We start from the raw sequence: 288,358 nt of genomic DNA on the forward strand, positions 1-288,358 counted from the left end.
CATGAGGAACAAAGACAAAAACTGCCCCAGGAGCCTCGATGTAGCTGAAAGTCTCTGAGAGGTAAATGGATGGAATCAAACCTGGACAGATGGACGAGGGCGGGGCCACCAAGGCAGGACCCATGGCACCGGGTGCCACGTGACTGTAAGCATTCCTAAGGTTTGGGAAACCCCTGCTCGAGATTTTACCCCAGGACAGGCCCAGAACAGGAGAAGTCATACCCAATGCATTTAGCCTCACCTGCACAACACACGTTTCCTCAGCTGTGCTGGGGTGTCCTTACCTAACCTGGAAGCAGTCTCCCAGAAAAATATCTCACTAGTGTTTTCAACAAATGCTGCTAGAACCACCGGCCATCCATGTGCAAAAAGACCAGAAAAAAACCCACACTTTACATCTTTCACAAAAACATTAACTCAAAATGGACCACAGACCTAAATGTCAAATGCAAGACTACAAGGCTCACAGAAAGTGACATGGGCGAAAACGTCGTGCGCGGCACCGACTTTGTAGCTACAACACCAACGGTACAAGCCGTGAGAAGAAGGAATTGGTGATCTGGACTTCATTAAGATGAGAAACTTCTGCTCTAAAAAAGACACTGCCAAGAGAATGAGAGGACAAAACCTGGGCTTGGAAAAAAATATTTGCAAAAGGCACACCTGATAAAGGACAATGACCCAAAACAGACAAATAACCCTTCAAACGCAACAGTGAGAAAACCGACAACCTCATTGAAAGAATGGGCAGAAGACCCAAGCAGACGCCTCACCAAAGAAGATGTCCAGGTGACCAATAAGCACAGGAAAATCTGCTCCACATCCTGCGTCATTGGGGAAACGCAATTTAGGACAACCGCGAGAGACCACTACACACCTGTTAGAATGGCCCCGAATCCAGCACACTGACAACAGCAAATCCTGGCGACCAGGGCAGACACGTTGAGACGCTGTGACGCCGCCTTTCCCTGGCTGTGGTGAGGGTGGGGAGGGCACGGGACCTTTCAAGTTCAGCCTCGAGAGCATTCACTGGTTGCCCACTTTGGGAAGCAGTGTGGCATCGTGCAAGAATAAGCTTGAAGATGCGCACGGCTGTCCTGTGACCCTCCCGGATGGTCAGATCTGCCCCTAGGTGAGGATAGATGGTCTGTGGGCCACGAGTTTCTGAGGGCTTCTCAACCACCTGGGGGTGGGGCTTCTTAAAACAGACGGCGAGGCCCCACCGCCAGAGCTTCTGATTCAGCAGGTTAGAGGTGGAGCCCAGGAGTCTGTCTGTCTGACAAGTTCCCAGGTGATGCAGCCGCTGCTTTTGGGAACCATCCTTAGAGGCCCACTGCCCTAGAGAAACGTGCCTCTGCGGTCCCCGAGCAAAGGGGCAGGAATGTTTCCCTAGCCTGTTTGGTAGCAGCCCTGACCTGGAAACAACCTACGGCCCATCAAGAATAAGATCAATCACCGAGCGACGGTGCATTCACACAGCGGAATAGCATGGAGCGAAGAAAACGAGCAGATGGCAGGCAGGCAGAGGAGCCTGGCCTGTCTCTGCACGTGCGGCTCTTTTAGATCCCACGTCTAAGTGAGGCCACGCGGTACCTGTCTTCCTCTGTCTGACTCCTTTCACTCAGCATCATGCCCTCAACATCCCGCTGGTACAGGCGCCCACGTTCCACCCTTGAGGCTTCCTTCCACTGTGGGGGGGGGGGGAGGAGAGTGTGTTCTTCCCTCCGCGGGCTATCAGTGCCACGCGGAGTGGGAGGTGAGGTACAAGACACTTCGTCAGCTGCCCTGGAGCATCGAAACACCGAGAGAGAAGACGTGACTGGCCCATCAGGGAATTTATCATCTGGCGAGACAGTGACAAACGCGGCACTCGGATAACGAATGAGCATCTTCTTGCTGCAGCCAGAAGCCCCGGGCGCAGCGCAGGGAAGAGGCACGTCCTGCCCTCAGGGAGCTGACAACAGAACGAACCAAGGATAAATCACAAATAAGGTCAATGGGTCACTTCTCGGTCAAAGAACATACTGATTTGAGCCAAACAGAAACCTAAGTGTTGGTCTGCCATGAGCAAACCTGCTGTCACACTTCGGAACTACCTGCTCTCACTCAGTGAGCGGCGCAGCGCGGCTGTTCTCACCCCCCGGGCAGGGCTGCGGGACACACACCGCGTGGATGCTCCCCGGGTGACCGTCAACAGGAAGTTCCCACGGGCACAAGCCAGCTCTGCCCCCGCCCTCGGGCCTCAGCCCAGCGGCTTTCTGGGCTGTACACGCTGCAGTCTAGCTGGTGTGCGGAGCTGGCCGGGGAGGGGAAATTGGAGGTGGGGCTTTGCTAGTTCTCAGGATGGACAAAATGAGCACTTGTAATATCAGTCACACAGGGGAAAGAGGGGCACACGCCTGAGTGAATCTTAATCTTTCCTTTTTTTCCGCCCTCTTTCCTTTTCTAACTTTCCCTGGCTGTCACAACTTTCCAGTCTACCCTTCTAAGCACTGAATAGCCTTTGGGGACACCGGCAGGTCAAGGACTTGAGGAAACCTGTGCCAGTACCACTTAGCAGATTTCCTTCCATCCGCCCACCCGTCTGCTGCTCTGCTGGCCCAAGTATTTACAGCCTCTCACTTTTGTCTCATCACCAGATCCTGCTTTCAGGGCCGTGGGAACCCAGCTTTCTCTCCCCCACCTTGAAGAAATGACAGGATAGAGATAACTTCTAATCACTTCCCTCCACTTCAGACGTGAAGACAAAGTTAGTTTTGCCAAGTGTTGACTGAGATCTGATCAAAAATCTACCATGTCTTCAGCCTCTGTTGGACAAAAATCACTTCCCGACTTTTCTCATCCTCTCAGATGGACTTAATCATCTTAATTCAGTAGAAATGTATATTAAGCCATCAGCATTGAGTCCCATTTTTTAAAAGCTGGTTTTTAATCACCACTGGGGACACTATATTATTGACCTAGAAAATCACAGGGCTAAGAACAAGGGAGGGGGATGCTCACAACAACAAGTGCAATCAGGTCTATTCATCTTGGTGGAACCAGGGAGTTCTCTTCTCTATAGAGGAAATCCTCTCCCTCGAATCGGGACTGACGGAGAGGCCGCGGGTCTGCGGTCCTTTGTTGCAAACTTCCTGGAGCATCAGTTTCCCCATTCACAGTGCGAACCAGCTGGTGGACTCAAAACCCTTGATGGGGGGAAGATTCTGGTTTAACCTCTTCCTTTACTGAAACCCTGAAAGTCCAAGCTGGTTCTCACCATCCACACGTTCTGCATCATTCGATCCAAAGAAAACTTGCTAAGTAGCACCTCCTGCACAGCTTATCCTGCCACCTGCCATCCTCCACATTTTAACGCAAACCCAACCAACAGCTCCCTACCTCTTGGGAACATGTTCGCAAACAGCCCAACTCCAGGTGGGATTTATGATAAACTCACAGATCACTCTTCTGGCGTTTGGGCACACCAGGGGCGTGGAGGCAAAAGGTGGTCTCGTCTCCCTGGGTCCCTCTGAGACCTCCAGTACCGTGCCACCTGAGGACCTAGGGTAAATCCTTTGGCTAATCCAGGGAAGAACTTTGCCTTTAGGGACAAGAGCTGGGTTTGGTTCCAGGGCGAGGGTTAGAAGAGAGAATAAATGCATTCGTGGTATTGATCACTGGGGCCCCTAGTGGCCCCCAAACTGTAATAAACACCTTCCAGGTAGCAAGCACGGTGGTCTGAGTGTTTGTGTCCCTGCATCCGATTCATATGTTGAAATCCTAACCCCCAAGGTGATGGCATGAAGAGGGGAGCAGGTCATGAGGGTGGGGTCCCCATGATGGGATTAGTGTCCTTATGAAGGAGACCCCAGAAAGCCCCCCACCCCTACCTCCATGTGAGGACACACCGGGAAGACTGTCTGGGAACCAGGAAGCAGGTCCTCACCGGATGCCTCCCCCAAGGCTGCCTCCACCTTGGCCTTAGACTTGCAGCCTCCAGAATGGTGAGAAGCAAGTGTTTGGCTTTTACAAGCCGCCTGGACAGTGGTGCTTTTGTTACAGCAGCCCAGCGGGGGCTAAGATGCTATGGGGAGAAGGGAGGAAAGCAGAGAATGGAAAGATACGAAGCTTCCTGCAGGGCCTTGAAATTCCACGGGGAGGAGGTCCCGTTTTCGCCTTCGAGTCTCCAGTTTAAAAGCAAACGCCCTGAGAGCGGGGCGTCCCAGCACATTCTCAGTAGTTTACATCTCAGTGTGCATGCCTTTTAGAATCGTGATGAAATAAAGCTGGGCGATCTCCACTTCAGGCTTATCACGGGTAAGGTAGATAACGTGGCAGAGAACAGCTCGCTTCTTCATCTTTCGCCTAGCGGGGGCTCCCCGTCAGACGCGGGCTTGGGTGGTCTGCCGATAGCTCTGCAGCAGAGATGCAGAAGGACAATTACCAGCTCGTCCCTGGTAATTAGTCTCGGCTCATGGGTATGGATGTCAAAGTAAACCTGAAGATTAATCTCTTCCACTGGATTAATCTCTTCCACTGAGCCCCGGCTAGGAAGCAAGGGTACGGCGTTGGCTGCCGAAGGAACAGCCGTTTGGTATACGGGTCACAAGATGCCATCCTGCACTTTTTCAACAGAAAACCCCCACGTTTGAGCTGTGTGTTATGTTTTCTGTGGTATCTGGAAACTTCGCCTGGGAATGCGCCCTCTGAATGTTTCTGTGGTCCTCTCAGGGTTCAGAATAATGATACTTACAAAGGGTTCTCCAGGGTTTCAGTCAAGGGCAGAGGGTCCTGAAAACCTGGTGCTGTGAGCATGGATGGACCCTTGGCCGTCTGCCCAAACATTTGTGCTGTTTCGCTATTTAACGCACAGCCCTAGAATTTCTGACTGTATCACAGCTCGGTGGTTTTTCCCGTATCTGCCCCTCCGCCTGTTGGAAACACTTCTTGCTGGCTGATGAAGCTGTAGAAACTCACGATTTCTAGTCTCCCTGGTTAGTAATAAAGACATTTCCGTTGCATTTAAATCAACTCAAGGAACAAAAACACGTAATCCTAGAAAAGGATGTCTGAAAAGGACGTCTGGGCTCTCTTGCAATCTGATGCAGGGAAATGAGTTCTTGGCCTGGGAAGTAAACTTAAATTTAAATGACTCTGGGCAGATCACATCACTTCTCAAAGCCTCAGCGTGGTCATTGGTAAGATGGCGATGCAGATCTCAGTCCTGCAGGTTTGTTGTGAAGTTTACAGATAACCCATGTCAGAAGTGCAAAGATTAACAGTTTGTAAAGTGTCCCTCCGATGTTGGACACCTTTAGTTGTTTGTGGTGATTTCATTATTATAAATAATATTTAGACTAAACAATCTTGTGGCTGAGAGATTCTTCAGTCCAAAGGCAGCAGGGTCACCTTGGGTCCTGTGTGCCCAGTGCGTTCAGAGCTTCACCTTCTCTGTAACCAGCAGAGTATCTTCCCTTTGGTTACGGGATGCGGGGATGTAGGAGAGGGAACAGTTAACCTACTAGGGAGCCCCTCCACTAAAAAAGGAGGGGGGAGGGGACAGCTCAGTGGTAGAGCACATGCTTAGCATGCACGAGGTCCTGGGTTTGATCCCCAGTACTTCCTTCAAAAAAACCAGATTAGGGACAAACTCAGCTGCAGAAAGGTTTAAATCCAAAGTCCTTTTATGTAACGAGGAACCATCCTGCCATGGTTTTTGTTCAGCGGCTAGAACTGATCACATAAAAAAGGTCTTTGGATGGTGCTCACAGCGTTGGCTTCTTTGTTGAGTTAGAATACACGCACAGTAACAGGCACCCGTTCCCGCGTCCGTCCAGTCTGCATCTGTGCAGTTTCTCCCACAGTCAAGACACAGGTGATGAGGTGTTTCCATCATCCCTAAAAGTCCCCAGGGCTCCATCTCAGACAACCACTACCTGACGCTCCAGGGAACCACCGCCCCGTTCCTGTCACTTTAGATTAGGTTTGTTTCTTCTAGGGTTTCTCAGGAACGAAACACACGTAGGACAGACTCTCACGTCTGGCTTCTTTCTAACACGTTTACTGTTCATCCATGTTGTGTGCATCTGTGGTCCATTTCTTTTATTACTGAACAGCACGTCATGGTATGAATACACCACAACTTACTTGTCTAAGATAAAATTTTTTACAGGTTAACTTGGGACAGTGAATTTTTTTAATTCCTCAAGTCTCTTGATCACAAGCTCTTTCTTCCCATCAGCCCACTCTCTCCTTGGTCAATTATCCAAAAGGGAACAAGGGTCTGACAGTGGAGTGAGATTCTGCTGGGTAACCCAGCTCGGTTGCTTAGCAACAAACAGAATCACCGTATTAGTTTAGTGGATTCTGAGCAAAAAGGTAATCATCTTTTATCCCCAGATAGGGAGAAGACGAGGTGATTCCAAGGAAGGTGGGGGGAAGTAAAAACCAGGCGAAGGAAGAGAAAACACCTCCAGCAAAATAAAGGCACGGTGGCACCTCCTATACTCACACCGCGGAGACCCACCGAGCGTTCTGCTGAAAACTAAGGGACCCTCGTCACATTAAGTATCGTGGTGTGAAAGGCACTGATGTGCAAAATCTTTTAAAAGGCACAAATACATGATGCCAGAAATAATGATAATTTATGACCGAAGTAAAGAGAAGCACATTCACCTGAATTAGCATGAATACTTCAAAGAATCAACATGAGGGGAATGCGCAAGTTTGTCCCACACTAAGTACGCCTCTTCGAAAAGGAAGTTAAAAACCCCGTGAGGCATATTCCACGCCCCGTGGTGAGTGAGTGTTTTCTGTAGCAAAGACGCTGACTTCTGCTTTGTTCACCTGATTCCTTAATCTCAGAAGGACTGGCAGGAGATGTTGCTAACGGAAGTTGTTTTTTTTTTTTTAACTTCCTCTGGAGTTTTGCCAAGTTGATACCACAACTTCCTTCTCATTATCTGCCTCCCCCAGCACCCCCACCGTGATATAATCTGGCAGAAAGAGCTCTGCTGAGAATCATGGATTTAATGAGCAGAATGTCCCCTAGCCTCTTAACGCAAAGTGGTTAATAATCCATCAGAGCTCAGTTTCACTTAGTCTCACAGGGTTGACGGGGAGGCAAAAACCCTTCACTGCCACTTTTCAGCCATCCCTGGAGCTGTTCCCCACCTGCCTCCAGAGGACAGATTTCTTGGTTTAAATCATGCCCCAAGGGAATGGATATGAAACTCAGGTCCTGCAGTTTTCTGTCAGTGCCTGGGCATCCAGCAAAAGACAGCTTTGCAGTTTCGTTTATTTCAGGGGTCAAGTTGACTACCGAAGAACAGGCTCACATCCCCCTCTCTTTTTGGATGGCAAGGGTGAGCTCTCCCGGAACCGTGTTTAACTGCAGCTTTCAAAGGAAAGGAGAGAGGGGAAACCCCATCTTCCAGAGCTGCTATCTTTTTATTTTCTGCCTGATTAAAAAAACCTTCTGGTGATTTTCTTTTTCTTTTTAAAATGCAAACCCATTTTAATCTTTTTTTTTTTTTTTTTGCAAATTTGAGATTTCCCCTGACCAATGCCTGAAGGTGATTAGTCCCTCTAGTTAAGTTGTACAAAAAAGTTTTGTGAAAATACGTTGTCCTTTTTTTCTTTTTTTAATTGAAGTACAGTTGATTTACAAGGTTGTGTTCGTCTCTGGTGTACAGCATAGCAATTCAGCTATACACACACACACACATACATATATTCTCTTCCGTATTCTTGCTTATTATAGGTTACTACCATGTCCTGGTCTTTTCCAGTTTTGAATGGTACGAGACATCCACGTGTGTTTTGAATTGTTCGTTTTGGGAGAGCAGCTGAGGCAGGTAAGCAGGAAGGCGGGCCCCGCCAGACAGCCTGCAAAACACGTCCTGGAGCCGCACACTGTGAACAAAAACCTCACCTGCAGCACAGCTCCCCCCGTGCCCCTGCCGCCGGGGGGCTGGGGCGGGACCCCTTCTGAGTCGCTAAGTGCCCACAGTGTTTTACTCCCTGTTGTGACATTTTGTGCCTGTGGTTTCAGCTCTGGGGAGATTGATCAGTTAAAAGAAGAGACTGGATGGAAAAGTCTGGCTTTGCCCATTAACAGATTCTGGCTCCCAGCTGCCCCATCTGCAGACATTTCCTGGAGTGGATTCTCCTTGGGGTTAAATGACTGAGACTCTGAAAGAACGTGTCCATATCTCTATATTTTAAAATATACAAAGCAAGAACCAGGTTTCAGACTGGCTCATGTTTAACTTAGTGCTCCCGAGGGACAGATGCTGGAGGAAGAAAAACATCCGCGTGGGGTCCTCTAAAACTCAGGTTTGGGGGCAGTGCGAGCGCTCCTCCGACTTCTCTTGAGTTTCAGCTCATCCTTTTTCATCTTCCTGAGCTTTGTTTTCTTTTTTTCTCCCCTGCTGTGAGTTTCTGGCGAGAGGGCACAAAATGAACAGTGCTAAGAAGTAAGACGCACTCTCTCCGCAGCATTAACGAAATGGAAAACGAAAAAGTGCAGCCCAGTGGACCTTCCGAGACAAGCCCATTATAACATAGGGTAATACGATGGAGTTACCTTTGTTTTTAGATTTATTTTTTATTGAGGCAACATTGGCTTATGACATGATGTCAGTTTCATGTGTACAATGTTGTATTTCTACCCCTGCACACCCCATGGCGTGTTCACCACCAAAAGTTAGTTTCCATCCGTCACCACACAGCTGACGAGGTTCAAGTGCAGCTCCCTCCACCTCGGCACCGTTGGCATCTGGGGCAGGACAATTCTTTGCTGTCAGGGACCGTCCTGTGCACTGAAGGATGTTTAGCTGCATCCCTGGCCCCCATCCGCCTGACACCAGTAGCACCTGCCGAAGTTGTGAAAATGAAAAATACCTCCAGACATTGCCAAAAAGTCCCCCAAGGAGATGAAGCCACCCCTGGTGGAAAGCCATAAATATGGTGACAGTGCTGCCCACCTGTGTGACAGCTGTCACCAAAACCCAGTCGATGCCAAGGAGGCAAGGCTGAGCCAGGCAAGGTGGGGAGAAAAAGGCCTGAGCCCAGCACCCTGGTCCCGACTTGGGAGGCTGAGCCTTGTCCTGGGAGCAGGGTGGTGCTGGACGGAGATCACTGGATGGAGGGAGCCCGGAAACCAGCCGTCCAGCCCTGGCACCGATCCTCGCTAGCTATGGGTACCATGGAAGCTTCCCCTCATCAATCTTCGCACCGTGGTCCTTGTGTCCAAAGGATTGGGGTCCTTTCTGACTTTCACACGTGGATTAGTTGTGGTCCCCCGAGAAGCAGAACCAGAAGGGCCCCTGTGCCTGTGTCCACAGCTGCAGCTGTGGCTTTGTCTGTCTCTAGCCATACATTTGATTACTTACACACATCTACTTACTCCTCGCTAGATAGATATAAAGATAGTAGACATATAGACACTGAGAGACACAGGAGGAGATGTGGTTGGGGAGATTTACTGTAATTGGCTCAATCACAGAGGCTGAGATGTCCCGCCTCAGCTGTCTACAAGCTGGAGACCCCTGAAAGCGGGTGGTGTAATTCAGTCTGAGTCCAAAGACCTGAGAACCAGGAGCCCCAAGGTCTGAGGGCAGGAGAAGACGGGCATTGCAGCTCAAGCAAGATGACAAATTCTCCTCCTGCCGCCATTTTGTTTCACTCCGGCGCTAGGGGATTGGATGCCCCCACCTGCATGGGGGAAGGGCATCTTCTGTGCTGAGTCCACGGCTTCAAATGCTCATCCATCCTGGAGATACCCTCCCAGACACACCCAGAAATCAGGTTTTACCAGCTCTCTGGGCATCTGTTTATGTGGTCAAGTTGACAAATACAATCAACCATCACAGCATCCTATTGTTACATGAAAATGGCCTTGGGCTGCAGCTCTCTGCCTCCAGGGGCCAGAAAGAGGAAAGGCAGTCCAGTGCCTTGGATTTCCATGGCCCATAGTCCACAGGTCCCGTGCGGGTTGGAGTCGAGAAGGAAAGGTTAAGAGCGGATGTGGGTGAGTGAGCAGGTGAGTGATGCTCTGTGTGCCTGAGCCTCCTGCCCTTTCTCCCTCCTCCCTGCACTTCTTTTTGCATCCGTGAAGTTGTGAGGCCACCAGCTGAGAGAGTGGAGGGAAGGGGAGGAAGACAGGTCATAGAGGGCCACTGTGGTTTTTCTGTCCCTTGTGGTCAGTGTGATCCAGTGATCCAAAACTGTACCCAACATATTGGGACACACACACACACACACACGTCCAGGAACTGGTCCCCATGAAGTAACCAGTCTTCATTGACGAAGAATTTCTCCTTCCCAGTGTCTGCTGGGGAAGTGACATTTCTTTCATTCAGCTGCATTTCTTGCATCAGATTATGGGAGAGGAAGGTTGAGGCATTTATTTCCTCTTTCCTGGAAAGATTTTATTCCAACAGAAAGAGTTCTGCATCTGATGGTTAAAAAAAAAAAAAACAGAAGCAAATTACTTCACCAGTGAAAATGGTCAAATGTGGAGGCTTAGGGACCCAATTTGAATATGAATCAGTAAAAAGCAAACAAGGAGGTCGCGCTTTGAGTTCTGCATCTGCAAACCCGGGGTCCTCATCTTCTCTTTTGCACCAGAAGGACACTAATGCTGGCTTTGACACCGCCGCAGCCTGAGGGGCAGGAACTAACCATGTTTGCGGAAGGAAGCCGTTAGCTGGGAATGAAAGGAAGCCTCTGCTCGTGCGGTGGGGGGCAGGGAGTGGGCTCATAGCCAGTGAGCCTGGATCTGTTTTGCACACCGACGTGTAATTTATAAATCAACCCTCTTGATCCTGCCAAGTGGAAGTCTCCAAAAAAAAGAGATGTGCTTGGTGCTGGAAATGCTTTTATTTGGGGGAAAAGCAGAATGTACGTTTGCACTAGATCTAAGCTGAGGCTGCAGAGAGGACTTCCCCGCAGCTCCACCGTGTAGGGAGGGGCGCTCCGCCTTCCTCACCATCCACGCGTGCCTCATTGAGAAGGCCCTGCTCTCAGTTTTTGAAGGGGAATATCCTGGCTGGGCTTGGGTCTCCTTCAATAATCAGCGCACAGAATCGCCACATCTTCGTAGGAATTCTTACCCCAAATCAATTAGCAAGCACTTCTGACTCAGAAGCAAAGGGTTAATAGAGGGCCTGGTTACCCACCTAAGGAAAGCGCCTTGTAAGGGCAATGCTAATACATCAAGCAAAGGCACTCTTTCTAAGATGTGTATTTTTATGCTTGAGTGGGAAGAATTCAGCCCTCAGTTTTGAACTTTGTCGGTCTGGACACCACCCATGAGGACTGATATGAGACTCACAAGCGTCAAGGTGTTTCAGTTGAAATCCACTTATATCAGTAAAGTAAAAAGATAAAATATTGAAAGATCAAAACACACTCGTGAACACCTCAGGAAGTGATCTCAGCCGGGTCTCCCGGGAGAAGCCAGGTAGCAAGGCCCCTCGGCCATCCGCCCGTCGGCACCCGTGGGCGCCCTGCCTCACTGCAGGCCGCGCTGTTACCCTGCTTCCTTCGCAGATCGGCTCGCTTGGCCTCCATGGAACTTCTGTTTGCTGGCAGCGTTTTCTTGTGATTTCACCAGTCCCAGCCGACACGCAGGACCATTCAGTACAGAGACCTCCATCAGGGTCTAGCTGACCCGTCTTTCACAGCCTGATTCCAGATTCCTGGGAGAGAGACGCTGACTGGCCCCGTCAGGGGAGTGTGTGTGTGTGTGTGTGTGAGAGTGAGACGTGGTAGGGGGATGCTGGCCGTGGGTGAGTGAAGAGGTGTTGTGACATGGGAGCACATAGGTCACCTTGCCCAGTCCTGAACGGAGGGGAGAGGTCAGCGACTCCACAGATGGACTTGGCATGTTGATGACACAGGAAGACTATCTACTAATGTAAAAAGACAGTCAAACTCTACTAAATGTAAAAAGATTGCATTAACGAGGGTGTGGTCCTGACTTTTAAAAGTGAATAGGCATAGGAAAAAACTCACCGGGCGAATCCTGGGTGGTGGGATAATGGAAATTTTTTTTTTTTTTAGATTTGTTTTCTACATTTTCCATCATAAAGTAGTATAAAGTAAGTCATAAGGTAAAAAATACACATTTTAATAAAGAAAAATAAATACAGCACAGGTATACAAATTTTAAATGAAAAAGAGCTTAGGATCCTAAATTAACCCTTATGGAAAGATAATTACCCATATTCATGGAGACTCTATAACCTGGCCGATAACAGTATTGTGGTGGGTAATATTCTGAGTATTTCAAGGCAAGGAGTCCTTTTGCCCTAAAATTTATTATGTTTCTCCTTGGTGGATGTGGGCAGTGGACATTTAAGAATGTGTTTACTCTAGAGGAAAAATATCAATATTGGTAAGTTTTTTTTAAAGATTTTTTTTTTTTTAAAGCAAAGTTCTAGGTTCACAGCAAAATTGATGGGGGAGAGTACAGCTCAACTGGTAGCGGGCGTGCTTAGCGTGCACGAGGTCCTGGGTTCAATCTCCAGTGCCTCCATTTTAACAAAATTAAATAAACCTAATTACCTCCCCCCTCCCAAAAAAAGTGAAATAGGTTCACAGAAAAGTGGAGAGAAAGGTGCAGAGATTTCCTGTATACTCCCGGCCCCCACGCATGCACAGCCTCTGCCATTATCAACGTTGTCCACCGGATGGGACATTTGTTACAACTGATGACCCTTCACTGACACGTCCTCGGCACCCAGAGCACACAGTCTGCACCAGGGTTCTCTTGGTCTCGTATCACACACATCCTCTGAGCTCCACCTGTTCATCCCTCCCACCATCTCCCCACTTCCACTCCATGCTTCCTAGAGAATAAATATCCATTAAAAAGATTCCTGTCTTTGGGTTAAGGCAGTGCCCAGAAGCCAGCATTTAAGATGCAAATGGCCCTTGGAGGGGAGTGCCTGTAACCACGGACACTTTAGAATGAATACTTCTAGCAGAATGCGCTCTCCAGGCCCCCGCCATGGCCCCAAGGGAAGGACAGAGACTGATGACCTGGAAAAGAAAAGAGTCAGAGACTGTGCGCAGTCGCCATGCGGCCTCTTGGAGGAAACAGCTGGATCGGCAGGAAGGCGCTGGACGCTGGGCAGGAACCGGCCCGGGGCAGAGACTGGGGAGTCAGGGTTCGACGGCAAAACAGCCAAGTGTTGATTTAACTCAGAATTGTTCCTAAGAGGTGCCCCTTCTTTTTACAGTTCATCTCTGGAGTTTCTGACTGTCTTGCTTTAGACAAATCCAGCTCAGTGAGAACCTGGAACTCTGCCCTCACGGTTCGGGGGAGGCTGGGCTGGGTGGAGGGGGATCACCCGTGGCCTCGTTGGCTGCCACTCCGGTGTCCCCCGGTCTAGGGCCAGGAATTCCCGCCAAGAGTCATAAATCAGCAGCTTTAACCTGTTGCTATGAAGGTAGCGCCCACAGTTGCTCCTCCTGTAGTGCCTTTAGCGCCCAGCTGAGCTCGCGGCTAATTAGGCTCGCAGGAGCCTGGGAGCCGCTTGTTAGTGGTTGTGTTGGCTGAAACGCAGCACTGGAACCCACTGCTCTGGGCTGCAACTGAGACTTTGTGTTTTAATATTTTGCTGCCTAGTGTAAGCCCAGAGTCCTTAAAAAATATCCCCTGTCACTTAACCTGTATTTGCAGTGCATACGTTGCATATTAGGGGTAAGGGATGTGCCGAGATGAGTGCCTTCGAGTATCTTCCTGCCCAGTAGGAGTGCTTAAAGGAGTGCAGAAGTAATTCGTTATTGTGAGGTAGTTTATGATGAATACTCGGTAAGAGGGATGCAAATTTCCACTGAGGGAGTGAGGGAGGGGTGGAGCGGGTGGGAAGTATACAAGGTGGAGGAAGGCGAGGACTGTCCAGTGGTCCCCATGCAATCACAAGGGTCCTTGTAAGGGGAAGCAGGAGGCACAGGGTGAAAGGGTAGTGACAAGAACAGAGGTTGAAGTGAGTGATGTATTTTGCAGATGGAGGATGGGCCACAAGCCAAGGGATGCAGGCAACATCCAGAAGCCTCAAAATGTAAGAAAATAAACTCCCCCTACAGCCTCCAGAAGGGACACAGCTCTGTTGACTTTTTACTTTAGCCCAGAAAGACCTGTCTCTGACTTATGGCCGCCAAAATCATCAGACAAGAAATGTGTGTTGTTTTAAGCCACAAAATTTGTGATAACTTGTTACCACAGCCACAGGACGCAAATATGCCCAGGAATGGACAATTTCATTTTTTCTTATTGACATGTAGTTGATTTACAATGTTAGTTTCAGGTGTACAGCAAAGTGATTCAGTTATACACATACATATGTAAATGTATATTATTTCAAGATTCTTTTCCATTATAGGTTTTTACAAGATATTGAACATAGTTCCCTGTGCTCTGCAGTAGGACCTTGTTGTTTATCTATTTTGTATGTAGTAGTTTGTATCTGCTAATCTCAAATTTCTAATTTCTCCCTCTCCCCCTTCCCCCCGGTAACCATATGTTTGTTTTCTGTCTGTGAATCTGTTTCTGTTTGGTAAATGATTTCACTTCTATCATTTTTTAAGATTCTACATATAATATATGATATTTATCTTTGACTTACTTTACTTAGTATGATAATCTTGCGGTCCATCCATGTTGCTGCAAATGACATTATTTTGTCCTTTTTTATGACTCAGTAATATTCCATTATATATACATATATATATAGCTATGCCTCATAATTTTTTTTAACATTTTTTATTGATTTATAATCATTTTACAATGTTGTGTCAAATTCCAGTGTTCAGCACAATTTTTCAGTTATTCATGGACATATACACACTCATTGTCACATTTTTTTCTCTGTGAGTTATCATAACATTTTGTGTATATTTCCCTGTGCTATACAGTGTAGTCTATTCTACAATTTTGAAATCCCAGTCTATCCCTTCCCACCCTCCACCCCCCTGGTAACCACAAGTCTGTATTCTCTGTCTGTGAGTCTATTTCTGTCCTTTATTTACGCTTTGTTTTTGTTTGTTTGTTTGTTTGTTTTGTTTTTGTTTTTTAGATTCCACATATGAGCGATCTCTTATGGTATTTTTCTTTCTCTTTCTGGCTTACTTCACTTAGAATGACATTCTCCAGGAGCATCCATGTTGCTGCAAATGGCATTATGTTGTCGGTTTTTATGGCTGAGTAGTATTCCATTGTATAAATATACCACTTCTTCTTTATCCAGTCACCTGTTGATGGACATTTAGGCTGTTTCCATGTTTTGGCTATTGTAAATAGTGCTGCTATGAACATTGGGGTGCAGGTGTCATCCTGAAGTAGATTTCCTTCTGGATACAAGCCCAGGAGTGGGATTCCTGGGTCATATGGTAAGTCTATTCCTAGTCTTTTGAGGAATCTCCACACTGTTTTCCATAGTGGCTGCACCAAACTGCATTCCCACCAGCAGTGTAGGAGGGTTCCCCTTTCTCCACAGCTTCTCCAGCATTTGTCATTTGTGGATTTTTGAATGACAGCCATTCTGACTGGTGTGAGGTGATACCTCATTGTAGTTTTGCTTTGCATTTCTCTGATAATTAGTGATATGGAGCATTTTTTCATGTGCTTTTTGATCATTTGTATGTCTTCCTTGGAGAATTGCTTGTTTAGGTCTTCTGCCCATTTTTGGATTGGGTTGTTTATTTTTTTCTTATTGAGTCGTATGAGCTGCTTATATATTCTGGAGATCAAGCCTTTGTCGGTTTCACTTGCAAAAATTTTCTCCCATTCCGTAGGTTTTCTTCTTGTTTTACTTCTGGTTTCCTTTGCTGTGCAGAAGCTTGTAAGTTTCATTAGGTCCCATTTGTTTATTCTTGCTTTTATTTCTTCTAGGAGAAAATTTTTGAGATGTATGTCAGATAATGTTTTGCCTATGTTTTCCTCTAGGAGGTTTATTGTATCTTGTCTTATGTTTAAGTCTTTAATCCATTTTGAGTTGATTTTTGTATATGGTGTAAGGGAGTGTTCTAGCTTCATTGTTTTACATGCTGCTGTCCAGTTTTCCCAACACCATTTGCTGAAGAGACTGTCTTTATTCCAATGTATATTCTTGCCTCCTTTGTCAAAGATGAGTTGACCAAAAGTTTGTGGGTTCATTTCTGGGCTCTCTATTCTGTTCCATTGGTCTATATGTCTGTTTTGGTACCAATACCATGCTGTCTTGATGACTGTAGCTCTATAGTATTGTCTGAAGTCTGGGAGAGTTATTCCTCCAGCCTCTTTCTTTCTCTTCAGTAATGCTTTGGCAATTCTAGGTCTTTGATGGTTCCATATGAATTTTATTATGATTTTTTCTAGTTCTGTGAAATATGTCCTGGGTAATTGGATAGGGATTGCATTAAATCTGTAGATTGCCTTGGGCAGTGTGACCATTTTAACAATATTGATTCTTCCAATCCAAGAGCATGGAATATCTTTCCATTTTTTAAAGTCTTCTTTAATTTCCTTCATCAATGGTTTATAGTTTTCTGTGTATAATTCTTTCACCTCCTTGGTTAGATTTATTCCCAGATATTTTATTACTTTGGGTGCTATTTTAAAGGGGATTGTTTCTTTACTTTCTTCTTCTGTTGATTTATCGTTAGTGTAAAGAAATGCAACTGATTTTTGAACGTTAATTTTGTAACCTGCTACCTTGCTGAATTCTTCAATCAGCTCTAGTAGCTTTTGTGTGGACCTTTTAGGGTTTTCTATATATAGTAACATGTCATCAGCATATAATGACACTTTTACCTCTTCTTGTCCAATTTGGATCCCTTTTATTTCTTTCTCTTGCCTGACTGCTGTGGCTAGGACTTCCAGGACTATGTTGAATAGGAGTGGTGATAGTGGGCATCCTTGTCTTGTCCCAGATTTTAGTGGGAAGCTTTTGAGTTTTTCACCGTTGAGTACTATGCTGGCTGTAGGTTTGTCATATATAGCTTTTATTATGTTGAGATATGTTCCCTCTATACCCACTTTGGCGAGAGTTTTTATCATAAATGGGTGTTGCATTTTATCAAATGCTTTTTCTGCATCGATCGAGATGATCATGTGGTTTTTGTCCTTTCTCTTGTTGATGTGATGTATTACACTGATTGATTTGCGTATGTTGAACCAGCCTTGTGTCCCTGGGATGAACCCCACTTGGCCATGATGTATAATCTTTTTTATGTGTTGTTGGATTCTATTTGCTAAAATTTTGGTGAGGATTTTGGCGTCTATGTTCATCAGTGATATTGGCCTATAATTCTCTTTTTTTGTAGTGTCTTTGCCTGGTTTTGGTATCAGGGTGATGGTGGCTTCATAGAATGAGTTTGGGAGTATTCCCTCCTTTTCGATTGTCTGGAAGAGTTTGAGAAGGACTAGTATGAGTTCTTCTTTGTATGTTTGGTAGAATTCCCCGGTGAAGCCGTCCGGTCCTGGACTTTTATTTGTAGGGAGGTTTTTAATTGCTATTTCTATTTCCTTTCTAGTGATCGGATTGTTCAAGTGTTCAGATTCTTCTTGATTCAGTTTTGGTGGACAGTATGTTTCCAGAAACTTGTCCATCTCCTCTAGGCTATCCAGTTTGGTTCCACATAGTTTTTCATAATATTCTCGTATGATATTCTGTATTTCTATTTTGTTTGTTGTAATTTCTCCATTTTCCTTTCTTATTTTGCTAATTTGTGCTCTCTCTGTTTTCTTGTGAGTTTGGCCAGAGGTTTGTCGATTTTATTTACTTTTTCAAAAAAACAGCTTTTGGTTTGGTTGATTTTTTCTATGGTCTCGTTAATCTCTATTGTATTTAATTCCTCTCTGATCTTTATTATTTCCTTCCTTCTGCTGCTTTTTGGGGCTTTTTGTTCTTCTTTTTCTAATTCATTCAGGTGGTGGGTTAAATTGTTTATTTGAGATTGTTCTTCTTTTTTGAGGAAGGCCTGTATCGCTATAAACTTCCCTCTTAGCACTGCCTTTGCTGTGTCCCATAGGTTTTGAGTGGTTGTGCTTTCATTATCATTTGTCTCAAGGTATTTTTTAATTTCAGCTTTGATTTCCTCATTGATCCATTGTTTTTTCAATAACATATTGTTTAATCTCCATGCTTTCCTTTTTTTCTCCTTTGTTTCTCTGTTGTTGATTTCCACTTTCATGGCATTGTGGTCAGTAAAGATGCTTGAGACAATTTCTATCTTCTTAAAATTGTTGAGGTTTCTTTTGTGCCCAAGTACATGATTGATCCTGGAAAATGTTCCATGTGCACTTGAAAAGAATGTATATCCTATTTTTGGGGGGTGTAGTGCTCTGAAAATATCCACCAAATCTAGTTTTTCTATTGTAGTATTTAATTTCTCTGTTGCCTTGTTTATTTTCTGTCTGGAAGATCTGTCTAGTGATGTTAATGCAGTGTTAAAATCTCCAACTATGATTGTATTCCCATCAATATCCCCCTTTATCTCTGTTAGTAATTCTTGTATGTACTTAGGTGCTCCTATATTGGGTGCATATATATTAACGAGTGTAATATCCTCATCTTGTATCACTCCTTTAATCATTATAAAATGTCCTTCTTTATCTTTCTTTATGGCCTTTGTTTTAAAGTCTATTTTGTCTGAAATCAGTACTGCAACACCTGCTTTTTTGGCTTTTCCATTTGCATGGAATATCCTTTTCCATCCTTTCACTCTCAATCTATATGTGTCCTTCTCCCTAAAGTGGGTCTCTTGTATGCAGCATATTGAAGGTTCTTGCTTTATTATCCAGTCTGCCACTCTGTGTCTTTTGACTGGAGCATTTAGTCCATTAACATTTACAGTAATTAATGATAGATGTGTGTTTATTGCCATTTTGAACTTATCTTTGCAGTTGAATTGGTATATCCTCTTTGTTCCTTTCTTCTTCCTTTTGTGGTTTGGTAATTTTCCTTTGTATTATCACGGATTTTATTTAATTTTTGTGACTCCTTTGTAAATTTTTGGCTTGTGGTTACCCTTTTTTGTAAATCTATCAACCCATTACTATAACTGTTTTTATTAAACTGATAGTAACATGATCTCAAACCCATCCTACTGTTAAAAAAATTTAAAAAAGAAAGAAAAAAATATTCTATATTTCCCTGCCTCCCTCTCCCACTCTCAGTGATATGTATGTCTTCTTTTATAATTTCATGTTTACTTTATTTGTAATTCATGAGTTACCACCTTTCCAGTTGTGTGTTTCTCATTTCTGTAGCATCCTGCTGCTTTTCTATTTAGAATATCCCTTTCAATATTTCTTTTAGCATCGGTTTAGTGTTGCTAAACTCCTGCAGCTTTTTTTTGTCTATCAAACTCTTTATTTCTCCTTCTATCCTCAAGGACAGCCTTGCTGGATAAAGGATCCTAGGCTGCATCTTTTTTTCATTCAGGGCTTTGAATATATCTTGCCACTCCCTTCTGGCCTGTAGTGTTTGTGTAGAGAAATCAGCTGAGAGCCTAATGGGGGTTCCCTTGTAACTTACTCTTTGCTTTTCTCTTGCTGCCTTTAGAATCATTTCTTTATCCTTGACTCTGGCCATCTTGATTATGATATGTCTTGGTGTGGGTCTATTTGGGTTCTTCCTGTTTGGGACCCTCTGAGCTTCCTGTACTTGGATATCTGATTCCTTCTTTAAGTTTGGGAAGTTTTCAGTCATGATTTCTTCAAAAACCTTTTCAATCCCCTTTGATCTTTCCTCTCCTTCTGGGACCCCTATTATGTGAAGATTGGGACGCTTTATATTATCCCATAGGTCCCTTATGCTATTTTCATTATTTTTTATTTGCTTCTCTTGTAGTTCTTCTGAATGGGTGCTTTCTATTGCCCTGTCTTCTAGACCACTAATTCGTTCCGCTGCATTATCTAGTCGGCTTTGCACAGCTATTAGATCATTCCTCATCTCTGTCAATGAGTTTACCCATTCTACTTGGCTCTTCTTTATAGCTTCAATTTCATTTTTGACATATTTTATATCTCTAAACACTATCTCTTTTAATTCCTTCAGCAATTCGATCACTCCTTTTTTGAAATCTTGATCTAGTAGGCTATCGATGTCTATTTCGTTGATCTTTCTTTCAGGGGATTTCTCTTGTTCTTTTAATTGGAAAAGGTTTTTCTGCTTCTTCATCTTGCTCATACCTCTTTGGCACTGTGGTTTATGGAGTATCAGTTGTTTATTTTGGTCCTTAAGGATTTTATCTATCCGATGCCTATTTAGGAATAGAACTTAGGAAAAAAAGAAAAAAAAAGAGAGAGAGAATTTTAAAAGAAGGGAGAAAGAGGGTTTGAAAACAGTGTATAATGAATAATAGAAGAGTGAGTTGAAGCAGAGTATTAATCGGGTTGAGACGTCCTTTTGAAACCTTTACAAAAAAAGGGGGGGGAGATGAATAGATGTATTTGAAACCTGTGTCTAATCAATAGCAGGACATCAAAACCCAAGAGAAATAGAAATGAATTAAGAAGTAAAGATTAAGAGAGCAATAGGAAATAGAACAGGTAAAAACAGATTTAAAAAAAAAAAGGGGGGGGGGTTTGTCAGTGTTCTCCTGGAGTCTATGTGCTTTTAATGTGAAGTCTTTCTGTCTTCGTCCTGTTTTGGAAGCTCAGCTTGCTGTTTTCAGAGGCCCTCCGTTGGCGCCCTCTTCTGTGCTGCTCCCAGCACCTGTCGGCAAGCAGATCGCGCCTCCTCCTAACACTGGGTCAGGTGCAGCTCTCTGCTGTGGGCGGGCGGGTCGCTGACCCTCCGGATGCCGCAGTCAGATGTTGCAGACTGGCCGGGTAGGAGGGCGGGTCGTGCCCCCTCCCAGCACCTGGGTCAGGGGCTGTGTTCCTGCCCGAAAGGCGGGGGGGCCGCTCTCGCTCTACCTGTGCCGCCGGTAGCTCCGCTGCTCTGTGCGGCTGGGCGCTCCGCCCTGGTCGGCGCCCCGCGGGTGGGCTCGGGGAAGACCGAGGGACAGCCCTGTCCCTGCTCCGAGCCAGAACCCAGCTCCTTGTTTGTCTTTGTGGAGCAAGTTCTCTGAGGAACCAGGATGGAAGGATCCTATCTGCCCCGGGCTGCAGGCCAGTCACAGTCTGGCCTTTGAGGCTGCTAAGCCCTTCGGTGCGGATGCAGGTTTCGCCCCCACCCCCGCCTGGGTGCTCAGCGCGGAGGATATGGCGGCTGTGCCTGAGCCCCGCCTCTCTTCCCCCGAAAACTTTCCGTGGGTTTTCAGAGATGAGGGTGTGCACCCTTCCCCCGAGAGCACATCAACCTCGCTGTTTCATGGAGGGCCCAGGTTGTTCTGCCCTGTGCACCCACAGCCACGGCGCGCAGCCCCTTGCGTTCCCCCGGGGCTGCCTCCGTGCAGCCGCCCCCGTCCTCCGACCGGCTTGTGCAGCTTGGCCCTGCCCGCCGCTGCCGGCCCGCGTCTCAGGCTGGGTGTCGGGGGGACGCTCTGTGCCCGTTTAACTTAGTTCTGTCAGTCAAGGGCTGCTCTGTACATATCCGAGCCTCGAAGGCTCCCCCTCCGTCCCGCTGGCCTGTCAGTTGGAGAGGGGAGACCCAGCGAGCGAGCGCCAGTCCTCCTTTGCTGCTCCCTCCCCGCGGGACCCGTCCCGCGCTGCTTTGCCTTTTGTTCTTTCTTTTTTCCTTTTCTCCTACCAGATTTTTGGCGTCTTTATCTTTTGAAGAGGGCGATGTTCTGTCGGAGTTCCACAGGTGCTCTGGTTGGCTGAGTGGGTCTGTAGATGTGGGTCTTGGTGTATTTGTGGGAGAGGGTGACCTGCGAGCGTCCTTCTACTCCGCCATCTTCTCTTGGAATCTCATAATTTTTTATTGTATCTAAAATATGTATATTCAAAGACAATGAAGACTGAAGTACAACAATGTTTTGATTTTATTTCTCAGAGAAAGCAGGCCCTTGTCTTCTGCTGACGGGGTGAAGGGCTGATGACTTAGATTCCTTCTAGAGTCAAACTGACCTGGGTCTGAGCTGATGCGTAGATTGACATGACTGACACGTAGACCAACCCTCAACTCCTACACTACAGCTGCCTTTTTGAATTTTTCCATAGTTGAGCTGATGGGGGCTTCCATTTTAATATTTTCCATTTACTGTGGATTTAACTGAGCAGAGCCCCGGAATCCAAGCACTGTGTGCCTACAAGAGGTCTTTGAGATTTGGCTCTGCACTTTAACCCTTTCTTCACTGATTGTTTTTGTCAAAGTTGGAAGGTAAGGGTGGGAACGTGAACGTTGGTGGGCCAATTAGTTTTTGCAGTTGGGGCTCCTCCATATTCCCGTTCACCCCTCTGGCCTCCGTTACCACCTGAATGCCAGCTAATTCCTCCTCCTCCCTGCAAAGCCTCTCTGCCAGAAACCCTTCCCTGGGAGCAGAGGCTGTCCTGACCCTCCCTTTGCCAGAGAAGGGCTCGTTTCTCTGAAATGCAGTTCATTAAGCTTTCCTTTCCCTGATCTTTGTTAGCCCCTTGGGAAAGCGCGATTTTTACACGTCTGGGTTTTTCTTGGTGTTACCAGGCGAACAAAGGTCTTTCATATCCTTCTACATTCTAACCTGAAGTGGAAGACAGAGTCCAAAGTTTGAATTTTTTAAAGTAAAACCATAAAATCACTTAAAGAAAATATGGGATAATTTACTTTATAATTCAGAGTGGAGAAAGTCCTTTCGAAGCAAGACCCAAACTGCAGGACCTCAGAAGTCATAGGAAAATGATCTAATCTCTCTTACGTACATGAGGTACATGTATGTATCTAGATACACAAGTAAGTTTATAAATTGCTTCAACTTCGGTATCTTAAAATGTACCAAAGACTGAGATGGCAAACTCAGAAAGAAATCTTAGCAACACATAAGACAAAGATGAAAAAATATTAAGGGATTGTGAAACAAAGAATTTGAAAAGGAAAATGGAAAAGGCAGGTAGTTAACATAAAAACCATCACAAACAGAGTCTCCACAGAGGATGCCCACGCTCACTGAGAATTAAGAACTATACCTTGGACTGAGACACTCATTGTTTGTCACCTTGACAAAGTCAGGCGCTAGCAAGGGTTTGGGAAGCCAGCACACACACACACACAGTGGATGGGGCGGGAATCAGCACAGCATTGTTACATGTGTTTGTTTCAAGTGATCTTTGAGTGTCATTTGGTGAGATCTAACAGAATGAGAAAATGAATACACCCTTGGATCCAGCAATTCCAGTGATAGGAATTTATTCCACAAACACGCAGAAAATGCACAGAAGGACGTATGCAAAAGTGGAACCTTGCTGTATGGTTTGCCAGGGTGAAAACTGCAAATGGCTGCAACGTTCACAACAGGGGCCTGGTTAACAGTTCATCGTGTGTCATCTCAATGGAATACTCCATAGGTAGGAGGAAATTAATAGAGCTGTGTGTGCTAAGCTAGAAAGATTGTCAGTATATTGCCAACTGTAAAAATCAAGCAACAGAATAACATGATTTATACGTCCCTGTTTCTATATGTAAATAAAAAGACCTATGGGTGTGTGTCTGCAGGACAGAATCCAGAAGTTACACAAGGAATTGTTGAGGAGTTGGACTAAGCCTCTGTGTGGGGTTTACTTTTTATTTTAAACCATATTATTATTTGAATTTTTTAAAAATGGAGAACCATGGTTATTTTCACAAAATAAAGGAAGCTGTTACTATGCTATGAAATAGGGCATTTAGCCATGTTTCTTACCAACTGACTTAAATGGTGTAGCGTCCCAGACCACGGCATAGCCTGTCCAATATTCTCAGAGTCCACGGCAGTCTTTCGCACAATGGGCTTATTAACGAACAAGTGAAATTGAATTTTCTGACAGTATGTGCCAGATATGCAAGTTTGCAGGCTCGACTGCTCACGTTCCAATGTTGATCAATTTAGCAAATCCAGGTAACGACTTATTTTGCTGACCTGAATTCAGAGCTCCTTGTCACAAAGGCTTTGAAAAAAAAAAAAATAAATGACATTTTGCTTTTGGGCGGGGCTGAGCTATCGCTCCAGAAGGAACAAAGATCTCTTGTCTGGCGTGCTCTGTAACAGCATTTTGGAAACCAAGGGACACTGGTCTGGGAAGCAGGAGCCTGGGTTCTGTTGTCTTTGCTTTACCACTAACTACCGTGTAACCTGAAGTCAGCGACTGTTCCCACCTGGGCTTCATTCCTGAAATGTTGGCTGATCGTTAACTTTGTGCACCCCTCTACAGTTATGTGCATTTTTTTCTGCAAAAAAGACAACCCCAAATAAAAAAATGTAAGGAGCAAGTCCTTCATTTATACTTTAAAATTTTTTTTATTTTTGCACAACAATCCAAATGCTAATTTACTTACCCAGAGAGGCCCAATCCAGCTTTTAGACTTTGTGCTTATAAATCTGAGCCTGGGTTTTTTGATCATCCACAGAAACCTTGACTCTCTCAGCTTTGGCTACTTGGATTTCTGGGGTACAGAAGCTCAGAGACATGCATTAAACATGTGTTTCTGGTTCCCGATATTTCCCATGGATACAGAGATGTAAATACTTACTTTGTGCTAAATTTTATGTCACTCATCTAGATGAATGAGTATTTACCTGATGCATTCACTCCAGCCATCATTAGAACTCCCAAAATTTAGCAAGACGCTAGAATAAAGCTTAAGTTCTTTTTCTTACCCTGTCAAACAAGGTTCCCCAGGGATTCTGGGGAAAAGCCACTCCATTATCTGGGTTTCTGATATTCCAGCCAATAACTGCTGAACTCTGCCAATTTGCTGCGAAACAGCATTGATCGCCCAGCGCACTGGTTCCTGTGCTGGGGACATAGTTCAGATGAAGAGTGGTTCATTCCAGGGCTCCGTTTAGCTCTAAAACTGGAAAGCGAAACACTATGTATCACTAGGTGAAACAGGACTGTGCTGGAACAGAGCCAACAGGAGTTCAATTAGGCAGAGACAAATGATGGGAGGCAGGTCTGCATTCAACGGCTGGCAGCATCTCCTTAGAAACGGTGCAGAGCAACCACGGTTAGTGCGCAGGGGAGCCTGCTCTCCCAGCCCCATCCTCGGGGACAAAAACCTGTGTCAACCAAGCCTTTTTTTCTCTGCCGGAGAAAATGAACCTATAGCCACACTGCAGCGATGAACATATTTTAGGATGAAATGCTGCCTCTGGCTTCTCAGGGAGCAGTTCTATTTTCTTGCGTTCTTCGTTTACTTGCATTAAACACAGTTGGGGGGAAAAAGCCACTTTTTCCATCGTAAGTGCTTTTAATCAAGTCTTCCCCCCTCTTCACTAGATCTGTGGTCTCCAGAAATGGGATGATGGATATAGTCTAATGATGTGTGGGAAGAAAACTGAGAACTTCTCATTTAAGTTTATTTTTCTCTCATCCTTTAAATTCTTCTTCCCACTTTCTGGGGTTTTAGACCGTCTAATATATTAGCAGATAGTAATAGATTATTAGAATTATATTAGCAGTGTAATATGTTAGTGCATGGTCAAACACTAAGAATTAGGTGTTTAGTAAAGCATTTAGGCATTTTTTTTAAATTGACTTTTTTACAGGTAGGGCTGTGATGCAATACAAAATTTTGGAGACCACTCCTTTAGAATCTAGATTCTAAATCCTGGCTCTTACGTACTTAAAAAGTGACATCGAGTTGCAAGGAAACGTGAGGCTCTCCATAACCCACTCCAGCATTAGGACGTGTTTACTGAGGAACAGAGCAAGGAAACAACCAAACACAACAAAAATAAGAAGAATGCAGGGGAAGATGAAAAGAGAGGGTCAATGAAAATTATGAGTAAAAACATTTAAAATAAGAATGGGAATGAAAAGTTTTAAAATTCTGGGTTACATAGCTGTATAATCATTTGTAAAATGTTTCAAAAATGTATACTTTTTCTGGGATGGAGAGGTCCAGAATTGTGGGCTGGAATTCTCTGCCTGTTTTTCTGCTACCGTGGAGTAGAGGCAGCTGAAGGCTCCCAGTGGAGCAGGACTAGGACTCTGAGTTGTGCAGCTTGCAAATAGTTTGCCCAACCCGCTGGTACCCCGCCTTCAGTCCGTCTCACTTAGGCATCATGTGATTGCTTGCTGAACTGGGTATTTTAATACTGAATTCTCTCTCGGGCTATGTAGGGAAAATAAATGATGAGCTGTGAAGTCAGGGGTCACACCTAGCGTGTGGATGGCCATGTAGCCGACTCGGCCATCTACATGGCGTGAATTAAGCTTTCTTGGAAAAGTTGGTCCCCAGGTACTTCCGCTTGTGTGTCAAGGCACCAGACTGCTCTCCTGTCTGATACTGTTTTGATGTTGCATTTCCCACGACAAATTGTGACTCTCAGGCTGGGCTCCCCATCGCTAGGTACCCTCAGCTCTCACCTTCTCACTGACTCACCTCCTAAGACCAGGTGCAGCCTGGGTCTGCAAGCCGACTGAGGAGTTCAAGGAAAGCTCCCCTGGGAAGGAAGTTGGATGGGGGAGCAGAGTGCATGCGTGCAAAACCAAAGCTACATGTCTTTTGGAGGATCTGAATGCACGGAGCTACTGTCAGCCCCTGGACGTGGAGACCTGCCAGCAGCCTGGGATGGGTGGCTCAGTCACAAAATCCACGGGAAGCAAGGTACTGACTGATGCAACCAGCAAAGAAGGTGGTGCGCGCGGTCAGGTGGCGCTGACTATGCTTCTGAGGTTGGAATGAGTGTCTCTAGCTCTCCTTTTGACTGGTGGGTAGCCGGGTGGGGACCAGGTCAGGTGTTTGGGTTTTACGCTGCTGCTTCTTAAACTCCCACGACAATCTTTCTGGATACATTCTTTGCAGGCTTACTGTTTGGATACTTTTGTGGACTATTTGACTTTCTGCACGTGCGGTTACGCTTCATGTCCAGTTTATGGCATATTAATATTTCACAGCTTACAGGGATTCCTGGACTGAGTGCCATTTTCAGGATTCAAGAAAGCCACACTCAGCCTGTAGGAAAGAGTTGAGCGACTTCTGGCTCTTTCGGGTTCTAACGCCCAGGTGCTCCGATGCCGGAAACAGTGAGGATTATTTCGTCTTGTTTTAATGTTTGCTTAGAAGTGGGACTCCATTTTTTCTTAACTATTAATTTTAACTAAGTCCCACCTACCTCTTCCATCCCCCAAATAATGCAAACCTTGAACAGCATATCCTACAGTAACCCTACGTCTCCTAGTGGTTGCTAAGTATCCTAGAAGCACCAGAGATCTGACTGCACACGTCATCTTAACGTGGGAGCAACGTGGAACTGGCAAGAGAATCATTTTTCTTCCATGCCATCACCTACATTTTCCTGTGACAAAGACCAGTGGGGACGTGCGGCTTGTCTCCGTGGCCTGAAATCGTTTTAAATTACACTGGTTAAGTCCCTGACGGACTGTTTCAGGGCAAGGGGGCCTGGAGGAGGGACCCTTGGCGTTGCTTTTCCCAGTCTCTGTTCTAATTTCATCTTTGTCCCATCTTACTCATCTCCTCCCAGCCCCCAACTCCATCTTTCTAAACACAGCTTCTTCTGTAACTGCCAGGGAACTTGCTTCAGCGCATACAGCAAAGGAAAAGACCGAGGGCTGTGTGTGTGTGTGTGTGTGTTGTGTGTGTGTGTTGTGTATGTGTGTGTGCGCGCGCGCATGCACACACACTCTTGCTTGGATAGCTGCACAACTCGTTGGCCTAGCGGTGATCTCTATTGTCACAATCATTTCCAGTTAAGTGACTGCCTTGCAGTATTATCTTAACTTGGCAGCACCCACTCTGAGAGACAGGGCAGTTAAAAGAATGAGGATATCCAGAGTCCGCCCCCTCAGCGCTAGATCCCAGGCGCTGTTAATTCTTAGCGGACCCATTCTCTAAACTTTCACTTTCTCAGTCTCCACCTTGCTGGGCTGCTGCTGCCAAGACAGGTTAGAGTGTTAGGAACATAAGTTCTCAAAAAATGAGCATTTCCATGTTTCAGGCCCTTACACTGGGATAGGTAAGAAAATAATAAATCAGATCTTTTTGTGTGGGGGAAATGCAAACCAGAAGAGTGACAAATATTTGGGATGATTTCAGGGTCTAGAGAAGGCTATGGTTTGAGTATCTGAATAACAGAGCTCCGTGTTAGCAGGGTCCCTGGTACCTAATCAGTGCCCCCTTCATGTCCGATGAATGTCATCCCTCCTGATGCTCTTGTGTTCGCCCAATGGAGGAAAAAGGTCTGCCCACTGACAAATGCACAAATAAAGTTCCTTAGATACTGTTAACAATCCTTGCCAATGTTTCAAGTCACAAAAGGAACACACACCCCTTCCCAAGCCTTATAAAAACTCTGCAGTAGTTGCAGAAAGTTTCCGAGCAAGGAATTTCTCTGTAACCTAAATTATTTGTGAGGTTTTTTTCTTTTTTCTTTTTTAATAGAAAATGTTCCTTGCTTGAACGAGTTCCCATGTTAAACGTCTGCCTTCATCACTCATTTTTATTACCAGTCTAAACACAGCCTGTTTCAATGGAGGCCATTTACAGCGCATAATAAAAAGGATTCATTACTCATTTCCCCCTTATTATCTTCCAATTCCTCCAGCTCCAGATAGAGCTTAAAGTGGACGTGAGGCCCCTGTAGCCGGGACGTTACAGGAATGCAATTAATGATAAAACTACACACCCTCCAGCCCCGAGACGAGGGGACCGCTCTCTTTCTGTAAGTCCTTAGTAGCCTGGGCTGTCTTTCATCACATTTATTCCACTTCCATCTCATTAAACTTCACATTTTTTTTTATAGGAAGCTTCCCCTCTTCTATTCGATGGGATGTCTCACTCTTGGTCTGCAACAGTCACAGGTCCCATTCGGTGAGTTTAAACCATTTTTCCTTGAAAAAATACACACAAAACACCTGCCTTGCCATTCTCATAATTAAGCATCATTTTTCAATAACAAGCTGACAACAACCTCTAAAAATTTAGTCGGAGACTGAATTCCAGTGCTGCATGCAGATAGTAACTGTTTCTGAATGATCGTCGACGCTGATGCCATAATCAGAATCGAGATGACAGCCCCAAGCTAGGTCCTGGCTTTTATCCCATGGGTACGTGCCTTCTCTCCAAATCACCTGGACCTTTCTCTGGACTGAGTCTGCTGTATCCATCGATACTTAAATGGAGCTGACGCATGCTGGAATAAATAGGTTCTTGAAAAATAGATGCTGGAAAGACCCATTGCTTTTTATGAGTCATGTAAAATTCAATTTCATATCATCTCTTTGCTTCTATTAATTATTAAATTAAGCATTGTTTACACTTTTATTAATCATAATCATAGGGCTGCTTTCTCTGGAAAGGTCTAAATTATTTACACATCTCATGGTTCCCCGGGGGGTGACTCTTCGATATATTTAATTAAAACACAGTGGGCTTATACGAACCAGAAGTGGCCTCCTCCATCCACTGCTTAGCATCTGTGGGACCCTGAGTAAGTCAGGTAAACGGGCTCCACTTTCTCCTTGTCAGTAAAACAAGCGTAATAATGCTGAATTCTTAGGGTTGTTGAGAAGAACAAAGAGAACAATGCCCATAAAATGCTTATTGCCGAGCCTGGAGTACATTAAATGCTTCATAAATGTTAGCTATTATGTTTGTGCTCACTACTTATTAGATGACTCTGGTGTGATGGGTGCTTTTATGTGCCACCTTAATTAATCCTTATGAAATTCCATACAGCTGTCACTCTTACCTGCCTGCTACCAACGGGAAAACCAGCTCAATGGGATAAGTTGCTAGTATGTTTCAGAACCCACCTGGGAACCCGGCGGTGTCCATCTCCAATGTCTCAGAGGTGTGTGTTGGGTTTGGAAGGAACTGGAGTCCATGCCATAAATATCCGGGTCATTTCCTGCCTTTACCGTCTCCAGCTTCTCTTGGCCACCTAGAGGTGATCCCGATCCTCTTCCCAGTGATGGGGTCGAGCCGTCCCAGGGGTATCCGGTTGCCTGGAGCAACAGGACAGGTTCATCCAAATGAGCCTGTATATTGGTGATTAAATGAAAGAAACTTGGTACCACCTCCCAAGAGAAATCCTCGCCAGTCCTGGGTAATTGGTAGTCCCAGAGAAGGCAGGGGATGGACCAATGGCGAAAGGTCTATAGTATGACACTGGTATCAATGACTGCACGTAACTTAAAAACAAGCAGAAAAATACCTGTTGGGTCAACTTTGATTGTACAAGTTGATTCTGTTTTTTCATGATATAAACTGAGCTTCAGAGAATGTAGTAGGGATTTAAATCATTTAAACACTCATCTCCTTCAAAGGTAGGGTAGGCTTTCTGAATCAGAAAAGTTAACTCAAGTTTGATTTCTATCTCTGAATAAATCATTATGGATCAGATCACTTAAAAAAAATTCAAAATGTGCTCAAGGGAACATAAAGTCATTTTGAATAGAAGGGACTTCTGGCAGCATTTGAGTCGAGAGCATTACTCTTTCAAAATATCACGGACTTAATGATACAGCATCTGAAAGCTCTGCAGGCGGTCAGGTGGATATTCAGCAGTTTTATGAGCAGTTGATCCTCTTTATTTCATAAGAAGTGGAAAGGGAAGGAAAAGGGAGAAAAAATGGGGGGAAGAACTGGGAGTTGACTATAGAGCTCCAGGCCAGAATCCTTCACATTATCTCATTTAATTCTCCCAACTGCCTTGTCTGTTACATCCCTTTAAGCTACTGCACTGGTCCTAGCAATCAGACCTCATTCTGCCCTTGTTTCTCTACTTAGGCTCATCTTTTGGAGTCTGCCTTACTCATGTGTATTTGACACATGCTGTCCTCTTCCCAAAGAGTTTTACAAGCATTCTTTTCTTTTCAAATAGAAGAAGAAGACACAGTCAATTTCTCAACACTTCCTTCTTTCTTTCAAAATCCACCAGAGCAGGAGAAACAAATGTTCCTTAGTCTCAAAATAAAAGCATGGACTCAACAAATTCTAGAGCCATCCCAAATCACGCAGATAGAAGTCAAATGCCAGCGAGGGGCTAGCGCCATGCTTTCCAGTTGTGCCTTTTCTGCCTAATTCAGCAAGGGAGCCTTGGAGACGGGGTCAGTTTCTCTCTCTGACGCTGTGACTCAAGGCGTCCGTGGAAACCTGGTGACTCGATTTTCCTGAGTGTGACCAGAAAGCAGAAACAAAACTGGACTCTGAGAAAGCAAAGACTAAAACGCACTAGGTGCCTCCCTGCTAAAGTCAAGATTCTAAATTGTATCAAGCAAACCATTTTCTTAACTGCACATGTCCTTAGCTGCTGGAGTTGTTTATAAAGCATGAAGTTCCCTTTTTTAATGTGGCAACACTGGAGTGAGTGTGTGTGTGTTTTCATGCCATCGGTTGGTGACCTCAGCAAGGAAGGCATTTCTTGTGCCCTATTCAGACACAAATATCTGTGGCCTCCCTTCCTGTGCTCCCCCGCCCCCCATGGTGTACTGTTCCCTCCCTCCCTTCCCCCCCATCCTCTCCTTCAGTTCTCTCTTTGTTTATCCTAATGGAATAAACGGTCCCTAAGGAGTTCTGGCTAAACATAATATTAAATAGTCAGCAACGTAATCAATTATTTTTAACAGCAGGAATGGCTTGTTTATTTAATCTCTCTTTTAAAAACAGTCACTTCTAGACCGGCATTTCGTACTTGACTTACTTTGACAGCGTCAGGAAGCCCCATTGTTAATCAGAAGCAAGTTAAATCACACAGACCTACATAAAGGCAACAGCCACGATTTGTCAGCTGGACTGACTTTTACAGTGTAAAAGCTGTAAAAACATTTTATGGGGGGAAAACCATCTAGTAGCCCTGTAAGCCCACACTGTGTGACAAAGCTCAGCCCAGATGAATCCACAGACGGAACTGGGCAGTGAACACCCAATTTCATTTTAATACACTATTTTTATAGGACAGGCATACTTGGAAATTAAACGCTAATGATGGGAAAGAGTATTAAGAATTAATGAATGTATAGGAAAGATAAAGAGGCATGGATTCTGAACCACTGAATGTATTGGTTGATTTATTTTGACAGGTGCAGTTTAGTTTTAATGATTTCAAATAACACTTCGTCGTAGGATACTAAAAATCCTGCTGTGTGTGTATGTGCTCGGTAATAAAATCTTGGTAATGTGAGTTTCACTGTAAGTCTTAGTGGCTAAATCTTCATTAAGAATACATTTCTGCAGGTTTGCACATCAGTGAGGTGAAATTATGCAGTTCTCTCCTACTTTAGGATTTGATTTCTTTTTGATCATCATTATTTCTGTCAAGTTCAGGATACCATTTCTTTCTGAAGGCAACAGAATTTATCTCCTGGATGATCAAACTCTGGTGCTGAGTTTTTATATGACGTCAACATGTCACTTGACTTTCTACCTCAGTTTCCCAAGGATGCCAAATAGGTAGAGTGACTTCCTGGTGAGAGAAGTCATCAATCTCTGCAAACAAACAAACAAATAAACAAACAAAATTTAGGGTCTTTTTATGAAAGAACTTGTCAGGAGGGAAAATGTTATGCTGGATGAGATAAAAAAGCAAAGACCCTAGATTTCAAACACTGTGGAAGTTACTGAAGAATAAAAAAATACCAGAGGGATATAATTATCTTCAGAAAGATGTATGTCACCAGACAGACTATAATACAGTGATGAAAGATATATTAAAAGGGAGTTTGATGAAGCCTTCGGGAATTAAGCACCATGTCATCGCAAGACTCCTTAGACTCAGATTTAAAAAAAAAAAAAAAAAGTCTCTAAATCAAATATGACCCAGAAGGCTGAATGAAATGAGATCAGTTAAACTGTAACCTAAATGTAAGGCTTCTAGTAGTCCCCCCAAACCTTTCGAAGATTCATGTTCTCCTCGTGCCTCCAAATGCCTCTTTACCTACCATAACTGGTGCTTCGTTACTGATTCAGAAACCCCTTCCCATCTTTCCATATAGACTGGAGGAGCTGGGTGATTAAAGGATGTAGGTGGAATTCCCACTCTCCCTCTCTGTCTCTCTGTCTTGGGTTTAGGGGGATAAGAGAGGAACATCTCATGTATGGTTGTCGACGTAGATTCAGTTTAAGTAGAACTTCAGTCTCTTCACTTTGTGCTTGACGCTCTCCCTCCAAAAAAAATGCCTCGGCTTTTTTGTAAATAGCCCATTTTTGTGCAGAAAGCGTCCAGCTTTCACAAAGTATTGGGAAATATCATGTTTCATTTTGTCAAGGACAAGTAACTGAAGCCAAAAGATTCTTTCTAAAGAGGACCTTGAGAATTTGACTCTGGGGTGATAATTCCAGCTCTGATGATAATTTCCTGAATGGCATCCATCAGCCTCTGCAGAAAGACAAGCATCATGACTGTGGTCTGATGGGACCACTGGGTTCCTAGAAGTGTCTCTGGTCTTGCAATTTTTTTTTCCCAGTAGTGCTGATCATTTCTCAAGCCATAGGCAATTAGGAACTCTCAAGTAATGCTAATTAATCATTAACCCCTCCCAAAAAGTCAGAATTGGGACCAACTATGTTTAAATAACCTATAATTGCTTTCTCTCCCCCATGGATGGAAATATGAATGCTTCTTTCCTCCAAAAGGAAAACAGGAAAAAATTCTAATAAATACCTAGCTGATTTGATACTGTTTGGAAAATCAATTGAGCAATGGAAATGATGGATAATCACAGTGTACAGCTAAGATGTTGCATTTAACATTTATATTTTTAGAAGAAGATTACATTTTAAATATGGTAGTAATTATCATATCATGGAGAAAAGACAGCCTGAAAAAATGTTTTTTGCAGTTGCACCTGAAGACTGGGGGAAAAATGATGTTAGGAAAACTGTCCTCACAAAAGAAATACATTTTGCCCAAGACATTATATTCCTATTTGTAGGGACAAAGGTGGCTAGGAGTATATTGGTTATGGAGTTCAACTGGTTACAGAAAAGCTGAACTTACTTCCTATTTCAACATCACCTCTAATTCCTGCTTGTAAGCACAAAATACGTTAATACACGTGGTGGTCAGTTTAGAACTCGGTGGGTGAGTCAGTTTTGTGTCCGTCCTTTTCTGTTTTCCTATTTGCATTTTAATCTTGATCTCTGTGGAGCATGAGCCTTGAGAGTTTGCTCGTGCACAGCATTCAGTGTTTTTCATCTGTAAAATAATGGAATTAAACTAGACCAGCGTTTCTCAAACTTTAATGGTGTATTTGAACCATCTAGGGGTCTCAATAAGATGCAGATTTGAATTCAGGAGGTTTCTGGGTGGGACCTTAGGAGTCTACGCTGCCACACAGTTGTGCCACTGGTGCTGGTCCGAGGACCATGTTTTGGGTAACGATGGTAATTCCCACCTTTCCTTTCATCTTTATAAGATATTTCACTAGACGATCTAAGGATTCATGTTTTTGTTACCTCATTGCTTGAATCAAGTTTAGGACAATTCAGTATCTTGATCTCAGCATCCTGAAAAAAAGGTCCAGCTTAGGTTTTACTTTTAATTACTTACAGTGTCTCTTTGCAGTCTCCGTCAGCTGCTGGATGTGGTCAAGTTTTAATAAAAACCACCAGCTTGGAAAAGACTTAACTTCAACTCCTTGAAGTTTAAGTCCACAGACCCTGGCACTGATACGGTGACCTCACCCTCCAGTCGCTTGCTGTTTGATACCTTTTAACGTTTTCTGAATACTCAATTAACACCCCGTTAAATGGCAAACATCCACCATATTTTCTTTCACTTTCTTGGACTGTGCTCCGTCACCTGCAAAGGAGGCACCTCAGCGGTATTCAGGTGACGGAGTGTGGTCGGGACACAGGAGCAAGAGGCAGAGATTCAGGCGTCCCAGCTCCACCGCGATGTGCAGATATTTATCTCTGGCATAACAGAAAACAACAATGCTAAGTGCCTTATTGAAGCAGCAGTTTATTTCTATTTGTCTGCTATAAGATACTTTAAGAGGCTTAGCTGAAAAGTACCGGCTCACTGACCTGGGCAACACCTCTCCAGAGCCCATGTGACCATCTTGAGTGAGTTACTTATTCTTTCTATGCCTTGTTTTTTTAATCTGTAAAATAGGGTAAGTTTTTCATAAGATGGTTAAGAAGATTAAGTGAATTAATACCTGTCAGGTGCTTGGAATCCACACCTGGCACATAGGGAGTACCCTGGAAGCATCTGTCAACACTGCAGCTCAAGATAAACCTGTTCAATCTTGTTTCAGATCATCTGTATATATTTTTCGCTTAAGCAGCTATATATTTCCTGCTTGCTGTATACAAACTATTCTTTAGCAGTCATGAAACCTTATAACATAAAATCCTGATATAATATAAATAGTATAATTGAAATATTGTTTTAATTGGTTTATTTTATTGTACACAGGCACTGTGGACTACACAGAAATTGCAGGACACCAATTCTGTCCTCAAATTCTGTCCTCAATTCTGTCCTCAAATACAGGGAGGAGGAAGAAACATAAATAAATGTAACAACGAAGAAAGCTTATTTCTTAGCCCAGAATTGGGAAATGTGTTCAGTATTTCCCGTCCACTGCCTTACTGTAAAACAAAGAAGAAAATCCAGGTAGTCCTATGCTTGCTTTGGGTTCTTCCTTTCAAGTTTAAAGACTTCATTGTCATCTTCCTGAAATTATTTTTTTCAAACTGGAACCAGCATTATTGTTTTTCGGATTATAAAAGGAAGACATGGAAAAGCATAAACCATCTCAGGAAGATTAGGGAATACAGAGGAAGCGGTCACTGCCTCCCGGAGGGGAATGTGAGAGCGACGGAGGCTTAGTTTTGATTGTTTCACTCTTGAGTCCATTAAACTTCGCACCATGTGCAAGCATTGCCCGTGAGAAGTACTTTTATAAATTCATAGATGCATGTTGTAATAGGCACCACGTGACACAGTCAGGTATAAAGTAGAAAATGGAATTACTCAGAATGTCACCCTGAACTTAACCTTTTGGTACCTGTGCTTAGCTGCACATACAAGTGTTGTTTTTTCACAAAGACAAGCTCATGGTATCTATGATATTTTAAAAATGCTTTCCATGCCGATAAATATAGAACAGACTGTTTCGTGTCTGTTACCATGTTCCATTGTACACATGCGCCTTCACTGACGTCATCAACCCCTGCAGTCCTGTGATGAGCGTCTTTGCACGTGCACATTTGTGTGATTGTCTTGTTTGCTTAGAATATACTTCTAGAAATCCAGTTGTGGAGCAAATGATTTGCCTGTAAAGTTGAGATTTAAAGGAACCATAATATGAATAAAGAAGCGAGCCATTTCCTTTCCATTCTCCCTCAGCCGAAGAGGCAGATTGTGGTTCATAGGCAGGAGAGGAGGGGTGGAGTCACTGCGCTTCCCCAGGGCTGGAAGTTTTCCTCCAGGGTCACCTTTAGTACCAGGGATGGTGGAAGGGATAAGAGTGGGCCCTGACTCTAAGTTATGAGTGACGTTCCTGGTTGAATTTCATTTCTGTTTCTCTGTTTTCCAAAAGGAAATTCTTTGCTTCATCTTTTTTTTTTTTTTTAACTACTAAATTCTTTTTCTCCGTATGCTCTTCCTCCCTTACCTTAGCTACTACTCAGAAGAAAGGGAACATTTTGTGTCTATGGCGGGAAGCAAACCTGACAGGACTGGGCTAGTTTCCAGTAATAAATGGACTGGGCATTCATACCAGAAATAAACTTCAGTTATGGAAAAGTAAATGTGTATTTCATGCACACCTGAGACTTTAGACCTAGGTAATAATGTCACCCCTATGGTTCGAGGGGAGGGAAAAAGCTGAGATTCAGACAGATTCAGACATTTGTGCAAGATGGCACCGATACTCAGTGATAGCGTCAGTGTTTCATCCTTGCTTCATCTTTGAAGGAGCGTTTGCGTTCATTCTGCTAACGGACTCCTGAGTAGTTCATGTGAATGTTGTGTTAATGCTTTCCTTAACGGGGTGCGGGGTAGACTCTGAAGGGGATGGGAAGAACTCTTCAGATAGCTAAGCCTCGCTGACACCAGGCACCTAAGTAGAGGAAAGAAATGGTGGTGGGTGTGTGTGTGTGTGTGGAAAATATTAGATTTAGACGGTCTCATTCCGACTTGTGTTCCCTGCCGCCCCCTTTATCGGGGAAACTTACACTGAAAGATTAATCACTCGTTCAATCTCATAAACCTGGTAAAGGCTGAGCAGGAAGCGGAAGTTAAGCCTAAATTGTGGTTCAGAGTCATTTACGTTAAACCAAGCATGCCTAATCAGGGTGATGCAGGGTTATTAAAGACTATACAGTACCGTGCAAGTCTTACAGCCAGGGGTTGCCTTACTGAGTGGTGCAACACTGGGCAGACCTGAACTAACACCGATAGCAGCCCTCGTTTCTGCCAGCCTGCTGGATACGTGAGTCTTAGTGGGTTATTTTGAAAAGACCTACTCTTTCCACCTGCTGGTGCATTGTGTGGTGTTAGATTCAAACTATTAAGGGAACTGATGAGATAAGGCTTGGATAATGCCTATAGTCTACCTTAAAACCTGAACGAGAAAAGAGTTATGAGCAAAAAATGCTTTAACTACTTTTGGGGGAAGCGTGGGCGCTTCAAGGATAAAAGGAAGATAATTTGCCACTCTGGCTTCAAATCCTTTTTTTCAGACCCCGGCAAGGATCAAACAGATGGAGGTGTTTTTTAAATAACATTAAATAGATAAGCGCCCGAGATCTCTTGGTTTCTCATGTGCTCACGTGCAAGTCTTCCTCAGCTGTGACAACCTTGCTCCTGTCCTCCCTCAGGTGTTCAGAAAATTGCTGTCCCTTGACGGTGTTTCTGCTTGGAACCCATGCCGATTATGTGACATCTAGAATTTATGGAGCCGTGTTCACTTCAGCTTTATTCGGGTGGGCTTTGCGCTTGTGGCATTTCTTTCATCTTTCATTTAACAGATATTTACAAAGGACCTACTATGTGCCGGGCTCTGTTCTAGGTGTGGGGTGGTTGATTTTTTTAAATCCATCTGTTTTTAGTGATTAATAATAAAGTAATGTGGCATGATAAAATAACATGAAGAGATACCAGAACAGAAAACCAGAATCAGAGGGGCCGCACACCATACCCAGGGGTTCATCCCCTAAGTGGCCCCAGTAAGTAGAGTCTAAGTTAGTACTTGGCCAAGGGATAGGCAGTGGTGGCAACTTCACTGGGCCCAGATCATTGAAGCTGAGATGTATCCGTTCAAGGCTGACTGTTGCAGAACTCCCCTTTCCTTGGGGGAGGTCAGCCTTTGTTCCATTAAGACCGTCAACTGATCAGACGAGGCCCATCCATATTATGAGGATAATCTGCTTTATTCAAGTCCACCAATTCAAATGTTAATCAGATCAAAAACAAAACAAAAACAAAAACAAAACCCAGCAACCTCAAAAACACCTTCACAGAAACATCCAGAATAATGTTTAAATATCTGGGCATCATGGCCCAGCCAAGTAGACACATAAAATTAACTGTCACACCCCCTCCCTATCCCGTGCCTCCATATACTCCCACTTTTGCAACAGAGGGAAGAAAGGTGAGGGATTTAAGCAACACAACGCTGGTGCCATTTATTTACCTCCTGATTTTGCTCTCAAGCTGGTAGTCTAAGCATATACCTTTTTTGTAAATTCATTTATAAATGAATGTGTGTCCTTCTCCCGTGATAAACTGTAAGGTTCATTTTTCCTTCTACTTTTGGCCGTGACTGCATATGACCTTTTCACCATTAACATTCCTGGCCTGGAGCCATTACATTGAATTGTAGGTGAGTGTTAAAGAATGTCGCCATAAGAAACACGAACAATGAAAAGTTTACCTCTCATTGTCTTTTCTAGGGAAAACAAAAAAATCACATTTTACACTTTCAGTGGAGAGGAAGACTCACTTCTCTGGGCCATTTGCTCTTGGTAAGACTGCCGGCCCAGATACAAGCTACAACATATGCAACTGATACACAACACGGCCCTGCTGTAGAGCACGGGGAACTGTAGTCAATGTCTTATAATAACCTATAATGAAAAATAATGTATGTGTAACAGAATCACTATGCTTACATCAGAAATGAACACGTGATACATCAACTGTACTTCAATTAAAGCGACACAGAAGATGAAGCTGGCAGGGCACCAGTGAATAGTCTCACAAGAGCCCAGCACTGAGGCTCAAGACGGAATCAGAACAATACTCACAGTGGTTCAAATCTGCATCATTCTTTGCAGCCGGCAAAGTGCTGCTGCGGCCTTGGCAATGAGAAGGCTTTTGAGGTCTTTACACCTCCAAGGTTCTCTAGTTTGAGAATCATATTACCCATCACTTAAAATTTTTTGTTTAGTTTTCTTTTGTGGGGGGAGGTAATTAGGTTTATTTATTTAACAGAGGTACTGGGGATTGAACCCAGGACCTCATGCATGCTAAGCACACGCTCTACCACTGAGCTCTACCCTCCCCCCATCCATCTACCCAGAGATTTTTAAGAGAATGGTCCGCACGGCAGAGTTCAGTATCCCCATGTGGTTTTGTCACTAAAATTCTGTTTATAAAAACAGCTTTCTTATTAAAAGCTTTCAGCGGCCTGTTGCCGGGGCTTCTACTCAGCAGGGTGTCTCCTCCTGTCCCAGGGCAGCAAAATACAAAGTAAATAAACCCGATGGGTGCAAACAATGGGTCGCCTGGAAGCTATGCAAACAATCTTTGATTTCTAAAAACAGAATCTTTATCATTCTTTTTCTTCCAAGAAACCAAAAAAGTAACCAAACTATAACAACCTTTCTTACAGTCTTTCCAAAAGTGTATGCCTGCTAATATCACACTCCTGTTCCAGAAGGGAAAAGGGAGGGGCATCACCCCAGAGTTTACACTCGGGTCAAGGCCAAAGCAGAGACCAAATTCCACAGACGTTCAGTGAGCTTCTTCTGCGGACCGTTGACCCCGGTTTAGTGTCAGCTTCAGGTTCTGATGTTTAGATATGTGCTTTTTCACTACAAAAAATTTGTCAAAAGCTTTCTTTTCATTGATGAGTGGAATAAAGAAAAAAAAAACCTCGTGTTTTTTAAACTGGAGAATATTGGCTCTTTCAATGTGATCTGTGCTCTTTTGAGTCAAGAGAAAAAAGATGAAGATATTTCTGTCTCAAAGAACTCCCGGTTTTACAGTTTTCCTTTCTTTTTTTTCTTCTTAGCAGCTGAAGGCACACCAACAAAAGGCTCTTAAGAAATAAGTCATACATTACATTTTTGTGGGTCTGTTCCTTCTAAGAGTCCAAAGTAGTTTGAAACTAGTACAGATATGAAAGCAAGCAGTGTGTAACACAACGCCTGGAACACAACAGACAGTAACTTACAGCGACTTGGACTGCAGCAGTGCCTCACAACATGCCTGGTTCTAAGATTTCTTTGACTCACGGTTTGGACTAGAAGTAGACACTAGCTTTGTTATTCAACCAAAAAGAAACGTTAAAGGAAATGTCGGGGTTTTTTGTTTTTTGGGTTTTTTTCCTTAGCACCCAAGTCAAAGCTCTACATCGCCAGGTATATTAACATATCCCTAAATTCTCTCAATCCCATGAAGTAAGAAGCTATTACGTCCATTTCACAGTTGGTAAATCTGAGGCTCAGAGAAATTCATTGACTTACAAAGAATCTATTAAGGGACACCACTGGGACATGAACGCAAATCTCTTCCTTCCTTATACCGTTTTTCACTATTTTAGACTGCAGTATTCTTCTACGATCCATTGCATGTGAATTCAAGACAATTTGTCTGGAGCCTGCTATTGGGGTCTGGTCTGCTTTTCAAACTGGGTGCTAACATTAGACTTTGAGCGGTTGACAAAGTTTCACAAAAGAGATATGGCATTGATATATGTGAAGGCTTTGTTTCCAATAAGCCGAAATCTAACTTAAAGATTTTTCATAGCCTGTGAATCGGTTGCTAGCCCCATTCCTGTTTCAGAATATTTTATTTGCGTTTTCAGGAGATGAAAGTACTGAGTCGTGGAGTAAGAGTAAAGATAAATGGAGAAGACGGTCGTCAAGGAAGAGGCTGAAATACAAGACCTTGGTAACGTACAAAACAAATTTGGCGTATGATCTCATGACCTCTAAGAGCTCGTCCACTTAATTTCAGAGGCATTTACAAGTGTAAAAACCAATCTTTAGAGGGATAAGAAAAAAGTCATAGCGCTCTGCTAAAAAGCTGGTTGTGATGACCTGTTTTACTTTCCAAAGAAACACGTAAGTAGTCTGCATGTCATTCAAAGGTTGAAAGATTTCATATGAATATCTTTCAGTTTATTTAAAAACAGAGCTTCCAAATTGTTATCTGTAATCAGATACAATAAGCACCGACTTCTTCCATTACCCCTGATACCTGAATTCCTATTAATCCATTAGAAAACAACAAAAAGCCATTTTAAAAAACTGAAAAAAAAACCCCAAAACTGAAAGCAAGTCACTATTTGTTTCCAGTAGGTGGCGCTGCAAATCAAGTCTTTATGGGACTATTAACTATTATTTCTTTGACCAGGGTCATAATTATTTTCTGTAGTAAGACCAACTAAAGCGACTTACACAGTGGAATTAAATAGGTTGGGGATTTTGAAGCTACAATAAGGCTGGATTGTCCAGGGTTCTGACACTGCTGTTTCTTCTCTGTTTAGCATGGGGATTTGTTAAGGCAGTGGGTTTTATATGACAAAAACAGTCCACTTGCTTTAGCATGAAACTCACTTTTTTTTTGGTGGGGGGAGGTAATTAGGTTTATTTACTTATTTTTAGGGGCAGTACTGGGAAGTGAAGAAACTCACTTTTTGATGTGGAGATTTTGATTGCCCGTTTTAATTTGTTTAGTCTGTTTTATGTTACGAGTCCAGTGGGACCGTTCGTACTTTCGCACAGCGCTCACTTCAGTCTCATTCAGGCTAGTTATCTTGCAGAGGCCAAACTGTGCCGGGCCGTAAACCGCACCCTTGACCTGTGCTGCTGTTTTTGGTGCGTGTGTATGTCTGTGTGTGTGTGTGTGTGTGTGTGTGTGTGTGTGTGTGTATGTGTGTGTGTGTGTGTGTGTGTGTTGGGCAATAATACCCTCAGCCACATAGAACATAAATGACACCAGACAACTCCAGCTCAGCAACAAAAATCGTGACCCACACATACGTTCTAGTGACCAGCTTTGTATGGACAGGAATGTTTAAAACATATTTAAAAGTCATTTAAGAGAGACATTACATGTGATATAGATGCATAAATTTACTATGTTTGCTATATTAACATAGTAAATGCTCTCAGCGATGTAAAGACACCTAGAAGAGTGTCTGGGACAAAATAGATGCTAAATAAATCCTCTGTGTTCCTTCTCTTATCTTTAGTGGCGTGGAGGAGTAAAAGGCCGGGACTTGAGAGCCAGGCCCTGATCTGCAACTCTGTGCAGGACCTCTGTCATTTCAGCTCCCTGAATCTGGCTTCCTCGCCTCTCAAAAGGGCTGGAAGCCAGGCTGCAAGATCTAGCACATTCTGCGTCATGGAAAATAAGGTTCACAAGTGAAGTGTGTGATGCCAAGTACCCAATACAAGTCATTTCAGAGGCTGGGCGTGACTCATCCTAGTGTTCGACTTCCTTGGTGAGAAAGAAGCCATCAGTCAGAACTGGCCCTTCCATAGCGAAACCATCTCCGCTCCTTAAATAAATGTGCTAGGAGAGTTTAGACAGCATGATTTTTTTAAAATACACCCTGAGTGTGCACTGTGATTTTTTCCCCCTGTTTTCAAGGAAGCCTGAAACATCTTCAAACTATGCAAGAAGCAGTGGTGGGTTTCTGGGATTTTTGGAAATAGATGAGAAAGGTGGTATCTTTGGGGAGCCCTGCTGTACTCATTTACCCGAACAGTGAACTCCATCACCCAGTCTTTTCTCAGTAACTCTCAGGGACCTCAGCCTGGATGCTATTATGGGCAAACAAGAATTTATAGGGTAAATACAAAACCACAGCAGTAATCCAAACGATGCAGAAGTGGGACTCGAACAACACCTCTACTGCTGGGCAGGCGAGCACAGAAGGCCCTTCCCCTACGGATCCGTTCCCTTCATCTTTTTTCCCTCTTTGTGACCCGAGAATTCACACCTTGAGTATTGCAAATTAGCAGGGATGGTGTTAGAATGTTATGGAAAGCAATTCGTGGCTTTGGGCAGGGGGTGGTTAGATGGATAAGCGCTCTTTAGAGTTTGAAAGAACTTATAGAACTTTGAGTCCAGTCCCCCTCCTCTACCCACAGGAAAAGAATGGCTCAGAGAGGTCATTTGACTTATACAGGTCACACAGGAAGTTAGTGATGAAGCAGGGATGAGGCCATTTGATTCTTACTGAGGAAGGAGCTAAGTGCTTGAACTGGGGATGGGGGAGGATGGGGGGGTGGGAAGAGGGTGAAAAAGTAAGGGAGGGAGTGTCTCTGGATTTCAGTCTTAGTGACCTTAGGAGGGTGATGGAAAAACATAATCTCACCCGTCCTGAGAACACGTTTAGCTGCCAAGCCTCCAGGAGAAAGAAGATTGCATTAATTCTTGAAATATTTGTTTATTGTGAAGGGCTTTTGGGGGACACTCTCCCACTCTTCTGCCTTTATGTTATGCTCATGAGTCTACTATCTCCAAGATGTTCTATGTTAAGAAAACAAAATGGTTCACCTTCTTTAGGGCATTTCCTTTTCTCAGTGGGAAATGATAACTCGAATGGGGAGTAACTATGAGCACACTGACCAACATTTTTCTTGGTGTGAAGATTATTGTGATGAGACTTAAGTAATCATATTTCCTTAACAGAAAGAAACTAAACAATATGCATATAATTTTCGACTCTTCTGCACTAATTTTTGTGAAGTCACAGAATGAGAGTGAGAAACTTTTCAACTGTTATTTCTTTATTCATAGTTTGTGCTGTATCAGCAAGCAAATGGAAATAGCAACTAAGTATTTTCCAATCAGCAAATATAATTTTAATATTTTATAGAGTTTAGCCTCATTGGTAGGAAAGAATTCCAAAAGAATTCCTTTGGAAGGCATAATTTAGATGTGTAGATGCATTTTAAAAGTGATTTTAGAGATTTACAGATACTAACTACTATATATAAAATAGGTAAACAAGAAGTTTATACTGTATAGCACAGGGAACTATGGTGAATATCTTGTAGTAACCTATAATGAAAAAGAATATGAAAACGAATCTATGTAAGTGTAAGTATGAGTGAACGATTATACTGTACCCCAGAAATTGACACAACATTGTAAACTGACTAGACTTCAATTTAAATTCATGATTCAACCATTGTTTAGGTATGAAATTAACAGTTACAGTCAGCTGGTGTGATCACAGGCTCATTTTTACCAATATTTTTGGAAAATGTTAACAATTTATAGAGAAATCTTGTGGTATTTACATGGTTGAATTTCTCTGATTTGGAACATTCTTGGCCTTCTTTGGAACATTCCCAGCTTTTACCAAGGCTTTATCTTTTGGCTAACTCTGCTGGATTCTCCCCACCCTCTTCATCCTTAATTGATTTAGGGTGGATTCTACATCTGGATAATTATACCCTAAAGTGTCTGTTTCTGAAATAAAAATGAAAGCGGGGCGGTATTGGAGTGGAATGAAGGGCCGCTTTAATTGCCTCAGGGAGTCTTTAAACTAATTTCTTTTGCCTAATGGGTGTCTTTGGGTGGAGAATGGAGTCAGGATGCAAAATAGCCAAGGAACATTCAAGAAGTCACGTGGAAAAAACAATAAGAAAGCAGAAGGTTGCCCAACTTTGAGAAACTTCACCCCAGACAACGTTGAGATTCTTAATGGGAACAATGTGATGACCATTGTGTGCTGTGGTTTCATAATTTCATTCTTAATCGCAATACGTACCAAAAATCTAATTTCACACTGTTTCCCAGGCACGTGGGCAAAGTGATGCCGGGGTCTGAGTACCAAAAAATAGACTCCACTACTCCGGAGGAATCGTGAGACGATGCATAGACAGGTCATCGAGTCAGGATTGGGTGTTCTTTTGCACTGGTTTTCTATTTTGATGAAATAACGGTCCGTGCATAATAATGACTTAGAACTCATAAACAAACCTGGAGCCAGAGCAATGGCTGTTGCAGCTCACGTCGCCGTCGCCGCAGCTCTTGGAGAGGGAACGTGCTTTTTCTCTCTAAGCTGGGTCAGACCGGAAGTCCTGGGGTTGGGGGAAGTCGGGGCGGAAGGCGAAGAGCCATCTGCTGCCCCCTCCCGGGCCTGAGCCAGGCGGCCAGGACTGGGACACGCCAGGGAAGGGCGCTGCCGCCGGTCCCTGCAGGGCCACGGCCACCGAGGTGGGCGCGGCGCGGGTGGGGCGCGGGACGGCCTGGAGGAGGGGATCTGCGCTCAGGCTCTTCTGCAGTGCGGGAGCTGGTGTCCCCGTCAATGGGAAGGGGGCACGGGTTGTGTCTCCTTGCGCTGTAAGTCCACTTGGGATGGGATCGTCCCCCACTCCCCTCCCTCCCTACTAGCAAGACTTCGTGTTGAAGGATCAAGAAGCGGTGATTTAGACGTAGAAACCTGGGGGTAGAGCGAAGGAGACTGTCTGGAGTCCACATTCTGGATTCCTTGGAGCTACGTACGGTGCGTCCATCGGGCACCATTTTTAGCCGTCTCAGGGCCCAGAGGGAGGCAGTTGAGGGGGTGGTGACGAGGCAAACATGCAGGGACTGCGTGCGGTTGGACTGAGGAGGCTCCGCCTTGAGTGACCTTCAGGTGAAAGACGTCGGATGTCCCCAAGAGGACGGGACCGGGAAGCTAGCTGGAGGGTTGCAGATTCGGGCTGGAGTTTCAACTGTGTGAGTCGCTTGCCCTTTCTGGGTCTCAGGTGGCACCTCAAATGGAGGTGTGATGGGACGAAGGCGTTTTGCATCTTGCAGAGCGCTCTCCAAGATGTAAGGAAATGCCATTCGCCCAGACATAAAGTGCGCGGGGGTCTCCCAGCAGGCGAAGCCTCCCGGGATCTCCGAGCTCCGCCCACCGTTTCGGTTGAGGGGCGCCCAGTGACCGCGTGGCTTGGCTAGAGGGGTTTCCGGGCACATCTCTCCCGCGGTTCATCTAGACTAGCTCGGGCCCCGCCGTCGGGGAGAGGACCCGCCTGGGCAGGAACTCCACTCGTCCCGCGCGTGCTCAGACTCTGACGCCCTGTCTCCATCCCTGGGGTCCCCACGCTGCCCCCCCGCCCTTGGGAGCGCCCACCCATCTACCGGGAACTCACAAGCTGGAGGAACTCCACGGTCCGCGAGGACGCTCGAGGGTGGCGGGGTGTGGGAGTGTGGGCGGAGCTGCGAACTCGCTGCAGCCTGGGGACCGCGCGGTCCTCTGGACCCCCTGGACCGGGGGAGAGGCATGGCGAGAGAGGTTGTAGGAAGCAGAAGGACACAGCATAGAGAGATTCTGGGGGGTTTTATTCCCTGTGGCAATAGAGCAAAACCCCTGAGAAAACGTGTCGGTTATCCATTTAGAAATAAATTCTAGCCACTAAGCAGCATCTCCTCGCTCCTCAGTACAGTCTTCGGAAGTTCTCGGTCTTGTCTACTCGGGCGTCACCAGCTTTTCCGCACTGGGGACATTTCGTTGTCTCCGTCTGGCCATTGCCCTGGCCCAGGGAGCCCCACTTTGTCTTCCTTCCACGTCCCGGGCAAAGTGCCCACCGACCCGAAACGCGGGCGGGAAACCCTGCTCCGCACCCGTCTGCGCTGCCTCTCAGTCCCTCCAGCAGCCACGGAGGGCCACGTTTTTCTCGGGCAGGATTCTTTCCCCGCCCTGCAATAGCCGGCCCAGGCCAGGTGCCCTCTTGGGTCGCCGATGACTGGACATTGCTCCATGACACGCCGTGGCGACCCTGGTACCTGCGTCCTGTCGGGGCCGGGCAGATCGCAGCGGCAAGCTCGCCCCAACAGGCCCAACTTTATTTCTGACCCCTATGGGCTCGTCTCCCTGGAAAACCTCTCCCCGGCCACCCCCTCCCGCCCCCCGCCCCCGCCCCCGCCCCCGCCATCCCAAGGGGCCAGGAAATGTTTGAATCTCCATAGACAAGGCTCTATTTACGTGCCGGGGTGGGGCGCAGTGGGCGGGACAAAGGAGAGGACTTAATTTCTCTCGGCTCGGAACCATCCGTCGGCGGATAAATCGCCAAGTTTGTGCGCTTCGTCCACAGAGGGTTTGTAAACTGACGAAGCGGAAAGTGTCCAGTGAGATGCGGAGTTTGCCCAGATTTCCCTGCCGATGGATTTGCGGAAACGCCTGTGATGGGAACTTTATGCAGATTGTGTATGGAGGGAGCCAAAGGGAGGGAGGGAGGGGAGCGGGGCGGGGAGGGGGCAGTGGGAACGTGAAATGTGCCTGTGTGTGTGTGTGTGTGTGGTGTGTGGTGTGTGGTGTGTGGTGTGTGTGTGTGTGTGTGTGTGTAAGTGGGTAGGGGGGATGTGCCCAGGCGCGGGGGCAGAGGAAGGCGTGCAGAACGTCCCGCAGGCTAATTGGCTTAAGACGTTCTGCAAGCGCTTGGAAAAGGTCGTTGAAGGAGTTCGCTGCACACACACAAAATAATAATCTTAAAAAAGAGTGCCGGGCATGCGCACACAGAGGATGCCATATTGGAATGAGGCTGTAGTGGGAGTCGGAGGACCGGAGCGGGCGTGCGAGGGAGGCGGCGGGCTGGGAGCGAGCGAGGCAGAGCGAGCGGGCGAGGCCGGCGTCCCCCGCGGTGGCGCCAGGGGCCTCGGTCCACGCCGCGAGGAGGACGAACTTCACCAGGTAGGACGCCGCGCCGGCCCCTGTCCCCGCGCCCAGCCCGCCCCGCGAGCAGACCTCCGGCCCGCAGGTTGAGTGCGCCGGTCAGCTTTTTTCCAGCTTAGAAGGAAAAAAAAAAAAAAAAAAAAAAAACCAAAAAAAGAAGCTTGAGCCAGCCGAGGGGTGTGGGAGATTGGAAGAGAGGGTGCCGAGGGAGAGGAGCGAAAGAGAGAGGCAGGCTGAGAAAGCGACAGCACTGGAGCAGAGCCCCAAACTCCGCTCTGCGCTCCGGGTTGTCATTTTTGCTCCCTCGTCCCCTTCTTCTTCGTCCCTCGGCTTTGAAAAGCCCGGCCGTGCGAGAGTCCCTGGGTAGTTGCAAAGTATCCTCCCCGGGTACAGGCTGTCGCCTCCCGCCGCCCACCTTCCTCATTTGTGCGCTCGTTTCAGCGACGCAGCCGCCCTTGTTACCCCGCGCTCCCGCGTCTCCTCGCTGGGGTCTCTTTCTTCCTTTTTTTTTTTTTTTTTTTGGTGTGTGTGTTCGGGGTGGCGGGGGTTGGGGTGGAGAAAATGGTGGGGTGAGGACTGGAGACCATTAAGGGGATTAAAAATCGGATACACATTCGGAATCGCCCCCTTGGAAACATTTGCCTGTGTAGCTGAAATGAAATTGCCACTAGTAGTTTCGGAGCGTGCTCCGGCATGGATGGTCTTTTTGTTCTTTTTTTCTTCCTTTTTTTTTTTTTTCGCTTTTGCTTTAAAGTAATATCCTGTCGCTTGGGGCTTTCCTATTGTCTACTCTTATGACCTCCTTTCAAAATTACTAATCTGATCTGGCTTTGGAGTTTATTTTTTAATATGTGTGTATGTGTTGGTAAAATCCGCCCCCAAAACCCCCAACTGTAGGAACTGCTAGGTATATTGATTTTTGAACCGGGGCGGCTGGAGAAGATTAGCCGGGGAAGGGGGAACCTTAGGGTGGGAGGTAGTTGCTTTGCGGTGGCCAGATGCACATCCAGAGCCTCGATCCGTACTCATGTTTTCTTGGAAGCAACTGCGGAGAAGGAGTATTTGGAAGCCGTGCCAGTTTCAATATGGCGGGCTAAGGTGGCTTTTAAAAACTGAAAATAAAGGTTTTGAGGTGGGAAAAAACACAACCGGAGTTGCCATCCTTTAGTTTCAACTCTCTTTGGTTACTCCAGTAGCTGCTTTAGCGAATTAAGTAGGAAAAAATAGAGCGAATGAGCTGTCCTAGTTTTTTCCGTGGTTAGAGTTCGCTTGTCCAGCCCATTGCTAGAGGGGAGAAGGGTGCTGCTGGCCCGGACCAAGGCATCCGAGCACAACTGTTCAGTGTGCCTTTGGATCAGTGTGCATAACTGGGTGTGCAGTTGTAGGGGGGTGTCAAGTTAAAGAGATCCACCCCAAATACGTGTGTGCGTCTTGGACCCAGACCCTCCCATGATTTGACATGACAAACTGCTGACACATGGTGCAAAATACAGGAGGGCAGAGGGAATGATTTATTTCGGCTTTCTACGAAACAAGTTCTCTCTCTGTGTGCTGGATCCAGTGTGGGTAAAGCCCTGTAGGTGGAGCGAGGAGGTGCTTATTGAAAGGACTAACCGTCCAGGGTTTCGGATGCAGTCGGGCTGCAAGACGTCCGTGGGGTTTGGGGTTTGCAGGGGGCGCGCTGCGCTTAGCTGTGGGCACCTGGTACAGTTCGCGCCGCTGCGGGGGTGGGGGAAGGTGGGGGGCCAGCGTCCCAGGCGAGGTGGGGGTGGGGTGGGTGAAAGTGGAGTGGCGGAAGGGCGGGGGTGTGCGGACCTCCGCTGCAAAGCGTGTAGGGTGGAGGGGAGGAGTTGCTTTTAGAGTTGCGCTCTAGGGAAGGTGGGGGATGGGGAGAGCGTTCGCGGAAGAAAGTGTCTCTTGCTCAGATCGCGGCTGGATCCGAGAGGGGCAATCTCCGGCAAGCGAGCGAGGGTGTCACCCTGGGGTTTGAGACAGCAGCGAGGTGCCCGGGAAAGGCTGGCCTTGGGGGCCGGGAAGAGTCTGGGAGTGGAGTTTGAAGGCAAAGTCGGAGCTTGTAAGTGGAGCTCAAGGGAAAGCTAGCACACCGAGGTCCTTTAGCTGGGAACAGGGGTCCCCGACAGGGGTCGCCAGTGGCCAGGATGCAGCTGCCGAGCGGAGGTTGCGCAGCGGTGCCAGTGGGGTGGATCAGGGGGACAAGGGCCACACGGCGTCTGCGAGCCTTCTCCGGGGACAGGTCCAGGGGACCTTCTCTGGACCCGCGAACCTGATGGCGCGTCCGCCTAGTGCACCAAGACGTTTTCAAATCGTAGGGCTTATAAGATAGCGCTGGCCAAGTCTGTAGTTACCGCAGTAACGCGGCCTCTGGGCATTTGCAGGGGCCTAGAGGGAGGATCGCTGGGGTCAGCTCGTCCTCCCACTTAGGTGGACGCCGCGCAGTGGGACGGGCCTGTCCCTCGCGGCTCCCATGGAGGGGGAGGGGTTGAGGGGAAGCGTCACCGGGACTGGAGACCCTGCAGCAGATTTCCCTTCCCACCTGGGTGGGGAGGCTGAACGACCCCGCGACCCTCAGGCTCAGACACATTTGGCTCCCCTAGCTCCCTGGCCGAGCGCGCGGCGCGTCCCCGATGCTGCTGTCGCGCAGATCCTCCGGGGGACAGCTTTCCTGTGGGCTTTGCCGAAGTGGAAACCAGCCTAAGATGGCTCTGTGCTGGTAAATTGCAGTTTCAGCCGGGAACCCCTCCCCTCGTCCTCCTGACGTCGCCGCTGACAAGCGCACAATTCACTCCAGCGCCCCGAAAACCTGCGATTTTGCACCGAGCGGTGCCGTGGAAGCAAATATACAACAGATTACAAAGAACATTCCACAGGATTCTTGCAGGGCCTAAGTTTCCCTTGGGGGGAGGAGCGGGAGGAGGGAGGAACCGAGACGAGGCAAGAGCACGGCAGGTCCCCGCCGGGAACCGGGGCTGGGGACTTTTACGCGTAAAAAAAAAAAAACCAGGGAGGTGTCCCGGGGACGTGGAGGGTGGCTGCGGAGGGATCGCCAGCCATTCTTGGGGGTGCTCGCCCTTGAGCACATTCGTCGTAACCAGAGTCCAGACACGACGCCGGAAAGCCTGGGAGGCCGTTTCCAAACTTCAGGCGACCTGCTTGCAGTTTCGCTTTCGGAATTTTCGGGATCTTTGGGTTCAGAGAGTTGGGTGGGATTCCGGGAAGGGCAGGGCGCCAGCGGCTGGCCGCGCGCATCCTCCGTCCTTTCGGTGCAGTAGTCAGACTTCTCAGCCACCCGGGCGTCCCCTGCGTTGCCTCCCTGGACCCCGCGCGCGGGCGTGTTCCGGGGTCTGGGGCTCCCGGTCCCGCGCGCGGCCCCGGCTCCGGAGAGCCTCGTCCCCGCGCCGCGTTTTGTTGGCTCCAGCGGCGCAGCCGCGGCGGATCCGAACCCACTGGTGGGAAACCGCCTTCGACGCGGGCAGACCTTTCCCGAATCCGCATCCATCGCCGCTGCCCTCCACTCTCCCTCGCCCCTCCAGCCCTGTACTGTAGCCGAGGGACCTGGGGGAGCGACTGGCGCGTCTGCACCGAGCCGGGTTTCACCAGGTCGGAGAAAAAGCGAAAACAGGCTGAAATTCGGCCCTATTTTCTGGGAGGCGGTTGGGGGTGGGGAGGGTGATTGAGCGGGTGAAGAAGGGGTGGGAGGGGGAGAGGCCTTGGTGTTCCGAAGGAATTGCTGGCTGGGCAATCCTCTGAGATAGGAGATCTGCTACTTTCTCCCTGCGAGGCATTACGTTTGCACACACTCTGCTTCCTCCCTTCCATGAACAAGTGCTGTCTCAGATTTTTACCTTAGCTCGCTGCTCGGGCCCAGCCGCCTGCCTGGCGGGGGTGAGGGGTGTTGGCGTGTTACACCCACAGGCACCAGAACCCTCCCGTCCTCTGCCCAAGCTGTGCTCAGCACCCATTCTCGGGCCAGTGTAACCACTGCCCAGGGGCAGGGTGATTCAGCAGCCCTTGTCCTAGGAAAGAGTGCCACCAGCCACTCTGTTTTGACGTGTGTTGTTCTAGACGTGCCAGCTGACACCTGCAATGGTGACAAGGGAGCATTTCCCAGTTGGATACCCCCACTTTGAACCTAAAACAGGCCGTCCCGTGGGGGCATGAATTTTTACTAATGATGGGAGTCATTGATGGGAGGGCACGTCTCCTCTTCGTGTTTTCTTGCTGAAATTACGGACTAATTTTGTTTGAAACCTTGCTACATATAAATAACTAGCTTCATGATTCTTAACTTAAAAAAAAAAAGAAAGAAAAGCCAGAAGCAGAAGGAGGTCCTGAAGAGAGGAGAGAGCCTTGGTCATCTCGTCCTTTTTCTCTCTATAGTGAGACCTCCCTTGGCTGTCGCGGGAGTGCTGGCCGTTTATCAGATCCCATTTCTGCCCCCTCTAGCTGAGGTGGCATCTCTCACCTTTCTCTCGATGCCATCGTCCCCAAAGGATTTAACAAATCTGAGCAGAAATGCCGGTGATGGAAACATTGCTTCCTTTGAATTGCTTTTGGGATCCAAGAAGCACATGCAGTGAACATGCAGACTGCCTGGTCTGTGCTGTAACCTAAGTGGTTTTGTAAGGATTTCAAAGTAAAATGGCTTTTTTTCCCCTTTAACTAATTTGAACAAAAAGCGTCTGCTGTGGATTTTGAATTACTTCCAGTCCTAGTGTTAGGTAACATTTCTCTCTTAGAATTTCCCTCCTTGGAGCTTGCGGAGTTTACCTCACAGTGTGATGGGCGTAAAGAACTTGGAAGAGCTTCTTGTTCCCCAAAGACACATTCAAGACACATTCTGTGGGTTTTTTTTTTTTTTTCTGACTGTTCTTACATCTGCATTGTCCTGGTAACAACTTTACTGTTCCCATCCTACAAGTAAGCAGAATGAATCAGGGAAATCATACGTGTCACGACAAACTGAGCTGTGCATTTGTGGTGGTGGGCCGCGGTCTGACAGCACTGTTCGGTGAGGAAGCTCTCTATGGAAGAAGTGCTTAGGACTGGAGTCTCACCCAAAGATCGCCATGGTACTCTTTGAGGGAAAAATATCTGTGATTCAGCACATCTGTGCAGACATGACCACGTGATTCATCCGTCTTTCGAACTTAGGTCTGGAAAGTGTAGTGGAAACATTATGGGCCTTCGTCACAGGTGGTGTCCGTGCAAGCAGGTCACTGTGCAGAAGTAACGTGTGCTTACTGCGTGATAGAGGTGCCATGTGGGGCCAGGATTTTCTCTGTGCTGTGGAACAGGTGAGGCGGAGGAAGATCGAGGCACACAAACGTAGCCTTCACATACAATCCCTGTAAAGGCAGGGCCTGGCCTAGGTGAGCGGGTCTTTGAATATAGGCCAGAAAGAAAAACCTGATTTGAGTTTGCTCTAATAATTCCTCGGACTAGCAGGGGCCATTCCAGTCGGCCCCTGTATCCCGCGTTCCCGGACAGGGTGAGTGCTTGGACGTCATTCAGTTATGTGCATAGTGTGGGTGGTGACCGCAGCCTCCAGGTGGTGGTGGAGGGATCAGCCCTGACCCTCCATTCTCCACTCCTGCCCTTTTTGTTGGGCCACTGGGCCGGACTCCCTTTCTCTGTGAGCCAGAAAATGTCCTGGGACAGTTCCTACGAAACATGATCTGGTTGGCGAAGCCAAGTGTTGGCTGTTTGGAAGTCAGTGTAAACAAGATGTTTCTAGACAGGACGGTGTATTTTAAGTACAGGACGATATTCAACCTAGAGCTTGCAGTCTAAGGGGGAGTGTTACACGATTCGTATAAAGTGACCAAGTAAACTTCTTAAGGATTGGTTTTGTGTGGTCAGTACAGCAGTGTTCTGATGGAGAGAGACCACCGTTACCCTCCGCATCTGATGGGCCGGTAGAGAATTTTAAAACGGTAATACGTCACCAGACATCGGTAGTGAGGGTCCCTCGTGTTACTGGATGAAATGATATTCACGACTCAAAAAGTTTTACTTCCATGTCACTTTGGTTTCTATTCTTATGATCAGGTAGATGTCTTTGACACTGATTGAAGGAAAGAATCCATTGTGCTTTCGGTTTCGTTCTTTTTGATTTTCTTTAAAACACAAGTGACACCTTTTGGTAGATACCTTGCTTGTGGTAAAAGCATTTGGTGAACCCTGCAGGGCTGGGCAAACACCTTTAGCAGTTGTGACTACAGAAGAGAGACGTGGCGGGACCGGAAGATGGGACAGATTTTTATTCTGTGATGTTCACCCCCCTTTCAGTTTTATTGGCTGAGAAGAAGACACCTTATAAGGTTATTTAAGCGTGCTTTCTCTCCTTCCTCCTAAATTTGGAAAGTTGTTGTTTTTTGCCATTTCAGTCAAAAGTGAAGTATGAGCTGCTTCACTTTAAGGTATAATACGAGCACCTGAAATTCCAAGTGCAAGTTCCTACAGAGTGTCATTTAAAATATAACTCAGTGGGGGAGGGTATAGCCCAGTGGTAGAGCGCATGCTTATTAGCATGTAGGAAGTCCTGGGTTCGATCCCCAGTACCTCTGTTAAAAAAAATTAAATAAAAAGTAAATAAAATATAATTTACACGGATATTCATTTAAAAAGTGCACATGTGGATCTGTAGGTCCAGGGATTAATGATGAAAGGACTGGGGGATTACTCTGATTTGGAATTCTGTTTACTCTGAATAACATTAAAAAGAAAAATAGTCGCTACTTAGGGAAACATCTGTTTGCAGCCTCTCTTCTAATTCTTGGTGTTTCTGTCTCCTGTTTTATGGGCATGTCGTCTCCATTTTGCAAATGGGGAGACTGAAGCTTTACAGAGTCTGAATAACTTGCTAGCAGATTAGAGCCAGAGAGAGCTTGAGGATTTGAATCCTCGCCTTACGTTGTCTTGAAACTGTGTATGTTGATTATCGACTGTGTGTGAGACAGTCAAGTGCGTGAGTTTATTTAATCTCTACAGGTGGCTGCTGTCATCTTTTATTTTCTTGATAATTTATGCAGTCTTTGGGGAGGTTGTACAGGGTCACACAAACAGGTTTTTTAAAAAATTGTTTTTATTTTTTAATTATTTCATTGAAACAGAGTAAGACTAGAGCATTTTCATTCTGCATTTAGTTCAGATGGTTGTGGGAGAACAGCGCTTTGGTCGCTGTTTTTAAATTTCGAAGTGGACATGTTCTGTGTTCCTGGTTCAGGATAGAATGCTGTCAGCTGGCATGTGAGCTGGCCATTAAAGCTTTGGGAAGTGTTGCATTTCTGAAATTTCATCTCGTTTTAAAAATCAACTGGTTTTCATGTAAATCAGGTTGTCACCCTGCTCCGCTCTGCACGTTGCCACCCCACTGATGAGGGTGAGAGTACATTTAAAAAATCCTTGAGTTGTGGAAGTAGTGGGGGGGGGGGTCAGGCAGACGGTGTGGAAAGCTGGGGAAGGAGGCGAGAGGTTTCCCTTCTGAGGAGCGCTGGTTCCTCGTGAGCACGGTCTCCTAGGTTCTGCTGAAGGTGTTGATCTTTCATTGGATTATTTTCTTCTCCAGTAGGAAACTGAAGACAGAGTCCCAAAGCGGTTCTCCCTGTGAGGTGGAGGGGAGCCCTGCCTCTCTTTGTACCCCTGGGTCATCGCTCCTTGTAGGCTCCTTCTGGGATGAGCTGACCTCAGGCGTGACGCTGGCAACTCACAGCCAGTTCCACTTGCCCGTGTGAATGGGTCTGGATTGCACTTCCTGTCGTGCGTGGGAGAAAGAACCAAGTTCTGCCAACTCCAAGCAGCTGCATTTTCATAGAAATTGGTGTTTGGCATTATTTTAGAAAGTGCCCTAAATGCAGCATAAATAAAGTACAGTCTGATGGTGAGAGTGAGCCAGTCTTGGGAATTCAGAAACCCTCGTTCTGGTTCAGAGCTTTCTTTGTGACCTTGGCCACGTCCCTTGCTTTTCATCTTCCCCCTCCTGTGTGGAACTTTGTTCCTCTGATGAGTGGCAGGAGAGAATTCCTGCTAGACCCAAATGTATTTTGCAGACTTGCTTTCAAAGGTATAAGACATGTTCGCTTTTACAGCTTTGGGACAAAGATGCTATCTTTTTGTTAGAGGGGAAAAAAATCTCCCTGACTTTATAAAGGTACATACTTAACAAGAGCCAAGGAAGCATTTTTATCTTCTTTTACCCTCATCTTCACATTGGAAAAGGTGTTTCCTTCCTGGTGGTTTTTTAAAAAAAATGTTATAGACTATATTGTAGTAGTCATTCTGTCTATGTATTAAGCAAAAATGTTCACTGGGCATGCAGTCGGGCGGCCTGTCGTTTGATAGGAGGGTTGCCATTTAATGCCGGGTTGAGTTCTTCAAGTAAAAAAGAGAAGAGATTCAGACTCAGACATAGAAAACAAGCTTAGAGTTACCAAAGGGGAAAGGGCGGGGAGGGATAAATTATGAGTTTGGGATTATATACACTACTGTATATAAAATAGATAAACAACAAGGACCTACAGGTATCTTGTAATAACCTGTAATGAAAAAGAGTGTGAAAAGGAATATATATGTTTCACTGAATTACCGTGCTGTCCAGTGGAAACTAACACCATTGTGAATCAATGAAAAAAAAAAGAGATTAATAAGAGACAGTTATAAACAGCCTTCCGGTTGGTGCTCTGAAAGGGACGCACTGCTTCCAAGCACGGTGGAGAGCTTGGAGAAATGTGCCATTAAGATAGTGACAGAAAAAGGGGGATGGAGAGGAAGTCACACTGGCCAAATTTTGGTTGGATGACTCCAGTGTTTGCATTCATTTCTGTAGGAAAGACACTGGATTTGCCTTTCTAAGGGCAGAGAAGTGGGAAAGGGCAGCCTTGGAAAGGAAGTGCGCAGGGAGGAGGATGCGGGTTTATCTGGAGTTGGTGAGCCTGCGCACGTGTGAACGGGAGGACAGAGGTCTGGAAGACGATGATAAGGAGTCCAGAGGGCACGTGTTTACCGTTGTAGGCATCCCACTTGTTTTGTTAATGAGCGTCACGCTTGGTATTAACTCACGACGTTAAACTTGATCTGCTGCTAACCATGGCTGCTCTTCCTAACGCGGAGTCCTTTGTTTGTAAACACACAGACGCCGGATGTCCAGTCGCTACTCCAACCTCTGGCTCTTCTTGGTTGCGGGCCACCGGTTGGACCGGGTTTTGCCCATTTTGCCCAGATCGCTTTGCTGAGATTGCCACCGACGCGCCACCATGATGCTGGTCCTCGGAGGCTGCAGGCCTCATCCGGCACGTTTTGTCTTGGATCGCCTTATTTTCAGTTCTCAGCCTTAATTTTCCATATGGCCTGATTACATAGAGGCTTTTCAAGCCCTGGAGGGTAAATAGATGTGTGTCGGACAGACTTACCTCCCAGGTTTTAAAATTTTTTTTGGGTGTGTGTGTTTTGTGGGGAGTGATTTTTCAGATATTTCTCCAGTGGCAGGTGACAAGGAGAGGGCTTTCCTAGCTGAGCAGAGGACTGGGAGGAGGCCAGAAGCCAGGCCCAGAGTCTTCCGGGAAGCGGTAACCTCACTGTGTTAACAAAGCGGAAAAGAAGGTGACACAGGACGCAGCTGGAGCGTCACGTTGAGGCTGACAGTTTCCAGGGTCCTTCAGGGTCTCATGCCCCGTGGATCGAACCCCTGCCAGGCGTGCTTCCCTGATCTCAGGTAGGGAGATGTGGTCAGTTGGATGCCATCATTTTAAGAAAAGCTGATGGCTATGGAGCAGCTCATTTTTCCCTGCTCCCCTCTCTCAGTCCCCCAGTGGTTCATAGCCAGCTCTTGAGTGAAACTTCCCAGCCCTGGTTCCCTGTGCTCTCTGCTGCTCTGCTGGAGACAGGAGAATGGCTCCAAGTGGAGCAGGAGAGAGTGGTTGGCACCTTGAGCGTTGGCCCTTGTCATTCATTGTCTTTAAAACTTTACCTTAAACCTCCTTTATTCCTCCCAGCCAGCTGCAAAATGCATGCCACCCACCCTCTCCCCCTTTGCCTCCCTGTGCTGCGCACTGGAGTGGCTTTGGGCAGTGCATCCGATTAAGTCTTTGAGTAGCCAGCCCAGCATTTAGGACCTGACCCACCTCTTTTATGAAAGCTTTTGGAATCCAGCTTAGACCGTGTTGAATATTTCCTTCTTTTGAGCCTCAATTCCAATACTCTATTGTTCTGTCCTGCCACATACGCTTTTAACCAGGAAAGTCCGTGAGAACGCAGATTTCCTGACATGTTTGAGTGGAAGGGGAGACTTCAGGAGGCTTCTAGAACAGTCGCTGTGTTTTGCAGATGAGAACAGAGTTGCTTGTGGTGGTGAAAAGACCAAGAGTACATTCTGCTAAGTGGTGGTTACATGTCAGTGGAAAACCAGCCCTTCTGCAGTCCTCTGCTGGGGTCGTTACATTTCCCTTTATCTTTGCAACCACAGTCAGTGAGGGTGTTTTTTTTTTATTGACTTTGCATAATGATTGGCAGTTGGATGGACCCCACTAGAGTAAACTTTCTTTCTGCATCTAAGTGATGTAATTCGTACGATTTGATGCTTGCCCGGTTCTATCGATCTGTATCCGGGGCTTAAAGTCAACACCTGAAATGCTCTTCAGTTTCATGAATCCCCAGCTCGATGGCAGGCTGGGGAGACTCTTTAGCTGCATTCTTCAGGGATGGGCTTGTGGAGTCCAGATCAGAGTCCGAATCGGTACTTTTCACGGTCAGTGTCTTAGCTGGCTGCGGGATGACTGTGTGGCATCTCGGAAGCATCTCTGTTGTGCACCTGTCCTGCTTGAAGTCATCCATTCATAAAGTCCCCTCAGAAAACTGGGCACTGACGGTTAGACCTTATCTACACACGTCTAGCTTACAGAGGGGTCCCTTGTAAGATTTCTTTACTCCTTGAGGTCTTGTGACTGTTCATACAGCACTTGGACTACTTGACCGAAAATGACTCGTATGCGCAGGTGTGTCGTGTGAGACACAAATCTCCTGGATGCAGAATATGAGGTTCCTTATTAGCTCTGTTACAAGCTTGGATTGAGGCTCTAATTCATTCTTCTGAATATTTGTAAGTGACAGGGAAATCCTGTGTTTGGAGTTCGTCCAAGGTGTTAGCACCAAATGTCTGTGCTAATTCTAAACGTGGTGCCTCTTCGCTGAGACTCTGTGACCAGACTCTTCTGTGTCAAATATTTCACAGTCGTATGCCGACCTAAGGATGGTGTTTACTTTTGTGGCTTGGAAGTAAGTTTCTGGTCTAAGTGACCCTATGTGGCTACCTTCTTGATGCAAAGACTGATTGTATAGTAGGATTAATTGGGTATTTCAAAGCCTCATCTTTTTTTTTTTTTTTTTAAGTTTTTTTGGGGGAGGAGGTAACTAGGTTTATTTCTTTCTTTTATTTATAATGGAGGTACTGGGGATTGAACCCAGGGTCTCATGCATGCTAAGCATACACTCTACCACTGAGCTGCACCCTCCCCCTCTTCATCCTTCTTGATGGTAAAGAAGTAATTTGTAGGTAACTCGTTAATAAGTAAGTGAACTTTCAGCATAGGGAGGCTAGTCTGCAGTTTGATGCGGTTTTCTTGTCTCTTGAGCAAAGTAACCTGGGGGTCTGTTACTTTTCTTTGCCCGGTTTTCCCCTCAAGGAGGGCACTTGCTGTTTGATGGGAAGGCTAAGAGGGGACAGTCAGACCATGTATTAGACACAGCGCAAGCCCTGGCGTTTGCGGAGGTGTGACCCGGAGTCTGAAAGATGAGCATTTCTGATGCCAGGGCAGCAGTTCGTGTCAGCTTTCCATCTACTTAGAGCGAAAACAGACGAAGCCTGGTTGAAAAGTGGCTGGTAGATCGCGGTCCTGATCAGGGAGAATCAAGCTCTGGGCGGACGGTGGATGGCAAAATCCCATGAGCTCCTGCCCCAAAGAACCAGTTCATCTCCCTTGGCGATGGAATCAGGCAGGGCCTGTCTCTTAGAAAGGCCGAGTGTTGGCTGGTAGGCGTGGGCATGCCTTGTTAGCACAGCAATCTGGGTGACTCGGTGACTCAGCCACATACACAGAAGGAACCTTCCCTTGATAACCGCGCCCAGACACTTAACGCCGCATTTCATCTTCAAAGCCATTTACAAACTTAGTCCTTGCAAATGCTCCTGTGACCCAGCCTGACGTTTGCCTGTGGCTTCTTAAGGAGATGGAAGCAGAGGTTTTTCAGAGATGAAGTTTTGGGCCAACAATGTGATTGTGGACCTTTCAGAATCCTCTGAGGTTTTCCATTTTGATGGAAATATTTTGAAAAGTCTTCGCTGAGATTCGGGTGTCCTGCGCTCATTTTGAAATTCCTGGGGTGTGAACGGAGGCCGTTTCCTCTGTGATTTAGAGATGCTGGATTTCCGAGGGCAGCTAGAGCATGTCTGGAATCTCATAAGCTTTTAGTTTCGGCCTTCGCTTTTGATTTTCAGCCTGGAGAATCGTCTCTTTTCTGAGTCACGTGAAAAACAACAATGCAGACCTCTCTCCCGTTTCAGAGTAGCAAGCTTGAAAATATACTAAGTTTATTACGAGGTAGTAAAATTGCCCGTTTCTTGAACTATTTTTAGGTCAGATCACCTTTAAAAGGGCTGGATAATTGGGCAGCTTTAGAAGAAGTTCAGTATTTCTTTTATCCCATTTTCAGTAATGCTCACTGGAGTGAGTCCTTCTAGGTTGTGCCCCCGTGGGCCTCGCCTTGCGATGAACGGAGGTAAGAATGATTTCTAGAGCGAAGGTGGCTTCATTAACACGATATGAAGGCAGGAGAGGGTTCGAGGATCAAGGGGTACAAACCACTGTGGATAAAACTAAGCTACAGGGAGGTTTTCGGCAACATTGCCAGTGTTTTATAGGAACTTTGAATGGAGTGTCATCTATAAAAATAGTGACTCACTATGTTGTGCACCTGAAACTGATATTATAAATCAACTGTACTTCAATGAATAATAAATTAAAATTAATTAAAACTGAGACCGTCCCTCAGTCAACAGCAGCTACATTTTAAGGGCTCGGTGGCTGTGTGTGATCACCGTATTGGGCTTTGCAGGGATAGAAAGTTCAGTTAGACCTTGCTGGTCTAGAGACAATTTAAAATAGATAAAAAGCCCCCAATAGTTTCTGACTAATTTTAGAACAGTGTCCAATGAATGTCCCCCACCCACCCACCCATTTCCTTCCTAACAAGGCTTTGCTTAATTACCTATCTTCCTGGAATACTCCCCAAGTGATAGGAGGAGGCAGGGTGGGGGGTGGGTGTGTATTGTATTAAATTTGGCTCAAATCAATGGGCAATCGGAATGCGGAAAATAGACAACACTGTAAAAACCCTGGTTGAGTCGTAGAGTGTTAGATTTGAAGAGGACCATTGATTGCATCGAATCAAGCCTTCTTACTTGACTTCTGCCTTCAGCATCTTTAGAGACAGGAGGAGCCACTTAGAGTAGAACTAACTTTATAGAAGATCACAAAGTGTATTGTCAGAAACAGGAAGTTACCCTTGAAAATCCCAGCCTTCTGAGCTTCTTTTCTTGTCTTTGGAAAAAGGATGTTTTCATTAAAAGACACTTTCACCTTTGGTCTCGAAACCATATGTATTTTAAGAATCAAAAGGAAGTAGACTTTGAAAAGTAGCCTTTTGGGGCGGGGGAGGTGGTTAGGGTGTTGTAGTTTAAAATCCTGTTTTTATTTCCCAAAGCTGTAGATCAGTTGTCACCTGTAAGATCTGCTGCATAAATTCACTGGAAGTAGATTTCTGTGAAATAATCCGTCATTCTCACGTATCACATACTTTCTCTCCAAATTATTTATTTCCATCGGCACCACGTAGGTTCCGTTGGTTGCCGCGAGCTGGCTGTGGAAAGGGAGGTGATTTATTCTAGGACCGTGAGGACATCCTGGGAGAAGACGGCGTTTTGTTGATCCTGGGAGGTTCTCGGGTTGTTGTCACCACGTTCTGTGGTGGTTCATACCTTTCAGTCGTAAACCGCTCGCTCTCTTCTATGCCCCGCTGCCTTAATTCAGACCACAAGCACGTTCCTGCTTTTAGTCTGTTTCTGTTCAGTCTTCCCCATTTGTCTGTCTGTCTGTCTGTCTGGCACGCCCAGGATTCTGAGCCGGGGTGTCCAGGATCCTAGCCCCATCACTAGCCGCCTGCGTACCTGGTAGGTTTCCAGCCTCTTCTTGGAGCAGGAGTTTTCAGCCTTTTTTTTTTTCCTGCTGTTGCACAAGTAACTCACACACTTTTATGAACCTCTTAGTTTTTGACAAATTTCGTTGTAAAAATTCACAGTATTTTCCAGGAAAGTAAACCGAATAGTGCCAAAAGTGGTGTGTGTGTGTGTGTGCACCTGTGTGTGTGTTAAGAAAGGTGTAGTTAAAAAAAAAAAAAGAAAATACTCAAAGTGAGGGCAAGGAGTATTCAGCACACCTCTACCCAGTCTCACTGCTTGCATGTGTTCATCACACAGGGTCAATGAAATCAGATATTTAGAAAAAATACTCAAAAATACCGATTCATAATAACACAACACGAACGAACCCAAATGTCGATTATTAAAAGAACGGATTAATAGTTTCTGATACACACTTAAGAGCCTTCCAACAGAATGAATGAATCGCATATTCAAACCTACGAACGGAATAAATGGCACATTCATATCAGAAAAGACATGTAGCTCTATAGAACAGTCCTGAGAGCAAAGGAGACAGGCATTAAAGTGTACACAGGGATTGACACAGCATTGTAAACCGACTCTAACCAAATAAACAAAAAAATTGTTAAAAAAAAAAAGAAAGGCGTAGTATTCTTAAAAAGTACCTTCCTGTATGTGGATGATGCAGGATTCCATTTATAGGGAAAGATACACTATCCTTTCTCTTCTTCATTGATCCTTGCCCCTTTGCTGATTGAAGAGCGAGTGCTGAATGAATGGGAGATGGAGAGCCCACAGGTGGCTGTGTCTGACCACCAGAGCCGTGAGTGGCTGACCCTGAGTCGTGACCGTGCCTGGTGTTTCATGGGCTGCGATGGACGGGAACTGGATTGTAGGACTTCGCGAGAATCAGCTGTCACTCACCTGTTCTCCCCACCGGCCCTGTCGGAGTTAACGAGCTATGTTAGGACAGGGCAAGTCCAGTTGGTCAAAAAACACATCACGTGCAAGCGCTGATGCTTTAACTGGTTTTGGTAATGAATCATCTTTGAGACACCGGTTGTCTTACGTGTGTGGGGGGCTGCTGGGGGGTGGGGGGTGCGGATTCCTGCCTCACTGCATCCAGCGAGAGGAGGAAGCGGTTGGGAAACAGTTGCAGTGTCCTGCCAGTGCTGCCAAGGTGGCTTGGGGATTGAAATGTAGATTCTTCTTACTGGTGAAAAATATGTCCGTCTCAGTGGTGACGGTGATCTGTGGAAAGCGGGTGGGTTTGCTGTGCTGTGACCTTGGTGTTGACCTCGTGTGCCTGTGCACACTTTAACCTTCCTTCCTTGTGCTTTCTGTTGCCTGCATGCTGTTGTGAAATGGTAGCAGCTCTGAGGGGACCCCGTTTTGGGAGAGTTTAAAAACGGGTGCACTCGAGTCGAGTGCTCTGATTTCTGTTCTGTTGTTGGTTGCCTTTAGGTAACTCTTCCTGCAGGATGAATTAAGAGAAGAGGACCCTTACCCGTTAAGGATGGAGAGCAGCGTGTCAGTTTCCAGTATGCAGGACCCTTCGTCCTCACCCTTGGAGAAACACCAGAGCTCAGCGGATCATAATGGGGATCTTGATTCAGGTGCGATTTTGTTTTCTGCACCCATTTGGCCTTTTGGTGCGTCGAACAATAGCTTCCTGAAAACATTCAGAAAACACTGGGGCAGCGTTGCAGACCTCACATCCTGCCTGTTCCTGGGATTTGCAGTCCTATTAATAAGCATTAGCGGCGTGGAAGTTGTGCAAACTTTGGTTCCAAGTACTAGGCAAAGCAGGTGGGGTTATAGTAAAGTGACACGTCTCTTCAAAATCTCAGTGACTTAACACAACAGATGCTTATAAATCGTTCACACTATTTCAGCAGAGTCATAGGATGCTCTGTTGCATGAGTCCCCCACATTTTCTAATAGGGCCACCACCTCCTCGTGATGCTTCAAGGTCTGTCCTTATAGGGGGTAAGCAGGGCTGGGGGGTCTTGAATCAGCAGGTGGACCCCGCAGCTCAGAAGAGACTTCTGCTCAGAACCTCTTGACGAGAACCGGCCGCGTGTTTCTGCTACTGCAAGGGAGGTGGGGAAGTAGAATTCTCTCCCGTGTACCCAGATGCCCTTTCCCAAGACCCTTTCGAAAACCTGGAGGGCATCTTTCAGAAAAGTGTGTAACATGGAAGATACTGCAGGCACGTGAATTGACCGTGAAGTTTTTCTCCTTTGAGGAAATCTCAAACAAAGCAAAACCAGTCCTTGATTGAATTTTATCTTTAATTCATAATATTTATCTTTAATTCATGATATTTATACCATGAATGTATAAATACATCTTTTTCTAACTACTTAAGTGATAGAGTTTATTAAGAAAATTTTTTTTTTTTTAATGGAGGTACTGGGTATTGAACCCAGGACCTTGTGCATGCTAAAGCACGCGTTCTACCACTGAGCTATACCCTCCCTGCAAAGAATTTATTTTAAAAAGATAATTTCTTTTAAAAAAGGATTTCACAATTTACATAACAGCAAATTTTGTAAGGACAGCTCAGCTCTCTGAATCCTAAATGTTTGCTATGGTGAATTCATGTGAAAAAGTGATCACTTACTCAGTGGGAGATTTGACCTTTGTCCAAAAGTTACAAGATGTATCTTTGCATTTTGATGAGACCAGGTAATGACAGAAATACAGATTGCCTGATAACCATAGAATTTATCAGATTAAGTTTCTCGAATAATACCCAGATCTGGAATTAACTTTTTATTTGGAAAACCCTGAAATAATTGCCTCACTGTATTGAAAGGTGCTCGTATCTGTTTCGAAATTGGCTCCGTTCGCCCCCTTTCTGGTTTTCTGCACATCAAAGTAGAAGTGGGAAAACTTCTCCTCAAATTGGAACTGAGCCTTTGTCTCCCGATGGAAACGTGGAAATTCTTTTTCTGAGACAGCGTAGTCTCATAGCTGAAGGTTCACTCTAATTATTCTGCTTTTATTTAAGTGCCTGTATGTCTTTAAAAAAAAGTCTTTCTTACGTTTGTGACGTGAGCTTATTTTTCCACTTTTGGAGCCCCTGAGCGTCTGCCGTATTTTTTCCTACACACATCTGACACCTGTTATTGCGTTACTGTCAGTGTGTGTTTTCAGAGCTGTTTAAAAGGCAGCTGTGTGTTGGGTTTTCATTTTGAGGCGGCTGCAGTATAACTCTCTAGCCTAGATTCTGAACTCCTTCACAATAAGATGGTGTTGGGGATGCTATTTGGACTGGCTTTTCTTTGGGGGGATTCCACAAGCGAGGACCTAAGAGCACCAGGTTCCTCACGTCCCCAGCTGGGGTTTGTGTGCGGGGCCCAAAGCCTGCCTGTGTGCTTGCTTCATGGTTAGTTCCTGCTCTTGCGTGGGGACGCTGCCTGCATCACCCCAGAATGTTAAAACCTTTAAGAGAAATAGTAGTTCTGAATACCTCTAAATTATCCTAACGTTTTTGGGGAAACAACCTAAATGTCCACCGATAGATGATTGGATAAAGAAGATGTGGCACACACACACACACACTCAAACACACCACAATGGAATACTACTCAGCCATAAAAAATGAAATAATGCCATTTGCAGCAACATGGATGGACCTGGAGAATGTCATCCTAAGTGAAGTAACTCAGACAGAGAAAGAAAAATACCATATGAGACCGCTTACATGTGGAATATAAAAAAAGAGACAAATGAGCTTATTTATAAAACAGAGACAGACTCACAGACACAGGAAGCAAACTCATGGTTACCAAGAGGGGAAAGGGAGGAGGGGGAGGGCTACATTGGGAGTTTGGGGTTTGCAGATACCCACTACTATATACAAAACAGATAAACAGCAAGGTCCTCCTGGACAGTACAGGAACTAGATTCAATACCTTGTAATAACCTGTGATGAAAAAGAATATGAGAAAGATTATATATCTTGAATATGAGTATGAATCTCTGTACTGTATGCCAAAAACTAACACAACATTGTGAAGTGACTACATTTCAATAAAAATTTTTTTCAAAGAAGCCCAAATTTGAATATACTTTTTTTTTACATATTAAGCAATATTTGTTTAATTTTCTTCTAGGGTAGAAATTTGTTTAATTTTGAATATGCTTTGTTATAGGTGAAAAATTAAAAAAAATTATTCTAACTTTTTAAGATATTGGCTCTGACCCCCCAGTTTTTTTTTTTTTTTTTTCTGTATGGCTAATCGATCCATTCGCCTTGGAATTTCCATGTGTACTTGTGTGGATGAGACTTTTAAATGGTGCCACAAAGATGGATTTCCTAGCGAAGCCAGAGATTTAAAGCAGAATCTAAACCTTCGTAGCGATCAGAGGCTGACTCGTAGAAACTCGAATTGAGTTTTGAACACTTAGATGTTAACAGGCTTCAGTGTGAGTCTTCAGGTGGTTTGTTTTCTCAGGTACTTCCCTTCTAACCTGTTCCTACATAAAATATTTTTTGTTCAGGCGTCAGTTGTGGGGCTGTGGAGGTTTGAAGTGGCATTGAATGTTTAGATGTTGCAAACATCTGAGTACAAAAATGAACGCTGGAAATGTGGGCCCAGTTTTTTATTTTTTGTTTTGTTTTTGTATTAGGAGCAAATTAGCTGGAGTCTCATGGGCTCTTCTAGGTAAAAAGGAAAGAGAGTCAACATTCTGAGTAGAGAAATGCAGATCTCTCACTTTTCACGCTGGGAGCATGTTCTGTCTGACTCAGTAGTATTTCCTCTCCTCTCCCTTTTTAATATCTTTTTCGAGTTGTGACCTCCCCTCGCTAGGAGATGGGGCGTCTTATTTCTTCCGGAATGTCTGGCCTTCTAGGCTCTGGGTAGCTGGGACAGCCACGAGGACCTCTGTGTTCAGGTGTCTGTCCCCCCGCCCCCTGGGTGTCGCCCTGCAGCTGTGACTTCAGATCTGGGGTTGAGGTTGGCCAGTCCTTTCTGAGTTTCATTCCTCCCACGTGTCTGAGACATTCCCAGTGGAACCGTTCTCTAAACCTTGTGATACTATGAACTGACCGTCAGCAGCTCAGATAACAAAGATTTGATGTCTTCTTCCTTTCTTTCCCCTTAAAAAATTATCTAGCCCACAAGGAGGGGGCCTGTAAGATTTCATTCATCCTGAGCGTGCTGATTCTTTGACGGGCTGGTGGTTCTGTGTTGAACATCCTCCCCTGCAAAGTTTGTCTTATTATTTAAGACTGTGAGGTTCTACACCCCAAGATTTGATTGTTTCAAAGAAGGCAGTGGGTCCTGGCTTGATTCCACTCCCGCACTCCCTCTTTCAGCAGCGTGTTCTTTTTCTAGTTATTATGAACTATTCCGGGTCACACGAGCAGCTTTTCTGTGTTCTAGAATTGGATCCCACTAGCGAACACTTCTGCCTTCTTTCAATTTGTGAAATTGCCTTTGTAGCTTTCCATAGACTGTTTGCATTACATCCTGGGGAAATGCCTCCACTGGGTCCTAGGCAGAGAGTGGAGGCTGTCAGAATTTCCTTGATAAAATGTTTGTGGGTTTAAGAGGTTTGTGCGTCAGCTGTAAATATTTGCTCTGGGTTTATGAACCCTCCACTCGTAAACGTGGTGTGCTTATCTGTTGCTCATTGAAATGTCTTTGGAGAATCAGCTGCTCAGGGCACAGGTGCTGGAGGAAGTGTTTTATGTTACAGATTCCGGCAGGTTCCAAAAGGCCCTATTTTGAGTAACCCTCAGTTTTATGTATGACTTCGTTGTTACAACAGCGTGCTTAAAGTTAACAGCACTGGGCATAAAGGTTTTAACTTATTTTTTATTTTTAAAATCTTTTTAGGGGGGTAGTTGTTGGGTTTACTTATTTATTTATTTTCAGAGGAGGAACTGGGGATTGAACCCCGGACCTCGTGTGTGCTAAGCACGCGCTCTACCACTTGAGCTATACCCTCCCCCTTGGTTTTAATTTTTTAAATCCCATTCGAGGTCTGACTTTTCGGTCCTTTTTAAAGTATCTGTGTAGATGGCAGAGAGCAATGGAACTTTCTTAAGCACTGACCTTACTGCCTCACACGTGGAGGTCACAGTGTACCTTGTCATGAAAGCTTCTACAGTCTGATTGGGAGAGGACACTGGAAACATAGTTTGCCATGAAAAATTATAAATTGGGTGCACACAAAATTTGGGGGCATAGTCTAGGTGAGAATTGTATAGAGGATGGAGAACTCAGATGGATGGTCTCAAAGCTGAAGCTGGGGAATTTAAACTGTGGTCTTAGCCTCACCACTGAGTGAGGGTCTTTTCCAGTCGTGGTAAGGTTCATCCGGGCCTCCTGATCCACGCACTGACTGCAACCGGCAGTTCCCAAAGGCTTGGTCTCAGCCTGTTTCTGATTCAGAGGAGCCCGTTCCGTTTTCAGCAGCCGTGATTCTCAGAAAACGTGGGCCTGGGGCCGAGTATATGCCCCTGTCTTCTCCCCAGCCCTTTCCTACTCTGCAGACAGGCTCCTGAAGCCCTGCCCGTTCTGTTCTCCCTGAGGGGGGCTGCTGCCTCCCGCCCACCCCGCCTCCTGCATCTTCCCACTGCCTGACGAGATGCTAGGTGTCAGCGCTCCCCAGCACGGAAGGACGGATACGTTGGCCCGTAGGCTGCTGTGGATTCTCCAGGCGGAGAAACGGGTGGTGGTGGTGGGGTGGGGGTGCCTGATGCCTGCTCCAGGCAGAGGAGTGACCTGGCGAGGCGCCTTGGAAAAGTCCCAGCTTCCACATCAGCCAGCCTCCGTGGGACACCTGCCTCTGTGGCTGGCCAGCCATGGGACCCTGGTGACTCCCCCGAGTGTCCATCTGTCAGGATTAAATGAGGTGATGTGAAGCAGTTAGCCGAGAGCTGTTACCCAAGACACCAGAGGTCTCACGGCATCGCTGTGATGGCGTGTGGTCTCTTGGTGGAGTCAGAAGTGCCTGACAAAGGCTGGAGCAGCGGGGCCCACAGGAGGCTTGGTTTGAGCTGAGCCTGGACAGGAAGGGTGTGAAGAAATTAGCGACTTTCTCTGCGACAAGTTAGCTACCCGGCAGATAGCGCACCAGGCTGCCTTGGCAAATAAATGGTGCTGCGTTGGTGCCTCTGGCTAGTGGATCAGGAAACAGACTTGGTAATTGATGCCCGGTGCTGTTTGGGGGAACAGAATTGTGGGCAGAGCATTGGGTACCACCCTGCGGGGGTTTCTAGAATGGCTGCCTTCTCTTTGGGTTTGCTGCCCTGACTTTTAGCAGCTGGAAACCTGCCTTGCAACCCTTGGTAGCTGGTGGCTGCAGGACCCAGGGGCTCTCTCCAGGGAGCAGGTTTCAGATGGAAGGACGCGATCCCTGGGTGGTTCAGATGCTGGAAGAGCTACGAGGGAAGGGTTTTCTCTGCAGACGGCTTTTTTTGATTCTCAGACATTTAATTATAAACCACTTTATTGAAGTCAAGTTGGAGGAGGAAGTTTTTAGCCACTTGGCTTTAGAAGACAGTTGAAGGCAACCGCCTTTCAGCTTAGCATCTTCTGATGCTACAAAAATTATCCTCCTCTGTCAGTTGCTGAGACTAGATAGAATATGAAAAGAAAATGGCTTTTCCTACGCACAGTTTAGATTCATTAGTTATTATATTGAAGTAGAGTTGATTTGCAATATTGTGTTAGTTTCAGGTGTACGGCAGAATGACTCTGTTGAACATAAAATACACATATTCTTTTTCATATTCTTTTCCATTATGGTTTATTACAGGATATTGAGTATAGTTCCCTGTGCTGTAGAGTAGGACCTTGTTTATCTATTTTATTTATAGTAGTCTGTATCTGTTAATCCCAAACTCCTAATTTATCCCTCCCCCCATCCCCTTTCCCCTTTGGTGACCATAGTTTGTTTTCTATGTCTGTGAATCTGTTTCTGTCTTGTGAATAAGTTCATTTGTGTCGTTTTTTAAAAATTCCACATATTAAGTGATACCATGTATTTGTCTGTCTGACTAACTTCACTTAGTGTGATCATTCTAGATCCATTCATGTTGCTGCAAATGGCAGTATTTTGTTCTTTTTTATGGCTGAGTAGTATTCCATTGTATATATACCACCCCTCATTTCTCCAGTCATCTGTTGATGGACGCAGGTGTTTCCATGTCTTTCTTGAGTCACCTGTCTGTAAAATCAGCAAAGGGAAGCTTTGCCAAGAATCCAGCAGTGGCCTTCTACACCATGGAGTTTGTTTCCTTCTTGCATGAAGGATTTTCTGGTTTTCATGGAAGGGCAATGCCTTTCCATTCTTTTTTCCCCCCATTCTTTGTGCTAGTATTGACATGCTTCTCCTTTTTTGTTTGTTTCTTTCTTTGCTCAACAGAAGAAGGCTCAAGCCTGGAGGAAGTTGGCTTTAACTGGGGAGAGTATTTGGAAGAGACTGGCGCCAGTGCGGCTCCTCACACATCGTTCAAACATGTAGGTGACGTCCCTGCTCCTTCTGATCTGTGTGGGGGGGTGGGAGAGGTGCAGGAGGATGCCAAGCCTCTTGGAAAAAAGGGAATGAAAAGAAAAGAGAACTGTGGCCAAGGTTGCTTAGAAATATGGAGGAGATTGGAAGTGAGTTTGATTTCACAGGGAGCTGCAGGTAAGGTGGGACCTTCCTCTCATCTGGGGCTGGGACCCAGGTGGATGCTCAGTGTGAGAAACGACCTGCAGTCTGAACGTTGTTTTACGCCTCAAAAAGCCAGGTTAGAAAGACGTATTCCCTGCTGTCTGAGGGAGCACAGCCTGACCCAGGGTAAGGTTGATGCAAAGAAATAAAAAGCCAGCCAACTAGGCAAGGAAGTGACGTGTGTAATGTCTTCTTAAGAGGTGTCAGGAGCTGTGTATTTTAACGCTGAATTGGTATTTTTATTTGAAAGGACACCTCAAAGTGTTGCAGCCATTTGTGGGCATATGAGTCAAATTACAGGAAATAACCATAAATACTCAGAAAACACTTGGGTCAAACCAAAAAAATCACCCTCATCAATGCTGTTTCTTTAAACAATGCAAATAGTCTGCCAAGCAGAGGGCAAGTTCCAGGAAATTTTAAAAAATCAAGTTTTTATCAGATTTTTGCTGAGACGTGAGATTTTGGTAATATTCCGTTAGCAAGAAGAGGCCTACGTTTCCAGGACCTAAGTTCCTAGGTATTACTACTGCTTTGCTGGAAATGACAGTTTAATAATGAGAAACGTTTTCTTCCTCCGCTGGACTTCCCAGGGCGGAGATTGAGCCTGAATTATCATGAGCAAAGTGGGGGCACTTTCTTAACCTGGGCTTCCTTCTGGCTCTTTTGTTGGGTTATGAAGCCAGAACTTTCTCTCTTTCAATGCGACATTTTATTCTTTTTGGAGATGAAGTGTTCTTTTGAAAAGGAATTTAAAACCTTACTAAATTTGCATGACCTCGTTAAAGGTCGACCGCGCTCCCAGTTCCTGTTTTACACTGACACTCGTAATGTTGCCATTACTGGTTTATTAGGAATGCGGTTGTGGCCATTTAGTGAACCCCCGAGCTGAATATTATAAAGCTCACTGGGCATCAGCGTGGATTTTGCTTTGCCAAAGCCATGGTGACGTTTGCCTTTCACGATGCTGGAACCACCTGGTTAGATTTCTCCAGGCAGTTTAGGGACCAGATACTGACCAACAGTTTCCTTCTTCTCTGTACCGCAGAGTGACTGATCTCTCTCCATACGGGGCCATTCCTGTTCTCTTTCATCCAGCTAGCTCTCCTGCCTCCGTTTCAGTCCTAGTACAGTGTCCGATCCTGTGGGTGCAGAACGTCCCCAGGCCTGCCCTCCAGGCTTAGAGGGAGAGCAGCCCTGGACCCCTGGACCAACAGTTTATAATCGCATTGTCCCTAAAGTGGCTGCTCCTCACGGACATCAGATGTGTTAGCTTTAGAATGCTACCACTCACCAGGCTGGAAAGCTTGCTTTTGCAGGGAGGGCTGGCAAATATGAATAGATTACAACCCTTATTTTTAAAAAAAGAAAACCCGAGGCTGCTCTGTTCACACAGTAGCTGTTGGCCACTTGGAGCCATCCAGCACTTGGAAAGGGTCCCGTCCAAATTGAGACTGAAACTGAGCAAGACCCTGCAGGGCCTTCCTGGGGAGAGACCCTCCTGTGTCCCCGGCCCCTTGTCTGTAGAAAAGTGTTAGCCCCCTAAGGCCTTCCCCGAGTTACAGAGAGCAGATTCCATCAGCGAAGTGCGAACAAACAGAACCGGGAAGGCGGTCACGCCAGACAAAATAATGATAGTTTAGCCATAAACAAAGTGAAGGACCCTTAGTTTTCCCCAAGGGCAGTAGATAATACCCTGAGCTGTATCGCTGAGTTATTTTGCACACGCTAAACCCCCACCAGGTGGAGGAAGTTAACTGCAAGCCAGCCCCCAGCCCGTAGACCCCAGACTGGTTGGAACCAGAAGGTTCACCCGGTTACTTTGCCACCAACCAGTCAGAGAGCTCTGCGCCCTGTACTCACGCCTCTAACCTTGCCTTTAAAAATCCTTCTCTGAAGGCCATCCATGAGCTTGGGTCTGTTGAGCACCAGCTGCCCATTCTCCTTGTTTGTCGCCTGCAATAAACACTGCTTTCCTTCCCCACAAGCCAGTGTCAGTAGATCGGCTTTGCTGCACATCTGGCGAGCGGACCCAAGTTCTCTTTGGTAACAAGATGGCTTTGTTGGAAAAGAAAGATCTAAAATGTATCATTATTACTTGTTTATAGTGAAGACATCTTGAAATGATGCTGTTTGGGATCTCCTGGGTTAAATAAAATTCATTATTAATTTTCTCTCTTTTCTTTCTTTTTTTAAAGTGGCCACTGGGCAATTGAACATCACGCCAGTGGCTCTCATTGTATTTCTCTTAGACAGGGCTGGAGGTGGGCAACAGAAATGTCAAGTGCTGTGTTTCTGGTAGTTCTCTTAATCTCCTGGAGGGCTATGTCAAGTGTAATACTGGATTTCCTGTGTTTCTGGTTCCTTAAGGTTGAGATCAGCATTCAGAGCAACTTCCAGCCGGGGATGAAACTGGAAGTCGCCAACAAGAAGAACCCAGACACATACTGGGTGGCCACGGTCATCACCACCTGCGGGCAGCTCCTGCTTCTGCGCTACTGTGGCTACGGGGAGGACCGGCGCGCCGACTTCTGGTGTGACGTGGTGATAGCGGATCTCCACCCTGTGGGGTGGTGCACACAGAACAACAAGACCCTGATGCCCCCGGACGGTGAGCACAGGCTGGCCACCTCTTGGCCCTCCGCCGTGATGTTCGTAGAGAAGAGTCTTGTGGGGGTTTGATAACTGGTTTACCAGGATGGTCCAGCGCGTTCAAGGTTGCTTCTTGAGTGGCGTTATTCGCCTTAGGGCATCTGAGTCAGGGGGTGACGGGTGCGTTTTCAGATGTTGGAGCTGAACCTGAGAGTCAAACCCACTGCGGCCTTTGGGCCTTTGAGCCTCTTCCTCCTGTGGGTTTTGGAGGAAGGAAAGGGAGGCTGAAGCGATGCCTGGGATGGGGGTCCTGTTCTCCCTTTGGTGATGGGTTCTCTTGCTTGTCTGTTGCTTTAGAGACTTGACATTCTGAACAGTGCTCTAGAGCACCAGAAACAGGCTTCTCTAATGACTTTTAATCTGTCTCCTTGTGGGAGGACCGTCAGGGTGGGAAGCACGTAGAAAACCAAACAGATTTTTTTAAATTTATTTTTTTTTGAAGTGTATTTGATTTACAAGGTTAGTTTCAGGGGTACAGCAAAGCGATTCAGTTTTATGTTTACATATATATATATATATATATATATATATATATATATGCATATATTTTGATTTTTTCCCATTATACCTCATTATAAGAAATTGACTATAACAATCCCCAGGTCCATCCATGTTGCTGCAAATGGCATTATTTTATTCTTTTTTGTGGCTGAGTAGTATTCATTGTGCACGTGTGTGCGTGTGCCTATGTGTGTGTGTCACATTTTCTATATCCACCCATCTGTTGATGGACATTTGAGTTGTTTCCATGTCTTGGAAAAGGTGATTGTCATTCTGAGTGAAGGAAGAGAGAAAGAGAAAGAAAAATACCATATGATACTGGCTTAGATGTGGAATCTTAAAAAAAAAGGACACAAATGAACTACTTATTATTTATAGCTTAGATGATTGATTTCTTGAATATGTGTGAGCACATTTGATGGTCCTTTATGAATGGGGGAAAAAAAAGAAATTGACTATGGTTCCCTGTGCTCTACAGTAGGACCTTGTTGTTTATCTATTTTATGTACGGTAATTTGCATCTGCTAATGTCAAACTCCTAATTTATCCCCCACTCCCTTTCCCTTTTGGTAACCATAAGTATGTTTTCTATGTTTGTGAGTCTGTTTCTGGTTTGTGAGTAAGTTCATTTGTACCATTTTTTCAGTTGATAGCACTTTTAGAGAATGAGACACGTTCCCATTTGCCAGTTCTGAGGGTGCAGACGTGGGTCAGTCCCGGGGGCAATGCACACTGGGGGGCGTGGAGGGGGGCCGGGAGGCAGACCCTGCTGCTGACTTGCCACCTTGCCTTTTTGCTGTCCTTGCGTGTCTCATTCGTGACTTGCTCTTAAATCTGACACTTTCTTAAATGTCCTTGGAGACGATGGAAGATGGTCTCATTTTATAATAGACCCTCTCGTGGGTCGTTTTAGAGAGAAGTTCCGGGGTCCTGAATTGTAACACTTTAGGAGCTAATGGGTTCATTTGGCTAAAAAAAAAAATCCATGCTGTTGCTTGAGAAAAGCGGGTGTAGTTGATTAATCAATTGTTCTTTCTCGCTTGGTTGAAAAACGTGGTGGCAGTCACAGTTTCGGAAACACCATCAAATTTGTATCCCGCTGGCTTTGTGCTATTAGGCAAGACACAGACACACTTAAAATGACAAATTGAAAATGAAAAATGGGGAAACCCCATGAAAAGAGAAGCCATTAATGCAACTGAAAGATGAGAAGCCTGTTCAGACAATCGCAAGTTATGCTAATTTGAGGATCTCTTTATGGCTCGTTTGAAAGAACTTTAAAAAAATTTAGTAGGTGATCGATCCGGCTTGGAAATCTTTAGTGCAGAGAACAAAGTCAGGAAGTAGCAGGTTCATGGGGCAGAGGGCTTTATTGATTGCTAGAGTGCAGGATAATTATTGCTTTGTAGCCAGAGGTGGCAGCTGTTCCAGAGGGAGTCGTCGAATCTGTGTTTGAACAAGGATTCTTGTTGGTGTGGCTTTCTGTCTTCCGAGAGCCCATAGCATTGTAAATCCCGCCACGGTACCTGGTCGATCTTCCCGTGATTAAACTTAAAAGGCATCGCAGACTATTAACACGCATGAAAGCAGCCCCCCACATCTTGTATGTTTGTTTGGGATGCTCTTTGGTGATAGATTTTTCTTACTGATCCAAGAATTAGGGGGTGGTCTAAAGCAGAAACACGGCAGCTGGAGGCGGAAGGTGAGGGTTCTTTTCTTGCCTCCTGGGTGAGTCCCCTCTCAACTTTCTCTTCTTTGAAATAAGGAGGTGATAGTATCTAATCTCTAAAGAACTTTCCAGTCTGACCTGCCTTGGTTTGTGATCCTTGGAAAGGAAAGAGCGGCTGCTACTTTTCCTATTATACGCATGAGGAATGGAGTTTGTTTTGGAATGAGGATGGATCGAAATCTAGCCCAGGGGTCTGTACGAAGCACAGCAGTCACGTTTCTGTGTCACTCTTGGGGATGGTGTAGTTTCAGTGGATTCAGGGGCAAACTAGATTGGGGAGTTATGATGAGTGCCTGGGTCCTTTGTTGACTGCAGTGGATAGAATTTTACTCAGTACGGAATTGTAGACGCCAGTTCCCCAATGGAACCCAGAGGACTGGAAGTCATCAGTTCCTAAGAGATGGACCTGTATGTGGATGTCAGCTTCAGAATACCACTGGCCCGAGCAAGGGCTGGATTCGGGATGATTTTGCTCGCTGACGGGAGAAGGCCATCTGCAGGACTGCCTCTCCTGGTCACTGTGCGGTGCTCAACATCTTGCCGGTGGCTCTGGGATTCTCCAGGTAGTGTTAGGTCTTGTGAACTCACTGCCCTGGAAGAGAATCATCTAAAAAAAATTTAGGTGATATTTGACCGAGCTTGAAGCATCCTTTGCAGTCCTGTATTTTCCTGCCCGGCTCTTGTAAATGAATTTCATCTTTGAATCAACACTGGCTGTCATCACTCCGTTCGTGTCGCGTGGAAGGAAGCAGTGGCAGCCCCACCGTATTTTGTTAAGATGGGACTCTGCTGAGCAGCAGAGAACGGCCTTCCTGGAGACATCTTCGGACAGACCTGGGTTTCGTGACCAATGGGCCGTTCGTTCACAGAGCGGTGTTCCTGCTCCAGGGCTGATCAGCACTTATCTTTCACATTAAAAGTATTAAGATGCACAGTGCATGAACGCATCCCTGAGTGCGCCGGAGGATCGTAGCGCTTGTTAGGGGAGCCACGTGTGAACCGCTTGGGCTTGGTAAATCAGTACGGCTTGATTTATTCATAAGCGCAGGCACGCCTGCAAAGGGCAGCTGCCAAATAATTATTGTTTATGGTGATGATGTAAGGAAATCATTTAATCCAGTGACAGTTTCACTGTTATTTATTGAGAAGAAGGCACATCACCTCTTCGTGTCTGGGGTTGGGGTCAACTCTGGCGTTGCAGCAGGTGGTTGCCGGTCCCCGAACGGAATTCTCCGAGAAGACTGCAGGTGAATATGTTTGAATATGCTCACCCTAACAACCCCTCTCCCCCCGGCTTATAAATCGAGAAGTGTTTATGTGCGCTTTCTGCTGTTGCCATGAAAGTATTGGAATTGCTGCTCCTGAGGAATCACGCCACTAATTTTTATTTTCCCCGTTATTAAGACTTCCGTCATTTGAATTGCAAACTCTGCAGTCTTGCCAGAATGACTATTTGCCATTCAAAGTTGAATCAGAATTACTGGAGTTAGTTAGTAGATAACTTATTTGAATAAAGGCATGTTTATTCATGAGGGGTGAGGACAAAGTGTGAATGTGGCCTTCTGTTGGGGGGGGTAGATCGCGCCCACTTCGGAAGCCTGGTCCTCGACTGTTTTCAGGGGACGGTGGTTGTCACTGTAGTTGGTTGTGAAATATGAGATGAGACAGCTGGTGCCCAGGACTCACCAGTCTGGGCCCATGGTTTAACTGGGGACTCTGGGAAGTAGAATCTGCTTATGTTCTAGGAGACTCTCAGTGTTTAAAATTCATATTTTATTATTTACTTAATTAATTTATTTGTATTTTTTTATTTATTTACTTACCTATTTTTTCCCCCGTGTTTTATTATTTAAATGACATTTTAGTAATGCGGACGGGATGTGAACAATGACGCTATATCATGGACAGTCTTACATTGTAACTGGAATCCCATTTGTATTTGAATGAGAAAATGAAGTGTATGTACTAAAAACTCCAAGAGCAAAGGAACCCTAAGGGGCTGCTTGGAGTGGAGGGAAGTACGTAGCCTCACTCAATATTAGATTGTTTAAGGTAGAGAGAAAAAAACCATATGTTACAAGGAAGGGTAGGAATGTGTTTGACAACAGTAAATAAACTAAAAGTCATAGTTAAGGCATTGGGATAAGTGAGTTCACATCCTGTTGTCAGGAAAGCCATTCTGGTCCTCGTAAGTGAAAGAAGGCATGTTTAGGTGGGAAATAAAGCAGCCTTTTCTCTGTAGGCACTTAATGCCCCTGTTAAAACAACACCCACGGTTCGGAGTCCTGTCTGGTCACGTGGAGTGCCTGTGGGGGATTGACCATGGCGTGGACAAGAGTGGACCTGGCTTGCGGATGTGTGCACTTGTGCGTGAGCATGTGTGTGTTTATAAGCCTATGTGAGCGAGTGTGCACATTTGTATGTGTGTGTGAGCGTGTGCATGTGTTTTGATCTGAACAGCATTTCAAAATGATTCTGGTGTCTACAGACCACATCACTGAACAATTTGGATGATTTATGGCATCTCGCGGGAACCTGGGAGATGTAGGCATGCCCCCCCCCCCCGCCCCCAGCTCTCCCGGCGGCCCTCAGGGCAGCCTCCGCCTCTCCCGGCGGTCCTCTGCTCTCCAGGCCTTCAGCTCTCTGCTTGGTCGCTCTTATCTGATCAGGTCCTGCCTGCTTGGGTCCTGTGACACCCCGAGTGTCAGCCACTGAGCCTGTGACCTCAAGTTTCTGAGGCTCCCTCTGACAACACACCAAGTTGGACCCAGTGATCGCTAAGATCCCCTTCAGCTCAAAAACGTTCTGAATCTAAGAACCCAAGGAACAACGGATGAGAATTCATGAAAAGGCTCTGAAATAAATACGTTTTATGAATAGAAGCCTAAGGAACTGTAGGGGTTTTGGCCAATGGAAGGAAAAACAAGACCAAGATGAAAAGAAATGAAGGGAGGCTAAATGGTCCTCATATAAATCAGCAGCCTTTGTCTGTATAGGTAGCGGTGAACTCTGTAAATTTCTGTTTGGTGTTTATATTTATCTTTTGAAACTCACTGTACCCCACTTAACCCCTTTATCATTTTGTTCCCCAGTGAGCAAATGAATCATGAATTTTAGTGTTTGAGTCATGACTCTAGTTAAAAACAGTTTCTCTCATTCACAAAATATTTTTGTCATGTAGCAAGCAACTTAATTTAACCCTATGCTAAGAACACCCTTGCAGACTGGCTGGGATGACTCTTATGTTACATTTGAAAAAAATGTGACTTGGGATGGGTGAATAATTTGGCGCCAGGACTAGCATCTCGGAGCACATTTTAAGCCAAGGGCGATTTTCACCCCCAGTTCTGAAATCAACAGCAGGAAGGTTGGTAAACATCTGTTTATGGATTAAGTTGTGTCAGTGAGACTTTCGAGTGCTCAGGCTTGGAACATTGGAAACGTACTATTAAGAGAAGTGGTAGAATGCGCTTCTGGTGATTTTAAAGGAGACGGTAGGAAACTCCTTGTCCAGAATGGTTTCCGTTTTGTCATCTTTGGAGGCACGTAAGTGGAAGAGACTGGGTCTGGCGCTCCCTTGCCAAGTGGTGGTTGTGAGATGATGGAAAGTGATGTAAATGGGATCCGACGCTGTTTGGGCTCTTCTGTGCTCCGGGAAAGCTGCAAGCACAGAGCAGCACTGTAGGATTTTACTTTCTGGTGTTTGTCAGAAATGCATTTATCTTCTTTTACTTCTTAATCCTGCAGCGTATGCACTTTAAATCAAGCCAGTGCTTAGTTCTGCATGAAAAGGAGGCTGAGTGAGTTCTGTGGATTTCCTTGCTCTGTGGTCTGATGCTTTTCCTCGCTGTTAATCCTTCATCTCCTGGCTTCATCTGTCTGCTCTGGGCTGTGTGCCCCCCATCCTGCCCTGGGCTACTCTCGACTGGACTCAGGTCCTCATGGCCTCATGCAGGGGGGCTTGGCTTCCCTCTGGCCCCTGTTCCTACTCTGGGCGAACTCTAGTACCCCAGTGACCCTAACACAGAGCCTGCAGGAGAGACCTCCAGTCACCTGTGAACAGACACAGCTTGTCTTCTGGGACCTCTGCTCTCCCAGTTCCGATCTGACTCGTGGACCTCCCTGTGTTCCTGCCTGAGCCAGGAGCCCTCAGTGCCGTCCGTCAGGTCTCCCTCATGCCTTTCCCTCCCTCTCGCCTGCTGGATGGGTGTTTCCACTTCTCTCCTTGCTCTGGATTCCTGAACAAGCCTCTTGACCTTACACTGCTTCTTATTAAGTCTCCCATCATGGCTCCATGTCCCTGGGCCCCTGCCAACCTTCCAGGGCCATGTCCCCCTTCCAAGTCCCCATCCCAGATCAAGGGCTGTTGCTTCCATCCCAGACCATGCTCCCAATCTAGACCCATTCCCCCAGTCCAGGACTGTGCCCCCACTGCAGGTCCTTTCCCCCGTTCCAAGGCCATCTGCCCATTCCAGGTCCATGCCCCTATTCCAGGCTCATTCTGCCATTTGAAGTCCATGCCCCTTTCCATGGCCACTCCTCCATTCCAGGGTCACGCCTCCAGTTTGAGTCCTTCTGTTTGGCAGGTCCCTGGGAGAGTTCACCTTGTCTGACTTCAGCTCTAAAGGAATGACTGATTTGTGCATAGATTGTGTCCTGAGCCCAGAATCTTGTTAAAGCTTGGTGGATACAAATTTTATTTGAAGTCCTGGGGATTCAGGCAGTGAGATTCAAAAGTAGAGTTTGGTATTGTATTGATCAGGGATCTCAGAACCAATAGGATCTGCATATATATATGTGTGTGTGTGTGTGTGTGTGTGTGTGTGTGTGTGTATAATACACAGATCTACTTTAACAAATTTGGCCCACACAATTGCAGAGGCTTGGCAAGTCCACCATCTCATGGGGGGAGGCCTGTGGCTGGAGACCTAGGGAAGAGTTGCAGTTGTAGTTCAGTGACCATCATCTGCTAGAGAATCAGGAAGAGCCAATGTTGCAGATGAAGTCCAAAGGCCATCTGCTGGAGAATTCCCTCTTTCTCGGAGGAAGACAACTCCTTTGTTCTTTTCAGCCCTTCAGCTGATTGGGTGAGGCCCACCCATGTTAGGGAGAGCAGTCTGCTTGCCACAGAGTCCACTTATTTAAGTGTAAATCTCATCCAAACACCTTTAAGGAAGTACAATGTTAGGAAATCCAAAATACTGTTTTATTACATATCTGTGTACTGTGGCCCAGCCAAGTTGACTCATAAAATTAGCCTTCAGCAGTCTGGCCTTCTCTCCTCTGCTGTCTTAACACCTTATCAGAGAAGGAATGGTCTGCATGCATTTGTGATCACTGGAGTAGTTTTCCCCTGAACAGACGAGATTCCACTGATACCTCTGTGTCAGTGCTCTTAGCAGAATGCTCTGGGAGGAACCTGAGAGAGCGTGGAGTAAATATAAGGTGTTGGCACCTTTGAGTCTGAAAGCAGAAGTGCCTGGGTGAAGGGCCAGAGAGTCTCCTGAAAAACCAATGTGAATGGATAGACATTGAAGTTCACTGGCTCGATGCCTGCTTCTCAGCAGGGCCATCCGCCTTTGTCCACGAGGTTGGCAGGACCTCCCCAAGGCAGTGTCTATGCCACAGTCCTCGCTGCTGAGCCAACCTGCCCACTGGGATCGCCTACAAGTGACTTAGCTATTGCAGATGTATGTCCAGAAAGATACAGGGTCTTAAGAGGTAGTAGCTAGCGTGCCTTCCTCCTGTCTTCACCTTGGAGGTCATGCCTCTTGATTAGATGCTGGATGTATAAGTCAGGCTCTCCTGGACCAGCCATCTTTGATGTTAGCACTGCACTGAGGCCAGGACGAGAGGGGCCTCTGGCCAGGGCTCTGTATTTTAGAGGCCCCTGAGGATCACTGGCAGCAACAACTACATTTATTGCAGAGTGGAGAGCGGAGAATTTGCATCTTCCTTCCCTTGGTAGACCCAGAAAGAATATTAGATTTAAAGTAAGTTTGAGTTTACCAGTTGTGGTGAACTTGGCTCTGTGTCACTGCACAGCTGTAGAGTTCCCACGTTTTGCATTTTCAGACGTCCAGTCACATGAGCACTAATCGTTAGTGGACGGAAGAGGAACATTTTAGCTCTGGTCCTGGAGTGAGCTAAGGTGGCCGTGAGCCCTGGAGAAGTGTGTTCATCGCCTTGGGCTGAACTTCCACATCCCAGAGTGGATGAATTGGGTGCTCATATTGGCGTTACTATTTTTAATTGCTTTCCTTCAGAGAAAATTTTGGGAGCGGAGAGCATGGAGCTGGCCTGTGGTGTTCAGACGGTAGCGCTGCAGAAAAGATGAACTTACTCCATCACTAGTTTTGAAGCTGGCCTTTGTGTATACGGAGATGCTCCCAGTCACCTGCGCGAGTTTCCTTTTTCTACTTGAACGGTTGTTAAAGAACCTTTGCAGGTCTTTTCCAGTGGCGTTGTTCAGAGTGTTGTCATTTTTAGTTTGTACCTGACTGTTGGGTGTGGGGCTGTGAGGAGCCCACTTTGCTGGCACCTGTGACCTCTGTTCCCGTCTCTGGAAGTGTCAGCTGCAGGACCCACCGCGGTCATCAGTGTTCGGGAGCCAGGACCTTGGACAGTACCTCATCGCGCGACCTGCCTTTCTGGGTCAGCGTCCAGCACCTGCACGTTGAAGCCCTGCTCCAGGGGGTGGGGGAGACACACCCAAACTCTATACAAGTGGGAGGAACCTGCAAACACAGAGGATGCGTGAAGGCTTATTCCTGGCTGCCAACAGCCACCGAGTGTATTACGCTAGTAGGAGGTGAAGATTTATTCGTTGCTCTTTCTGAACAGCAGAGTTGTCCTGCTGATGGGCAGCTGGGATCCCATGGCTTGCAGTTCCTGAACCGACTTCCACTTTCTAGAAGATCTGTTATCTGAAGACTTTAAAGGACTCAGTCTAAGGTGTAGAGCCTGAGAGGTGAGGGGTAGCGATTAGCGATCATGAGCTTAACAACTTGAAATTCAAGCAGCTTTCAGAGCTCTAGAGAGAGTCCTGTCCTTCCTGTCTATCAAAAGATACATTTTTGGTTGGAAGAAATTTTACTCCAAACCGAATTTGTGGTTGCCTTAAACTAGGAGAAAATAAATGTCTTACTAAAATGCTCAGAATTTTTCTGAAGTGAAGAACATCTCCATTTTTAGTTTATCCTAAAGAGAGTTAATAAAGGACCACACTCTTTTGCATAGAACTGATTTGAGTGTGAAGAAAAAGTCAGTTCCGTCTTTACAGAAAATTTAAACTTATGCCAGTACCCCTAAACTTGAACAGTACTTATCAAACAATACCATGAGTCGCCTTTTGCAAGATAACCAGCGAAGAACGGGGGTGAGAGTGTGTCAGATCAGGAATGGAGCAGAAAGTAGATGTTAACATCTTAAAAATACGTAATTCAGTGAAGTTCATGCACATCTCGATCAAAAATAATTACGAAATAATTGCAGAGTAATTCTTATGGGGTAGATATCATCTCTCTGAGATGAATTAACTTTCCCCATGGGGTAGATTTCCTCACTGGTTGGCCCTGGGCAGGATAAGCCAGGTTTTGAAAATGTTAATTAATTAATTGTTACTGTGTTTATTCTTACTAGTTATTGTCATTGCTGGACCGTGGGAAACAGGGGGAGAAATTGGGTCGGTTTAGGACTGTGTGTGTGTGGTTGTGTAGGACTCGGGTTGGCCTGAGTGTGGAAACACGAAAGTATTAAAGGTATTCGTGGAAAATCTCAGAGCCAGGATGGTGAAATGGGTTTTGCTGTGATCTTCAGCCTGGGAGGTGAGGAACAGCTGTGTCTCGAGGTCCAGGCGGGCAAGGATTTGTATTCTAGAAAGTGTTTTCATATCACTGGGTCTAGTAACAGCGGTTTTGAGCAGATACCCATCTAATTAGTAGGTCCCTTGAGTAACGTGTCATTTTGCATATTTACAAGCTTCCCTGCAAACGACCATTTTAATGAGAAAAAGAGGCACTTTATCTCTGCATCAGTGTATGTACGAAGTCAGTGGGCACCATAAGACATGGTTCATGTTATCAGTAAAAAGAAATGGACTGTTGTATCATTTCTGTGGGGTTCAGTCTGATGCAGAAAGTTCTCTGGAAATTAAGTGAAGCTGAATCCCACAGGCAGCCTGGGAGCATTTGATCTTCACTTTCTGTTGATGGAAAATGGCGAGAAAAGAGGACAGTCCTGTTTAAGCGAAGCTGCATCAGCGTTCCTGCAGTTGATGAAGGGCTGAGGACGTCCTCTTCTGCCCTCGGAGGACCGATGCTTTAGCTGCAAGTTGGTATCGGTTACGGGTCATGCGTCTCTTTGGCAGCTGGATTTTAGGGTCTGTGTCTGACGAGAACCCTGGGACAATGCCAGGGTTATGGGTTTGAATGGGGCTGCTGGGTTCCCCTCCAATTCCGTTTTGAAACTGAGGCAGCACAGAGCGGACCCGAGGGTCATGTCCTAGCTGTGGTTTTGGTTTTGTTGTTGTGAAGAGTCGGGGGCTGAGGCCCCTACGGGTTCCCAGTGAGTTTCCGTCCTGGTGACCCTTGCCAGGCGGATGTGATAGGGGGCTGCTGGGCCAGCCGTGAAATACACTGGATTTATTTCTCATTATTTATCGTTGTATGGATCCCATGGTCATCCACTGAAGGAATTATTGCTTGATGTCAACCACACGCTCTCAGGGTCTGTGGATAAAATGGTAGAATAACACACGGGAGGTTTCCGGTGTCCCCTTTGTCGGGACCAGTGAACAAAACACATGCTTAACGCTAAATTTGGTTTTCCCAAGTGGACGGTGACGTGTAGAGTTCTTCAGATGAGTGCTTTTCTCCAGATGTTAGTTCTCCTTGTCCCATCACTCATTTCTCTCCTTCTCCTTTTAAACTCCCCTGAGTTTGCATGAACCCCAGATCGCTTTTTGAAGATAGTCTCCTTGGAACAATTCCAAAGTGTTTCTTTCCCTCCCCGGGTGGAGGAAGCTAATAGAGAAGAAACATCTTGGGGAAGGGGAGGAAGAGGTAAAGACTATTAGATGTAAAATAAGCTGCAAGGATGTACTGCACAACACAGGGGGTATAGCCAATATTTTATAATAACTATAAACGGATTATAACCACCAGACTCAGGAGCCTAGCTGGATACGTATGTTTAAAGGTTGTTTTTCGAGATGATTGTAATGATCGCAGTTTCCTCTTGGTTTTCCTATCCATGTGGATCGTGAGAATTCTTTTCCTATTGAAAAGTAACCCACTTCCAGACAAGTAGATAAACTGGATTTCCCAGGTTAGGATTTGTGATTGAGGTCTGAGATCCCCAAAGCCAATCTGTAGTTCACTGAAACTGCTTCTGTGATCCACATTATAAAACTCGTTGAGTATGTCCTTCGTAATGATATTTTTTCATTCAGAGATTTATAACGCTTGGTCAACTGTTTAAAGGACGTAGCATTTGTATTTTTAAAAACTCTGTTCTTCAAATAAGCATTTAGCGCAATTTAGTTTTATATTACCAAGGATCAGAAGACTTAAGATCTTTGTAAAAATTAGTTCTCTGTCAGTATCAATTGACTAGAAAAGAAAATAAAAAGAAAAAAAAAAAAGAAAAAGCACCCATTTACAGACTCACGGCTGGACAGTGTGTCAGAATTAATTATACGTGCAGCAGAGTGATGGTGGATACGGAGAAATTCTCAGCACAGGGGAGATTTATTAGCTCTGGCTTACAATATAAATTTTATTTCTGTACAGTCACTTGGTTTGTAATGAAGACTGGAGAGGCTGGAGGACGCCTGTCAGATTATGAGCACAAAAGGAGTCACAGAGGAGTATCAACCTGGAAGGTTTTCAAGCGAAAAACCAAAAACCAGAAAAACCCCTTCCCTTGTGCTGCACCAGAATAAGGGGTGCGGGCGCTGAGGCTTCGCTCCGTGCAAGGCTTGCTGTGCCTGAGTGGGGCCGCAACGGGGTTTGAAACCAGTACCCGAGTCCTGACCGTCACCTGCTACCTGGGGCTCGTCAGTGAAGGAAGCCGGGACAGGAAGAGGCATCTGGAGTCTTTGTGCCTGTGTTTCCTGCAGCAAAAAAGGTGTTTTGTCAGAGACTGGTTTAGAGGAAGCAACACAAATTTTGAAAGCACATCTGACTTGGGATGTGGTGTGCGGTATGTGAAAGGGGAAAAAAAGGAAAGCGAGGAAGAGAGAGGGAGGGGGAGGGAGAGGAACTTAGCTAAGGTGGCTTGGCTTTGATGGAGTTTGTCCTGATTAGGTAATTACGGTGATTATCAATTAACCGGCCGTACTTACAGGTGACATGCCTCCTGGGGTGACCTGGGCTCTGTCGCAGGACCAGACAGGTGAAGGGATGCTTGAGGCCACTGGGTGCCGATGTACTCAGCTTACATCTTGTCCCTCTGGGACAGGAGGGACCGATTAAGGTTTGCTCTTGGAAGTCAGGCGACAGGAATCAAATTCATGGTGAGGTTTCGCCGAGGAGAGTGTTTTAAAGGGAGTCTCGAAATAGCTGCCTTGGAACGGGCTGGCCCGGTTATTTTGAAAAATAGTGAGAAATGTTATAAAGTTGGCTGAAGGTATCGATTTATGGTCCAGGCTGTTCAGAGCAGAATCCTGAGAAACAGGCTGCATGGTTGCTGGAGGGACACCGGAATGCCCCTCATTAGGGAGCCTCCACACATCATTTTTGGGGCAGAATGAGAGGTTTCTGGATGTGGAGGGCGGTCCCTGGGGCCTCAGACCGTCTTAAGGAATTTCCATCCCTTCGAGGAAGCCGCGAGAGGTACGTCTTCGGGGGTTTCTCAGACCCTGAGCAGTTACAGCTATGAGGGTTTTAAAGTATGACTCTGGATGTCTTGTCTTCGCTGCGGATGAGGGTGGGCTGGGTGTCCCCTCTCCTGGAACCTGGGCGGGTGTGCAGTTTCACGGGCTCTATTAACCCGTTAGCCCAGGCTGTATGTGACAGCAGTCAGTGTTGAAGGTGCCCATGAAAAGAGCCCACAGTCAGATGATAGCAGTGCAGATGCCTGTTGGCTTCATGCACTGAGTTTGGGGCAGAAATGAAAGATTAGGCAAGCTGTCCAGTTTTCCAAGGCTCGTGGTCATTTGGGTCTTTCATGGCTAAAGTGTGTGGTGCTAGAGATTTTTCAGAAATTATCAAACAGGGGGGTTCCCTGCTATCGCAGATTTGGAAAGAAGTTGCTAGAGAGGAAGATTCTAGATGAAGAAGGAGACGTTCAGCCTGGGCTCAGACCAGCAGGGAGGGCAGCCCTGTTCTCCTGTCGGGCAGACACGGAGGAGAGCTCCGAGGGCTGGGAGTCTGAACTCTCCATGGTCACCTTTTCTTAGAAACAAAAGAATTTTTTTTTTAAGATACAGAATTCTTTGTACAGAGAGAAGCTTTTGTCTTTTAAGCAGTTAAGAAAGCATGACCTCAGAAAGTGGGTTTGTCTGGGATTTCAGTATTTACTGTATCAAAGGGGAGATTGTTTTGCTCAAAATCCTGCAGTAGGACCGCGTTAGGCAAAGAATTGGAAGTGGATGTAAAGCACGCACAGGAATTCTGCAAAAACTAACTCAAAATGTCCCGTCGGTCTAAATGTAAAGTGCGAAACTGGAGAACTTCTGGAAGAGAAGGCGGGAGCCAAGCTTCACGACCTGGGTTTAGACAAAGAGTTTGTTGACAAGAGACTGAAAACCAGGTTGATACATTGGGTTTCATGAAAGATGAAAACTTAAACTGTGTGAATGACACTATTGAAAAAAACAGAGAAGTGGGAGGGTGTAGCTCAGTGGTAGAGCGCGTGCTTAGCCTGCACGAGGTCCTGGGTTCAGCCCTTGGTATCTCTATTAAAAATTAAAAAAAATTTTTTTTACTAATTAGGGCATCACTAGATTCAGAGAAATCTCCAAATATCAGTGTCTAATGCAATGAAAGTTTCATTCTTTAAAAAGAAAAAATAAAGAGAGAAGCTGCAGACTTAGAGAAAATATTTGAAATGACCTGTGTGGCAGAGGACTTCCATCCAGGATCAAAAAGACTCTGAAAACTCAACAGGGAGAAAAAAATAACCCAATTAGAAAAGGCACAGAAGACTTAAAAAAAAAACAAGACTTTATCTTTTTAGCCATTTGTATCCTAAGTGCTTAAGAGAAATGCAAATTAAAACCACAGGAGAGAATTCTACGTTCCTATTAGAATTGCTAAAAAAAAAAAAATTACTCACAGTACCGTGTGTTGGCAAGGCTGGGGAGCATCTCCGCCTCTCCAGTCCTTGTTGGTGGGAATGCAAAATGCAAAAACTGTTTTGGGGAACAGACCGGCAGTATTTTTTGTAAACTTAAGCATAAACTTACCCAGCAGCTGTACCCTTGGGTGTTTACCCTTGAGAAATGAAAACTTAACTTCTTGGAAAAAAATCTGTGTCCCAGTGTTCCTTGTTGCCCAAAACTGGAAACAAACCCAGATGTCTTTCAAGAAGTGAGTGGATGAACAGTGTGGTCCACGCACATAAGGGAGTTATTGCTCGACAGTAACGAAGGATGGAGTCTTGATACGTGCGCCACGCGGAAGACTCAAAGGCATACATCTGGGTGGAAAACAGTAGCCTTGAAAGGCTCTGGACTGTTTGATTCCATCGATATGACATCCTTAAAAGGCAAAACTGGAGTAGTGGGGAGCATCACTCTGTGCCCCGGCTGTGAGGTTGAGGGAAGGTGGGACTACAGAGGGTCACAGGAAGGAACCTTTCTGGGAGGGGGGGGCGGTGATGGAACTGTCCTGTATCCTGATTGTGATGGTGACACTGTGAGTCTGTCCATGTGTTGAAGTGCATAGAAGTGTGTACCCAAGAAAGGTCAGTTCTGCCTTACCATAGAAGAAAAGTGAGATGACAGAAACAGCCCTCATTGCTTCTTTGCTTGATGCAAGAGAAATTTGAGGGGAGCAGCTCCTTGCAAGGAAGACCTGGTTGCTCCCTGGCGGGTGGTGGTCCAGATTGAAGGAGGTGGACAGGAGGACTGCTGGGTGGAGGATCGCAGGGAGGTGACACTTCCTTTCACGGTGACATTCCCAAGATTGTCTTCTTTTAAGTGTTGACTTCCTAAAATATGCCCCCAAGAAACACATGGAGAAATGAGAAACCCCCTCCCTCCCCAAGAAGGGAAATTTGATTTGGTTTGAAGGGCACATGTGGAAGAGAAAGAGAGATTCCTTTGGGACCAGGAAACCAGGCTTGACTCGATGTGATTATGAGGAGTGGGAGATGGAACGTATTCATTTTTCTGGGCACTTGGTAGAGATTTGACTTGCACGGCTGGAAATCGAGGCTCGTCAGAGTCTTACAATTAAATTACCGCGTGCAGCTTGGAAAATTAAAGGGTAAACGCGATAGTCTGGGTGGTTTGAAGACAGATTTATTTCCAGACAATGCAAATGGTTATCATTGGTATTCAGACTAATACTAATATTTATAGGGAGTGTCACAAGTGTTCTGTGTCTTCCAGACGGTTGCTGCCTGAGCTGATTTCAGATGGGAATTGGGAGCCGAAGCTTGAGCAGGCGAGATCAGTGATTCCCAGGGGCGCCCTGTTGCTGCCTGGGAGGGTTTGGGAATGGGGAGGTGCTAATAGATGGGGAAGAGCTACTGGTATTTCGGGGGGCAGGAGCTACAGATACCCAGTGTCCTGCAGCACATCGGACAGTCCTGTACAGTGAGGAATTGTTCCATGATCTCAGGATGGCCAGCTGGAAATGAAGGTGAAAAATGCATGTAATTAATGGAGTCTGGACCCTAGTCGTTTCTGTGTAGCTTGCATCGTTTTAAAGTAGGATTTTTGAGGAGTGTGACTACCTGGTAAATTGAGGGAAGACTGTGGAGGTTTTGTCTGGAACCTTGACAAGAGTTGTTCATTCTTGGAAGGTCATCTTTGCACTGATCGCAGTGGTCCTGGTGATGTTCGAATACCAGGCAGCACACACCTGTCCGTGTGCACTTGGGGTGGTCGTGTGCAGGGCAGGTTACGTGTGACGACACGTGGGAGTATACGTGCACTTCTTTCAGGATACCGCGTGGAAAAGAGTGTCAGCAACATTCCGTTTCATGCTGTATCTTCTTTTAAATCCCAGCTGATTTCTTGGAAGGAGACAAAAGCTTTGACTTCCACTTTCTGTCCTCTGGGCGAGTTTTACCTGAGCCTTTACAGCCTGAAACTCACTTTACTTTGGTATAAATTGCTATCCATTTAGTTTTATGTCAAAATTAGGGCACTTTGTTGATTTAAAAAAATGTATGCAAAGGTCGGTTTTGTTACCTGTGGACATCATTTCAGCTTCATAAGGGGAGTGTGGGATGTTTATATGAAGAGAGGTTACACAGTGCAGAGGTGGTGGCCAAGCACTGATACCTTGAGATAATTAATGTGTTTCACACTCCGCCAGGTACCGCTTTATTGGTTCTCTCCCTTCACTCTGTTATGGACTGAGTGTGCCTTCCCCAGATTCCTCTGTTGAAGTCCTAACCCTAGTAGGGCTGTCTTTGCAGATGGAGCCTCCAAGGAAGGAATAAAGGTTCAATGAGATCATAAGGCTGGGGCCTTGGTCTGGTAGGATTAGTGTCTGTCTGAGAACAGTTACCAGAGAGCTGTCTTTCTTTCCGTGATCAGAGAAGAGGCGCTGTGAGCCCACAGGAGAAGGTGGCCGCCTGCCAGCCAAGAGAAGAGACCTCAAGACGAAACCTGCCTTGCAGGCACCTTGAACTTGGATGTCCAGCCTTTGGAGTGTGTGACCGTCGTCTGTGTGTCCCATGATGTGAAAAAGTTCAGGAAGTCCTGGTCCCAGGGATCCATGGTCCTTTGACATTGTGCATAATTTAGAGGTCAAACGTGTCAAGTTCTCTGAGAAAGCCCGCTGGACTGAATTTGGATTGGGGAATTGAAATCATTATGATACTAAGTTCAGTTGGCATTTTCAAAAAAATGCAATGCAAATGTAAGCATTCCTCTTTTAATTGTCGAAGACTCCATCTCAGAGCATCCAGATCAGTAATAAAGTCCTACCCTTAAGCCGTTTATGTCTTTGGATGTGGACAAGACAGAGTCCCAAAGTACTGAAGGTAGAATATTGTGATCATCCCAAGAAATTTACAGACTCTCGTGTTAAACAGATAACTCAAAGGGAGAAGAGTCCATGTTCCTGCGTGTCCGTTAACTTAATGATTTTTGGCAAACAGCTCTGGCTTGCCCCTGAAGACTGGATGTTTACTCCGACTATCTTTTACTCCCAGTCACTGTCCGGACACTCATAAATGCTTTCACAAAACTTCCGATTGCCCCCTTTTAAAATGGAAGATACGCGGTTTCTTTTTTAATGAGAGCTTCCCTTGCCTTCCCTTCTGGAAGAATTGTTAATTTGTTTTATATATGAGTGATCCTGTAATATAACTTGTCATATTATTAATTAAAAGGAACACAGGCTGGGTCCTGGGGGAATTCAGGTGGGGAAAAGAGCGTTCGGTGAGAGGTGGACGAGGAGTGTTTGAGGCAGCGTGTTTCCTTCCCTTCACTGTCACAGCCGGTGCAGGGACTGGGCGCTGGGCAGGGCTGTTACGCTGGCGGAAGGGAATTGCTGACTCTAATAAACAGGGCAGTTTGCACTGACAAAATCAGTGATTTTGCTCTCCCAGTGAAGTGTGGCATTTGGAATTAGCATTAGTAAAGAAATGTGGACTTCGGGGTCAGAGGACCCAACATCGCACCCCTGCTTCAGCTCATCCCCATCCCCAAACTGGGTGGGCCCCAAAGTAGACTCTTGAAGCTTCATTTTTCTCATCTGAGAAATGCGGGTGATATGACTTAATATTCCAGGATGGTGGTGAGAATGAAAAGAAATTCCACATACTGTGGTGGACCTGGCTGTTAGTGGTGTGACGCCTGCCTTTCTCTGGGATTGTTTTTCTTACCTTCTGTAGTGAAATGGTTCCGGGAGGGATTCTCCAGGGGATAAAAATCTAAGGAAGAAGGTTTTTACCAGTGAGAAGTAGTATTTCTGCCTTATCACTCGTGCTCTCTCTTTTTTTTTTAACGGACGCACTGGGGACTGAACTCAGGACCTTGTGCGTGCTAGGCGTGCACTCTACCACTGAGCTCTACCCTTCGGCTCCCCCCCCTTTTTTATTTTAAATTTCTCTCTTGATTTGTTGCCTGCATGAGGGGATGAGTGGCCGCAGCTCTCTGGATCATCAGTCTGTTCCATTTATACCACAGGGCAGGCTATCTGAGAATACTTAACACACACTGTTTCAAATCCTTTGAGGAAGAACTAAAAAAAAAAAAAAGTGAGCCATTAATTAATTTTTAAGAGTCAGCAGCTGCACACTTAGGCATCTACTTCGATAGGAAAGGAAAACAAGTTCAGTAATTCAAACTGCCTCCCTTGTATGACAGCACATTAAAGTAATGAGGGCAATTCATCTTGCCAACTTGGAGTTGTCAAGCTTCCCTCTCTCTCTCTCTCCCTCTCGGCACCTAGCTGAATTCCTGTAGTTTATATATTGCAAAAAGTTAGAACAACAGCTTCAGGACACACCATCGCCAGATACTTGTGACTCTTGGGATTTCTTAAGATCTCCAGAAACAAGTTTACCTTCCAAGGGACTGTTGTTTCCAAGGTCAAGGTCAAATGAAGAACAGACCCACTTCCTGGAGGGTTCAAGTTCTCCCTGGGACCTTGTGGGCAGCCTTGTGACAGTGTTCAGTTTTAAACTTTGGATTTATCTCACTGGAGCAAGCACAAATAATGCTTTTGCAGACACACAGGAGATAATTGTTGCTTGGGTTTGAAGAAGGTGGCTTGGACAGTTCCTGGCTCTGCATTCTTACCCTAGGATGACGGTGAGCCTGCTGATTTTGGTTTTGTAAACTCTTTACAAGCAGACTTATGTTTTTTGTTCACATATTGATTACTTTGCCCCCAGATTCCAAGGCACGTGATTTTGAGGATGGTTCAGCATAGGGCAGTGAATAAACAGAATATGCCACACTGATAAAAAGGAAAGATAATATGGTCATCTCAATAGATGCAGAAAAAGCATTTGAAAAAATATGGCATCTTCTTATGATAAATGCTCAACAGACTGGGTTTAGAAGGAACAGACCTCAACCTCATAAAAGCCATATGTGACAAACCAACAGCCAACGTCATACTCAGCAGTGAAAGATTGGAAGCTTTTCCTCTGAGATCAGGGACAAGACAAGGATGCCCACTCTCACCCCTCTCACTCAGCATGGGACTGGAAGTCCTAGCCCGAGCAACCAGACAAGAAAAATAAAAAGCATCTAAATAGGAAAGGGAGAAGTAAAATTGTATTTGTTTGCAGATGACACGATCTTACACATAGAAAATCCTAAAAGCTCCACCAAAAACTTGATAGAACTAATCAACAGTTCAGAAAGCTGTGAGATACAAAGTCAACGTGCAGAAGCCGGTTGTGTTTCTGTACGCCACCAGCAAAACATCTGAAAAAGAGATAAAGGAAACCACCCTGACTATGATAGCCTCCAAAACAATAAAACCCTTAGAAATAAATCTGATTGAGGAGGTGAAAGCTCTGTACACCGAAAACTGAAAGACTTTGATGCAAGGAATCGGAGCAGACAAACAAATGGAAAGCTATCTTGTGCTCATGGATTAGAAGAAGTAACATTGTTAAAATGTTCATATTACCCAAAGCCATCTAAAGATGCAATGAGGCAGCATAAACACATGTTTTTCCATACACATGGTTAATAAATCCACGCATGGTTCCTCTGCCTCCCGCCTCCTGTCTGATTTTGTCTAATGAGGTTCATCTTTCTGATTCTGCTTCAATCAGTTGGTTCTGTTTCTTCATTCCGCAGACATTCCAAGTTCATTTGCACCCCAGGGCCTTTGCACGGGCTCTACCTTCTGCCTAGAATGCCCATCCCCAAGATCACTGCACGAGTTCCTCTCACTTCCTTTAAAATGCTCTCTATCAAAATATTACCTTTTTAAACAAGCCCTTCCAGTATAATAATCTGGCCCACCCTGGCTTATTTTATTTTATTTTATTTTATTTTTAGCATTTATCACTGACATACAGCATTTTTGCCCACTGTTCCACTCCCCCAGTGCAGAATATAAGGGGACCAAGATCAGAACTTCCACGGTTTGCTCACTGTACTTCCTTCAGCATCTAGGCTCTATATTTACTGAAAGATTGATGAGATAGCCTTGGACTGATATGTCGTGTTATGGCTCCAGACATATTTAACAGAGTCAGTGTGTTCAACTTCCTGCTAATGAAAAGTAAACGTTATTTAGCTCACTCAAGTCATAAAATTCATGACTGAGCCAGAGTTCCTGCTTGGAGCCTGAGAACTTGGCCACGGGCGCCCTGGGGATTGAGGCATTTCTAAGTGGGTGGAAAAAGAAATCATTCTTTTTCCATGTGTAAAGCACGGATAATATAAACATATCATACCTAGAGAGATGTATAGTTTACTTGTGGGTTTAAGGTGTCGTGAGGGTGTGATTGGGAAAAAAGATCTAAAAGAACTTCATAGGAATAATGGGAAAAAACAAAAGGTGGAGAGACCCTGGCTTCTGGGCAGAGGAGACCAGGAAAACAGGCAAGGGCTTCCTGAGAGGATGCCTCCTGCGTCCCTGCGAGTGTGCTGAGCATAGGCGTGTCCCAGGCGATGGTCTGCAGACCTGCCGGTAACAGAACCCGTTTACACGTATGTTGAAATACTCCTCTCCTTTCTCAGGGAAAAAAAACCAACTCTTTTCTTAAGATGATGCCTGTTCTTGTAACCTTGCGCTGACATTTTGGATTGTCTTCCGATTGTGACTAGGGTGGTAGTACAGGATGCTGCCCTTTGCCTTCCTTGTTGGTCCTCAGGAGCTTATACTAAAAGCAGGGGTCTTTTTTTCATCCAGAGATAACACTCATGTCTTGTATCTCATTCTCACTGGGGGCCTTCATGCAGTTCCTTGTTAACTTAATAGAATCTGAAATCCCATCTTTGTTGTACTTTTGGTCTATAAATTAGTTATTTTTCGCGAGCAGGTGAGTTTCCACAGGGATCTGACTGTGAGCTTTTACGTCCTCCTCAGGGGACATTGCCATCTTGGCCACTAAGTGACGATGTTGCTGAGAGGGACGTTTTTATGTTGGTTTCTAATGGGGTCTCATGGCGATCCCCATAAGCTCTTGTTCATTTTGGCTGTCCACTAACGTGGTCCACAGATTGGGAAACGTGGGTCTGGGTGGTCGTTAGGGCTCCAGCCAGCCCTTGGGGATTCTGTGATTCTCAGGAACATTCTAGGGCCTTTAGGTAGGTCCTCAAGTCCTCCTTTCTTTGCAAAGGGTCTTGTGACCATGGTGGGGCCTCCACGGTGGCCCCAGTGGTCTTCACCTCCCACTGTTCACACCCTAAGTGGCAGACCATCCCTGAGGCCCCCTGAGTGCGGCCACACCTACTGGTCCCACTGCGTAGTCACTTCAAGATGAGGTTATAAGGAGGCTGTGGCTGTGTCCTGGGCCTCTGCTTCCCCTCCTTGTCTAATCACACTCTCTGGGGGGAGCTGGCTGCCCCCTGCAGCCCTGTGGGCAGTCCACGTTTGGGGGGAGGGGCCCTGCAGCCAACAGCCCTTGAGGACCTAGAGGTGCATTTTTCTAGATATTTAGATATTTTCATGAAGCAATTCTAGTGAAAAAAAGTTTTTAATTGAAGTACAGTTGATTTACGATGTGTTAGCTTTTGGTGTATAGCATAACAATTCAGTTATACAGATTTATTTTTCAGATTCTTTTTCATTATAGGCTGTTACAAGGTATTGACTATAGTTCCCTATGCTCTACAGTAGGACCTTGTTGTTTATCTATTTTATATTTGGTAGTTTGTGTCTGCTGATCCCAAACTCCCAGTTTATCCCTCCACCTCCCCCTTTCCCCTTCGGTGATCATAAGTTTTCTATGTCTGTGAGTCTGTTTCTGTTTTGTAAATAAGTTCATTTGTGTCATTTTTTTTTTTACATTCCACATATAAGTGACATCATACGATATTTGTCTTTCTCTGTCTGACTTACCTCATGTAGTGTGATCACCTCTAGGTCCGTCCATGTTGCTCCAAGTGGCATCATTTCATTCTTTTTCTATGGCTGAGTAATATTCCATCATATAAATATACCACATTCCTTTATCCAGTCATCTGTCAGTGGACATCCAGGTTGCTTCCATGTCTTGGCTATTGTATACAGCACTGCTGTGAACACTGAGGTTCATGTATCTTATTGAATTAGAGTTTTCTCCCAATATATGCTCAGGAGTGGAGCCACATTTACCACTGTGTCGATGCAGGATCATAAGGTAAGTCTATCTTTAGTTTTTTAAGCATCTCCATTCTGTTTTCCATGGTGGCTGCACCAATTTACATTCCCACCAACAGTGTAGGAGGGTTCCCTTTTCTCCACACCCTCTCCAGCATTTATCGTTTGTGGACTTTTGAATGATGGTCATTCTGACCGGTGTGAGGTGATACCTCATCGTAGCTTTGGTTTGCAGTATGAAGATATTTTAAGTTAGAGACTTCACGAGAAAACTGGTGTTAGAAATACACGTGTTGTTCTGAGACTTATTTCACTCAACTGAGTTGCGGCCACCTGCCCCCTCGGGACAGCAGACTGGCCTCCTTCCCCCGCTCTCCTGTCGCCTGGCGTGGGCGGCTCACGTCATTTACTTGGTCCAAGTCTAATCGTTTATTAGCATTTCTCTGTCACACCCGAGGCTGCAGTGAGGGTAATTGCATTATATTCGCTGCACCTGAAAATTCATTTTCTTCATGAAAATGTGCGGGACCTACTCCTTGGATGGAGGCAGTGTGAATGGTTGGTAGGAGAATCTTTCCTGTGTCCTGGCCTTGTTTGGGAACAGAATTTCATGTTTTATTTAGTTAAATTCTGCAGAGGTGGGCGGAGCGCGTGGCCGGGTCCCACCTCAGCCCTTTGACCTGGCCAACCTCGGGGACACCCCCCAAATTTCGTTAAATCTGTGCCGTGTTCACTCTGATCACGATAATGCTGCCTCTTAATCTCCTGAAATTAGGTTACGCATTGCGTTTACCTGGCGAGGAATTAAAATCCCAGTTTCAGGGCTTTATAATCAACCCCCAGGGGAAAAAAAACAACCCCAGCCTAACTCTTTACTCTGCAGGGTTATCGGGAAGTACCGTTTTGATATGCCCCTTACGGAGACAGCTACCAGCTATAAACTCAACAGATCATTAAGCCGAGAGCAGAAGCCCCCAGGCAGTTCCAGGCTGCTTGGCTGCTCATTGTCGGTGGGTGTCTATGGACGTCTTGCCACCGGAGCCCCTGAAACACGAGGCTGTTGTCTGGCCAGGAGGATGTAAGGGTGCCTGGGGTCCCATTTCTTCCCTTTATTTGGCCCATTTTACTTTGGGCTTCATCACACCTGTTCACCCTGATCTTTGCTGTGACGTTGTCCTTTGTGTCATAGGACCACGTGGATGCTGGAGTCCCCAGTGCCTCACGCAGGCGTGCCGTTCTCCATGAGAAGGCTGGCTGCTTTGGAAAGTGGCCATGACTCGTTAGCCCCGTCGATGTACTTGCTACTTCAGTGACCTCACGGAAATACTGTTCTTTGCTTCTAGCTTATGCCTTAAGGATAGTCCAGAGGTTTGTAAGTGGTTTCCGTAAGCAAAGTCTGGGCCAAGAACATGAAATGGCTTAAGCTAATGATTTCTACAACAGAAAGAAATAACTTGAATGAGTGACAGGCGAGCTTTTCGAAGGGGTTGTACTGGCCTTTCTTCCACTGTCCCCCGACTCCCAGCACTTACATAAATCCTTCTCTGGAGGCCTGAAAAAGTGTCGTGACAAGTGTGGTTACAGCAGATAAATTTAGCCCTTTTTATCTACATAATCTGATTGTAATTTATGTAGCTCCAGCCTGGATAAAACACAGCCACTGCTTATTACCAAATTTTTCTTGTTGTCATCGTGATGTGAGTGGGATATTGGCTTTCATGAAAGGCTGGTGATTCATCACAGCAGTTTGCAGGGGGCGATGGTTCATTGCTCACTGGGGCTGAGTGACCGCTGGTGGAGCTGTGAGTCAATCAAGATAAACCCAAGTGGGTTAGTCGCTCTTGGATGACGGAGGATGATGTGTTTGATTGATTAGCCAAATTCTCTTTCCAAAATCACTTTACATTCTCGGCAGGTGGATTTGCAAATAGGAAGACTACAAGTCGTCGTCGGTGGAAGGATCTGCTAGTTTGCGAAGTAGAGGTCAGCCCACGGATGCCACAGCAGAAGATGAGCTGGAGCGACAGCCACGGGGGATGTCTAGCTCAGGATTCATCTTAAGCGCAAAGAGGGCCGTTACGTTCTTAGTGTTTCAGGTGCTGGATTGACTAGCAAGAGGACCTTCATCCTGTGTGTAGTTGCACACATGGTGTCACGGCATTTTACTTTTTAAAATTAGAGCAAAATACTGGGTTGTTTTTTTTTTTTTTTTCCCCTGTAGGGAAAACTCTGAAACCTGGACCGACATCTTTCTCACACCGAGTGTGTGTGTGTGAGACCCTCCTGTTCCTCCCCGGAGTTAGCACGGAGTCAGGAAATGCAACTTTACTGCTAACTGTAATAAAAGAAACTTCCAAAGGAGGTGCACTTGGGAAAAATCAGACAGAACCTGCCCAAGTTAAATACGAGTAATTCTGGGCTTAGCTGCCTTCTTCTCGTTGCATCCCTGTTTCCCCTCATTTGAACAGACTGAGAGTGGGCTAGCTCAGTAGAATTTAGCACTGAAGGTAGTGTGTTAGTCAGTTACCCTTTGTAACTGATTTTTTTTTTGTTACTTGGGGGAAACAGGGCAGTGACGATGTTCCCTCAAGCCAGACGGGGTGGCGCGTTGCAGGATGATGTGCGTGTGATGTGTGGGCAGGAGACGGGTCAGCAGCGGGAGGCGGCGTCCCGTGACACTGAGTTCTCCGCTCTGGGTGTTTGTACCAGATTTTGCAGCTTGTCCTCCCTTGGGCATTTCTCCATAATGGCCCTCAGCTGGGGAGGATTTTGCCCCCCAGGGAACAGTGGGCAATACCCAGAGATAATTTTTATTGTCACAACTGGCGGGGAAGGGAGTTGGGTATCAGCAGCATTAGTGGGTAAGGTCCAGGGACCCTGGTAAATATCCTACAACGTGCAGAACAGCCCCTCCACCCCCCAAACAGAATGATCTGTTTCCAAATGTCAGTGGTTCTGAAGTTGAGAGGCCCCGCTCCAGACCACAGACTTCTCTGCTCGTACTGACGGCATATTGAGGCCTTTTGGGGTGTTTTACTGATACTCCTGGCTGAGTCGTTTCTGGTTCTTCCTTGTTACAGACCTGTTCGCTTGGCTAGAGTGATGATTCTGGAGGGAAGAGGCTACAGGAGGTTTAGTGAATTATTATTTTAATATCGGAATGAGATGAGGATATAAACTCCTTCATAAAAGAGTATTGAGGTAACTCGGGTCAGTCTGCAGCCCCGTTAGCTGCTGTAACGGATAACCCCGGAATCTCGGAGGCTTCTCTTCATTTAATTGCAGTGCTCTTGTCACAGGCCCACGTGAATGGACGGGCTTTGTGTCCCTGTTCATGGATCCAGGCGTTTTCCATCACGGGATTCTGCCATCTCCACGGGGTCATGTCCTCTGCATTCAGCTGGGAAGAAAGCACTTAGCGAAGGCCTGGCTTCACATTTTCTTGGCTAGAACGAGTCCTGCGGCCCCAGCATGGGTAGGGAGACCTGGCGTGAGTGTGTGCCCCCCGGGGAAGATGTGGAGGGTGCAGACGTGGCGAGGGCGAGAGGTCCACCGCGGGGAGCCGTGGTCGTTCTGCACAGCCTGCGGGTGTCTGCGTCTGGCCAGCTTGCTGGACTCCCTGGGGAACTGAACTTCACTGCGGTGGAACGTTTGTTGACTGTTCCGCGGCTGTGAGGACACCCGTCTGTAGAGCAGGGCCAGGCCCGTGTATGTTAATAGTGCTGGTTGGTCCACAAATACTATGAAGTCCCTTTAAATCTGTGAATGGGTAGCATACATTTGCTGCTTCTGAATACTTCTAGAAAGCCCTCTTTTTTTCCCCTTTGCAAAAAAGAGTGCATTGAATGTTGAATGGATGGCTTAAATTTTTCCCAAAGTAAGACAGGGGATAGCCGCATTCCCTGTTAGGTTTTTTTTTCTGGACACAAAAATCAGGATTAATGAATGAGGAAACATAGCGAACAAAGAGATGAGTCCTCAGGTCTGCACCTTCTTTCGAGATTATAGAATGATTTAGTTTTTTTCTGTTGTTGTTGAGTCAGTTTTTAGAAATGTGTCTGTTTCACCTAAACCTGAAGAATATTGGCAAAAATTACTTGTGTTCTCTCTTTATCTTATTTAAGTTCTTTATCGTCTGTAGATGTAACTTCTTTTACTCCCAGTATTATTTCTGCCTTCTTTTAGCAGCATTCTTTGCAGAGGTTTGTCAGTTTTATTAGCTTTTTAAAAAAGCAATTTTAGGCTCTGTGGTTCTCTCTACAGTATTTTTTTTTCTTTTTTCTTTTTGGGTGGTTCGTTCTATTTTTCCTTTTTCTAATGATCTAAAATTAGGTCTTAGCCTTTTCATCTTCAACCTTTCTCATTTTTTTAAACTTTTTTTTATTGAGTTATAGTCATTTTACAATGTTGTGTCAAATTCCAGTGTAGAGCACTATTTTTCAGTTATACGTGAACATAAGTATATTCATTGTCACTTTTTTTTTTTTGCTGTGAGCTACCACAAGATCTTGTATATATTTCCCTGTGCTATACAGTGTAATCTTGTTTATGTGTTCTGCATATGCCTGTCAGTATCTACAAATTTTGAAATCCCAGTCTGTCCCTTCGCACCCCCCCGCCCCCTTAGCAACCACAAGTTTGTATTCTATGTCTGTGAGTCTGTTTCTGTTTTGTATTTATGTTCATTTTTTTTTTTTTTTAGATTTCACATATGAGCGATCTCATATGGTATTTTTCTTTCTCTTTCTGGCTTACTTCACTTAGAATGACATTCTCCAGGGACACTTAGAATGACATTCTCCATGTTGCTGCAAATGGCGTTATGTTGTCAGTTTTTATGGCTGAATAGTATTCCATTGTACCAATATACCACAGCTTCTTTATCCAGTCATCCGTTGATGGACATTTAGGCTGTTTCCATGTCTTGGTTATTGTAAATAGTGCTGCTATGAACATTGGGGTGCAGGTGTCATCCTGAAGTAGGGTTCCTTCTGGATACATGCCCAGGAGCGGGATTCCTGGGTCATATGGTCAGTCTATTATTCCCCATCTTTTGAGGAATCTCCATACTGTTTTCCACAGCGGCTGCACCAAACTACATTCCCACCAGCAGTGGAGGGTTCCCTTGTCTCCACAGCCTCTCCAGCATTTGTCATTTGTGGACTTTTGAATGATGGCCATTCTGACTGGTGTGAGGCGATGCCTCATCGTAGTTTTGCTTTGCATTTCTCTGATAACTAGTGATATGGAGCATTTTTTCATGTGCCTATTGATCATTTGTATGTCTTCCTTGTAGAATTGCTTGTTTAGGTCTTCTGCCCATTTTTGGATTGGGTGGTTTGTTTTTTTCTTACTATGTCATATGAACTGCTTCTATATTCTGGAGATCAAGCCTTTGTTGGTTCCATCGTTGGCAAAAATTGTCTCCCATTCCGTAGGCTGTTGTTTTGTTTTACTTACGGTTTCCTTTGCTGCGCAGAAACCTTTCTCATTTTGTAACAGCATCATTTGCAGTTGTGAATTACCCTTCATTACTCAGAGTTTGATGTGAGAGCTATGTATGCAGCATCCTGGCTTTGTAAGTGTTTTCTAACTCCTGGCGTGGTGAGTTGATAGGGTCAATGCCCGTTTAGATTTATTCCTATATTTCCCACTTTGCTTTCTTGGAATTCCTTCTTGTGTCTCGTATCTTCCTTCTGGAATCACTTTCTTTTTGTAGGAAGTATGTGCTACAGAATCTCTTAGGAAGGGGGGCTGTTGTTGATAAACGCAGTTTTTCTTTGTTGTGAGTGTCTTCACAGCTCCTACTGCTGAGAAGTGTTTTTGCTGTGCGCCCAGTGCTGGGTGGACCTGCGTTTTGTCACAGCCCGGGGGACGGTAAACTCCCACTCTGGCTTTCTTGCAGAGAAACCAGTCAGATTAATTGTCATTCCTTTAAAGATACTCACTCTTTCTCCCTCCAGCTCCTTCTAGGATTCTCTTTGTTTTGGGGGTTTTGCACTTTTACTGGAGTGATTCTAATAGTAGGTTTCTGTTTATTTTTACCAAGTTTCTTAGGGTTTACTGAGGCTGTGGGTTACTGTCTGTTTCCTGCTCTGAAAAATTCTCAATTATCGCATCTTCAAATATCACCTCTTCCCTGTGCTTTTTCTTCTCTTTTTAGCATTCCAGACAGACACATCACACGCCTTGTCCTCCGTGTTTCTCAATTTTTCTTTCATATTTTCATCCTTTCATCTCTGCTGCATTCTGTACCTTCCCTCTGGCTTCATCCGGGACACATCTTCTGCTCTCTGTTGTGCTGGGAACCTTGCACCAGAGTTTTAAATAACAGTGTTACATTTTTAATTTATAAAAGTTCAAAAATTTTCAAACTTTCATCATTTTCATAGGGTTTTTATTTTTTTGGTTGTGGCTGTTGTTCCAGACACAATTTAAATTTCTTAATTTATTTCCTAAAATGTATTATGTATATTTAACCATGTCAGTTTTTGAAACCTTTTAAGATCTGATCTGTGTGTGTGTGTGTGTGTGTGTGTATCGGTCTCTTGTTAATAGTTAATTTATTTTGTCTCTTTCCTGGTCAGTCAAATGGAAGCAGTAATGGTACTGACCTTAAAATATTGTGAGCATTAACCGGGTAAATATATGTCATGCACTTTGAATGGTGACTGGTTCCTAGTAAAATCTCAGTAAGCGTTACCTGTTGTAATAATAGTATAAATAATAGCAGTGATCATTATTTCTTTCTTTTCTTTATTGAAGTCTAGTTGATTTACAATGTTGTGTTAGTTTCCTGTGTGCAGCATAGTGATTCAGTTGCACACACATTTTTTTTCATTATAGGTTATTACAAGCCACTGAATATTGTTCCCTGTGCTGTACAGTAGGACCTTGTTCTTTATCTGTTTTGTATGGAATAGTTTGTATCTGTTAATCCCAACTCCTACTTTATCCCTCCCCACCCCCTTTGGTAACCACAAGTTTGTAGAAAACTGAGCTTTAAATGAATGACTTGTTTGGGCTCTTCCTGCTCTTGGACCCCTTACCAGTGGAAGAGCCATTTCCGTGGTCCCCACTCCTCTCTGGAAAGAAGGCATCACTCATCACCGTCACCCTCAGTTCTCCCGGCACTTCCTATTAGACCACGCAGGGTCCTCACCAACACCCAGAAAGGAGGAAGGGATGAGAATAGATGCCGTGACGTGGTTTTCTGCGTTCCCAGGTAACCCTGTTCCTCCTGCTGTGGTCAGACGACATGGGTTCCCGTCCGGCTCTTCTCTGGGGCCACGTTTATCTCACTGCTCACACATTTCACCCTAAGATGATGGCATTACAAAGATTTCCTTTTCCTTTTATTCCTCCAGAAATATGTCACCAAGAATAGTTACTGAAAGAGGCATGTTTCTAGATTAACGCCCGCTGGGGCTGGGTTTAAATCCCAGCAGATTATTGTGTTGGGGTGATTGAAGTACTAGATAAGGTGACAAAAATCATGAAGAGCTTGTGATTTTTTGGCACGCCTGATCCAGATCGCGGCAGGAGGAAATGTCTACGCAGAAGGCCCTGTTTCATGATACACTCCTCTTAGGAAATTTCAAATTGCCCTCCCTCCCCACTGTGGAAGGTTGCAGAATAAGCAGGCAGTTTCTTCCCCTCCACTTCTCTGGCGTGGAAGGTCCTCCCCACAGAAGTTGATGAATTGCTGCTTCCAGGGCTGACATGACAGTTTTTGCTTTGTTTAAACAACTCGAATTCCCATCTGATGTGGTTTTAGTGAGGAAGAAACCGTACGTTAATATCTGCTACATTTCATGGCTGAAAAATAATTGTTACTTAGGAAAGCTTCATTCCTGCAGACATAATTGGATCTCGCATAATCGATACAGGCAAATCCGGGGAATTGGTCCAGGCCCTGTTTACGGCTGACTTTTTCAAGAACTGCCAGAGGCAATAATCCAGATGAATTCTGTTTATGTAGCAGAGTGGGCCGAATTTATCTCAAGCACCCAAAGTGAATTACCCAGGCAGCCGCTGGGGCGGCCTGTTTCTTTACATATTCTGACTGTTTTGCAAAAGTTCTTATTGAAGTATTTTGTGATGTACTAGCATGGCGTTTTCAGTAGGTGGGTTGGTTGGTTTTAAGAATCAGAGAAGAGAAAATCCTCGAGACTTTGCTTTTTTGAAAGCTCCTGTTCAGTTCCTGAGGGCCATGAGAGGGAGAGTGTATGCCAAAAAAAACTCAGATAGGCCCTGAAAAGCACCTCCTTCAGTAATGCTGGTGCCCGCACACCGGATACAGCTGTTCTAAGGCCCCGTGACTGCCCTGTCCTCCTTCACGGGGGAGGGGACAGCACACTGTAATTTGGGTTCTTTCTGAACAGCCTTTCTTTAAGAACAAACTGGTTTATGGTTTTACATCATGGTTCCTGCCCTTTGGAATGCTCCTTAAATTAAGCAGTCTTATTCTACTTTCTTATAACAACAAAAATCTTACATCAACAAGCCAGCTCGTTGCCTTGGTGTCTCTGTTTTTGGAATAGTCACTGGAATTCCTGTTTATCCAGTTCAGGAACCTCGCCTGGAGAGCACCAGGGGTAGGGTTCAATGTCACAGCCAAGTTCAGAGCTGTGAGCTCCTACTCAGCTCCTTGGCCTGGGGAGTAACATTCCTTCTCCCCACGGGGGCGGGGGATTAACTACTGAACGGTCATTCGTTCCCACACTGTTCTCACTGAAGGAAGCACTAGGACTGGGGTTGTATTAAATGCTGAAGATGAGTGCTAATGCAAGGAACTGAGCCAATTACTGAAATACTTCAGCTGTGTGAGTTGAAGAGTGAGGATGCCCGGAGTCTTAGGAGCAGACAGGTAACTATCTGGATGAAGGTCGCCTGGGGACTTTGGAAAAGAAGGTGCCTGAGGAGGTAGGCTGCAGCTTCAGCCAGGAAGGCAGGGGTTAGACTTAAGGAGGCACATTCGATGGGGGAGAAATGCAAACATGTTACAAAGGCAGGTCGTGGAATCACCCGCCAGAAGGCTTGTTCTGTCTGCCAGTGGCTGGTGTGTTCTGCGACTCGGAACTGGGTCTGTGAAAACCTCCAGTGCTCCCCGGGCCTGCTGTCACCTCTGTTCCTTGCAGTCAGTGGACGTTCCCGTCCACACACGGACACTAGGTTGGGTCTTGGAGTCCCCTCCTCTCTGCCTGATTCTGAAAAATATTCTAACCTGAATCCAGTGCATTATTTTTCTGTTTGAACAAAAAGTATGCAAACCACGAATCTCTACAGTATATATTTGTTAAGAAAACTTTGAAAAAATAAAAAGAAGAAGCTGGGTTATTTTTATGCTATGAACTGTGGCACTAATGTGTATGTGGGTGTTTTCATTTGCAAAACATCACCCGCTCTAGTATTCAAGGCTTGAAAATAAAATATTTTAAAGATATAAACTAAAAAAGAATATTCAGTAAGTGTTTCCCCTTTGATGACATAGAACCATGTAGGTGTACCCTCTTCCCCCAGGGCAGCCTCAGAAAGAGGGGAGGAGGGACTCTTGGGGGACAGAGGGAGGTGTGAGTGAGATGCTCGTTAACTCTGGGGAGCCTGTTTCAAGAAATACCACCGAGCAGTGCTAGGTGGTAGGTATCTACAGCCATGAAGGACACAAGATACCTGCCTTCATGGACCTTAAGGCCTGGAGAAGGAAGGGGAGGTAGACAGTAACCATGCAGGTGTTTAGTTTGTCGGTTGCAAATTAGTGCTCTGGATAAAAAGATGGCGGGGTCAGCGGGATAGGGAGGGACGGTGGTTGGTGGCACAGGAGGAGATATTCTATATGGTGGGGGAGGAAGTCCTCCTGAATCAGGTGCCAATGGAGCAGAGATCAAGTTTGAGCTATAACTGGGGGAAGAGTGTTCTGAGCAGAGGAAACAGTATGTGCAAGTGTCCTGAGGCCAGTGCGTGTCTGTATTACAGGGCAGCCCGGGGCCAACAGAAAGGGGCAGGAGTGAGTGCTGGGAGGAAGGTCAGAGCTGTGGCCTAGAGGGCCATGTAGACTGTAGGGGAAGACATTGGCTTTTTCCTCATCAGAGGGTTTTGAGTCACCAGGTCACTCAGTCATGACTTGTGCTTGGAAAGGATCATTCTGGCTCCCCAGTGTGTGTGTGTGTATTGGGCAAGTCCACGAGAAGACTGTAGCAACAATCCAAGCGGCGTGGATCAGGGTGGTGGTGGTTTGTGCATCTGGCAAAGAAGTGATTGGATTCTGGGTGTATTTCATAGGTGTCAACAGGGTTTGCAGATGGACCTGATGTGAGTGTGTTTGTGTGTGGGGGCAGCGGGGGAAGGGGAGAGAGCGTGTCAGGACCAGGGTTGACTCCACAGCTTCTGGCCTGAGCAGCTGGAGAGGCACAGTTACTGCAGAGCTGAGTCTGTGGGAAGAGCCTGTGGGGAGGGGGAGGGAACCAACAGTGTGTGTGTTTGGACGTGTCGAGTTGGGATGTTGGTGGCAACGTCAAGATGGAGGTTGTGCAGAGGAGTCTCGCTCAGAGGGGCAGACCTGGCTCGAGGTATAAGTGGATGTTGTCAGCGTACAGGCGGTATTGGAAGCCGTGACCCTGGAGGAGGTCAGTTAGGGGGTGCGTGGAGGTCGAGAGGACGTCCCGGGACTGTGTGCCGGGATGCTCTGGTGTTCAGAGGGTGAAAAGATCGGCAGGAACAGCAGAGGAGACTCAGACATGATGCCCAGTGAGGCAGGATGAGTGCCAAGAGAGCTCTGGGGCTCAGAAGCCAGGTGTCTTGATCAGTTCAGGCTGCTTAACAAAGTACTGTAAACTGCGTGGCTGATAAGCCACAGATAATTGTTGCTCACAGTCCTGGAGGCTGGAGGTGTGAGATCAGGGGGCTGGTGTGGTCAGGTTCTGGTGAAGACCCTCTTCTGGGTTGCAGACTGCCAACATCTCTCTGTGTTCAGTCGTAGTGGAAAAAGGGAGGGAGCTCTCTGGGGACCCTTTATAAGGGGGCTAATCCCATTCAGGAGGGCTCCGCCCTTTTGATCTCATCACCTCCCCAAAGCCACACCTCCTAATGCCATCCCATTGGGGGTTAGGATTTCAACACATGTGTTTTTTGGAGGAGTGGGGCACGAACCTTCAAAACATAACACCAAGTGAAAAATGTTTCAAGAAGGAGAGAGTGACCAGACCTGTCCAATGCTGTCCGTTACGTCAAACACATCTGCAACTGGGAATTGACCGTTGGGTTTTGCAGTATGGAAGACATTGGTGACCTTAACCTCTTACGCACTTTATTTTTTCCACTCTGTTTTGTACTCTGCAAGTCTGGTCCCATCTGTTTCCTGGTCCTTGCCTAACCTGCTTCCACATAGTTGTACTGGGGCATCAGGCAATTCTGTTCTGTTGGAGCTTTGCCCTTGGATTTGACAGATGAGAAATTGATCACTGAATTTTGCCATACAGAGTTCTCGGAGCAGAAAGTTCTTAAGGAAAGCACTGTGTAGAGTGAGGTTATATGTTGAGATTTTTCTCCAGTTTGCAGACCTGTAATATAATTATTCCACCTCTGTAATTTTGAGTTGCCAGCGACTGTTGTAATTGAGGCATGCAAAATGTGTTTTTTTTAAAAAACCATAAAATTCAGTAATGATTTTTTGATGGCATGTTAAGAACACTTGCAGGTCATTGACAGTGTCCTCATGGAAGATAGCGATGGAAAGGATTTAAAACTACAGTGGCTGGATATAAATTCCAATTTTCAAGAACGTGTTTCCCAGGGTCTCCAATTGCCAAGAAGTTTTGATGTCTAATGCTTTGGAGACAGAATCTCAGGTTTTTTACAGGACTCATTGGCAGAAGAGAGTTGATGTTTCATTAGTGTTCACACATATGGCAGGTTTAGAGGGTTTCACCACCTCTGGGGCCATGTTTCATATGCAGGCATGACTCTTAGGTCGCTGAGTTTGTCCATTAGTTGTAGAAGGCCTGCAAGGTACTGGTGCTCACATTTGGACCTGACTCGTGATGGATGGATCAAGCCTCTTCTCTTCAAGAGCGTGTTCTGAATCTTCTTAACTTGACTTTAGTAAGAGGAGTTTCATTGCATATCATAAATATGTCAGGTCTCAAGTTGAATGCTTACAGAATCATTCCATTTCTTTTCTCGTGTCATTGTTCATAGTGCGGACACTCTTTCGGTGAGGTGTATTTAAAGATACCTTTTTAATAATTGTAATTAGTTCACTCGTCAGATTTGAATCTATTAAGAAAACCATATTTGGTTGTGTATTTTCACAAAGTATTACTTTAAAAAATAAGAAAAAAATGTTAACAAATTTTTTTCAACCGAAGGGAAATAACATTTTTTGAGGTGTAGGTGTTGGGCCAGACAGCAGTTTTTATTGTTAATTGTTTACTTAAAATTTGCTTACCTAGTGATACAAATCTTTCAAAGTATTCAAGAAGTAGTTCTGAGCAGTCTGACCCAGAACCTAAGGGTTTTTGAGTAATTGTGTTTTTACGTCCTAGGTTCCTGAAATGATTTGTGTTTCTCATCCATTTTATTTCCTTAATTATATGGAACGTGTGTTTGGGGGCGTTAACTGTTCCAAAATGGACACTTTCTGCATGGCATGTGAGTTAACAGAAGTCTGTCTGCTGCAGATACACCCTTTAGGGTATTTGCTGCTAATTGTGATTTCAGATCGGCCTCGTCTCTTTGAGTCTGTTTGGCTGAATGGGGATGAGAGTAACTAGTTGCTGGACTTCTGGAAGCCCCGCCTGCGGTGCTGTATGTGTAAGTGCTTGGTGCATAGCAGACGCCCAGTAGATGTTTTTGTAAGCGGAACTGTCGTGTGTCACACCTGCTGGCCTGGGGATAGGTGATTCACTTTTGAAAGCTGTGTGGGGGACAATTACCGGGTCCTGTTCCGTTGACCTTCTTGCCTGTTCTTTTGACAGTACCGCACTGTCTTGATTACAGTAGCTTTATTGAAAGTCTTGAAGTCGGGCAGTGCCAGTCCTCCCATGTTGTCCTTCAGTATCGTGTTGGCTCTTCTGGTTTTTTTGCCTCTCAGTATAAACTTTAAAGTCAGTTTTCCCACACCCACAAGATAACTTGCTGGGGTTTTGATTTGGGCTGCCTTGGATGTGTAGATCAAGATGGGAAGAACTGACATCTTGATAAAATTGAGTCTTCCTATCCATGAACAAGAGTCTGTTCTTTTATTTCGTTCTCCTTTGATCTCATCATAATTCCTGCTTGCTCAGGGGAGCTTTCCACTGATTGGACAAGGCCCACCCACAATAAGGAGGGCAACCTGCTTTACTCAGAAGTCCTCCAATTTAATAATTTATTTTTTTTTTTGAGGGGGAAGTAGTTAGGCTTATTTATTTATTTATTTATTTATTTATTTATTTATTTATTTATTAGAGGAGGTACTGGGGATTGAACCCAGGACCTTGTGGGTGCTAAGCATACACTCTACCACTTGAGCTATACCTTCCCCAGAAGTCCTCCAATTTAAATGTGGACCTCATCCAAAAATGCCCTCTTGGAAACAGGATAATGTTTGAGCAAATATCTGGGCACTGTCGCCTAGCCATGTTGACACAGAGATTTAACCATCATGGTCAGTAATGTGAGAGCTGTTGAAAGATAGACTGACTTTTGTAATTAGATATTTACAAAGGGCATGTTAATTTAAAATTTTTGCAAGGTCCTTCCTTCCTTCCTTCTTCCTTCCTTCCTTCTTCTTAAGGGGAACATTGGGAAAAATTTGAATGGAGACTGTTTTGCTGCAGCAAAGAAATTAACTTTATAGAAAGAAACAAGTCAAGTATGAGAGAGAGAATGAGCGATACCAATGGGAAAAAAATCCTTAACAAGCAAGTGTCTGATTCCATTGAACTTAGAGCCCTGGACCTTTATGATATGTCAACAGTCTTGACAGTTTCTCTGCAGTGATAGCTGACAAAAGACCTGCAGGAAATTCTTCCTAGTAGAGGGGAAAGAGCTGCTGACTCTTTTTGGAAGGGTATTCTTTGAAAGGAGGACGATGTTTGAAGCAATAGCAGAAATGTCTATAAAGGGAAATACTGACAGCCAGAGAAGAATTGAAGGGAATGGGCAAGAATGAGAGAAATTCTGTATTTTATTGGATAAAAATCTCTATAACCAGTGAACAATGATTAGGTTTTAAATTTCTTCTAATAGTTTTAGAGGCTGTTTATTATCTAGGCTCTCAAAGCTCTGATGTGGAGCGATGTGAGTTATCCTCTGGGAATGTCATGAATGGTCCTTATCTTCATGGGCCTTTATTTTGTAAGTCATGGCTGCTGCTTGTGCTGAGGGGTCTTGAGAACTTCAGAGAAAGCCGTTGGTACTCACCCACAAAGAGAATGCGAGGGAAATACTCAGTTTCTGTTCCCATCTTGTAAGACGTTTAATGCCGATTCAATTAAATGAATAGTCTCTGGCTTTCTGGGTTATGTTTGCTGAAACTGAAGTCTTAAACGATAACTTGTATCGTATGTAAGCAGCTACAAGCCAGGCAAATCAAAGAAGAACGGAACAGCAGTGGCTGTTCCTTTGTGAATACTTGTGGTGTATGTGTGTACGGTGGTGTTAAATCACATTTTCTTGAAAGGTCTCTGTAATATCCATGGTAATGGTGGTTCCTAGTCAGAATTCAACAAGTTCTATTTCATCCAAAGATGAGTTAAAAAAACAGACAGAATTTGTAAAACCATCTCATCTGTCAGTCCTTCCCTCTTGTGGCAAAATTTTATTAAACACCTACTACATGCAGTTCTTATAGGTACAGGTGTACAGTAGTAACCCAGGGGATGTGATGGTTCCTGGCCTCATGGAGTTGTCAGGTCACTCCCAACATGTAATTAGAAATTATACTAAGTCCAGGGCAAGAAAGGGTGTGGGGGCCCAGGAGAGAACACAGTTTATTGTGGATGTTGGGGAGTGTGTGAAATGAGGAAGGGTTGGCTTCGGAGTGGCCCTTGGCTTCTGTCCTCTCCTCCTTTTCACGAGGTGCAGTGTGGTGGTGAGCGAGCCGGGGCTGTTCAGACCCGGATGACACCCTCACTGAGGGCAGAACAATCCGCCTGAAGGAACCTGGGTTCCTAACACGTCTTGTGCAGCGGGTCTGCCTGTCATGCTGAGCCACCTGCCTTTGGACTATTGCAAGAGATAAACTTCCACCTTGTGTGCACCGCGTGTACTTGGGTCCCTTAATTCCTGGCTGTGGGGCAGAGTCTCATAGCCATCCTGATGCAGGCTCCCCTCCACGTGTCCCTCCCCTGCGTGTCCCCATCGCAGGAAACCTCACCTCACTTCTTCCCGTTGCTTAGCGCAGAGCCTCGGTGCATCTTCGACATCCTACAGGTCACACACCACGTCTCCTCCAACAGCAAATCCCACTGGCTTTGCCTCCATCAATTCATTCTTCAGTAGGATGCGACTTGTGCAAACTGTAGGACCAATTTAACTGATGAAAATTGAAGTTGCAGAGCAACTGTTGAGCCGGCTTGCAGTATAGGTGTGTCGGAGTCTGGTTTGAAAGCGGGGTTTTGTGATTATCTCGAGTGTGCTGTTTCTCTGGTTTCTGTGCGCTTTTGTGCACGACGTAAAGCACAGAAGTTTGGTCTGGATGTGGAAGAATTGTCGACCGTGGGAACTACAGTGTGCTCTGTAGTGTCGATTTAGAATTAAGTGTGAATGGCTGTGTGTGTAAACTTTTCTCGCTGATGTAAGTATCATGTATCATCTACTCAGGGTCGATCTCATTCTCATAAAAAACATCAGCAAGTGACTGTCTGCAATACTAATCTTTGTGCCTGGTGTGTCCTGTTGTGTTAACGCCATTACTGCGAAGGTTAGCCAGAGAGCTTGCATTTTATTGCCAAATTGCAGGTGATCAATTTTACAGTAACGCCAGGAAATAGGAAGAGAAGATAAAAATGCATTGGATTCCCATAATGATTTACATTAGAAATTATTTTGCATTAGGTAGATTTTTTTTTTTTTGGTACCAGTTTGATGAAGTGATCACGATGACAAAATTAGCATTAATATCCAAGTTAGGGAGGGGAGGGAGGAGATTAGACGGCTAGCGAGTCAGCCTACTTGGACAGGAATTTTTATTCTAATTGTAATTTTTCAAATCTATACAATATTAACTGTGATTGTACACCCATGGCCATCATTGTGTATCCCTGGATTTGACGTACAGGCTGATGGAAAGTTAAATTTGGATTGCAAAGAATTGTTAGGCTGTGATTAAAACATCCTTTGAGGACATTTCATCTAAATTCTTCTACAAGAAAACTTAGTCTGTTATATAAACATTTGAATGCATGAGAGAAGGAAGGATTGACCACATTATGCAAGAATACTTCACTTTCTACGAGGCTTGATCCTGTACCACGTGGGTAATAAATGCTAGGAAATTTATATTTATTTTCTCACGGAATCTTACAACTGTCCAATGAAGCAGTTGGCACTGAAAGTCTTATCTGACTCCACAAGAAGCCAGTTTCAACAAAAAGTCTCTTCTGTTCTCACTCCCAATATTGAGGAAAGCTGTAAACAATGTATAGAATATTAAATAGCAAAGGCCTTTCTTTTTTAAGGGATAAACTGAAGTGTTTATGCATATGTACTGACCAGGGTTTCAGTGGTTATGGTATAAATGTTAAATGTTCTAACTGCGGAGAGTATTCTGAGGTCAAGTTACTTTTTCTGTTTCAACCTAAGGTCATCACTGTCTCTGTCATTTGCTTCCAGCAGTTCTTAGATAATTAGTCTTTGTTAAATCTTGTTCTTTGGAGTAAAATAATAATCGTATTTCTTTTTGCAATTCTACAAGCATACAACTGCAAGAGTTCTGAAAGTCTGAACCGAGACTTTTCCTCCAGCCTGTACATGACACGGCCTAAGGAACATGTGTGCGTATTTATCGCTTTTATGACATTCTCAGCAGGTTATGTCTGCGTCTAGGTTGTGTTGATTATTAAAGACGGAAATGCTTTTATCTATAGGTTCGAACTCCCAATAGTATGTAATGTGGTCCATTGCACACAGTAGGACTGTATCAATCCTGTCGAATCATTTTATGATTTATCCTTCTGTTTGTAGGAATAATCTAATGTGAACCCTACATGAAAAATTAATGCAAATCCTTTAAAAACCTCCAAGGGAAGGAACTCTGTAGTCTTTTTTTTTTCCTTCCTGGTGAGTGTAAGTGCTTCCATTTATAATTCAAGATTCTCTGTTGCCTCTTTTTAAAAAAATTTTATTATTTATTGACGTATAGTTGATTTACAATGTTGCATCAATTTCAAGTGTACAGCTGAGTGATCCCATTATACAATATATTCTTTCTCAGATTCTTTTCTATTATAGATCGTTACAGAATACTGAATGCAGTTCTCTGTGCTCTCCAGTTGGTCCTTGTTGGTCATCCATTTATATATAAAATAGATACAGTAGTGTGTATACAAACTAACTCTTTTTTAAAAGAAATTTTTTTTTGGGGGGGAGGTAATTAGTTTATTTACTTATGTATTTATTTTAATGGGGGTACTGGGGATGGAACCCAGGACCTCATGCATGCTAAGCACGTGCTCTACCACTGAGCCGTGCCCTCCCCACTTCTGTTGCCTCTTTCCTTTCACAAAGTCTGTGTTAAAGAGAGTTTTCCTGAAAAGTCAAAGGCTGTTGCCTAGCATTTTGTGCAGGCCCAGGCCCCCTGTGAGCTGGGAGTTGCCGTGGATTGAGCCGTCTTACTTATCTCTTCCTCCTCCAGACCCTGTTAAAATGATAGTAGAGGAATGAAAAATACATAAACCAACAACAGAAAGAATGGAAGAGGCACCAGCGTAGAAAAGACATTTCGCAGTGTTTCTGGCGGCCTGGAAACTGAGGAAGGCTGGGTGACCGATGACGCATTGTGGGGGCTGGCGCAGCCCTGGCCACACGTGGGGGCTACAGCGGAGGGGCTGTGGATGCTGGGTGGGTGGGCATCCTGCACGGGGCACGGGGTTTAATGGGATGCTTCTAATCTGAACACGTCCCAGGCTGTCTCCTCCCCTTGCCCCGCTGGTTTCTGGTCACACCAAGGACTGGAAACCGCATGGTCCGCCCGCAGGCTCCTCTGTAGAGAAACGGACAGACTGTCTGGGGAGCTCGCTTCATGGGGTTGGGGGGTTGCCTTTCGCCTGCTCGGAGGCAGAAATCTCAGTTCCAGGGCACACATCTCATCGTTAGGTTTTTCTCGTGTCTCCGGTTTAAGTCTGATGTGTGACCACGGGCCACCAGTCACTCCAGAACCTCTGATAAAATAGAGAAAGAGGCAGATAAAGTAACCGTCCAACCCCCCCAGGAATCAGAGAGGATCCCAGGGTGGAGAAGAGGGGAAAAATCCTCTGATTACTGTCCTGAGGGGTTTGGGCGGTGGCAGCTGGTGAGAAGAATGTTCTAGAAGAAAGGAACAGCCAAAGAATGAGAAAGAACCATTACAAATTAAAAACACGACCGACTCAGTGGATTCAAAGAAGGGTTGGTTGAAAGTGAGTTGAGGAAATTGCCAGAAAGAAGAAAATTTCTCAGTGTTTTAACGCTAGGATTACAGGAGTGTGACTTTCCTTAGCCTGGACCGTGTTGGAGTGAAAGCGGCCGCGTGATGGCAGTTACACTCCCCATCTTCCCAGCCAGCAGAAGGGCGTGATCCAGCAGACTTCTCCGTGGACCTGCCCGTTCCTCGTGGCCTCAGGGAGGGAGAGGTGGGTGTGTCCACCTGACCCCAGCCTGGGTCTCAGGGTTCAGGATCCGCCTGAATGGGCAGCTCTCATGGTCGACTCTGTGTCCCCCTAGATGGGTGTCCTCAAGAAGCAGCATCCTTGAGAAATGACAAAACACCGAGCCCTCTGCATGTGCTTGAATGTGGCTGGAAATCTCCCAAAAGGGGTGGTTTCCTAATTCTGAAAAAACGGTGGTCGTCTTCTGCCTTTCATCTGGGACTCTTTGTAGACAGCCCTCTAACCCTAATAAAGCAGTTACAGGATTTGGGGGTTGCCTCTAAATGTCTTCACAAAAAGAGTAAGTGTGTGTATGCGGCGGCAGTTTCCTTTTTCTGAACCTCAAGTTCATTGCTTCCTTCGGTGAGATGTCAGTTCCTCCCCAGAGTGAGGTGTGAGAGGAGGAATGTAACTGGGACTTCTGAAAAAAAGGTAAGTTGAATGTTTATCATGTTATAACTGAGTAGAACCTTGAAAACATGTTCATGAGGAGGTTGTAGAAAGATCCTGATTTAATTCTTGTGGACTTTCAGGAGTTTCTCTCTATAAATTAAAAAAAGAACAACAGGAAAATGATGACCAAGTTGTGGATAAACTTTTATCCCCCCCAAATGGCAGATTTTTTTCCCATTTTAATCATTTCTTCCCTGCTGTAAAGTTCACATTTGATGTAGATGGGTCACCTGGTAAGTTTTCTGGAATTTAATGTGTGGTTCATTTGAAGAAAAAGGTATAAGGCCCATGGGGCAAGGAATCGGTTTACATTTGAGCGAGATTATTCTTACACTCATACTCCTTAAATTGTGAGTCTTTGAAGAGAGATGTTCTGTAGTAAATTAAAATTCATAGTTTTAAAATTCGTAGGGATTTATGTGGACACATGGAAAAATACAGATCAGCTTCTATTGCAATGAATTCTAAGGAATTCCTGGGCAGTTTTTAGCATATTAGAATTTAACCGAATTGAATATTGTTTAAAACAAATCCATTGCCAGAGAATTGTAAACTTTTCAAGCATAGCTTTTTATATGTGGCAATCCTGGTAGTAGATTTTTTTTTTTATTGACGTATAGTCAGTCTGCAATGTCGTGTCAGTTTCTGGTGTTATAATAGATTCTTACATTTGAAAATTGAGTGTTTTGAAAACTAAATGTCAACTGAAACAGTTTTTCTTTTAAAATCAGCAAAATTTCCGGGAACTGTTTTCTTTCCACTTTGTAACCTGAAGTGGTTGGTGTACCTTTGCAGCGCAGATGCGTTTCCCATGGAGAGCAATTTGTCTGGATGTTCTGTGACAGATGAAAGCTTGCTTAGAGCCTTGTGCAGAAACATATTAATGGACAGTTACAGGATCCCGGGAAAGGAGGGCTCGGGAGGTGTAAATTTCAGAGCCGTCTCCAGTGTTCTCTTGCTGTGACTCAAACCATTTTAAATTTCAACACTGCACAGTGTCTTCATAGGGTGCATACATGCATGACTTAAAAATCCTAATTTAAATGTTAACTTAGATTATGCAGATGTTACAAACAATGCTTAAGTGACAAATTGAGCTTTCTTCTCGCAGACATAAATTCTGTCAGTCACAAGACCATGTTTCTGTTGATGGTGCTAATTGTCATTCTTCTGGAATGAAATATGAAATGCATATTTATCGGGTGCTGTTGTATATTTTGTCCTAACCTTGAAACTTTTTTTAGGCAGTCATTTTTGTGTTATCTCTATCCTGCCTACAACTCAAATGATTGATTTATCTGAATGCAAAAGCTTTGAGAATCATAGATTCTGGTGGAAAGACTCCTTATAAGATTGGCGTCTGCGAACTTGAGTTTGCGGCTGGCCCTGCCCTTGCTTTTCTGATGAAGTGGGGCAAAAGTTAGTTAAGAGCAACCACCTTATAGCATTGTTAGGATGATGAAAAGATACGTCAAAGGGCTTTGCAAAGCATAGGATGAATACAGATTTTTACTGGTTTATCTTATATCCCATTGCTTTTGGTCTTCCTAGTAACCTTAGGCAGGCAGGAGAGAGCTGTCTCAGTTCATTTCGGCTGCTGTAACAAAAATACCACAGAACTGGGGGCGCTTATAGCAAGGGAACTTTGCTTCTCACAGCTCTGGAGGCTGGAAGTCCAAGATCAAGTTGCCAGTAGATTCAGTGTCTGGTGAGGACCCTCTTCTTGGTTCTTGGACACCGATTCTCACTGTGTCCTCACCTGGAGGGGAGGGGACAGGGACCTCTCTGGGGTCTCTTTTATAAGGACACCAATCTCATCAGGCTCCACCCTCATGATGTCATCAATCTCCCAAAGTCCCCACCTCCTCACACCATCACCCTGGGGTTGGGGGGTTAGGATTCAACAGATGAATTTTGGGAGTGGGGGCTGGGGCACAGACACTCAGTCTATAACAAGGGCTGATTTAGAAACAGATACAGCATTGAAAAATGATCACCATGCTTGCTAATGATGGAAAAGAACCCCATTAACACAGGTTTTGCCCCAAATGTATGCATTTCCTTATGAGTATGTATGCATAAAATTAGGAAGATGATGATTTTTATTTGAGAAAAAATAACCTAGAGGTAAAGGATGCTGATGAAGGAGTGAATTGCTCTTTTTAGGGGGGCAGGGCTAGGACACTGTGGTCCAGCTGGAAGCTGGACTCTCCGACTTTGCCCACATCCCTTTTGTGTTGCTTGGGTCCCTTCCATGTTAATTTTTCTCTTGGGCTTGTGGTCCTCAGTGGGTGATGGTGCGGCTGTGGACTGAGGTGCAGGTGGGTGAGTGACACAGCGGGGTGCTGCTGTGGTCCCCCGTTCTGTTGGCCAAAGTGTGTTGAAAGTTCCAACCTGGAGTGTGTGGGAATCAGTAGTAAACACCTGGTGAGTATGGGTGACAATCTGAGAGATCCTCGTAACAAAAGAGGTGCTGTTCGTTATTCATTGCCTAGGTGTGCCAGGCGTGGTTATGTGTTACTGACACACGTATCTCCTTTCATCCTTACTTACAGCATCGCACACGCAAAATGTTGTGGCCCCGGGGGAGAGAGTAGAAGAGGCATTGGGGGAATTACTGGAAGCCAGGCGGACAGTGATGGCAGGACCCGGCTCAGAGCCCAGGGCTTCCCCGCACCGCGAGCTGGCTTTTCCTGCCACCCTCACGGCCTCATTTCTGTTGGTAATAACTCCAGTCCTTGAGGTTTGGGCTGGAGAGAGAGTTGCACCTTGTTTAGAAGCAATCTCTAAACAATCTTTGAACCTTCTCAAGAAGCTAAGTATTGGACGCGGTGTGCCAGGCAGTGTTCCCGGGTCTGGTGGTCGTCATGGAATGTGAAACCCAGACGCATGGCGGGCAAATGGGAGTCCGGGCCAGGGTGCTGCTCGCCTGTGGCTGATTTTGGGAATCCTGTGATGCCCTGGGGAGGCTCTCAGATGTGGATGTAACTTAAGCGTTGGGACACCTGTAGATGAAGAAATTTGCCAAGAAGTTACATTTTTCTCAAGTCTTGGGTTCGAAGCACTTGTAGAATGTTGGCTTCCAAGGTCTGCTGCGTCTTTTTTTTAAAGATGTCTCCGATGCAGTGCTGTCCCCGCTGTTTGGGGCTGGGCCTCTTCTGTAACTAGGGAACTTCAGCAGCCTCAACCTTAGTTTCTCTGCCATTAGGTTCCTTTGTTCTCATTTGAGCCTTTATCCTATTTTCAGGTCCACTTTATGCAGAGATTTTCTGTCTCTGAAACGTGGGTGCTGATTTGCCAGGCCGTCCAGTTTCATTCCTGCCACCCATGGGTATTGCGTGTGTGGTGTTCTGTGCTCAGGCTGGGCTCTCTGTGGCCGAGCGCTGCCCTGTGTTTCTCCACCTGCCCTTCCCTTCACCCCTTGAATTCGCATATGCTGTTCCTCCTTCTTCTCTGCCTGTAGAATGCATCTTTCTTTTCTGTAATTCAGAGCCGGCTTTTACTTTCCCGCCTGGACAAAGTCCTCTGATTCTCCCATCCCTCACTGAGCTCTTTCTTCTTGGACCCCCCGAATTACCTGCTTCGTCGTAGCTTCTCTGTTGTCCACGGAAGTTTCTAAACAGATGCTCCGATTTCAGAGGCTCACGGTCGTCCATCTCCTTGAAGCCCCGCAAAATCTAGGCACGTGGTCGGCGTGACGTCACCCATCGCAGGCAGATTTGTTGTCGCCGTGGAAATACTTAATCTCAGCAGGGCCCTGAAGATGAGGGAAAGTAATGGAAGACTACCGATGTCCGGAAAGGTGCTGGGGTTTGTAAACAAACGAGTTTGACCTTCCACTGCTTTGCTGAAATGTTTTTTCTTCTCCCCGCTTTTGCTTCACCAGCAATCAAGGAGAAGTACACCGACTGGACGGAATTTCTCATCCGCGACCTGACCGGCTCCCGGACGGCCCCTGCCAGCCTGCTGGAAGGTGTATGTATCTGTTAGCAGCGTTCTGCGCGCGAAGCGCCGGCGGGCCCCGAGCGCGAGCCTCGCAGCGTATATCCTTCTGCGGCTGCGCGCGTACACACGGCACCGCCCCGGTCCTGGCCGGGCCGCGTAGGGTACCGGTTCCGACGGCAGGGAAGGCGCTTCACCGGGGGTGCAGTCAGGACGTGGGAAACGTGCTGCTACGTGAACACGTTTTAAAGTAACGTTAGGACATCTCCCCACCATCCCCTGGGTTTAAGACTCTCCTATTACCGAATGCATATGAAATCCTGGGGAATGGCTGTTCTGTAGAGGTGCCAGCTGGGTGTACGTGTGCCGGCGAGTTTTCTCGGAGTATACCGATAAATGGGTCCGCTGACTATTCCAGGCCGGTTGCAAAACCCGTGTTTCAACACACACGTGTTAGGTAATCATTGCATTAGCCTCCGTTATAAAACAAGAGGAGAAATGGCTAACCCTATTGAAATGTGGTTAAAGTCATTTTAAGGTCCTGAAGAAAAAGCAATTTTATGATAAAACATTTTAATATTTATATCCTAGAACAGGAAGAGAAATGTACTGTCATAAATGATTATTGAGTTACCAAATCTGTTTGGAGAATGCCCCTAAAAAAGAGGAACACACGAGGAATGACCAAGAACACAGTGTGGATTTTGACAATATTATTCTCTTAATATTGACCGTAAATTTCCCTCCTGTCATAAATGATATTTCGGAACACCACCGTCTCACATAACGGTTACCTGGTCTTGTTTTGTGAAGGTTTTGCCTAATGTATTTGTGTATCTCAGTGGCTCCTAGTTTAATTGTTTGCCTGACAAATCAAAATGATGATTGTTCTCCATTTCATAAGGATACATTTTCTTACACTGTTAAATTTGCTTTTAATGTATTTGCCTACAAGGCTGGCTGAACAAACACCCTTTTCCTATGCAAAAATATGCTAAGAAGGTGCATATAGATGGGGCAGCAATTATATTTAATCTCTAAACCAGCTATTGGATTAAGTGTCCAAATTACACAATAGTCTAATTTAGCTGATCATTAATGTGTATTAGGCATTCATAAAAAATGTCCTCTACACATGTTCATGCTTTACTCACATAATCAAGGTAGGAGAAGGTCTTGATTATGTGAATGGGGCCGTGGTGAGATAACCGTCTTCTGAGTCAAGGTGTAAACTGGTCGCCCCAAATCAGATCTGCCTACTGGAAAAGTAGTCCGCTGCCACACATTTTTCTAGCTCGAGGCAAATTTGGGGTAATTCTTCTTAAAAGCATCCTCATTCCTAGCAAATGCAATTCTATCTGGGAAGGGTGATTTGTTTGGTGAGAACTTAGCACAAACTGTGTTTTTTTGTTTCTTTGTGGGTTTTGTTTTTGGATGGGGGAAAAATGGAAGTGTGTGTGGGAGGGGAGGGGAGGGAGGAGAGGGGAGGGGGCGATGGGGGTGGCGGGAAACACCAGACTGTTTGCCAATAGCCTGGATGATGGTGTGAAAAAATATTATCTTCTGCTGTCATCTGTTTCCATGAGAACCTTAAAATAAAGTTTAAAATAAGGAGTTTTGCTTCTGTTCAAACAGCCTCTGCGAGGGAAAGGCCCCATAGACCTCATTACAGTTGATTCCTTAATAGAGCTTCAGGACTCTCAGAACCCTTTTCAGTACTGGATAGTTAGTGCGGTTGACAATGTTGGAGGAAGATTACGCCTTCGCTATGTGGGATTGGAGGACACTGAATCCTATGACCAGTGGTTGTTTTACTTGGATTACAGACTTCGACCAGTTGGTTGGTGTCAAGAGAATAAGTACAGAATGGACCCACCTTCAGGTAAGGGCCAGGGCGCTGGCTGCTGCCAGGTGTTCTAGAAAGAGATGTGACTGTTTTCCTGGGTGTACCTCTGGAAAATGGGTTAGCTCTGTGGTATCTCTTCCATCTATACAGGTAAATAGTAAGCACTTTGACTTAGAGTACTCTCTCTCTGTGGTGAATAGAACTCAAGACCTCGATGAACAGTATTTGAAACGAGGAATCGGTACGGAGGCTGTGGAGATGGTGATTCAGTTTCTTCGGAAATACTGGTTCAGAAATGAAAGACATAATCGATTGGGACTTGATTATATTCTCTCTTTTTCTTTAAGAATTTGACAGTCTTGCAAGTGGGTTCCGAAATCTCTGTCCATCCATCCATCCATCCACCCACCCACTCACCCATCCTTCCATTCATCTGTCCATCCGTCCATTCACCTGTCCATCCACCCATCCACCCATCCGTCCATCCATCCATCCGTCCATCCATTCACCTGTCCATCCATCCATCCATCCATCCATCCATCCATCCATCATCCATCCATCTGTCCATCCATCCATTCACCCGTCCAGCCATCCATCTGTCCGTCCATCCATCTGTCCATTCAGACATCCACCCTTCCATCCATCCATCCATCCATCTGAATATCCAAACCAAATGCTTATCATTGTATTCTCTCTTCTGACCTGAAAATAGCAAAGAGAAAATCGTTTTTGTTTTTTTTCTGATACATTATAGATTTTAAGTAGCTCCAAGTGCCCTGTCAAATGACTGCACAGGCTTAATTGAGTAGAAGAGTGTTATGCTTCCTGATGTACCTAACGGGGCAAAAATCTCAGCGTTTGCAAAATAGCCATTCTCAAATGTTCACTGTGTGCCAGGTGATTTTACATCTGCTATGTTGTTTGTTTTGATTCTAAAAAAAAAAGTGCTGCATGTCTGGTGTGACTATTTCCTTTGACAGCAGAAAAAAATTTGAGACTGAGTTTAAGCTACGTGTCCAAGGTCACTCAGTGCGTAGCAGGAATGTGCTCTAATTCAAATTCCCAGGTCCCTTCTCCCCTTCCATCCAGCTCCCCTGCTGCCCCTCACTGGCCTGACCCTTCGGACAGGTAGCTTCAGAACAAAAGTATTGAATTCTTATGGAATTAAAGGTGCCAAAGAAGGTACACTCATTTCTTCCCGGAAGTGCTGATTTTCGTTCTGGTCAATCTCACAGGTTTATTGGAAGCAAAGACTTGGCTCTCTCCTTTATTGAAACTGCCAGCTATTTTTCACCCTCCCATATTAGTTGCCAGTGTTAAGTCTTGAGTACATGAAACGGAGGAGCTGTGTTTCCTTTTCCTGTCAGTCAAGGGCTTTAATTGAAAAAGCTTCTTGGTTCTGCATGTCGTATGTTTGCATTTGTGTTGAATTTGACAGGCATATAGGCATATAACATGGTATTTTATTAGTATTATTGTTGTCAATGTTCTGAAAAACGGCCAAGAAATCCGTTTATACCCTGAGTAATTTTGGGGATATGATTGCAAACGAAGGGCTTGTCAGTTTTGCAAGAAAAGATCTAAGCTCACGTTTGCCTTGGGATTCATAACTTAGCAGGAGAAATTTACTTTGTGCAGAGAGTTGGGTGTATAAATCTTAGCTTAGTATCTAATTGCTTTATAAATTTTAAGAGAAACCTTGTATTTGCTGATGTAAAAATTTATAGAAAAGCAAAGAATTATTACTAGCAGCTCTTAGGTTCAGTGTAAGGTCCCCTTCCTGTGCGTTGGTGGACTCATACTTGGTGATGGATTGGAAGGTGTCATTGTAGAAGCCGAGGAAATACTTGCATAGGAGACTTCTCTCTCTTCCTTCAGATACTTTTATGTCTTTTCAAGAATAAATTGTGTTTACTTGTCTTAGTAATTTTCTGGACACAAGCTGCCCATTTCACTGAAGCGTTCCAGGGAGTTCCTTAAAGACTTTGGAAAAGGCATGCATCATCAAGAAGTGATTTTCCCAGCATTTATGAGCTGTTGGCAGGAAAGGCTATGGATGGGAAGAACAAAATGAAAGCTGGCAGGATACCCCAAGTGTGACTTTCGGTTCTTCAGATGCAGTTGTTACAAGAGGAACGCTGAGTTCTGTGACCTCATTCAGCAGGACACGCTCAGGAAGGCAGCTGTGACGCAGGTGTTACTCACGGGCGCAGAACCCAGTCCTTGGGGTTCGCATACGTTAGTTTCGGGACTCAACGTGACTTGTTAAACATAGATGGCAGTGCCCCTTCCCTAACTGAAATTTAGGTGGGGGTAAAATTTCAGACTTGTGTAGAAAATACTAGGCTGTTTTTCTTAAGGAAATGCAAAGTGTTCACCATTGACTGCTGGGGAGGAGTAGAATTGGAAGAGTACAGGGGGAGGGGAGAGAATAGATCCTTTGGGTATATAGTTGTCCGCTTGGTATCCACCGGGTTCCAGGACTCCCACAGATACTAAAATACAGCGATGCTCGGATCCTTTATATAAGACAGTGTAGTACAGCCAGCCTTCCGCACTGGAGGGTCTGAGGTGCTGCACCCGCGATTTCTGCATCAGTGGGTTCTGCATCGCGGGCATTGAATTTGTCGGCTCCTGTATCCGCGTGCTCCTCCCTCCGCGGCCCCGCCCTCCGCAGGCTCCGCCCACCTCGTGGGTGGGGCGTGCGGACCCTCCCGGCTGGATGGCTCCCCGGGCTTTGAGAGGGAGGCTGTGCCCAGGTCACCCTACTCTCTGTGCCCTCTTTGCTGTGCTTCCCCCTGCCCCCAACTAACACCAACACTGTTGCTAAAAATAATCATAGCTCTTCCTTTAGTTTTTCTTACTCTTTCTACTTTTTGAAGACCACAGTATTCCAGCTGTTGGGTGCAAATAGAGGTGTGGAAATAGGTGGTGGAAAGTAGCTAGCTAGTAAGTCTTCAAAAACTCGAGGAAAAGTGCTAGCTTTTATGCTGCTCACCAGGGAGAGTCCTCCGTCCCATTTCTGGCCGCAATCAGAGGACAAGGGTTGGGGCGATGGGACGTTAGAGGGGCGGAGCCACCCCACCCCGCTCCACACACGGTCAGGGGCCTTGAGTGATTTTGTAACCACTTCTTTTACCCTCTTGTCTGTCTCAGGGGCTCCCCCCACCCCCAGAGCCCTCAGTCACAGATGGTGCGGGCTCGGGCACCAGCACAGGGGACTTTGTCTTCCTTTTTTGATCTCCTTGTGTCTGCAGACTTCTCCTTCGGTCTTGTTTTTGGAAGTCACCATCCTTTTTCATCCTAAGATGAAACTTTCTGAGGTTTTCAAAAACAAGCCTTGTCCCTAGATTCTTTTCTGTATTTATTTCCCTTCAAAATCTTTGTCAAACATCCCCCCAGCCCCAATTCCTCCTTTTCTTTCCATTTTAGATAGTTGCTGGAGCCAGGAAGTTTCTGCATCTAATTCACATGCTTCCTCCTTGAACTATTTCTTAGTCCAGAAAGAATTGTTGCTTTCTGTCTTAGTCAACTCCGGCTGCCTTAACAAAATACCCTTGTCTGGGGGCCTTACACACACACACACACCCACACACACACACACACCCACACACACACACACACCCACACACACACACCGCCCCCAACTATGGAGGATTGAAGTCCAAGATGCGAGTGTCAGCACGGTTGAGTTCTGCTTCAGTGTGGAGTAGCTTGGTTCTCCTTTTACTGCTATGCTGAGGTTGACCTGCTTCCAGACCCCTGGAAAAGTGGGTTTCTTCTTGTCTGCTCAGGAAATCTAGAGTCCTGTTTGTTGCTTCCACCTTGACCTCCTCTTGAGCCACTGCACTTGGTGTCATCAGGGATTTGCTTCCTGGAATCCTGAATTGCCTCCCTCTTCCTGGAGATTCTGACGCAGCGCCCCTGAGCTGAAGCACCAGTGTGTTCCAGGGAGTCCTCCTCACCCTCTGGGGACAGTGTGTAGGGCTCTGTGGATTGGGTCCTCTTACCCCTCCGTGGGACCCTGTGATAAGCCATTTTTCCCTCTGGATGCCCTTCTTCCTGTGGCTGGAGGAACCATCCGTGGATTTATTCTCTGCGGATGTGTTTATTGGGGAACCTCACTATGTTCCCCCAGATATGTCTGCTAAGAAGAATCACAGCCTAGGGGGGAGGGCACAGCTCAGTGGTAGAGCCCATGCTTAGCAAGCACGAGGTCCTGGGTTCAATCCCTAGAGCCTCCATTATAAAAAAAAAAAAAAAAAAGAAGAAGAATCACAGTCTACTTTTGTTCTGATACAGAACTGCCAAACTGAGAAGAAAAAATTCCCCCGAGGTGGCCGAGTGTAAATAAAAGGCTAGACAGGATTATAGCCGATATTCACAGGTGGAGCCTACCTTGTCTTTAAATAGCCTTTATGTGACTTGGTGAATCTGACAGTGAGTCACAGTGGGTGGTGTGTTGGTTCCTTGAAACGCTGTGGCTGCGTCGTTGGCGTCCCGTAATTATGACAGTCTGAAAAGACTAAACAAACAGAACACGGGAGCTTCAAGCTCAAGGTGAGTTCAAAAGCTATGAGCCCAAAATACACGGCGGCATGCTAAAAAGCAGACACGTGAGAAATTAAAAATATAGCCCAAAGGTTTAATGTTGCCTTTTAACTGTGCTTAAATTTGTATTCCCATCCTGTCTGTCTGTCTGAAGTAGTCTGGGTTGATATAAGGAAGGTATAAACATATCTGCTCCGAGTGAGTGCTTCTGCAAATCCTATTTTGATAAGGTCTTAAATCTGTTGAGATCAGATCATAAAATTCCCCTGCAGTTTCAGCCATCGGTAAAAACAGTGCTCAGCGATTTTTTTTTTTCCTTTAAATTTTGTATTCAGACAGCGTAACCCCCCGCCCCTGCCGCCTGGGGAAAAATAAGGGCCACATGTACTGTGTCAGCAACATTTCCTGTGTAAATATTAAACTTGGTAAATTTTAACCTATCTTTTAATAATTTCCTGACTGACGTGGACTATTTTTAGCAGATGAGAGCTTAGAGATTTAGCGAAAAATATGCTGTAATAACCAAAAACACCAGACAAGAGTCGTTTCTAGTTTAGAAATTGATCAGATAATAAGTTCTTCATCAGTGGGTATGACTTTCCAGGTGATGTATGGCATTTGGGGCCGCAGACGACTAAAGAGTGGCTGATGTGATTTATACCATTAAATTACTTGCAGAATGCCAGCGGCACGTGTGCGCGTGTTCCCTGAAGAAGAGCCTACTAAGTTTATTCCTCATTTCTGAGAGCAGAGCGCCACGTTGTTATTTAACTTCAGGAAATCCCTTTAGCAGTGGCTTTTTATGGCGGGCAGGGTGTGAATTCTTACGGTGGCCGACTTATTATGAAATCCTGGGGAGATAAAACCCGAGGAAGAACCACCCAGTAGAACGTCTCAGCCCTTAAACTCTTCTGTGATTTGCTGTTGATACAGAAATATATCCTTTGAAGACGGACTCAGAATGGAAATGTGCTCTGGAGAAATCACTTGTTGAAGCTGCTAGGTTTCCTCTTCCAATGGAAGTGTTTAAGGTAAGGTGCCGATTGGTACAGTGTGTCTACTCTTTTCAAGAACGAGCCCGGGAAAACGTTTCCTGTATCACATCCTTTCCCACCGTTTTAAAAAGCTGCCTCCTTGGCCAGTTTTCATTTTAAATGTTTAAAATGTAACCTGTTTTGTTTTGCTCTGCTTTGGAATCTTCACAAATATCTGTATTCCAAGATAATGCTTCAAATCTTATTAAATCCTTATTAAGAATATTGTAAGGTCATCTGAATCTTACTAACTTTTTTTCAGGTTTACAGTTTTTTTTTTCTCCATCACATATGAGTATCGAAATCTTACATTCACCGTTTCACTCCTTACCAAAGAAACAAAAGAAAATAGGGCAAGTCTAATTTTGCTATTTGCTGGGTAACAATGATGGGAAAGGGCGCTGTTCTTGATGGTTCCGTTTTCTCGATGGCTCCAGAAACTCGTGTGAGGACCTGGTGGCTTTAGGTTTTCTTCTCAGTGCTGCGAGATGAGTGAAAGAAACATACCGGGACTGAAACAGACCACCTGGCTCCTTAACACTCTTACAGTTGTGCTTAACATTTGTATGTCATAGAACATTAAGTTCTGGGCAGGAGGGAGTCCCCTCAGGAAGAGGGACTCATGAGACGGCGCCTTCCTATTTGGAGCTGGAATAGGTGGGAAATTGGTACCACGTCGATGGCCTCCTGGAAACTTGTAGGTGGAGTTACTGACGTTAACTTGCTTTCCAGTTCCGAGTGGGGCTGGAAGAAGTTTCGTATGGAAAATGAAATTGCCGTGGTGTTTTTGCACCACCCGCAGCAGGAGTATGAGGCTGGACTTCCTGGACTTCACGCTGAGGTCCTCACGCAAACCTTAACCCCTCAGGGCAAATCACTGACGTGCTTGTTCAGCACGTTCCTTGTTGGTGACTCTGGACTTAGGAGACCTTTTCTGAAACTAGTTACTATTGGCAGTAACAGGCACGCTGATCGTGCAGTGTATTCCTGGGCTTTTTTTTTTTTTTGCTAAGTGACCAAACACTTCTTTGTCCTCCGCCTTCCCTTCCTCCCTCCCTTTCTTCTCCTTCTTTCCTTGCCTGATAATATCTCCCCGCTGCAGAGAAAATAATAATAATACAAATTGAGAAAAAGAGTTTTAATTGTCCATGAATTGGCTCTACCCGCCTCACTCCCCTGACCTCTGCAGCTGGTGTCCACCCTCTTCCCAGTGGCCATAGTGATATTTAAAAAAACATTTGTAATGGAAGTGTAGTTGATTTACCACGTTTCGTTAGTCTTGGGTGTACAGCAAAGTGATTCAGTTATATATATGTATCTCTATATATTCTTTTTCAGATTCTTTTCCGCTATAGGTTATTGAAGGGTATTGAATATAGTTCCCTGTGCTCTACAGTGGGTCCTTGTTGTTTATCTGTTTTATATATAGTAGTCTGTTTCTGTTAATCCCAAACTCCTAATTTATCCCTCCCCCGCTTTCGCCTTTGGAACCGTTAATTTGTTTTCTCTGTCTGTGAGTCTGCTTCTGTTTTGTAGATGAGTTCATTTGTATCATTCTTTTTTTAGATTCCACATGTAAGTGATGTCATATGATCATCTGTCTCTCTCTGTCTGACTTAGTTCGTTTCACGTGCTAAATGATACTTTCCACGTCTGCTTTCTTCGTCCGTGACCGTGTGGTTGCGGGACTCCCAGGCTGGCTTTGTCATTTTTTTCCCTTCTATTCATTTCGGTTCTTCGTTTTCTCCTCTGTCTGCTGGACCGTCGGGAGGCTTCCCCACTCCTGGGTGCTGCTGTGTTTTTTACGAGCATCTGTTGGGCGTTTTTTTCTCTGAAGGCTCTGTTCTTGCAGACTGAAAGCAGGAGTGGATCTTCTTGGAATTAATTGATTTTTTAAAAAAGTTTCTTCTCCTTGAGTAGTTTGTTTTCTGCACGTTGCTTTTGGTTTCTGTCTTTCTTGCCAGAGGCTTTCCTCGGGTCTCTGAAAATCCTGACTGTCTGCTCAGAAGTAAGAGGGGATTTGAAAGCTGAGGGCAGGGCTGGTCCGTGTCCGGGGACCGTGGTGGTTTGCTCCTTTTATGGTGACTTTTCCTCTTCAGCTGATTTCCAAGGAGGACAGTTTCAGCTTCCCGCCTGGGGCTCAAGGTCCAGCTGCCAGCGTTCTGGGTGCTGGGCGGTGAGAGAGGGCCTGGAGATTCCATGAGGGGTTCTTTCTGGCACCCACTGACCGGGGACCATCTGTTTCATCCTCTTCAGAGGAGACTGGGAGGGGGAACCACTGGTCTGTAATAAGTTTCTCTGTTAGAATTAAGATTGTTACTTTTGTGAAGTACCTAGAATTACCATTGCCCCCAGGATTTTGTTTATAAGTAATAATTGCTTTACGAATAGATAGCAAATAATTTCTACTTTTCACAGTGCCTGCAGGACATATGGCGTGGGCATTTAATAAAAAAATTGGTTGAATGCCATATTTTACTGAGAATTCTGACTTCCCTTATTGGGAAAATGCAGATAATCTTCAAAATTTATACAAAGTGTATATTTAGAAGAAAGACAAGTCATTTATGAAATGGGTAACAAAAAAGGAGGAAGGATTATGAAAGATTTTTTGTTACTGAACAATAAGGTATGCATTTTTTTCTCTTGAAAACCAGTCTCATTATTTACAGACCTAATTTGCTGAGACCAATCCATATAGTAATGGTAATTTATTTTAGGAAAAATACAGAGTATGTATTCCGGTACTATAGGTCAGTGTGGTCTCTCAGCTGGCTTTCTTTATTGCTTATTACTGTGTTTCCTTTTCGAACCATCCTTTGATTAACTTATGACACATCCCGTCAAGTGAAGTGAAATGTCCCAGTTTCTATAAAAGTGTTTCTCTTTTGTCTTCGCAAAGAATTCCTAGGGTGGGTCTCTCTCAGAGTTTCTGTCGTGAAAAATGAAATGAATACAGGGCTAATTGAGTTTCCGGCCGGCGGTTTTCTATACTGCTTCCATTTTAATTCACTAAGTATTTGCTAAAACATAAGGAGTGGATTTGGGGGAATTCAGTTAGGTTTTAAAAGTAGGGCCTAGGGAGACCAGACTCTTGTCTAACTATAATTAGTGCGGTATTTCACGTGCCAGACACTCATAAGCCTTTTATAATTAATGCCGCTTTTCATTCTCTGCAGTTCTTGTAAATTGTAATCTACATTTGTGACCCCTCTTGTTTGCAAACGTTAAGTCACGGAAGTGCCACTGACAGCTCGTGTGTACATCAAAAAGAGCTGCAGGTAAGAAGTGGCAGCCCCGGGTTGGCCGGGTGATTGAAGTACAGTCCTTGTCCCCCAGGGGACCAGAGACAGCCCGGGGAACGCCAGGGCTCTCCAGCCGCCCCCAGGCGTGACCGCACCTTTTTTTTTTTTTTTTTTTTTGCATTTTGTCTATTTATTTTTAATTTTTTAATTGAAGTACAGTCAATTGCAATGTGTCAGTCTCTGGTGTGCAGCACAATGTCCCAGTCATGCATATACATGCATACGTTCGTCTTCATATTTTTTTTTCATTAAAGGTCACTCACTGCAAGATATTGAACATAGTTCCCTGTGCTAGACAGAAGCAACTTCTTAAATCTGTTTTTCTATATAGTGGCTAACATTTGCAAATGTCAAACTCTCAAATTTATCCCTTCCTACCCCTTTTGCCCTCTGGCAACCATAAGATTGTTTACTATGTCTGTGTGTCTGTTTCTGTTTTGTAGATGAGTTTATTAGTGTCCTTTTTTTTTTATTCCACATACTAGTGATATTGTATAGTATTTTTTTTCCTCTTTCTGGCTTACTTCACTTAGAATGACCATCTCTAGGTCCATCCATCTTGCTGCAAATGGCATTATTTTATTCTTTTTTGTGGCTGAGTGGTATTCCATTGTATAAATACACCACAACTTCTTTATCCAGTCATCTGTCGATGGACATTTAGGTTGCTTCCACATCTTGACTATTGTAAATAGTGCTGCTATGAACATTGGGGTGCATTTATCTTTTCAAATTAGAGTTTCCTCTGGCTATATATCCAGGAGTGGGATGCTGGATCATATGTTAAGTCTATTTTTAGTTGACCACACCTTCTAATTGCTTGGAAAGAACATGATTTGAAATGTCACTAAAATCCATTTTTTAATTTTTGCCCCCTAAAGTCGAGAAATTGCTTGAATATTATTTTCATCCCATTAACAAAGTTTCAATCCTCAGTGTGTTTGGAATTCCAAATTTTATTTAGAGATATGCAGATAAGTCCAGAGAACTCTTGGTAAAGAGTTGGATAATAAATAATAAAATAAAGAAGTAAGATGAGGGACAGAAACCGTGACCTGCCTTCATCCTTAGGTCTGCTCCCAGACTCGGCAGTTCACCAGGACTCACGGTCGTTGTGGTCACGGTTACAGTTTATTACAATGAAGGACATTAGGCAAAGACAGGAAAGGGGAGAGCCTTGTGGGGTGAATTCTGGAAACCCGCACACACACTTCCAAGAGTCTTCTCCCGTAGAAAGTTTGCAAGACACCCTTAATTCCTTCCGCAGCGTGTTGGGCCAGCGCGAGCTAGGGAAACTCAGAGACTTGCATAACTTACTCCTAAGTTAATGTTGGGAAAACAGAGGGAAGGGGCAGCTGAGAGAAGGCTAATTTGATTAAAAAAGATGCGACATGTGGCCATTGTTTTTTTTCACACAAACAGATGAAGAAAGGTATCCTGTGCACGTATTTCTTCCCTTTTAAGAGGGTTCAGGCTGTGCTCACAATACACGGAACATTCCACATCTGTTAATTTCTTTAGCCCTTTTCCGCTTTGAATTTTGTACCTGTTGGTGTGGTTGTAGACTTAACCCTGAGGAGAGACCCCCTTGTATGTTTTAGCATCCAAGACCTAGGGTACAGGTCAGAGGCAGGAGGTTCACGGCGGCCAGGAGAGAAAAGCTTTCCTTTCTTATTCCGTCTGGTGCAGCCAAAGGGGTACGAGAGGGTGCGAGCTGCTGTGACGAAGGATGGTCAGGTTGCGGTTTCTATGGTGACCGACTTCTTCCCTCGCTCAGCAGCTAAATACAGCAGACAACTCGCAGCTGAGTTTGGCCTTCAGGTGGGATACGTGGATTCCCCCAGAATTTGCTCTAGGCCCCCTGTGTGGGCAAGAAGGCAATTTCCTGGGTGTGACCTTCCCTGCCCCACCTGGCAGAGTGTCTGATACCAAATAATTTAGCAATAAATGTGTGTGTGACACATGGTTGCGGTTTCCTTTTTCACCAAGTTGAACCCAAATGGTTCTTTGAAAGAAAGCCTGTCTTAAAGACAAAGACAAATATATCACTTATAGGTGGAATCTAAAAAAAAAAAAAAAAGATACCAATGAACTTACTTATGAAACAGAAACAGACTCAGACACAGAAAACAAACTTAAAGTTAGCAGGGCGGAAAGCGGGTGGGAAGGGATAAATTGGGAGTTTGAGATTTTCAGATATACATTACTGTACATAAAATAGATAAACAAGGACCTACTGTACAGCACAGGGAACGATATTCAACACCTTGTAATAACCTATAGTGAAAAAGAACGTGAGAAAGAATATATATATGTGTAACTGAATCACTGCGCTGTACATGTGAAACTAACACAACATTGTAATCAGCTATGCTGCAATTAAAAAAAAAAGTCTGTCTCAGACGATACGTCATGTTGTTACCAGACTGGTGGCTGCACCCCTGTGACCCTGCAGGTGGTATCAGCCTGACTCCTGAGTTTTCTGCCCAGTGGCCAGCCCCAGGCTGCGTTCCCTTGGGCTCCGGCACCGCACCGCCGGGCCTGAGAGCTCAGGTTCTGCAGTTCGCATTTCGGTCGGTCTCATCTCTTTAAAGACTCAGGGAGGTTTGTTAGACAGGCTCTCGGGGATGGTGAACCACAGAGAAGCTTGGTTGATGTGGCCGGTCCTTTGCCACTTACACAGACCAGGAGGAGAGGCTTGCTTGTGTTATTTCTCATGTGCTCTGGGGTCTCTAACTGCAGTCCACACAGGACGTAACTCAGAAAGCACCATGGGGACCACTGCGTTTTTATGAGCATTGCAGAAAACCTTGTAAGGCCTGCTAAGGAGGGCAACTTCGGTCCAACAAGAAAGGTCAACTCTGAAAATCGCAAAGCGCAGATACAGAGTTCGCTCTAACGGTGGCTGGATGGCGGGCTCCCCCTGCGCCGCTGCCTGCAGCCTGCTAGATAGGGACTTGCATTTAATTCTAAACATCAAGAATTTCAGAGTGCCGTCAAGTTTTGGTCATCTGCGCTGTGAGCTGTCCTTCCCAGATGGCTTCTGCTGGCCGCTGAGTATTCCAGCTCCCGCCTGTTACTGTGGTTTCAGGGAAGGCAGGGAGATATTAGCATGAACTTAATGTACTTGGTGTTGGAATATGAGGATGGGGCAGGAATCTCTTGTTTACAGAACAGACCCATTTCACAGAGTTTGTCGGGTCGCATTTTAATTTTTTCCAGGTTGTCCCTGCTACTTGCTGTTAGTAAGAACAATTAAGCATTGATTGTAATTCTTCCTTCTGTGGACGATTTGATAACAAATGACAGGATAATTGGAGGCAGGTTATTTTTTCCCCTCAAAACACACGTAGTTTTTTTTTTTTTTAATAGTTTAGGTCTTGCTTTTAATCCCCGTGGTTTCTTTCACAGACAGGCAGTTGTAAATTGCAGCATCTCAAGGAGACAGACTGATGTAGAGAGAAGTTTAAGGCCACTGAGTCTGCAGAGGTTTAAGATCTAATAGAAAATGAGGACCATGTATGGCAGGGACCCCGGCTACCTTCCACGCACTCCCTCCTCCCCGGGAAAGGCACCCTGGTGAGGAGGTTTGTGGGAATTTTCGGCGTAAAATAAAAGCATGGGAATCCTTTAGTCCCGTGAGTTCTCTGCTTCCTTGGACAGGCATCCTACTCTGAATTTTCATGTCCTGATGGTACAGAGTCAAGGATAAGATTAAATTCTGCCTCCTGTTTGTAGGCAGAAGAACCCGCTTACACCAGTCAGATAAACTTCCACGCGAACAGGTGATGCTCTGCGTTTAACATTAGAGAAGAGAGGAGTAAGTTTAGGGGTGTAGAAATCTGACTTAAAGCCCCCTCGTATTTAAGAAGATGTTAGGCTTGGAGTCGTCAGGGAGGTCACTGGATCCCAACGGGATTACCCCCCCCTTCATCTTGATTGTGCTAGAAGGAAACACAAGCACACGCGCCTCCCGTCAACTCTCATTTGCAAAGGAGTTTGGAACATTTGGTCCCTTCGCTTGTGGCTTGGCACAGATTAGTCCCCTTGCTGGACCTTGGTGGTTCCTGAGCTTCCCACGGCCCTGGGAGACGGCAGGTCCCGGCCGCCCGGGGTGGTGAGCACGGCGTGGCGGGCGTGTTCCAGAGCCTTGTTCTCGTGTGCTCAGTTACACACTGTGGGAATAACTGAATATATATGTGAACACTTTCAGACCCCCTGGGGTAGTGAACAGAATGAAAAAGCAAACCCTGGGGAGTCACCTGGGCTCCCACCTCGTCCTCCAGTGGGACGTCGTCGCGGTGGTGTCAGTGGGACGTCGTCGCGGTGGTGGTGATGATTGCTTCTGACTGTTGAGCTCAGGCAGTGTGGAGAAGATGGTACCGGGTGCCATCGTAGTCTCCTTGTCCTCAGGGTGACCTGGCTCGTAGGTGTCACCAGTGTTGCTGTAACTTGGCCACGCTCGGGACTCCGAGGAGCTGATCCCACGTCCTCCCTCACCCAGAGCGCGTGGTGGAACCAGGGCCCACACGCCCCGTCTGTTGGACCCCCACGACCACAGTTTTCTCCTGGGGCTTCTGTAGGGTCCCTGGAAGTCAGCTAGGATATTCAGAAGCTGAGCCACGTTAAGTCTTATTGTAACGAAGAACCAGAAGAGGAGTCCTGAGAGGATTACGTGTTGCCTGTCAAGCATCAAGTGAGCTGGATTGCGGTGGTTCTTCAGTCTCCTTTGACGGAGGCTCTGTTGGATCTGGGGACTGGGTGATGCTTTGTGGTAAGACTAGCGGATGCCTCTGCCTCCTGGATGGGGTGGTGCCCCTGGCGCAGAAGGAGCAGCCTGCCGCAGGCCGGGAGTGTGTCCCACGGTTGGCATCAGCGTTTGCTTCAGGGATAGGCCTGTGGCCAGCTGGGGTCAGCACCGTGTGAGGATGTCAGCCGAGTGGTTTCTGGACTAGGTTTCCTTGCTTTTAAGAAGAGGCAGAAGGAAGCTGTGGCTCTCTTTCCCTCCTGTGAGAATCCCAGAACTTCTGCATCATCTTGAGACCAGGACGGGCGCTGGACTGGGGGAGGGCTGTCCCATAAAGGGTGTTGACGAAGAAGGAGGGAAAGAACGGGGCCATTTATGACCTTGTTGGCTGCTCCCTTCAGCAACCTGGAGGTGCCCTTCCTTCCTCCGGAATTCTTTCTCATGTGACACCGTGGATTTCCTTATGGGTTATGCCAGTTGGAGTCGGGTTTTCTGGAATGTGTGTGTGAAGGTAGCCTCATGGCTAATGCTCTCTCCAAGGACCCGCACCAACCCTGGTGACTGGTCTGCTTGTCTTGGGTTTGAAATGATAGCTTATTCCTTAAAAATAACAAGCCCATTGCTGCCGTGGGGGTAGGTAGGCGGGCAGGTTAACAAGTACCTGCATTATTGTCCTGTTTAATTTGAAAAGTACCCCAATGTTCACAGCAGCACTATTTACAATAGCTAAGACATGGAAACAACCTAAATGTCCGTCGACAGATGACTGGATAAGGAAGTTGTGGTATATTTATACAATGGAATACGACTCAGCCATAAACAAGAGTGAAATAATACTATTTGCAGCAACATAGATGGACCTGGAGATCGTCATACCAAGTGAAGTCAGCCAGAAAGAGAAAGAAAAATACCGTATGATATCGCTTATATGTGGAATCTAAAAAAATGACACAAATAAACTGATTTACAAAATAGAGACAGACAGATGTAGAAAAACAGATTTACAGTTAGCAGGGAGGAAAAGGGGTAGAAAGGGATAAACTGGGAGTTCAGTTTTCTTTAGCCCACAGGAGTCAGGCTGATGCACGGGGAGACACGCTCGCTCATTAGGAGAGAATTAAGTTACCTAAGCGCCAGAACAGACAGGGTAATAACCGCTGTTCACTGCGCCCCCAGAATCAGCCCTGTTCTGTTTTTTTTCCTAGCAGTGCTGTGAGGAAGGTTGGATTTCTTGCCACTTACAGATGCTTGCATGGTGCTCAGTGTTAATCAACGAAAGGCATTCTTATTACCCGCGTTGTTTTAAAACAACCCAGTGCACCAGTTTGGGGGCTGGCTGTGAAACTAAGCTTGCTGTAATCTCCTGTTATAAATTCCTGTGGTTCGAGTCGAAGTACATAGCATTCCGCTTTCTCGTGACCATTTTTTAACTTGATTGAATGCGCGGCCAGCTGATAAAATTGCTGTTTACAGCTGTAAGTAAAAAAATGCAAACGCTTGTTAGTGTTCAACGTATAGTTTTTTTTATTACATTTTTGTTAGAAATATTTCCTTGGCTAAATTTAGTTCAGTGCAAGGGGACTGAAATGTCAGAAGTGCTATTGATTTAATAAACGCTGGCATCCTAATGTCCATTTTGAGATGAAAGCAATGTAATGAGAGTAATTATCTAATGAACGTAAGAGCACTAGATCTTTGGGAAAACAAAGAGGAAGAATGTGATGAGTTGCACTGAGTTTTTTTTTTCAGCGTGGTGTTTGATGCAGATATAAATAAAGGAATGAAAGCAGAGGTCATTATATCCATTTGAATATAATGCTAATTAAAGCCTTCCTTTGACTTCTCTGAAGCTTATTCTTAGAAATGGTGCAAATTAGTTGAGGCATCTGAAAAGATGCGTATGCAACGTTTAAGTTCCCTGCGGACCCAGAAAACAGGCATGTTGGAACCGGAAAAATTCTACTGTGCAGTGTTTTTGTGTCTGATGCACAAAAAAACTTTGGTACTTAAGAAATATCAGTGTAAACAGAAAGGAAGAACCGAAAGATTAAGGAGAAATGTTCGGACGGCCACCACCGAAGGACGTTTCCTGTGGCGTCAGTGGTGGGGCTCGGGCGGTAGGGATCTGGTTTCTGCACGGGGAGTCTGTCACTGCTTGTCTTACGTGAAAATCCTCACCACGTGCCTTTAAATTGTGTTGTGTTAATTAGTTCAAACTCCTTCTTCCCCCGAGCAGCATCCTCCCTATTTTTATGTCACGGAGGGTGTATTTATCCTATGAAACAGGGATGGCAGGAAGCATCAGCTATTTCGGGAGTCTGTGACAGGCACGCACTAAATTGTAAGAGCGTAACCAGTAACGCTTCCAGCATCCTCCAGAGTAAACGGAGAGTTCAGATCCAGGCGGCACGCGGGAGATGAGTGGGACCCACAGTGATCGAACATTCTTTCTTCTTGCCCATCTCCTGTCTCTCCGTTAGCAATCCTCTTCACGTCCTCCTGCAGATTCATCCTGATGGTCACTGCGTTTCATAAAGAACCTCCGTGTCCGCCCTGAAGCTCTGTTGCTCTGCCGGGCAAGTGCGGGCTGGTGCTCACTCACGGGTGACCGCTGTGAACGCAGCTCTGCACAGCAGTGTTTCTTAAGTAGTGATGCTTGATTCTTCCAGGATTTTTTTCCAGGCACGGCAGTCCCTTCCAAGGCACCTCGGTGACCAGTGGGCACCCGGGGGGTGCTCTGAGGTTGTCCGATCGTCCTGACCTCTGCTTCACAGGTGGAATGACGTGGGACACCTGTCAATCCTCTGAATTCAGAACAACTCAGTATATGGTGGCGTCTTTTTTCAGCATTATGTTCGTATTTGTCACACCTCAGTCTCGTTCTAACTAAATGTCAAGCTTCTTGATGTCGGTAACCCCATCCTCCAGCTTTCTCTGCATTCAGTTTAGGTTAGGGCTTAACTTAGAACGTAGGAAATAGCACTGATGGGTTAAGGTGTGTGTTGCTTTTTAAAATCAATGCTTTTATTTTCAGTGTTTAAAAAAAAAAAAGGAAATCATCTCCCGCACCTGAGAATGGTTTTTATGAAAGTGTTGGTTGTAAGGTCAGCAAGTTTTTGTCCTGTAAAGTCCTGGCACATCCAGGGCATCACCCATCTCATTCTGATCAGCCGCCTCCCTGGACGAGGCACTGTGTGCCCCAGGCAGACCCAGCATGTATTCATTACGTGTCTCTGGGGTGCGGAGGCTGGCAGATGGCTGTGGAGCCAAGAAATGACAGGTCCTTGTGATTCCAGGGGCATTTGTAACCTGTGCCTTCTTTGGTGAAGCAGCGCAGGGGTGGTGAGTTTTATAAGTAATTCTTTGGTCTGGTGTCCTCCGCGGTCCTGTGCTGACCAGGCTTTGTGGAGGGCGCAGGTGCAGCCCTGCAGGCTCTGCGCGCTCTTCCGAGCTGGATACACAATGACGCCTTCGAATTAATTAAACACACTTCAGAGGGTGGAGTGTATAGCTCAGCACACAGAGCGTGTGCTTAACCTGCACGAGGTCCTGGGTTCAGTCCCCAGTCCCTCCGTTAAAAAATAAATAAATGAAAAATAAATAAACCTAATTACCCCTCCTCACGAAAACATCCACTTTAGATTTGCAGATGAAAGAAAGTTCTGGATTCCCCCAGATATTCTGTACTTCTCGCCCACCTGGTGCTTTAGAAACAGCGGGATTTCTTTGTGGCTCTCACATTCTCAGGGGCAGGCTGCTTATTTATCCAGTCCTGTTCACACAGGCTGGGAGTTAGGCGGTGACCTCCACCCTGCAAGGTAAATCCTGGTATCCAGGGTCCAGCCAGCCTCATCTTTTGCCGTAGCGCTGAAGTGGTTAATTGAAATTTGTTTTCCTGAGAAGGCGGGAACGCTCCACGTACCCTCACCAAGGTTGCTGTGCACTGTCCGTCCGTAAAGCTGCCGGGCACTCACTCGACACGGGGTGGGGGCTCCTGGTCTTCACAGGGTGGGAGCCAGGTTCTGATGGTGCGCGGGGCTGTCTTGGCACCTTCTCTACACACGTGTCCAAATACCAGTGCCAGAACTGAGAAGTGGTTACCTGTGTGCTCTCAGACACAGGAGACGGGGACAAACTGTGTCCCCCACACGGTCCTCACGGAGGGCCTGCAAAGCATCTCCAGGAGCAATAGGTGAGGTTTTCTGGGGACGGTCCTGCTGGGTTTTTGCAGGCTGGTCGCCTCCATTACTCCGCTGTGCTCCACTGATCGCACGCAGGAAGGTGAACACGGTGCGGTGTGAGCTTGCTTTTAGCTTAGGATGCGTTTCAGCAGGCGGCCAAAGGCTTGTTTCCCTTGGAAAAGCAATTTGAAGCCCGTAGGAAATAATTAGATCGGCGATCCCTCGCCATAGTTAGAAGTCTGAAACAGGGAGGGTTAGTCATTTTCCATCCGACTCCAGTCGCCCCGTCAGACGTCCGAGGAGGAGCATGCAGACCTAGGGACCGAGCCAGTTTACCATGCCGTCGCTCTCAGTCTTCTCGTCCTTCTCCCTGCAGGACCACGCAGATTTGCGAAGCCATTTCTTCACGGTTGGGATGAAGCTTGAGGCGGTGAATGTGAGGGAGCCCTTCCGTGTCTGCCCTGCCTCTGTGACCAAGGTGAGGCCCCTCGCCTGCCTCCCCCCCCCCCCCCCGGGTGGGCCGCCTGAGTCTTCCCGCTCCCAGCCAAGCAGGTGGAAACCGCAGGTGTGAGGCTCTGCCGAGACGCCAGGTAAACCCACGGGGGCGCTGTCTCCCCCATCTAGCGCTGTCTGAAGGCCCCGTCTTACCCCTGGTATCACAGAGCGAGTGTGTTCGATGCCCACTTTGTAAAGGATGGGGAGGATGTCCTTTGTCTGCTGGGAGTACAGCGTGTGGACACTTGGGTCCTCGAGAGATGGTGGGGGCATTTCAGACGCAGAACTGTGAGTTTCCAGCAGTGAACTCAGCCCCGGAGCAGGGCCACCACCTCTTACTAGCCGTAGTGACACTGAAGTCACTGCATGTCCCTGTGGGCATTAAAGTAAACCCCGGATGAGTTGTGTATCGTCACCTTCGTAACTGTAACTTGCTCCTTAGCTGAAATTCACATCAGGAGGAACTGAAGCGAGTTCCTTTCCTGCTTAGCTTTGAGCCAGGTTGATGGCAGAAAGTATTCCGTGAATGGAGGAGCCAGGACTCAGAGCTTAGTGTAAGAGTGCCGGGCTGCCTCAGAAAGACGGGGTCTGTCTGCTGAGTTGGGAAAGTGATTTTTCCCCCCTCGTCTGTTTCACATACTCGGTTCCTTAAGCCCACCATGCTTTTCTGGGTGGTGGTCCACCTGATGTTCGCACTCTGCTTTTTCCATCAAGATGGCTTGTTTCTCTTTCTCTTCCTCACCGATGTTCTTTCTTACCCTCCGTGGATGTTTATCTGGTTCCTGTGTACGGAGTGTTTTCTGTGCATTGTGGGAATATCTTGGTGGGTAACAAAGAGGATGCTGCTGGAAGGGAGAGACGTGGTGTCCATCCACAGGGGGAAATGAGGGTTTTCGGTTCTGGGGCACGTGTCTGGTGCTTTGCTGGGGTGGATGGGTGCTGCCTTTCGGGATGCACCTTGAAAAACACACGGACGGTGGAGGGGGCTGTTCCAGACTTGTGGGAACGCTGGGTCAGGACGTGCCTCGTGTGAGCGATTTTGCCCTGGGCTGGAGGGCAGGGTGGTGGGCGGGACGGGCTGCCAGGTGAGGCTGGACGTCTCCAAGCCAGACTGTGGGCGTTCTTGAATGATGCGGTGCCAGGGCGTGGGTCCCTGCTGGGGACGCTGAGAAAGCTGTCTTGTCAGGGTCTGCCCAACTTCGTCAGTGTGCTTTCTCCTGGCTCTGGCTGTGGGATTATTTCTCTAAAGTAACTGCTGTTTTTTTTCCTTCTTTGTCTTGTACATATTCTAGTTATTTGTCTACTTTCCATTAATGTGTCCGCAGGGATCAATGAACTTTTAAATAACTGGACCACTTTCGTGATAAACACTGAAATGCCGGTTTGTGCCGTGGTCATTGGGGTGAAATGTACTTACTGCATTTGGAAGCTATGCCGGTGTTTCTTACTTCCCTTATCTGTTGGCCCCAAGGAATTAACTCCCGGCTCTGTTGCCTTTTCTTTCAGGTGTTTAACAATCATTTTTTTCAAGTGACTATTGATGACCTAAGACCCGAGCCTAGTAAACTGTCAATGCTGTGCCACGCGGATTCTTTGGGGATTTTGCCAGTCCAGTGGTGCCTTAAAAACGGAGTCGATCTCACACCTCCCAAAGGTCTGTATTCTGTGACGATGTACGCGGTTTTGGTGATTCAGGAGGGCGTCGTGTTGTCGGGGCGGTGATGCTTTTGCTGATCTGGAGCAGCTGACGCTGGAAACACCTTAGATGTGGTGGGAAAGGAGTGCGTTTCATGGTTAGCTTGACGTGGAGTCTGTGCGGCCCCCTTCCCTGGTGGGGAGCATGGCCCTGGGCTCCCCTGTAAACCGCGGTTCCCTGTTATTGTGTCTGTGTGTTGAGAGAGGGTACACGTTGCTAAGTGATGGGGGTTAAACACTTGAACGAGTCTGAGAAGTGGCTCTAACCAGGTAACAACACGAGAATGAAGCATCTCTCTAACCTTTTATTTCCAATAAGTCAGGTTTTCCCCAGAGCCCAGTTGCTGTCAGATGTCCAGCAACTAGATGCCATAAGACCTTAGAATAATTAAGTTGGGAACCAGGGTGCATGAAAGTAATTTTCAGCTGAGATCCGTAAACCCTATTACTGAGAACGCACCAGACTATCCTTAGGGACGTGATGCGCCGTCCCTGCAGGTCTAAGGTCTGTCTGGGGGAGAGGTAGCAAGGCGAGAGGTGAGAGGATGGAAGGGAAAGAAAGGGAACGATGAAACAGCAGATCAGAAGGAGTTTAGAAAAATAAACCAATAACCTCAAATAGAGCAGGGCGTTTGCGCTAGCTTTTCCGCATCACTGGGATTGGATGACTCGTGGTGGTAACCGTACTGGGAGGTGAGCCCGCACAGGCTAAGCGCCATTCCGCCCCGGGGTCATCACGCACCATGGGCGGCTGTGATGATTTTATGCTTTCTTTTTGAGATCACCTGTTGTGTGTCATATATGTCAACATCTGGTCTGAGAGTCTTTGCTAAAAGTATGAAAGTGTATGCTTTTTTTTTTCAAGTTTGTTATTTTTAACTTAAATTCTGAGAGTACGTATGATTTAGTTCAGAGGTTTTCTTGCAGATATGTCTGCCGCAGAAGGATTTATTACATTGTGTAGGTTTCTGTTAGAACCATGAAGACTGCTTACAATTACAACCTATTCCCTGACCCTCAAAAGATGGTAACCCACTCATTCCCTAGTAGGAAGCAGCTGATGAAACAAGACGTCTGGTGGTACAGGAGATGTGCAAAGAACGTAAATCCCTGTTTACTCTGTTTTGACTCCATTCCTATTTAAAAAAAAGAAAATCTGTCCCCAGACTTGAGATACAAACAATGTAAGCTGGAACGGATTGCAATTATTTAGTGTTGTCCCCTTGGAAATGTTACTCCCTTGGTTTAAACCCAACAAACACCAATATTAAAGGCACTTTGAAAAGTGATCAAACCAACCAAGCAGAAACGCATCCAGGTTATCAGCCCTGGCTTGCTATTTTAAAATCACCTCATCAGCCTCCTTGCACGTAACGTCAGAGGTTAGTCGCAGAATGAGCAGCGAACCCGTCCCAAGCCGGGGGTCTCTGTAGAGAACGTTGAGCTGGTACGTTTCTGTTGTAAAACGTGTGAGCAGAAGATAAAGTAAATCGCTTGTGTTTGCACGTTGCCTCTGCCCTCTGGCCATCCTGATAGACATATAAACGTAACTTAATGTAAGAAGTAAAGTGTTTTTTAATGATCATTGAGACGCAGAGTGGTGAACCCTGATGGGTGTTCTCTTTTCCTCAGACGCTGACTGATGGAACTTAATCCTTTCTGTCATCTCATATTTCAGACATGCCGATGGGGATAAAAAAATAATAAACTTGCACTCATGGACTTCCTGCCTTGAATGAACTGATGCTACCATTTTGCCATATCTGAGTCAGGTTTTTAAGAAATGAAATACAGAATGTAAATACCATTGAAGACGGGGTTCCCCTGGACTCTTGTATTTCTCACCCCCCTACGGAGTCTGTCAGCGAATCCAGTCCACGTTCTCGGGGTGTGACCTGGGGTTATCCTGTCACCCTCCTCGTCCAGGTGGGCTTCACGTCTCCCCCAGGGAACACAGTGGCCTCCAGTGTCCTCAGCCCACTCTCAGCACAGCAGCCACACTGATGGTGTTAAACCGTAAACCACACACGCCCCCTCCTCTGCTCAGACTGCGCAGGGCCACCCCACGTGGCTCAGTGGCCATGGCAGGGTCCAGGTCCTGACAACAGCCTACAGCACCTGACCGGCCTGCTCCCCCGAGACGCCCCTAGTCCGCCCAGTCATACCAGCCCTCCCGGGACCATGGCGCGCCCCTTCCTCGGGACGTCGGCACTGGCTGTCCCCTCTTCTTGCTCCTTCAGTCTGACTGGGGTCGTCCTTCTTGGCTGCCTTATTTAATATCTGTAGCACTTCTGACAATCTGAGTTTTTAATCCTGCTGTGCTGTCCGCCTCCTTGCACTGAAATGTAAGCTCTGGGAGGGTAAGGATTCTTTCTCGGTTTTGATCATTTCTGTGAACAAAAGTTCTAGTCTTAGAACCGTGTGCAGCACAGGGCGTGCACTTAATAAGTACGTTTGGAGGATGAGTACATGAATGAGCGGATGGCTGGACTGGAGAGCAGACCTGTTCTGAAAGATTTGATAACGCGTTGCCAAACGAGCACCTGCAGTGGTTTTTCAAGTTCTGCCCCAGCCAGAAGTGCATCACAGTGCCCGCTTCCCAGCAGCCTCGACAGGGGTGGATTTGTGTTCATTGTTCTTCATTTTTGCCGTTCAGGTAGATGGCAAATGTGACATTCTTTTGCTGTTTTTATTTTTTATTAAGATTGTACTTTTTTTTTTTTTTTTAATATCCAACCTAGTATGGAACAGGAGCTTTTGCTCCCATGGTCTCTTTTCGTTTTTGAGTGGGAGATCTTTTCTAAAACCCTGTCTGTTCCTCCACCCCAGGTCGCCAGCAAGGGGCATGAGGCCGCCATGATGGTCTCGGGGACGCCATGGCTGACTCCCTGGTGCTGAGGGGAGCTCTGCCTCCCTCTGGGGACTGGATACAGTCAGGGTTCTGTTAGCAAAAGAGAGAAAGGGAGGATGCTGAGGGGAGGCTGTCATGCTGTGGCCCTGGATCGAGTGACCGGTGCCTTGTCTTTAAAACAGGGCAGAGATGCTGGGCTTTCAGAGATTCTATATTACTGAAATAATTTATGATCATTAGTAAAAACCTGGAAAATTCAGGGAGGTAGAAGAGAGAGGTATCCAAGAATCCTACCACCCGGATATTTCCTAGTAAGTTTTCCCTACGTTTCGTCTGATTTTTTCTTTGCACATTTGAATGTAAATTGGGTAATTCTGTATATGCCTGTAGCAGTCTCTTCATCTAAACTTGCAGTTACCATTTTTTCCATGATTCCTAAAAAATAGACTACGTGCTTTTTCATGCCCACGTGACTTTCCACGGACTTGCATACGTTTCGTATCATTTCTTATTTTCGGATATAAAGATTTTTTTTTTCCCTCCCTCAGAATTATCAGTAATAATGCCGCTGCATCTTAAAGTGTCACACTTGGTCAGGTTTCAGGGTTGCTTTTATGGGGTGCATTCCCAGAAGTGAAACGATCGTGTCAAAGTTCGAACATTTTTACTGCCAAATTGCTTGTTTTTTTTTTTTAAAGAATTGTCCACTTGCACTGCCAATAGTCATCTTTGCCAGTGGAGCTGTTTTATGTCCATTAATTTGTATCGTAAGGAAATGGGTCATCGACCCGTTTCCTTTTGGACCTGTAACAGTTGGAACTCCATTCAGAATAAACACCAATTAAAGCTTAAATAACTCCAGTGGTGGAGGCTCGACAGTCTCCCTGGCAGCTCGTTGCAGATTTTCATAGCCCACGGGGTTTTTTGATTTCCTTTTATTTTCTTTCCCCCTCTGCTGTTCCCCTCCCTCCTGGGTTTCAGACATGCTCGCCTGGCTGCGGTGAAGTCTCAGTACTTCTTGTTCTGTCTCTGTTGATGAATGAGAATAATTGACCCCTGTTGTCTCTATTAGACGAGCCGGAGCAATTTGTTTTTATGTAGCAGTTATTTTCTAAGCTGTCACAAAACTGCCTCACAAAGGGAGCTCATTATCGGCCCCAAGGAGAAGAATTTTAAGTGATGAAGTGAATACAAGTCCTTAGGAGGAGGAGGAGGAGAAGTTGAGGCTGTCCAAATGTTCAAGGAAAGCAGCGAGTTCTAGGGGAAGTAATTACTCATTTAGGTACCCAGCCAGACTCTGTTCTCTCCTGCAATTACCGATTAGAAGTGGCTCCCTGTAGAGAGTCCTGGAGGCTGGAAGAGAAGGGTTGAATGTGGGTCCAAGAAACCATGAGCACGACGTTTACGGAGTGGGTTGAAGTCCACTGGAAGTTGGTGGTTATGAACGTGGCAGAAAAGCTGGCTCCGTGTCTGTCTCTGGGGGGAGCAGAGGTGACCCCCAAATTGGAAAATTTTATCTGAACAGATACTGGCCGTACAGAATACCTACACTTTATGTTATATCAGAAGATGGTTTGCTGTTCAGCTGCCTTCTTGATTAACCTCCACTCCCATCTTCAAAAAAAAAAAAAAAGTGAGTAAATTGAACTCACTTCAATTACAAGTGGGGGTGAGACGCAGACAGTATCTTGTTTCTTCAACAGAGAATTTCTGTAGTCTCTCTGCAGCTGTGGGATTTGGTAACAAAATCCCCCATGTTAAATGCATTTGCAGATGTCGAATTTATGATGATATGGGGAAAAGAAATCGGGGGGCTTGGGTTAAAAGTGTACTTAAGAAATCTCTTATGGATTTATTTTACGTATGCTTACACCAATAAAGGGGGAGCAGTAAATGATTATAGGGACCTTCCTCACAGTTCCAGATAACCCTAACTGGTTCTGTAGGTTTTGTTTCCATTGCCTTCCTTTGTTCACAGGAAATGACAGTGACGCTCTGTTAAGAGCTGTTTTCTGACCTAGGTTCAACCATACACTCAACTTAGCGTTTGAAACGTCTCCCATGTCTTGTCATGGCGGTCGTGACGGACGTATTTTGTATAACTGTCTCCCCGCCACCTTCCCCCGCCAAAAAAAGAAATGAATAAAGAAAGGAAAAAAACCCACTTTGATAAGATCTGTATTTCACTCAGTTGAGCACGTGTGAATAGCTGTTTCTCAGCGTTGTCCCTCGGTGTCCCAGATGTGCCCCCAGCACTGCACCCAGGAAGGAAGCCCCCCTTCCCCACTTCGCATTTCCCTTCCTCCTCCACAGCTCAGTTCTGAGGTTTATTCCTTCCCTCCTTCCATGTCTTTGGGGGCTTTCTCCCAAGAACCTCAGCTCCTTTTTTTGCTGTATGTTTTACCTACTGCTCCTCTTTAAAAAATTATCCCCTTCTCGTGTTGTTTTTCAATAAAATCTCATGGTCTTCACGAAGATACCGTGAAGTAAGTTCACATGAACTCAGAGTTGACATGAAGGCACGTGTTACCGTGTGTTTCTGCAAAATGCGTCGCACGTTTGTGTTTCGTGTGACAGCCCGTCTCGTCTGTTCTCCGCCAGAGCAGGTGTGCTCACCGGCCCGCGCCGTCGGGGTAAATTCCACCCCTTCCCGCTTGGTGTCAGGCACCGCGTGATGATGCAGACGCCTTCGCCGTCCCTGGTCCTTTCCGCTTTGCACAGCGCTTCATGCAGCCCTCCTGAAAGCTGGCGTACCGTGGTGCCTGAGGAAGGGCTTCGCCTTTGCGGGGGGCCAGTACTTGGAGTCCTTCTCACTTTGATCACTGGCAAGCCCCGGTGCTGTTCACTGGTCCGCGATGTGGCTGGGTTCATGGGTTTTCTCTGTGTTTTGTCCTGCGCAGGTTACTCCGGCCAGGACTTCGACTGGGCCGATTACCACAAGCAGCATGGGACCGAGGAAGCGCCTCCCTTCTGCTTCAGAAATGTAAGAGCTTGGTTCTTGCCACTCCTTTTATGTCCTTGACTTTTATCCGTTACTTTGTGTTCATTGAGCAAGTTGAGATTGGCATGCTTCCGCGGACTGCGGGACCTAGACCTTTGGTGGGTTTTGAAAAGTCCTCCTGTGTATCAGTCAGGGGGATGCTGGGCTGCATAACAAACTGACTAGTAAACAGGCTGCAGGTTGGTTTTGCACCCGCGGCAGGTGCCAGGCGTGCCTGGTTAGCGTGCGGTTCTCCTCCTCGTGGGGAGCTTACTACGTCCAGCGCAGTCTTACTGGACTTTTCACCATGACATCACTGGCCTCACTGCCTTTAGTTTGGGACTGTGGAAACCCTTCGCCACCTCCTCAGGGCGTTGAGGTTGCACTTTGTTCCAGATGAGAGACAGTCCTTGCCTGACTCTTTGGCCTTGGGAGGTTCCTCACATCTCCCCCTCGTTCTGGGCTCAGGAGCGGTTTCATCTGTGACAGCGGACAGTGGACAGTGACAGCCCCCAAGGCTGCTTCTCATCTGTCCTCTGCTTCCATCAGCCAGCAGTTGTCCAAACAGATCTTTGTGGTGGGGCAAGCAGCCATATCCCGCTGAGCTTCCAGGATCTAGCTTCCAAGATTAAATCTGTTTCAGTGCTGATCCCTGAACCGGGGATCTGTCTGCCGGAGGACCAATTCCTAAATCTGTTTCAATGAAAATGCTGGCGGATCCACTCTGCAGGCACTTGTTGCAGATATCCCCCCCACCCTTTGTTTCTGGCCGTCCGTTTATTTAATCGACAGGATGGTTGTCTGCCTGGTGGCACGTGGATGGCATTACTGGCACTGGGCTGCGGGCTGTGAGCGCGCTCCACGTGCCCCTTAGTGGAAGGCTTATTATGAATTCACTTTTAATCACACGGCTCGTGCGTACCAGAGGTGCGGTGGTGGGGAAGTGGATGCACGAAAGACATTTCCCCCGGGATGTTTAACAATCAGAGGCAGTTCCGAAATGGGTTGACGCAGCCAAATGCTTAGTAAAATCAACTCACAGGTAACAGTCTTGCTATTGATCCTTCGTAAATTACCCTTGGGCAGTGAGTTGAGACGAAAATAGTTTATGTGGTTGTAGCGTTTCCTTATTAAATAGCAGGAAAAAAAATGCACTTAACTTGCTTAGAGGCTTTTCAGGCAGCTTATCGAGTCCTGTCATCAAACAGAAGCTCAATACCTAATACGTGTGAATGAGGCAGGGTGACCTGCGGGAAAATAGCCAACCTCGAATTTCTTTGATTTTTGTTTCCAAAGAAGCATAAAGGAAAGGAGCCTATTGGTTTCTTAACATACATTGGGTTGTTTTGTTCTGGTAACAGAAAGGCGTAATTACATTTTCACCCAAACTTTTATAAAAAGACATGAAACTGAATTACCTTGGTTTTTTTTTTCCATGAGTCACATAAAGATGTGATCTCTCTTAGAGGAACCTGTTTATCTCAGTTTTTCTCAGTTAATGTATTTAAAAAAAAAAGTATATTTACCCATCATTGTAATGCCTGATAAAAAATTTATAGTAGTGGGTAATTGTGGAAAATTTCATACTTCTTTTAAGATGTTAGGAGGGAGTTTTGCTCCCGGTGTTGCCCGTGTAAGTTCATCCTGAATTGGCCCTCCGGCAGACGGCGGCTATAAACTCTGGACAAAATACCAAAACTTGCACCTGGGGAGCCTGGAGAGTGAACCAAAGCAGGCAGATTCTGGAGGGGAACGAGGGCTTGGGGGAAGGGGATAGTGGGGGCGTTTGTTCCATTGTTTTCAGCGTTTTGGCCTGAGGTCAGCCGTGGTGGACAATGTGTGGGATGACGTAAACGGAGACCTCAGGTTCAAGGTGTTTCTGGCCTGTTGCCCCAGATAACAGATTTGGGCACCACAGCTGCTGGGAAGTGAGGGGAGACTCGAGGGAGAGCCAGGATGGGGAACCACAAATTCAGGGCATAAACTCTGCCTAAGTCTTTGGCTGATCCCTGAACCAGGCATGTGTGAGGCAGACTCCGTGAAGCCGTGCCAAGGATGAAAGCTCAGAACTGAGATCTGAGCTGCTCCGCAAGAGACAAGAGCGTGTAGTTTGAGTCCAGCCAAGTTAATCGCTTGCTAAGACAGAAAAGTCAACACTCTTGGGAGAAATACAATGCAATGCAGAGTCTCTGTGACATACATTTAAAACATCCAGATTTCAATCCAGGTTGTTCAGTGCGTGAAGAAATAGGAAAATCTGACTCATTGACAGTAGAAAAGATAAACCAGCACAGACTAAACCCAGTGTGACCCAGATGTTGGAATTAGCAGACAGGTATTTAAAAGCCCGTATTATAACTGCACTCAGTGGTGTAGAGCAGTGGTTCCCAAAGTGTAATCCTGGCACCAGCACCTGCAGCATCACCCGAGAACTTGTTAGAAATGCAGATTCTCTGGCCTCACCTCAGATCAACTGAATCACAGGCTTTGGGGTGAGACCATAGCAGACTATGTTTTTCAAAGGCTCTTTGGATAATTCTAATACACCCTCAAGTTTTGAACGGTTGATATAAAGGAAAATATCCTCATAGTGAAAAAAATAAAAAGACAGGAAATGCCAGAACAGAAGTAGGAAGCCTAAAAAAGAGAAATTTTAGAACTACAAAATTACAGTATTTCAGATAAGCTAATTCACTGGAAGGGCTCAACAGCAGAATAAATGACAGAGTTCATGACCTTGAAAATAGAAATTACTCCAGCTGAAGAACAGAGAGGAAAAGAAAGAGACTGGAGGGCACGGAGGGAAAGGTGAACAGAATCCCGGGGATCTGAGTGACCGTATCACGTGTACTTGGTGACCGAGAAGTGGCCATAGAGATTGTAGAAGAAAAAGCATGCATAAGCAATGGCTCCAAATTGACCAAAGTAGCTGAAAGATCTAAATTCCCAGGTTCCGGAAGCTCAGTGGACAAGCGGCATTAATACAAAGAAATACGACTTAGTCAAATTTCTGATAATCAAACAGAAAAATCTCCAAAGTACTGGGAGGAACGTGATGCATTCCTAATACAGGAACGGCCGTCTGAATACCAGCAAACGTCACATCAGAGACAGTGGAGGCCAGGAGATGGTGGATTCTTGTTGTCAGAGTGCCGGAAGAAGAAGACGCCTTCTGTGTTCCAAAAAAGTGCACTTTCCAAGTGGAGATAAAAAGACTCTCCACCAAAGAAGATGGTACACACGACAAAGAAACATCGTGAAAAAAACGCTGAGCATCCCTGGTTACAGGGAAAACGGCAGGTTAGCAGCACAATGAGATACCACTAGACCTACCTGTTAGAATTAGGGTAAGATGTGAAAAACTGGCAACAGCAAGTGCCGGTGAGGATGTCTAGCACCCGGGACTCCCCGCGCTGCTGCAGGCGATGCAGAATGGATGGTACGCTGGAAAATAATCTGGCAGTTTCCAAGAAACATGCATTTACCATATGGTCCGGCAATCCTGTTTGTAGGGAAATGAGACCTTAGTGTTAGAGGCCGCATTTTGTCCCCCAGCCCAAAGCTCATGTGTCAAGATTCCTAACTCCCAGCACCTCTAAATGTGTTTAGAGAAGGAAATAAGGTAAGATGAGGGCGTATGGGTGGGCCTTAACCCATATGTCTGGTGTCCCTGTAAGAAGAGGGGATTAGGGCTCAGACCACATACGTGAAGGAAAGATAATGTAGAGACACAGAGGGAAGCCAGGGAGATAGGCCTCAGCAGAAATTAGCCCAGCTGACAGCTTAATCTTGAATTTCCAGCCTCCGGAGCCATGAGACGGTACGTTTTTGTTGTTGGAGCTTCGTGGCCCATGATGTTTGTTACGGCGGCCTGGGCAGATTAATACTTACGTTCACACAAAAACTTGTACTTGAATGTCTGTAGTGGCTTTATTCACAGCTACCGAAACCCAAAAACAACTGAGACGTCCTTCAGCTGGTAAACTGAAAGATAAACCGTTTTATCAGACTCACAAGGCTACGTACGTAGGGTGGGCGTCTACTTAGATGACATCGTAGAAAAAGTAGAATAACAGGAACAGAAAACAGACCAGTGGCCAAGGACCTGGGCGTCCAGGAGGGCTGGATCCCCGCAGGGCCGGTGCAAGGGCATTTTGGGGGTGGCGGCTTGTGGTGATGGCTGCGCGATCGCGTGCGCCCGTCTGACAGCCCCGCCTTCCGAGAACAGCACGCCGAAAAGAGTGAATTTCCCTCTGTGTGTGTTTCTAAAAAGTGGAATTTTAAAAGTAAGTAAAATAAACAAAAAGAACAAAAGGAAAACAGAGACCGTTTCAGTTGGAAGAAAACTAGGAACTCGTCACCAGCAGACCTGGGCTGAAAGAGGAGCTGGAAGACAGTCTTCAGGCTGAAGGAGGTGGTCCCCGAGGGGGACGCGCCCTGCCCCTCCGCCACCCTCAAGTCCGCCCTGGAGGCGGTGGGCGAGGGGCACGGGGGAGGGGCCGAGCGCTCCGACCTTCAGTGATTCTGTGGTTGCAAGAATGCATCGGAACAGGGAAGAGAGGATGTAACTCATCCCCTCACTTACTTAACAGACGTTATTAGGCGCCTGCTGTGTACCAGGTAGACTTCTTGTTTCTGGGATATAAGTGAAGAAAGCGTGGTTCTCTCCCCATGAATGGTGGGGAAAGACTAAACACGTGAGCCCACCCAAATGTCTGATCAGTGAGATCTCTGTGTGTGAGTGTGTGTGTCCCGTGCACCACTGGCCTCTCTGTTGTTGCACCTTATCCCTGGGGTACCTGCCGGCTCAGTGTCCGTTCTCTTTCTCTTTCAGACATCATTCAGTCGGGGCTTCACAAAGAACATGAAGCTTGAAGCCGTGAACCCCAGGAACCCGGGAGAGCTCTGCGTGGCCTCGGTTGTTGGCGTGAAGGGGAGGCTGATGTGGCTTTGCCTGGAAGGTACGCACACGCAGCAGGCGCTCTGGGTTCGGGGTCCGTCTGGGAGCTGCAGGGTGCAGGAGACCTCAGCCCGGCTCGGAAGCAGCACTCACAGTCCCTTCTGCTTTCCTTTTTATTTAAAATCCGTCTTAAATTATTCAGCGTTCTTCAATAAGTGAACCTAATCAAAAGATAAATTCGTTCAGAGGCTCTCATCTTAACTAATAATTTCATGACATGAGATGCTGGCGTGATAATTATGTTTGGAACACAGGGGTCTTTTTACATCTACGATTATAAAAGCTAATGTCACAATTAAATTAATACGAGTCACTAAAGCTGGTATTTTAGGTCTTAGTTATTAAGAGGATAAAATTATATATTTGCATTTTAATGTGAGTAATACCCTTTACTCCGCCTTCATTAGGAGATGTTGAATTTTTCCTTAAAATAGTAACTGGACATGACTTTCTCCCCCAAATATGTAATAAACAGAATCGAGGCTTGTTTGTTGAGTGATGTTCCAACTGTTCTTCATGCCTGATGCAGATTTTATTTATAATCACACGGGCCATTCACAGCGCAGTGCGCTTTGGAAGCAGAACCTTGATTCGATTGTCGCCTTTAGATCGAAGACTGGATTTTTCAGATGCTGTATTTTCGGTGAGGGAGAATTAAAGGGAATTTTATCTCTAAGCTTTTGCCGCCTTTTGGCAATTTAAAATTCCTTAGGCCTTTCATTTGTCTGTTAGTCATTTGAGTGTTTTCCGGCTTCACAGCACTTGGTAGGTATTTCAGACGTGTGTGGGGGAAGAATAAGCTGCTAGAAATGAGTGAGAAAACGATGTTAGCTTTCCTTGTCCGTATTTTAATTTTTATGACATCGGAAGAGAAAGTTTGGAAGGTCGTAGAATTGATGCTAACAGACCTTCATCCTCTTTCCTCAGTGAACGAGTCTAAAAAGCGTTGACGTTTCTTTGCTAGGCCTACTGTCTAATAAATGTTATAGCCCAGGAGACTGGGAGAGGCAGAGAACAGTGATTTTAGCTGAAAGTCGTGTGTATTGTTAATTCCAAGAAAGTAGTTTAAAACATTACTATGGCTTAGGATTTCAAAATCAAGCTGAAATGAAAGGAATTCTCAAAAAGTTGGTTGCTCAGTGGATTTTCAAGTAGAATGAATGGCCTGTGGCTGGAATTAGCCAAAATGTGGGTACCGGTGCTAAGGTGCTAATTCTGCAGCTGTTGGAATAGAAGATGAGCTTCCTGCCGTGACTTCGTGTAAAGATGAATCAACCGCTCTTGGAAAAACAAGATCCCTTCTGGGATTTTGAATCCCTGAACTGAACTCGCTACCGAGTTCTGCGCTAAGCCTAGTTCTGTGCATGATGAGAGTCTTGTTTGCATCATCAATTTGAGAACAAAAATGGTAAAGTTCAAAGCCTGTGTTTTCCTCGGTATTTAGGACATCACGGTTAAAATTCCTTGGCAGGCAGGACTTCTTGAGCAGTTTGAACTTCCAGAGCGCCTTACAGCCATTGATTACCTAACAGCAGTAGAGGGTCCTGACTGTTCATAAAGGGAGAATCAACTAAGTCACTGAGGTAGGCCTGGGGTTCGAGTCCACGGCTGTTGGCATCTTTGTTGCTTAACTTAGAAGGCCCTACACTTCCCAGTTCTTAGAATGAATGAAGAGGCGAGGAGGGTACAGCTCAGTGGAGAGCATGTGCTTAGCGTGCACGAGGTCCTGGGTTCCCTCCCCAGTACCTCCATTAAATAGACAAACCTAATTATCTCCCTACCCACCCCCCCCCAAAAAAAAAGATAGTTGCCCTGGACTGGGGAGAAGGGAAAAGAGGAATTAGGAGCAATGTTTAGTGTATATTTAACATTTTTGACAGTCTTTCCTCCTCAGTGCTGTTTTTCTTTGGATATAAACTTCTGGTTTTATGGCGCACATCGATTCACGTCAGCTCTTCCTCCTGTTCCCCGGAGGGCTCTCGTACAGGAGTAAGGACGGTCAGTTAGCATTAGGAAGCAGGTCTGAAAACGGATCGTGCATTTTCCCAGACCTTATGTATTAAAAGAATTTTCAAGAATAGTTTGTTGAATATTGTGTATCTGATGTTATTGGTCAAAGTTCCGCATTTATCTCTTCAGTTAAAGTTCAAATTCACCCAGTCTCTTTAATCTTTCTTAAATTTTGAGTTTGGGGGGGGGGGTTTGTTTTGTTTTTTTGTCCCTTAGCTGAACATTGACCTTTTAGTGAAAGTTAACAGCAAGCTTAATGGGACTTCTTTCTTATTATCTCAGACTTTCACATATACGGTATTTCCTTTCCTCAGTCCTGGGGACAAAAATATTACAGATTCACAATGGTCACTTTGTGGCAGTTAAATTGCTTTTATGATGATGGTGAGTCTGACTGTCAACCGTTTATATGACACTTTAAATTTATAAGGTGCTTCATAACAATTTATTAGTTATTTTTATGTATTAAATTGATCTGAAATACTTCCAACCCATGGCTAATTGACTACTTTTAGGTAATTAAAATGATCATTTTAATTTAATATTTGACTTCTTGTGAAGTCAGGTGGTTCTTTTAAGTGTCAGTAAAGGAGCTGATGCCGAAGAGAGAGCGGTGAGGTCAGCGTGATGTTACTTTGGGTGCATATTTGGAAAGGATGTCAAGTTCTCACGCACTCGCCAGCGAGCTGGGCGGTGTGTGCTGCGAGGGCTGTGTTCAGGGAGGGCGGCTGCGGTGCTTCCTCTGATGTTAACGTTCTGCTCCAGGTTGTCATCTCTGCAGTTACAAGCATTGTTCAGATTACACGAATTACCTTCAGTGTTCATTCCTCTCGAACCGTCGCCCCCCATGCCGGCTCACATGCCCCCCGGTCTGCATCCGCCTCTCAGTCCACGTCATGCTCCGTTCATGTTCCTGCAGGACAGACGGGCTGTGCGTGTTCTGTCCGTCCCCGAAGCGCATTAACTCACAGTGCTGGGGGCGGGTGACATCTTTGCACGGCCATCCTTGGTTTCTCTTAGCCCCACTGATGTGAACACGGTTTGCCTCTCGTTTCGAAGAGGCGCGATACTCTCCACATTCCTGACTGTTAGGAATGTCAGCCTTTTAGCTGACACAGAAATCCCTTTCAGGTCGTAAAAAGGCGTCACAGTCTGCAGGCTTCATTTCTGCGGGGTTTTTTAGCCCTTTCATTGTTGCCGCTACAGGAAATGTTGTAGAGAGTTCCAGAACATGCAGAACGAAACCTGGCATCCCCTGGCTGAATCCGCGGGGCATTTAGGGTCTCACTGCTTCCCAGGGAGACGTGCAGCCGGTGGCGTCTCCTCGCCCAGGGCAGCCCGTCCGTCTGTGCCTCTCGGAGGTTCCGGTCCATCCACGCCACTGTCTGACCAGGGCCCAGAGGCCCAAATTGGCTTCCTTTTCCCCCGAACTTTGTAGACTCTCCAATACGTTCGATGAATGAATAAGTGAACAAGCGAACAAAAGAATGAATGAATGAGATGCCACACTAAGTAAGGTCAATAGAGTTTCTTGCCCAAGCCCTTTGTGGAAAGATTGACAGCATCGCAGGCGTGGAGGGGAAAGCCAAGACCAGGGTGGGCATGAAATTTGATTTCCCTTGGGGGTTGAGGTCCGTCTTGTACCAGAGTCCTGTGAAGTTAAATCTGGGACCAGGCGATCATAGCGCAACTGAGAAAGCACTGACCTTCGAGAATGGTCCCCAGGACCCCCTCTCTATCTGCGTCCTCTCACCGCCAGCCTGTTTCTAAGTCTTCATCTCAGGATGTCAGCAGTCAGCCAACTGCTTTCTCTCTCACCTTCATGGAGATAGAAGTGTGAGTTTTATACAAGACAGTCATTGCCTTCTTCCTAAGATTCAGCGAGTCTGTGTTTGCTACGGAGCAGAGACTCAAATTTCCTAACTTGGCATGCAGCCACCCCTCCCCGATGTACACATCTGCTCCCTGGGTGTGTGATCTGGAGTATTTTGTGAGCATCTCTGTTCTTACTTGTGCAGCTCTGTGAAATGCAGGAAGTAATGGCTTCTGCCTTACAGGAGGCTTGTGGGGATGGGCGGAGTGAACTCGCATCTGTAAAGCGCTGCAGTTGTATTGGGCACATTGTAGCGTGTAAGTGAAGGAGCTTGATGAGCAGCAAGAAAGGCAGCCCCACTTCCTTCCAGCCTCACCCCCTGGCAGAATCCGTGTGCCGCCCGCCTGGACCCTCCCTGTCTGTCAGCATCTGGCATCTTCATGGATGTGCCCGCGGTTCACACAGCGTGGTGTTGGCACAGGAGTTCACCCGCGCTCTGCCTGCTAAAACGCTTGCTGAATAGATAACGAGGAATAAATAAAATCTGTGTTCCTGAACAAGGCAGTGATGTCAGATACCAGCAGCCCCCTCAGAACCGCTGTCTTGCTAACCGAATTTTGAGACCGTGAGATAATTTTATACTTGTAAAATTCAGAAACTCCTTGGTCAGTTTTTTTTTCTCCCGTGTGCTCGGTTCAGTTCCAGGAAACTACCTTCCACATCATAATTTGTCCTGTTAAAATGCAAATTCCTGGGGCTACCTCTGAGTAGCCTTGTAACCTCTGAGTCCTGGGAGCAGGGTCAGGGAATCTGCATTTTAAAGTCACCCTCCCCAGATGGTTCTTACGCAGAGAGAGTTGGTAAGGGACTCTAGGAGCTCAGGTGGGCAAGGCGTGGTGGCATGATTCCAAGAACCTTGGGGGAGGCCTCCTCTTCTGTGCAGGAGACCAGATGCAGAAACTGCCCTTTAAGCCTTCCTGTAATTGGTGAAAAAGTCAGGTGGTTAATAAGCATTTCGCAGAGATCTGCAAAAATGAACCAAGGGAGAATGCAGATGTGAAAGTAAGTCTATTTCAAGCCAGTGTGGCTTTTTTTTTTTTTTTTTTTTAATCTTTAAAAAGAGGTCTGGCCTGCGAGAGACATTTTTGGGAAGAGCTGCTTCAGCAGATCTGCATGTCTTGGGCGCAGGAGATACATGTTCTTGCACAGTGAAGGGAGGTATCACAGAGGGGTGCTGTCTGTGAACAGGCTGTTAAGACTCCCAGTTCAGTTTTGTCCCAAAAGCCAGTGCTCCGTCGGACAGGTTCTTAGTGGCCAGCAGCAGACCTGGCTCTGGCTTTCCTAAGCAAAATGGGAATGTGGGGGGAAGGCCCGGAGTGGGGATCGCCTCTCCAGAAGGCGGCCGCAGGCAGGTCTGGGCTTCCACGGGGCCGTTGTCGTGAACGTGACTTTTGATGGACCACATTCTCCTGCAGGAGGCCCTAGCCCGTGGTCCTGGGCCTGCGGACGGTGGATCTGACCCCTCCCCTTCTGGCTGCCTTTAATGGAAGTTCTGCAGAAGGGATATGGGGCCCTAACAGGAACAAGACAGACGCTAAACAGACAACACCTCCCCTCAAGAAGAGAAAAAAAATACGGAAACAAAAACAAGAGGGAGAAAGAAAGCACCTCCTCAGATGCTTTCTGAGGCTCTCGAGCTAGATTGCTGGGGTTCAGATCCTGGTCCAGCTCCTGCCGGCTGTGTGAGCTTTTTGTGACCCTCAGTTTACTCCTCTATAAAATGGGGATGAAAACAGTCCGATCGTGCTGTAAGACTGCTAACCTGTGCGTGGTGCTCTCCCTCCGCTCACACATTTAATCCCGTTTCTGTGGTTTTCCTTCGGATCGGTTCCTATCCCGTGCTGGTCTTGCCAAGCCACACTTTTGTCCGTCTCTTTATTCCTTAGGAATTTAGCTCCGAAGCTGGCAAGGGACACTCTGAGATCTTCTGTAGGCTGGCGTCTGCAGGTGCAGGGCCTGTGATGGATGGCGGACGGGGTCTCCAGCTCCAGCTCATCACGATTTGGTGTGGCCTTTATTAATGAGGACCCTGAACAGAGTTAACTGGGTTCCATAAATAAATACCTCTTGCCTTTCCCCCCAGGCCAGCTTTTACTCGAGATGCAGGGGTTGCTCCGACTCTGTTACTGATGCCCGTGAACGTCACTTACCTTCCTCCATGGTTCACTGTTGGCCTCTGCCCTCGTAGCCCTCTCGCCTCTGGCCCCCAGGCGTGTTCTCATCCATAATTATCTGGGAATGAAGCAGTTACGTGGTGGGAGGAACTGGATTGGGCTCTGTTTCTGGGAGGGTACCTCAGTGTCATCGCAGCTTTATTCTTTCATCCTGATGCTCCGAATTGAACCGGTCACCGATTCTGTTGCAAGGCCCCGAGTCCTTTGCTGGGTTAAGTCTTGCGACAGTCCGCAGCTAGACGGGCAGGAGGAACTTCATGAAAGTGGATGATCTCTGCTGGTCTGAGGACAGAGACTCAGGAGGTAGCCAGTTGCAAAAATCTTTCAAGGTTCCAGAGTGAGTCCTACAAACTTACACACTTGTACAGTTGGAAAGGCTTTCTCCTCTTTGCAGTGAAATGGCCCAGCGCAGGTTTCTTTTTTATTTTTTTAATTGAAATATAGTCGGTTACAGTGTCCATTTCTGGTGTACAGCACAATGTCCCAGTCATGCATAAATATATATACACACATGTATTCATTTTCATATTCTTTTTCATCGTTGTAGCTTAATTTCCTTTTAAGGTCCTCCGTTAGTCTGACCTCTGGGGCAACACTGTACGCAGATGAGAGCCTCCTTTCTCCTCTGATTATCTTTGCTGTGTTGTTACTGTGATGATAGTGAGGTTGGCATCGTGACATGGGTAATTCATTCACAAGGGCCAGGAATACACAAAATATCTTTTTCCACATTGTCTCCCCCATCTTGCCCCACCGCCAGTGCTGTTCTCAGCAGACACCCACTGAATTAGGATTTTTCATTTTTTCCAGATTTATCTTCTGCACATGTATATAAATATGTTATTTGCCCCCTTTAAAGCAGATGGCGGCGAGCTAAATATACAGTGTCCTGTGCCCTGCTTTTCTTTTACTCAAATATACATCTGTACGTGTAAATATATAAAGAGATTTCTCATTCTTTTTTATAGCGCAGAACATTCCATCATGTGGCAGTACCGTGACTTATTTAAGTACTTGCCCATAGATGGAGATTTAGGCCTCCTGGTGGTTTTTGAGACGACAGTCCTGGGTAAGAATGAGTAAGTTTTATTCATCTTGACTTGGTGCAACTGAAGCAAAAATCAGAGGTCGCGTACAGCCTTGTGTTGTTCATGAGAGACGTTTCTACGGAATGACGACAAGCAGCGCGAAGGTCCTTAGTGGAACATCTCGCTCTGCGTAGGTGGCTTTGGCCATCCTGGAATAAGCAGGAAGGAATACTGGCAACATGTTTAATGACTTAGTTTTGTAAGCTCCTGATTCTCCAATCTTAGGAAACAATGGGTTACGTGTTAAAGAATTATTGTGAGTCCAGCCAGATATGTCTGGATCTGTAAGATTGATACAGGGAAATACAGAATTCTTGCCCCTCCTTCAGGATAGGACGGGCAGGGTTTCAGGGTCAGAAGTGCCTTCCTGGGTGATAAATACCGCACATTCCCAGCATCTCTTGCTCCACAGATGCCTGAAGGGGCTAAATTTGGGGCCGGAAGGAAGGCAGGGCTAGAACTTTCTTGAGAATGTGGTGGCTGACACAGTGTAGCTCGTAAGTATTTGTTTAATGAATGGGAAGCATGGTCAAATAATTTTAAAGTATGGTAAAGCCAGCCTTAGAAATACATGACTGTATACATTGTTACAGAAGTGTCTGTGTTCAAGTATGAATATGAAGTGATGTGCAAACCAGCAGGACATCAGAAGACAAAAATAACTCAGGGAGGAGTAAGCCCTGAAGTTCACTTTATGCTTCCTCTTGAAAATACTGTTGACCTGGAAAATCTAGTTTGTACCCAGACATACACCGGGAAATACAAACGTATCCAGTAGATGAATTCAACCTGTTAGTAAACCTGTTGAGTGGCAAGAAGTAATGTGCTGTCTTTGTATTTTTGTGGGTCTGAAGAGGACACACCCTGTGTCATGGGAAACAGACCCTTTTCACCGGACAAGGGTCCTTCTGGACAAGAAAAATCACTTCCACGTTTGAAGCCGCTTGGAGAGTTTCTTAGCCTCTTGCCTGTTCGGGAAGTCTTGTTAATTTAGTGATTCTTTGGCCGATAGGTTAAGTGTTGTTTGAGCCGTGTAAGACAGAATGCTTTCTATTTATTCAGTAAAAATCCCTGTAAATAATCCCCCAAGTAATGCCTGTACATCCACTTGAGTTCTTTTAGCTGGTGTACCTTTCAGATGGTAGGAGAATTCAGTGAAAAGCAAGTTAGGATGGATAATCACTGTGATGACTTTCTTTGAGAACAAAGGAGAAGTTGCGCGTGCCTCACGGTGGTGATACAACGCGTGTGTAAGAACCCTTTGTCAGAGTGTCCGGGGCACTGTGTGTGCACAGAGTGTTTTAGTGTTAAACTGGGAACCTGCGTGTATCAAATAACGTGCTCCTGTTTTTCACAGTGCCTACTTTGTGACGGGAAGTCACAGAGACGGGGAGCCAGCGTAGCTGAAATGGTCTGGACCATCTTGTGTTTGCCAGGATTTAGCCTCAGGAAGTTACGTTTTAGGGGGACTGTGACCCAGAGTTCATCAGATGACGTGTGACAACGTGGGTGTGTGCTGGGGGTTGTACTGTTACTTTCATCTCGATTCTCGGTGAAGAAACCAAAGCGAAGCAACATTAAGTGGTTAGAGCCAGGGAGTCATTCTGTTAACAGCTTTCTTATCTTGTGATTCTTGGTTCAGGAGTGTCTTCCCTCAAAGTGTAGAATTCGGTGTAGAATTTGCTTCCCTTCACAAGTTTGCTGGGTTCTACATTTGTTCTCTCAGGAGCCAGAGTTCCTTAAACCCTTTGCTCACATGCGATCCAGATCTTTTCTTTCTTACAGAATCTCTCGGCTGGGAAGCCGACTCAGCGCAGGGCGTCATTATGATGGTGAAACAGGAGGCCATCCTTAGGTCCCCACTAAAGAGACATTCCTGCGTAAAGGACTTGTGTGTGACGTGGCAAAAGTGTGCCGACCACACGCTGAGTTCAGAATAAGTGACTCCAGTCACGTGTAAATGAACACGTCCCCTAGGAGGTTGCACTGTCCGCGTTCGCCGCTCAGCACCGGTGTTGCTGAGTCTTTTAACTGGGCTGTTTAACTTTCAGTGGTTGAAGGTTGCCCTTTGCGTGGTGTTGGGAGAAGGATGGCTCTCTGCCCCACCACCCCACAGGCTGGACCACGTTTCCTTAATTTCCAAGCTGTTCTTAGAGAAAGAACGTTGCTTGTTTTTTTTTCCCGGCACTTCTGGCCCAGCTGCCAAGTGTTACCAGATTCCTCCCTCTTCCTCTCTTTTCCAAACCCTCAGTTTGTCTGGACGCCTTGCACTCTTGCTGTTTGGCATTTCAGGCGTTTGTGTCGGTCGTACGACACCGTCGGCTTTATGGCGTGTTTCCCTCCATCTCAGGGATGCTCTGTGTTTCCCCTCCTCCTTCCGTGTCTCTGTTGGTAAAATCTGCCTGCAGCTGTTGTCTTGGCTTCCCCGCAGGTCTGCAGAGTCCGGCTCCAGAGTTCATTGTCGATGTTGAGTCCATGGACATCTTCCCTGTGGGCTGGTGTGAGGCCAACTCCTACCCTCTGACCACACCGCACAAGACGGTCTGTAAGTACCGCCGGCTCGGAGCCCAGGGGCATGACGCCTGGGATTCAGATGAGTAAACAGGCACTTTTGTAAAGAAAACTAGTAGGGCCATGGTGTAAACATCAGAAAAGTTCCTCGATTTCACCCAGATTATTTTTATCTCATTTGTCCTTTAAAGTGTCTGCCCGAGTTTAACATTTGGAAGCATTTCCCAGGTTGACAAATTGAGTCACAGTGATGAGGCAGTTAAAGGCACACGGAGAGGCAGGGATGGGCATCCGGAACCTTCACTCCCCATTTCGTATACAATTCAGTCTCTTGATTAGAAAAAAAAAAAATGAAGCCAACTGCTCTATGTTTGTATGATCATATCTGAGAAAGAACTAATTTTTCTCATGAGGTTCACCCCCAGAGCATCACCATGGGCCCCAATAATTTACTGAGATGAACACTGAACTGCTTTTAACACTGACTAGTGAGATTTCAAATGTTCTTTGAAATGTGTACATCACATCTGTCTGATCACAAAAATACCAATTAAACAGTATTGATAGCGGAACAACCCAGCATCTCTCTGTCTCTGTTTCCCTGTCTCTGTCTGTCTCTCTCTCTCACATACACCCCCCCCCCACTTAAATATATACAGGCGTCTGTTTTAACGTGTCATCACCCTGAAATGGTAGCCGTCTACAAATCTTCAGACCTAATAAATCTTGGCGTTTTTTGATTCCACCCTAATGTGCATCCAAAGTATTCCTTAAAACGTTGAGTCCTTAAAGATCAAGAGTTGTAAATTACTGTGAAATAGGTCATGTTCCTAATACTTCATTAATTTACAGGCTAGCTTGCTTCTTTAGCATCCTGTGATACGGTTCACTTCTGTAGGTGCTCAGAACACTGCTCTCAAGTCCCATCCCGTGGTGAACCTCCCATTGCCTGGTGTCAGCAGGTTTTGAAGCACACTTAAGGGTCCTACTGCATATCAATGAGAGTAGGATGTGGCATTATCTGCCGGAAACAAAGTAGGGGCCCCGATCTTAGACGGAGGTGGGTTTTAAGAGATTCTTTCCTCTGTGCACCGTACTGGGCACTGAATTTGATCCAATGAGAAGACCACCTTGCCCTCACTTTAAACTATTTCCAAAGATTGGAGCGTAGGATAATTATTTCAGTCTCAAGGCTGTTCTTTTTCTTTTTCTCTTTTTCTCACTTAAGAGGGGGTGGGTCCCTGACTCTCAGCCCCCACGGCCACTAGCACAGTCCTTCCTGGGCTCCCTCAGGTTTGGGCCCAACCTCCTGCCGTTGGTTCTGCCTCGGACAGAAACTCGTGCTGTGTTGCCCCCTTCCTCCCCGCTTCCTGAGGACCTGGGGGGGTGACAAGTGCTTTGAGTGTTTCTGCATAAAATCACACACGGGTTAAGGTGAACACAGTCCTGTGTCCTCTCTGTTTTGTGTGTTGCTTCCCAGCCCCTTGAGTTTGCCTCCTTATCGGAACGTCGCCCAGGTCAGGCCCCGCACCCTTCTTCGCAAAGGCTGAGTTAGACGAGGGGGCCTGCGCTCACCTTTCACTGTAGGGACCAGAGTTTATACGTCCCCGTAGTCATTACAGGCAGACCTTGTCTTCACAGATACAGTGTTTTTTTTGGGTTTTTTTTGTTTTTTTTTTTTTTTTACAAATTGAAGGTGTGTGTGCCTTCCCTCTGTCAAATAACTGTATTGGCACCATTTTTCCAACAGCATTTGCTTACTTCACTTCCCATTTTGGTAATTCTTGCAGTATTTCTTTAGAAAAACTTTTTTTGTTGTCTTTTTCTCTTGAGGGTAATTAGGTTCATTCATTTATTTCCTTTTAAAGGAGGTACTGGGGATTGAACCCAGGACCTCGTGTGTGCTGAGCATGCGCCCTGCCACTTGAGCTACACCCTCCCTCCCCCCGATTCTCACGCTGTCCCTAACTTTTTCAGTATTACCACAGCTGTTACGGTGATCGGTGATCAGTGATCTCTGCTGTCACTACTGCAACTCACCGAAGGCTCAGACGATGGTGAAAATTCCCTGAGACTCCTCTGTTGCAGTGCTTGCTTTGTTGGGGTGCCTTGGCAGTGAACCCGCAGTACCTCTGAGGTCTGCCTGTGCTGGAATTGGATACTGATCAAGTCAGGAAGAGATGAACTCTGAGTCACTCTTCCATTCATTTATTCTTGCTTTCATTTTATCTCTCACACATACATTTTGCTTTGAAGAGGCGAAGTCTAAATAAACCTGCCAAACTCTGACAGCTTCAGAAGTTCTGTTAGGATTAATTTATGCTAACGTTGGAAGAGTCAGAATTATCTAAGCCCAAGTTAATAGATGCCAGAAGCTCTGGTCTGTCCTTGTTAAGGTGATTTTATTGTATTATTACCTTTTCTATTCTTTTTATCGAAGTATACTCAATTTACAATATTGTGTTAATTTCTGGCATACAGCACAGCGGTTCAGTTATGTGTATATATTCATTTTCATGTTCTTTTTCATCATGGGCCATTACAAGGTATTGAATGTGGTTCCCTGTGCTGTACAGTAGCACCCTGTTGTCTATCTATTTTTTATGTAGCAGTTAGTATCTACAAATCCTGAGCTCCCAACTTGTCCCTCCCCACCGCTTTCCCTCCTCTTAACCATAAGTTTGTTATCTATGTCTGTAAATCTGTCTCTGTTTTGTAAATAAGTTGATTTGTGTCCTTTTTTTTTTTTTTTTTAAGATTCCACATGTGAATGATATCGTATGGTATTTGTCTTTCTCTGTCTGGCTGACTTCACTTAGTCTGATAATCTCTAGTTCCACCCATGTTGCTTGATTTTAACCAATTATAAATGTAAACTGGAAATGTTCTTATCCCGAAGTTTACTGTTGGGTGATTTATGCCACCATTTGACAGACATATTTGCCAGTCTTCCTTTTAATGATAAAGTGTTTTAGTTTATAAACGTGCCTGTAATCCTAATTCGGGAGCAGGCTGTTATGGTAGCATTATTTGACTTATCGCACGTTCTGTGGGAAAAAAGTCATCTGGATAATCACACTGACACCCGTTGATCTTACCAGCTGTATTCCTGGGAAGTTTGCTATGTGTGTTCTTTTTGTTTGTATTAGAAGCATATTTTAGGAGAAAGTAGCCAGTGTAGTGATAAGATTAAATACACTAAATTCTATTTAGACCTCATTTCTGTAAAGTCAGAGTCTACTTCATGCTGGAGGAAACAAAGATAAAATCACGACACAAATGCAGTAACTTTTTTGTATTTAAATTGTTACTTTAAAATGGACGCAGTTTTACACTGAGCTGTTTTTAAAAAATGCTTATTCCTAACTCTCTACCAAAGCTGCCTTTTTCCCCCCTTTTTGAATGTGTTACAGCACAAAAGAAGAGAAAGATCGCAGTTGTGCAACCAGAGAAACAGTAAGTTTTTTTCCCCCTCAAAAATGACATGATAAACTCCGACGCATCTTGTAAGAGGCTGGGAATCAGGGCTGTTCTGGTTAGAGGCTCGGTGACCCCCAGCGGAGCAGTGAAGGGCACAGCCAGATACGCCTCCGGTTACTTACTGTGTGTCTCATACGTGCAGGAATTTCTTCTCCCGATCGTGACTCTTCAGTTTCGTCCCACCTCAGCGGACCCGCAGGGCGGCCCAGTCTCACACGCTGCTGCTGGGTGAGGCTGTGATGGTGGCGCTTAAGGCCCCAGGGTGGGGGACACCCCCCCCACAGCTGCCTGTCCCCACCCAGTGACCCCCTCCCCTGCCACGTCCAGGCCTCAGCTCAGCCCCGTCCCAGCCGGGGGAGCTGGAGGGAGACACTCTAGTTCTCTGTCCTCCATGCCCTCCTTTGTAAAATACCTATTTCTCGGGGGTTTTAAGAAGATTAAATTAGATTCCATGTGAAGAATGTGTGGGCGTCCATTGCTGAACAAACGTAGGTTACCCCGTGTTTCGACTGTAGTTTTCCAAGGAAGGCGGGTGCTCAGCAGCGTGTGAACATGCAGGCAGTATGATTTTGGAAAACTCTAACTGTTGGAAGCCTTTTCATATATTGGGAAATACCTGGGATGTACCACAGTCACATCCCTTACCAGGTGATTCTGGTTTCTGAATGTACTGATGGGAAAGGAATTGAGAGCAGCTCTTTTTTTTTTTTTTTTTTCATGTACCCAAGTTGAAACTTTAGTAAAATGAAATTGAATAATAACTGCATTGTTGTTTGATGTGAATGGCAGTTTTGTGGGTACTCTTTTCACATTTCCAAACACAGTGCATCAGGTTAATAATCTAGCTCCCAATTCACCTGGATAACGTTGAAATAAAAAGTGAAAAATAGAATTTGAACCCGTGACCCCTAAACTTGCAGTCCATGGATCAGCAGTTGTCAGCCTTGACTTGTGTGTGTCACTAGGCAGCTCGTTCAGACAGATTGCTGGGCCCTGTCTGCAGGGGACTCAGGATGTCCCCGGTGGGGACTGAGCGTCCACATGGGTGGCAGGTTTCCAGGTGACGCTGACCTGACGGTTTGGGGACCCCGCTTTGAGAACCACTGCCCTCGATGACCCCATTCAGGTCTCTCGTTACGGTTTCCTTTGAGTTCGCTTAGCGTTTCAACTGTGTGGTTTCTACACAGTCAACCCGGGTATCCCTCTGGAACCCTAGTTGCCTCTTTCGCCCTGAGGCTGCCATTTTTCTATTTATTCAGCAACTTTTAGTGAGCTGTAACGCATACTTCAGTCCTCGGCTGATCAGCCTGCATCACATTTCAGGAAATCATCAATTCATAGGTTTTCTCTAAAGATCTTTTCAGTGTGGCCACGACCCACACAAGCACAGACCCCAGGAATCGAAGGTCAGCAGAAAGTGCTTTTAAGTAGACACGGACGAGAAGTCTGACTTCCGCGAAAGCTGGCGCGAGGTGGTGTTTCTGCATGTCCTGAATGTAACTAGGACGTGATTCTAATTCCGTCACGGGCGACAGGCCCTCAAGTGACCTAGAAGAACAAGAGCCTCAGAGATCAGTGGTGGTCACTCGAGGGGCAGGTGATCTGTCGGCTTCTTGGCATTATTGGGAGAACGGCCCCTGGTGGTCTCACCTGTCCTTACAGATGCCAGGCTGGATCTCACCACGTTCTCGGCTTAGACCTGTCTCATAGCTGCTTTCAGTTATGAAAAATCTTTGGAAGGTACCCGTTGTCTCCTGAAGGGTGTGACCCACGAGATTTTTCTTTTCTTTGTCAACAGATTGCCATCCACAGTGCCTGTTGAGAAAATACCTCATGACCTTTGTTTATTCCCTCACCTGGACGCCACAGGTAAACCAGCTGCTCGGGGCTCCCTTCTGTCCACGTGCGTTGCTCTGAGTGGAGACGTGGCTGTATTTTTAGGTCAACATGAGACTCAGCTTTGAGCCTACTGTCTTTTTCTCTATTGCTGCCTAGTAACAGATACCTACTTAAAAAAAAAATTCCAGGCTGCATTCTCAGTGCCTCTTCTTTTCTGCTTCTTGGCCAGTAGCTCTAGACACTTCTCTTGGTCTGAGGAGAAAGAGGATCTGTGTGTTTCTTGGAAATTACGAGCCCAGTTAGGACTGCGGATCATGAAGAATCACATGAAAAAGAAAGAGCTGAAAATCTCGTTATTAGGGATTTTGGGGGAACGTTTTATGCCAATTGTACAAGTATTTTATATTGCTAGTTAATACTTAAGTCCCTTCAGGCTTTTGAATTGTTCCTTCAAACCCTCCATGTTTGAATAGCTGGTTGGGAACAGTGTATTTTTTTTTTAATGTATGAAGTCCTGCAACTTAACAATAACGTTTAAAAACACAAATGTGAATGTCCCTCTGACCACAGATCTGACTATAGACGTGTTTGTACATCAAGTAATATCTTTGATGAAGAATTCTATTTTCCAGCCAACAGGAAACCTGTTCTGAATTCCAGGGTTAAAATCTACGGGCATGGAGGACTCCTGCTAGTCAGAGTTGTCTTTGAAGGAAAGAGAACAATTTGATGAGTAAACTTACGGATACTGGTTTTTTCCAAAAGATCTGGACAGAGTCATCCTGCCCCCAAATTTCCCCTAAAATGCAGCTGTGGACCTTTTTTTTTTTTTGCCTGTCTTAAAAAATTCAGATTTCAGGATGGCTTTAAGAGAATCATGTCAGCTGCTCTTCCAGAGTCTAATTGTTATTTTATGCCTTCTATTTATACCCAGAAAGATAACATCTCTTCCTCCCGACCTGTTCTCTGTTAAAGTCCCACGAGGACAGAGGTTTCTGAACTGTCAAATTATTGTCCCAGATTAACACCGAGTTTTATTCTGAAATACCGCTGTTGGTGCAGCTCAGCCTGGAGCGGCGGTGGGAGAGGACGGGTCTTAGCTGGAAGCTGAACCCCATGAGAGTGATCAGAGTGACAGTTTGTTGTGTAATTACTCTGCTTTTTCCAGTGGTAGCTTGAGATGCCACGCGCTCGATCGACACCTTGCCCGTTCGCTTTCTAAGTTGAAAGACTAATGAGGGAAATGCAGAGTTAAGACCCCAGGGAGGCAGATTTCATGTCCGTCAGATTAGCAACATGAGAGAGCCCCACACAGCTAGTGCTGGCCTGGGGCTGGGACCCCGGGAGCTGGACAGTGCTTACGGGAGTGGAAATTTGGGAGAACAGCTTGGCCACATCTAGAAAAACAGGATCCACAGAACTGAAGGCTGAGCCGTCGGGCAGTTCGCTCCTTGTTATAGTCTAGGAGGAACCTCTTGTCCATTAGCAGGAGCAGAGTTTTCCAGTTGCATTCATTAAAGCACCGCAGGGGATATTTACATATGGAAACAAGTGGCTGTCTGTCAGTGAGAGAATGGAAAACTCACATTCAAAAGCTCTAGTCACACAGTGGAATACTATGCAGAAGTGAAAAGGGAACGGCCCTTCTAGGTAGACGTTTACCAACACGGATGGAGCTCAGAAACTTCATGTTGCACTAACAAAATGTTGCAGAAAACCGTTTATGGAATATTTTTAAAAATAACCCAAATATCCTGTATTGCTTATAAATACACACGTATGTAGGTGTGTGGTGAAGTCTCTAGCTTGCCTGGGACGGATTTATGGCAGCTTCAGGGTCCTGGATGCCTGGGAGGAAAGATTGGGGGGTTTCCAGGGTGTAGGACACAGGGGAGCTTAGCTGTGTAACTAGGTTTTCTTTCTTTCCTTCTTAAGCCATGTTGTGTGATACTTCAGTTGTCACTGTCTTAGTTTTTGCATTTTGTGTATCTTGCATCCTGCCTAGTAAGCAGAAAAGGTCGTGTATGTGGTAGAAAACATGATCAGAATGTCGAAGATCTTACAGTGGCTGTGAAGCGTGCTGGTGTGAGGACGCGGGGCACCTCTGCGTGGTTTTGCCGATGGAGTGGGCTCAGCGAGTCTTTGGTCGGTCCCTTAAGCCTCTGCTGTGTCTCCCTTCCCCGCAGGGACCGTCAACGGGAAGTACTGCTGTCCGCAGCTCTTCATCAATCGCCGGTGCTTCTCAGGCCCTTACCTCAACAAGGGGAGGATCGCAGAGCTCCCGCAGTCCGTGGGGCCAGGCAAATGCGTGCTGGTCCTTAAAGAGGTAAAGCATGGTCGTGGGGGCCCGATGTTCATGGGGTGTCTGCCTGGGGCACCATCTCTGTAGGGCGTCCAGGAAGTTTGGGTCAACTCGGGCGAGGCTCCCCAAACACCTCCGTTCTCTGGATCCCGCGGGCTGGAGGCGGGTCACCTGAGGATGGAAATGGTGGTGCTGCCCGCGGCGGGCTCCCAGTCCAGTGGGAGGCATGCGCCTTCTGCCCTTGAAAGGCAGTGCTGGGTTTGAATAAAGAGCTCCGGTCGGCTGTGCTCAGTGGAGGGTTTAGGAGGAGAGATGAAGGTTTCTCTGATGAGGTAAGGAGGCCAGGAGGGCAAGCAAAGGGCTTTCAGAGATGGCACGGAGTATCATGGAGGACGGACACGCCTGGACCCGGTGTGGCTGCTGCTTTCCCTCCCTCCCTCCACTGCACTCCGCACGGCGCCTGAGATGCGTTCCCCCAAGGTGTTTACTTGGGAGCATTTGACACATAAAATGTGTGGAAGGTGGTTCCTGCCCATCCTGACCTCCGCTCAGTGGGAGAGACACAAGCAAACGGTACATTCAGGGTAGTCAGCATCTCAGGAATGGTGACAGGGTGGGCCCGGGTGCCTGGAGGTCTCAGGGATGTCCTCACAGACTGGGGCAGGGGGAGCACGCAGCCTGCCCCAGGGGAGGGAAGAGTGTCTGGGAGGCCTGGAGCATCCGTGGGATCGAGGAGGGGGAAACGGGAAGGCTCGCGTGCAGCACCGCATCCGTCAGAGCTGAGAGGTCGGGCATGGAAAGTGCAGAAATCTGAATTCAGCGTCTCCTGCGGGCCTGGACCCGGGCCCTTTGCCTGCGTTCTTGTTCAGACCTGCTTTCCTTGAGATCTGACACCTTCACACATGACGTCCTGAAATCAGACAGTGCAGGTCTGGCCCAGCCCAAGTGGCGAGTGGGTCCCACGGGAGAGGGTGGCAGATGGAGAGGCAGCAGCTCTCGGAGGTCATAGTGACTTCGGGGAGTAGATCCCGGTGGATGTTAGTCAAGGGAGAAACCAAGCCCAGATTCCACATAGAAAAGTCTGTCGTGATGTAAAGTAAGATCCCCCTGGACCAGGAATGGACTGACCTGAGGCCCCCGCATCCTCACCGCGGCCACGTCGTCTGCCAGAGTCTGTGCCTGTGTGTGTTGCCTGCGATCAGAACGGAACCCGCAAGCTGACAAAAACGCGGTGACCTGATGGGTTTGTTTAAAGTCCCTGCGAGACCGTTGCACACCCATGTGATTCCAGTGAGGTCCTCAGTCACCTGTGGGCCCCGTTAGCAAACAGGGTGACCTCAGGATCAGTCTCTCTCTAGCGCCCGGCTGTTTGATTTTCCTCCATGATTTTTTAAAGTCAGTTGTAGTTAGCTCTGATCAGTTCTCTGGTGCCAGCAGCCAAGTTTAAAAGCCAGGCCAGAGCTGTTTTCTGATGACAGAACTAGTTTTTTGCTGATGTTCAGAAAATGCACGAGGCAGGAAGGAAAGAAGAAAAAAAAAAGAAGCAAGCACTTCAGTTCTGAGAGTGCAAGAAAAATGTAGGTTCCGCCAAGTCAATATTTATGCCAATGCTCCTGCTTGGGCACAGGACCTCTGTGTGGTTTCAGGTTGCATTTTACTTCCAAAGAAGGAGGTAGTTGGAGCGAAGACAGAGCACGTTTGGTTTTTCCAGGCCATCAGCATTCGTAGTTAAAGGTTTTTTTATTTTTGGAAAATGTGGAATGATGGTGGTTTTTCCTCGGTCTGGTTCTTCTGGAAATAGGTAATGTCTGTGTGTGTGGATGTGGCGCTGGCCTTTGAAGAGGGGTCCTGGACTCTGAGAGGGCGGTGGACCAGGAGGGAGGGAGTTTCTGGCAAATCCGGGGACTGGGGGTGGGGGTAGTGGATGCATGTCTCTGTTCACTTCCTGGGGAGAGAGCATCCTCGTGTTAGATTGAGGGGGGTTTGGAGGGACTAAGAGGTCTCGATTCCTGTGGGAGGGCAGCAGAGGTAGACAGGTGACCTCCAAGAGCTGGACTCCATCAGGTCCAGTCACCCTGCACAGGGGATCAGGACCAGCAGGCCAGGCAGGGAGGGGGCAGGTCCAGTCCATCCACAGGGTCTCAGGGCCTGGAGCATCTGGTGGGACCGCTGGGCACAGTGGCATGGAGGGTGGGAGCTGTAATGACAGGCAATAAGTGTAGGTGTTTGTTGTAAATGAAACCCATGTGCCCAGGTTGGTCATTGCCAACCAGGACTGTCCTTTTCTACCCCAGATGCTTCCCCATGCACGGCTGCCCCGGGAACGCCAGGGCCTCCCAAAGACAAATACAGATCTGCACAGGCCCCCTGTGAACTCGCCTCCCACCTGAGGTCACCGGCATCGTGGGATAGAGTCTCGCCGGCCGTTCGCAGGGGTGTTCAGGGAACTTCTGCTTAATGCTTTGTCCGCAGGCTCGTGGGTCGCCGGGTCTGGGCTGCTGACTTTGTGTCCAGGGCAGAGGGCAGGTGTGTGCTTGTGCCCCTGGGTGAGAGATGGAGCAAGTGAACCCAGGAGAAAGTTGGGGAGGAGGGCATCAGATGTGTTTGCCCACGTCCACGTGTCCCGGGATGAAAAGTTCGGCTTCTGGAACAGATGCATAATGAGATGGGAGAACACCAAGTCCTGCTGGCAGAAATGACTCTGAAAACACCTCACTCGGGGAGAATCAGAGTCTCAGTTTTCACAGCGACTCTCAAGGCCATGGATTTAGAGGCAGCCTACCAGGATAAAATCCCACGGTGGCTCACGGAGATTTGGGGTTTTGCCCAAATTTGCCCGTGGTTCTTCTTGAACGTGGTTTAGTTTAAATCATTTGGTTTTGGTTTTGGGTTTTTTTTGGGGGGGGGTGAGGAGGTAATTAGGTTTATTTGTTTGTTGGTTTGTTTATTAATTATTATTGTTTTTTTATACTGGAGGTACTGGGGACTGAACCCAGCACCTCGTGCATGCTAGGCACATACTTTACCACTAAGCTATACCCTCACCCCCATGGTTTAAACCACTTGGGGTGTGTAGCCTCTGTTTTTAGCACAAAAGAGAATCTGTCTTCCTTCTGTTAAATCAGCCCAGCCCAAGCTGCAGAAGCCGTATTTGCATTCTGAAGTGTTTTCTAATGTTGACGCTCAGAGAACTAATTTTCCTCTTAAATAGTTACCTGCCCTTTCAACATTGTTATAACTTTAATCGCAGGATATGGTTGAGGCTGGAAATTATCTAAATTACTTCTGGTGTTTTGGGAGAGGGTTTCATGATCGTGAATATGAAAGGAAATCATGGAGTCCTGTAATTTCATGAAATGAACAGAAAAGAACCCCATTCATTGGCACAACCTTTAGAGTGCTGACCCTGTGCTTGGGAATGGGGGGTGGCGAGCATTCATCCCGTGGCTCCTGGGTACCAGCCACTTCAGGAGCTTCTAAGGAGAGTTATTTTGCAAAGATGTAAGACTGAAATGTAAATTCGGGCCAGTGAGGTTGGAGAGATTGAAGGCACAGGGAGAGTTTATTTTATGGGTTGATGAGGACCACATTCATATCAAGAAGAAGGCTACCTTTCGACATTTCTTATATGTCAAGAAGTTAACCTCTTTTATTTCTCATAACGTCCTTATGAAGGAGGAAAGTCTTTCCTTCTACTCTCTTAGGTTCAGCGACTGGGGCCTGTAAATTAAACCAACAAAAAAGCAAATTCATAGGAGAAAAGGTTTGAAAAACATGAAAACAGAAAACAAATGAAACTGTGAAAAGTAATGAAAACCCAAAGAAGCCTGTAGGCTTGAGATTTTTACATACCATTTTCATAAAAGGCAATACATAGTGTAGAGGTGATTAGACAAAGGGCAGGAGATCTGGGCTCTTAGGCGTGTTAAATATATGGGGGAACCTAATGGAAGAGAAGGGTTATTTTAACAAGATTTGTTTGTGCAGAGTCATCTCAGTGCCATCTTTCTTTCTCCAGTGACAAGGATTGCTCTCTTCCTGGTATGGGACAGAGGAGGGGGACAGCTTCACAAGGGGAATTTTATGCCATGCTTCTAGGCAGAAAGGGGAAGGGCAGAGAGTTCCTTCTGTGTCTACTGTTTCCCAGTTGTTTCAAGGCAAAATTAATCTTATACCAAAGCGGCCTATTTTGAGGTGGCCTCTTCCAGCCCCCTTCATTATGAACCAGATAAATGACAGTGTCCCCATTATACGGATGAGGACAGTCAGTCAAGCATCTTGCCTCCCTAAGCTGGATTTGCTTCTAAGGGATGGACCTGGGATTTGATCCAAGATCTGTCCAACTTTACAAAGCCTATTGCTCTTCTGTTACAATACACAATGGGGACTTCTGTGTGGAAGTGGGTTCCCAGTAAACATTTCATGAACCCTAAGAAATCCACTGAGTCATTGCTCTAGTGTTCATTTCCTCCTTTGAGTTACTCCAACCAACTTCATGCCAGTTTCCTGGGAAGGGTGGTCATTGGCTTCACGGCTAACATCCTGCTTGTTAATTGGGGGCAGAGTTCACGCTACCCTTTTGGATCAAAAGCATAATAATGTGAATTCTGCTGTTCTGCGTGGTACAGTAATTCAGTCCAACTTGGGTCATAATAACAGCTGTCAAATCAGTTATTTTCATGGAGGTAACTATAACACACTGAGAAGTCAGGTACACAAGAATTATTCAGCTCACAATTCCATGGTTTTGTAGAGAGCTTGCTGAACTTACAGACGAAGGATAAGGCACCAGGAAGATTTAATTGCTGCCTGTCCCCACGCGGAATTGAACTCTGGAAGGCATTTTCTTTTCACCGTCACAAAATGCATTTTGATAGGCAGCAAATAAGATGCAACTCTGGGGTTTTCTTGGCCAAACATAATAAAAAAGACTCAGTTGAAATTTTATTGTCTGTTGATAAACACTTTGTGCATTATTTCAGCCAGTTCCAACTGGATTTATTTTTAAATTCGGTTTCTGGAAATTGTTCTGACAGTAAGTAATAAAATCAGATGGTGATTCTAATACAGAAAACAGAAACACACCAGGACGGCGGGTACTGCTGTGTCCTGGCCTCTTAGCGCCCTGACTGAGCCATGTTCTCTGGATGGGGAGTCATGGGGCCCTTGGAACATAGCAGGGTGCTACCCAGGCAAGAAAAAAACCACTTTCCATGCTGACTGCAGGGTAGAGAATATTTTAATACTGAATCCTCTGTCATGAGCAAGCTTTGTTGTTTTGCAGAAGTAAATCAGGGTACATACCACACCGGTTACATCCTGAACCACACCAGATACATGACAACTGCAACTTGAAAGTTTCTGCCACGTGCTTTCACCTTCCTCCTTCCCGTTGACACTGGCCTGGTCACCAAAAAATAGTAGGTGCTTCAGCCATACCGTCCATGTCCTCCCAAACTCAGTGACATAGTTTCCTCACAGTCTCAAAGGTGTTTCACCCTGAAACATGACACGTGACCTCAGGGCCTGGCTTGCTCCTCTCTTGGACGGGGAGAGACTTCAGGAACAGCGGGCACTGTGTCCTGACTGTGTGCTCCCGGGCCTGGCACATGGCAGGTCCTCAGCAACTGGGCATTTCACGGACCAAAGCCCCCTCGGTCCCAGTGGTCCTTCATATGCTGCATGGCACCGTCACATGTTTTGAGCTCTCTATGCAGGTGACAGCAGCTCACAAGCATGCCAGAGTCACCAGTGTTCAGCGGTCATGATGATGTCTTACGGAAAACGAGTGCCCCAGAGCATATAATCGAGGCTTTAGAAGGGAGATGTCTCAGGGGAGGCGACAGCCCAGTGGTAGAGCGCCTGCTTAACGAGCACAAGGTCCAGGGTTCAGTCCCCAGTACCTCCGTTAAAAAATGAATACACCTAACACCCCCCAAAAAATTAAAAAACAAATTTAAAAAGAAGAAAATATATATTAAAAGGAAACAAAGAATTAAAAAAAAAGAATAAGGGAGATGTCTGGTCCTCCTGGGAGTGCCGCAGTGGCTGTAACAGCGTGCTTACTTTCTTGCGTTTGGGACTTGGGAGAGACGGGGTGTTTTGAGGAAGCTCTCTGATGGTGTTAGCGGCCAGACTTCCTTCTGAAACACTCACATCTCTGAGATAATTGTCCTAATATTAAACAGCTATAAATTGGGTCATCATCAGGTGAGTTTCAAATAATTTGTGAACCTTCCGTACAGTTATCTGAGCCCTGCCTGGAAGTTGTCTCTGTCTTAGTGATCCCTTTTGAAATATATCTGTAAGAATAAAGCAGAATTCTTAGTGACCGGTCGTATTAGAGAGGAATCCCACTGAAGGTTCGTCGGTGGCTCTCTGGAGAAGATGGTTCTGTTTTTCTGCATCCGGAAATGTTAGCAGGAGCGTGCTGCTTGCTCTCGCCAGGGTTCCCCTCTCCTGGGTAGAGGCGTTGGCCTTTGTCACCCTTCCTGTCCCGTCGACAGAGCGCAGCGTCAGTGCTGGCCTGCACAACCCTCCTCCGACGTCATCCCAGCCCGTCCCTTGATGGAGGCGACAGCACAAAGCCCTGAAGGGTCAGCGGGCCGGTTTGCAGAGTGGCCTCATTTGGGCAGAAACGGAGGCGGAGGGAGTTCACAGCGGTCCCTTTACCCCAACAGGTCCTCAGTATGATCATCAACGCCGCCTACAAGCCCGGGAGGGTGCTGCGCGAGCTGCAGCTGGTGGAGGACCCGCACTGGAATTTTCAGGAGGAGACGCTGAAGGCGAAGTAAGTGTTTTCAGTTCTGGAAAACCAGGGCCCTTAGCAGTCCTCACCTGCCGCTTTGAAACTTGTCACTGCTCTTATTTGGCCTCGCCCAGAGGAATGGACACGAGCCAGAGGCCTGTCCTTCTGCTGTTCTGTGTCCCGAGTGCAGATTTATTGGCGTATTTGCTGTACGGAGTTGCCTTAAGCTTTAGGATCCCTGAAGTGAAGAAGAGAGCTGCTTACCTGATGCTTTACTGTGTTAAACGTTCAGACTAAAAACCTGCTGTGTTTCGGGGCCAGTAGATGATTTGATCCAAAGGAAACATGTATATAAAATGAGGATTTCCCTTATGGTCATTACACATTTTTCATCTTAATATTTGATACTTAATATAGAGTTAGTGCCAGATACAAACGCTGGCTACTCCGAGAGTTGACAATTTTAAAAAATAGGAAGAACCAAAAACACCTCTGTTTGGTTTTGGTCAGTGAGCTGTGGGTGTGCTTGTAGTTGGTCCCTTATTTTATTTGGAAATAGGCTAATTGGAGAGGTGATACTTTGCTTCGCTTGAAGTTTCTTGAACTGTGAAATTGAGGACGCCTACGGGCTGGCGGGCTAGAGCTGGGCTGTTTAGGAGACAGACAGAGAAAGACCCATTTCTCAAGATGACTTCCTGTTGCATCATTGCTTTGGCGGTTTGAGAGGACTTTTAATTCACTCATTGTTTTCGAATGGAATAGATCTCCACTGGTCAGCCTCCTGTATAAGGTGCCCTAACCCTTCATTTAGCTGTAACATTTAGAAAATGATGCTGTTTTATGGGGGAGGTGATAGCTCAGTGGCAGAGCACATGCTTAGCATGCACGAGGTCCTGGGTTCCATCCCCAGAGCCTCCATTAAAATAAATAAATAAATAAATAAATAAATAAATAAATAAATAAATAAATAAATAAAAAAAATTAACCTAATCCTCCTCCCCCACCAAAAAAAACCCCAGGCAAACAAAAGAAAAGAACGTGATGCTGTTTTAAAGAGTGAACAGTTTTTCAGTGGCACAGGCATATCGAAGCCCCCCCTTCAGAGGAAGTGCCTGTCCTCATCCTAGCAAAGGTCGAGGAATATGACAATTTGTGTGATTTGTGTAATAATTTCCCTCTGTCATTAGCTGACACTGAGGCTTAGTAGAGATGCTGGGAAATTCTTAGTCACTCACCATTCATTGTTAGTTGTCCACTCAGCCTTTCCTCCCGTCTCTTTTGAGCATCTCTGTGATTTGAGATTCGAAAAAAGTCATTTATGGTCTAAATGATACTCCACCAAGTCACCGAAGTTAAAGGGAACACGTGTTAACAAGGAGAGTGTTGGTTGGTTCAAAGCATCGTGCCGGTGAAAGGTGACACTATTTCAGCCTACCTTTCTTTCCCAAGAAATATTTAAAGGAACTTTGGAGCCCAGAAAAAAATAAAACACGTTATTCTCCAATCTAATATTCTGTATTTTTTACTTTATGGAAGCTGGAGATTGTTACCAAGTTACTAAAAGAAAGTAAAATCCTTTCTTATAAGGTCAGTTCATACTTAGATTGGATGGACAGGCAGGAGACAACGGGCAAGTATTTATACAGAGAATGTCTTCTTGTTTCTTGTTTACAAATTTTCTGTAAAATTCAGTGCACCCCAGATCCCCCTGAGCATATGGTGAGAGTAGAGGTACGACCACCTTAAATTGCCTTAAAATCTCCCCCGTTCCCTGAGGAACCCAGGAACTTGCTTCAGATGCGCAGGCGACGGGGAGACTTCATTTTGTCCTGTTTGCACTCACATTCCCATTACCAAGACCCCCAGAGCTTTTATGAAACCAGCCTGAGGGGATCACAGCGGGCCCGGCGCGCCCCGGCCCTGCTGGACCGGGAGGGCAGCGTGCGGCCCGGTCTGCCCGACGCGACCGCGTGCTCCTCGGCAAAACGCGAAAACACAGCAACTTGTCCCGAGGAGACGTGCATCCGAGCCGGGCTTCGAGTTCGCTGCAGCATCTCAAGGCGGCCGCTGCTGATGGCAGGTTCCCCGTCAGCGGGAACGTCCCTGCTACGCCCCTCCGTGTCGAGTCACCTCTTTCCTTCTGATGTAAAACGACCACTTCTTCGTCTTGATCGCTTGGCTCTTTCCTTTGGTGCAGATGGGTGGAGGGAGAGTGGACTTCTTGCCATGTTGCCGAAGGGCTGAAATGTTTTCTGCCGTGAATAAACTGACTTAGCGAGCGGAAGACCTGCGTGTAAGCCGTTCGCTGGTCTTGGTTGTGGTCCTCGAGTTACAATAGTACAGGGAGTGTTTCCGAGAAGAAAAGCCATGCGCTCTGCCTCCGTAGGGCTCTGTGAATAGTCACTGAGCATCTGGGCTTTCTGACTTTTTATTTTCCTCTTTGGAAAAGACCCATTTCCTTGAGAGGGTGGAGGTGACCTGGATAAGGTTTGACCTGTAAATGGAAGAAAAGCAAACACTGTCATCTACCTTGTCCCATGGTGATTTTTGCCTACTTATCCAACAACTGTACCTTTTATACTAGAACAAATTATTGAAATATCTGAACCCTGGATAAAGAGTATCATGTACTGAGTCTTCACCATGCCTTGAGAAGCAAAACAGGAGTGTCTGCCTGCCGGAGCGGGAAATGGGTGCTAACATCGTTCATTTCAGCAGTTCCAGATGAGAACGTAGTTTCTTTACAATGGATTGAAGTATATACTAAATTAACCCACATTATTTTGAATTTTGGGAGGAGGAATTTAGGCTACACCCAGCTATACCTTAGAGGGGTTTAAAAAAGTCAAATCCTGTGCGTCTAGTGACATTTAAATATGTTTTCCAGCATGTATAGAACCTTCCTGACGGCGGAGACTCTTCTTTGAATGGCTTTTGTGACAATCTTTATAAAAGCCAGGAAGAGGTTTAATAGGTTTTTCCCAGTCTTTTGTTACAGTTATTCAGAATATTTAAATAGTAAATATCCAGATGTATTTCGAGTGAATCAGATTTCATTATCACTTAGGCCGAAGCAAGGAGAGAAGTCACATCTTTACTTTTAGGTGAGCCATGTTCGGTGGAACATGAGTTTTTGGCCCCCTTTTTCATAAGCAATGACTATTTCTTTATTTTACACTTTGGGGACACTTACCCACGGTCATATTTTATGAGCAGCAAGATGTAATGTTTAGCTAGAAGGGGGTGTGCGTGAAAAAGGATTCCCAAACTGAGAGACTTTTCACTGAAAAAGACGTTTGTTCATCTGTTAACTTTTACCTTGCCCAGATCGGTGAAACTTGCTCCCCTGAAAACGTACGCTGTAAACCCTGTTGCGCAAGCGGGTTTGTAAAGAGCGGGTGAACCAGCGTGCACTTAAATTCATCAGATCTGGGGCGTGGTGTTTCTGGTTCACACACAGACCCTTTAGGAGGCCTTGAATGAGAGGCTGTCTTTCTGAAAATAAACACACAAGAGTTCCCGTCACTTGAAATACAGCAATCTGGAAAGAAGAGAGAAATTTCTGAGGAGCTGAGTATCGTAAGACTGAAAACCAGTAATGCAGTGACCCTGGTTCTCGATTAAGGAGATGTGACCAATGAAGCAAAAGCTTTGTTTTGAAGGAAATTGGAGCCTTCTCTTACTATTGCTAATGAGAGGAGTGATTTTTCTCAACATGTGCCAAGAGTCCCCATCTCTGCAGAGTTATCAGAGTTGCCATCTTTTTTTTCCCTTTGAATTCTTCCTTAAATATTTGAGGATTTGAATTCAGCTTGACAGACTGGAACTTGTTCTCCACTCTCATCAAACCCCCATCACAAGTAAATCTTGCATCACAAGATTTTTTTTTTAATATCCTAAAAGGGTTATGTTGAAGATGGATGAATGAACTCAGGCCCAATTGGAGTCATGTTGTTTGGACCAAGCTTTGTTATGAGTGGATTGTGATACCAGTGTTGGTTTTTTGCTCTGTATTTCTTTTTGACTCAAGATCCATTTTGATTTTTCTCAACTCTTAACCACTGACAGCGAAGAGACCATTTTCCCAGGATTCTTATTTCTCCGTCTCCGCCTGACTTTCTCTGCCCTGCCACGTGCTCCCATGTGGACATAAATCCCTGCTTTGGTGGGTAGGAAGTTATTGGCAGGCTACTCACATTTCCTTATTGATGTCAGGAGGAAGAACATTTTTCCTACCCTCTTAGGTTCTTGCCTGGGAGCATGCAAATTAAACTGACAAGACAGATTAGCAAAAAAAAAGGTCATGTATTTACTGGTGCAATGCACGTATTGCATGATGAGTAACTCAAAGGGACAGTTAGGGTTTGGAGCTTATTCTAAGTTATAGCTAACTTAGTGGGGGGCAGTGAGCATGGGGAAAAAGCCCCTTGGGGAAGAACAAATAGGTTTGTTTGGGAAAGACATGGGTTTTTAGGCAAAAAACTGGGAGATAAGAAGGTCTGTGATTGTTTGTGCAGGCTCCAGGGGTCTTTCTATCTTCTTCAAGGCCATGAAACTCCTCAAAGGGGGATATGGTAGGTTTATCCCTGGGATTAGAAGCTGCCTCAAAGGGGGAAGGTATGGTGGTCCTCATTTCCCACAAGTTTCTGCTTTTAGTCAGATAAGGGAATCTCCAGGAAGGCTGCTTTCTGCATCTGCTGAATCTTAAACGCCTTTCTCTGCACTCTGGGGCGGGGGGCTTGGAGTGGGTCCCCACGTGGACCGCAGGGAGCTGATCCCTCCGGGGCCCCACGGCTGGGCTCTGCCTCCTTGTCCTCTTTCAAAGTGTGCGTGTCAGCCTAGCATCGCCTTCCAAGAGTACCTCCTCACTCCCAGACTTCTCTGGAAACTTCTAGCAAGGCAAACGAGCTAAGGAAGGAGGGGGAAGAGGTCTCATGGAAAAAAAAAAAAAAATGGGGCCAGAGCCCTGAGGAGCTGTTCTCACCACTGTCTTCCTCCAGCCCTCTCCTCCCGCGCCGTCTCCATTGCCTTTGCTCTTCCTCGGTTCCACCCAGTGATCTTTCACTTGTTCCCTCCCTCCTTCCTTCTCGGAGGATTTCTGATGCCAGGGAGTTTTTGGCTGCATCCGGCTTGACTGTCTCCTTCAACGGTTTCCTCTTTTTCATCCCAGAACTTGTAACACGTGCTCTTAGAAACCGTATCTTTGGGTTGACGACAGCCTTGCCAGGCATTTCGTGAACATGGACGATGCGGCCAAGTGTTTTTCCCCCTGGACTCAGGCGGGCAGGATGAAGTGAGAGGCTCTAGCTCCCGCTTCCGAGCTCTTCTCACGTATCCCGACCATGGAAGTATGTCTTTGGCTTATGGTTTTAAGCCTTTTATGGCAGGGAAAGCTCCAGAACAGATTCTTCATTTCATTTAATGGTAAAGAGAAGCGAGGTGCCCGTGTTGGTAACTTTGCAGCCTCACCCAGATGCTCTGTGCACCTGCTGCGGGTGACAGTGGATGGCAGTCGGGTGGGGCTCCCGGCACCTGTCCACTCTGTCTGGGAAGCTGGTATCAGGATCCCCTAGTGTGGAGTCTGCGAGAAAGTAGGGAGGGAGGAGGAGAGGAGTCTGTTACTCTCATACCACGTTGTAATTCTGCTTCCGTAAACTTAGATCGGCTTTTCCTGATGGGGCTGAGTGATGGTGAAGGTTTTACTGAAACACTTGTTTCCACTGAATCAGCCCATCCTTGTCCCATTTTCCACAAGCATTGGCTCCTTTTTCCTTACATCCCTCTTCACGTGTTTTAGGAAGAGTTCCTTTTGGAATTCGGAGGTCTGGGATCAGCAGTCTGTCTTGGGGGCCCCACTTCCACACCCTGACCTGGTTTTCACATTGCTGTTTTTTTACCTTCCATCGTATTTTTTTATGGGACTTTAAGAATCTTGACATTGTGCTCTTTAGAAGAGAGACTTCCAGGACCACGAAGATCATAGAGGAAAACACTGCAGGGAAAAGCGCACTACTCGAGTATTTGTCTTTTTCATTTCCCAAAATAGCAGAGAGAGGCTGTGTTCAGAGCTGTGCTGTTTTCCTTGCGCAGCAGAGCAGAGGCAGTCAGATGACCCCGGAGCGAACGGCAGAGCAGGGCTGTGTGCCCACCTCTGGGGTCCTCAGAGGTCCTGGGGACGTCAGCTGTCATTCAAGGCAGCGGGCTTATCTACGAAGAATTGTGTTTTCATTCTTTCTGTCCAGTGTCAAGCTTCGCACTTCAGAGAAATGAAGAGTGAGGGACACGGGGTCACTGGGGTGTGAAAGACGGTGAGTGAACACAAAGTCCACCTTTTTCAAGTTAGAGTGATTTTTTTTTTTTGCCGTTGATACTTTATAAAAATGACTTATTAGGGGCAAAATATTTTTCTAGTCTTCAGAAGGACAGACAAAAAACAAGTTGAAATAAACTCAGGAGCTATCCATCACATTTATTTCTCTGGCGTCATCCTTCTTAGTAAACCAGATCTACGTTCTGAATGTACTATTTAATCCACAAATTGCAGAAGTGATGGTCTCTGCTGCTACACTCCTCTCTGCGTTAACTGCCTGGTGTCCCCATTGTGTTTTGTGGTTGACTGCTGGACACCTGAATCCAGATGGAACCCGACTTAACGGTGGTTCAACTTAACGATTTTTCAACTTTATGATGGTAGGAAAGCAGCATGCATCCGGTAGAAACTGCGCTTTGAAATTTGAATTTGGGGCTTTCCCTGGGCTGACATGCGGTCCCCACCCTCTCGTGATTCTGGGCAGTGGCTGCAGCTCCCCACCAGCGACAGAATCACGAGGGTGAACAACCGGTACACTCACCGCTGTTCGGGACCCGGAGCGCCTTTCTGTGTTTCACAATCAGTACGGTACTCCATACATGACCCGAGCTATTCAGCACTTTATTATAAAGCAGACTCTGTGTTGGGTGATTCTGCCCAAGCATAGGCTAATGGGATCGTTTCCAGCGTGTTTTGGGGAGGCTCGGCTAAGCTGTGATGTTCAGTAGGTTAGGTGTGTTAATGTGCATTTTCGACTTAGAATGTTTCAACCCAAGATGGGTTTATTAGGGCGTAACTGCCATCATCAGTCAAAAAAGGTCTGTAAATGAGTGTGTGAACGGGCGGGCTGGCGCTGGTGGTGTGGAAACACGAGGCCAGCTTTCTGGGGCAGTTCTTTCTCTCTTGATTTTGCTTAGTTTGTTCCCAAAAAGTAACGCAAGTGTTCTTTGCTAGAGCCACCACTGTGTGCAGTTTTTCTGCAAAATAAATTATCATTCAGGATTTTAACTTGAAGATTAGGGTGCACGTCCAGGGCATCATTTAATGAGGCCAGCTGTTTTGATGTGTTCTCATCCCGGTGGCCTCTGTGGGATGTGAACTAAATAAAGACCTACGATGTGTTGCCAGCTGAGAAACTTATAATTATTTTTCACCAACGGTAGCTTTAAAAACTGTATTGAAAGGCGACTCAACCCTGTTACCAAGAGCTCACCTTTTCCGGCTGCGTGATTTACGTCACGATCTCTGCGAGTGTTTGGAGGAGGTCTGCGGTGCCTGTTTTTAAAACAAGAATCCCTCCCACCTGCGTTCCAGGAGATCTGGTTTCTAGTTTTATGTTGGCGATGTGACCGCACGTGGGTTCCCTTGGGCGGGAGACGGGATTGTTCCCCATGCGTGATGAGCAGCACGTAACAACGTCTAGGTTCCAGAAGCTTTCAGGAGTTGGTGTTAAATTACAAACTGCAGTGAGACCACGCCGAGGGAAATCTTTATTTCAGGATTCTGATTCGTAGTGTCTTCACAGATACTGCCCACAGTACTGGGCATTTCTTAAAAGTATGTTCGTGTGGTCACGAGGCATGATCCAGACCCGGCGCTGTGGAAACCTCGCACAGCCTGCCTTGTGGTTAGACTGTCCACGGGCGGCGTTGGGGGCCGCTGGACAGACGAGGCCTGAGTAAGCGGGGCGTCTTGACGTCTCCCCTCCTTCCTTCCTTCTAGGTACAGAGGCAAAACATACAGGGCCGTGGCCAAGATCGTGCGGACGTCTGACCAGGTGGCCGACTTCTGCCGCCGGGTCTGTGCCAAGCTCGAATGCTGCCCAAACTTGCTCAGTCCTGTGCTGGTTTCTGCAAACTGCCCGGAGAACTGTTCCATTCACACCAAAACCAAATACAGTAAGTGCGAATCACGAAAGGAACACTGGTCTGCGGGCCTGCATTGCGGGGCGATGTCCTTGGTGGGCTGGTTCGTTCTTTCTTTTTTTTTTTTCTTTCCCTAAGACTGCAGGGTGATGTCATTGGGGAGCTGGGTGTTTTTCTTTTTTTTTCTTTTTTTAATGTTTTGAATAGCTTTTCATTGGCATTGCTGTGGAAGGATTCTCTAAGATTCACTTGGGAGACGCTGTGTGTTACTCTTCTAGTCCAAGGAAGGGAGGGGCATGGTTAAAAACAGGCCGCCGTATAGCTCACAAAAGGTGTACGTCTGTTTCGGAAGAGTCTTCGTTACCCTCCTGGGAGGGGCAGGTGGCCTTCGTGACTTGTGACTTTGTGACTTGAAGCCATGTCCTGTCTCCGGTTGGGCCGGGACCGCGCTCCTGGCCGAGCCACTTCGTGGTCTCTCTAGGTATTCGGGGACTGATGGGTGGTTCCCACCCAGGAGCCCCATGGGGCGTCTCGACGGTTTTAAGTGCCATCCTTGGGGAGGTGCTGGAAACAGAGGATTTTAGTTCTGAAGGAATCCTACACTAGCTGAGCATTTTGCATGAGAGGAAGTTGAGGTCCAGAGGCGGGCGGGGGGATGACTCACCTCTAAGGTACAGCAGCGGGGGACGCATGGGAAGCACGCCTCACTGCAGGGTGGGGGCGGCCGCCCCGCATGCGGCGTTCTCCTCTGGATCCCTCCAGCTATAGGTGAAGGTCCGTCTGGGGCACTTGGTTCTTCCGTGGACGAGTGGGAGTTGCCTGTGGGACAGCTGAGACTGGCTGACGAGAGGACGTGTCTTCATCCTGATCATAACTGACAGCTGGGTCCGTAGTAGGTTTTAGTTAGTTGATCATACATCCAGTTTATAAAGGGTGTCAGTCATTGTTGAAAGTCGGTAAGTGATTTTCTCACTAGCGCGTTAAGTGTTAGCACAGGCGTGCATCTCGGCTGTTGAATTCAGAAGCAGCGAGAGTCTCCACTGAACGAGGAAAGAGTAAAGCGTGTAGCTGTGTAGTCAGTGGGGAACACTGTTTGAAAAAAAGGCCTCCTTATTTTGGCCCCTGAGCTCACAGTCGCCGCTGGTCTTGGTCAGATGGAGGGATGGGGGACTCCCTGGTGACAGGGACCCTCCTGTGGCTGGTCACCATGCTCGTTGACTCTTCACGACTCAGACTTGGGAGCAGTTGTCTGAGCACCTCTGGTGGGCAGGGTGGCCTCTGCTGGGTGCAGGACTGGGGACAGGGAACAGGGGCGGAGAGGAGTCCTATGATAACTGTAGGCACGTTTGGCTTCCCCGCTGTCTCAGTCGGCTCTGGCCGCGTAACAAAGCACCACAGATGGAGTTAATCAGCAGACATCTGTTTCTCACTGTCTGGAGGCTGGAAGCCCCCGACTGAGGTGTCAGCAGGGTTGGTCTCTCCCAAGATCTTTCTCCTTGGCTTGTGGTCGGCCGCCTTCTCTCCGAGTCCCCACAGGGTCTTCCCTCTGCACCCCTGCCTTCTCTTCCTGATCTTCTCAGGATCTCAGTCCTGTCGGAGCAGGGCCTCACCCTTATGACACCATTAACCATCATCACCTCCCTGAAGGCCCACCTCCAAACACTGTCACCCAGGGTTAGGACTTCCGCACTTGAATTAGGATTGAGGAGGGGTTCTGTCCGTAACACCTTCTAAACACGCGGGCATTGGAGAAATGTTTCTTCTCTGTGGAGCTGTTTTCTCAGAATTGTCCCCTGGGGTACAAACGAGATGTCAGGTTTCTACTGTTTCAAGTGAAGAGTGATCTCTCCCCCTCTCCCTTCATCGTTCCTTCTCCCCTCCCTCCCTCCTCCGTCTCACGGCCCCTTCCACGTGGGTACCTGTGTGTAACCTTTTCACAAGGCTTTTATCATTTCTCTCCCTGTAGCTTATTACTACGGCAAGAGGAAGAAGATTGTTAAGCCCCCGATTGGGGAAAGCAGCGTTGAGAGCGGGCACCCTAAGCCAGCCAGACGCAGGAAACGGCGAAAATCCATTTTTGTGCAGAAGAAACGGAGGTCCTCTGCCGTGGACTTCGCGGCAGGCTCCGGGGAGGTGCGTTCCGCTCAGCAGCTTCTGACGTTGGATTGGGAAGCAGGGCCCTGGCTGAAGCCTGAGGCCAGGTGGTTAGATGACCCGTGAGCTACCAGGACCCCCTCCTAGTTAGCTGACCACACGTTTGACCTTGTAGCATCTCTGGCTGGGAAGGGGCTGCGATTGGGACCGTGGTCGGAACGGTGGGGTCCGTCTTCCAAGGCCTCGTCGGACACATCTCACCAAGAGGCCCTGCGCAGACGCCTGGGCAGGACAGGATGTGGGGGCGAGTCCAGCCCTGTGCCCCCGACTGCGTTCTCAAAGGCGCTGCCCCTCGCCCCCTCAGCACATTTCTCGTCTTCCTAGGAGAGTGAAGAGGAGGACGCAGACGCCGTGGATGATGACACCGGGAGTGAGGAGACCGGCTCCGAGCTCCGGGACGACCAGACAGACACGTCCTCGGCCGATGTGCCCTCCGCGCGCCCCCGGAGGGCCGTCACCCTGCGGAGCGGCCCCGAGCCTGAGCGCCGGGCGCCCGTCGAGAGGGCACGGAGGGGCCGGAGGGCGCAGGCCACCCCCGGCACCGAGGGGGCCCCCGGGGGCCCGGCAGCCGGCCAGGAAGCAGCAGAGGTAACGCTCCTGCTGCCCAAGCTGGCCTATCCTGTGTCACCAGTGGGGATGGTGTGGGCTGCACTTCGGGGACCCCTGTTTAAGACCCCCAAACCACTAGCAGCTGCTCCAGCTCAGCTCCTAAGTCAGGGGCAGAGGCTTGGTGGTTCCACATCTGACGGAGCAGGACGGTGAACGTCAGAATCGGCCTCTGGGGGAAGTGACTGCCCCCTTTTTCTGGGAGGTTTTAAAACCCGGGGGATGCTTGTCAGGAGTTCCTCGAGGTCCCATCCAATGGTAGGCTTTCCCTTCTTAGGAGTCTGTGTGATGCTATGACATGTTTAATCAGGGTGTCAGGTCTCCCCTGAGCCACGTGTCACACGGGCAGCCGAGAGGCAGGGGCAGTGTCATCACACGTCAAACACACGGAATAGCAGCTTTCAGTCGGGTGCGGCACAGAGAGCCGGCCCCCCTGCACTCAGGATGACACGGCTGCCGTCACTGTGCCTTTTTTTTTTAACCTCTAAAGACGCACACATTGTTGGAGCAAAGTCCTAACCCAGGCAAGCTGCTCAGAGAGCCCCTGGACGCCAGCTGCATCTGCGGCCTGTCTGGGAGGGGGCTGGCAGAGAGAGGTCCCGCCATCCGCGAAGGGGTGACGCGACCTCCCGCTTCCCTTCCCTCTGCAGGAGAAGCAGGAGGAGGAGGAGAGGCTGGTTCTGGAGAGCAACCCGCTGGAGTGGACGGTGACCGACGTGGTGAGGTTCATCAAGCTGACGGACTGCGCCCCCTTGGCCAAGATATTTCAGGAGCAGGTACGGCGGGCTGGCTGCACAGCGGCCGTCCTTGCTCTGAGCCTCCGGGCCGTCTGTTCCAGCCAGCTCTCTGCGGCTCGGCCGTGGCAGGGGATGGGCTGCTTCCTTGTCACTGGAGGGCAGGGGGTGCTGCACATGTGGTCCCACCGGCACCTCCCTGGGGGTTCTTTGCCGTCCAGGGGCGATGGGAACCCTGGCTCTCTGCTTGGTTCTCTGATACCCCTTGTGAGGGTCTGGGGGTCTGACACAGCCTGGCCAGGCTGGAGGTCAGGGCTCCCTGCGTGCCTCTGGGGGGATGGAGGGGTGCTTTCCTGCAGTGGAGCAGTTACTGTCCAAAAGGCTGTGGTCTCCCTAGCGACTGCTTTCCAGTAGAGAGAACAGGCTTCGGTTGGGCCTCTTTTCATCCATGCCCATTGGCATTTCTGGGCAGCCAGCTTCTTGAGCGATGTCTTGGGAGTAAGAGGTCAATCAACAAACCAAAGCCCAAAGAACTAGCTGCTTTGTCATATCTTGGGTCCCACGGTCCCTGGCTGGTCTGCCCTCTTCTTTCCACCTTTCGGGGGCGTCTTCAGTTTGTCTTGTTTATAACATCTAGGGCTTTTACTTCTCTGGACAAATAGAGAAAAGTCTGCTCACTCTGCCTACCCCGAGGCAGAGCCCTCGGTCCCTTGTGCTGCATTTCATGCCGGTTTCACCACTTTTCTTACTTCCTTCACTTCTTTCTCTGACTTGTTTGAAAGCCTGTGGTATGTTAGGTACTGCGCTGAATGATGGATAAATGGGAAAACAGTTGACATAATCCATACCTTAAAAAATGTCCAATCTGGCAGGTGGACTGATGCTCATTTGCTAACACATAAGAAATGCTATGATGTGCCATTAGAAAGTTCAGGGTGGAGCCAGGACCTGCTCTGTCTGCTGTGCGTGCTCGATGTGTTGGAATTTCTTGCAGGGTTTCACAATGTAAATATCTTTCACAACCTTATATTTTACAAAAGTGCTGTTTTCCATGTCATAAATTAAAGATACGTCCATCTAGCCTTTTTTTTTTTAAGATTATACAAACAGCCTAGAAAGAGGGAAATTCAGGCATTAAATCAGGAAAGAAACGAGGAAGGGCTCTGATTTCCCTTGTACCCAGTGAACTGCTCAGATGCTCTCCCAAGGCCACCAAAACGCAGTGATGAATCATTAAAAAGCAACTTCATGTGGGTCCCAGCTCCTCCCAGGGGAGAGTCAGTTCTCGCCTTCAGAGGTTTTCTCTGCATCTTCTGCAGACACGCAGTGAGTGCACACCGAACGTGGGAGTGGTGGCCGGCAGGCCAGGCCGCCTCCTCGCTGTGTGACGTCAGCCGCGCCTGCTCTCCGGGCGACACTTAACAGCAGAGAGAAAGGAAGACACTTACCCATAGAGAACGTGGCAGCGAGTGGGTCCCTTCATTGAAAACACACACACAGGAAAGAGAAAGAATTGTGAGAAACATGGGGACTTACGGGATCCGGGGTTTTTTAAGAAGCTGCATCTCTGTCTTGAGAACAAGAGCAAAGCGAAGGTTGAAATCCTGCTGGAGGCATTGCCCGACGCAGTCCGGTGTCATCACTGGCGGCGCCTCGAACACCTCGAACGCTGCACCGCGTTCGAATACGGGCCGAGCGCCGATGACACCGGCGAACACGTGTTCCAGCCGCTCCCGTGTGCACTCAGCGAGCATCCCTGGGCGTCTGTTACGGGCCTTAGAACAGCCGAGAGGCGGATAGGGTTATCGGGGATTTTGTCTTTTTATTTTACTTTATTTTTTCTTTACATTGAGGCATAATTGGTTTACAAGGCTTACACTGTTGTGTTAGCTTCTGGTGTAGAGCATAGTGATTTAGATACATTCTTTTCCCAAAAGGCAGATACAAAAGGTACCGATTGATGTTAGTCTAAGGTTTGGTTTGGTTTGGTTTTTAGACTCAGGTGCCGCTTTTAACCGAGAAGTGTTTTCGGTTGGGTCTCTTACACGATAAAGAGCAAAGACTGTGCTGCGAAGGGTGCGTGGGCCCCGTGTCGGATGCTTTTATAAATAGCTGGTAATCAATCAGCAAGAAAGTGAAAACTTGGGCAAGAGGCGAAAATACTACTTACCACTGGGTCGTCCTTAACTGGACCTTAACCTCTGTTTATAACAATGTCTTGGAAAGTTTCACGCCTTCTCAGGAAGGAAACGTTCCCGAAATTGCCCACTTCTTGAATCAGAAGGGGGCGGGGCCCTCCCTCCACCTGCTCCTCCCACATCAGTTAAAAGCTGGGCCCTCCATACTTCACTTATTTTTCTTCAAGAGAGAAAAAATAGGTAGAATTTAATTGATAAATAGCCTTATTTCTATTTAATTTTCGGTTCCACATTAGGCCATTTTATCTGTCAAAGTAAAAGGTGTTGCCGGCCGGGCTGCCTGAAGTCACGGGCACTTGGGGGTGTTTTTGTTTAATCAGACCTTTAGTTGCTAATTTGCTCTAAGGCCTTTGAGCCCACAGGCCACCGCTCTGATTTGGTGAGGCCTCCAGTGGGTCACTCCAGGCATTGGTAAGAGTTTTTAGATGAACTGGGAGGCGTTAATTGGGGGGGGGGGGTTATTCACCAGCACTGAGAGAAATCACAGTACACAGAATAACAGCTGTACATCCACTCCCTGGGTTCCAAGCGATAAATTCAGAGACCGTCATAGTCACCCAGGAGCCTTTACAAAAATCACAAACCTGCCATCACCAGAATAGACGCCTTTTAATTCTGAAATGTTATAGCAACTGCTTAAAAAAACCTGTACTCTGTAATTTCATGCTGCAGGCGTGCACATTACACAGTAAAACTCCACGCGTCTGTAAAGCCCACAGAACGCTCAGGTAAAATGGTGCCTACTTAACCCCCTTTTATGAGCCATACAGTAAGCGAACTACCCAAATTAGTGATTTACTTTGAAAAGAGAAATTGCAGGGTAATTTCAGGTGTAATCCACATGTAGACTGTCCCCTCCTCTTCCTGCTTCTGTAGAACTGAATGTTCCCACCAAGGGGCTGGCAGCCCTCAACTGACCTCTGTATCAGAATAAATGGGATTTTCCCTGTGCTCAGTATAACTTGCTTTCTTTTTAAAAATTTTTTTAATTTTAATTTTTTTTATTTTTAATTTTTTTGGAGTGGAGGCAGTTCGGTTTATTTATTTAATGGAGGTACCAGAGATCGAACTCAGGACCCCATGCACGCTAAGCATACGCTCTACCACTGAACTGTCTCCTCCCCCATGAGTGTAACTTTCAAGTACTTCATCACATTTCATTTCTTAAAAGTGAGGTCCATTTCTGTTAATTCTGTGTCTAACAGAACAAGTGAATTATATAGGCGCATATTTATAAAAACGCATCCTGTCTTCCTCGAAGTCATTCTCTCTTCCAGCAAGCTTAGACTTTGACAGGAGGGGCCCCTCTGGAGCCCATGGGAAAATTAGTGATTGAGCCCGTGGCACCCTGTTCGTATGTGAAGCTCCTCGTAGCACAGTGGTCTGTTCCCAGAGTCTCCAGGGCAGGGGCCTTTGTTTCATTCAGTGTGATATCCCAGGGGCCTTCAGAGTGCCCAGCACTTGGTAGGTGCTCCATAAATGCTTGTTGATTGACTACATGAGCGACCTCCTTCAGTGAAACATGATGCCTGCATATGGTGGCCGCCTTGGGAAATTGTCTGTGGAGAGTTATGCAAATATTTCAGGGCTGATTTTCAGTTGTCATCAACCCGTGTGTCCAAGGATAGCCGTCATGGCCAAGTGCAGGTGTTAGGAGCTGAGCTGCAATTTCCCCCCAAAGTTTAATTTCAGAAAACACCATCGTAGTTCCACTCCTGTCCCTCACTCGCTGTGTGGTCTTAGTTAGATCAGCCAGTTTTGCTGGCCTGCAGCCTCTCTTGTCTGGTTTTGATACCATGTATGTGGGTCTGGCTCTGAGCATGGAGTCAGTTACCAAGCCCCAGACCAGGGGGTACTGTTACTCGCTTCATGACGTTGAGCAGAACGCTCTTTCTCAGTATTTCCAACTCCCCCGACTACAATCAGCCTTATCAGTAGCATCTGAAAGGGAAGTAAAATCACAAGTAAAAGCGCTATGGAAAAGGGAAAGAAAAGATATAAATATAGCTTCAGAAATTCATCAGCCGTTCTACTCATTCGTCTCCTGCTTTCCATGTGGTGGTGGCTGAGGTCAGATCCAAGTCTCAGTTGAGACGTGGCTCAGAGTTGCACACGTCGCAGCTGGTGCTCATCTGTGCGCGAGCAGTAATAGATTGCACTTGCCTCGATGCCTTTGAAACAAATAATTTTTATGGCCGCCCTACGTATCTGGGGGTAACAGTGCATCAGGTGGTTTGTGACACCGACCATGTGATAACATGACACTCACTCTTAGCTAAACCGTCTTTCTAGGGCTAACCGTTCTACCCGTGTTGGTTTTCTGCTTTAGATACTTTCAGGACAGCTGAGTGAACCATTAGTTCAAAGGCGTAAGCTGCCTGTGTGAAATTCAGCAGTACGTGGTGTCGGGGACACATGCCTGCCTGGTCGTGTGGCTTCCGGCAGCCCCGGGGGCCCTGCTTCTCCACGGGCCCGGGGGTCTGGTGTGTGCGCACTTCCGTTTCTGCTTTTGCTCCACCGCCCTGAGTCCTTACCTTGGGTGTGCGTCTCGGAGCCTCATGTATGTCCTCCCTCTGGAACAGGAAGGCTGGCTCGGCGAATAGGAGACGGGGTGGCGCTGACACTCAGTCACCCAGTCAAACGACGTCTAGATAAATAAACCGGATTCTTACAGGAAGTCAGCTGGTGAAGAGGCGGGGCTGTCCAGTGGGGTGATCTGAAAGCTCTGGGGTGAGCCTTTGCACCCTTTCTCCAACAGCGGAGGCAACTTTACAGTCACTGAGTGAATGCCTCCATTGTGGGGCCCGGTGTGTGGAAGCAGAAGGGTACAGGCGACAGCCCAGGGAAGTGGACCCCGAACCCGCGTTCTGGGTGACGCGGGTGTGGAAATGCAGATGGTGGGCGGGGCACGCGTGTCCGACTGCGCGTGTTCTCTGGAGGATGGTGCTGTGCCCTGCCGATGATGAACTGGCAGAGCTTGGCCGGGGAGGGAGTTTCCTGTTAGTGGAGAGCCCTTTTCAGTGCTCACGGGTCACAGCAGAGCGGAGGAGGGACACCGCGCACAGGACGGGCTGGGTCTGGGGGCGGGGGGCTTCCGGGGAGATGGCGGCCCCAGCCCACCCATTCCAGCTCTTCCTCCCCTCCTGCCCAGGCTGGTGCATTTCACCGTAGCCGACATTTCTTGGCGAAAAGATTTTATGAACGGAAAGATGAGACAGCCGTCAAGGAAGAGGCCCTCGGAGCCAGCGCTCCCCAGGCTGGGAGGAGACGAGCGCCCCCACCCCCGCGGCTCGCGTGTCCCGGTGCGCACCGTCCCCCCCTCGGCTCTAACCCGGCTTGTCTTCCCGCAGGACATCGACGGCCAGGCGCTCCTGCTGCTGACTCTCCCGACGGTGCAGGAGTGCATGGAGCTGAAGCTGGGGCCGGCCATCAAGTTGTGCCACCAGATCGAGAGGGTCAAGGTGGCCTTCTACGCCCAGTACGCCAACTGACGGCGCCCGCGCCCGGGCGGCCTGCCGTCTCGGCCGTGCCGGGTCTGGGGGGGGGGGGGGTTCCAGGACAGGAACTTCTGTTTTCCCGGGATGCATGAGATGGTCCATGCACTGAGTGTCCCCCCAGGGCGAGCAGCACGAGGGCCTCCTCCGTCCACCAGCCTCTGCGTGTTCCCTCGTTTCCAAAGCCCCCCCGGGCACCGCGGCGGCGGCGGCGGCGGCGGCGGCGGCGGCGGCTCCTGGAGCGTGTGACTCACAGCGCTGGCGCCAAACCCGCTCCCCGCCTTTCCCCCACCCGAGCCGGGCGGCTTCCTCTGTGCAGGGTTTCCTCAGCCGAGGCCCACGGCCTTTTGAAAACTGAGGCGGGCGATGTCTCTTCCGCGGTGACGCAGGAGGAGCCTGGCTGTGCTCCCTCAGGCGCGCTGTGTTCCTAGACGCCTCCTTCACGCCCACGTGCGCCCGGCCGCCACCGCCGCCTGCTCTCCCGCGCAGCTCCGGGCGCCGTTCCGGGATGGCTAGAGAAGGAAGGACTCCCCCTGTCAGAGGAGCCCCGGAGGGGGTCTGGGCAGTGAAGGAGGCCGCGCACCACCGCGGGGAGACGGATTTTCCTGCGTGACGGGCACATCTGGAAGTCTGCAGCGAGGAGGTGTACCTGCCGTCTTTTATGGAACCTCCAAGATCTCTGACGTCCCGGTTTAGTTGTGACCAGGGCAGGGAGGGACTCTCAGTCTCTCGGGGAATGCTGAGTTGTGCACCGGAGGCAGAGCTGAATCACGGAGAGCGAGCGAGAGGGGCTTGAGGGAAGCTGTGGGTACCCCAGCTGCATCCCCTTAGAGGAGTGCAGTCCTCGTCAGCCCCGCCCTGCACACGCCTCTGCGATGGGGTGAGGACCAGCTCTTGACCCGGCCAGCGGCCTGTGCTATGATCCTGGCTGACGATGACTCACTCTGGACCTCCTCCCGTAAAGGGACAGGTCTGAACTCCTGCCAGCTTGGCGGTGGCAGCGTCCTGCCCGTGCTGTCTGGGAAGGGGCCAGCTGGGCCACGGGGAGAAAAAGGACAGTGACCCTGTGAGTCCCCCAGCTCACCCTGGCTTAGAGGTGGCTCAGGACACTTCTCGGGCAGTTTGCATCCGGCCCATCCTGTCATTTGCAGCGAGATCTGTGGCTCGGGGAACCGGCTGGCCTCTTGTACCAGGCACCGCGTCTGTGCACGCCCGGGAGGGATTCGAAATATTCTTTCAAACCCAAACAGACTCCCGTACTCTGCGGTGGCAGTCGCCCAAATGCCTTTTTAAACTTAAACACGAGGAAGCTGGGCCCGCACCTTGTCCAGGGTGGACGTGAGAAGCAGGGGCTGCCCACCCTTCTCTTAGTTCCTGGCCATGATCACCTTGATCCCTTCTCTTACACGAGGGTCTCAGCAGCGCTGGTGACGCTGTCCTGGGGGGGCTGACGAGCTGCTCTCCTTTCTGCTCCACACGGAGGCCTGGTTATCTGTCAGACTTTGAGACGCTTCGTTACAAATGTAAACCCTGATCGACATTCTGTCACTGACACAGATGAGAATGGAAGACACGTAGTGGTGGATACTATAGGCTCCCCGTGGCTGGTTCCTGCAGTTAGGCTTCAGCGTCTGGCAGGGGACCTTGCCTGGACGCCTGGGTGGCACAGACCTGTGTCCTGGTCCGTGCAGACAGGAATCACTGGCGATGACTCGGGCCTGGCTGGCACTTGGATTTCTCTCCTCTGAGCGCAAATTTTGATCCCCTCTTGGTTCCCCGACCCTTGCCTCCTCAGCCTCTCAGCCACGTGCTTTTGGCCTTCAGTGCCCAGCCCGGTGGAGTGGAACCCTGTCCAACAGTTGGGAGGAGCATCCTGTTCAAGGTCTTTGGCATTTTCCTGCCGTGGACGCGTTTACAATCCATCACGGTGGCCTTTTCAAGCTGAGCTGTTCCTGCTGCGTTTGGGACAGGAGTGAAGGATGGCGAGGGCTGCTGCCCAGCGTGGTCCTTCAGAATGAGCATCACCTTCTCCAGCCCTTTCCAATAACAGCTCCCCGGGGGGCGTCTCAGGAGCCCACCCAGGGGAGCTGGAGCCCTCCCGCCGGGCAGCCCTGGTGAGCCATGGCCACCCGTTGTGGGGGCACATTTCTTGCTTCCCGAGACTCTCCCTGTCCTCAGTCTCTGCGGATCACATCCGCTTGGTGTGTGCCGGGGAGGAGATGCCGCGGCCGAGGCAGAAGAGGCCGGGCCCTGCGGCCAGCGTCACGAAGCCTGTCTCTGCCACCTGCCACTTCCCAGCCCCTCCCTGAGCCCGGAAACCTTTCAGGGCCAAGAAGATGCTTCTGCTCTGAGCATTGTCAGTGTCCTCCAACTCCGATTCTTGGGGGATTTTGGTGACAGTGGGTGTGCTTGCTTGAAGATCATGTTCATGTCTCCATAGGCTTCACCTCTTACCAGCTCTTGTCTGAGAAAAGGGGCCGGTTTCCCAGGACCGTTCTACTGCGTGTTACTGTTCTGTCTCCTTTTGGCAGGAAGAGTCCATATCACACCACCGCCTGCGCCCAGCGTTTCTGGGCTAAAGCGTCTGGCCAGCGATGCCCTCTCCCCTCTTCATCCCCAGATGCTCTGATCCCCCACCGTCTCTCTGACAACGCTGGGACCAGAGTCCTCCCTCGTGTGTGCCTGGGTCCTGCGCATACTGCGTGGCCCCTCTCCTCCCGGAACTGGCCGAGAAGCGTGTTTCCCCTCCGGGCCAAGCAGTCACTCCGCGGTCTGGGCCGCGCGTATAACCTGAAAAGCAGAAATAAAAATGCAGCCTCGCCTTTAATGCTGAGAGTTCCTCCCTCGATCCTGCCCTAAAACCAGCAGAGCCTGAGTCGACCTCTGACCTCTTGACCGCCTTTATCCTGTGTTAGGGAAACATCCTATCCACAGAAGTGTCAACCTAAACAACCCGAAAAGAGCAAAGCATAACCGGCATTTACAGGAGAACGTCTTCGCTTAAAAGAAAAATAGCAACAGAGAACTTATCCATCACTTCTAGAATTGGGTTCATTTGCTCCAGGTTGGACTCGCTCTGCGTCTTTGAGCTGTACAGCTGTGCGGTTGTTTTGCCTTATGTGACCATGTTTGAGGGGTGATTTCCTGTGTTTGCTTTGATTTGTTCAATAAATGAAAATGACTCAGATCTTTTCACCGCCGCCACCTCCCTGCAGTCTCTGGAAGGTTGATCGTGATCCGCCTTTGAAGGCTGGTTCCGTTTCCTGAATTCACGTCCTAGAGTTTTGAGTGTTATCAGGCTGTGCTGAGGCTGGCCTTTACCTCTTAAACCAAACACCCCTTCCTGAGGGCTGTTCTCCCTTTGTTTTGGAGGCCTTTTGGGGGTTTCACACTTCGTTGGTAGAACACCCGTTTGTATTTATTTCTGTCGATAGAACTTAGAAAAGCGCTCGTGCGAAAATCTTTGCGGTTTGAACGTCAGGTTGCTATTTGGGTAAGATGGAGAATCTAAGCTCCAGTCTTGCTTTCTTGTCTTGAGAAAGTTGTGACCAAGCGTGCAGTTATTTGGGGGGAAAAATGGTAAATTAAGGTATCTGTAGTTTTGAAGGGAAAAATATCTTTGCAGAGACATACACGGCCCCTGACTCTTTTGTGCAATAATCAAACAGCAAAGGAAGGCTCTGTTGGCAACTGTCACAGTGGAACGATTAGCTTTTTCCTTCACTGTTCTTTTCTGTTCAAGACTTTTCTGAAAATTGCTTTACTCCCTTCAGCTCGGTTGAATTTTCAGGTTGGTTGGTTAACCCTCCCAGCTTTGGCCCCTGGAGTTGCTTTACCCCATAGCTGGAACACGACGTGATATGATCACATTGTGCCAAGTTTGACCCAGTTGACTGACCTAAAAATTCAAAGTGCTGACGCACGGTGCTGCCTTGGGTTCTGGTTCGTAAAGGCGTCTCTGGTTTAGATGAGCAGCAGTAACGCACTTCCCTGAGACGCACACTTTCTGTCTCACTGGTTTTGTTTAAAAATGGCCAAGATCGGGTACCAGCGAGTGCCAGTAGGTCAGGACCTCTGTCGCCGGACGGAGGGGGGCTTCCTACGGCCCGAAGAGGCGCGTTGAAGAAAAAGTGAAGTTCTGACAAGTGCTTGTTGAAAGTCACCTGATGATGGGAAACTGGAGACAAAATGTTTTAAGTGACAGAAAAAAACAGTTGTCTCGTTTGTTCTGCAAAACGGGAGTGGCATGATGTCTGGAAACGTAAACTCTCTGTCCTCGTGACCGTCCAAAGCCCTCTTGCTGTTTCGCATTCCAGTTTGAATAGTTTGTATCGGAATTTGATTCGTATCTTGTGTGTTTTGGTGCATAAAAGGGAAAAAAAATTGGTGTTTTTGCTTTCGAGGTTTGCAGGACGAAGGGCATGTTGTTGGTTTGCTGTAAGATTGTATTCTGTATATATGTTTTCATGTAAATAAATGAAAATCTATATCAGAGTTATATTTTAATTTTTATTCTAAATGAGAAAAAAGAAACCCTTTTTACTTGAAGAAAATTGTAAGCCACGTTGTTAATAAAGTGAAAATAAATTCTATGGTGGTGTTTGTGTCTTTGTGGAGAAACTTATTAAGTATTATTTTTAAGGTTTGTGTTAAGATTATTTTTTTTTCCCTCCTGCCAGGCACTAAAGCCAGTGTTTATAGGGTTTTAATAACCATGGTTCTCAAAATCCTCTTACGTCTCAAGGTCACCTGCCAGCTCTGAAAACTTGTTACTTAGGAACTTGTGTTTATTCTTTGTATTAAAACATTACTCTGTATGCTCACAAGAGGGCCTCTAGCCTTCCCATTTTCCATGATTTTAGTTATTTTATGATTACTTGGTGCATTAGTTGGAACACTATTTTATGTCACTGCCCTGAGTGTGTCACAGACAGGTCCTGGGCGTCCACGTTGGAAGAGGGAGAGACACCTTCGCACCCGTCTCGGGGTCTCTGTCGCCAGGGAACACGCTGCTTTCTCTCCCCTCATCCGCGGCTGCCTCGGGTAGCACCCCTGGGGACAGGTGAGGTGAGGGGGTAAGAGGCATGTGGGGAGAGGAGGTGGGCGAACGCTGAACAGTTCCTCCTCCCCATCACCCGCGATCCCAGGCATCTTTAAATACATTCTCTTGCCCTGTGGACAGTTAAGTTCTGCATATACAATTTTTGGTTTCATTTTTAATTATGAGAACTTTTCCTCTTTGTAAAGATTTAATAACAAAACAAAGCCTCAGAGGGCAGACAGAAGTGGGAAGCACTTTTGGTCATTTTCTCAAAACGGTCCAGAGGCAGATCGGCCAGGGTTACGTGGCAGAGTACACACGACCACTGTGTTTCTATTTGGGATGAAGGTCTTTGATGACACATTTAAGGACTGACTACACAGGAACATGGAAACCTAACTCTTTTCCAGACCTCTAAGTTGAATGAATCAAGGCAAAAAGTAAATTTACATTTCTCTCCGTGTTGCCACCGAAAGCCTATTTCTCATTTTTGCAAGGTAGCAAGGTTGTTTGCAACTTTCTGGTCCCTGGATGCTGCTTCCTCTTTGTACTGGTTTTTGGCACTGCTCCTATTTGATTCCAAGGCTGTGGAAGAGCATCCTTAAGGGAGGTGCAAAGGCTGCATTACAAATACTGTTTCTGTGGACGTGACCTTGGGTGACTCTAGGGTGAGACTGGACATTCCTCATCAGAATGTCTTGGCCACCATCTCCCTGCCTCCATCACTGCCCCCCTCAGTGGGAACCTTAGGGACCAAGGCTCGACCCAGTCAAACCCTTGAGAGCTGGGGTTCCTCCCACCATCTCTGGATTCCAATGAAATACACACCTCAAGTTGCAGGATTTGGCTTCCAGGAACCACATCTGACCAGAAGGACTGGGTGATGAAAGCTGACTCTCCAGGAGTGAGTCTCCTGAGCATCAGCTGGGATCCAGGAAGGAGGTGGGAAGGAGCTGGCATGAACGTGGTCGGTCTGTGTGATCCATCTGGGGGCCGACGGGTCTCACCTACTGGGGGAACCATCTTCCCTAAACAGAGGCCAGCCCTACGACACACCAGCTTGTGCATGCTTTCCCTCTCCCTGCCTCGATTTCCACGTTCCCTCATTCCTGCTGCCCTGGAATTTTCTTCCACAGTGAATACGCTAGCATAGGAGTCTTGCCTCAGACCTGGTTCCCTTTGGAACCCCAGATAAGATAGTAGCTGCCTGGAGTTTTCTAGAAAACAGAGCCTTCAGATGGCATGTGGGATCAGCTTGCCACCTGCCTGAAAGCCGTGGGGACCCCGGGGCTCCCAGTCCGCAGGGAGGACGAGTCCCGTCCACGGCATCCCAGGCACTGACGCTCTGGAAGAACAGTGGGTGGGCGGCCAGGCCGCGGGCAGGGCCCATGACATTCATCAAGGGAAAGGGAAGCAGCGGCGTAGGAAGGCAGATTGTCAGTTTGGCTGCATCTCAGACAGCCCTCAGAGATGCTCTCTGCTCCTGCGGCCACAGGGAAGACCGCTGAGAAGTCAGGCCCAGGGTCAGAAGATGGCCGAGCGGCAGAGGATGTGACGGGTGCAGCCTTCTGCAGAGCCAGGGCCCCGCCGGTGACAGTGTGAACCTCTGGCAACCTGGGGCGGGGTCCCCTGGGCACCACAAGCCAAGAATCCTGTGTTGCCCCAACGCCTCTGGGTTAGCAGAAACACACCCCCACCCCGGACACCGGAGAACAACTGCGCCTGATGCAGGCGCTTTGCAAAATGGCACGACTTGCTCTCCCGATGTGCCCCCGCCCGCTCCCTCCCCACAGTCCCTTCCCCGTGAACCGGACATCTCAGCACAGCCGGGCGGGGGGTGACAACCCTGACGTGGGGAGGACAGCCCGCACACCACAGGGATGACGGGACGTGGCTTACACGCTTGGCAGGAGCCGGGGGGCTGACGTGGGAGCAGGTGAGGGGTCAGACCAAGCTGGGCAGGACGTAAGCCTGGATGTGGGGGGTTTGGGGCGCTGGGCATTCACCTGTGACTTGGGATTTAATATCCTTGTAAGGATGGCTTGGAGCAGGTCCAGTGAGGACCTGGGATGGTTTCCAGATGTGGGTCTACAACAAACAAGGCCGAAATCCAGAGCATAGTATCAAGGAAGAAGTCAGAAGGCGTATGGGACCATAATGGATACACGGTGAGTCAGGGCTGCGCGCCTTCCTTTATCGTTTGCAGGGACATTGGACTTGCCCTCTTGGGAAGAAAACGAGGGCCTCTTGTTCTCAGGCTGAGAGGCTTGCTCTCCCGGGACAGTAGGTGCATCTGACTCGCACACAGGACTACACTGACCGTGTTGGGTTCATCAGTGCACCTCCCCAGGTTTGGTTGCCTGCACGATTTTCAGGCTTGCATCTCCTTTATGGATAAACCCGGTCTCTGTGGCTGTTACTTCACGTCCCGACACCGCCAGCTGTCGTGGTCTCCCCCAGGGTGAGGATGGGGTCCCGCGCGCCCTCTCACCCGCTCCCCTGGGGCAGCCACAAGCCCTCTAGTGCTTAGAACCCATTGCGCCAGCCCCATCAAAGCTGCAGCTCCTCCCATCGTGCCTGGACCCAGACGAAGCCCCGGATGTGGACCCTGGCTGCTTCGGGTGACAGAAACTGGCCGTGCAGCGAGTTAAGGTCCCACGGGCAAGCTTGGAGACAGGATCCAGCCAGCAAATAAATTCCTCTACCATCCTCCCCCGGATGAATTTTCCCCCATAGGGTGGTCTGGGCGGTCTGTCCAGAGACCTCCCTCGTGTCTGAGCAGTGAGCCCTGCTCCTGCGTGGGTCACGGCCGGCTCCGCCGTGCACTGCTCTGCACTGTTTCCTCCCTCCCGTGCCTGACTTCCCTGGGGTTCCACCAGCAAAGCTTCAACTTGTGAGCGTATCTCAGGGTCTCTTTCCTAGAGAACCAGCCTGAGCCCGGAGGCAGCTGTCATTACAGTCACACCCGATGTGCAAATAATAATGACAAAATATTCCGGTGTAACCCGGCCATCTCTGGAGCCCGGGAAATCCACCAGCCTCGTGGGGTCGGGAGGCTTGCAACGTGATTCTTTTTTGACTTACGACGTGGCTTGAATGTCGAAGTTTAAAATGTTCTTTCTGGTGATTAAAGTAACGTGTGTACATTAAAGAAAACTTGGAAAGTCTTGGGCAGTCATTAAATTGCCCCGTTATCTCACTACGTCCAGTTACCACTTTATCATATTTCCATGTGTATATATTAGGCAACATTGAAATCAAGTTGTTTATCCCATTGAAAAATCCCCACTAGAGGTTATTTTGTAATCATGTTCTCTGGGGTGGCGTTAAGTATTTTTATGTAGCTAATGTCTTCGGTGTAATTTCTAAGTAATTCAACATAACACATGTTTATATACCATCCACCCAGATTCTAGAAATATTACCATTTTGCCGTCCTTGGCTTCAGATTTCCTATTTTATAAAGTCCTACAGATGGAGTTGAAAACCGCTTTGTCTCCTCCCTGACTGTGTTAGCCTCCCTCATATCCCAGAGGGAACCACAATTCCAGTTTTGCTGTTTTCCATTTCTAGACACAATTTTTACCCCGTGACAGCATTTTAATGCAGTCGCAGTAACGTCCACCACCGTCTTGGGGGTTTTCAGCACGTCAGTGAGTGTTATCCTCCTTGCATTGTATTGCAACTCACTCTGTTTGTTCAGCATTATATTTACGAGATTTATGCGTGTCCGTCTAACTATCTAATGCATCTCTTTTCACTACCACATAAATTCCATCAACTATACCATGGCTGACATCCCTTCTATGGGTGGACCATTCTTCTGTTATTTCAAAGGACGCGGCTGTGAAGATCTGTATGGGTCTTCCTCTGCACACGTGCCGCAGTGTTGCTGAAGGACGTCTCGGATGGTGGAACCGCTGGGCGCGGACTGTGCACCTGCTCGACCTCACTGGGCACTGCGGTCACGTCCCAGGCGTCGGTACCGGTTTGCGCTCCTGCCTGAGTGGATGAGCGTCTCCCCTGCGCCACACCCTCGTCCAGACTTGGCAGAGTTTGTTGATGGTAACTCAAGATCGTTTCCATTCATGTATCTCTAATCAGTGACTAGTCTCTGGTCACTGGTGAAGTGACCATCTTCTTATACGCCTACTGGCCATTTCTGCTCTTTCTTTTGTGAGTGCCTGCTCATAATCCGTGCAGGCGGTCCTCACTCTCTCCCCCTCTACACTCCCCCACAGCCGGCCCTTGATTTTTAAGGGTTTTAAAAGATAACTGCTTGACGTTAACCCCATACCAACTGTTTGTGTTGCAAACTTGTCCCTCCGCTCCGTTTTTAATCCTTTTACTTCATTTTGTCCGTCGGAACTCAGGAAGGTCTTTGTCTCCACGGCCTTCAGTATGTCATTGCCTTCCTTTACGATTCTTAACTTTTACTCTCTGAATGTTTAGGAAACCATTTCTAGTCCAAAGACATTGAGATGGTTCCTCATATTTCCTTTCAAAAGTTAAGACGTTTCACCTTCTCCAGTCTCTCTAGGATATGTGGGGGTTGGCATTTCCAGTGTTGTTCCGAGCGGTGGTACCAGTTGACGACACTGCTGCCCTCTGAGAGTTTTCCCTGCTCCACGTCCTCATCAGGACTTGGCAGTGTTTTTGTACTTATTGCCATTCTGATGAGTGTGGAGACAGTGCAGGAACGGAAGGAGTGAGGCAGTTACATGGCTCTATTCTAATGGCCCCAAGAACCTGTCCTTTTCCCACTGGCCTGCCACCTCACCTGGTCATGTTTCAGGTTCACACATACGTGTGGGTCTGTGCCTGACGCTGTATTCCGCTCCACGGGTCTGTTTGCCCATCCCTATGCCGTTACCGCACGAAGTATTCTGGCTTCGTAAACCCGTGACACTTAGAAAGGGAATCTCTCCGTCTTATTCCAGTCGCCTTGACTTTTTTTTGACCTTTCATTCTCCATCATCAATTCTGGGCATAACTTGTTGAATTCCATGGACAACTCAGTTGGAATATGGATTGGAATTAGATTAAATTTGTGGGGAAATTTGAAGAGCATTAACTTCTTTTATCCTGTTGCCTCCTTCTGTCCGGGAGACGGCATAATCATTAATTCATTTATATCTTTTTTAAATCCTTCAATATGTTGTGCTGTCTCTCTCCATAAGAGTCTTACACGTATTTTATTAACTACATTCCTTATATATTTTATAATTTGCGGGTTTTTTTTCTATTTTGTTGGCTACTCCTGGGAACTCTATTGACTTCTACATGCTAGCATTCTACCCGGAAACTTCCACAAACTCGAAAGGAACTTCCACCCTGAACGTTTTGCCCTGCTTTTCTAGCATTGGGTGGCTTTTATGGGTTTGGAATTTTCGTTTTCAGGATCACTTTGAGTGGAGGTTTGGTTTTGTCTTTATTTATTCCTCTTTCCCTCTCCTGCTTATTGAATTAATGGTTTGGCAAGTACTTGCATCCGTCCCGTGGCCCGATGCAACAGAACCAGGTCTTACCCTGTTGGGGAGGGGAGCATTCCTGGCCCATGGTGATACCCAGTCACGGAGCCAATCATCCGCCCCTGTGTTTCACTCCCCAGTGGCTAGTCTCTGTCCTCATCCTGCTGCTTTCCAAGTCCGTTCTGCTAGGGTCAACCTCACCTTGCCATTGGAGAAGGTCCACGCTGGCTTTTGGCTCCAAGCCCTGAGCCCATCTCCCGCCCCATCCCTCATGGAACCCTTTCCCCAAAGAACAGAGCTCCCAGTTACAGCTGTTTGGGTCCCACTCCAGAGCCCAGTGAGCCTTAGGCTGCAGCCCCACTGCCCACTTTGTGTTTCTCTGCCTTTTCTGATCAGTGGAGGTGTTCACCTTAACTTTGAGTTACGCCACGATTTTCTCGTTTACCTGTCCTTGCTCTGTGTTTTGAACAGAGGACGTGTGTCCAAGTTTAAACTGACACAGCTCTCTTGCCTGAAAGTCTCTCCAATAGTACCTTCAAAAATCGTCTTCCAAGCAGCAGGTGGTATCAGAACATGTGCTGAGAATGAAACTACATTCTGCATTATCCAGGCTACTTAGAAGTGAGGTTTTTTTTTTTCAGCCCGTATGAAAATTCCTATTGGCATGGGGTTCATTTAAGTTACAATTCCCAAAATGCTTAGCTGGCTGACATTTCTAAATGTCTCTTCTGCATAGGTTAACTCTTAGTAAAACCTCAGCTTTCTACAAATGGTTTGAAAAAACTGCTTTGCGAGTTACCCACTCTGACTCCCCGTCATGAATCCCTGTAGCTGAGAGGCGTGAAGCTGGCGTGGTGTGGCGTTGACAGCGGGTCTGTGCTGTTCTCTGCCAGGTGCTAATCAGGAGTCTCTCGGCCACAATCTGAGCAAAGCGATCCGTTCTCTCCCCACTGTCCGCGTAGACGATCAAGTGCTGACACTGTCTAAATACAGACATTGGTGCTACTTGGCACCTGTCAACGGACTGACTTGAAACAGGGCATCCTTCATATGTAAATGGGCTGATCTGTGCCGTCCCCGTAATTCACACGAATGAACTGAAATGGAAACATTTTATAAGACACGTAAGCATATGTGCAGCTGATCGTTTTTAGGAGAAATTTAAGAAAACATTAATTCGTGGAACAAAATGTTTCACACCTACTCAGCAGAGGAACTAGGCTGAGTCCATTAGGACAAAGAAAAGCACTGTGCTCACTGGTCTTAGAAGGGCAGGACCTGATCATCACACCCCAAGGTTCTTTTCTCAAAACAAACAAATCTCCTCCCTCCAGGGCCACCTTGCCACCAGAGGATGGACTAAAGCATTTGCTTTTTCATCAGAAATACTATGAATTGTCCGTATTTACCTTGTGCATTTTCTGTCTCCCCCACGAGAATGTAAGCTTGGGGAGGACAGGTCATGTTGATTGCTTTTTTCTCTTCTGCTGTGTCTTTAGATTCGGGCACAGAGTCAGTTCTCAGTGAACTCGTGTTTGAGTAAATCGCTGAGCTGAGCTCTGTACACGAGTCATCTCACTGAATTATCACCGCAGTTACTTGAGGAAGTTACTACTTTCCCCACGCTGACAGTTGAGGAAAACGAGGTTTAGGAGAGGAGAGATTAAGTGCCAGTGTATCAGGATTTAAAGCTCAAGTCTGTCCGAGCCCAGAATCCTCTCGCCCACCCCTCCAAGAGCCCCAAGCTCGGGGAGCAGGAACCCACGTTAGAATCAGTAAACAGGCCCTTTTGGAGGGAGATGCTTTCACTCCATTTTCAGGACGATCAGACTGTGCTGGCAGCATAATGACATTTAAACATTTTGATTTCCGGGCTGAGAGGCAGCTGCGGAGAACGTTGTGAAGGAGTGTGGACAACGTGCAGGCGAGGGCCAAACAGGGTTCCTTTAACTTAATGATTTTGGAAACTGTTTATACCGTTGGTATATTAAACGCTGTGGAAATTGTTCTTGAGTCTTGGTGAGAGAGGGGCTGCATTCGACCTCCTCATCCATCTGTGTGCACAGGCGACACGATGGCTCCCGAAAGCAAACCTGTGATAACCGCGTCTCCTCCAGCTCGCATTTCAGCATCAAAATAATAGAGTGAAGATTACAGTCTTGGACATCGTACTGTTGCAAGATGAAATCAAGCAGTTTAGCTTCAGGGGAGGGGAGGAGAGAGGAGTGGCGTCGGAAGGTGGTTTATCAGCTGGTGACGCTGAGCTCCTGCTCCTGAGAACGGAACTTCCCGTGGCAGTGCAGCCCTCCGAGTCCTTCCCGCGCCTGGGAAGTCGGATCGTCTCACTCAGCGGTGCCGAAGCTGACAGATCCCAAACAAACAGAGACAGGAATCACTGGAGAGTGCGCCGTGATCTGGCAATGTGGAAACTGCAAATGATAATATTTTCCCCTCGAGTAAATGAAAGATGCAGAAGAACGACCACTCAACACAGCAGTTTGTGTAATTCCTCGGTAGCAAGCTATTTTATCACGTTGTGTATTTCTTATTACTATCCCAGTAATGAATGCACAAAATTAAGCTTAAAATAAATTACTAAATAAATTACTAAAATTTTTTTTAATTATTTTTTTTTTTTTACATAAAGCGCTGTCAAGAACTGTCACAATGCTCTAGCAACCCACGGCATACATCTTTTGAAATGTCTGTGCATTTTACTGAGCGCTCTGCTTTTTTATGGTAAGGCTAAGTCTTCTCTATGTCAGGGAATTTTTCTAATCTGTTTTCAGTCTGTTATTACATGTAGGAATCCTGGTCCTAAAGAAAAAGAAAAATTTAGCTCTGCCAGAAATATTTTTTACAATCTTGATATTATCCTAATAAGAGCATGTGCTTTTCTGCGGAAGGTGATATGGAAATGCAACACCGGCAGTGATGCTAATGTTAACTCACAGTATGCGATGGTGCTTTGGTGGTGGTTCTCTATTTGAACACCAGGAGCTCAGAACTACGAGAGATGCAGTCCGCACAGCACACAGATTTGCCGTCTAGGAGTTTACAGCTTTCTAAAGAGCAGCTGGAATCAGAGTTTTTAACGTTTGTCTGGTTCTCACTCTCAAAACAATGTTCACTGCAAGATCCAGGTCTTCGGTCAACTCCCGATTATTCAGAACGCTAATTCGTCTCCCCATCTTTGAAGACCTTGCCTTGTCAGTTTCACTGCTCATAGTGACAGGACACAAAGAAGGCAAAACTCACATCAGTGTGGATGCGAGAAGTCCGACCAAAGATGAATAAGGGAACGTCTGAATCCTGTGGGTGTTGGTGATTTCCTGCTGTCAGTCACAGGGCTCACCTAGAACGGCCATATTCAACACAAGGGTGCACATCCTGTGTCTGCCAGGTCCTTGATGTGGACAATCTTTGTTTATCTCTGCCTTGCAACTGTCGGTTTCATCTTTGTCTTTACTGTTTCCTCTAAGGCTTCATGTAACTCAATTTCCTACCACAGCAAGTTGGAAACTTTCACTTTTCAGTTGCCCATTTTCTAATGAAAACTGGCACATCATATTTGCAGAGACGACAGGTCAACCCAAGGGAAGTCTCTGGAGTGTGTAGACGGGCAAGGTGCTGAGATGGAAACACTGTACCAGAAGCGACACATAAAGGACCAGGGCAAGCCAGGTGGCCCTGTCCTGTGGCCAAGCAAGTCTTGAATGCCCCGGGGGGTCAGTGTGCTTGGAATAGCAGGGATTCTCAAATATTATCTCTGAAGGTTGCTTCTCTAAGCAGCTGTTATGAAGGCACCAGAATTGGCGAGACCCCAGATAGTAAATCAATGCCTGCACTTAACCAAGGAAACTTCATGTGCTTTCTGATCGATGCAGAGCTGGTTACCAAGCCAAGGCTAACTGGGAGCAGAATGATGGAGTTTTATAGGAACTTGGCAAAAGTGGAGGAGATTCTGTCAGGGCATCTCATAGATGTCTGTGCTCTGCCCAGTCTTTGTCCTGCTTAAAGTGAGTGAAAACAGGAAGCTGCCTCAAATGGATGCAAGGTATGTGCAAATGAATGCCCAATTACTAGAAAGGGGAATCCTTGGTAAATTTTTGGTGGGTTGTTCAGAATTAAACTGCGAGTGGATAGAAGGAGTAAGTTGAAATATAGTAAAGCATGCACTTCTAAATGTGCTAAAGAGTATAACTCAGAAATCATTTATCAAGGTCTAATTTATTACATTCAACCCGGTAAACATCTATTGCATGGTGCTCTCACATTGTACAGCCTGTGAAAAGTGAAAGATACTGATTCTCAAAGACCAACATATTATAATGACAAAGTCAATGAATAAGGCAGAACAGTTGATCCTAGTCAGGGGAGCTGACTACGGCTCCCTTTGGGGTGTTTGGGAGGTGCTGGTCAGAGAGGGTCGCTTGGAGAAAGTAGACCCCAGGTGGGAGGTGGGAATGGAAGGACTGGGCCAGCAGGTGCTGAGAACGGACAGAGGAAGAGTGCAGGCGGGAGGGGCCAGGATGCAGGCTCACTGGTCAGCCTTCAGCAAGAACATTGATGGAGGATGCTGTGTGCACTCTCAGAGTGGCTAATACAGCCGGGGAGGTGCACCGAGGAAGTCCTCACCTGAGTGAGTGTATGCAGAGTTGCTTGTGGATGGAATTGGGGCTGGGGCTGGGGACTGGCTGATTACAAAAAAACATAGTTTCAGTGTAATGTGGGAACGATTTGTACCGCCAGCTGTGCCAACCTCTCCTGCCAACCTTGGAGTGGGGACCTGATGGGAAACACTTAGCAGAGCCACTAAGACAAGCTGGGATCTATGGACTGGACAGTTCCCACAGTCCCTCTTGGCGATCAGAGTTTCCCAGTTTCAAGTTTTCTCAGATTAACACCCCTTACTTATAGCCAAGCATCCAGCCTTGTTCCTACGGCATCTCTTTTGTTCAGTGTACCCTTGTTTATTGAATTGGTTTCTCCACTAATCTGTAAATTCCCAGAGGCCACAGACCACATCTGCTCTCTCTTCTCAGTACCTCCAGCCAGGTAGCAGAGCAGCATACCATCTGGTTGGTGTTCCATCAGTTCCTGTCCAGTTTAGGGGTTGACACAGGGGCCTCCAAACACCTGCGTTATTTTTTGAGCACACGCAGAAGAGACAGGGCGTCTCCATGACCTAAAGAGCAAACTCTTCCCTGCGGCACGCCGGAACTGCTCAGCGAGAACACAGCTCCGACATCCCGTAGTCTGCCGCTTCGAAGTCTTTGATGCGGCTTAAATGGAGGGACCCGATACAGCTCGTTTAATTAGCCTGCCATTTTAACTGAATGTTCTTTGACTTAATTTTATCTCCATGAGTATAAAGTATTGAGAGACTCTCCCATAAACATGGAGTTGCCTCTGACAGCTTCTGGAAAGGAGCCCCAAGGGGGCAGCTTGGCGATTTACAGCACTAACAGCATCGAGGAACAGCTTTGGCACCAGAAGCTTCTAGGGCTTAATTACCGCCTTTAAAATTTAAGCCAGAGTTAGGCACTAAGCAGTACCCAGCAGAGCGGGAAAAGCATAATTACACAGCAAACAAAAGGCTAGTAAGATGATGTTGGCATTATTCTTCATCATAGGTCCTTGGGAGGCCTCAGCCTACAGAGTTCCCCCTTCTTTCCATGGTTAACATTATCCCTTCTTTATGTGGTCTCTGTTATCCATGCAAAGGGACCTGACCCCTTTGAACCCAACTGAAGTATTCTATCCAGAGTTACTACAAGACTTTTACCTGCTCCTTTGAAAAACCAAGATGTTTCTGCTCCTTTCAGTCTCTGGCCAAGGATATAAAAATTCCAGCAGTCTCAGAAAAGTGTGCATATACTTTTAATCCCATGAACCACCCATACCGCCTTGTCTCCCATTTAACTACTGAAAATATGCCACATTTTTCAGGAAGATTCAGAGTTCCAAAAACAAAACGCATATAGGAAGCCACAGGTGATGCTGGCTTCCTCTCTATTTTAAGAACTAACAATTTAGGGAATAAAGATTTTGTCTAAGGGGAAAGCCTTTCGAAATGGGAAATCACTTTTCATTAAGAAGGAGTCGGACCCTAACCCCGAAAAGTTCTTTGTTTAATGGGGAAAGAATGCCTCTGATGCTCCCGTCTGTTCAGCTGATTGTGCTTGAAGAATTTAGCAGCTTGGAGTCTGAGGGGGATAATCTGAAAACCAGCCACGGGTGGTCCAAGTCCTTGGAAAAGGCGTAAAACCTAAGTGCGTGGGAGCTGAATTTCAAACATGTCTGGGAATCCTGAAATCTACTTTGGGCAACCAAACTAAACATTTGGGTCATCTGGGAGCTAAGAGCTCTGCGGAAACAGAAACTGCAGAAGAGGAAGGGGTGGCTCACCCCTTTTTACCGGCTGCACCCCCATCTCCCAGGACTCCTAGCTCCTGACACATCCTCTGGCCCCTGTTAGAGCTATTTATAGTCCCCCAGTTTGATGTTGTCACTGCCTTCTCTCTGCCTGGCTATCAGATAACAGCTCAAACATCACCTTCCCCGGGGGTAAGACTTCACTGGCTTCCCCCGGCTGGCCGTAGACACTGCCCCCACCCTGGCTGTTTCTTTGGTTCTCCATTTAACGTCCTCATTACACTGAAATCTCTATTCAGTCTCCCTGAATTCTGGAGATCTTGAAAGACGTCTTGATTTCTGTAGCCACACAACTCAGCACACACAGGTGCTCAACAAATATTTACCGACAAACAGAACTCCCGGTCACGGGAGCTCTCGTAGTGTTGACCTGATTTCACATGCCACCATTCTGCAAGTGTCATATCAGCTTTCTGATGTCGTAGAGATATGCCTGTCGGAAAGCTTGCAAGTCATTTTAAAGTCTGGGTCTAGTGGGTGGATGGATGGTGACCTGAAACAGTCTCTCTTCCCAGAAGACAAAACGAGGAGAAACTGGGTGTGACTAGAAGAGACCCACCCCCACTCGCAGTCGTGTGAGCGCGACATGGAGTGGGTAATAGTGCGGCTTTCACAGAGGAGGAGAAATTCACTTAACAGGGTGGATGGTGCTGAGTTACCAGCCTCCTCAGCAGACTGAACGCATGAGTCAAGGGCCAGAAATCGTTTTGTGAGATTGTGTAGTTGAAGGATAAATTCCTGGGTGTAAATAGCAGGAGATGCTTGCTTTCTATGGTGTGTGGGGTTGGGGGGCAGGGGAGAGTTCAACAAAATAGTCTTCCTAAAGCCTTGGTATTATTTTTGCTTGTGTGTGTTTATTCACATTGTGACAGGAAGACTCAGGGAGATACGTTAGATCACTTACGTGTAGGTGTCCCTCGCCTGTCAGGAAGCAGAGCCGTGATGGGGACAGGACACAGGTGTAGTCCACCAGGGCCTGTCTTGGTACCGTCACTCCTGGTTGACCTTGGGAAGGACACGTCACTTCTCTGGGCTTCAGTTCTCTCACTTGCAGAGTGAAGGGTTTAATCTAAGTGACCTCTTCCTGGCTCTCAAATCCTGCTGAGGTGGGAAGCCCCATGAAAAAGACCAGCAGGACCTCCACACAGGGCCACTGCTCTCCTGCCGGCACCATCCGGTTCCCTGGCCCAGAGGCTCTATCTCGCTTTTTGCCTCTGAAACGGCTTACTTACCCCAAGATTCTATTGGTTCCCTGGGCTAACTCCTGATTGGTCCATTTGTAGCACCTCATTTGCATGGAGCTCACCCCCAAATGGACCATTTCTATCACTCCTGATCAGTCCATTTCTACAAAGCTTGTTCCTAATTAGTCAACTTTGTTACACCTCATTTGCATATGATGTTGCAAAGTGTAAACTGGCAGCCGATAAGAGCCTGTGTAGACCTGCAGACGGGGTCCGGAGCTTGGAGTGTTCACTCCTCTGGGCCCGCTGGCGTAGTAAACCTGAGTTCTTCAGCCCCACCGAGTGCTGCTTGGTCTCTCGCCCAGATCCAGGTTCCTGACACAACTGAGCTGTAACACACTTTGCTGCAACAAGGTCTCTTCTTGATGGTGTTTCTAACACTTTTTATAGAGCATTTGTGTTTTATTCTCTAAGAATTATCTTATTATATACTGTAGAAGTGTAGGTGGTTAATAAACAGTAAGTCACCGACTTTTCACTCTTAAGTTTCAGGAACTGAGGTTTCTGCCCTAAATACACTTGCATGTAATCTGTTTGGCAAAGAAATAAAGGCAGGAAGGAGGTGGGCGCTGGATGAGGTAGACCAGATGCTCATTGTGCTACGTCCTTTGTGGCTTTAAGGATGTGAGGGGTTTAGCTCCCTGAATAAATCTTTACCCTGAGCAAAAACGTTCAGTAGGGAATTTTCAGGAAGTGCAGACTCTAGGGCACTGAGAACACTTTTTCTCCCTTTGATTATTTTGGTGACCTCTGTGAGCACAATACCTCTTGATACACACATAGTTCCTGCTTCACGGGGCTCTGTGCTCATGGCCACCGGTTATCAAGTGATTGATGTACTAACTACTGTATATAAAATAGATAAACAGCAAGGTCCTACTGTAGAGCACAGGGAACTATATTCGATATCTTGTAATAACCTATAATGAAAAAGACTCTGAAAAGGAATATATATCTGCATATGTATCAATGAATCACTATGCTGAACACCAGAAATTAACCCAGCATTGTAAACCAACTAGACGGCAGTAACAAACGTGAACGAGGTAAAGCGCACTGCATTTTGTTCTGTCTGAAATCTTGAACGTGTGGGCTCCGCCGGTAGGAAGCGTGGTGGTTTATTTGTCAGTATCAAAACAGATGAGCGGTGAAGAGCAGGGGCTTTTATAGGTGAGCAAATGGATTAAAAGAAGAAAAGACTTGCGTCTTATGATAAAGTGAATGAACTGGGTCGGGAAGGCTTGGGGTTTCTGACTGTCTAATCTGATCTTCAGCCCTAAAACGCCCCCGACCGGACCTGGGCTCATCTCTCTGTGAGTTCACGTCCTGGATTGAAAACCTCTCTGTGCTGAACGTCCTGTGCTGTCTTGGAAGGGATTTTAGTTTCGTGGAAAAAAGTGAATGATTAGAAATAGGCTTTTACAGACTTTTATTGCTCTATGAGTAAACAGAGATGATAGTTTTTCAAAGGTCTCTCTGCCAGCCGGGAGCTCAATTTCAGTGCCGTTATAATTCTGGAAGACTCTGCCCTCCACCTGAACGTTATTCTCTGCACCAGATCTTTAACTTTCACAGCTATTCATTAGTTCAAGAGACCTTTGCTTTTATGTGAGTCGCCGCTTAGTGGGTGCAGGGAAGTTTATTCATTCTGTACAGCTGCTTCTTTATTGGTGCCCTCCTATTCTTCTTTTAAATTACACTCCGACCTTTTGAAAATGGGACAGAAATTTCCAGAGTTTATTGGATATTCTCCAGAAAGCTGTTACCTTGTTTTTGCTACTTGATTTATAAGGTGGTTATTTTTCTACAACATAGACATTCACACTTTAAAAGGAGATTAGCTCTAAATAAACACTGGACACATGATGCCTTCAAGGGTAAGGACAATAAAACCTTCTGTGATGACATCTTGCTGGGTAAGGGAACACTACAGAGGGGACCCGGGAGTGTGTATTCCATAGGAGGGTAGACGAGGGGGTGGCAAGCCAGAGTGAGATCCTCTCTACATAGACCGTCCTTGGCTATCATCTTAAACAGAGGAGTAATGATCCTTGGATTCTAGAGTGGTCTCAGAGGGTAATGGCAAGAATATCTTCATCAAATGACAAAGTGTAGGGAACAGATATGACGCCCGGAGAAAGGGTGCGATCGGTGTTGCCTGGAGTTCTGGGGGGGACTGGGGGAGCTCTCAGTGGGCAGTGGGCATGTACGAAGGGAGTGCAAAAGAAAGTCATTAGCAGGGAGGGTGTAGCTCAGTGGTAGATTGTGTGCTTAGTGTGCACGACGTCCTGGGTTCAATTCCCAGCATCTCCACTAAAGATACATAAACAAATATCTATTTTATATATAGTAGCTAGTATCTGCAAATCTCAGGCTCCCAGTTTATCCCTTCTCTATAGCACAGGGAACTATATTCAATATCTTATAGTAACCTATAATGAAAAAGACTATGAAAATGAGTATGTGAATGTATGTGTGTGACTGAAACATTGTGCTGTGCACCAGAAACTGACACAACACTGTAAACTGACTATACAGCAATTGAAAAAAAAAAAGAAAAAAAAAACACTGACAGCTGATCATACCTTATAATTTAAATGTGCTAGAAGACAAATATACCTGCTGAATGAAAAACATTATCTCTAAATAAATAAATAGACCTAATTACCAGCCCCCAAATGTTTAAAAAGAAAGATGTTAGAATATTGGAGGAAATATTTTAAAGCTATTTACACCAAAAAGATATGAAAGAAAATTGCCTTTGGATACTGTTCAATGCACACGTTTACATCATGCTGCAAGCCAGATGGTCACGGGGCTCCGTGGTCTACGAGCTAAGACCAGGCGTTCTGCTGGGTCCCGTCCCTCCTTCCTTTCAATACGCTTCCTGCACGTTGGCGAGTCATAAGCTGATCATGTCTGGGAAAGTGTTTTTACGTGTTTCAACATTTGAAACAGTAGAGTATTTAAAGATAAGGAGTGACCGTGAAGATCTTTCTTACCACCCTGAGGCTTGCTGCTTGTTTTGTTGGCAGAGTGTTAAAACAGTTGGGAACCAAGAGACGAATTGCACATTTCTTTTTCTTTTGCAGAAAGACAAGTGCTCCGAGTTGCTGACCTTTCGCAGGATGAAAAGTGGCTGTCAGAGGGCGCTGCCTAGTGGTGATCGATGCCTTTAATCCGTCCTTTCGTGGCAAATGCAACTCAACACTGGAAAAAAAAAATATGGGCACTTTGAAAGAAGTTCATGCTATGGGGAAAGCATTTTGAAAATGGGTCTTAAGAAGTGTTTCTATCATTATGTGACGTTTTTGAGGGAAACGGTTTTGAGTGAAACACTTTTAGAGACTTCCCTATTTTTGTACTTTAAAAACTTGGAAACAATGTTCTAGCCAGTTTGAAAATTTTAACCAGAAAGGTTTCAGGGCATGTTGAACCCATTTGTTAAAGATATAAAAATGCAGCCCCTTCTGATTAGTAAACGAAAACATCTGGAAAGAAAGAACTGTATTAGCTGAATTTCAGCAAACTTTTGCACGCTTGAAGGAAGAAATTGAAAACAGAAGATTTGGGGAACAGCCAGTGACTTCCTCCACCTGGGTTACAACAGCCATTAAAACCACACTGGGAAATCAGCTGCATTTAGTAAACTGTAAATTGTGTAAATCGAATTACAGTAAACTGTTACAGTACGAATTACAGTAAAGCTGTTAAATCTTGAGTGTTGAATCAAAATTTTCAAAAATGATGACATACTCAATCACATTATGCTTCCTAGAATATTAGTAAGAATTGCTGATCGTAAGAACACAATTTTGTACCTTCGGCAAATAACCCATTATTAAATTTTAGTTGATCCCTTTCAGATTTCTACCTGTATCTATTTCGTAATATCCACGGGGTATTTACATGTCCGTACATGTGTTTACATGGGACAATATACATGTAGTATGTATAAGATATATGCAATAATGTTACTACACATATACACATATTTTACAGGTAATTTGTGTATCTCTGTATATGTATAATTTACAAGGAAAATGTGTACCTGCTTTGAGAGTACTCAAAACCATATTTTTGTTCAAAGTTTAGGGACCATGGGTATAGAAGAAAGAATATTTATATCAGACTCAGGAGACCCAACTCTGAGTCCACATTGTGCTGTTAAGACCTGGTACTCAGAAGCGTCCGAGCTGGCAGCCAGGCTGTCCTGCAGAGAGTCCGTGAGGGCTGGGGGAAACACGACCATGTGTGTTGATTGCCTGGCATCGAGCAGACAGACCCTCTGTAACTCATGGTGGCCTTTAGGAGGGTCACTGAGACTGCCCGCCCCTTCACTTGATTACCTGGGCGAGGAAATGGCGGGAGGAAGGCGAGGAGGGGTTTGCTCCATTGGGTGGGGTGACTGTTGGAAGAGCCCCGCTGAGCTCCACCCGTGAGCTCTTTTGAGATCTCGTCTTCGTTTGGATGATAACGTCTGATGACTCATTCTTAGATCAGCACTTCCTCCAAGGCTCAGCCCTGAGGAGCTCCCAGAGGAAGGGCTGCAAAATCTACATGGAGACTTAGTAACCATCTGTGCCCCTCACCCTCGCTTCAGTGCTTCTCATCTGAAAGTACCACCAGGTTGACATCTCTTGGTTTTAAGTTCTTCTGCCTGCCGCCTTTAACTCCTCATGTCAGAAGCATCCTGGGGACACCAAGGGAACAAAGAGTGGGACCCCAAAGGTTCTGTCAGGCTCCGGTCACATCAGAAGTTCAGGAGAGAGGGAGGTGTGTCTTTACTGATTGAAAAGAGCCAGGGCTAAGGAATAAGACTGGTCTGAATCAGTGATTCTGAACTTGTGGTGTGGGTGTGAGGGGAACGGTCTTTTGTTCCTCTGAGAATGCGTCCCTAGAAAAACGCATATAGAGCATACATATGATATTTCACATAAGATTCCAGAAAACCACGTATATAGAGCCTGTATACCCTGTAGACTTACGAGTGTCGAGAAGAGGAAAACCCTGTCCTGGGGCTGAGTCTTCACGCCCTCATCCCAGCCTCGCCCGTTTGTACCTGTTCCCCCTCCTTTAATTTTCCTTTGTTGGCACTGATGATAAAAATCAAATGCATTGTAAATAGGTTCTAAATTACTACTTGGATCGATTCGTCCCACCAACACCTGGGCGAGGGTTCCTGGAAGTGTGCGATGCTCATGTCAGTTTTCTGCCACTGTATTTCTCCTTTCTGCCGTCTAGATCATGACTTTAGAAACGTTTCCTTCTTGAAATCTGCAACATGACTTCTCTGTCAAATTTGGTGTCGCTGAAGCTGGCGACATCACTTCAGAGCACACCTGTTCTGAGAGACATGTGGCATTGAATTTTTTTATAACGAATGGAAGAGATTTAACATTTATGTGCGGCTCACACCATACCAGACACCATGCCGGCAGCTTCTACTGAACCCTGTCATTATTTCTTCAAACGTTACTGTTAGGTTCGACGTTACTGCTTTTATTTTAGAAATGAAGAAATTAGAGCTCAGGGAATGTAGGTAATTATGGAATGAATTAGATGCTCAGATTCCTAGACTACAACTCTAGCATTACCCTCTCTCTGTGTGGGGGCTTCAGACACATCACTGAAACTTCTCTTTGCATTTCTCCGTCTGTAAATTGTGTCTGTCTACCACTGGCTTTTGTATATTCACACAAATGAGTGATTAGAGAGCAGACCTTTTGGCTGTTACTTGACGCAGATCTGAGATTTACTTATTAGTCAGCAACATTTTTTTTTCCAGCCCCCCACCCTCCAACTGAAGTTTTAAATGTGACGCCCTTCACAGGAGTGAGCGTTTGCAGCCCCGAGGAAGTCTAATTGGAACCAGCCTTCAAAGCAAGTCATGGAAAAGTCATTCTAGTTCCAAATCCAAAGAAGGAAGTCAATGTGAAAAACCCATTGAGGGGAAGGTCCACCAGTTTGGAAACCTCAGAGGGCTGTGTGATGTCTCTGGGGTACGGTCAGCGAACGGTATAAAACTTTTAAAATTGCTCTGTTGTCGGCCAACCAAGCTGAGTGAAAATGCGATGCTTTGAGCAGTAAATAAGTCTTAACTTCAAATGTATGCTGGCGAGTGTTAGTCATTTCACTATTAATTAAAAAAGATTATGTTTGTATATATTCATCTGTTTCTCTGCTTATAAGTCTTGGGAGTAGAAACTGTGAGTTAGTGTAAATTCTGAAGTCTATGCGATGAGGACGATGTGTTGATGGAGGTGGTGTTGACAAGGATGAGACAAACGCTCTGAAACGGAGTTTTTGATGGCTCTCACATATTACAAACCCATGGTAGTTGTGTACAGAGAGAACTATAGAGCCCCCTGCCACGGGGTCTTTGCACATGCTGTTCTCGCCATCTGGAACGTCTACCCTCAGCATTCTTTGCATCATTCATCCTGATGCATCCTTCAGATCTTAGCTCAAAGGGCACTTTTCCCAGAGAGGCCACGTCCCAGCCCACTGAGGCAATCAGATTCCTCTGTGACGTGTTCTCCTTCTTCACAGTTATTTCCTTTGAAAATACTTAATTTATAATTTCACCCTGGTTGGCTTAACAACTTGATTATTTGCTCTAGACTGTAAGTTGTGTAAGCGGAGGGGTTGCCACTGGAACATACAGTTGCTTAATGCATGTTTGTTAAAGGAGTGAATGAAGAGTAAATGTGACTGGACCACAAGTTTTCCTAAGGAAGCAGAACAATGTGGGTTAAAGAGAAGACATATGTCCAGCCTGCAGGTCACTCAGCCTGCTCTTGGGATGAATTTCAGAACATCACGTGGAGCCAATTGAATCTTTCTGCTGTGTTGTAATATTTGAATAAGTCTCACACAACAATGGCAAAAAGACACAATTTAGATGATTCAGTGAGCAGATAATTGAGGGCACAAAGATTTTGGAAACAGCTCACCTCCTGGTTGCCCGTTATGAATAATTATGGCTTCAGGAGGACACCTCCTCCCGGACTGTGTCTGTGGCTTTTGTTAATTGTGATCCAGCTTTGCTCCCCTTCTCCCCAGACCTGCTTCATTTGCTCTTTCCTTAAGCCTTTGGGCCCCCCCTTCTTTATGAATAAAGCAACTTGTGTCTTCAAATCTCTTCCCATCCACCTGAGAATACGATGGTCTGTAGAAAAACCTGATCTCAAAGAAAGAAGACCTGGGTTTGGATGCTGGGCACTCCGTTCTCTGTATTTGCTTTTCTCCATCTGTAAAAGGGACCTGTATTAGACAGCTGTTGGTGCAATCATGCTACGTAACAAACAACCCCAAACACATATCAGTCTCCCTCACAGGTCTGTGGATTGGCTCGGGTTTGGTGAATCCCAGCCAGGCTTGTCTTTGGGCTGGATGTTGAGTTCAGATCTTTTCCATGTGTCTCACTGGGGCCATGGTTGGTTGAGGGGCAGGAGATATTCAGGGCATGACTTCCTCTGGATGGACCACAGGACTGTAAGAGAGCAGGAGAAATGCACATGGCTCCTTGTGTCCTCCCCTTGGAAATAGCACAGTCACTTATGCCCATATCCCATTAGTCAAAGCAAGTCCCCACCCAAGGCCAACATCAAAGAGGGAGAATGGTTCACACCTTCCCATGTGAGGGTTGCTACAGAGTCACATGGAAAATGTAATTTTATAACAGGGAGGAAGTGAAGAATTGGTAGCAATGCAATCTACCATGGAACTTTATATGTCTATGGGGGGATCAAATAGGCAGCCTGTGAATGGTTAAAACATGTGTTTTCATGGCTGTTGTGAATAATACCTACATTTGTATGTCCTCTAAGGAAATGTGGTCCCTCAAAGGATGTCAAAGTGTGTCCTTGCTGTGCCCTTGGGACCTGAGGTCACCTTTTAAGTCTTGAATCCCTGCTTGGCGCTCCCTCACTGCCAGTTGAATAAAGCATATCCTCATTGGCTGAGCATTCAGAACTCTTCCCAACAAAAGTTCAGCAAAAGTTTCAAACTTTCTCCAACTCTAATATGTGCATTTTAAGCCTGGCAGATTGGATTCCTCATTGTTCCTGGAAACTCGGCATTATCTTGAAGTCGTGTGCACAGGTCTTTCTTCCAGGAAGACCCTTTGTGGGACACTATGCTATTTGTCTAAAATGATCACCATCCATCTCCACCAGGCCCACCTCTACAAGGCTTCCTGGAAATTTCCCCCATCCGTTAATGTCAGCATTAGCCACATGACTTGCCCTGGCTACTGGGCTGTGAGCAACACACAAGATAGAGCAGAGGCTTTAAGAGCCATCATAGGATCCCTCTGTGGTGTTTTCTCTCTCCTATGAGAGTGGTGTGTCTCAGACAGTAGCTACTCCTCCAGCTGAGTCCTGGAATCAGGAAGACATGGAGCAAAGCCAGAGACCACGCCACCCCTGACACCTAACGCGGGTGAGACATAAACCCTCGTCAGAGTTGAGGACTGCTTGTTACTTCAGCGCAACGTAACATCAGACCACTATTAGCCCTCCCACCGACACGGCAGGACAGGAAGAACACGGGCTTTCAAAATCCAGACCTGCATTCAAATCTTATTTGCAGCCATCACGTCCCTGTGAAAGAATATTCTCTGACCGCTGTGAATCTCAGCTTCCATGTTCATAAAATGCGGATTCGTGTATCAACTATGCAAGACTGTTGTGGAGTTAGTGATGGTTTGGGAACAACACTCATAGTAGAGAAGCCCCTCTTGTAGAGAAGACCTTCAGTTGCATTAGCTCTCACTGTTATTATTGCTAATGTTACATTTCTTGTTGAAATGCCACCTGTTTTCTCAAGGATTTGACATTTGTTGGGTCACAAAGGTTTGTTTCTCTGGATGTCACAAACAAGTCAAACCCACAGAAGACTTCCCAGAGAAGTACTTCCCAAAGAACCTTCTAGAAGGCCAATTCCCATCAGGGACTTCGCTGCCCCCTAGAGGTGTTGGGTGAGAAGACCCAGCACAGAGATCAGACAAGCCACAGATTCCTGCAAGAAGTAGCTGTCACACCATGAGAAATGGCTGCTCATATACAGAGAACAGTAATAAAGCCACCATTTATTGAGCACTTGTCATGTAGCAGGTGTTACGCGTAACTCGAGTCTTCACAACAACTTATGAATCAGGGTGCACTGCATACTGATTTTCCAGTTCAGAAGAGGGAGGTACGCAATCGTTAGCTCACTTGCCCTGGGAGATGAAGCTGTTATGAGAGCGTGCCTTCACTCAGAGCTAGGGCGGACCGACTCTACAGAACCCCATCCTCACCACCACACGGCACTGGTCCCCTGTGCTTGCAAAATCTGCAAGAAAGATACTGCCGACCCCCCCGAAAAAACCGAAAAGTGGTTTGCTCCCACCTGGTTCTTTCTCTTTGAGAGCAAATAATTGCCCTAAAAGCCAATGGAGATGTTGTGTTGCAGAAACAAGGAAAAACCATATTCCTTCATCCTAACAGGAATAAAAATAACAATAAAACCAGACTCTTCCCTGGCGTAGGGTAAAGACTGTGCACATTAGACACCATCTTCTCTCGTGGCCAGGGTGGCTGCTCCTGTAATTATTTTGAAAGGCGAGTCGTCACACTCGTGTGTGACTCAGAGTGAGCATGGGGTCAGGGTGCCCCTTGGCCATCCGTGGCCGGAACAACGGCAGCACTTACGAAAGAGACTGATGACCGAAACTGCTATCCACACGTGCAGGAGACAGACTGCAAGTTGGAAACTGGATTTTTCCTCTCTTCTCGCTAATGAGCTCTTTTCTCAAGGTGCCGATGCCCAGAGTGGGAGGGGCGACGGGTCGTTCTTTTTCAGTGGTCACAACCGTGGTCACCGGACAACAGCCAGCACTGCCGAGACTGCTGACTGTGGATCAGGCTCTGTCCTGAGTGCCTGACACGGATCAGCTCATTTAACCCCAGCAGAAGTCCTCCGGGGTGGGTGCCAGTGAGCATTCTCGTTTTCCAAAGGAGGAAAGCGAAGCACAGGTTTCTAGAGCTCTGACGCCCGTGTTCTCGTGAAGTTCTGTGACCTCCTTTCCCTTTGAATCCAAGTCCACCGCTGATGACTGGAAAGGCTGATGACTGGCACTCAATTTCTAGGATGAAGCATGATTTAAAGAAAAAAACCCAGGAACATTCTTTGCTTCCCACCTACCCCTTGGTTTCTCTTCTAAGGAGTCTTCAGTGGCCAGTCCTCACAGTTATTGACTAAGCATGCTTTTTATTCCATTTGATTTAGACTACAGGGGCCATCCATATTCTTTGGAAATAGCTTTCTGTCATCTCTGCTAACCAAGCGACCCGGTCCACACCGAGGCTCACGCGCCTGGCACACCCGAGGATTTGTATACGTTGTGCTGAAGTTGAGAAATGGGGCCCTTTCATTTCCTCCTCCATCCTGGTTACTTACAGCAAGTGGATTTCCCCGTGTGCAAATCCGTTTCAATATTTATTCAGAACACGATGCTCTGTTACTGGGTTCAGAAATCTGCAAAGTGTACTTTTCCTCCTTCTGCCCTGCATTTGCGCAGGGAGCTCAGCCTCCCCACACATCCGGGAAAAGAAATCCTCCCAAACATCTATTTTTTAAAAAAACTTTAGATATTTTTAGAATAATATCACACCTCAATGGAAACCCATCTATAAAGTTGTGTGGTGTGGGGTTTTTTTCCCGTCTTGACTGTTCTCAATATACGCAGATGGATGAGTCAAGACTGGCCGTGGTCAGAGTTAGTGGGGACCTCTTTCCCTCTTCAAGGTGCAGTAAAGGGCTCTTCCGCAAACACTAGCCGTGACCTAAAATTCTGGGGATTGCGTAGCTGGGGGTGGGTGGACACCCACTCCGAGCCATCCCAGTAGCAATTTTCGTCTTCAGAATAAATCCCTGGCTCAGGTTACAACCCTGCGATCCTTGCCTTATATTGAGCAGGTAACGCAAATGTAGTGTAAATCCGTCTGCTCAGAAGCGGTTGACCCCGCTGGTTACATTTAAGGCATTGATGGCGTTACATGCAAGACAGTTTCTCGGTCTGTATATTTTCATGTGATGGTGAAAAATTCATTTACTGTTAAGTGCTAAGTGCTCATTGTTCTTTACAGGGATCGTTTGACAGGAATAACCATTGTGGCGCCATATGTTCTGAGTTGTTTTTTTTTTTTTTTTTGAGTCATGTTAATTTAAAATACTCTGTTCCATTGTCCCCAAAGTGTTCTGACCTTCAGAAGCCACTTAGCCTCATGTTGGGTTCCGAAAACACAGAAACCGCAGTCAATAACTAAGAAAAGTGTATACAGTTTCCCATAAAAAAGGGATTTCAGGTTAAAGAGAGTTCTGCACTTGATGTGAAGTATAATCTCTTACGTTGATCGAGGCTTTATGGGCGTCAGTAATTGTGCTGAGCACTTTGACCGCCTTTATCTCATCTGATTCTTACGACGTCCCTACAAGATCAGTACTGTCACCTCCTCTGCTTCACAGGGGAGGCAGCGCAGCCCAAGGGGTTGATTCCCTCGCCCGGGGTCGCGCTGCTGAAGAGCGGCAGGGCCTCGGCACGGGCTTCAGAGCCCTGCGTCTCAACCGCGTCACTGAACTGCGTTTCTACGTGAGCCTGGATGGTTTAAACATCTCTTTTATTGTTCTGTTTCTGAACCTCAGAGATTCTTTTCTCCTTCCTTGCAGATCAGACCTTTCTCCTCCTAGGGACCACTGTGCTGCTCACAAGGCGGGGACCTTGACTTCCCCGCCGGCGCCCGCTGGACTCTCCTGCCTGCTGCTTGGCGTCTCCACGTGGAGCCCCGTTTCCCTCCGCTGAGGGGCCCCTTCCCGCTCTGGACTTGACACGTGTAGAGAGCAAGACACTTTAGTCGGCTGGTGTGCGTAGTAAGAGTCAAGGTTCTGAATGAGTGCCTCACGGCCCAGGTTCCAGCTCAGCCTTCATGGACCAGAAATGAGAACGACCAGCTCTGGAAACGCTTGCCCACTGGTAGGTCTGGGGAGGAGAGGCCTCTGCGGGAGCGCGCTCCAGAAAGGACTGTCCTCCCCCAGGACGCCACTGCTGCGCGGCTCCTGGGAGGGGTGCCGCTGGCCAGGCGGTGGGCGTCTTCCCCCGAGGACACGTCTCCGGCCCCTTCAGGAAGGGCGGGTGTGTCCGCAGACCTGCGCAGTGTCTGTGTTGTTATCATTCTGACTCGTGGGCTCCTTTCCTTTGTGAGCCTGAGCCTGAGATTTGCATTTCTGGGCGAGGGGATGTCATTCAGCTTTAAAAAAAAATTAGATTTATTTATTTACTTTGTTTTTTAAAAAAATTTTTTAATGGAGTACTGGGGATTGAGCCCGAGACCTCGTGCATGCTGAGCATGTGCTCTCCTACTGAGCTGTCACCTCCCCCTGTAATTCGTCTTTGCCAGCAGAGGCAGGCTCCTCAAAATATCCTGCTGCAAGAATGGAAGTCACCTTACGTGTTTGTGAGACCCCCGTGATGTGTGAGAATGCTTACACCCAGCCACGTTCCCTTAGTGGGGAGTTATGTCCATTGTACTGAAGTTAACAGAGAACCAGCTCACCCCCAAGGAGGGGAGAGAGACAGGTCGATGGTGCCCAAAAGAGTATCAACTCATCCAACCCCCATAGTTTCCAAATAGAGGAGCTGAGCCCGTCTGTCATAAGCGACTTGCCCACGGCTAGAAAACATGCTGTCCGTGTCAGGGAGGGGTCCAGAATCTAGCTATTCTGACTTCTAGGCCAATAGCAGCCCTTCCCATCACCCCGACCCCACCCCCCACAGAACTGAGTCTCACCAGGAGCCATTCATCCATTCATATTTTATTATCCATAGGCTGACCCAAGTCAGAAAAGTTAGCAAACTCAGAAGCTTTGTTTCCCATCACTCTGTATGTCCTGCTGTTAAATACTGACAATTCCGTATCCTCAGTGTCTCTGGAATCGACCCCTGTCATCTCTGCCGTCACCTTATTTCAGACTCTAATTACCTTCTAACCAGATGAGCAACAGCCTGCTCTGAAAATGACGTTTCTTCAATTAGGCAGCAAGAGCAGCAACAGCAAAAACGCCTGGAGAGGCTTCCCTGTGTGAGGCACGTGCCAAGGCCCGTGATGAGTAGGACTCACGGCCTCCAAAAAGGTGCCGCCTGTCCGCTGGGGCGGAAGGAGCTCTGCTGTCATGTGCTTTTTCCATTTGTCTTTGTTTTCAGGTTTTTTTGGTGGGGGAGGGAGGTAACTAGGTTTGTTTATTTATTTGTTTAATGGAGGTACCGGGGATTGAACCCAGGACCTTGTGCATGCCGGGCACGTGCTCGACCACTGAGCTGTACCCTCCTGCCCCATCTGCTGTCAGATTCTAACTATGGAAGCTCTTATATATGACAAATCCATAGATGGAAGAATGCACTTTCCCCTTCTGTCCTTTCTTTGCTTTAGCTCCTGAGGCCACCTCAGCCTCCCTCTGGCCGTGACTGCCTAGAGAAGACGCACTTACGGACCAGCGTCTATTTTCATGTGGTCATCTGGGGACCAGTGACACTCTGCATGCCGCGGAACGGGCCTGGTCCTGGTCTGGAAGGAAACAGCTGGACAGCATCAGCGTGCACTTTCTGGGCCTGAGAGGTCATTCCGTGTGGTTGGAAATCCAGAGGGAGTTCAGGGAGAGCAGTGAGTTACGGTCCTGCCACCTGGACGAGATCTGACATAGGACAGATAGTATTTTTGCAGATGAGTGGCTAAATTAGGCTTCATGGACCCCTTATGACCCTATTTATTTCCCTTTTAAACGTACACACACATACTCACACACACACATGGGTATGTACGTGTGTGTGCATGTATACAGGTGTGCATGGACATATACAGTCTGCTTTCAGGGGTAAAGAGATTTCTGTCCCCAAAGAATAACCGCTTTAATTATTGCCATATTTGTAATTTCCAGAGGCTTCCGTGGGTCAAAAACTCTATAGGATATGTTTTTGTTTTTGTTTTGTTTTGCTTTTGTCAAGGAGAGCCAGAAAGTTCCAGCAGGACAAAGGCTGGAATTCTGGCTTGTTCTGAATTTCCTTCTTGGCTGTACTCCACCTAGAGGTGTTAGGCAAGAGGGCTTTCTCATGTACCGCGGGTGAGAATGTGAACTGGTTTGGAGGTCTAGGAACAATATGCCTCAAAATTGACACTAGGAAATTAGGAAGGTGGAAATTGAAGCCCAGAAAAAAATTAGACAAGTATGCAAAGATGCGTATCAAAAGAGCTCACAAAAGTTGGAAAACTTTACAATCATTTGTAATACAAATATATTTTGAGTGCTGATTAAGGGTTTTGCGGTGACAGAGACCAGCACGGCCCCTGCCCTTCACACACCGACGGGCATAAAGCGTGATGGATTCTTGGGTGGCTCAAGGACTGGGTGGGTCCGTCGATGGTTGTTTCTCTCTTGAGCCAGGGCCCAAGTCGCCAGCAAGATGGTGGAGAAAGACATTAAATAGAGAGTAGCCAGGGTCAGCCCCTGCCTCGGGGGGTGGGGGCAGGCGGAGAGGAAAAGGACCGCGGGTGGCCCTGAACTCCTGGGAACTCAGGTAGAGAAACAGCGGGGACTGAACAGGGGAGTGAAATCCTAAAAGAAAACGTGGTCCTTCCACCATTTTGCTCGTGCTGAGCCTCCAACCCCGGCACCATTTTGTCCTCATTTCTTTTTTTTGTTTTGTTTTTCTCTTAAAAAGCTTTGCATGTTGCGTTTAGCTTGGAACTTACCATTGTATGATTCCATCTTTCACTGCTGAGAAAGCTTGCAGGCATTCTCGAGAAGGTTTTAAGGCTCTCCACCATTGCATCCAGCCCTGAGGCTTAGCCAGCATGCAGGGATAAGCTGTTTCTATTTACAGCTTGAGGACTGTGTGCCTCCCCTAATTTTTTCAGCGACTGACAAGACTGAAATGAAGAAGGTGCTCCCTCCTTAATGGGGCCTGAGCATCCGTCCTCGGTCCATTTCAGACGAGATCTTGCTGCGCCCGGGAAGCCAGCACTGAGAGGACAAGGATTCGAGTGCAAATCAGTGAAGAAGTCTATAACCTCTTTTCCCTTCAAAACCCCCAAAATATGTTTGGCGACTCTACATGCCACATCGGTGTGAGTGTGATTGTGACCTCGTGTGTGACAGTGTGTACATTTCCTGATTTAGGGAAGTGGGGGTGGGGAATGTGGATTCCTGGTTAAGTCACCTCTACAGCTTGGGGGGAACTTCCTGAGAATCCAAGCACGGGGGCATGTGGGTCAGGATGCCACAGCACATCACCTGTATTGGTGTCTGAAAGGCTAGTGAGAAACCCCACTTCAGGGAGATGGGTCCACTGGGACACCATCAGTAAATTTTGACATTTCCTCGTGTCTTTTTTGGGGAACAGGGCAAATCGCCTTCATTTCAGTTTCTTCCCACCAACAGAGAACCCAGCTCTCTGCTCGCCCTGCTTGCGTTTTCTGCGTGGGCATCGAAAGCATCCTGTCTTTACTGTTTCCCTGCCTTATTGAGGTTAACCCGCGGTCCATCAGATGAAACTGCTTCAGATCAATTAAGGAGAAATGAGTCATTTTGAAAGGATCACAGAGGGCGTTGCATAAACCAGCCAGTGATCACGTGTCTGTGGCTCTCAACGCAGGACTGAAAGAGGTGTCACAGACCACCCTGTGTCAGTCCTTTAGTTTGCGAGTAAGGAAACAGGCAGGGAAGAAAATGCAGCTTGGGCTTTGGTTCCAGGTCAGAGGTGTTTCTACAAGAAAGCGCTGGCTGAATCCATAAAGGGGTCCTTTGGAACTGCGGGCGTGGACTGGGGTTCCATGCAATCAGCCAGTCATTCAGTTAGTAAAGGCTCCCAAGCACCTGCCACCAGCGCTGGGTCCTGGGAATGGGGCGGAGAGGACGGATTCCGGGCCACCACGGGGGTTTAACCGCCCCCTGGGGAATATGAGCCTTAAGTAAATATTTACCAGCACAGTGAGTGCTGAGGAGAGAAATCACAGAGTCCTGAGGGTGTTTCGATGTGGGAGCAGGGCTACAGATTCCACAGTTCTCGTTTCAGGTTTGACTCAAGGCTCCAAACCAAGTTCAGACCCGGGGCTCTGTTGATTTTCAAGGAGGATGTCGCCCTTTGCCGGCAGGGTGCTGGGGGAGCCCCGGTCATTCATCTGACATCTTCTGAGATAGTACCGTGATGGCCATCAGTCAAAGGAGAGACTGAAGTCAAGACACTGGAAATGATTTGTTTCAGGTCAAGCAAACGAGGAGGTGCTGGCAGAGCAGGAAAGAGAGGCAGTTTCCGGTGGCCGAGCGGAGAGGTGGCAGCAGGGAGATGCAGGCACCTGTGGTTCCTGAACGTGGTCCCACCGCCTCTGGGCGATGATGGTGGGGCGGGCCTCCGGCAGTGGCGGCGGACGTGAACTCTGTCTCCTGGGGTTCCCTGCTCCCTGTGCAGCGGGGTGCTTCACGCCACAGCTCCCCTTGGGAAGAGAGTCCCGTGCTCCACCCCGACACAGCCACCCTCCCCTCCTTCCTCGGCTTTCCCTCCCGGGAGAGCCGCCCCACACCCCAACCAGAGAGGCTGTCGAGGGTCAGGACTGGGGAGTGCCAGGCGACGAGGCTCTGACACCTTCTCAGAACCAGCCTTAGTTTTAGGTAATTTTTTTTTTAAATTCTTTTTCTAAACTTTTTAATTGAGTGATAGTTGACAACTAAAAAGCATAGCTGTTTAAGGGGTACAATTTGATGTTTTGATACATGTGTACATTATAAAGTGTTCACCACAGTCAAGCTAAGTCACACATCCAGCTCCTCACTCGGTCACCACGGTCGTGCGCGTGTGGCGAGAACACTGAAGGTCTGCTCTCTTAGCCAGTCTCAAGTCTACGTACAGTGTCATTGACTGCAGTCATTTCGTTGTACATGCAATCTCCTGAACATATTTATCTTGCATAATTGGAATGCTGGATGGTACTTTTCTCTTTCCCAGTTTTTTCTATTGTGGTAAAATGCTCGTAGCATACAATTTACCGTTGTACAGTTACCACATTTTTAAGTGCACAATTCAGGGGTGCTAAGCATAGTCAAATCGCTGGGCTGCCATCACCATGTCTCCCATAACTCCTTCCATCTTGTAAAACTGAAACTCTATACCCGTGAAACAATAACCCTCGAAGGCAGTTTGGTGCCTGAAATATTGAACTCATAATGAACATGTGATTTTGTTTTTGCATCTTTTCAAAGAGAGTTTGCGTCTTTAAAAGAAACTAACACAAAATACAAAGAGGCAAAAATCTTGCCTCCTCTTCTGCCTTTCCCAGAGCTGCGTCAAGGTCCCTGCTCTCTTGCTTTACACTTCACAGTTCTTCTTGACTGGTGACATTTATTCCTGATTGGTGACATTTATGGAATACCCACCATGGGCTGTTCTCCATGTTTTTAATATCAGAATTATCCCCAGGAAAAAAAATGGGAAGAAGATGTTCGTGGCATTTTTATTTTCCAACAACACATGGTGCAGCATTGTAGACATGATAAAATAAATAAATGAGTAGGGTTTGGACCCCTATCCAGTAATTCTTATTCCATAAAGAGAAGAGGCTAAAACCTGCATTATTTGCATAGCTGTGTCCATAGGGCTCAGTCCCTTTGTGGTGTAGTTAAGATGGACATGGACAGTATTTGCTGCTAATGGGGCAGGAACTTCCTTTTTTGTTTCTCCGCCATTCAAATCCTTTGCCATTTTTCAGTTGGGTTGTTTGTCTTCTTGTGGTTAAGTTGTAAGCATTCTTTATACAGTCTAGATCCTTGACCCTTATCAGATGCATGACTTACAGTTACTTTCTCCCATTCTGTGGGTTGCCTTTTCACCACTTACTTGTCCTGAGGTCCTTCCGCTCCTCCAGGATCCTGGGAGTCACAATGCTCTATCATTACACACTCAGGATTAGTCTCCAGAACAAACGGTTGTAAAAGGAGGGGAGAGAGGAGCAGGTGGATCTGGAGGCCCACCCAGAGTGTTGTGGGTGTCAGGCACAGGGGTCCCTTCCTGCAACTGTGGGGAATTATCATTGGATTTGGGTTCCCTTTTGGATTTAAAATTGGCTTCTTAGGATGCCAAATATAATATCAAAAAGGGAGAAAGTATAAGCTCCCCCCTGAAAAAAAAAAAGGCCAGAAGAATCATTTCAGGAAAGAATTTGGACATTTGAAACTATAGTAATTGAGTTATTTGCTGAATAACTGAGAGAGAGAGAGGAAAAGACAGGTACTCCACCTGAGTCCCATGAGTCAAATGGTAAGCTCATCCAGAAACACCCTCACAGATACACCCAGAAGTATTTAATCTGGGCCCCTCCATGCCAGTCAAGTTGACACTGAAATTAATCATCACATAGACCTGTCATGGTGGTCGTCATCACCATCATTATCACCATCACCACCATCATCATCTTCACTATATTATCACCATCACTACCACCATCACCATCATCATCATTACCATAATCACCATTATCACCATCACTATCACTGTCATCATCACCATCACCATCATCATCCTCATCACTGCTATCATTATTATCACCACCACCACCATCATCACCATCATCATCATCACCATCATCACCATCATTACTGTCATCATCACCACCAACATCATCATCATCATCATCATTATCATCACCATCCTCATCACCACCACCATCACCATCATCACCATCATCATTATAATCACCATCATCACCATCATCACCATCCTCATCACCACCACCATCACCATCATCACCATCCTCCTCATCACTGCTATCATTATTATCACTATCACCACCACCACCATCATCACCATCATCATCATCCATGCTCATCTCAACTCTCTGCCCTTCTTTCTAGACTTTAAAAACCACCAGAGGGAAGCTCACCCTAGGATACTATAAGCAGATCTTCATGAACAGGGAATAGAAATGACTTACTCATAAATTCTTACCTTTCTTGATTACCCTAATTATTTGTTTAAACTAATATCTTCTTCATTCTTTTGGAGTCCTTGGGACTTCAGTGAATGATAATGTGCTTGAATTTCCATAAGCACATTTAGACATTACACCTTTGAGGCTCAGACAGTATTTTTATATGCTGATAGCTATAATCAAAGCGTGGGGATTACTTAAGCTAACAAGTGGTGATCCATCACAATAGAAATGCAAACAGAACTTTAATTCATCACTTTGCTAATGGTTCTTCCCTGGCACATTCATCAGCTTCCACTCCATCTTTTGCCCTAATAAATACACTGTATTATTGTTTTATGACTTCTCTCCTCAGTGTTAATATAAGGAGAGAGTTATTATGGTCCCTATTACACAGAGAGACATGATGGAATGAAGGACTTTGCTGGAGATTATGTTTCCCTCTGACTCTGTAAGTCTTCTAGCTGGATTACTGCCAGTTCTTTCTCCCGTTCTCAGTCCAAACCTCTTCCTCTGGCACTGGCAGCGTGTGTTCAGAATGAACCCCATGGTTATGTTTATGCCCTGGATTGGCAAACCAGCATTGTCTTCCAAATGAGTGCCCTTGATGTCAACAGAAGGGGAATAGGACGGAATGCTTTCGCAAGGTCTCTTACTTAAACCACTTTGTAACCAAAGACCATGAGCCTGGTCTGCGCAGTGATCATACAAGCCTAGGTGTTTGTCCAGGACTGACGTTTACCCTGAAGCATAGCGAATTTAAGCTTAGACCTGATGTAATGTTTTGATTTGTCTTTCTCTGTGATCTGATAGTGTTGTATGCACGAATATATTCTTTCCTTGGCTTGTCAATTGCCATCTTCACGTGGTCCTTCCTCTTACACGAGTCTGTGTCCTGCTCTCCTCTGCATATATGGACTGGGGCCCACCGTCTTCCTCATGTTAACTTAATCACCCCTTTAAAGACCCTTTCTCCAAATACAGGCGCTTTCTGATGTATGGGGGTTAGGACCTGAAAATGTGAATGTTTAGGGGGACAACAGTTCAGCCCATAACGACAGAGCTGGATCTTCCTTACCCAGAGGATCACAAGGTTTTATCTTATTACATAAGTGACATAGCACGATCAGATGATTAGAAACTTCATTGTACCCGTGAAATGAAAGACTACGGCAGCCGTGGTCCTAGAAATAAAGGCAGCTTTTGTCGAGATAACTTTGACATAGATTTGTAAAATTCCTAGCCCGCCAATGCAGGGAACGTATGAGATTTACGTACCCAGAATTTTAGAATTTAGGGGATTTGAAATCTCTTGTGTATGCTTTCTTCTGTGACACTCCTACTGGTGGCTGTTAGAACTGTCGATCCAGAGAAAATAAGAAAAGAAAGATCTGAGTTCTGGGAGCTGCCACTGTGCGACGCCATCTCTAAATACCAGGAGCTAGGGATGGCTCTGAGCGGCAGGCAGGATCTGAGGTCCCCGGCACCATGGACTCTTCTAAAGGGAGCAGAGGTGAGCAGGAAAAGTAAAGGTAAGAAGACAAAGTAAAGCTACAGACCCCTGGGTTTAGAATCCCGCCAGCACCTCATTGGATTGGCCAGCATCTTCCTCTACATGTTATCCAGATCCGTCTGGTCGCAGGTAGGGGATTTTTTTCTCTCCTAACCTCCACAGATAAGTAAGGATTTTATGTAAAGCCAGGGGTGGCGTTCACTCTTGAGACATTGATAGTGGTGTCATCTTAGCCGGGTGGCTGCTATTCAACCGAGAGCGCTGGAGGGACCGCACCGCTAAGCCAGCTCCCAGGTCTGGGCTGTGGCTCGATGGGCAGGTGGGGACGGCTGTTGTCACGTTGCGTCGTAGCATGTGCCTGGCACACGGTAGGTGTTCACCACACGCCTGTTGATCTGACCTTATTGAATTGCGCCTCGGTTTACCCAGTGATGGTGAGTGGAGGAAGAGCTCACTCCCAGGTGGTCAGGGGGCGGGGTACCCGCCCGGGAGAGTCTTAGGCTAAGTGTGGGGGCTGCTGCGAAGCATGCTGTCCTTTCTCCCATTGCCTTCTCCTTCCCTCTGCAGAATGTTCTTACATGGATTAAATAGGCTAGTCAGAGGCAGAGGCAGTAACCCAACCCAAGCTCCACCAGACAACAGGCACGCTTGCCCCTACGGGCTTAACTCATGCAAATGTGACCCCATCCAAACAGAGGTCGAATTATAAATGCCTGAGTTCGTGGAATCCTAGATTTCTGGCTCTCACCATGGGGAGGGGGGAAACCAGCACCGGACACATTCCCAGTTTGTGCTTCTTTTCATACTAAATCCGGCTGGCTGCCACAGCACCACTGCGAGAAAGCGATGAGGAGGAGAGAGGGGTCAGGGTTCCAACGGAGTCACTGGAGTCTCACTTGGAGAGTGTTTGCCTTTGTTTAATTTTAAATATTCATATTCCTCCAGCCCTGGTCTATGAGGAATGACTTTAAACTGTAGGAGGTGGAAAAAAAAAAAAAAACCTGATGGAGTGAGCAGACACACAATGCACCCTTTTAGGGGCCAAGTTCCCCTCCCCTCCTCCATGCGGACACAGTCAAGCAGTGCCCAGTAGCTGGGGGTGGGGTGGGGCGAGATTTGTTTCCCGTCTTTTTGAGGGAATGGCAAATACTATTTACTAAAGAGGAAAAAAAGGGGGGAGCTTGTGTCCTCACCACAAAATAACGACGCTGTAGATCACACTGAGGAAGGCTCCGCGTCTGATAAACACAGCGCACCGCATCACTCAGTGCTGAGTTACTACGTTTCATTGCAGAGCCCCCGCGACTCTGAACGTATTCATGATTCATGCTTGCCTTGGCAGAACATAATGTATACTAACCACACGGAACCAGGGGACAAGAGCGCTTGAAATGCATTTGTCCAGTTAATAGTTGGGCTTAATCTGATATTTCACTGGGTCACCGACCTTTTCATTGTAGGTAATGTACAGAGGAAAATGTATGGGGTCCACATGCCCGTGAAGCAACAGAAGGCTTTCTGGTTTCCAAGCAACGCGCTCTTTAAGCTTTACCTCCGCGTAATTCTGCCAAGACTCCTGCTTCTGTCAGCTGATGGACTTAAGTGTGGCTCTGCGAGCTTGTGACTGTGTGTGTGAGTGTGTGTGTGTTTTGGGGAGGGGAGGCACCACCAGCACAGAGTAGCTTACTTATGCCGCTTTTTATGGGCATTAGGCAATAAGCTCCCATAATAAACAACCATGCCAGAGTTAATACTCAATAAACAGTATGGTTTATAAGCAATTAGGGACCCAACATCTCAAAATAAGAGACAGTTCAGCAGGATGAGAGCATTTGGCGTAATAATGCTTTAGATACACGGCTTGTGGAAACTGTCATAATCCTCCTTTAAAAAGCAATTAACAGTTTGGTGTGTTTGGGTCTGCCAAGCACAGAATTTCTTAATCAAATGCGAAGATCATCAAAGGGTCACTTCTCAGCTTTACGTAATGGACCGCCGTCCACCTGGAGAGTGCAGGCGAAAATCAAAGGATGGGTTGGTGTTCTCTCCTGTTTGTTCATCACCCCGAGAGTCCATCCAAGACATCAAGATGTGTCAGATAAATGCGTTTTGTCAGATTTTCAAAGAAAGCCAGCCAGCTACTCTATTTTGCCAACATCTTTGTATTTCTTAGTAACTTTGTAGGTTAAAAGAAGATCTCTGTATTCTAGCTCCTTCTTCAAACTGTGGAAGGTGGTCGGAGAGATGGCATGCATTCACTCTGTCTGGTCTTCTATGCCCTTAAACACGAGTGCGTGGTCCTCGTTCTCTGCAGCCGCTGGGATTGTCTTGAGGTATTTTGAGAGATTTTACAATAGGATTCAAAACTCATTTATGGATTTCTATGACCTACTATGTTTGGGGCTAGTGAAACATACTTTTAAATACACTTTAAAGTAGTGTAAGCTTTTAACGCCAAGCCGAGGTGTGGGGAACCTGGGCAAAGACAAGTGGGCTTCTTTCTGCGACTCCCCATCCAAGATGGATTTATAATCATTTCCTTTTAAAGCCCCACGAAATGAGTGCGTCATAGATCAATACTATTGGCCTTCTAAAATCCCGTGTTGACTTTCTTATCCAAAAATTGAATAATTGTTTGTTTGTTTTGTTTTGGGTGGGGGGAGGTATTTAGGTTTATTTCTTTATTTGTTTTTAGAGTAAGTGCTGGGGATTGAACCCAAGACCTTGTGTATGCTAAGCACGCGCTCTACCACTTGAGCTAGACCCTCCTCCCCAAAACTGAATACTTTCTTAAAAAATTAAGGACGGAGGGAAATGTGCACAAGAGGAAGAAAGTGTAGTGTGCACTTAGATCGTTGGCCACGTGAAACTAAACACCACCCGTGAAACTCAATTCGCCCTTCTCCTGTTCTCACCAGCAGCTTCGGAATGTTGCTCTCGGAAAGCTTGCTGCTGAAACGCTGGCATTTTAGGACTTGACCCCCTCCTACCCAGCTGAAGGGGAGAGCGGTAAACCATAAACCTGGTCACACTTGCCTGCTTCATAGGCTCCAGTTTCACCTGTAAAATGACCAAATTGAAAGGCTCGTCTCTGCTGCTTCCTTCCCAGTAATCTATGATTTAGCAACTCACCAAACTCTGAAAATTTTTTATCATGTAGATGTCCGTTTAGGAAAGAGAAATCAGTATTAGGAAAAGCAATGAATAAGAAAAAAAGAGGTCTAGGGACTTCTTTGTCAGACAAATGTAAATACGCAGACTGAAAACCAAATTTCAAATGCGGCCAATTTAAAAAAATGTTTTTTAATTTTATTTTGTTATTGAAGTGTAGTTGATTTACAATGTTAGTTTCAGGCGTACAGCAAAGCGATTCAGTTATCCATATCCATATATATATATATATATATATATATATATATATATATATATTCTTTATCAGATTCTTTTCTATTTTGCTTATTATAAGAAATTGAATACAGTTCCCTGTGCCCTCCAGGAGGACCTTGTTGTTTATTTAACTTTTATATATAGTAATGTGAATCTGTTAATCCCAAACTCCTAATTTCTTCCTCCCCCTCCCTTTCCTCTTTGGTAACCATAGTTTGTTTTCTATGTCCTTGAGTTTGTTTCTGGTTTATAAATAAAATTTGTATCCAAATGAAGCTAATTTTAGAAAAACTTCCAAGCAAAGCTTTTGAAGCATTAAATGAATTCTCATAGCCAGGCTGAGAGCCTTATTAAGTGCTGGCTGGGAGAATTCTGTTTATCTCCAGTGGGGTATTTAAGAAGCCACTGTACCAACGTGACACCAGCTACCACCTGGAAAAGCACGAACAGTCCTGAAGCCCACAATTGTGTGTTTTATGCATTTCACCAGCATCTTCTAAAGTCTGTTGCACGTACCATGTCCCAGACCTTATTCTCCAGGGCGGTTCTAATGGTCCTTCTCTTCACTCTGCCCAGCTCTTCTGCGCTGACTTCCTAACTCTGAACGTGGGAGATGAGAAGACGTGAGAGAGGATCTCCTAGTGTCCTGAGGGAAGAAGATGTAGTGGGACCCCCAGGATTTATTCAGGAGTGCAACACTTCCTCTCCCTTCAGCAGAGTTTAGAGGAAGAGCGAGTGTTTGAAGAAATACCTCGTACTCTCTAGAACTCAGCCCGTAGAATGGATCACCCTAGACACAACCTTCTGCAGACAGCTCCTTGTGAATGTGGCCGTCCATCCAAAATCCCCAGGTGAAAATGCATTCCTCTGGCAGTGAGTTATGGCGAGGGGGTTTCCATTAAGCCCCAGTCAACCCTTAGCTGTAGCGTTGCAGATGGAGTTTTTTCCAGTATATGGAGCTGGCGGATTCCAAATGATTGTCAGGACGGGGTGCAGAGAGGAATGCAGAGCTGAGATGGTTCTGTTTGATCGGTAAGGGGATGAGGTTAAATGCACAACACGCAGAAGCAAGGACTTGAGAACGGAGAGGGGGCAGGGCCCAGTGCGATCCACCGCCACCGAACACGTTTCTCTGGGACGTGTCTGCGGGCCAGCTCCCCGCTGCCAGGGAGGTTGCGTTCCCGAGCTCTCTTTCCCCTGGCTTTTCTCTCCTTATACCTGGTTTAGTCATAGCAGGTGCTGATAGGAAGATTTATCGAAGTGAGAAGCGCAGTAAATACTGTGGCAACAGGGAGGGCAGTATTTTCCTCAAGGTACCATAAATCCTGATATGCACTGAAACATGACGTCAGTACTTGGAGGGCAGGGCTGCACGCATCCTAAGGATGGTCCTCAGAAGTAGCTGGAAATGTTCCTGTAAGGGGGGTGTGTGTCCTTAGCTTTGCTGTTTCCCACGTATGTTGATGGTTTAAGACTAGGGAAAGGAGAAGCTGGAGAGAGAGCATTGCTCCTGTTTTCTTTGGAAAGACAAAAATACTCTTGCCCATCAGAAATACATCTGTCTTTTCATTTTAATTTTTGAATTAAAAAAAAAAATTACGGACTGGGATGTCCCCCTTCCATGTGATAAACAGAGAGCATGAGGGGAAAGCAGGAGAGACTCACTCTGAGTGGAGTCGTGTCGGCCGCAGAGCTTCCCAGAACTCGGGCTGCTGGCGCCCATTCTGTTCTCACAAACAGAGACGTTCATCCTGTCATTGATTTTCCATCACCTCCTTTAAATGTAGCTTTCCTTCCCCCGATTAATTATTAAGCCATTGAATAAAAAGCGGTATCCAAGAGGGTTTGTTAAAAAGGAAACTTCCCTTCAGCCTGTAGTTTCCTATAAATTTCATGTCCCCGCTCCTTTTGAGAGAGCGATGCCTCAGACCCTAGCGGACTTATGCGCTAAGGCTGAATGTAATATATGTTATATATTATGATCTATAATAAACTACATATTTTATATATAATATAAATATATTGTTTATATATTATAAATTTATTTTAATAGTAAATAAAATCTTATTTATTATATTTATATATATGTGAATATATATTTATATACATATAATACCAGATTTTGATTTGGGCTATGTCAGTCAATTAAATAGCACTATGTAAGGATTTTCACAAATGAGTCCAGCAGCATAATTTGATTACACTTCCTATCTGACACCACTTTTTTGTTATTCTTGGGATGACGGTCTCATTTTTCCATTTGCTTCATTTTTTAATGCACTTATCACTAACCCTTTCCAGATGCACTAACACATCTGGCAAACGCCTACGTGTCATCTTGCCAAACGCGCAAACACAGTTCCAAACAATCCATCAGCGGCATTGGGCCATCCACCCCCTCTGCCTGCCCCCCTGGGGGCGTCTTCCGAGCTCCCCATCCTCTTGGCTCAGAGCTGAGTCCCTGTGGCAGCTTTCCTGTGCTGCCGTCCTGGGGCTGGTTTCCTCCATCCATGCTTTGCCTTTTCTTCACTCAGTCCCTCGTCGAGGTGGGCCATGTCCTCATGGAGCGTGCAGGACAGGGGTGTTCTGTGCACCACCTGCCAAGGACTGTTCCTGCCTGGCTGCAGGTGTCTGGGAGCCAGATGAGTGACCCAGGCTGGAGTCCTGAAGTTCAAGGTGGAATTTCACTTAAGCCTTCCATGCTCAGCCTGTCTGATACTGCTATCTGCTCTGCCTCCTGCCCCCAAGTCCAGAGCATCTTAAACTGAATTTAATCAGACAGTAACCCTCTTGTCCCCTGCTTGGGAGAGGGGAGCGGTGGTTGCCTGGCTGCAGGGGTGGGAGGTGAGCATTACTGAGGGTTTGGTCAAGGGCCCTATATACAGATTTGAAGCAGGTCCTACTGTTTTCAGCTCGTGCTGAACTCCAGTCTCCCCTTTTAGACCTCTCCCTCTCAACAGTCCGGTAAGGAGCAAGGTGTTGCTTCTCATGAATGTCTCCCACTCGCAATCACTTAACTGTCCGCTCTGCCAAGCCTTGTCCCACTCCGGCCCACTCTGTGTCTCCCAAAAGCATCTCAATATTTCGTGTTCCCCATGACACCTATTTACAATCTCCTTTTCCCATGAATGAATGCCACTGTCACTTCTTCCCTTCCACTTGAGTCGGGGTGGGAGGAAGACACGAGTGGTCAGCCCTGCGTGTTCAAACATACTCTTCCGGAGCTGCTAGGAAATGCCCGAATCAGAGACTGTGTTCTGTTCTGGGTCGGCTGCAGCCATGGATGGGTAGGCTGTGCAGCAAGTTATTTTAAACTGATGAATCAAAAGGAAAGAAAGATATAGCTTCTTTGGGGAGTAGTTTATTAAGAAGGTAGAAAGCAGAGCAGTTGGAAAGTGATGGCGGCCCTGCACGACACACCCCGTGACTCGCAGGGGATTGCTGAGAAGGCCAGGACACGCAGGGCTGCTCCTCCCTCCAGGGGACGAGGGGACCCCTGCGGAAGTGTATGTGGGAGGGCAGCCAGCTGTGTTTTATGCCTGTTCTTCTCCAGTACGAGCGAGTTCTCCTGCACGGCATCGGCCGCTGGCGTGAGTCAAGCCTGGGTTTGCTTCCACCTTGTGTCTTGCAAATTATGTTTCACGTAGGCTCAGACCTGATTCATTCTTACCTTGCTTTTCTTTAAAAGCAGGTTTTTCTGGTTTGACCTACTCTCTAACACGGTTGCTGTTCTGCCCGAGGATCTTTGCAGTGACTTGGGGCTGGGCCGGACTGGCTGACGGCAGCGATGTTCTGCTCTGGGCTTCGTTGTTGTCATTGCTTCTCCTCGGGCTCGCAGCTTTGTCTGTTTCCCTCAGGCCACCTGCCCTCCGGCCAGTACACTTGACCTTGGGTTCTGAGAGTTCTGCTGCCTAAACTGGGATGTGACTGTGTACAGTGAGGTGCACACAGCCTACGTATACACCTCAGTGAGTCCTGGCAAATGCTCGTTCCCTGTAACTGAGACCCTGTCCAGGAGCATTTCTTCATCTGTGTCACAGTCTTACTGAGACAAGGTCCTGCTCCCCTCAACCTTGAGACTTCAGTCTGGACGTTGACGTCTTCTGTCCAGTTGGAAATGCTGAAACAGAAAGGGTGTTTGAAGACTTGCACTTGTGGTCCTGCACTTTTGAGCACTTCTGGGAAAATGCAAGCTTCAAATATATCCAGCCCTCCATTCTAATGACTCACATCGACATCTTCATTGCCGAGCCTTGCTCGTGTACGGACACGGCATCAGGGCGGTTAGCTCCGTGTGCGTTTTAGAAATAGGATCCTAGAGTCACACACTGAGGAGGATGTGAAAGGTGCAGCTCCCCCCTCACTCTGTTCTGCGTCTTAACAAGACGTAAATTCTACTGTTCTGCACTTCTCGTCTGCAATCTGGAGCCTCTGACATTTCACTGATGTGTTATTTTTGTTCTATCAGCAGGTGTTGTCCTTTTACCTTGGAGAAATCTCCTGGCACCTCTTATTTATTCTCATGACCTTGTCCTTCGTCACATCTCCGACGGGTCGGGGCAGTAATCTCACCACCCCAGCTCCCGTCCGAACGCGTCCTTCCGTGGGTCCGATTGTTTTGCAATACCCGATACCCCACCGCCGATCCCCAGCTCCTCCCAGAGATTTTCACATTTCAGGAATTGCAATGCCAGTTCTTCAGTCGCTCAGGATAAAAACTTCGAAGCCCAGTGAGAACCCCCTTTCTCGCAACATCCAAGCTGTCAACTCTTCTTTATGGATCCAGCCAGAAGCCAACAACTTCTTGCCTCCCCACTGATACCCCCGTAGTCCCAGCCACCGCCGTCTGGTGCCCAGTCTGTCACCACATCCTGACCGATGCTCTCACTCCCTTCCTGCCTCTGCCCCGTATGGCTGGAACCAGCTGGAAGCTGGGAGGGTCCTTCTACAAAGTCGCCGTGAGGCTTTAAACCCCCCAGGGACTGCCCACCTCACACAGGGTAGACACCGAAGTCCTCGCAATGGTCTCACAGCCTCTGGACCCTTCATAAGTGGCCCCCCACCCCCGGCCCCGGCCACACTCTCTGTCTCCCCGTTCCTTGGGCACATCTGTACCATCTCACCTCACAGCCTTTGCGTTCGCCATTGGCACCATGTGGGGTGTTTTATTTTAACTTTCCATATCCACTGAGCTTCCCTTCGTTTCTGTCTCTGCTCAGACAAGCTCGCCATCCCTCTGCTTACTGAAAATTCTCTCCGACTCTCAATCCCTTGCTCTGTTACTCTGGTTGGCTGCTCCTCATGGCCCCGTCATCGGGTTAATCATTTACACACACACACAGTTTGCGAGTTTGCTCCTATACCAGCCGACTCCTTCACTGGAATGTCAGCTTATGGGAGGTTATCTCGCTGTCCACTGCTGTGTCCCCAGCAGCCCTGCACATATGCCGGGCACACAGTATGTGTTTGATGGATCAGCTAATGAGTCGATCTTTCCAGTTTATTGCTTTTTCCATCCCACATCCTGCGAAGAACTGCTGAGGGTCATCAAATGCCTACCCCGTGGGATTTTTCTGTCTCTATCTGCTTCCTGGGGTTTCATGAATTTGGTCCCCCTGAACTTAAGTCTCCCTCTCAGCATCGTCTGATCCGGTCGCTCAGACCAGGCTCCTCACTGGCCACCATGCATTCCTGGACTGACATGAACCCTCCCAAAGAATGAAGCCACCACACCAGATGCTCTGCGCCTTCGCAAAGCTCCTCCAAAAATTGAAAGTAGAATTACCATGTGCTCCAGCAAGCCCACTCTGGGAAATAGCCAAAAGAACTGAAAACAGGATCTCACAGCCATATTTGCACACCTGTTCATAGCAGCGTTATTCACAATAGCCAAGTGGTGGAAGTAATCTAAATGTCCATTGACGCATGAATGGATAAAGGAAATGTGCTCTATACACACAAAGGAGTTTTATTCAGTCTTAAGGAGGAAATCCTGTCATATGCGGCAGCCAGGATGAACGTCAAGGACATTATGTGAAATGAAATAAGCTGGACACAAGAGGACAAATTCTGATTCCACTTATATGCAGTGTCTAAAGTAGTCACACTCACAGGGACAGAAAGGAGAGGGTGGTGGGTGCCAGGGGCTGTGGGGAGGGGAGGGGGAAATGTTTAGTGGATCCAGAATTTCGGTTTTGCAGGATGAAAAGTTCTGGAGGACTGCTGCACAGAAAGAGGCGTATGGTCCGCACGACTGCACTGCACACTTACAGACAGGGGAGACGGGAAATTGTGGGTTATGTGGAGTTTCTTTTTTAACCATGATTGCAAAAACTGTTGCTCTTTTTCCTTCCCCAATATTACCAGTCCTTTCATATCAGCTCCAGGGTGTCTGCTGTTCCTTGGTCTCCCCCGCCTTCGAGGTTCTTTCTCTTCTCCGATCCCTCGTTACACCACTTATTTTCGGGACCTCCGGTGCACCACTTAATTTTGCACAGATGGACGATGCCCCCAGGTCGATCTCAGCTCTGAGAGGGCAGGCATCATCCCCTGTGATTTTTGGAATCTGAGCAACGGATGCGCTAACTAGACAACGCAGCTGTTACAGGAAAATCTTTGATGGATTGAATCCCGTCAATGGGGATTGTCCTTCACGATCTTCAGAGAGTCAGTTTGCAGCCAGACTTGATGCTGTGTTGTTCTAGCCGGTGCTTAGCTGTGTTTAATTGTTCATTGGTCCTTAATTTTGGTAGCAGGTTGTTATGGAAACGAACCTTTGTTTTCCTCTCCTGTCCATCTGAGTTCCTTTGCACTCGCTGTTATTTTTTTTTTTTTTAATCCTTACAAATATCAGGACACTTCTGCACGAACCCCCTGTAGAAACTGACCACTTGAACTTTCGGTAACTTTTGACATTAACAAAATAAAATGATGTTTTTCCTGAATGCTCACTGTTCTTCCAGGTGTCTTTTGACCATCCTAGTCTGAGAGGAAAGAACGTCACTTCAGGAAAGATGCACTGACATTTTCCTGACCAAGGCCCCTTAATAATTCATCCTCACCAAATATCCCAATGCTGTTGAACTAAAAAATCACAATACTTAGTGATATGTTTATAGCGAACTCCCCAGCGGAATGAATCGTTTATCATTTTGTGCCATTTTTGAGAGAAAGAAAAAACAATGGCCCAAAGGCACAGCATGGGTAGACGTATATTTAATATTTTTACTGCACATGCATTCCAGATCAGTATTTATTCCTCAGAAAAATAGGATAACGTAAGAGCTGACTGGGTGATACAGAGGAAAATAATGAGTCTTTCAGGGAAGGCAGAGCAAACGCAAGGAGCAAGTGCTCTGTGGTGTGGGAGGTGGTGCATGGAGGTTCCCGGGCACGCCTACCTTCCTCTCGGAGGTCCCTGCCTCCTTGCAAGTTTTAATTGGACACTTCACGTTACCTAAAGGGGAGGAAATTTGCTTTTACAACATAACCGCAATCAGATAATGGCGGAAGGCTCTCCACCAGCAAGCCAAAAGTCCAACGAACACAAATGGAGAAAATGTTCTAATATTTGGACCTCATTTTCAATTTATAAACCAACTTTTGGATTTATATTTTTATGTAGTGCGAGTTGGGTTAGCATGTACCATCCCAGGAGGACTTTAGGGTTTTTGCTGGGGTTTTATTTGGCCTTAGGTTTTTTGTTTTTTTTTTAAGTTTTATTTATTTAGTTGGGGGGGTAATTCATTTTGTTTTCTTGTTTGTTTATTTAATGGAGGCACTGGGGATTGAACCCAGGACCTTGTGCGTGCTGAGCACACGCTCTACCATTGAGCTATACCTCCCCTCTTTTTAAAACTTTTATTTTGGAAGGAGGTTATTAGGTTTATTTATTTTTATTTATATCTTTATTTTTTTAGCAGAGGTACTGGGGATTGAACCCAGGATCTCACGCAGGCTAAGCAAGTGCCGTACCGCTGAGCTCTAACCCCTCCCTGGTCTTAGGGTTTTAAATCTCTGGTTCTAGCAGTCAGCCCTGGGCACTGTCGCCTTTAAGGCTTAGATCACGACACATCCTGAAGAAGCCAAGATCACAGGCACAGCAATGAGGAGGCCGCGTAAACAATGACGAATCGCTAAGGCAATAAACGAGAGACGGGGTTTCCCGTACAGGTAACGGTCGGTGACAGGGGACAAGATGTGTGCGTGTTATCGAGAAGGTTCTGTTAATTGCACGTGGGACTGCAGATAGTGGAAGCATCAGCTGGGGCGCCGTTCACTTGTGGTGGGAGCGGCGGGGGCGCCAGAAGGTGAGGGTCAGGACCAGGCGCCTCTGAGCCCGAGTCTCCTCCGTGCGTTATCTTGGGAGGACTCCTCCGCACTCCCTGCACATCTGTATTTCTTCTGCCAGCTCCGTGTTTCTTCTCGCTGAGGCTTCAGCTTACCAGGAATGTCACGGGACCTACAAGATAGATGGTCCAAAAGGTTCCCAGAAGGAGAAACCGAGAGCGTTGATCTGGAGGAGGCTCAGCTTTTCAAAGTTGTTGCTATTGTTATGCACGAGAGGGACCAGCGGAATCCCCCCCACCCCATCCCGCCAGGACACCCCCAGCGCTCCCACTCCCCTCCTGAGACTAAGCCTCATTCAGTGAGCTGCCGCCCTTTCCTCGTCAGGAGTAATGCCCCATTGATGGTCTCAAGTAAACCAGAAGAAGAAAAGAAAATCTAAATGTATGACCCCCATAAAGAGAAAAGACTTAAAAAAAAAAATACCTATCTTAAAACCCTCTGTTTTGTAGATAAAAAATATTGCCAATTAGAGTTGGATACTCAAGCAAGCAAGGCGGGGGTGAGGCCTAGGGATGAAGATGACGCGGTGGGCATTGGCTGACCACAGCCGGCTCGTGGAGTTTCCAGGGGCGGCGTGAGCAGGTGGAGGGAGCTGCTCCCTCCTGGCTGGAGCCCTGGCCCTGTTGCCGATGATACAGGCTTGGACTGTTGATTCCACAGCTGTCTCAAATCACCCTCGGGGCTGCCTTACCAAGGAGGAGATCCGGCTTCGTGAGCCTAGGGTGAGGCCCACGCACCAGTGTGTTTAAAGCTCTCCAGGTGCTTCTACCTGGTAGATAAGGTTGAGAATCACTGGGTCATACGATTTGGGGCGGGTGGGGTCTTTCGGTAGAGTTTAGGGGTCTGCGTTCTTCCCTAGCATGTTAGTATTGAGAGTGGAGACTCCCTGTGTTTCTAAGCTCTCGGACTTTCATAAAGCTGAACATCTTATCTCTTTCTTCCGTCTCTCCATCTGCATGTGACACGGGACCACAGATTTAGAAGCCAGTAATAACACCCAAAAATGGTTAAGTGAAGAAAAATAAAAATAATGGTAGAAGAATAGCTCATTTTTTTCAGACTTGCTTTCGCTATGAAAAGGTTGTCAGACTGAAATGCATTCACAAAAAAACCCCTCAAATTTTCATTAATATCTTTCTGACAAGTTGTTAATACTCACTGTGGTATTTATGAAACAGCAGGAACCCTATTTTGAAGTAACAATTTTCTCTGCTTCCTGAAGTAGGTGGACAAAAAAAAAAAATTCCTTGAGCCATTTGAAAAATGAGTGCAGTGCACCCATTGGCAAAATGTTCTTTTAAATATAGGATTTATTGCTAATCTCGTTTAGACAAATGTCACTGTGGTTGAAGATTACCATCACTCAGGAAATATCTAGAACATCTAGATTTTTCTGAGGTCCCTGATGCACTGGGTCTGGTCCGCTTTGATGCCAGCAGGTCTGGATGAAGAGTTAAACGTGCGGACAGGCATCTACTTGTCTCATTCAGTGCCGTGTGGAGGGTCAGGGTAATTTTAGACGGCTGAACTGGATCTCATGGAGACCTGTGGAAGGAACAGTTGGCTGTCACACCTGTTTCAAGTGCAGAAACGCAAGCGGAGATGTCGGGCGAGGGCGAGAATAAACCTGAGAGCACGTTTGTTCCCGGAGGGCCGGCCCGTCCGGGCACGTTCCCCTGGCTGGGGGTGTCTCCCTGCACGTGGACTATGAGGACTTTCAGAGCTCCTGCAAGGGCTGGTATCGCTAAGGGACGAAGGGAAGCCTGCCCGGCCAAGGTCACGTAACAGTGAGTCCGAAAGAGCCGAGGCTTGGGGTCCTGCAGCTTGGCTCTCGGGCGTCATAACACCTGGGAAACACAGATGTCGCTCGATGTGAGCTTTTCAAACAATCTGCTGTGCTTGCAAGACTTGATCCACTTTCTCCGTTTGCCATTTGTGTTCGTCTTGTGTTTAGACTGCGGTGACGCCAGCTTCCTCTGGTACCGTCACTGCTGTGAAAACTCATTCCTGGTCACGAAGGAGGAAACGCTAAACGTCTTCCCTTGCAATACGGTCCACCTGGCGTTGTGGCAGACCCCTCGGCCACATTAAGGGCCACCCACGTCCAGCCTGCCCCTTGCTGGCTCTGTCCCTCTGATGCCGTCGGGACGCAACGAGGTGCGATTTACTGGACGGCTCTGCTCTGGGCGCTCCTGAAACGTCTCCAAAGGGAAGATGCTAACTTTAATGTTGTGCTTAACTGAGCTCTTTTCCCCTCTCAGTGGTGAGATAAGGAGCTATGGTGTGGGTTAATCTTTCTCAGGGTGGCATCGCTGGTTGGGTCACCTTGGAGCAGGGTCGGGGAGGTGGATGGTGGGGAAGAGCAAACACTTCAGTAGATAGGAACCAACACCCATTCGTTAGACTGCACCACGCCCCTGAAAGCAAGAAAAATTTCATTTGACCCAGTGTTCAGGCGTGCAGATTGAGGAGGACCATGTGAACGAGCACTCTGTTCCATGTTGTGTAGTAGCTAAAACGGGGTGCAAAGAACAGCGATCCCTTACATCCAAGGAGCAAGCCAAAAATAGACTTCAGATGCAAGTTAGGTCTTAAAACGAACCCAGGGGCTTGAATCTCTTCAGCCTCTGCAGCTAAGTTTGCGGACAGTACTTTAGCTTGGGAACAGGATAATAAGAACTAAAAAAAATTCTGGATTTAGAACTCGGGCTATGAGCAAGAAAAATGACTCTCTTGTCATCTTTGCATTTTAATTGATTTTAATTGGTATTGCTGATTGCTAGATAAATTCAGTTCGTGACTGAAGATATGAAGATGTTAGTTCTTATTTGCTCCTTTTTTTCTTTTTTCTTTTTTTTTTTTTTAACACTGAGGACAGTGACATGCTTGTGTCTGCGTGGGGTTTGGGACATGCTGGCGAGTCTACTTAGGCAACCGGAGAAGGATTTTAAAATCTTTGACATCAGTGAGAACAATCAGGGACGTGAATGGTCCAGGACACTGGATGTAACAGACAGTGCGAAGGGGGAAGGTCACAGGGACAGTGTGGCCCCCACACTATGTCCCAGGTTCATTCTTGAATACTCCTGCCATATATTGCTTTATGGATGTGCCCAACAGACTGAGGAACTCCTGGCCACCTGGGGATTCCTGTATCAAGGATGTCTTAACGGGAGGGTGGTAGCCCACGCGTTGCCCCTTACATACTCCTGAGTAATGGTCAACAGTTCATACCAAATCCTAGGGAAAACCTAGGGAACCTAGGGAACAGGGATGGCCAAGTCCCCCTTAGCCACCTCCTGGCACTGCCACCAAACCCAGGAACCCTTTTCTGTAGCTGCGGGCTTTAACTTCAGAAATGGGGAGGGGTGGTCTCTTCAGATCGGCACAGGCACGAGGGCTGTGCAAAGGAGGCCCGTTACCTGGAAATGTGTGGCGTGGCTTTTTCGGGGAAGGACGTGAAAAGAACAAATGATTCATCAACGACTTCAGGCAGTGGGGCCCCCGTCAGAAAGCCTGAAAAGAAGGTACAGCCAAGGGAAGAGGAAGAGCGAGAGGGGGGAGTGCCGAGGAAACCAGGCCTTCAGTACCGGAAAGCGAAAGGGCTCCATAAGAAATGGGAAAAATGGATTGAAAATGGGGATGAATCATCTCAAATAGCTTCCCAAGGAAATTGGTTTGCAGTTTCGCAGAGCAAATGGGTCCCAGGAAATGACTACAGGAAAGGCTTTGATATAATAAATGTGTTTTCTTTGTGTGCGCATGTGGATTTTGAGCTTTAAGTGCTGATGGGAGGTTGTCCACAGTTATAGAACACGTGATGCGGGGTGTGGTGCTTGGAACCGAAGGCGAGTAGCCCTCTGGGACTCACTGAGAAAATTCTTTAAGGATCCAGAAAGACACGGTTGATGTCTTGAATGTCTCTCTCCAAAGGTCTTTCCATAACGGAGCTAAGCACGGTGTGAACTGGAGATAAAGATGATTTTTCTGGTACCAAACCAGTGAATTGTCCTCCTGCGATGCTGACCTGTTCAGACTTCTCTCTCCGCATTTGCCCTCATGCCCAGAAGGCTTCCTACGCCTTCATCTTTAAGGCTGTGGATCATTTTAAAAGTCAGTTTCCCACGTCAGGGAGACTTTCAGCATCACTGACTCTAGTTTCTGAGAATTCCTGACGGATCTTTGATCACATTTTGGGAGGAAGGTGATTATCTTAGTTGCTGAATATCCCAGAGTAGCCTAAGGTATTTCTGAAAGGGCTTTATCAAGTTAATTTATCGAATGAGGTCTCCATCAATTTCTTTTTTGCCTTTGTTTTTTTGTGGGCTGGGAGGAGGTAATTAGGTTTATTTATTTAGTTGGTTATTTGCATGCTAAGCCACTGAGCTATAACCTCCCCAGCTTCCATCAATTTTTAAAACAAGGAAAACCAACTGTTTATGGAAATATTACGCACATAGAGAAAAATGCATCGCTTGTCCCCAGCAGCTTGATGAATTTTCACAAAGTCAACAGTGCAGCTGTAACTGCTGCCCAGATGAGGGGACAGAGCACTGCCAGCACCCTGCACCCCGCTCTGTCCTCCCCCAGGGCACAGCCACCTCCTGCTCCCTATTCAAAAAACAGTCTCCTGATTTTTATTGCCCTCAAGGAGTTCTGCTTAACCCCAAACATCCTGCAAGATGGAATCAGAAAGTGTACATTCCTCTCTGGCTTTTTCCTTTCAACTTCATTTTTGTGGCGTGTTTTCCAAGTTGTTGCATTTATCTGAGTTGGCGCATTTTAAAAGCCTTGTTAGTCCCTTTTATGGCTATTCATTCACTTTATATTTATACATAAAAATATTTATTTACATTTAGTCGCTCATTCTACTGTCAGTGAACATTTATTTAGGTTGTTTCCAGCTTTGGCCTATTGAGAATACCATTTCTAAGAACATTATATAGTAATATAATACAATGTTTCATATTCACATACAAGTGCACAGACACACATATACCCTGTATATACATTTTAAAGTACACATTCTGAGTGGTCTATACGTAAAGTTATTTTAATTAATGAGTGTCCAGTCAATAGAGTTGAGAGACCATTGACAAAGAATATCATGGATTGATTGACTGATTAATGAGTCACTATTGAAAAAAACAAATAGGACGGCTGGTCTGGGACACAGCACCGTGGAAAAAACTTATGACTTGAAGTCAAACTAACCATTAGCCAAGCTGTATCTTTTTATTTTAATCTCTTCTCATGCGTCTGCATCAAGGCAAGAGCCCCGTGAGTGGAGCTGAGAAGCAAGTCCAGCAGGGACTTCCCTTGGGTCCTTCTGAGAGAGGTGTCCGGGGCGGGCCAGTCTACGAGGAAATAAAAGCGCAGAAGGAAGTGGCTGACTGCCTCTGATGCCTCTCCGCTGCTGTTGCGTGCGGAAGGCGGGTCGGTCACATTCTACTAGTGAAAGTGTCCTCCAGACATTTTAACATGTTTTTAACCCACATCCAAACATCCGGGTCACTTTATTCAATAGCTGTTAGGACGTAGGAAGGGGGGCTTCCAGGAGCTGCGTCCAAACCGTTTAAAGTTAATCCCTGACTCCAAGCATCATTTGCCTTGAAGTCCGTTCCCTTTCTTTCTCTCTTGCTCCCATCTCAGCAGTTCGCGAGTGCATTTTACACAGCTCCACTGCTCAGGCCTCATGCCCTGAGGTCGTTCTAAGGTGCCTAATGAGAAAGAGACCCCCGGTCGGAAGAGCCCAGCTGTTCGTGACCGTGATCAGCATCGCACAGATGAGCACCCCCATTCTCCACAGGTCCCCAGAAAGCCATGCAAGTGACACCAATGAAAAAGCTCCCTTTGGTCAAGTCAGGAAGACTGACTCTCCTTTGCAACGACGAAGGTGCCTGTTTTCAGTCCCCGAGCGCCGCTTTCTGATTCTCAGGCGTCCTTGTCCGTTCTACCCGGAGCCTTCTCTCTCTGAACCTTGATGTTGACACTTAGACAAAATCGAGATAAGATGAACTGTAAAGCAGGACAGATGCCCTCGAGGGCGTGTCATCAACCAAACAGCTGGTTATTATTTCAGGAGCGAATTGTCAGTAATGCACTTGGGGCAGAGGGCAGCTCGTGTGCTTTCAGACTCCAGACTGCGGAGTCTGTGTGGAGAACTCGGGGGACGTCTGGCCGCGCACTAGAGTCTTGGGCTATGTCGTCCTGATTGTCACGAACACACCACGTGACTTCTCTGCTGTTTGGATTTTGCCTAGTGGTGAATGATCAAAGGCAATTGATTGGGAAATAAAACCTTACTTGGTTTGCCTCCAAGGGATGTGCACGCGGACTTAACATTTCCAACAACTTTGTCAGGGCCTTTGCTGCTCAGAACACTCTTCCTCCCCAAGATGTTCATTCTGTCTCAAATTTCAAACCAGAAGACAAGGGAAAGAGGCTTCTTTCAAATTAGGGGTTCTTGGGGGTGGGGAATAGCTCAGTGGTAGAGTGCATGTTTAGCAGGCACCAGGTCCTGTGTTCAATTCCCAGTACTGCCATTAAAAATAAATAAATGAAATAAATGAACCTAATAACCTCTCCCCCGACAACAATAAAAAGTTTAACGAGGTGGCTGACTTCCCCTGCATCGTTTGAAACTGGAGAAGCATGGGCTCATATAGCCACTCGACTGTGGGCGAGTTAGCCTTTCTGAGTCCTCACTATTCCCCTCTGTAAAATGGGCTCATAGCATCCATGGCAAAGGGTGGAGGGTTAGATGAGGGGGCACAGAGGAAAGCATCTGACACTCCAATTGATAAGGAATGCCCCTTTTCCTTCACTTATCCTTTCCATCAAATCCAGGTCGCCCCCTCAGATGTGGTTGAAGTCCTCTTTATTTAAAAGTGTTTAAGGCGGGGAGAGTATGGCTCAGCAGTAGAGCGTGTGCTTAGTGTGCACGACGTCCTGGGTTCAATCCCCAGCACCTCCATTAAAAATAAATACATAAACCTGATTACCTTTCCCCCCGAAAAAACAAACACAAACTTTAAAAAAAAGGTGTTTGAATCAAGAACTGTACTCGCCCGAGAACGGACAACCACGTTGAGCCCATGTGTGTTTATTTTCTTACAACAGGCAAAACATTATTACGTTAAATTCCGTACAGAATTTAACTGTAGCTGCTCTGACAAAAGACACGGAGTACAAACAGAACTGCGTTGCGTCCCTAGGCGGCGAAACAATGTTTAGCTAAGATTTATAAGATGTAGAATCAGGGTAGGAGAGGATCTCAAGATCATGGTGTCTGCAGTCAGGGTAAAGCTGCGGTTGACTTTTTTTTTTTTTTTAATGGAGACAAAAAGGAAAAACTTCAGTCCAGAATGTTGTTTTCAATTTAACCGTTGCTTCTCTCCTATTTGCAAATCCCTGGTCCCGTATTTTACACGTTACAGGGCGTCGGTTGTATAAGAGGATGATGATTTTATTATAAAATATTAATAAAACACCCCACCGGCATAATAAAAACGATTGTGCCCATATCTGTCCTGAGTTACAGTGCCCAGGCATGTTCTGCCGGATGGAGTCAGAGCTGCATTTTTAATTCTGGGTGTGCTGGGGAAATGCCATAAAAGAGAGAATAAAACTGCTTTTTACCCATTTGTATCGTAATACACATCTGCAGTAAAAAGCAATCCAGCTTTTGATCACGAAGGTGATTTCCTGGGTATGAATTTCAGCCCTTTGTTGAAACAAGCCCCCCCCACCTCGGTACATTAACCTTCCAGGAGAAGGTCCGCTCGCCTGACAGTTTAAGCCGCATCTTAGAGCCTCCCGTGTAATTTACACATTTCAGGTTTGCTAATGGGTTCTTTATATCAGAACCACCAGTGACAGGAAAATCTTTCTTCGCATCTTCATCTTGAAAGAGATGTTGAAAGAAACCCGTGAAATCCTCTACAGGTACCGCTCAGGAGAAGGTTATGTTAAACAGGGACTAAATTAAACAGAGTGCGCTTTTGAAGACTCAGATCTTCACTTAGACACTTAACGGCAAAAGCAAAGAGGCCGTTAAAATTCGAATTTCTTTCTCCTCCAGGCTTTCCAGATTAATGCCAACAAAATATATAGTCCTGGAAAGGGAGACCCAAGTGTTTGAACAACTGGTTCTAATATTACATAACGGGGGATGCAATTTCTCACTTTCCGGGTTGATAGCTCTGTTCTGTAAGGCGCTCAGAGGAACCCTGGGGGAACCTAGCCACACGCGGGTCCCACAAACCTTTCCCAACACAGATGCGTGGTTTCACGTTGAACATGTGACTTTTCTGAGCGGAGACACTTCCGCGGTGGACAAGGCAGCAGCAACACCTAAACGTTCACTTTGCTTTCCCTCCATTGTGTGGAGCTTGCTTCGGTCCTAGAAATGGTCCCTAGGGATGAACAGGTGACTGAAGCACAGAGAGACCGGTCGGCCACATAGACCCAAGAGGACTCTCATCGCAGCCGGCTGTTGCCAATAAAGTGACGTTCCTGGGGACTCAGCCACACCCGGGCTTTACATGTTGCCTGTCGTCACTTACGGGTCTGTAACAGCAGAGCTGGGTCGTTACCAAAGAGAAGACACAGCCCTGGGAAGCCCCAGATCTTTACAATCTGACCCTTTACAGGCAATGTTTGCTGAGATCGGCTCTGTGCTCTCAGAATTCCCGACATAAGAAGCTATTTCCTCAGCATCTATGAAGTTGGGAGCAACGCAGTGGGCTGCTCTTCACAGCATGTTCCCAGAGCTGCACTGCCTTTCACGGGCGCCAGCGAAAGGAGGGAAGCTTAGCGGGGGAGGCGTTAGATTCAGAACAATACAGTTATAGATGCTTTATCACGGGAAAGGCTCGGGCAGCAGCAGAAACGGGAATTTAAAGACACATTTGCCTGGAAGGGGAAAAAGTGACATTTAGAAGGTCCTTTAAGAAGCAAGAAGATTCTGCTAAGAAAATAAAATTCCTTTAAATGATTTCATCCTATTTGCTTCCCACGTAGGTGACTGAATCTTTTATGATTTTATTTTATTTCTTTCATAAAGGGCAAGGGATATTTCTCTCTAAGAGTTATTCAGTGTGTACCATTGCCTTTGGGTCACTGCTTTTCAGATAAAACCACGACTGTTACTTTCCACAATGTTTTTTTTTTCACAATTACATGTGATGTTATCTATTAAACATATAATTGAAGACTAATTTCCTGCTGTCTCATTGACTCATGCATTCTGTTTGGTGCATGCATGTTCACTCACTGTATAACGTATGTGATCATCATATGTATTTATTCATTTTATCTCACTGGTTGTTTCTCCTTAATCTCTTTTGCTGGTTATTCTGCATCTTCCAGGCTTCTTAATGTTAAAATATCCCTGGCTGAGTCCTCCTTGGAGCTCTTTTCTGTTACCCACTCCTTTGATGATTTCATCCAGGTCTGGCTTTAAAAATCATTATCGAAGACTCACAAACTTCTGTCTCTGGCTCAGTTTCCTCTCTGAACAACCTCAACATCCCAGTATGGGGATTCCTTTAAAAACTAAAAGTAGAATTACCATTCGATCCTGCAATCCTAATTCTGGGCATATATCCAGAAATGATGAAAACTCTAATTTGGAAAGATACCTGCACCCCAGTGTTCATAGCAGCTGTATTTACAGTAGCCAAGATGTGGAAGAAACCCAAGTGTCCATCAGCAGATAATTGGATAAAGAAGATGTGATATCTATCTATCTATCTATCTATCTATCTATCTATCTATCTATCTATCGGAATATTACTCAGCCATAAAAAAGAATGAAATATTGCCATTTGCAGCAACATGGATGGACCTAGAGGTTATCATACTAAGTTAAATAAGTCAGGCCAAGAAAGACAGATATTATATGATATCACTTATATCCCTTATGTGCAATCTAAAAAAATGACACAAATGAACTTATTTACAAAACAGAAATAGACTCACAGACATAGAAAGCCAACTTATGGTTACCAAAGGGGAAAGAGAGAAAGGGGAGGATAAATTAGGAATTTGAGATTAACATATACACACTGCTGTATACAAAGTAGATAAACAACAAGGACCTACTGTATAACACAGGGGACTATACTCAATATCTTATAATAACCTATAATGGAAAAAGAATCTGAAGCTGTACACCTAAAACTAACACAATATTGTAAATCAACTATAGTTTAATAAAAGAAGTTTTTTTAAAAAGAATGTGCAGTGTTTGGTGATTTCCGGCTGCCTGTGATCAGAAGAAGGAAGGGCGATGTAATTAGGGGATAGAGAACAAGGGAGAAGAGATCTGTTTGCAGGTTGGGGGCCTATGGACTATGAGCGAAGCAATTAGATTCAGTGTGATGTAGGAACCATGAAATGGAAAAGCCTCTAGCTGAGTGTGCATATGGTGATGATGAAAATTCGAGGGCTTTCCCATTAGAGGTGATAGTTAGAGCCACAATAGGAGAATTCAGGGTAAGAATTTAGGGAAAAGAAGTGAGATGTCAAGGACAGAGCTTTTGGGGACATCCCCAAAGTCAGGAGAGGGAGAAGGAACCAGCAAAGAAAGCAGAGAACAGGTGGAGAAAAGTCAAGATAAGGAGTTTGAAATCAAGTGAAAGGAGCCTCAGACCATCACACTATGATGCTGAGTTTCTGGAAGATGAGAACCAAGAAACGAAATGGGCCAGGACTTTGGTGAAGATCAAGTGAAGATGTCTAGGAAAGATGGAGAAGGGCTAACCTTACAGAAGAGGGCTGACAGCGTTTCCTCCAAGAGGAGAGGGAGGGAGAGTGTCTCCTTGGCGTTAAGGCTGGAGAAAGCATGACAGCAGGAGAGGAGGCGATTTTGTCAAGGACATTTCGTTGCTCCGTGGCGGCCGCAGAGGGAGTTGCGCTGAGATCCCCAGGACCTCGTTTAGGCGGCCGCGGAGTGCACAGGTGTGTGCTCCAAGGCTTAGTGCCCGGAGGTGTGATTTTTATCCTCTGCTCTTAGAAAATTAGCACTGGATCATCAGGCAGCCTAGGGAGGCTATTGGTTTTTCTCTCGTAGAAGCGGGGCCCCTTCCCTGCAGCTGGGAGGACATGAAAACACGGGTCCTATCATCACTTGGAATCGCTGGAAATCTCTGGTGGGTTTTCTCAGCAGATGGGGCATTAATGCACACTTTCTCACCAAAGTGCAAGCTGAGGTAATAAGTTTCGCTGACAGACTCTCTGCCCCCGCCTCCCATCCTCCCTCCAGCAAGCCTCCTTGCCCTTCTTCCTGTCTTCTGCCTGCTGGGCTGGGGCCCGCGGGCTTTGAGTGCCTCTCCCACGTGGAGCTGTGACGCTTGAACCTGTGTCCGAAAGTGTTTCCTACATGACGGCAGAAAAAAAAAAAGGAGAAAAACCGTATCTGCCCATTGTCTTGCTCCAGCCTCTTCCAGTGCTCTACATGAACTGGGATTCTGTCTCATTTCATTTTTTAAAAAATTTGATTTTCCATTGATTACCCTAAATCCATCTCCTTTCAGTCCTGAATGTGAAGGAACATCCATTTCACTCTGAGCCCGCCTTGAGACGAGACTCAGGCTTCCCACATCCCGCCCCGACTCCGAACCTGGTCCTACAAATGCAGACAAACCACGTTGATTTTACTGCTGGTTTCGAGAGAACTTAGCACAAAAGGATACATTGCACAGGAAAACTTCATAGAATTACCTAAAGAAATTCTCTGCTTTTTTTTCTTTTGGAGTTTTATTTCCCCCCACAAGTCCTTTTTTGAGCAAACTTTTCCGGGGCAGTTTTATCTCTAACTCCCTCCCTGATCATGCCGTCCCATGTTCCTTTTTCCTAATAAGCAAATTTAGCTCTCTCTGCCTCTCCTATGTGCAATCTCATTTCATCCCCTCTCTTAGCCAACGGGGAATGTTCCCTGGGCTGAGTCCTCTCTGGATTCCCTGGGCTGAGTCCTCTCTGGAAAGCAGAGGGTATTGTGAACATCAGCTTCTATCCCAGCTAACCTTGCAGAGGGTGCTGACTCTCAGAATCCTCCTGGGCGGTTCCTACTTTGGCGACAAGTCTTTGTCTTTGACCTTTATATCAGATGCGCAGTCATCACTGGAGCACTGGGAAGCAACAGGGAAGTTAGAGGCACGTGGCCATTGTGCTCAGGAGAAAGTCATACACTTCTGAGAAAGGCAGTCTTAAAACCATGGAGGATTAAGGTTTCTTGCAGTGGATTGAAAAAAAAAAAACACTTCGCCTTTAAAACTGCTGAGCTTGGCGGTCAGGCCCGGGTGTGGACAGCAGCGTCTATGGAGGGGATGAGCTCTTGCTGCAGCGCAGGAGGACTGAGGGATGCGGTTACTCAGGCAGGTGTGGTTTTAGAAACAATGCGGACTGAATGACCTCTGCTAAATATTCTTTTACGTATAATGCGAGGGACCAAGGGTGGCCTCTGGAGGAAGCAGAGATCAGAGAATGCACACAGGGACCTCATCTTCGAGTGACCACACCCGGAGCACACACTTACCTGCGGCGCTGACCTCAGGCTTCGTGGGTGCACAGATGTGTGCGATGTAGCCGGTCACACCGGTGTTCACGTTGTGGGGGGCTTCTGTCCTTTTCCCATTGCCCTGGCTTGCCCTTCAAGGTGCGGATGCCACATTTTGGTCCACATGTAAAAAATGTTTCTTACAGCTGAGAGCACCTGCGCCTATGAGTCTCTGTCAGGAGGGACATCGAACTGACGGACTCGTCCGTTCACGTTAGAGTCGTATTTTTCCACTTGGGGCTCACGACGTCAATTTCTTGAATTCTCAGCACTCAAAAAAATGAAATAAACGAAAAATAGCAAATATTAGAGTGTATCCCCTGTCGAAGGCAGATATGGTTTCTATAACACTTTCACGTCTGCACAGAGGGTCACAGTGTAACATGTGACTTCTAACCTAAGTCTTGGTTGAAAAAACTCGAGAAACACTGGGTGGAGTACCAATCCTGTGTTTACATAATATGCAGTACATTTGCCTCGTAATCGTAAACTAGAAGGCTTTGTTTTAGGCACAAAAAAGTGACCGTAGCAGGTCATGAAACTGGCTTAGCAGACTATGATCAGCATTGTTGGAAACAGAAGGTATCAGAGAGATTTCATGTAACCATTATAAGACTTTAGTTTCTGTCATGCACACACACACAAGCCTACATGCACACGCGTACTGGGACATGATGTAAAATATATTTTGTGGGCCGTTGTCAGCAGTGAATAGCTGAGAGAAGGAGAATGCTGGTAGCAATTCCACGTGAGGCTCTGAAGTTATCCAGTAGCTCCTGACCGCAGACGTGGGCCTGGGGCTTGGAGCATCTTCCATGGGGGGCGAGTTCAGTGGAGACCTGCTAGCGCCCTCGGCAACTGATGGGAGTGGGTGGTCCTTCTGACACCCAGGCCCCCCTCCTGAGCTTACAGGAGGGGGGCTTTTGTCTATAAAACTGGGTAATCGGTCTCTGTGTGAAGGGATGGAGACACTCAGGGTCCAAAGTACTTCGCACTGACGCGCGCTCTTATCACTCACATCGGTGCTCTGAGGGACTGCCAGCTATTCACATTCAAGCATATTCAGTGCAAAGAAAGGAACTCACTGAGTCCAGCTCCCCTGTGGTCAGAGGACGTCACCCCTCGGTTTGCCTCCTGTAAACAGAACATAAACAGCCCATTCAAATTAAGAGCTTGTTAAGAACCCACATCGCTGTAACCAAGGTAGCAGCAGCGGCTGTGGCAGCCTCAGAAGGGACGGGGAGGTGCTGCCATTTCCCTGGTTTTCCTAAAAGGACCACTTTACAAGCGTGTTCTCCGCATGTGGAGAGATTATATTGTATTTTGAATTTTCGGGCTGAGTTTTACAGACAGACATTAAAGCCAATGCCTGTGCACCTGGTGGTTCAAAAGCAAAGGGTGTATGAAGACAAAATTTGTGCCATTGGTCCCCCCTTCTTGGGGACCCTCCCCAGAGAGAGAAGATGGGTGTTTAAATGTGACAATGAAGCACGTGTCCACATGGAATGCCATGGCAGATCGAACAACCAGCTCTCTTTGCTGGGCAGCCCAAGGCTGGAGCTGGAAATCCACGAGGCGGGGTCAGTGGTCCATTGCAGACAGACGGGGGTGGGTGGAGCTTGTGCCGACGTTGTGGGGTACCAGCCTGGGGCCCCAGGCTGTCTGGGTTTCCTCCACGGACTGTACCCTGAAAAGTGGCTTATTCATTGATAAATAGAGCCAAGTTTGTGAGCAGGAGAGGGTTCTGAAAAAACCAGAGAAGAGGTCGGAACCTACCAGAATTAAACTCACTAGGGACACACGCAAAGTGGGTGTTCAGCTCTCCCCCGGCCTCCCTGCCCCACACTCACGGTCCTCATTCCAGCCAAAGGCACAAACACCCACGTGGCTCCGAGCGTGAGTGTGGGGAAGAAAGAACAGAAAGCCAGGGTCTGAGCCACAACACCTCACTGTGGAGCCCAGGGCACTCAACACAGGCGCATTCAACGTTTTTTACTTTCAAGAAAAAATTAGGAAATCCCCTTCCCCTTTCTTTGCATGGCCCCAAAGCTACTTAAATTCTCAATACCAGAGGACAAGAACACTCTCATCTGAAATCTGAGTGGGGACCGTCTCACTTCCAAGATCCCAAGGGAAATGTGGGGAGGCTTCTCTCCCCCACTGGCCCCATCCTCCCAGCTGGGGAGAACTTAAGCAGGCTAGAAAAGTGCCTCTTGGATTTCTCGAGTACCTTTCTTTCAAAGAGCATCTCTTCCACGTGGTTAAGGGCTGGGTTGCCAGTTTACTCTCACGCGTTGGTCATGGAGGGTTCAGCTGTTTCCAAGACACTCTGCTCACGACTTTATTTCTGTGACATTCATTGTCCATTACCCACTCCAACGCACACCAGTTTCGAGGCTTCTCTGTAGCTTTGCCGGAAACGGACTTTCTCAGCAGCCTTTCCCACCCCCGTCCGCAGTGGAGGGCCGTAGCTCACAGAGGTGGCTTTCGGCTTAGGCTGTGTTTCTATTTTTTCTAACTTGCTCTAGCCCTCTTGCAGTTTTTCTGTCCTCACTGTTGTGGGTAATTCCTCTCGGTCCTTCCTACTGTAATTTCCATGGGGTTTGCGGAGGAAAAGGCGGAGGGAGGCAAAGTCTCGTGTGCGGCTACCATCTTGACCTGGCACTTGGAAAATATTTCCAAAAATTAACATTTCTGGGCCTCAACCCTATACCTTCTGAATCAGAATCACTAGGTGTTCTGCCCAGAAAAAAAAATTAGTTTTGTTGCGTTTTGAAAAACAAAAATCCCCCTTAGTGGCTCTGAAGCAAGCCCTTCCGAGGACAGTGATTGGCGCTCAGACCTGTTGGATTAAGTCCCAGCTCCCACCCCAACCCCACCCAGGCCTGCTTTTTCCCTGCTGTCCCAGCCATTCAAACAACTCATATTTCCTTCTTGCCCACCGTGATATTTCATTCTTTCACACCTTCGAACATGCTGACCGAACTGCCCGTATTTCACATTTCACCTTTTTCACTTAATACATTCTATTCATTCTTCGTTCTGTCTTTGATGGAAACCCTTTCTAGGTGCTCAGCTGCCTCCTATGCTGCCGGCCCAGAGGACCTGGCATGGAGTGGGCACTTGATAAGATGCTGTTGAAATAACGTTGAATGATGTTAGAATTCAGCCAGCTTATACTGATGAACTTAGTGGAAGAAAGACAATTTGAGCAAGTAACTGAAGTTTATGGGAGACCAAAGAACACTTCTATCCTCTGGGTCAATTAAAGATGAGAAATTAAATATCTCTTAAAATACTCAGGTAGACTGTAAGATACTAAACAGGTGAATATTTAAGAAGACTGTAAAATACTGGACTGTAAGAATGTATATGTTTCTTTTGTACCTTTATCACTTCAACCTCAAGACCGTCATCATCATCTCAAATTCTCATCTCTGCCTTTAAATCTGGTGTGACTCCCTCGCTCAGCAAAGAGCTGCTGCTCTGTTTCCTGTGACATCAGCCCAGCTGTGTCTTAAAAGATAATTCAGCTAAAGGAAAGGTTCTGTGTGGGGAGAATGTACCGCCATCCCTTGCGGTAACCGTGGGACACTGAATGCACCTGGATTAGAAGCACAATCCTTTGGATTTCAAACGCGATCTCAAAGACAGAAATAGGTTCAGATGTCTGCAAAGCGAAAGCCATGTGTGTTCAGATGTCTGTTTCCATTGTGTCTCTTTAGAAAAGCTTACTTTCCTGCAGCGAATTGGGCTGGGGGACTCAGGTAAATGAGCGCATATGCTAATTTACTAATTCGCTGCAGGGACTTCAAGTTTTGTCACCCTGAATGCAAAACTTAGTGCTTCTCTTTGTGCCAGATGCTTTCACAAATCAAACCCTGCAGACAGGAATAAGTTTCCTCTTAGGGGATGAATTTTATAAGGTGTTATTTTACCTTCCACATTGGCAGCCAACAGTGCTGGAGTTCCGTAGATTGTGTAACTCAGAACTCTTTGGGCCGCAGTAAGACGAAGACAGCCAATCAATTCAATTTAAACATTTCCTGAGCCCAGGAATCTGAGGTCCCAGAGGCACGAACTATCTTCTCCATTTTTGCAACTGCAGTATTACCTACAGGGCCAGGTAGACAAGAGGCAATTAAGAAATATTTGCTAAATCATTGATGAATCATAGATGGACAAATGAAGGAAGCTAGTTGAATAATATGCTTCTGAGGTTCCTGTCTGCGAGGAACTCACAGTTTGGAACAGGGATCACACACTTTGGTGACTGGAAGGTAGATATAAACCAGTGAAATACATCGAGTATAAGAAATGTCAATGGCCAGAAATACATTCAGTCTGTCTCTGTTTTTCCAGATGTGTTGTTGTAATACATGTAATTGTAGAATGCTATCAATTCAAAATTCAAAATTGAAATATATGTATATTTGAATATGCAATTTATTACCTATTTAAATTTGCCTATTATGTATTTTTATTTTGTAATTCATTATGCTTTGGATTAAGATATAGAAACTTGATGACAGATCCTGTTGGGTTTTTTGGGGGTTTTTTTGGTACTAAATCTTGTGTTTTGTGTTCAACCTTCAATCTTCTAATGGACTGTGACATTTAGTTTTATTCAGTTTTATAACAAAAAGCAGCTGTTCACAAATGTAAGGGTTCTAAATGCAGAAAGATTCTTGCACAGGGTTTTTTTTTTTTTAAGTAATGACTCTCGAGATATTTGCAATATTCTACTTTTCTAACATCCCAGTATTAAATTTTCATTGTAGTGCGGCAAAACGACTTCCATTTGGAGCTTTTATTCCACTTCTGAATGTTAAGTCAGAGTGTGAACTGAACAACATTGGATCATTTTGTAAAGTTTAAAGTCTGAGAATTTTTTTTGCCATTCAGTCCTCAAATCTATAATTTTGGAAATGTTTCCTTTCAGGAAATGGATTTCAGGGGAGGGAAACTGGGGTTTTTGCCGGTGAAATGTGGTGAGGTTTTTCTTGGAATTACATTAACATGGCTAATTTTTTTCCCCCAAAGTTAATAAAAATCTCTTTGTCACCATGTCAAAACCAAATCCCTTGACCTCAGTGTTATGGCATCCTGCCAGCTTTGAGTCCAATAAACACGAACGATCTCGAGTTTTAGGCTAGGGGCAGACAGTATTCATGGTGCTATGGACTTCAAAGTTTTTGTACCAAAATTATTCCTGGGTGGATGGGTTAACAAATAGTTAAGTACAAAGCCTTTACAAACTCTTACCATCTTGGGTCTTAGTACTACAGCAAGTACCGAAACGTTGACTGGGACCAGTCCAGACGCCCTTATCTGTACTGCAGTTTACTAACTGGGACGAGTCCACATGAAAACGTTCGGGACTTTTCTCAATACAACACAGTGGGTCCTGCCCTGACACTTGTAGCCATCGCAGGCACCATGTCCAAATGTTTCTCTCCAACTTTGGTCATATCAAAATCCCAGCAGGAAGCATGAAGAAAAACAGCTTAATTGGGAGATTTTTATCTGTGTTCTCATCAGCTGTAACAGAAAACATCATTAACAACCTGTTTTCAGGCAACTGCTGCTGCAGGTCCTCAGCCTCCTGGCCAGGACGCTGGGCACAAGTGTCTCCGGTTAGATTTACGTCCGTCAGCACTCCTTTCTGTCCTGCACTGCTGCTCTGTAGAGATGCTGCTCAAACCCCGTCATCTGAGAAAGCTTTGATGCCTGTGCAGCTTTTTTCATTTAATATATAAAAGTGTCTCACTAGCAATGTTACTTATTTGACTCACCTTATAGATAAACAAGTTCAAAGTTTGTTTTTTCTTTTCATTAGTTTTTTTTAAAATCACATTTTATTCAAGTAAAACTTACTGTACCCCAGGGAAACCACAATAAATGCTGATAAAGGCATATGCTCCCCTCCCCCACTCCTTCACGTCCTGATGGACCCTGGTGCCACCCTGTGTGGCCCTGCCTGGTGTGACCAGCCCCCTTCCCTCCGGACCTGTGAGTATAACAGCTGTCTTTTAATGGCATCATCTCCTGATCTGTTGGCCTTCTGATACCTGAGTAATTATAAAACCTGTATTTTAAAACAATGTGGGACTAGAAGTAACATGATGTGATACCAACTCGTACATTTGAACTTGATGTACATCCAGCTCTTGAATTGCAGTAGTTTTATTTTTGTACAAATACAGCTGATGCTTGAACAACATGGGTTTGACTTGTGTGGATTTTTTCCCCAGTAATACAGACAGCAGGACTACATGATCCAAGGTGGGCTGAATCCACAGGCGAAGAACAGCAGGTATGGGACATGGAGGGCCAGCTGCAAACTTACACATGCATTTTCAACTGCCCAGGGGGTCAGCGCCCCACCCCAACATTGTTCAAGGGTCAGTTGTAGCTAATAAGATGTATTTACATGTCCTAAAATTTAAAATTTCATCTTAAATGATTTTGAATGAATATTTGGATATTGATTAATTATCACTTATACTTTAGAAGAAAAATAACCTTTTGGAAAATATATGAAACAAATGTTAATTTAAAACATGTTTTATATTTAATTTATGTTTTGATGAAGGTACATTTAGATTGTGTATTTCTTAAGAAAAAATTTATTTTCAACCCTTGAGATTATTATTGTCGGTAACAAATTATATGAATATTGATGATAACAACATAAATAATGATTTCACTGAAATCAAGCCAACAGAACAAGCCAATGGAATAAAGTAATTTATGAAATATCTATGTCTTCATTTTATTACTCATCAAAGCATCCTCAGTCCATCCCAAGTACACCCACACATGGGCAGTAACAACCAACGTTATCGTCACTGGTCATTTTGGTGGTTTCCCATCAGAGACCATAGCTTTACCCATATGTTTTCTTTTGTCATTATGATGGTATATTTGTTAAAGTAAGGATACAGAACATATATTCCTTAATAGTTTGCTTAAGGAATGACTGTAAATGTTGAGGCGTACGGTACATGGGCCCGTGTTGGTACAGCAGACCTGGCCCCACGATTGTCGGGGGCAGGCTGGCAGACATACGACTTCCTTTCTGCTTCTCAAAATGACAAGCCTCCTTCAGCCATGTCTCCTCACAGGAGCCCTCTTTCTCTGACGTCTTCTCAAGGTGACCCCTTGGTCGCTCATCTGAGCTTCGCTGTCACCTCCATGGGACACTCTTCCCTGGATCCAGGCTCTATAGGGTCACCCTGTTTTATTTTCCTGATATCTTGTCTCACCACCAGATATTTCCTAATCCATAACTTTGTTCGTTTTCTGTTTTCGATCATGAAAATTTAGACCCAGACGAATTAAATCGGAATCTTTGTGATGCAAGGCTCAGGCTGGGTACTTTCCTCCAAGCTCTCTAATGTGCAGGCAGGGCTGGAAACCACTGCGCTGGGGCTACCCTTGGTTGTGTGCTCAAGGAAACATAAACAGAAATGTTCAAGGAAGCCTTGTTTGCAATGGCAAAAAAAAAAAAAAAAAAGTGACTAAAATATACAGCACCAGGGAAGTGGAGATGTAAGTAATGGCACATTCAGAAGGTACAATAATAAATACTATACATCAGTTAAAATAAATTTCCTCCAGCTACGTAAATCAACATGGATAAATCCCCCAAACACAAGTAAGAAAAGCAAGTTAGGGAAAGATGTGTACAGCACAGTAGTGTTTATTTAAAAAGCTCAAAAGGATTCAAGACAATGCATCATTTATAGATACGTACGTCTGCCAGTAAATTTAATTTAAAAAAAAAATTCCTTGGCTGATTAACATCGATTTCATGAAGCAGCTTCGCCTCTTCTTAATGCCTCGTTTCAACGTCACATTGAGCAGAGCTCATTCTCAATACTTTTCTGTGCCCTTGAAATCTTTCATAATAAAAGAGAGACGATAATTTTACAGTGTTTTCGGAGGTGCTTTCAATAGAACTTCGTGATCGTTTTTGTCCATTATCTGGGCGTTTCAGTTTTGTGGCAGCTATTGTCCTAACCTGCTTCTAACTCTTCCTCAGTGACTAAGACGACACAGAAAATTTGAGAGCCATTTAGGTCCTCGTTACTCTGTAACAAAAATTTTACCCCCGGCATTTTGGATGTTGTCGAATCCTACTTAAATTCTTCCATTCTCAGAAAAGTGCTAAACACTGTTTCTACCCGTGTGCTCAAGAATCACCTGGTCATTCATTTGCTTATGTATTCAGTGAGTGTTTGTTGAACACGCTTACAGAGCGAGGACGTGGGTAGAATTTTATTCTGGGATGCGCATTTCTTCTGTCCTCAACCTCTTCTTTCTTCTGCCTCTGGGTCTAAAATTAAAATGTTACTTCTGTTGTGTGTATAGCTGGTGCTTTTCAAATAACTCAAAGAGCGTCACGGTTAGAACAGCTTTCATTTTTATATTCCCACCCATTTCATGGTGTGCGATCTAAGTTCCTCAAAGTTCCCCATGGAGCAAAGTTCACTATCAGAGCAGGCGAAAGAGAAAGACACGGCTTGTGCAGCCTGACGTGGGTGGGGTACAGGCAGTTAGTTATTTCTGCTCCAAAGCCGAAAATCTGGCCGTATTGAATCTTTGGAGAACCTTAGAGATTTGCTATGATTTATACTAGTTCAAGTCTCTCGAGGACCCAGATTATGTGTCTCTCTGGTCCACACATCTGTCATCCGTCCATGCCACATCCAGGATTTCACTTAATGATAACTTCCGTTTCACACAGTGGTATCATCCCACTGACTTAAAACATGAACATTTATCCAACTGTATTCCTCCCCCATCTATTCTTCAATCTGCTTCGTTTTTCAACTAGCTGCTAATACAGAGTATCTTTAGCTTTTAAAAATACATAGAAAAGGAAATAAGAGAAACATTTACTTTTTTAAGAAAAATCATTCCGATTCCAGTTATTCCCCAAATTCTTAATTGAATCCTCCCACCCTCCCCACCAAAGACACGCCACGGAAAGAAGTCATCAGAGCCTTTGTCCCGAGAGTATGCGCCGTCTCCCGACAGGTTAGCACGATCTGTGAGTGCAAATGAGACAGAGCCCGTGAAATTACGGTTTTACGAGGGGCGAGGGAGAGTCCAAGTCAAAGACTGATTTCTCACTCACGTGTGAAAGAAACAAAACTTTCCAGGATTAACTTGGCTGGAGGGAAATGTCATGCCAGCATGTGCAAAATGACAGGGGACAGCTGGCTCGAGAGGCGCAAATCAGAAACCAGCCTCACCTCCTTGCTGTGGAAATTGACACCAGGATGCATATAAATAGCTCTCTCTGCATCCCATTCCGCTAGGAGCAGCAGTGGGCGTTGGAACGAAAGCCACCACTGTGCACAGCTCCGAGGCAGACCCAGTGGTTTCCTTATACAAGGCTGAGAAACGGAGGCCCCATGGGCAGGACGCACTGTGACAACGTCCCGTTTGCCTGCGGGGAGGGGGCCCTTTGGGGCCCAGGTCAGAGGGCTCCCGTGGGTGAAAACCGTGCAGGCTTCGGTTACCCAGCAGAGGTGACGAGGGGTAACCCAGAGCCCAGACCAGCCAGACTCCCAGACCAGCGTGTGAGCCAGCCTGAGATCCTTCCCACCTCTGAACTTTCTGTTTCCGCAGTTTGCAGAGTTGGGAGGGGCAGTCCCAGAGGATGTTCCAAACTCCGTTTCCAACTGTGGCTTCTGAGTTCAGCTGTGGTCCTTAACCACTCCTCTAAGCATCAGGAAATCTTTGTTTTTCGGTAAGCAATGTGGAGTCCCCCCAGATGTGCAGCCCTTGGACTTGGTTCTCTTTGATGAATGGGCTGTGGCTCCCCGATCATTCACTTCCCTAGGACCCTTTGCCAAATGTGGTGAAAGTAGGTGCTCAGTTAATGCTTGTTCAATAAACAAAGGGCCTTCTCACTCCTTTGCTCAGGACCCAGAGCAGCACTGATGCCCCCGAGCCGGGTTCTGGACAAGCCTCCGTCTTAGGTTCGTTCATTGACTTGGTTTATAACCATGTTGACTTCAGGCAAGGGGAAGAATGGGCCTCAGGAGGGAGGAGTCAGGGGAAGGCAGAGAATGTCATCTTTCTGGGCAGCTCATGGGTTCAAATGCAAATCCAGCATAGGTAGCACTGGGTCTAGGACCAGAATGACCCAGTCCCACATGGGATATCATACAGAAGCCCGTGCTCGTTTGTTTTAAGATGACGACAGAACAGAGATGACCAGTGTGACTTCCCACACTCTCCTGGGGGCTGGTTAGGGGTCTGACTCTTTCTGTGAATCTGCAGGAATTCCGTTCCCCGATGTTGGTCCCTCATCAGCTGGGGGAAGGGACGAAGGCACTGAAGGAGGTGAGGACACAGTGATGTTCTGCGGCTAGAATCCACCCGTCCCTGAATTTCTCGTTAGAAACGGCAGCGAGGTGACCCGGGACGGCTGCGTCCTCCTCGGACCTCTTTTCCTTGCTTGTGGCCTCACCTCTGCCTCACATATGCGTTTCATTTTGCTTCGGACAACCGCTGAACAAAAACTGCCATTTGCTCTGCGGGCTGGTGACATGGTGTAGCTCGCCATTGCTGGGGGCAAATCGTTTACTTTTAACTCAGTTTTAAAACCTGTCATCGGTGGAGGCACAGATTTTACTGGATTTATCTGCCAAGTCACTAGCTTCCGATGAATCTCAGGGCTTCCATCTAGTCCGGCAACAAGGGAAAAGGCAATTTTAGATGAGATTTTTAATTTGGTATCATCCAAACTCCAGGCTGTCTCTTTCAGGAGCAGGCGTCATTCCATAGGAGTTCTTTCAAGTGATGTTATTCACGGAGAAGAATGCAATTTACATTCCAATTCTGACCAATTCTGTTTTCACTCTTTATTTTCTTAGCTTTTAAATACTTTTCTATTTTAAAAAAAACTTTTAGAATGTAGTTTTATGATGATTCAAGGACTGCCGCTGTGCCTTAAGCGAGGAGAAAATACACAGAATACATTTAAATGAATTACAAAGTGTATTATACTCTGAAAATCAGCATTAAAATGCACATTAATTTTTGCAGCTCTTAAATACTTTGGTTGCTGGGGAACTGCCTCCCTTCTATAATTGAAATGGCTCTTCAGATGCAATTTAGTTGCTGATTGGTTTTTAAGTATTTTTAAAAGCTAACAGCTCAGATGGAAAAAAAGGTGGTTTACTCTTGAGTTCTAAGGAGGGGCAGGGATGTCATCGCACCACGGACAGCTTCCACCACTGCAAGGCACACTTACTTTCTGTAGACAAGGGCGGCCCCACCCCAAAGGCTGACATGCCGGAACGTTCTGGAGACCCTCGAGCTGGCTGGACATCAAATCCAAGACCTCAGTTGGGAGGGAGTTGTTACCCTTTGAGTGAATCGACCAGGTCTCTCGTTCACGCTGAGACAGGAGGGCAGGGCCAGGGCACAGCCATTCGCAGAATTACACAGCAATTAACACCCAAATGGTGGAAGAGTCAACTCCCCTGGGTCCCCTGGGCCTTGAGGCTCAAGATGGCAGGAAATTCGGCTTCTAGGCGACCTTGAGCTTCGTTATACACTCACTGTAGTATATTAGCATGGTGAATGGCACTCCCACGGTCTCCATGACAGATCCGGGGCTGACCATGAAAGGTCAAAAAGTGGGTGGTGGTCCAGTTCCTGGGAATCCCAGCCCCTTCCCCAAGGTAGTTGGAGTAATCCTCCCACTTGTTAGCACGTGAAGGTGCCGAGCCCATAAAAGTTAACAACCCCCGGGCCTCGTGGCCGCCCTCCCTCCTGAGCCGGCCTGCACTGTCAACGGAGTGTGTATTTACTGAGCGCCAGCCCGCACCCCTCGTGGCCTTTCTCTTGCCTTCTGCCACAGCCTGCACTCCAGGCAGTATGGCTCTCTCTGAATAAATCTACCTTCACTCAACTGCGGCTCGCTCTTGAATTCTTTCCTGCGCGAAGCCAAGGACCTACACTTGGCAGGGCACATCCCAGGGGCCCAACCGAGACCTGGGACTCGGCCCTCCTCTCGCCCCTCCCCTCATTCTTTTTTCCTGTATCAACGCCACTCCTAATTCACACATTCCGTGCTGTCTTCTCTTCGCCTTTTGTTACCCCTGAGTTTTTTGTCAGTTTCAAGTAACATCACGTAGGAAGAGAAGAGACACAACAAAACAGCAAGTCCATCCTGACGTTCATCGGCAGGAATGGGTTTTAACTTAACGCCCAGATCAGGCACCACAATGCTTTGTGGATGTGGTGTTATTGGCTACGCCAGGTGGCAGAAGGTAATCGCAAGGCAGCTGTGTCCCCCCGGCAATGCTCAGTAACTTCAAGATTAAAGAAATAATCGAGGGACTCTTAGCTTATGTGTCTGCCTCCTTGATATTAATAAAGCTGCTTCGAATTCACTGATGGGAGTAACAGTTTGCATGGGAGAAAACACGGGCGATATAATTAGTTCCATAAATTTCGCACTAACTGAGGGTCAGTGGTCCGGTCGCCTAAATTCTTGGTTTCCTAACTTCCCTCTATGACAAGTAGCATTAGTGACCTGCTAATTAATTAGTAACATACGAATATATTAATGATATGTTGTTGGAATGTTGTAAAGTTGACCTGTGAAGTACTGATGCTTGAAAACCACAAAGAGCCATTGACTGTGGCGTGAATTACCGTGAGCAGGTTCTGAGGAAGAAGATTTGGGGGAAGCCTCCAGTGAGCTCACCAGAAGGGAAGGCTTGGAAGCCCGGGAGGCCTCTGGTGAACTGAATCCAACCAGACGGTTTGCAGGCAAGAGAAGTTCCCAGTTCGAAGAGAGGTTAATTGTGGTCCATGAATTCTCTCTCTGTTTAGGGTTCCACCCAAAGGCTGAGCAGGTAAAGTTTAAGTTATGGGGAAAAAAATCCACTCCTTTTTAAATTAACTTATTTCTTTAACGGAAGTACTGTTGATTTACAACATTATATTTGTTGCAAGTGTCCAGCCTAGTGATTCAGTATTTTGACAGATTATAACTCCACGAGAAGTTATTACGAGACAGTGGCTCTAATTCCCTGTGTTCTACAATCTATCCTTGTTACTTATTTATTTTATGTATAGTATAGTTTGTATCTCTTAGTCCCTTGCCCCTCCCCCCTTCCCTCTCCCCACTGGTCACCACTGGTTTGTTTTTTGTGCTGTGAGTCTGTTTCTGTTTTGCAATCTACATTTGTTTGCTTTATTTTTAGATTCCACATATAAGTGATAACACACAGTGCTTGTCTTTCTCTGTCTGATTTATTCTGTTTAGCTTGATGCCCTCCAGCGCCATCCACGTTGCCGCAAAGGGCAGAATTTCATTCTGAAAAAATCTACTTTCTCCTTCCTGACAGCATGTGAGGAGGAAAATGGATGGAGATAGAGAAACAGCTTGGCTGATAATAGCAAAAGCAATAATAACAACATCTAACTGCTTGTATTGTGTAGCTTAACTGAATGCCCAGCAATGAGCACCACACTTTATATTCATTGTAATCTTCACAAAACCCTATGAGGTGGATACTATAAATATCTCTTTTTATAAATGAGCAAACTGAGGCCCAAAGAGGGTAAGACTGTGCCTCACCTCATGCAACATATATATTCTAACATGACTCTTTTTTAAAACTTAAGGTACGTTGTGTATAACTGTACAGACTGTTAAGGATTCATTGCAAAATATATCTCACTATGTGTCACTCACACGAGCTGCAGTCACTCCTGAAAGCCATCGGCTGCTAAGAAAATTCATCCAAGTGTGCAGGAGAGTAGTGAGGAGAGATTTCAGGTAATAGATTTTGCTTTTTCACTGATTGTGATGGGTCCTACTGTCTCTAGTTTATTTGTCTTGGGAAAAGAAAGTTACACAAATAAAAATGTGTCCTATGTCCATTAAAAGGAAAGAAAACATCACTGTCCCAGGATCTCACGAAGAGAGGCAGAAATGGGTCACCTGCAAGCACCGTGATGATTTCATCCTCCTCGGTCGATCATTATTTAAATTATACTGTCAAGATCTGAGTAAAATACGTGGAGACACCAAGAGCACCTCCTTCACAAAAATCTCAACAGAAGTTGAAAGAACAGAGGACACTGTCATCCGTTTTCTTTGAAAATATATTGATGGCATTTGGAGAAGGAATTTTAAGCAATGACCCCAATACCCAGGTTTGAGCTCCCCTTAAATAATCCTTAAAGTTATTAAGAATTTCAAGACAGACAGCCGGTTGTTAAACCAGGCACGGGCTGCACGCTCACGAAGGCTGGCCCTGCCTGGGGACGGAGGTAAGGGCAGTGAGAAGGATGCTGGATAACTCTCAGTGAGTCAGACCCAAACGCTTATTCTTAACCTTTTCCCGCATCTCGTCATGGCTGCGGGTGATGAAACAATTCCGACACGAACAAGGAACCGTGATCCACAGGGCAGCCTGTCTCGTTTGGGAAGACCCCATCCCATCTCACCCCACTACAAGAATCACTGTCCTAAAAAAAAAGCTTGCTTTTTTTTTTTTTTTTTTAAGTTTAGCCATTGTACTAACCTTTTATTTTCTGTTTTTAAGCAGAAAAATGATGGTTGTCACCTAGTGTTGATGCTGTAACCTAAGTACCTACTGACACCTTATCACAGCAAACTTCATTCTTAACTTAACATTTATCATTTGATGACATTTATTCGGAAGACCTAAGGGCCAGGCAATGCCCCGTGAGCTCTGAATTTAAGGAAAAATCTCCCACGAGCCTGCCTTCGTGACTCCCACCATCTGGAGGAGGGCACGACTCTCACAAGGAAAAACACCTCCTCTGCAAGACAGATGAGGCAAAACCACCTTAGAAATAACAGTGCCAGCAAATGTGACACAGCTAATTTAAAAAACAATTCCGTTTTTGGCAAGGACAGAAAAGGCGGCAGTTTGGACAGTAACTTAGGACTTCTCCGTGCCTTAAGTGAAGACTGCCTCCCCCGGGGCAGGTGCGAGGCGTGTTGCAGGGACTCCGCACGTCAGGCCGCTGTGTCCACCAGCTGCTTTCTCTAACTCCAGGTCCGCACGGCCCAAGAGGAATATATGAGTCACAGCTGGAATCTGAACTTCTCCTAGGAGCACAGTTAAAAAGCTAAAGGAAACAGGTGAACTTCATAGACTTATTTTATTTAAACCAGTGTGTCCCAAATATCTTTTTGACACGATATCCATATAAAAATGATGGATGATCTCGGCATGTTCATCTACATTTTGTCTTTGCACTCAGTCTTGAATCTGGGGTGTATTTTACACACACAGCACATCTCTGTTCAGACTGGCATATTCCAAGAGCTCAGAAACCACAGGCAGCCAGCAGCTACCATACTGGGTGGAGCTGCATTCAGTGTCTTAGCTCTGAGCGGAGTGAGCCATTGTGAGGCTTCGGGACAGAGAGATGCAAACTGAGGTTCTGGGACAACGCTCAGAAACTTAGTCTTGATACAACTTCTGGAGTCCCGTAGGCAACTGAGTAAAGACTCTTAAGGTACAATTTGATCGAGAAAGTCAATGTGGTTTAAGAACAAGATGCTACAATTTCTTTATCTAGTCATCTGCCGATGGACGTTTTAGCTTGCTTGCTGGTCTTGGCCACTGTATATTGTGCTGCTATGAACACTGGGTGCACGTACCTTTTCGAATTACAGCTTCCTCTGGATGTGTGCCCAGGAGTGGGATTGCTGGATCCCATGGTAAGTCAGTTATAAAGAAGTTGTGGCCTGTATATGCAATGGAAGATGACTCAGCCATAAAAAAAGAATAAAATAATGCCATCTGCAGCAACATGGATGGACCTGGAGATTGTCATACTAAGTGAATAAACCAGAAAGAGAAAGAAAAATACCATATGCTATCACTCCTATGTGAAATTGAAAAAAACGACACCAATGAACGTATTTACAAAACAGAAACAGACCCACAGACACAGACAACAAACTCACGGCTACCAAAGGGGGGAAAGGAGGTGGGAAGGGATAAAGTGGGAATCTGAGATTTGCAGATACTAACCACTGTATATAAAGTGGATAAACAGCAAGGTTCTTCTGTCTAGCACTTCAATATCTCGTAGTGACCTATAATGAAAAAGAATACAAAAGGGAACATATGTACGTATATGGAGTTCAGGGCTGCATAACTCTCAGTGAGTTATGCGTGGCATCAGAAATTGACACACGATTGCAAACCGACAATACTTCAGTGATAATAATAATAAAAAGAGAACGGGGTACTAGCAGAAGGCAAACGCTTTCGTCACAGCTCAGGGCCAAGGCAGGGAAGGCAGGATGGGTTTGGAGATAAGAGGAGGTGCAGTGAACCCAGGCGGGCAGACCGTTTCTGCCTCGTTGCATCCATAGTTCAATCAGTCATATTTTCTTTTGCGGGGAGAGAGCACACATTTTCCTGTGCAGTATTTTACCATCGTTTTAGCCTGACTTTGCTAAGACACTTGTCTGGCTCTCCCACTTCCTCATCTTTGAGCTGGGATGGGGGTCATTTGATGTCCCCAAAGCTCTGCACCTCTTTCCTGACCCCCGATCCCAAGGTTCCTGCAGCAGAAATTCAACCTTACAGAAGGACCCAGGCAACAGAAAGGCATTTCCAGGCCACGGAGCTGGGGAGGCGGAGCCTGCTAGTCGCTGCTTCAAGCAGAGGGAAGTTAAGCCCCGTCACGCGATCGCATCTAATTTCCATTTTGGAAATTACTCTGCAGGAAAGTGGTGCGGAGTCTGCCCTCTTCTCTGCCAGCTGACTCTCTGGGCTTTCAGGGAGGGATGCAGCGGGTCCTGGGTTATGTGCAGTGGCAGGGGTTCCAGATAAACCCATGTCTTGTTTAACAATGCAGAGCTGGGGAAATGGATTGGATTGTTGCATTAACCCATAGAACATTGGTGATGAAAACCTTCATACTGGAATCAATAATTCAGTCTTATCAGTTAGTCTAGGCTTGTGACATTTATTTTAATAGACATTCTTGGTGGGGGGGGATGAAGTTTATGGTTTGCATTTTTTTTTTTTTTTGAGCACACAAATGCCTTGGCTATTTGTCTGTAGTTGTATGGCGCTTCTGCAGCCTCCTTATGCTTTCTATGCTGTGCAAATTTCAGACATCTGAGTTGAGAAGGATCTGTTCTCTTCTCTGTTCCTGGTCCCTCCCTACCCGGCCTCTCAAACCCAGCTTTGCACCTACTCGGTCTAAGACCCGTTGGCTAATTTAATGATGCCTGACTAGTACCTTTTTTTTTTCTCTTAGAGATTAGTTTCATAATTTGCATTACATTCATTTTGCAGCTCCGTCTGTTTTGTCTCTGAATCTCTAGTTTTCTTTTCTTTTCTTTTTTTCCCCAAACAGGGTTGGCTGACATCCCTTGTTAGATTTCAAAGCATCTGAGGTTAAAGACAGGGGTCTTGAATTTGTTGCTGCAAATTTCTTCCAACTTCTCAAAACGTTTCTCCCATTGGTTGTTCTTGCAGAGTCACGTGGTCCAGCCACGGCCAAAGGCCACACTTGCCCTCTGTCCGTTCTTATAAATAAAGCTTTATTGGAACAGAACCAGGCTCATTCGTTTCTGTGTTGCCTCAGACTGCCTTCCTGCTACAATGCAGAACCGTCTGGTCCACAGAGTCTAAAACATTTACTCCCTGGGCGTTTACGGGAAGAGTTTGCTGATCTCTGCAGGAGGCTATGCCCATCAGTCTTCTGTACCTACCCTGGACTTAGAATAAAGCCACAACTTAGGGGGGCAAAGGGAGCACATGGCTTGGACTCCGGCTGACCCTGTCCCTCCCTAGAGAGTTCCCTGAGCCTGTCTGAATCTCAGTCCGTTCTCAGCGGAAGCAGCCAGTGCGAGCTCCTAAAAACAGAAATCTAACCGTGCTCCTTCTTTTAGCGGTTTTCTGTTGTTTTTGGAAAAATACCCAGGCTCCTTTTAACGGGCCTCCCCCCACCCTCCAGGCTCATCTCCTATTGCCCTGTGCCATCTTACGCCACACCAACACCTTCTATTTAGAATTTTCTCCTTTATTTATTCATTTTCTTCTTTATTGTCTCTCCCCCACCACACACACACACACACACAGACACACACACACACTACAATGAACATCCCAGGGGAGCAGAGATCCTATCTGCTGTTTCCACTCCTGTATCCCCAGGATCCCACCCAGAGCCCAGCACATAGCAGGTGCTCAGTAAATATTTGTGATGTCCATGGATAAGCAAAAAGGATGGGATGGATGTTAACAATGGTTAACTTCTGAAGAGGGAGCGTCTTTGGCTGATTGACGTGATCTGCTCCTGTGTTGTTTATTTTGCAACAAGAACGTGTTGCTTTCGTGAGTCAACGGAAAAGCATCTCCAAGTGTTACAGGCCGTGAGATCACGTGGAAGGACGCACATGAGGCAGCCGTGCACACCCAGACCTGCCGGTGTCACCCGCCCTGGGGTTCCCATCTGTCTTCCTTGGGTGAACTGGGGCATCTTTTGCAAAGTATGAAGCCAACATTTGTCATGAGCTATTTTTTCCTTTTTTTCTTCTTGGCCATACACTTTGGATATTTTGGGTTCAAGATAAACCCCAAACCAGTTCAAGATGCCATTCCTGGGAAGGAGCTAGAAGAGCAGGGCACAAAAGCAAAATGACCAGCCGCTGACGGAGACAAGTAGGGAGGCGGAGGAGGCTGGCCCTGGGTGCCTGAGTCCAACCAGGTGAGCGGCCCCTGGGCAGGCCTCTGTGTCCTGCCTTCCTGTGCACTGGCCCGGGGCCTGGAGCAGCACCGGAGGGTGCTTTCAGCCCCAGGACAGACCGGACGAGAGGCAGAAGCAACGAAGGAAGGTTGGAGGGAACCTCCTCTCGTTTTGAGCAGCTTCCATGCTTTCTTTGGAATAGTCAAAACATTCAGCTGACATCTTTGACTCCTTGCATGCAAATAAACAGATGCAGTGGGGACACATTGGCACGTCACTGAAATACAGCTCCGTGACCCACTGGCGTTGACTCGCCTTGGTAACTTGCTGTGATAAATAATTGAGTCCATCACGCACCAACGCAGTTAGATAGGAGAAGTCAGGTCAGGGAAGCCTGACTGTGCAACTATTAATATTTGTTCTTCTCCCCCACTGAAGACAATTTATTTGTCTATCGTGTTTACCTTAGTGCAACCCAAGTGATACTGTAAATTATTTTTTTAGATCTGCTGCTTCCTCTGTAGAATAATGATAGTAATATAAACATAATTAACTTTCACTGAGTGCTTCCCTGGGGCCCTGGACTGCGTGTATTACCTCATTAACTCTCGTAAGTATTTAATGAATGAAAAAGTCCTGTGTGCGCATTCCCCATTTTTCAGTGAGGAAACTGAGTCCAAGAAAGACTTAGGAACCTCGTTGATGTTTCAAGGCCTGTTGATGGCGTGGGAGGCCTCAAACCTGGAAGGCCAGACTCTGACCCCTGAAAGCTTAACCTCCGTGCTCTGCTTCCTTGCAGAGCTAAACTTTTCACACCGAATTGGAGGAAGCTCTCTATATTTGTGGCTGTCAGCCTTAATTCATGGTAACTCTGACTTTTTCTCAGTTTCTGTTTTTTTTTTTCCTGTGAAATACAGATTGCTTTGAAAAGCGCTCATAACATGCCACAGATGGTGACTGGTCCTTAAGGCAGTGGATTTGGAGCTTTTGTCTTGGTTTGACTTGGGCATAATTTTATTAATAATGATAAGAAAAATCATCAACTCTTGATAAAATGCCTGACAGGGGTAAAAGGGAAAGAGCGCCCCCTTTATTTCCATCCCCATTTTCAAGAGTTGACTCCCAATAGCAATTTCTTGTGCAAGCTTCTGGAAATACGTTATTTCTTTACAAACATAAACAGTCATGAATATATGCATATCTTTAAAAATAAAATACAAATGGAATCACGGTATAATTTTCTACAACTTGCCTTTTTACATTGAAGGCAAGCGCATAATTTTAGGTTCATCAATAAAAAAATATCTCTGCAGATACATACGCTAAAAATTCATTGCAGTTCATTGAAGGTAAGAGCAAAAGTCTAGAAACCAAATGCTCATCCGTTAAAGATTAGTTAAATTAATTATATTACATAAAATGGATTACCACGCAGCAGTAAAAGAATTGTATACGTGCCAGCATGGGACGATGCCTTTTTTTAATCCTTTATTTAAATCTCCTAAGTCAGGTATTGAGAAATACACACATTTCCCACTATCTGGCCCCAAAAAGTCATGCCCAACACCTATTGTTTTGAGGCCGTGGGCAGGGTTCTTGCTGGAAATTTTGTCTCTTAAGCAAGAATTCAGAACCTTCCCTTTGCCAACTGCAAAACAAATGTCTCTCTTGGTGGCTGTAATGCACAATGTACTTGTTTTTCTATGGGCTTCCGTGGAGAGTTAAAAAAAGGAAGCAACCAATAGGAATATATTTTCTTGTTCCAACCCCAGATCCTTTTCTGATGTCTTTCCTACTATCCCATAACATAAATTAAAAATAAAAATAAAATAAAACAGAACACAACCATAAAAACATCCAGATCAACTCAGACCTAAACAAGCAAACAAAAAGATTAGTAAATTATTCAGCAAGTAGGTTTCTTCTCAAAGTTTTGAAGGGGCTGTCAAATTTTATTTCTATAAATGTAATACTTTAGGGAAATTTTTAAAGTTTGACAGTATTCTTGAGTTATCCTTTGCAGAGTAGACCGAACCTTAGCATTCAAAGCTCCTTCACCACGTCCCCTCAGTTGTGGGTCCTTTCCCTTCGTGTTCCCCGCTGTCCTGAGCATTTGTCCCCAGGTACCACCTCTGGCCACAGCACTTCAACTATTGATAAACTATTGATTCAGATACAATGAGTCAATAGTAGGGGCTTTTGGGAGCTCTTGTGGTTGACTGTCTAAATTTATATCCTTTGCAGTATTGTTCTTGATCATATGATTTTAATATCATTAGAGCCAGGATGTATTTACAGCCCCGCAGATCTGGTTCAAGGCAGGGTGCTGGGCACTGGCCAATCAGCAGGGTCCTGGATGCTCCCCTGTCACAGCTGGTGTTACTCCTTCAAGTACTGGATTATGGAAACTTCTGGAAGACCCAGAGAGTCATGGGTGAGAAGCCAGAGGTGACCAGGATGCCTGGGAAGAGGCCACCTGGGGGCTGGGAAGCATTTCAGTATTTTAACTGTTACCATGGCTGTATCGATTGCTAACCTTGATTATGCTATGGGTGCAAAAGAGCAACGAGTCCAGGAAAGAACACCTGTAACTGGAGAACTGAAGACATTTAACTCAGCAAGCATTTATGGAGCACCTACTGTGTGCCAGACGCTGTACGGAACACAGGGTTGCAGCGACAGCTGAGAATGGTGCCATCCAGCCTGCCTGGCGCTTGTGGTCTTAGAGAAGGAGAAAACAACGAGGCTGAGCGGGAGGGGCTCATTCCGTCGGGACCACTTAACCTGCAAGAGGGAGGGTTTGAGGGAAAAGTTTTTAATTGCAAGGTGTGCTGGGGGAGGACCAGCCGTTATCCGTGGTGATGACTGAAATCAGTCGCCTTGAGAGAAACTGCTGTTAGTCGTGAGGGAAGCAGTTTGCGTCTGTGAGCATCATTAGGACCAGGCACAGGCCACTGGGTTAGCTTTGGGGGGGGTCTCTAAAGGGGGTCTGGCGGCCGTACCCCCAGGGTGTCCTGGGAGAGCTCACCTCGGTGGGGAGCGCCTGCTGTGACGGGCGGGTGCGATGCTGTGCATTCTCATTGTTTTGGGCGATATACGCGCAATATTTGAGGAATTTTTATCAAGACCACAGGCAGAGCAACAACAAGGTCCCACCGTACAGCGCAGGGAACTAAATTCAATATCTTGTAATAACCTGTATTGAAAAAGAACATGAAAAGGAATATATATATAGAGAGAGAGAGAGAGACTGACGTATGTATAACTGAATCACGGTGCTGCACACCAGAAACTAAGACAACACCATAAATCAACTACGCTTCAAAAAACAAGAGCTGAAGTCTTCTTCCCTAAAAACAGATTCTGTGACCCGAAATGAGTTTAATCACAGACTCGTCTGAAATTCTCAGCCCTGAAGCATCAGTAGGTGAAGAGGACTCAGTCGGTCTCGTCTGGCCCATCCCGCATGGCATGCCCATCGGGGAGAGAGAGCGCGCGTGGATCCAGTCAGTGGGCCGTATTGCAGAGAAAACTAGATGATCTTCCTCGTGGCTGCTCCCTCATGTGTCACTGCGTGAAAGCTGCTTGTTTTGTGGCAACAGACACATTTTGGCGCCTTTGGGGGCTCTGTGTCACCAGCGGAAAAGCCAAGCTGAATCCCATTCTCTCCTATGAATCACCCCCCATCTGCCAGTGGGGTGCTGGCGGAGGGCGCTTTGTTTTGAGGGGGATGAGGCACAGAGTTAAAAGGAAGCCTGTTGAGTCCCAGATCTCAGGCCATTTGTCGTGTAATTAGAAACATAATGTTTTGACTGAAGAGCGGGTCACATCTGATAGGGTGTCAGCAACGCAGGATGAATATTAAACTTTTTGGATGTAACTCAGTAGAGTCAGAGCTCTGATGAGGACCCCACATCAAGTGCGACTGGTACAAAATCGCTTTTCCCTTGAACAAATGCGATATGAAATCAGTCTAGGAATTTCCACAGCGTAATAATGAAGGCGGATGGAGAAACAGACTCACAGACAGAAAACGGATTGTGGTTACCGGGGGAAAGGGAGGGAGGGCTAGATTGGGAGTTTAGGATTAACAGCTACACATGACTGTATATAAGATCGATAAACAACAAGGACCCACTGTGTAGCACAGGGGACTATACTCAATTTCTTGTAATAGCATGCAGTGGAGAAGAATCTAAAAAAAATGAAGCTTTGCTGTACCCATGAAGCTAACACTGGAAACCAACTACCCTTCAACAAAACATAAGAATTAAAATAATGAGGATGGTTGAAATGTATACTGCACATGTGGAGGACTTAAAACCACACATAAAACACTGCTGGTTGTTTGGGCATCTCACAGCTGGGGCGAGGAAAAGTCTACAGCGTACGGCTCGAGCAGAAGGCTGTGAGTGGCAGGATGCATTTTGGGAATTTATGATTCTGAAAATGTGTGCCCTTCTTCCCACAGGACGCGTATTTAAATGGAACTATAATTTGTGTGACCATTTACAAGTTTACTGTGACGACGCCAAGCCTCGCAGTACTTGGGTTTTATTAGAACAATAGCGAATGCTAGAATTTACTTCTCTGATGGACTGGAATGAACATAACGGCCTTCTTCAGTTCACGGGCTGGGCTCCGTGGTGGGTGGTGACAATACGGGTCCCTCGTCGCTGTGCCCGGCTTGGTAGGTCTGGTGCACAGACATACTGTAGGCTCTCAAAATTACTTGTCGAGTGGGTGAACGGCTGCGTGAACAAACACAGGAAATGTGAGTCTCAGCACTCAGGAGGAGGGCCTGGGTTTTGCAGGTTCTGAGAAGGCGACTGTGTGGGGAGTCACTTTAAGGCAGCTGGACTCCAGGCCAGCTTGAGTCCTGGGGAGGGCGATGTGCGTGGGCCGAGTGGGGAAGAGATCCTCTTACCTTCTAGACTGAGAAGGGGGCCAATGGAAGCTGCCCTTGGGGCGGCTGGGGTCCCAGTGGGTGGGGACGAGTTCTGACTCTCCGCAGACGTGCTGTGGGGCCTGCGGAGGGACTTCCTGCCTGGTTAGGTTTGCCCGAGGGCCTCCAGTGGGACCAAGACCGCACCTGGGGGGAAGGAGTGCGGGGAGCGGGCGGGGAAGTGGAAACTTGGCCTGATTTGACTTCGGGGCCTCAGGGAAGACAGAGAAGAGGAAAGTGGTTGAAGCCAAGGCTGGGGATTTAAAGAAGCCATTATCCTGGTTTGATGGCTGTCGTTGGAAGGTTCCCGATACACTCTTCACGGAAATCATGACTTGGAACTGAGGTCGGCCGGGCTGCTCTGTGTTTGGTGTTACGAGTGTGAGAGCTGTTTTGGCACAGACCAAAAAGGCCAGGGGGGTTTCTAGGATTGTAGAGAAGACATAACAATTACATCTTTGTTTGGATAAAATGATCCAAGAGCAACAGGTCCCCCATCTTTGCACGCATCCCTGCTATGATGTCCGCTTGGACAGCATCACTGTAATGACATCTGCCCCCTCAGGGCCCCAGTGGCCTCCTGAACGCCGGTGCTTCCTGAGGACACAGCCAGCACAGAGCCTGATTATTCCTGGCAGCATCTCACTGGACTGTCGGCTTTGGCATGCTGGCCGAGGTTCGCTGAACCATGCCAGGAGAATCCCAGAACGCTAGCCTATGAGGCCAAGTCTACGAGACGCACGTCTCTAATTTTCCCTTCCCCAGTGTTCACAGCAAACGCCCGAGTCCTCTCTGCATTCAGCCTGACTCTAGCTGGAGAAAAGACGTTCGTGATCTTGTAGGCATGCGCCAGCGACACGCAGACAGCTCCAATTAAAACACACATGGAGTAATTCTTCACTGCGCATCTACAAGTCAGATTTCCCCAAATTTCAGTTCTCTGGAGCATGGCTTCAAACCTAAATTCAGGACATAAACTCCATGCACTGATATCATTATACTTTGCATCTAAGTTTTTTACACCTAGCTATTAACCATAACTTACAACAAATTCTTAACACACTGGCTCTCTTATGTACAAAAGAGTAGAGCGCTCTGTTTAATGTAGAGGAAAATTGTGGGGAATGCAAAAAAAAATCTGAATTAATGTGAAATTATACATTATGTAATATTTATGTGTTTGTTAAGAAAACTTTAAAAAGGTTTCGGGATGCTTTATTTTTGATGGTAGAGAGAAGAGTATATACTAAGTTTATTACATTTATTCTTCTGTCAAATACGGTTTCAGGTTAAAAGTTTGGGAGCTAACGTGTGAACTGCCCCTATCTGGAAAATGCCATCATTAGAGCACCTCACTTCCCAAGGTGCCAAGTGGAGTGTCACCAGGTGTGTTCTGATTGTTTATTTTCTCTTTCAACGGCATCTTATATTCCTGCCTGTTCTAAGTCTTTGCAGTGTGCACATTTTCCCTCCACTTCATCCTTTTTCTTGGTTAAAAGCAAAATCATCAATAACTTTAGATGAAAACTGTTTGTAGGCGCGTGCTGAGATAATCCACTGTGAAGGCTCTGACTGATTTCGGTCTGAGGAGAGATGCAGACTGTATCAGCCTCATCTCCGCTCGGAGCCGAGTGTCCACGCGTCTCACTCAGAGCCTCCAGCTTTTCTCCTGGCACCTGCTGTTTCCCACAGTTTTGTAAGCTGTCTGCTTCTAATAAATGCAATTATATTTCTGTGGTGCTCCCGCAAGCCAGCAACGAAACACTGCCTCTCCGTCTCAAAGCCCAGGCCCCCTCAGAACCACTGTCCCAGCACCAAGATGTGATACAGGACGATTACTAGTTTTTCTCTCGAACGGTAGCTCCAGAGAATCTCCATGAGAGGCAAGTGCAGATGCCAAACACTGGAACTCTAGAAAGAGCCACGTGGAATTTAAGTGTTTTATTGCAGATAATGGGCCCCTGCTAAAACTTGGCTTTCTGGCGATGCCACGGACTTACAGACCCTTGGACGCTGGGGTGAAAGGGTGATTTGGTCTGATTCCACTGGCCAAGTTCTCACCATGCTCAGCGCACACTTTTGTTAGAAGATTTGACTGTCTTGGTGGAAACATGTACCACTTAATGCTTATTTGATTATGTCCCCAAATAACATCATATGATATTGTGGAAATACAGAGAATTCAGTAAGCAGTGCTCTAACAACAAAATTGACTCTGTGTGTGTGTGTGTGTGTGTGTGTGTGTGTTTGCACACGCCTTTGTGTGTGGGTAAAAGGCACAAAATGTAATTTAATGCTTTGGAAAAGGAGTTGACATTCTGGGTGCATTGAACTAACTCTCAGGGCTTCTTTGAGCTTCAAGATGTAAAGGAATTCCCCAACGCTTAGGGAAGCAAATTTCAACTGCATTGATTGTGAGACCATCTTACAGTTGGAAAGTGGACCCAAAAACGCGCGGGTTGTCCGACCAATCCCGGTGTACCGTGTAAAGCCAGCCCTGAGTTTGTGGTGTCCCAGGCCTGCTTATCTGCACCGGCTCCCTCACTGCACACAGGATGGGTCCCGCCCTCCCTGCCTCTCAGGCAGGAAGGTTCTCCTGCCCTCTCCCCTGCTTATTCCCCGTCAAACCCTCCCTGTAGGAGGAAGGAGAAAGGGCCTGATGGCAGAGAAACAGCAATGACTCACAGTCATTTAAAGACCAACGATATTGCCAATTTCTTAGGGCTCAAAACGTCACCCTAAGAAATAAAGCTTTCCCTGGGAGACGCTGGACAGTAGCCAGCGGTTCACTGAGTGATTTCCCTAAATAACCCAGGGGGACTGCTGTTGGCATCCTTGGTCTCGGTTACTGATTTGATGTTGGTTTACTTTGGAGGTGGAGGGAGGGCCACGTGGATTTTAGGGGTTCATCACCACGTTTTCTTTCCAAGTTTCACAGTGTGTCACTCCCTCTATTACCTAAATTGCAAATTTTGCCAATGTTACGGACGGAAGGTTTGTGTTTCTTCCCCCATAGGTCACATGTTGAAGCCCTCACTCCCAACGGGGAGTCTTAGAAGTGGGGCCTTTGGGAAGTAATGGGGTTTAGATGAGGCCGTGAGGGTAGGGTCCCCAAGATGGGACTAGTGTCCTTACATAGGAAGAAAGAAAGACTAGAGCATCTTCTCTCTACCACTTGAGGACACAGCGAGAAGGAGGCCTTCTGCTGGCCAGGAAGAGAGTTCTCACCAGGAACCAAAACTCTCGGCTCTGTGATCTTGACTCCCCAGCCCCGAGGGCTCTAAGGACTGGTTATCTCCAGTCGCTGGTGTTTTGCTGCAGTAACTAGCTAACCAGCTACCTAACACAGCTGGTGCCTCTGGCCCGGTTACCCCCATTCTAAGCAGACTTCCCAAGGGGACTAGTGCCTGGAGCCTGGGGGAGTTGAGGTGACTTGGCAAAGTGACCCAACATGCTTGATAAAGTTACTAAGATTCACTGTGTTTAAGAGAGACGGTGATGCACTTTACAAATAGGAACAACCAAAAAGAGTGTTTTTAAAAATTGTGATAAAAATATTTGCAGCAAAAGTGTAGCCTCTACACCGTTTTTAAGTGGATGGTTCAGTGGCATCAAGCACAATCCATGTGGTGCCACCATTGCCACCGCCCACTAGGCGAGGAATACAAGCATAAGTGCGTTCCCCAGGCTCACGGCCACGCCCGCCAACCTGCTGCTGTGTCTGTGGCTAGAGCTTAAGGCAGAGCATTGGGACTCTCGTCCTTGCTCTGTGGGCTTTTGTTTCAGTTCATTTTTTAAAGCGGGTCCAAGTGTAAGACTCTTGCATGAACTTGCTCCTTCCTGTCCTGTTTTCCATTTTCCCACGAGTGGGCGGAATGGGGGGGATGTGACCAAGGGCAGGGTCTTGATGCAGAAGAGAATCATTCTTCCTTGACCTTTCAGCCTCAGCCTAAGAGCTGAGACCTCCGCTACTTTCTCTGAAGATGCTCAGTGCCTTCCCCATAGTCACTCAGGGTGGGGGGGTAGGGGGGACAAAGTCAGTGGTCTTTACGAGTGATACCTTCCAGGATGCAGAGTATTACAGATGTGCAGGACAGGAAAGGCCTCTGTTGCTTCCTACACCTTGACTTCCAGCATTGCTTTTAATCAACGGAGGAGGGAAAACAAAATAGTTGAAAACAGGTCAACAAATGATGGGCAAGTGCCTGATAGGAGCAAGGCATCGTGTCCGCGGCCGGGGGAACAGCGGCAAACAGCGCAAACTGAGAACCTGCCTCTGCAGACCTGAGGTCTCGCAGGGAGACAGACAATGAAAAAGTGATTTCATGGGATGTTAGGGACCATTTAGGAAAAGAGGGAGATTATGAAGGTCAGTGATCCTTGACTTTTGTGAGCCATCCATGGAAATCAGAAATACTTTTTAAAAACCTGAAGTGCAAAAAAACATCAAAAGTTTTACACAACAACAGACATGAGGAAGAATCCAGGTGGGAGCCGGGGCTGATCATCGGTTGTAATCTTCCTAAATGAAACACGATGTAAGAACACATGTTGGGATCAGGAGAAAAATCACCGTGGCGATGCCGGTGCAGGAGGAGACGCCTTGAAGAAACCATGCTGCTCTCTTGAAAGAGAAACGCTTAATACCGCAGGTGCTTTGAGAGTTCTCGTTGAAAAGCGCGCACACGTGGAAATTAAAAGTGCTTTCGGAATTCCAGTTCTTCAAATGGGCAAGGTTTCTCACTGCTGTTGTTCTATCATAACCCAGCCAACGGTGAGGTGAAGTGATATCATCCCTTTAAAAACAAATCATACGTCACAGAGCTTCGCAGTTAGAAACAATCTTAATCCTCTCTCGGTGCGTCAGACTCTGCCCGGCTGCTTCCCTCCCCGTTTGGTTGACAATGAGATGGCTAAGACGGGGCAGCAGTGACAGGTAATATGCAAATCGTGTTCTGTGTGCCACGTACCCCGCTAAGCAGTCTGCATGCCTTATCTTAGCCGAGGCACGGCAAACCTCTTGTCTTATTTCTGGTTTACAGATAAAGCATCAGATTTAAAGGGTTTTGTAATTTGGGGGGAAGCAATGGAGTGGGCATATGACTGAATTCAAAGTCCACGTGGTATGTCCCCTTGGATCTAATTAATTTAATTTTAGTGCTTCTATTAAGCAATTTCAACATCCTTGATGGAAATATTACAAGGAAGGGGGGATACTTAGGACTGAAGCCCAACAGCCTTCAAGGTACAAATGAATTTCAATAGTTGACGCTAATAGTGAAGATGGGTGAAATACAACACTCTCCCGCACCCGCCCGCATCGCCCCCCCCCCGGGACCGAGTCTTTAAATCTAGTCCTTAGCTATAAGTGAGTCTTTTTTTTTTTTTTTTTTTTTTTTTTTCTGGCTGGTGGAAGGTAGAGAAAGGGAAAGAGCTTCTGAGCAAAGTTCTTGGGAGAGGAAATAAAAGGTGTCTGGGTGACAGAGACTTGGCAGAGGCTTGGCAAGTTGTGTGAAAGAGATTTCTGGATGGATCACTTTTTCCCCAGCTTCACTGAGGTATAATTGTCAGATAAAACTATAAAACAAAGTGTACAGTGTGACAGTTTGATAGACGCACACAGTGTAAAAGGGTTCTCACCTTCGAGCTAATTAGTACACCCATCACTTCACATATTTACCCTTTTCTTTTTTTTCTTTTTTCGGTGAGAACACTTAAGATCCACTCATCAGATTTCAAACATGCGTAGCGCTATAGGCAGCACGTTAGACATGAGCTCCCCACACCTTATTCACCTTATAGCTGCAAGCACGTCCACCGCCGTGTCCCGTGTCTCCTCCCCCAGCCCCCTGGCACCACCAATCTACTCCCTGTTTCTGAGTTCAGCTTTTTCAGATTCCACGTATAACTGAGATCAGGCAATATTTGTCTTTCTCTGTCTGGCCTATTTCACTTAGCAAAACACCCTCAAGCTTCATCTATGTTGTCGAAAATGGCAGGATTTCCTTCTTTGTTCAAGGCTGAATGAACTTCCACGGTGTAAGGAGACCCCGTTGCCTGTACCCATTAATCTGTCAATGGGCACTCAAGGTGTTTGCATTCCTCTGCTATCGGGGATAATGCTGTGGTGAACGTGGGAGTACAAATATCTCTTTGAGATAACGGTTTTGTTTCCTTTGGACATACACCCAGAAGTGGGATCCCTGGATCCTAGGGTAGTTCTATTTTTAATTTCTCGGGGAATCCCCATGTAGATTTTGAGAGTGGCTGTGCCAGTTTATTCTCACATGCACAGTGTACAGGGATTCCCTTTCTCTGCATCCTCCCCAGCATCTGTTATCTCTTGTCTTTTTGATAATAGACACCCTGACAGGTGTGCAGTGACATCGTACTGTGGTTGTGACTTGCATGTCCCTGATGATGAGTGGTGTCGAGCTTCTTTCCATGCACCTGTTGGCCATCTGTATGTCTTCTTTGGAAGAATGTTTATTCAGATCCTCTGCCCATTTTCCAGTTGGGTTATTTGGGTTTTTTGGTTTGTTTGTTCGTTTTCTGCTATCGAGTGGTGTGAGTTCCCTATAGATTCTGGATATCAACTGCTTGTTAAATACATGGTGTACAAATGTCTTCTTCCATTCCATAGGTTGTCTTTGCATCTTCTTGAGGATTTCCTGTGCTGTGAAGGAGTTTTATTTAGCTTTCTGAGGTGGTGCCAACAACGTACCACAAACTAGGTGGTTTACACAGTAAAAAGGTACTTCCTTAGTGATCTAAAGGCTAGAAGTCCGAGATCAAGGTGTCAGGACTGGCTCCTTTTGAGGGCTGTGAGGGAAAGATCAGCTCCAAGCCTCTCTCTTTGGCTTTTTGAGAGTCATCTTCTCCCTGTGTCTTCACATCCTTTCTCAAATCCCTCTGCACACCCCCATTTCCACCTGAATTTTGTCCATTTTGTTCATCACACTAACCTTCGGCCACTAGGCAATATTCTGCGGAAGGTGATCCTGCCATGCGATGAATCAGAAAGGAGCCGTGGTTACTTCCTCACGTTAGCTTCTCCCTTTATCTCCTCGTGTGTCTTTCTTTTTCCTTTTGTATTGTTTAATTTACTGCAGATCTTTAGAAGTGACTGGAACCTCTTCACTTCTTAGCCTCAATCTGACTCAAATCCCCTTCTGGGAACTCAGAAGTCCCCTCACGTAGCCTCAGGAAATACACCTAAATGTTATGAGTTTTCGGAGACAATTAATCCAGCAGCGCAATTCCCGCCTGGAACTCCCCTCTTCCCCATTGCCTGAGCCTCTTTAAATTTTGCTCTGATTTGCTACAGGCTTCTTCCTTGCCGGCCCATAATTCACCCGAGAGAATGAGCGCACACTTCACTGTCCAGGAACGCACTGTTTGGGAATTCTCTGACCCTTTTCTTATCCATTTTCCCACTGTTCATTTAAAAAGAAGATTCAGTTGTTCCCCTGCCATTAAAGTTTAGGATTCAATTCTTAAGGGATACAGCTCACTTCTTCTTCTTTTTTTTTTTTTTTTTTTTTTTGCAATAATTTGCAAGAACCAACACACCTAAAGAAAGGAATCACACTGAGAATTTAATTAGGTCATTGGAGGTAGAGACTCAGGAACAAGAGATGGAAGACATGGAGGCTTAGAAAGTCAGTTCAAGGTGAAAGGTGACTTCATAGAGAGATGGCCCCTTACACACACACACACACACGCACACACACACACACAATCGCCTCTTCTTACAATTCTTAAGGTCAGGACCAGCTAAACTGAACCTAAAGACATAAGCCTCCAAGTCTGTCTTAAAATTTCACTCCATGTTCTCTTTACTCCTAGAGTCTGTGTCGTCCCCATCTTTGTGAGATACCATGAGAGTGAACTCAATCAAGCCTCAAGCTGCCCTGCTGTACAGAACTTTCTGTGGTGACAAAAATATTCTAGATCTGCATTGCTCAGTACAGTAGCCATTAGCAAGTACATGAAATAGGGCTCAAGGAACTGAATTTTCACTTCACTGAATGTTAGCTGATGTGCGTGGACCCGTGTCGCTAACGGCTACCATATGGGACACTTCAGCTGTAGACAGGCACCAACAAGACTCAAGGGACAAAGTTTGAGAATTGACACCTTTCTTGGTGTAATAAGTGCACCAGATCAGTCACACTCACGGGGCAGTGAGACAAAGGCGGGTCTTTGAGAGAGGAGGGGTTGCCCCTCCTCCTGGAGCCGCCTGGCCTCAGATGCACGGGTGAGAAATGGGGGTTCTCAGGGATTTCAGACTGCGCCCTTCTAATGCCTTTCCCGCATTTCATAGCCAGCGCCTCATG

At 46.4% G+C, this 288,358-nt stretch overlaps 1 protein-coding gene and 1 non-coding gene across 9 annotated transcripts; one reads left to right on the top strand and one right to left on the bottom strand.

Annotated features, from left to right (window-relative positions):
- Positions 1-47,236: 47,236 nt before the first annotated feature.
- On the top strand, positions 47,237-197,910 carry SFMBT2 (Scm like with four mbt domains 2). 8 transcript variants are annotated; one of them, XM_074358342.1, is made up of 21 exons: positions 47,237-47,404; positions 63,564-63,715; positions 70,491-70,585; positions 73,152-73,392; positions 119,232-119,320; positions 120,923-121,169; positions 126,618-126,715; positions 139,328-139,429; positions 140,953-141,100; positions 146,893-146,975; positions 151,807-151,933; positions 161,509-161,622; positions 165,002-165,044; positions 166,867-166,937; positions 169,094-169,233; positions 175,890-175,999; positions 183,990-184,165; positions 186,099-186,265; positions 186,611-186,874; positions 187,543-187,668; positions 193,175-197,910. In XM_074358342.1, exons 2-21 carry the CDS (start codon positions 63,616-63,618, stop codon positions 193,313-193,315), a joined length of 2,682 nt encoding a protein of 893 aa, XP_074214443.1. In that variant the 5' UTR covers positions 47,237-47,404; positions 63,564-63,615; the 3' UTR covers positions 193,316-197,910. The 8 variants fall into 8 exon arrangements, with proteins under 8 accessions (XP_074214443.1, XP_074214442.1, XP_074214445.1 ...); XM_074358341.1 differs by lacking the exon at positions 47,237-47,404 and adding an exon at positions 47,502-47,887; XM_074358344.1 differs by lacking the exon at positions 47,237-47,404 and adding an exon at positions 49,720-49,943.
- Positions 197,911-243,200: 45,290 nt separating this feature from the next.
- TRNAA-AGC (transfer RNA alanine (anticodon AGC)) lies at positions 243,201-243,272 on the bottom strand. The gene has a single exon. It is a non-coding gene; the product is annotated as a tRNA-Ala (tRNA).
- Between the last annotated feature and the right edge of the window lie 45,086 nt (positions 243,273-288,358).

Source organism: Camelus bactrianus, chromosome 35 (assembly GCF_048773025.1).
Source record: "Camelus bactrianus isolate YW-2024 breed Bactrian camel chromosome 35, ASM4877302v1, whole genome shotgun sequence".
NCBI lineage: Eukaryota > Metazoa > Chordata > Mammalia > Artiodactyla > Camelidae > Camelus > Camelus bactrianus.

Coding starts and splice junctions, on each gene's coding strand:
- SFMBT2 (XM_074358342.1), top strand. CDS start 63,616: ATGGAGAGCAGCGTGTCAGTTTCCAGTATGCAGGACCCTTCGTCCTCA. Junction 119,321..120,922: donor CTGCCAGCCTGCTGGAAGGT/GTATGTATCTGT, acceptor CTGTTCAAACAG/CCTCTGCGAGGGAAAGGCCC. Junction 146,976..151,806: donor CTCCCTTCTGCTTCAGAAAT/GTAAGAGCTTGG, acceptor TTTCTCTTTCAG/ACATCATTCAGTCGGGGCTT.